This window comes from Megascapheus bottae, chromosome 12 (assembly GCF_031878675.1).
Source record: "Megascapheus bottae isolate mThoBot1 chromosome 12, mThoBot2.hap1, whole genome shotgun sequence".
Taxonomy (NCBI): domain Eukaryota; kingdom Metazoa; phylum Chordata; class Mammalia; order Rodentia; family Geomyidae; genus Megascapheus; species Megascapheus bottae.
The window spans coordinates 48,163,953-48,407,745 of NC_143520.1; the positions used below are offsets into that span (position 1 = coordinate 48,163,953).

Here is a 243,793-nt window from a genome sequence, read left to right on the forward strand (position 1 = left end):
GCCCAGGAATGAAAATCTGTGAGACTCTTATCTCCAATTAACCACCAGAAAAGTGGAAGTAGAGCTGTGTTTCAAGTGGTAGAGTGCTAGCCATGAGCTGAAAAGTTCAGGGACAGTGCCCAGGTCCAGAATTCAAGCCCCATGACCAAAAAAAAAGAGTGGGGGAGTGTTGGAAATCTGGTTTTTGCAGTGGAAATCTGATTTTTGACTGGTATTACCCACATGTGTCTCCACTTGTGATAAAATCACAACAAACTAAACATACATTCACACATACACACATACAGGTATGCAAAATTCATGAGTGTATACCATGGAGGGGAGGGGGGGAGGGAAAGAGAGGGGAAGGGAGGGAGGGGAAAGGGAATGGTAGAACACCATTAGCCACTGAAGGTGAGCATATATAAAAATATTTTATTATTCTATTTTTGGATATGCTTGGATTTTTTAAATAAAAAAAAACCTTTTAGGGTATAAGTGTACAAGGATCTAAATACAAAGAATGTTTTCTTTCTGTGAGGTTTTACTAAATTACCTAAAGTGGAAAATCATATCAATGTCTATCCATGAAGAACTAGTCAAGTGAATTATATCAAACACCAAAAACTAAAATACTTTGCATGTATTAAAGGATGGTCTGTATTGAAGGTTACTGGTATGGTTTGTGTGTGGCATGTGTCCCTCAGTGGTCATATGTGGGAAATCAGGGTGCTTAGGTAGAGGGAGTAGAGAAGGCCTGGGCTAGGGACCTGGGCTTGGGGTGTATAGCATACACTTAGTGTTAGTAAGGTTCTGGGTTCAACTCCAGCACCAGAAGGTTATATCCTACTGTATACTAAGGAATAGTAAATAAATCAAAAAGCAATTTAGCAACCAGGGCCACCAGTAGTAGTCACACGCCCAGAGAAGTGTCAAAACTTGTCTACAATGGCTTTCCACACCCAGCCCTGCCCTGACTCTACGGTCCTGAGTGCCTTCCTATGCTGTCAACAAGTTTGTGGCACACCTTTCTACTACAGGCTTCTCTACAAACCCCTTCCACATCCCCAGATCACCTTCCCATGCCCTTCAACACTAGGTCCAGGGACCGCCTCCTGCTGGATACCTCTAAGCTTCAGTGTCTCCTCCCCAGGGAGAATGTTAGCCTCTCCCCTGCACCCTGAAAGTGGTCACCTACTAAAGGTGTACAGTCCACTGGTTTCATCATTTTAAAAAATTTTACTGTTATTATAAAGGCAATGTACAAAGGGGTTACAAATACATGTCAGGTAGAGTACATTTCTTTTTGGACAATGTCACCCCTTTCCTCAATCTCTCCCAGTTTTTCCCTCCCATCTCTGCCCCCAAGTTATATAGCTCATTTTCAACATAATGTCTAGTGAGTAGCACTGCTGCACTTGTCTACCACACCCCACCCCCACCATTTTTTTTTTTTTTGCCAGTCCTGGGGCCTGAACTCAGAGCCGGGGCACTGTCCTTGAGCTTTCTCAAGACGACGAGCGCTCTACCACTTGAACAAACAGCACCACTTCTGGCTTTTTCTGTGTATGTGGTGCTGAGGAATTGAATCCAGGGCTTCCTGCATGCTACGCAGGCACTCTAGCACTCAGCCACCTTCTCAGCCTTTGTTCACCCTCTGTCCCTCCATTTCTGTGCCTCCCCTTACACTTCCAAAGACAGATTTGAACAGACAAAACAAAAACAGCAACAAAGAAAAAACTCCTGTTTCCATTTCCTGGAGTTTGTTTCGATAAATATTATTTTATATAATCAGATGCACACAGGCACTGTGTCTTTGTGTTCCTCTCCTAAGGGTGTTCTCCTTTGGTCTCACTTTGTGTGAGTGCCTAAAGTCCTGTATAATATATTATGTTCCTATGTATTTTAGGTCTAGCTTACTGAAGAGGGCTAGATTTACTTTCCTATATCTAGCAACTTGTGCTGCATGCTGCCTATCAGAGGCCCTGCAAATGTCTACATAACATCTGTATGTGCTAAGCTGCCAAAGCGCTGAGGGAAATCTGGATCTTCCATCTGCCCAAGGACATGCTGACACAGCAATGCTGCATGGAGGACAAGGGGTCCCAGCAAAGCTTTGAATGCCAAGTGTAGCTCAGGAGTAGTGTACTAGCCTGGTATGTGCAAGGCTATGGATCCTATCCTCAGCACCTTAAAAAACAAAAACAGAAACAAAGGCAGGAGAAAAAAAGGGCAAAGAGCATTTCAGAGTTGGAGGAAAACCTTGTTTCAGAATTTTAAAAACTTGGTTAAAATCAAAATTTGTATTTACGTATCCAGAAATTAGCATTTAGATGGCTACTCAAGTGTTTTATAGTTATATATAGATTCAACTTAATGTGAGACCTGGGTGTATCTTACTACATCTGAGTCAGGGTAGGGCTCTGAAAAGTAAGAGTGCCTATGGCTCAGGAAGGTCTTTAAACTTCCAGAGTTTGTGGCACCAATGTTTCACTGCATCCTTGCATTCACACAGCCTGGCACCCACTCCTGATGCTCTCTGGGAATTACAAACTTCTTTTCCGGCCCTACTACAGCTGAAATGGCCCTTCAGACTCCATTCCTTGAGTCTGGGGTAGAAACTCAGCAACTAAAGAAAGCCAAAACAAGCTGTCACCACGCTCACCAATCTTTCCAGCTGTACCATTCCCAAGTTGGCTGTCTTCCCATGGCAGGTTTCTACTCGTAGAGCTGTAAAGCAGTAAGACTGCCTCATGGGGCAAAAATCCAGCACAACAGGTCCAACCTCAGAGCCTGACATGATGATAAGCATAAAACATACATGTTTACACCATATCTGATTAATATTGATCTCTATCAGGTAAAAACAAGAACATGTCACTACAGTTAATTCTGTTCATCGGCAGCAGTGATGTTCTACTAACATTATCTGAAAACTGTCAATTTGCAAATCCTACCTAAACCACTGCTCCTGAATTAGGCTCCTGAGAGTCTCTGGTCACAACAGTTTGCCAACCAACAAGTATGTAACCTCATTTCCATTCATGTTTCTATTGAATGACAATATATGACATATACTGACATCCAGTAACACTGAACTTATAGCCAAAGCACTGTAACTCACATATGAGTAAGGCTATATAGTACATATTTTCTCTATAAGGTACACTGTAGCCTTCTTGAATTTAGAACATTCTACAGCACTTTGGCCCTACCTGGGAGGCATTCTGAACAGCCAAACACCAGTGTGTACTAACTAGACTATGAACTGGACACTTGTTTACAGTGCAGGAATTCAAATAAGAAGGCAAATCATCTCCTTGTTTGCTTTTTTTGACACTGCTGCCCAGATTTGCCTGGACTCAAGTGATCTTCCTACCTAAGCCTCCCAAGAAGCTCCAACTATCACCACACACCACCATAGTTTGCAGTGCCTTTCAGTATTCAAAGCACATTATTGACCTTTGTCAGTATCAGAAGTTTTAGGTGCAGGAAAAGCACTCAAGCACAGAGGCAGAAAACATGAAGACATCTGTCTACAACCACTGCATCAGGCTGACCTTTCTCAGTGCAATGGGTAGGCATCTAAGTAGTAGGATGCGTGGCTGGAACTGCAACAATCCTAGGCAAATTCATTCTGAAAGACTAAAATAATTTATAAGTTTATATCTCCTCCATATTTAAATATAAAATCAAAATTGCCACTTAAAAGTTTACTTGAAAACCAATCAGGGCTGGGAGTGTAGCCTAGTGGTAGAGTGCTTACCTAGTATGCACAAAACCCTGGTTTCTATTCCTTGGTACTACATACACAGAAAAAGCCAGAAGTGGTGCTGTGGCTCAAGTGGTAGAGTACTAGCCTTGAGAAAGCTCAAGGACAGTGCCCAGGCCTTGAGTTCAAGGCCCAGACAAAAGAAAAATAATAGATAATCTTAACTGTATGAAAAAACTTCCCAAAAAGTACAGTTCCAGCCACACAAAAATACACATTTATAGTAATATGCAATTTAAAATGTCATGATTACTATATATTATGACATATAATGAATATAATTTCTTACAGAAGTAGCAATACATACTAATTACTATGCATTAAGTACACACACATACACTAAATAATCTCCCCTTAGATTTTGAATATAATATTATAAATCAAAAGTCTACTGCTTTTAAGAATAAATTTTAAAAAGTTTTTTGTCCAAACAATAGAAAATATATTTAAAAAAAAGTTTTTTGTCCTTTTAGGTAAGGTAACTAAACTAGCAATGATGTCCACCTGTAAAAGGTGAAATATAAAAGGCTGGAATTCTAGTTCCTTGGGAAGCTGAGTAGAAGAATAGTTTGAGCCCATGAGTTAAACACTAGCTCAGACAACAGAGCCGATTAGCTCATTTGAACAAAAAAATGTAATAAGCCAGGTATGGTGAGGGACATCTGGAAAAGGCTCAAGGCCAGCCTAATCATGAGATCTTATCAAAAAAATAAAACTCTATAGAAAGAATAGAGTTCCGGAACAAGAACAATCAGAATATGCAAATGATTCTGAAATTGTGCCTTAACGATTTTGTTATGTTAAGTATGATTCAGTTCAAAAGCCAGCCTAGGATAGAAAGCCCATAAGACACTAACCTCCAATTAACCACCAAAAAGTCAAAAAGTGGAGCTGTGGCTCAAGTGGTAGAGCACCACTCCTGAGGGATAAAGCTAATAGATACTGCCCAGGCCCTGAGTACACATACACACATACACACACACACACACACACACACACACACACACACACACACACACAGATTTTGGATTAGTTAAACAATCACACGTAGTAGCCTCTGAGCTACCTGCATAAATTCTATGAGATTTAGAAGTAAGAGGAACAGACACAAACAGTAAGTTCATGATGTTGAACATGCTGAGAACAATGGAGTGATTATCTTTGACCCAAAGGTCTAGTGTCTTCTGCCAACATCGAGATCTAGATTATCTAAGAGCTACAACTATGGGCTACACCTATGACACAAACCCACTGCAAATGTGACACCCATCCAGTGCACTCCCCTTTCCCCTGATACAAACAGTGCTGTGGTCACAACTTCACCAACAGAAATGCATTTGATTTATTCACCAAGTTCAATTTCTTGGCACGATGTGGCTGGTTTCACAATGCCATCAAGGAAAAGGGGCTACCCCCTTAGCTCTCACAACCAAACAAGAAAATCTAACAACACCTTGTTGACTTCCAAGTACTAGAGACAGTGTGTGCCTAGGATGGCTTTGTGATGTGGCAAGTGTCCCAGGCTGAACTTTAATCTCCAAAATGCATTTTCTAATTTGTTTCCAATTCAGAGGGACTAAAGAGATACTCTCTCAAGGTGGAATGGACAGTGGCCATTTTATAGCATACCCACATCTTCCCACTACTCCTATGAATGTGGATACTGGAAAGGGATTACAGGTATGAGCCACCAGTGCCAGATTCAATGATCCATTTTAATGAAAAGATAATTGCACACTTATGGGGTATAGTGTGATGGGGTTTTTTGGTTTGTTCGTTTATTCTAAGAAGATGAAAACAAAAGTTCACTCAGAATCTTGTATGTAAGTGGTTAGCAGCTTCATTCTAAATAGGCAAGAGCTCAGTGGCTGAAGCCTGTAGCCCAGACATAAAGTAAGAATCTACCTCAAAAATAACCAAAACAAAACAGTGCTATAGGAGCGGCTTAAGTGATAGCACACCCACCTTGCAAGAATGAAGCCCTGAGTTAATTCCCCAGTATAGGGAAAAATAACAACAATGAAAACAAAACCCTGAATATCCTCATAAGGGAATGATTCATCCAAATATTGAATATTATGTACCAAAAAAAGAGAAAGAAACAAAAGAAACAAAGTACTACTGCTTAGTATGTCTAAATGAGAAAAGAAAATCTCAAACTGCAAGCTGAAGGTCCATACCTGTAATCCCAGCTACTCAGGCTGAGATCTGAGGGTCATGGTTCTGGGCAGGAAAGAAAATGACTCTTAAGGATAGCAAGAGGAAAGTAGTTACGGCTATTGGGGTGGGGGGGGGGGGGGTATGTGTGTCTGTGTCTATGTGTGCCTGTGTTTGAATTCAGGGCCTTACATTCTCTACATTTTTGCTCATAGTTGGCACCCTGCCCTTTGAGCCATGCCTCTGCTTCCAGCTTTTTGCTGGCTAATTGGAGAAAAGAGTCTCTTGATTTGTCTGCCTGGTCCTGTTTTGAATGTTGATCCTCAAATCTCTGAGTAAGGTTATAGTCCTGAGTCACTGGCACGCAGCTTATATGGGATTCTCACTGATTAAAATGTTCTGCTGTCCAACTGAAATAACTGATATTCATGTATTGTGTATGGTTTGCACAATGTCAGTATATTAGCTTTATATCACTGTAATGAAGTACCTAACACCCACCACTTATGAAGAACAAGATTTAAGCCCCCATCAGCTTGAACTGAGGCAGAGTGGCAGGACAGTATGTTGGAGCTAGTGGCCCTATCATGAAGTAGGAACCAGAGAGCCTGGGGTTCCACAGGTCCACAAGGGAATCTTGTATGACTGAAGGCCCTTCCATTCAATACTGCCACTACCATTAGGATAAACTGGGTCGTTATTTCTTACAACTGTATTTGATCTAGTTGTTTCAAAATAAAATGCAGCATCTCAAAATCAAGATTTTTTTTTTTCCTGCCAGCCCTGGGCTTGAGCTCAGGGCCTGAGCACTGTCCTTGGGCTTTCTCAAGGTTGAGCCTCAGCACCACTTCCGGCTTTTTTCTATGAACGTGGTACCAAGGAATCGTACCCTGGTCTTTATGCATGCTAGGCAAGCACTCTACCACTAGGCCAAACTCCTGGCCCAAAATCAAGATTCTTATAGTGATATTATCCTTCCAAAAAATTATCAGTTACTAGATTTTACTATTTCTAATTTTCTTGCTAACAAGTTATAAGAGTTCACTAAAAGATAAAAGTCATCTCTAACAACTTAGTTTGGAGGCACTTAGAAAATGTCTCTCATATGTAAGCAGAGGCTAAGAAATAGGCAAAGATACAGAATACAAAGCAGATTTAGAAGAGAATATACATATCTAAGGAAGAGGAACAAGATATCCCAGAAATACAACTATTTCTTTTTTTTTTCCTGTGTGGAGGATCAAACCTAGGTCCACACATGTGCTAGACAAGCACTCTACTACTGAGCTATATCCCTAACTTTAATTATAAATATTTATAGATGGAATACAAGCAGAACCTGACCAGTGAATGACTATCCTGTGGATAAATAATCCTAAAGGAAGTCAAGTCTTCTTTACTTCTAGACAACCTCTGGCTTCAATATCTCAACTCAGGCCCACTCTGTGATGCCTGGATCAAAACAGGAGGTGGAGAAAAGGAGAGCATAATGCCCAAGGACATCTCATACACTTGCACAAACTCCACACAAACACTCCCTGCCCTCCCCATGCCTACCTTAATGCAAGTCCTCCAAACATGAGCAGAGGAGGGGGTTAGAATGACAAAAGAAGAGCTTTCTTATCAACTCCACCTGCCAAGGTTCTTCCCATTAGCTATGGGGAAAACCCTTCTACTGCAAGCTCCACAGCTCTTACCTCCCTCAACTTTCACAGAACCCATGTGTCCACCCACTCCTATCCCAGAAGCATTTCCCAAACAGGTGAGGAATGGAATAAGGAAGCACTGTGGATTCAAGGGAGCAGGGTGCAGGTGACCTTAATCTGGAAAAGGACGAACTTCAACATAGCTGGTGTGAACCTAGTGCAGCATACCAATCTCTTACCAGCTTAGCTGGACTTGTGGCCAAAGGATTCACATCCACGGAAATGGAAAACAAATGCAGAATGGACATAATTCAAGATTTGTACATGACCTTGCCTTGCAGCAAGGTTCTCCCATAACCATAGTCCATTTCTTAACAATTGGGTTACTTTCAGAAATTAGAGGTTTCATTTATGCCAAGAAACCTAATATCAAACTACTATTCATACCCATAGGGCCAGAAAAGCTTTCACCGGTTAATGTATCTTGCCCCTCTGGCTTAAGTTGAGAGCCAGCAAATAAGCTGTGGACAGTCAAAATTACATCCCTTGGGCGTGAAGAAAGCCTGAATCTGTCTCTGTTGACTGGCTGAGTCAGTTTAGCTGACAAGTTGGCTGGTCAGGTTCCTCAGCCTCCCTTGGCTTTCTAGATATTCAGCTTCCAAAACAAAAAGATTATGTGCAACAGAGCTCACCTGTTCTGTTTAAACCCAGAATTACGCATTCAGTTCTAACAGATTTAGTTAGGTTCCAAGGTCACAGCTAATCAGACAGAACTGATCTTCCCAACGAGAAAATCACATTATTCAACCTCTGATGAGTGTCTAAGAAGTGCCAGGTTCTAGGAAATAAGACAGTGACCAATATATGGTGAAATTTATTCTCCCAGGCACAAACAGTTAATAATAATAATAATAGTAAATAAAGTTATCAAATGCAGCCCAGACACCAGTGGCTCATGCCTATAATTCATGCCTGTAATTCTTCTATTCAGAAGGCTAAGATCTAGCCTGTGAGACTCTTATCTCCAATAAACTACTCAGAAAAAGCCAGAAGTGGTGCTGTGAGCTCTAGTCTTGAGCAAAAAGCTCAGTGTCAGCACCCAGGCCCTAAGTTCAAGCCCAAAACTGGCAAAAAAAAAAAAAAATTACCACATGCAAGTTTATGAGGTTGTAAGCAGGGTTTAGGAACCTGCGCTCTCACAGGATTAGGAAAAAACAATGACCACTCCTCATCTTGCAGAAATACATAAGAAAAGTTTCATATAGTTTGTAAGCCTCTAAATACGCGCTAAAGTTTACTGTTAAAGGTGCCATTACAGATGCCTGGTTGAAACTATCTAGTTGTGTATGCTGCCTTTTACCCCAACTCCCTAGAGTTAGAAGCACTAAGTAGACCAATAAGGGGACATTTGATATTTGCCAAAGGTGAGGTACCCAAAAAATGGCCTCTAAGCAATGGGACAGAAAGTTTACCAAAAAGCACACCAACTTCTTGTGTGAGTACATGTATACATGCACATACTTTGCTACTAGGGGTTGAACTCAGAGCCTGGAAGCTATTCCTTAGCTTTGTATGTTCAAGGTTGGTGTTCCACTACTTCAGCTACACCTCCACTTCCAACTTCGGATGGCTAAATGGAGATAAGAGTCTCATACCTTCCTGCCTCATCTGGATTCCAACTTCAATCTTCAAATCTCAGCCCCTACAGTAGCTCAGACTACAGGTCTGGCACCGGGCTCACACCAGCTATGTTGGAGTTTGGCCTAAGGTGGGTTCCATAATAGCATGCTTCTCCCCTCGATCAAGGCACTTGCACTTTGCTCCCTTGAATCCACAGTCCTTCCTCATTCCATTCTTCACCTGTTTTAAACAACCCAGGTGGACACAAAAAATACTATATGAAGAATTATTTTAGGGAAATGTAATATATTTCAAACAACCAACCAACACATCAATCCTGGAGAATGTCTAGTTAATGTCAGCACGGGCACCAGTCTTTCCTTCTACAACGTCTCACTCACTTCAGGTAAAGTTCTACCACATCAACTGGTTGGGAAGTTAAGTGATAAGGCGAATAACATTACACTACAGAAAGTCATAGAAGTATCTAGTCATTTCCAACATTTCTGCTGCAGGTATTTATTTGTCTAGGCTTCCAAACAGGAACAGGGTGCTCTGAAGTGTTGCTGTGGAAACTTGCATTTCTTACAGTTAGCATGTAATTTTACCAAGTTTAACTACAAGATGTTTATTTAGCTTCCCTTTCTCAAAGCTATTCACAAACCGAGGACTCTAGATTTGCTTCCTAGGACTGGATTCCTACTTCTTCCTAAATGTTTCATAAAGCTGAACTACATTAAATTAGGTATGGCCACGTCAGAGCTTCTTTATATGAAGTGCTGGAACTGGAATACAAGGCCCCTCAGATGTCAGACAAGCCTCTACCACTGAGTTCTAACCTTAGTCCTCTGTACCTTCCTAAGCAAACACCTACAGCTGTAAAGGGGGAGGGTGGATATGTGTGGTACAAGCAGGGCTCTTACAACAAACCTGGCAAATCACTTCTCTCTTCATTCACTCTTTTTTTTATTGTCAGGATAATGTATAGAGGGGTCACAGTTACATTCATCAGGCAGTAAGAGCATTACTTCTCTCACATTGATACCCCTTCTCGGGTTTTTGTCCAGGTGTCCCTCTGCCCACGCCCTCCCAACCATCTTGTTTTCCCCCTTTCCCTTCCCTATTTCAAATAAACCAATAATGGCCACTGCTAGAAAGTTCTTTTGGGCTCCTAAACATCAAATCTCACTTTTTCCCTCCACCTGTGCGTCTCAATTCCCATGGAGCCTCTGTAACAATCTTACGAAGTCCCCTCCCACAACATCTCTACTCAAAGCCTCCAGATGACTTCCTATCTCAGCAAAAAGTGTACAACCTCTGCCTCACCTAGCTAGTTGGCCATCTCTTTAACTCTCTAACTTCATGTCTTTCTACTCTCTCCTATTCACTTGGGCTTAGACACTATTCCCCACTCTTCCTTATATTGGCTCAAATGTCCCCATCCCTCAACCCCCCTCTCACACCCGCACATCCACTTAAACCTTCCAATTCCTACTACTGGTGGCTCATGCCTACAATCCCAGCTAACCAAGAAGCTTGAGATCTAAAGATTCAGGCTTGAAGCCAACCCAGGCAACGAAGTCTGTAAGACCCTTATCTCCAAAGTCCAGAGCTGTGGCTAAGCAGTAAAGCTGTAGCCTTGGAGGGAGGAGAGAGGGGAGCAGGGCCCTGAGTTCTAGCCCCAGTATGGGCACATACACAAAAAAAAAACTTCCAACTTTCTGTTCCTCTAAAAAAACGACTACACTTGCTGTGCACTACTACCGCACTGTAAGTTGCATGACTGCCAGGATTGGTGTTTTGAGCACTGCTGCATCCCCAAGGTCTAGAGCAGGTTGGTTTGGGTCAAGGGAAGGGGCGACCCCCGCCCTTCTCGCACCCGGCGGAGCACGGCACGTGGCACAGGAACGCGTCCACGCGTTCGCGGACTGGAAACCACGGGCACACGGGCAGTTCCGGGGACGTGCCACAAGTGCTCTTCTGGGACCAGCGAGGCCCACTCGCCATCCCGGACCGAGGAAGTGGCTGGTCCGCAGGCCAGGCAGCACCCGCAGCCTCCCCGCGTCCAGGAAGGCTGGAGGGGTACAAACAGAAGGACTTCGGCTCCGTGATACCCGTCGCTCGGGCCTCACCCCTTCCCCCACCCCCCACAACACCAGGCTCCCGCCTTCCCCGGCGGTCCCCACCTGATCCCAGGGTGCCCCGCAGCTCCTCCTCCGCGCGTGCGCCGTCGGGACCTCCCGGCTGGGGCGGGGCTAACGCTCCCGCCAGGCTGGGCACACCCCCCCCCCCCCCCCCCCGAGCACAAAGCTAGCTTGTGATTGGCTGCTGGCGCTCGGCTGAGCTGGAGTTGGAACGGCTGGGCTTGGCTTTTAAAGGCGCTCGCCAGTCGGTCTCAGGCTTGCTCCGGCTCCTTCCTCTGATCTCGGGCATTCGGGGATCCTCGTCACCTCGCCGGCATGTCTCAGGTACTGCGCGTGACCCGCCGGGCCGCGGAGCCGGAGCGGAGCGGGAGAGGGTGGCGGGGGCACCCTCGCGTGAGCGGAGCCCCGCAGGGTCTCCCTTTTGATAGCCAGCGGTTCTGGCACTGCTGTCCAGCTCCGGTTCTTCGTTCGGGACTTCGGGAGCAGAACTTTTCGTGTGGGAATTTCCGAAACTGCTACCCACGCCCGCGACCGCTGTGGGAGGCTGTCCGTGGGGTGGACGTGGCCGTGTCGCGGGAATAGAGGGTCCTCGATGGAAAGAGAAAATTGGGGACCGTGGGGCTTTGTGGCTTGAAGGAGAGGGAGGCTGAGCCTCACACCAGGAAGGGCTCGGGGGTCTCTGGACTCGCGGAGGCTCGGGGCTGGGAGCTTGGAGGTCGAGGGAAGTTGGCGCCGCGTGCACCGGGGGCGGGGTTGGGGGGCGGGGGAAGAGTGGCGACCGGCGGGGCCGGTGAAGTCCCGTCCCCCGTCCCAGCCCTGGTGTGGACCCTAGACGGGGGCCGAGCCGACCTCTGGCTCCTCCAATCTGCTTCTCCCCAGTCTGGGCACTGGGACAAAGGTCAACGCCGAACTTCCCGGCCCCGGGCCAGGGGCCAGCGGGCTCCTGCTGCTGGCACCACTGAGATGCCCGGTGCCCTTATCAGCACTTCTGACAATGCCGTGCCTGATCCATAGACTGGCGCTTCACGGGAAGCCCAGCCATTCCCGGGGGTGAGGGTGGGGTTGGAGGGCAGGCCGTCAGCCATGCTGGATGCGAGCCTACAGCAGGCCCAACCCTGGCCTCCTTACAGTCACTGTACATGGCAGAATTTACTGTCCACTACAAGTTGTGGACTGAGTAAGTGAGTAGGTGTGCTTCCTTCCTGTTACATTCTGTTTTTCTAGCTGCTCTGTAGGGTTAGAGGAGACCCTGCTTGAGGAGGGCTACTTTTCCATGCCAGAAAGAACACTACCAGCCAGGTGCCAGTGGCTTATGCTTGTAATCCTAGTTGCTCAGGAGGCTGAGCTCTGAGGATAGTTGTTCGAAGCAACCCTGGGCAGGAAAGTCTGAAAGATTCATATCTCCAATTAACCACCAAAAAAGTTCGAAGTGGATGGGGCTTGGAGTTTGGCCTAGTGGTAGAGTGCTCACCTAGCATGCACGAAGACCCCAGTTCCATTCCTTGGGACCACATACACAGAAAAAGCTAGGAGTGGAGCTGTGGCTCAAGAGGCAGACCACTAGTCTTGAGAAAGCCCAAGGACAGTGCTCGGGCCCTGAGTTCAGTCTGGTAGAGCACTAGCTTTGTGCAAAAAGAAAGAAAGAAAAGGAAGTAGTGCTGTCGCTCAAAGTGGTAGAGCACTAGCCTTGATATGAAGAGCTCAGAGACAGCGCCCAGGACTAGAGTTCAAGCCTCAGGACCAATGACAAGAAAAGAAAGAAAGAGGGGGGGGGAGAAAGAAGGAAAGAAAGAACTGCCTTCCCACCCTCATATCACAGGACTTCTGTGCCCTTCTACTCTGATGCAGCCTTCATTCTTTGTTCTTCCTCCTTCCTACTTAGGCTGAGTTTGACAAGGCTGCTGATGAAGTTAAACACCTCAAGACCCAGCCAGCCGACAGTGAGATGCTGTTTATCTACAGCCACTTCAAACAAGCCACTGTGGGTGATGTAAATACAGGTATGTTGCTGAACTGCTCATAAAACTTAGGTCTATAGTGAAAGTCTATTAGGAACTCTCCACTCCTCTCATCTGAGACCTGACTCTTCAAAGAGGCCTGGTCACAGTTTATTTGATTCCTGAGATTTAAGCTGGGAAAATTTCCCCACATATACTCCTTCCTGGATGCTTTATGCCTGAGGTAGCAGAATTCCAATCCTGGTTTTCAAAGGGTTTTACTTTTGATCTATAAGTTCCCATCTACTCTGAAGGAAACAAAAACCCCAGCTGAAGTAACTTGCTTAAGCTGTCACTCGGAGTAGCTTTGCTGAGCTACTGCTTCCCTCTAGATGAACAATGGTAAAGTCAAAGCACCTGGCAACCCACCAAGCCTGATAAGAGCTACACCTAGTAATCAGGGAGAAAATCAGGAGTGTTTTGTTTTGTTTTGTTGCCAGTCCTGGGGCTTGAACTCAGGGCCTGAGCATTATCCTTGGGTTTTCTCAAGGACAGAACTCTACCTCTTGAGCCACAGCACCACTTCTAGCTTTTTCTATGTATGTGCTACCAAAGAATCGAACCCAGGTCTTTGTGCCTGCGAGGCAAGCACACTACTACTAGGCCAAACTCCTGGCCCATTTTTTTTGTTTTGTGTGTGGGCCTAGTGATGTTCACTAACCAGAACATATCTATAGATAGATAGAATTTTTCCTGCTTTGGGCAGTTTTTAGTCTGACTTAAGTCCCTGAAATGCAAGCTACAAAGGCAGTGGTACAATGCATTTCACACAATAACAGCATAGAAGGAGAGGCTTTCTCTTTTCTCCCTCTCTTTCTCTCTTTCTCTCTTTCTCTCTTTCTCTCTTTCTCTCTTTCTCTCTCTCTCTCTCTCTCTCTCTCCTCTCCTCTCTCTCTCTCCTCTCTCCTCTCTCCTCTCTCCTCTCTCCTCTCTCCTCTCTCCTCTCTCCTCTCTCCTCTCTCTCTCTCTCCTCTCTCTCTCTCTCCTCTCTCTCTCTCTCTCTCTCTCTCCCCATACCCATACCCATACCCATACCCATACCCATACAGCCCTCTTATTCAGGAAGAGATTGAGCATGTTTACCAGTTCAACTGGAACTAAGATAGCAGTTGAAGCAGGTAGAATTGGCTAGCCTGCCACAAGCAAGAGATAACACCTATAGGCAATGCCAAATCACATTGTGGTGTTCTCATCAGGAATGTATTTAGTTGAGGAAGTTCTTGTGTCAAAAATGAGTTTTACAGTGAGGCTTGTAAATTGTTTTCTCCCAGGGAGGTAAATTCTCTGATTGTAAGTAGATAGGCTACTAGTCTATCACTACCTTAGCAGAGACATAATTGGGTCTCTCTAGAGCTATGATGTACATATAATTCAGTAGCCACTTGTGTCAGTTTACATTTTAACTGAAAATAGTGAAAGTTAAATAGGGTTGAGCAGATGACAATATCTCATCCCTATAATCCTAGCTACTCAGGAAACTGAGCTTTGAGGATCATAGTTCAGAATCAATCTGGACAGCGAAGTCTGAGACTCTCCAGTTACTATCATCTTGCTAGTTTGTTCCTCTTGACTCGTGGGAGTTTTTACTGAGGGCAAACTTGTAATTATCTGATGCTGGGAACCCATCCATCCCTGGTGCTGACTTCACTGTCAAAGGGAGTGACTACAGTATCTATGGTTAGAGAAGTATCTGAGAAAATGCTCAATGTGTTCTGCTTTCAGGAAGCATTCCCTGAGAAATCTGAGAGAGAGGCCTCCTTAAATACCCAGAGCCCTACTCTCTGCTAGGTCTCCTGCCATCACGGGAATAGATGTTCCCAACATTCCAATTCATGGGCCACTGGCCACATGTAGCTACCGAGCCTCTGAAATATGGTTCATGTGGCTAGAGATTAAATTGTATGTATGTATGCATGCATGTATTATGTATGTATGTGCATGTCAGTATTAACGTTTAAACATAGGGCCTTGTGTTTTGTTTTGTTTTGTCATGGGCTTGGATTCTGGGCCTGGGCACCGTCCCTGAGCTCTTCAGCAAAAGGCTATTTATTGCCCTACTCCTGGAGCCACAGTACCACTTCTGGTTTTCTGGTGGTTAATTGGAGATAAGAGTCTCATGGTCTTTAGTGCCTGGGCTGGCTTTGAACCACCATGCTCAGATCTCAGCCTCCTGAGTAGCTAGGATTATAGGCATGAGCCACTGTGGCCCGGCTCAAGGACCTTGTGCTTTTATGTAGCTTTACACTTGAGGCTGGCATTCTTCCATTTTTACTTCTGGCTTTTTCCTGGGTAACTGGAGATAAGACTCTGATGAACTTTTCTGCGTAGTCTGGTTTTGAACTGAGAGCCTCAGATCTGTCTCCTGTGTTGCTAGGTTTTCATGCATGAGTTAGCAGCACTCAGCCAGAGACTAAGCTTTTACTCTATTAATTAAAAAAATTATTTTTTTGTGTGTGCCAGTATTGGGGCACATGCTACTAACTGGTTTTGCTCAAAGCTGGTATTTTACCACTTGAGCCACAGCTCCATTTCTAGATTTTTGCTGTGTATGAATTGAACCCAGGTCTTTGTGCAAGCACTCTACCACTAGGCCAAACTCCTAGGCCCTGAAGCACAATTTTTAAAAGGAGAAATTTTGAAATTTAAGAATTTTACTCTCTTATAGTGAGACGGCTTTTCTCCTGTTTTTCTCAAGATTTTTCTTAAAATTGAAATTTCTGTACTTCTAGGGTTTTTTTGTTTGTTTTTTATAGTAGAACTCAGTATGTAAGCTCCATGGAGAATTTGTATAATAAAAGATGGCTTTCCCAAGCTCAGAGAAATATATGGTACATGATTTTTCTTTGTAAGTTGAAGTTAGGTCTAAATTGTAAACATGTGAAAACATATACAGAGTTATAGGCAAATATATACAAATTGGCTAACATATGATAGACTCAGGGAGGATTCCAGTGGTGTTACTGAGCAACTGATCAGTTTAATAAAATGAATACCAGGAAGTTTTGTTATGGGAAGGTCAAGAGGAGTGGGAGCAAACAAATGGAGTCATTATATTCAATGAACATATGTGAAAATGGAACCACATAACTTGAGGGGACCGGTGGAGTTGGGAGAGATGGAGGAGAATAATGCAACAGTTGAAATTGCCTTATAAGATGACCAGTTGAATTGAAACGTAATGCTGTACATCTGCTTTAAGGTTTAAAAAAAAAAAAAAAAACCAGGCCGGGAGTTTGGCCTAGTGGTAGAAGTGCTTGCCTTGCATGCACGAAGACCAGCGTTCAATTCCTCAGTACCACATACATAGAAAAAAGCTGTAAGTGGTGCTTGGTGGCTCAAATGGTAGAACTCTAGCCTTGAGAAAAGTCCAAAGACAGTTCTCAGGCCCACAACTGGCCAAAAAAAAAAAAAAAGGGAAATAATTATGACTTTCCCGAGAAGAAAGTTGATGGAGTTCTGCATTAGAACTTGAAATAAGTCTTGTCTTTCCTTTCCTTATTTAAGAGCGGCCCGGAATGTTGGACCTCAAGGGCAAAGCCAAGTGGGATGCCTGGAGTCAGCTGAAAGGTAATGGTTCTGATCAGGCAGCGAAAGCCAGTAAAGAATGTCTCTTCATTATAGAGTATGTGGAGGAGGGGGGAAACAAGTACAGAAGGTACATTCTGGAAACCAGCCCAATATGTGCCTGAGTTGGGGGAACTGGGCCATCTACTTTCTCCTCTAATGCTATTAATTCCTTTTCTGAAAGCATCATCTCTGAGCAGGGGTGCCATCTAAGAGGAGGAGCCACTGAGAAATAGACTAAGAGGTGACATTGGCTTTGAATGTGTTCAAATAAATGATAGTTTCCTGTCCATCCCTCCCTTCCACTGGACAAGGCCAGGCTCTGGCCAAGCAGCTGTCCTAGTTCCAGAAGGACACATGAAGAAGGGAGTGAGGTAATTCATGGCCAGCCACTGCTGGGCTTAGTGAATGGAGCTATTATTTGCTGAGCACCAACAGCTAAGAAGTATCCAGGCTCCCACTGGATCACGTGCTCTGTGGCAGCAAGTCCCAAAACTTGGCTCCTAAGCTCCTAGCAGCTTTTGTGTTCTTGCCAGAGTTGCTGAATAAGCCCTCTGTCTTCCTGCAAACCATGAATTCAGAAAGGAACACAATACAGCAAATACAACTTGTCAGATTCACTTGCAGAGAATGCCATTTGACTGTTCATCTTCATCTGGCATATTTACACTATTCTCAGGCCCCAGCAGTCTCCAGTGCCTTACTACAAGCCTCTAGTTGTAGAGTCTGGCTTTCCTGGAGAATCCAGAAGACTGCATGTGATGGTCTGAGGATATATTCGGTGTCTCCTGTACTGCAACAGGGAGACAAAGACTCACTTTATTCCTTTCCAAGAAGCAGCTGCTTTTGCTCAGTCTGGAACCTCTTCTCATTGCTTCTCTGGGGAGAAGTAGGTGACTGGCTTTGCAGCTCCAAGAAAGATGAGAGCCCAAAACAGATACTTGATAAGCCAAAGCCAACAAGGGGATCAACAGCACCAGGACAGTCACTGTAGAGAGAGGTTGCCTAACGAGAAGCATGGGCTCATGATATCTGCTCCTTGCTACATTATAAGGGACAGACTAAACCCCACCATGCCTAAGCTCAGAGCATCATGGAGCAGGCCCCTGGGCACACTTTCCGCGTGCTTGAAGTCTGATCATCGGTGTGTCTCTAAGAGGTGGTAATCCCCTACTTTACAAGTGAGAAACTGGACTCTAATCCTGCTACTTTTTTTACCATGCTCTCTCCCTGATGTATAATCTTGTTCCTACCTTACAGGGATGTCCAAGGAAAATGCCATGAAAGCTTACATCGATAAAGTAGAAGAACTAAAGAAGAAATATGGAATATAAGAGATTGGACTTGGTTACTAGCCACACATTTAACCTACTATGATATCACGACTTTCTTTTCTAATACTGTGGATGATGTGGCTCTGACATTACTGGCCCTTCTTGAATAGTTTTTATCAAACCAATTAAAAGTACATTTGTTACTTTAAGTTTTTTTTTTTCTTTTTTGTCCCAGTACCAGAGCTTGAACTTAAAATCTCATGTTCTCACTCAATTTTCTTACAGTGAACACTGTACTACTTGAGCTACACCTCCAGTTTAGCATTTTGCTAATTAATAGGAGATAGAATCTCTTAGACTTCAGTCCTCTAGGTAGCTGCCTCCTGAGTAGCTGGAATTGTATGTGTAAGCCACCAGCACTAGCTATTAGTATGGATTCTTGAAATAATTTACTCTTATGATTTCTCATCCTTTTTTGGTTGTTGTTGTTGTTGATCATGGGGCTTGAACTCTGGGCCTGAGCACTGTCCCTGAACTCTTCAGCTCAAGACTACTACTCTACCACAGTGGGCCACAGTGCCACTTCCCCCTTCTTTCTTTGAACAATATTGTTTGCATGAGTTTCTCCCACTCTCCTGGGTACATTGCTGGAATTTGAGCCTTAGTGGAAAGCCACAGGTTTATAGAAGTGGCTTTCTCCTTTTCTTCCCCAATTCCAGCCACCCCAAGGAACTGCAACTTACAGGTACTTCCAGTTAACAGGGATGTGGCAGCCTCAGACTCCAAGGAAGGAAGGGTTGGCAGAGATTGAGGTTTGTCTGAGGTCCAGCCAGCCCATGAGCACAGAGTTCCAGCAAGAGTGGGAGGTCCTTCCTGTCAGGAACAGTGTGCGCTTGGCATGAGGCATCCCTAGGATTCCTGTGAAAGCTGGCCGCAGAGGAAACCACAGAGGGAACAAAGCAACTAGAAGCCAAGAAGAAGAGGGGGAGCAAAAATTGGGACAGCTGCAAAGAAAGGATATGCTATGACTAGAGGAAGACTTCAGTTGTTGGAAGGAAGAAAAAAATAGTAGGACAGACTGTACTGGATAGGTTCATCTGTAGCCAGGTACCAGTGGCTCATACCTGTGATCCTAGTTAATCAGTAGGCTGAGATCTGAGGGTTGCAGTTTCAGGCCAGCTCACGAAGAAAAGTCGTTAAGACTCTTATTTCCAATTAACCAGCAAAAAGCTGGAAAGTTGGCCAGGAGTATGGCCTAGCATGTATGAAGCCCTGGGTACAATTCCTTGGTACTGCCTACACAGAAAAGGCCAGAAGTGGTGTGGCTCAAGTGGTAGAATACTAGCCTTGAAGAGCTCAGTGACAGCCCAGGCTGGAGTTTAAGCCCCATGACCGACCAAAAAAAAAGCTGGAAAGTGGAGCTATGGCTCAAGTGGTAAAGCACCAGCCTTGAGGGGAAAAAAAAGCTAAGGAACACCACCCATGCCCCAAGTCAAGCCCCAGTACTAACATGTACACACATTCTCACACACACACACAAATAGGTACATCTCTTCCATGGTCTCACATGAATGACACAGTCATTGTTGTCCTCTATATGGATAAAGGCTGAAAGGAATATAGATGAGGCTGAAGCAAATTCAGAGGAAGCTCTCTGAAGCCAAGCAACTACAGACTTCCTTCCCAATTCCATTCCCGCATCTTAAACATACCCTCTGGAAAATACTGAAGTCTGAAAATGACTTCCTATACTGATGAATAGACTAAGAACCAGCTTTGCAATTTAACTGGTCCCAAAGCCTGAGGATCCAGAGAGGTGGGGACATAGGATGGCAGCTGCTTGATGTGTGGTGAGCCCCCTGTAAGACAGGACTAGGAAGGAGGTGGAGAGGTTTGAAAGTGCTATTGGATCCTTGGTAGTGAGCATGCTGGGAGAAAATGTGCTAAAAGACCATCTACGTAAATCAGCAGCTGTCCAGAAAATGATGCCTCCAGATGTAGCCAGGCAACTCAGTGGAGATCTGGAGTTTGCCCTAGCAGAGCAAGAGGCCCAGGCCCCAAATACCCATATGGTCCATGGGAGGTCACTTTCTAAATAAATGGCAATGTCAGCAGAGAGTACGTTTTCCAGGTTGCTGATATGACTGAGGGTGCTCGAGGCAGGGAGCCCACAGTCCTGCTCTGCCCTTACTGACTTCCATACCCTAGTTTTCCATGATCACTAAACTTGCAAGCCTCTCCTTGAGACTCAAGCAAAGGAATAAAGAGCTATAGCCACTCACCTGCCCCATATTTGTGTCATTTCCTTTGCAGAGTTATTGGCAGCTTCAGTAGTAACTCAATATAGCCAGGCACTAGTGCATCCCTGTATTTCTAACTACATGTGGGCAGAAGCAGGATGGTCATTTGAATCTAGATTTCAGGGCTAGCCTAAACAATGTAAGAGTAAAACATCATGTGCATATATATATAAAGGTCAGGAGAATATTTCAGTGGTAAAGCACATGCGCAGAGCGCCAGTAATTCCCTAACATCAGATCAAGATGAGAGAGGGGATTGGGAGGGGGGGGGTGAATCAAAGGAGAAACAGCCAGAGTCCAAGATGTTCCTGTCCCACCAGACCTAGCTCCCAGTCCATCTCAGCACACTTACCTGGAAGGTAACAATGAGCCACCAGTGAGATTGTGTGAGAAATCCTTACATGGAAAGTACCCATCATGTGGCACTTTTATCAGAAGTCTGCACCACACTGACTTGCAGACTATGTCTTGTTCCCTGCAACCTCTCTCCTGCAATAGCTCTGAGTTAAAGACTCATTGACGCAGGATAAGTGCAGAAGAACTTGCCCAGATTGTCTCCACCTTACCACAGGCCAGAACTGGGGCTCAGCGTGAGGATGCACTTACAATGATGGCCCAGTTTGGTGCTGTGCAGCTGCACAACAGTAGGACTGTATTATGACCACTTGATATGGCTTCTCTCTTGGGAAAGAAAGAGCTATTGTGTGGAGATGAAAAGGCTTATGTTGCTGGGCATTGGTGGCTCCGATCTGTAATCTTGGCTACTTAGGAGGCTGAGGTGGATGGTTTGAAGCCAGCCTGGGCAGGGTAGTTTGCAAGATGCTTATCTTCAATTAAACACACACACACACACACACACACACACACACACACACACACACACACACACACACACAAGTGGAACTGTAGCTCAAGTGGTAGAGCACTAGCCTTGAGCAGAAAAGCCTAAGAAGCAGTGTTCAAGCACTGAGTTCAAGCCCCAGTTTTGACTCCTCCCCCTCCTCCACACACACACCAAACGAAACGAACTTATGTCCAAGGTCTATGGCCCATAGGGGCCTCTGCTGCTATGCTGTGATTTCTAATTACCATCACTTACTGAGGGTCTCATTGGGCCAGGCTCTGGCTCAGGATCTCTGTTTCAGTTCTTACATTTTGCCCTGTAGGACTTAGATATACCTCCTTTTCTTGTAATGAGGTATAATTGGGGAATATGTTCCAAGACATTGCACAGATATCTGAGACCTCAGATAGTAGCAACTCCTAGTTTTGTTTGTGTGTGTGTGTTACACTTTCACTTATAAATTATGCACAGCAAAAGATGAGCAGTAATCATTAAAGTGAACATAAGTTATTTAAAACTTTAGATGTTCTCATTTCGGGAATTTTCAGTTACGTATTTTATTCTTATTTTTATTTTTGCCAGTCTTGGGCTTGCGCTCAGGGCCTGAGCACTGTCCTTGGACTTTCTCAAGGCTAGAGCTCTACCACTTGAGCCTCAGCATCACTTCCGGCTTTTTTCTATGTATGTAGTACCGAAGAATCGAACCCAGATATTCGTGCATGCTAGGCAAGCACTCTACCACTAGGCCAAACTCCTGGCCCAATTACGTATTTTTTATACCAGTTTATTGCAAGTATGATAATCACAGAAACAAAAGACAAGTAAGGAAAAGACAAGTAAGGGGGTATTAACTCGCTGTGTAGTGGGGGTCACTGCACCCATTATTCAGATGAGGGAATGGAAGCTCGGGTAATTGGAGTGGTTCCAAATGCAGCCCTCTCTAGAATAAAAGTCCTGCCTATCCCCTTCTGTCAGGTTCTCAATTCTGACCACGGACAGCCTCTCAGCTCTGCATCAATCAGAGGGCCCAAGTTCCATAGTCTGGCGTGTAGATGTGAAAGGATTTTGCACCCTTTCCTGAAGACTAGCTTGCATGAGCAGGCCCCATCTCCAAGCTGGAAGGGGGCTCAAGTGAGCTGTATTAATTCAGCACGTCAAGTGGCTCTGGAGCTCAGACCAGTTTATGAGTTATCCTCTACACACCACCACACTGGAAAGCTGTTGTACTGGTTTCTCAGAAAGTAACCTTGGCAGATGTTCTGAGAGCCAGGTAGCAATGGCCTTGGGGCTGTTCTGTGAGGCCTGCAAATCCTGTGGCTGGTTCACAGGGTATGAACAAGAACAGATGAGCTCCTGGGGAAGAGAATGTCACCCAACCTCCCTCTCAGTGAAGAGCCATGGCATATGCTACTTCTTCTGTGTGTTTGCCAATCCTGGGGCTTGACCTCAGGGCCTAAGCACTAGCTCTGAGCTTCTTAGTTATAACTCCACTTCTACCTTATTATTATTATTGTTACTAGTTGGAAATAATAATTGGAGGCTTTTGGTTAATTGGAGGTAAGAGTCTCACAGGTTTTTCTGCTCAGGCTGGTTTTGAATCATGATCCTCAGATCTCAACCTCCTGAGTAGCTAGGATTACAGGAGTTAGCCATCAGTGCCCAGCTACTTCTATGACTTTTGACAGACTTACTTATGAATCCTACTACACTTTCAGTACCTTTGGTTTTTTCAACTGAAAAATGAGCAGAATCTGTACTTCCCAAGACACAAAAAATGGGCCAAGTGCTTGCTCAAGGTATACCTAATAACAATATGTCTGTCACCTGGAGGTCTTCATGCTCATCTCCACACTGCCCCCTGCCTTCCAAGAGTGGCACACAGTGCTGTGTTGCTTCCTAAAAACACTCCAGGAACTCGGGAGCCCACCATGCAAGCAAATGAGCCTCATCAAGGACGGCCTCACTACCCCAAAGTTCTTCCCAAACCCGGACATCTGAAGATTAGCTATCTCCAGATAGGAGATGATGGGAAGTGACACTGAACTGCAAATTTGAAGACTTTGGCTCAACTGCTGTCACCTAAGTTATGAGCAGAAAGACAAGAGAAAGTCCAGGGGCTTCTGGCTTGACTCAAACCAGGCTGAGAGGTCATGAGGGGGTAATTTAAGCAGCCGGATGATTATAAGTGCTTAAATTAAATTAAATTATAGGTATGTGGAGTTGAGGATGGGCTGAATGAAGTCACCAGCAAGTAAGCTATCTTAAGACCTGTGTCTTCAGGGTCTGGGTGGAGGCTAGAAGGTTTTCTGTCCTTGGCAGCTTCATAGTGGAGATGCCAAGGCTGAGCTGCTTCTGCCTTTATGTAAAAAATTACTTTATGGAAGCCAGGCACGATGGCTCACAGCTGTAATCCTAGCTACTGAGGAGGCTGAGATCCGAGGATCATCGTTCAAAGCCAGACTCTGTACTAAAGACTGGGAGACTCTTATTTCCAATTAACTCCTAGAAAACCAGAAGTGGTGCTGTGACTCAAAGGGTTGGACAGTAGCCTTGAGCTAAAAAAAACTCAGGGACAACACCCAGGCCCAAGGGCAAGTCAGTAGCCTTGAGTTGAAGAGCTCAGGGACAGCGCCCAAGCCCAGCGTTCAAGCCCCATGACTGACAAAAAAAAAAATTCTTTTTGGGGCCAGGAGTTTGGCCTAGTGGAAAGAGTGCTTAGCTAGCATGCATGAAGACCTGGCACCACATAAATAGAAGAGGCTTGAAGTGGCACTGAGGCTCAAGTGGTAGAGCTCTAGCCTTAAGAAAGCTCAAGGATAGTGCTCAGACCCTGAGTTCAAGCCCCAGGACTGGCAAAAAAAAAAAAAAAGACTTCAGAGGTGGTATAGAGTAGGGTTACCTTTACATAAACAATAAGGACATTTCCTTTTGCATAGTGTCACATGTTCCCTCTTTCTCTCCCATTCCCTTCTTCAAATCTCCACGCACGAATTGCATAGTTCACATTCATGATGGTCCAGTGCAGCCAGTGGGCTCCACTGCTGGAGAACCTTTTCAGCTTTTTTCCTCTGATTCTAGGCCCTCCTCTGTCCCTCTCACAGTTGTGGTCATGAATACACCCTATATAAGGTAAAGAATAGAGTCATCAGAAAAAGAAATCATCAATTAAGAAAACAATCCAGTTTCCATGTCTTTGAAGTTATTTTCAGCACAAATATATGTATAGATATAATTTTATATACATATGAAGAAGTGGTTGGGTATTACACCTTTGTGATTCTCTCCTCTGACTATCTTCTTCTGGTCTCACTTAAGTATCTAGAATCCTGTGTAATTTGTCATATCCCAGTGCATTTTAGATCTAACTTCTGCATGGCAGGGAGAACATGAGACATTTGTCTCTCTGATCTTGGCTTACCTCATATAACATGATTTGCTCCAGTTCCATCCATTTCCCTGCAAATAACATTATTTTATTCTTTCTAATGGCTGTATAAAATTCCATTGTATATAGGTACCACTATTTTGAGATTCACTCATGTACTGTGGGGAATCTGTGGTTGTTTCTTTTTTTTTTCAGTGTCTTTTTCTTTTTTTTAACTGTTTTTTTTTTAATTGTGATTAATAGAAGGGTTGCATTATATTCACCAGATAGAAGGTGCATAATTTCCCAAACATTTATACTCTTTCTCATGACATGGTGCCTATTTTCCTCCCCCCTCCCTCCCCCCTTATCTTGATTTCCCTCCTTCCCTATCCAATTTCAAATAACTAATTAAGCACATATAAAATATTGTAACAATATGAGACAACCAAGGGATGGCAAAAGAGATGAGATAACATACTACATTAAGAACAACAGTCATTCATTATATGGCTTTTGTTTCCTTATCCTGGAGGTCCTTACATTTAGTGTCATACTATTTGGCCTAATGTCTATAGATTTTGTTCTATTGTAAATCTCTGCTAGGAGAGCCCAAGGTTTCTACTGATTATGACAAATGAGGGAGACTATTGGGCCTATGTTCCTTTGAGTCTGGCTTACTTCACTTAATATGATTGTTTTCTAAGTCTTTCCATTTCCTTACAAATGGAGCAATATCGTTCTTTCTGACAGCAGCATAGAATTCCATTGTGTATAAATACCACATCTTGTTGATCCACTCATCAACTGAGGGACATCTGGGTTGGTTCCATATCTTTGCTATGGTAAATAGTGCTGCAATGAACATCACTGTGCTAGTGGATTTAATATGCCCTTGTTTCTGGACAATTGGATAAATGCCAAGTAGTGGAATTGCTGGGTCATAGGCGAGCTCTATGTTTAGTCTTTTGAGGAACTGCCATACTGCTTTCCATAGTAGTTGAACGAGTTTGCACTCCCACCAACAGTGTAGTAGTGATCCCTCCTGGCCACATCCCCTCCAGCATCTGTTGTTATTAGTTTTCTTGATCCTGGCCATTCTAACTGGAGTGAGGTAGAATCTTAGAGTTGTTTTGATTTGCATTTCTTTTATGACCAGAGATGTTGAGCATTTCTTCCTGTGTCTATAGGCCATTTTTGTTTCTTCTTCAGAGAAGACTCTCTTTAAGTCTTTGGCCCAGCTTTTAATGGGATGGTTGATACTTTGGAGATTAGTTTTGGAGTGATTCAATTTTTTGAGCTGTTGATTTATTTTAGATATGAGGCCTTTGTCCCTTGTATGGTTGGTGAAGATCTTCTCCCACTCTGTAGGTTTCCTAATTAATTTACTAGCTATGTCCTTTGCCATACAAAAGCTCTGCAGTTTAATGCAGTCCTACTTATCCAGCCTTTCTCTGATTTGTTGTGATTCTTGGTCCTTAGTAAGAAAGTTTCGACCTGTGCCAAGGTGGCCTAGTGTATCTCCTATTCCTTCTTGTAAAGTTTTCAGTGTGTCAGCTTTTACCTCGAGGTCTTTGATCCATTTGGAGTTAATTCTAGTGCAGGGTGACAAAGAAAGATCCAACTTTAGTTTTCTGCAGATGCTTAACCAGTTCTGCCAGCACCACTTGTTGAAGAGGCTGTCTTTCTTCCATTCTATTTTTTTTTTTGGCTCCCTTATCAAAGATTAGGTGGCCATAAGTCTGTGATTTAATAGCTGGGTCCTCAGTTCTATTCCATTGGTCTTCAGGTCTATTCTTGTGCCAGTTGGGTTGTTTCTTTATCTTGGCTATTGTGAATACTGCAGCAATGAACATGGATATGCAGGTGCCCTCATCAAATCCAGGCTCATTATTCTCAGAGTAGATGCCAAGAGTGATATGGCTGGGTCATAGGAAAGGTTTATGTTTAGTTTTTTGAGGGACCTCCAGACTGCTTTCCAGAGTGGTTGTACATTCCCACCAACAGTACAGTAGGGTTCCCTTTTCCCCACAAGATGCTTCTTCCTTTGTTTGCTAATTTGTGATGTTCTTCTGTCTTCTGAAAGGACTAGGGGTGTCTAAGACAGCCCTGACCTGACTCAGTGAAGATAACTAACACTACTCCTTTGCTGGTGGCTCACATCTGTAGTCCTAGCTACCCAGGAGGCTGAGCTTTGAGAATCACAATTCAAAGCCACAAACAAATCCATAAGCCTCTTATTTCCAATTACCCAGCAAAAACACAGAACTAGGGCTCAAGTGGCTCAAGTGGTAGACTGCCAGTCTTAAGCAAAAAAAGCACTAGGCGCCGAGTTTAAGTTCTATTACTAGTTCACATGTGTCACTCTTGTCCTCAAAAGGCTGTGAACCATAGGCAGGAGACGTGCCACCACAAGTGCCTCTCTGCTCCATCCCAACCGAACAGCCCTACTGGGTACCAGACCTGACCAACAGCCTTCTCCAATGTATTTAGTGATTTTTAGGAAATATTCTTCCTAAGCAAGGTATGAGCATAAGTACACTATAAATGCTTCCCTTTTAATGTAGCTAGAAAGATATCCCCTTAAAGTCTTTACAGGGAGATTAGTAAGCTGATATCTGACACAGCACAGGTCTCTGCACTTAGAAGGATTATCTTGGATAGCCCAGGGGGGTTATTTGAGGAGTCCCAAGATACTCTGCTCTAGTGTGCACACACTAAAATAGGTTCGTCTCAGTCTTTGTGCTTGCAAACATGACCTTAATGGAAAATACACCAGTCTCCTCTAAACCATAACAGATGCATTCCAACCCTCCACTGGATGCCTGGAAGCACCAAGAGTGCCAGACCCTAAAGATGCTGTTTATTCTCATATATACATACCCATGATACAATTTAACTCATAAATTCGGCTCAGTCAAAAATAACAAGAATTAATAATAAAGCAACAATTATAACAATACACCATGATAAAAGTTGTATGCGTACAACCTTACTGTCAAAGCACTTCTTGTTTTGTCCACACTGCGACTTGAACTCAAGACCTTAGGCTCACATGGCAGCTTGCTTGCTCACATGGCTGGCACTCTGCCATTTGAACCACACCTCTGGCCCTCCAGGGGGATTTCTAAAGGAATGACTGTATGGTTCCTCCTTAGTCTATCTGAATTGACACGTTGCTACATTCATGACATGAGGTCTATTTACCGCAGCATTGCAATTCCACAGTGCTGTTCTGAGGATTCAACAAATGATAACGTTTCTAAAATTCCCATCACAATGGCCAACAGTTGAAGTTCTGTTGCTCACAGTTCCCTTCCTCCTTTCCCTTCTCTTCCAGTGACCTTTCATGTTCCCTATGGATGGTGGAAATTTATGTTGCAAGAAAGCAGTGACAACAACTATTGCCACTCGGGATGGGTCACAGGCATGCAATAACCCTCCTGGAATGTTTCTCACTGTTTGTTCCAGCTCAGTCCTGGCAGAGTTCTGCACAGCAGTAGATATCTCGGTTCCTTCTCCGCACCCCCTTAACTTCTGCGTCACTACACTTCCAATCTGAGACCTGCATGGTCTCCACAGTAAAAGCAAACTGTGTGAAAGTTGCTTTTTAGGAATTTGTAAAGAAAGGTTCTACAATGGTTTTTATTTTTGTTGTTTCTGGGTTTTGGTTCTTTTCGAAGCTGGAGATTACGCTAAGTACACAATGCTCTACTACTTGAACCACACTTCTTTGCTGTAAGAGCTTCTTAACTATATTCTAACTTCAATCCCATAATGCAATCACAAATGAGCTTAAAGCTGGGTGCTGATGGCTCATACCTATAATCCTAGTTACTCAGCCTCCTGAATTGCAATTTGAAGCCAGCTCAGAAAAGGAAGTCCCTTAGTATCTTATTTCCAACTAACTAGTAACAAGCTGGAAGTAGAGCTGTAGCTCAGGTAGCAGAGTACCAGCCCTGGGTAAAGAAAAAAAAAAAAGCAAGACCAGGAGTGTGACCTACTGGTAGAGTACTTGCCTAGCATGCTCAAAGCCCTGGGTTTGATTCCTCAATATCATATACCAGAAAAAGTTCAAGTGGCAGAGCACTAACTAGCCTTGAACAAAAGTGCTCAAGGACAGTGCCAAGCCCTGAGTTCAAGCCCCAGGACTGGTTAAAAAAAAAAAAGAAGCAAGAGCTTAGACACTGAGTTCAAGGGCTAATACAAATAAAACAAACAAATAAGAGCTTAAAATAAAACAAAGATAGTTTTATTCAGATACAAAAAATCTTTTCATGACAGAAAGCTTAGTCTTAGTTTGAAAACCAGGCAAGGGCTTTGCTGGGGTTCAGCGGGACTGGGCTTCTAGAACAACAATGACCTAAAAAAAATCCATCTTTGGAGAAGACCAGCAAGATTGAGGTAAATTCAGCATAAGAAATGGCTACAAACCAGCGTAGTGAAAAATTTGCTTACAAAAGGCAAACTGGCAGAATAGTATTTTTCCAGCCCTATGAAATGTTCAGGTTATTGAAAATTAATTAAAGTTCCTGTACAACTACTTTTAAAAAAAGATTATGGAAACTTGTTCCTTCTGGTGGATTCACTTCTCTACATCATGTCTATGTCAAGAAACAGCTGAAACTTAGAAAATAACTTCCCTTCTTTTTAATCATTCCGTATTATTTTTAATGTTTTACTGTTGTAAGTTGTTTTTGTTTTTTGGGTTTTTTTTGCGGGTCTTGGGGCTTGAACTCAGGGTGTGAGTACTGTCTTTGGGTTTTCTCAAGGTTAGAGTTCTATCACTTAAGCCACTGCACAACTTCTGCCTTTTTCTATGTATGTAGTTACGGAGGAATTGAACCCAGGTCTTCATGCATGCAAGGCAAGCACTCTACTACTAGGCCAAACTCCCAGTCCTAGTTATAATTTTTTTATGTTATCAATCCCCAGAAACAAAAATTTCCAGAATGCCGCATGTTTAGAAACAATTTCCCAGGCAAGCACCAGTAGCTCATGCCTATAATCCTAGCTACTGTGAAGGATGAGATATGAAGATTGTGGTTCGAAACCAGCCCAGGCAAATAAGTCCATGAGACTACTACTTCCTATTAACCACCAAAAAGCTGGAAGTGGAGCTGTGGATCAAGCAGTCGAGTGTTATATTTGAGCAAAAAAGATCAGGAACTAGCATCTAGGTCCTGAGGTCAACCCTCAGTACTGAAGTTTTCTAAACATAAAAAAACAATGTGTAGTGGCCAGGAACGTGGCCTAGTGGTAACATGCTTGCCTAGCATGCACGAAGCTCTGGGTTTGATTCCTGGCTACTACATACACAGAAAAGGCCAAAAGCAGGGCTGTGGCTCAAGTAGTAGAGCACTGGCCTTGAACAAACAAACAAAAAAGCTCAAGGACAGTGTCCAGGCCCTGACTTCAAGCCACAGAACTGGCAAAAAAAAAATGTAGCTGGGCACTAGTGGATCATTCCTGTAATCCTTAGGTACTAGGGAGACTGAGGCTGAGAGGCTCTAGGCCAGCACAGACAGAAAAGGCCATGATACTTCATCTCAAAGGAGGAAAGCTAGACACCGTAGGGCTCACCTGTCATCCCAGTAAAGATGGAAAGCCTAAACAAGGCAGATCATGGCGCAAGTGTGGTGGGAAGTGAGATCCTAGCCTAAACTCCACCAGAGAAAATGGGGCTGGAGTTGTACCAGCCTAGTAAGCTGAGTCCCTATGTTCAAATCGCAGTACTGCTGAAGAGAAAACAATAACAGTAAAAATGTCATGCATTGTAGAAAACTTAAGAAATACTGAGAGCTTAGGAGACACTAAAACTATTGAGAGTTTAGGAGATCACAAATAATGTCTCACAATACTGTGGATATCACATTGTGCTAAGGTTCCATAATTTGATTTTTTTCCCAAAAAATTACATCATAAAATTGTCTGAATAATATTTACACCACATCATTAAACTTTTTCATTCCTTAAAGTATGTCATTCATAACTACGAATGACAATTTTCTATTTTTCTCTATTATTATAATAACCTGTTAAATATCTTCATATGTAGATATGTGAAACATTTCTTTTACTTGGAATGGGTACATCTTTGAACATAGTTTATTGATTCAAAATGTATGCCTTTAAAACATATTGTAAAATTTCAGCATTTCCATAAAACTCCTTGAATTATACACTGAGCATTATTATTTTTAAGATGTCCATTTTTAATATTGAGCATTTCAAGCTACTTTAAAAATAAGAAAGTCTGAGTAGGAAACCCATGGCTCAAGCCTGCAGTCCTAGCTATTCAGGAAGCTGAGATTGAAGTACAAAGCTGGCTTGGGCACGAAAGTCCATAAGATGTTTATCTCCAAATAACCAGCAAAACATTTGAAAATGGAGAGTGGCAGAGTTCCAGACATGAGCGTGAAGCTAAACAACAGTGCTCAGGCTCTGAGTTCAAGTTCTGAACCTGCATACATACACAAAAAGAAGAAAGGCTTGATGGTTATCTTCCCTATGGTCGTCTATCCTCTTAACTGCTCTCCTGTTCTCCATCCCCTCTTCCTCCCCTTCCTCCCTCCCTAGACAATTTCTGATCATTTGTCCTCATTCCTATTGGGTTTTAGAAGCCTCTCTTTTTCTTAGCTCGCACTTGGGTTTGAACATAGGACCTCATGCTCTCACCCTTGTTCATAGATGACACTCTACTACTTGAGCCACACATCTATTTCTGCTTTCTTAAGAGATCAATTGGAGCTAAGAATCTCATAGATTTGTCTACCCAGGCTGGCTCCCATGATTCTCAGATCTCAGCCTCCTGAGTAGCTACAGATGTGAGCCAGTAGTGCTCTTGGGACTTTTCTTATAGACTTATTTCAAGTCCATCCCTGCTCTCCAGGAGTAAAAGTTCAGATGTTTTCTTTTTTTTTGCCAGTCCTGGGCTTGAGCTCAGGGCCTGAGCACTGTCCTTGGACTTTCTCAAGGCTAGAGCTCTACCACTTGAGCCTCAGCACCATTTCTGGCTTTTTTCTATGCATGTGGTACCAAGGAATCGATCCCGGGTCTTCATGCATGCTAGGCAAGCACTCTACCACTAGACCAAACCCCAGGCCCCAAGGTTAGTATTTTTATACCTACTGTATTTTTTATATACTAGAAGTAATACACAAAAACTGAAGCAGAAAATTGTTCAAAAAAATCAGAAAAGCTGCCCAGGTGACTGGAGTCTCACCCACAGGTGCCCCATTTGGAACAAAGTATCTTCCGGGGTTGATACCCTGGGGGGATAGGTTCCCCAGTATCTGAGCTTAAAAGTCATATTACAGACATCCTGACCTAGGAGGAGGAGGACAAAGCCTGAGCTCTCCCATACAATTCCTTGTGCTAGAGAATTGCAAAAAAAAAAAAAGGGGGGGTGGAGCTGGGTGGGTGAAGTCCATCTGGGCACCTGCCCTCCAGCCCCTCCAGTGTCCACTACAAGAAAGTGGAAAACTATGGTGAATACACCATAGTCCACAGTAAAATAAACTTCTAGTAGGTACACAGATGCACACCCAGATGTTATACTAAGTGAAAGAAGCCAGGCCCTGTATATATTATGTGTATGAAGCGCTGCAAAAGATTAACCAAACATACAGTGTCAGGGAAGGAGAGACAGACGGAAGGAAGCAAGGAAGGAAGAAAGGAATGAAGGAAGGAAGGAAAGAAGGAAGGAAGGAAGGGAGAATGGCAGAGAGGAAAGGAAGGGAAGGGGGAGGGAGGGAGGAGGGAGAGAAGGAGAAAAGGAGCAAAGGATCAAAGGAAGGGACACAACTAGGATTTATAATGAAAATTCTACAAAAGAAAAACATCAAAGTCTTCATCCAGCATGTTCCCAGAGTTGACCCTACCTAGGGGTGCCTGTGATATCCTGTGTATACCTCTGCCAGTAGAGCATGGAGTGTAAATGATCTGTTTATGTGTCTGTTGCCCCTTCAAGCTTCAGGACCTAGGAACTGGAACTACAGCCAACACTCCACAGGTCTTCACTGTGTGCAGCATTGGTGCGCCCTCTGGTGCTCAAAGTAAGAACTACATCCAAGGATGCTTATTCAGATCCTCTGGTCAGACTGAGCATGCAGCCCTTTTCCTCTTCTTCTTCTTCTTCTTCTTCTTCTTCTTCTTCTTCTTCTTCTTCTTCTTCTTCTTCTTCTTCTTCTTCTTCTTCTTCTTCTTCTTCCTCGTCCTCGTCCTCCTCTTCCTCTTCCTCTTCCTCTTCTTCCTCTTCCTCTTCTTCTTCTTCTTCTTCTTCTTCTTCTTCTTCTTCTTCTTCTTCTTCTTCTTCTTCTTCTTCTTCTTCCTTTCATAGAACCCTACCTCTTGCAGTTTTTATCCTGAAGATGTATACATACAACACATCTGTCCACAGAAAGACAATAAAGGTAAAAGATAGAAAATTCCTTCTTCTTATTGTGCCAATGGCAAAAAGAAGATACAGTTTTCAAGCCACCACTGTATCTTTTTGCTCTCCTAAATTGCATACTATTGGAACCAAACCCTGCACTGAGGCAAAAAAAAAAAGTTTCCTCACATTGACTCTATTTCCACTTTTTGTCCAGCAGCTATAATACAAAATCTTCATTTTTAGTTTTAGCCTTTTTTTTGCCAATTCTGAGGCTGGAACTCAGGACCTACACACTGTCCTTGGGCTTTCTCAAAGCTAGTGCTCTACCACTTGAGCCACAGCACCATTTATGGTTGTTTTTTTTTTCTGTGTATATGGTACTGAGGAATTGAACCCAGGGCTTTGTGCATGCTAGGCAAGCACTCTACCATGAGGACATGCTCCCAACCTCCTAGGTTTTTTGTTTTTGTTTTTTTTTTTTGGCAGTCCTGGGGTTTGAACTTGGGGCCTGGTCACTGTTCTTGGCTTTCTCAAGGTTAGCATTCTACCACTTGAACCATAGCACCACTTCTGGCTTTTTCTGTGTATGTGGTACCCAGGAATGGAACCCAGGATTTCATGCATGCTAGGCCAGCACTCTGCCACTAGGCCACATTCCCAGACCTATTTTACTGTTTTTAAGAGCACTAAGAAAGTTTACCATGTGCATAAACAAACTGTGAATTAAGAATAAAGGAAAAACAAGAGGGGTTGAAGGCATGTCTCAATTGGTAGAAAGTGTCAAGTACTAAGTTCAAGTCCTGGTCTGAGACCTAAAAACAAAACAAAGACATCCTAATAATGAACATGTCATATTGAAACCACAGTCAAATAAGAACTTACACATATAACTAATCAATGAGCTGTGACTCAAGTGATAAAATATCAACCTTGAGCTAACGGACAGCATCCAGGCCCTAAGTTCAAGTCTCAGTACTAGCGTGCACAGAGAGAGAGAGAGAGAGAGAGAGAGAGAGAGAGAGAGAGAGAGAGAGAGAGAGAGAGAGAGAGAGAGAGAGAGAGAGAGCGAGAGAGAGAGAGAAGTTTAGTGGGTAGATTGTTCTATTTTCTTAGTGATCCTACTTTCAGTCCAATCCTCAGACCCAAATCTCCACATCTGGATTCAAGTCTTTCCAACCTTCAGTAGCTGGGCTGCCCTTAAACTCCTGGACACCTTCACAAAGCTAGGGAGCTTCAGTATCTCCTCACATCCTGTGAGTAAGTGGAAGTCATCCAGTCATTCCTTAACTGGGTCACACAGAGCACTGATGACACCTGAGCTTCATGAGGCCAAACTGAGATTGTCATCCAATCAGAATGCTGAGCTCTTAGTAAGGATCTACTGTTATATTGGATTATGCCATTGTGACAAAGTACCAGAGGTGAGGAGGGGAAAAACAAGAGAGGTAGGGTTTATTTTAGCTTGCAGTTCCAGAGGTCTCATTCCATCATGGTGAGGAGGGCAGTTCACATTCTCGCAGCAGGAAGCAGAGAGAAAAGGGAATGGACACCACCCCTAGTGACCTACTTTCTCCAACTAGGCGTCACTTCTACTTTTGACTGCCTCCTGGTAATGCCATCATGTTATGAACCCATCAGTGGATTGCCCCATTGGCTAACTCAGAGCCTTCAGCATCCATTCACTTTCTAGAGCTGGCAACCAAACCCCTAGTGAGTGAACCTGGAAGGAGCAGGTCATATTAGAAACCTAACACTGGGGCCGGGAGTTTGGCCTAGTGGTTAAAGTGCTTGCCTAGCATGCATGAAGACCCGGGTTCGATTCCTCGGTACCACATACATGGAAAAAAGCCAGAAGTGGTGCTGAGGCTCAAGTGGTAGAGCTCTAGCCTTGAGAAAGTCCAAGGACAGTGCTCAGGCCCTGAGCTCAAGCCCAGGACTGGCCAAAAAAAAAAAAAAGAAACCTAACACTGCCTACGCTGCCTCTGTGTTTATTTAATGCTTCCTTGAAAAGAACTGATGGACACATCAGGCTTACTGGAACGCAGGGCCTCCTCTTCCTCAGGGTTACACAGGCCTTTGCTGCTGTCAGCAGTGAAAGTCACGTGTGTGAAAAAGCTTTCAATCAGAGGGACACCTGGCTGAGTGTGTTACTGGAAAACAGTGACATCTGGATCAGGTCCTTAGTCACCAGGGTCTTGAAGAATGAGTCCACGGACACAGAAGGAATAAAACAGCAAAGATATATTGAAGAAAAAATTAAGCAGAGCTTAGATGGGTGAGGGGCCAAGATGGGGAACCACCAAGAGGGCACTGTGCAGAAATGAATAAGGGATTTGTAGGGGAGAGTACATAACTCTCAAGGTCACTGGACAACCCATGAGTCATATTAGTCTCCAGACCCAGTCAGAGGCTTCAGTCAGCCTGCATGAACTCTCCAATTGTTGTTTAGCCCCTCTGATGGCTGCCTGCTCCAGTACCCACTGCTTGGAGTCCAATCAGCTTGTTGTTTGCGTGTGCCATGTCTTCCAGGGGCTCTGGGCCTTGACCTGATGCCCGGGAGCCTCCATGCATGACGACGCAAGGCCTTGATGATGGGATATCTAAAGGTCTGCACACAGGATTGCCCATGGCTATGGTGAAGGGTGCAACTAGCCAACACAGCCAGCACTTGGGGGACTTCCAGTCAGCTCTGTCTGGCAGCACAACTTAAAACCTTTCTGCTACGAGACTGTGACTTTTCCAAATTGGGGAGTAGGAACTAAATACCTGTGGCTCACGCCTATAAGCCTCCCTACTCAGGAGACTGAGATCTGAGGATCATGGCTCAGAGACAGCCTGGACAGGAAAGTCTGTAAGACTCTCATCTCTAAGTAATCACCAAAAAATTGGCAATGGAGCTGTGACTCTAGTGATAAAGCATCAACCTTGATCCAAAAAAAAAAAGCTAAGGGACAGCATCCAGGTCCTAAGTTCATGCTTCAGTACTGGCACACACTGGCACACACTGGCGCACACACACACACACACACACACACACACACACACACAAAGTTAGTGGGTAGACTGTTCTCACTTTTAAGTGCTTTCCTCATAAATTTTCCTTAGTATAGCAGGTTTAAAAATTAATGAACAAAATTAATATTGATATACTGGGAAAATAATGTTTGACAGCCTATTTTTCTATGTGCGACTCATGCATATATTCATACCATGCAGCTAGAATTTCTATGAGTTCTTCGTTCCTATTTTGACAGAGGGCATTAACTGTATCCGTGGTTCACATTTCTTGTCATTGATGATGGTGGTTTCTTGGGAAATCCTTTCTGGACAAGTTTGATCCCTAGCACCAACCTTTCTTCTCTCTCTCTGCCCGTGGACTCCACATTTGCTACCCATCAGGAACACTGATGTCCCATCAGATAGGGAAAAAGTTGTGTGACACAATTTATATCTTATCATTAGAAGGAGAGCAAACAGGATCTGATGTGAGGGCTGAGTCCAGCAATCTGTGATGGCTGCTAGAAAACTGGGTTGTGAAGAATTCTGAAGCTACCTTTAGGACGGGCCAAGCAAGTTCTGACTAATTAGCCACTAATTAGCAAGTTCTCACTAATTAGAAGTTATAGAACTGTGCTATATGCTATACACCCACTGTTCAATGCTTAGGAAGAACCCTTAAATAGACATCGATAGTGTTTATTGCACACTTACCATAAGCCAGCACCTGTGACAAGATCCTCACCCAGATGATCACATTTAATTCTCCCACTGAGTGAGGTAAGAATGGTCGTTATTATCATGTTGCAGATGAGAAAACTTGAGCAGACAGAGGATTGAGGTGACCTGGACCACACAGGGGCTGTCCAGCAGAGCTCTGGTCTCCCCATTCTTGGTTCTATGCCTGTGACTCTCAAAGCATAGTCCCTGAACCAGCAGGCTCAGCCTCACCAAGGGCCTGCATAGAAAATCAGTTCTCCAGCACCACCCTGCCCTCTACACTTGCTGAATCAGAGGCAGTAGAGATGGGGCCCAGTGATCTGGGCAGTTTATCAACTGCTGTGCTGCTTTTGCCTCCCTTTCTGGCCCCAACCTTTAAGCTCCCACCTGGTAGAAAGGAACCATGTGACTAGGTGTGGCGACCATCCCATTGCAAGGGGCAGAGAGGGCAAGACTGAGAACTGGTTGCTCTCCTAAGCAACACACACACACACACACACACACACACACACACACACACACGATTGGAATCTAGATAGTGTAGGGCAAGAGGTTCCTGGTTTATAACTCCATTCTGACAGGGGCCTCAGGGAAGTTTCTGTTCCCTAATAGGCACTAAGCCTGAAGTGTTTGGGGGGAGAAACACTTTTCCCCGGCCGGGAGTTTGGCCTAGTGGTTAAAGTGTTTGCCTAGCATGCATGAAGACCCGGGTTCGATTCCTTGGTACCACATACATAGAAAAAAGCCAGAAGTGGTGCTGAAGCTCAAGTGGTAGAGCTCTAGCCTTGAGAAAGTCCAAGGACAGTGCTCAGGCCATGAGCTCAAGCCCAGGACTGGCAAAAAAAAAAAAATACTTTTCCCCTTCTTTTCAGGTACTGCTTATACTCTGCATCTATTCATCCATTCATTCACTTAGTCGTTCATTGAGTATTGGCCAAATTTGTCTCTGTGTCACCCATCAAAGTCAGTACTGAGATTAACAAAGGCATGGAGCTGCTTTCAGAATTCAGTAACTAAATGAAAGTCTCTCTTTCACTCCTATGCATCAACTCCAGGGGATCCATCCAAGAAGAATAAGCAGCCCCCAGGCCCATGCCCTAGGATGCTTGAGTTTGGTACAATTATCCCAGCTGTTGGGTGTGGGGCTCATGAGAAGGATAGACATGGAAATTGCCTTACTGTGCAGGGCTAGGGCTAGCTCAGGGAGGAGGGACGAGGCCACCAGCCCAGGTGCACAGTCTCAAAGTCCCCCTAGATGCTCCAGATCCCACAGGAATAGCCATTTATAAATGCCACAGCTTATTCCCAGAGGACTGAAGAAAGGAATGAATGAAGTGAGTCAATACTCCCTCAGTGATTTATACAGTGTGACTTGATTTTCATACCCCCATGGGGCCACACAACAGCCTAGAGTGTTAGTCGCATTTTTTTTTTCTGACGAGGATGCAGGAAGGTTGAGTCTCACCCAAGATTGCACAGCTAAGAATCAGATCTCAGATCACTGCCAACAGTGGGGCCTGGGAGGGTAAGACTGGTGGGTCTCTTATAAATACATCTTGATTCCTGGGTGTGTTCGTCAACTCTAAGCTAGACATCTTCAACTTGCTAGTCTTTCCTGGCCTATTTTCTGTTGCTATCATATATCATATTGCTATAATATACCCAATATAGACTGGGTAATTGATAAAGAGCTGACATTTTCTTTCTTATAGTTTTAGAGACTTCAGAAGATTTGCTGAGGGCACCAAAAATCCACCACAGTGGTGCTGCTGCTGGTGATGCATGCTGCAAGATCCGTGCACAGATTCTTCTGAGAAAATTACAGGACAGCGAGTAATTTACTAATAGAAGAACAACTCAGAGAGCTGTTTGTTCATTGGTCTCTTCAATGCCCCCCTCTATGTTTTTCTGCTGATATTAGAGCGTGAACTCAAGGGCTTAGAAATACCCTTTGCTTTTTTCACTCAAGGTTGGCGTTCCACCACTTGAGCTACAGCTCCACTTCAGGCTTTTTGGTGGTTAGTTGCAGGTAAGAGCCTCATGGACTTTCCTGTCCAGGGCTGGCTTTGAACCACAATCCTAGATCTCAACTTCCTGAGTTAGCTAGGACTACAGCCATGAGGCACCCCTCGACAAAGGAGAACACTATGGTTTTTATAAAAGTGGAGTGCAGGCTGGAGTGTCGCTCAGTGGGAAAACATGTGCTCAGTAGGCTATGGTTCTGATCCCAGCACTACCTACACAAAACATTCTCATCAGAGAATGCCAATGTTCTCCTGGCCACAATCAAAACTTTGGCCATTAGCAGAACATAAATAAATTGCCTCCGTCTTTTTCTCATTAAATTACCTAGATAGCTGCTACTCCATGCTGGAGAAAGCTAGTGATGACTCTATTCTTTCAGACAAAGTGACAACCCAGAACAAAGCAATGGTGCTCAAAGTCTGTAGCTCAAATAGAGAATTCCTGAGATTTCCAGTGTTCTGGAGTGAGTTAAACCATGGCAAAGTATTGAAAAGAGAACAACACTGATGGTTCATGCCTGTAATTCTGGTTACTCACTAAGATTTTGAGGATCTGTTCAAAACTAGCTGGGCAGACAAACCCAAGAGACTTATCTCCAATTAACCACAAAAATAGATAAATAAATAATGAATAAATGAAGGAGGGACAAAAGAAAGGAAAGAAGATAAGGAAGGAGGGAAAAAGGGAGGGAGGGAGGGAGATGATGACTCCAAGTAATCTGGGTAGAAGTCCTTGGTGAACTAGGAGATTAAAGTGTAATCTCAGGCCATGGCCAGCAGAGAGCGATGTTGGAGTATGTTGAGATTCATGGATTGCAGCTGGCACACAACTTGGAAAACCCTCATTCCCAGATGAGGCCATTTTGCTTAAGCCACTGACTGTGAGAGGAAGGAAGTATGGCCAATACTTACTGCCTTACTGCCAGCACCACCAGCCCTGGTGGTGGAAGTGGAGATAAATACCTGCTTTCAAAAACTGATATGAAGACTAAGGGAAATAGAGCATCTGGAATACTTAGTACAGTATCTAGTACCATTATGTTCCACTGCATGGGCCCATACATTGTCTGATTGCATATAAATACATCCTCCAATCTTTGCATCTGACCCCTTTAAGCACCAACAATCAATCAGTAATGGAGAAAAGCTTTCTTAAGGCTTGGGGGCTTTCTGACTCGTACAGCTAGTGTGAAACAATCTCTTCTATAGAGTTAAAGTCACACAAACATTAATGTGGGAGCCAAATTAATGCAACAACGACTTCTGTTTGATTTTTCAGGACTTCAGGAGTGTTGGTTGATCGGTTCTTACTAGTGTAGAATGAATGTGAAATTGCTAAGAAGACGGCATAACTTTTCTCTCACATTATATGTCACTGAATGCAACTATATAAATGTGTGCATATGTATGCACATGTGCACACACACACACACACATACATACACACAACCTCTGCCTCCCACCTTCCCTTAAAGGAGAGTAATTCCCACAATACTTCACTGCTGAGGCCTCATTGCTCTGCAGGCATCTGTAATCAAGACACTAGCAAAACTCTTAAGATCAAGAAGTCTTCTGAGAAGCCAGGCGAGGGAAAGAGGGCTGGGCAAGAAACAAAGGAAAGAGAAAGTTTTCAAGGCTCAGGTTTTCAACCACAACTGCACATTAAAGCTATTGTTGGTGTGTATTAGTCAGCCTTCCATTATTATAACCAAATATCTGAGGCAATCTGGTTAAAAAGATGAAAGAGGAAACATTTATTTTGGATCACCAGAGGAGGTTTATGGTGGGGGCACATGTGGAGAAATAGCTTATAATAGCCAAAAAGCGAAAATTGGTCACTAACAACTTAATCAGTTGTTAATCAGTTGTTAATCAGTTTCACACCCAGCTGAGTTTCAGGTCCTTAGTGTGAAGAAAGCTGGAGAATGTTAGAGAGGGTTCTGCAAGCTCAAGACAAATCTCCAAGGAGGACAGGAACTGTCAGCTGTTCTGCATGGACCAAAAATCTTGCCCTCTGTAGTGGGTCCCAGACTTATACAATTTTGGGGGGAGTGCTGGTTCTGGGTACTGTTCTTGAGCTTCTGTACTCAGTCATCCTAATTATTTTTGTATATATGGTGCTGAGGATGGAAACCCGAGGTTTTGCGCATGCTGATCATGTATTCTGCAAGGCAGCTTAATCTGTCTTCTCTGGATGTACCTACTTAGTGGTGTATGTGGAACTCTTTAGAGTATACAGATCATTCTCCACAGGTTAGAACACAAAGGAATTCATCGATGGGAGGAATGGGGGCTCTGAAGTGGCTTGGAAGTTCATCACTAAGATGATAAACATAATGCCAGGTGTTAACGGCACATGCTCATCATCCTAGCCACACAGGAAGTGGAGATCTAAGAATCACCATTTGAAGCTAGGGGGAGCAGGAAATCCTCAAGACTCTTATCTTCAAATAGTCATCTAAAAGCCAGAAGTATAGGTGTGGTTCAAATAGTCAAGTATCAGCCTTGAGGAAAAAAAAAACAACCACACACACACACACACACACACAACTAAAGGATAGCACCCATGTCCTAAGCTCAACCTCCTGCCCCAATTAAATTAAATTAAAAATTGTAGTGGATGAATAATGGGGACAAATGCAGCAATGTGCTGCAATGGACTAGATCAGCAGCTTTTGAAGTTTTTCTTACTGTGTACCCCATATCTATTGATCCATCTTTGAAAACAAGTTCATGGAAAGCTATTTAATTCTGCGTGAGCCACTATCTATAGTGTATCATTATTCTAAATGGTAGGTGATAATTGTAGAATTTATGGGGTACAGTACAGTATTATGATGCATACATAATATGTAATTATCAGATCAAGGTAATTGGCATATACATGGTTATTCCCCTACCATTCCAGTTTCACTAATTGTCCATAGGGCTTAACCTGTCATTTGCAAACCCCTGAATTAGATCTACATGTACATGTGTATTAAGTAGGATGCTCTGAAATCACACTATTAGGTAAGGAAAGTAGAAAGCAGAACACGATTCACGGCACAGTTTTTAGCATATTTAGGAAAGCAAAAGCTACACACACACCACATACTCACACCAATACATACATAAATAAAGATTTACAGTAAAGACATCAAATTCATTAGCCATCCAGAGAACAGAAAATTCTGAAAGCAAGGATTGCCTCAGTGTGCCAAGATATGAGAATGGTTAATTGGCCCCGAAGCAGGGTCCAGCTGTATGGACCAGGGCCAACTCATTTGTTGGAAAAGGTTGAGAACCAGGAAAATATTCCAGAAACTACTTCGAAGCTGAAAATGGTGTGTTTAGAATCTTTTAAAAGTATAAGCAAAATCAATTCCCAGGGGCCAACGAGGCGCTGGGATTGGCTGTGGTTGTTTAGCACTGGAGTGCAAATTACTTAAATAATAAAAATAAATAAATAAACATGTCAAAAAATAAAAAGAGAGGTCAAGACAACATACCTCTTCATGCAAAATTGAAAAAGAGGAATATTACCAGGGATCATACGTAGTGCTGAAATTGGGGTTTTAGACCCCAGGCACAAAGTCTAGGAGTCCCAACATGCCACAACATGCCCTTTATGCTAAATAACAAGAGATAGAAGCAGGGCGCTGATGGCTCACACCTATAATCTTAGCTACTCAGGAAGCTGAGATCTGAGGATCACGGTTCAAAGCCAGCTAGGGCAGGTAAGTCCCTGAGACTCTTATCTCCAATAAACTACCCCGAAAAAAGCTGAAAGTAACACTATAGCTCAAGTGGTAGACGGCTAGCCTTAAGTAGAGAGAGATTCAGGGACAGAGTCCAGGCCCAGACCAGCGATAAATAAATAAACAAACAGATATATGTTTCTGATGCTGTTGTCTCAAATTCCAGGACTGGTAACAATTTTTTTTCATCAGTCGTGAGGCTTTAACTCTTGGTCTGGGCACTGTCTCTGAGTTCTTCAGCTCAAGGCTAGCACTATACCATTTGAGACACAGTGCCACTTTCCGTTTTCTGGTGGTTAATTGGAGGTAAGAGTCTCATGGACTTTCATGCCTGGGCTGGCTTTGAACCTCGATCCTCAGGTCTCAGGTTCCTAAGTATCTAGGATTACAGGCATGAGCCACCAGCTCCCAGCAATAAAAGTTTTAAAAAGACATGATGAAAGTCAGAGAAAGGAGATTTACTACATGGAAGACGTTACTCAGTAAATCTTCAGTCATCTCTTATGGTACAGGCATTGGCTTAAGGTTAAATAAGGAAAATTGGGGACAGTAGATAAGAAAAATCTGCATAGTTAAAACAGTCCCAAGCCACGGTGTGGCCTAGAGTTTTGGAGAAGTTATTACACCAGCAAGCAAGTGGTCTCCTGAGGCTTGGGGCTGTTTTCTTTAAGATGCTCATAAATGTTGCTTGTTTGAGGGGAAGTTTGCCTTCCATACAAGATGGTTACCATTGAATTTCTTTTTCCTCCTAGAAACAAGGTGATTGCAAAAGGACTGCAGCAGGGAAGAGCTCAGATACAAAGGCACAAATACAAGATGGAGAGCCTGGGCTTAATTCACAGGGACTAGAAGAAAAACATCTTTTAGGTTATATCTTACAATAATAGCAGCTGCAAAAAAAAAAGTTGGGTTACAAATTTGCAATGAGGAAAGCCAAGCAGGGAGGCTAGCCAGTGTGCCTACACCTTGCCCCATGGGAAGGAGATGGTGCTCAGGCCACAGTGCCCCACGGAAGTATTCTTGAAAGGAAGCTGTTAAGTAAATAGGGATAAAAGGTGGCAGCTCTAACTCATCACAGATGCTTCTTGTGTCCATAGTGCCTAGGGCTCCTGCTCCACTGCTACTTCTTCCTTTAACTCTATGAGTTTCCACTCAAACACTTCTTCCCATAATGCCCTGGGCATTCATTCCAAGCCATCAAGCTGGGAGCAGAAAGCCAAGAGGAGGAGATACGAGAAATACAGAGGAGCCTGTACCATAAAGCTTCGCTCTCAGAGGATTCTTTGGATTCCTCTTTAGACCCTGATCCAGATGGAGACTCTTGCTAACTTTCATGGCTTTCCTTTTATGTTCAAATAAACTTACTCTCTTCACCTTCAACACTTCCCTGCCTTTTAGTCTATTTATTTGTTTATTTGTTTGTTTGTTTGGTGTGGTCCTGGGGCTTGAACTCACTCTAGACATGCCATCCTTCCGTTGTTTTTTTGCTCTAGACTAGAGCTTTACCACTTGAGCCACAGCTCCAATTCCAGCACTTCCTTTCATCCTTCCTTCCTTCCTTTCTTCCTTTCTTCCTTTGTGGTCAATTGGAGATAAAAGTCTTATAAACGTCTCTTCCCAGGATGGCTTTGAACTGAGAGCCTCAGATCTCATTAATTCTTTACTGAGTGGAGCAAGCCATTTTCTATATGGTATCACTGTTGTGTGCTAAAGAAAGTCGTAATTCCTGTTGGCCACTTGATGCTACCTTCCCACTCCAGCCCTTTTCCAGACAAAGCTGAGCATACAGAACCCAGCCTTCTGGCTGCTTGGATACCTTTACAGCTCTGATTTCTTACATTCTCTCAACTTTTACCATTGGAATTGAGAGCAGCCTCAGAAGAGGCAGGAGGCAGGGTCTGGGCAGGAAAAGCCAAGGGTCCATTGCCAGCAGGCTGGAGTTCTGAGGAACTGAAACCATGGCCAGGAAGTGAAAGCAGATAGAAACAGGATGGGCAGAGGCAGAGAGGCAGACATTGAAAGTGTGGCTGCCCCCACTTACCATGCGCTCACAAAAAGGAGGTCAGAGAGTACAGCTTAGTGGTAGAACACTTGGCTAGCCTGGGCAAGACACTGGATTCAAATTTCAGGACTATTTAAGCACCAGACCAGCAATCAGAGAAGTGAGTAGAGAAAATGAGATATAAGAATGGTGGGGCAGGGGCCGAGAGTTTGGCCTAGTGGTTAAAGTGCTTGCCTAGCATGCATGAAGACCCGGGTTCGATTCCTCGGTACCACATGCATACAAAAAAAAAAGCCGGAAGTGGTGCTGAGGCTCAAGTGGTAGAGCTCTAGCCTTGAGAAAGTCCAAGGACAGTGCTCAGGCCCTGAGCTCAAGCCCAGGACTGGCAAAGAAAAAAGAATGGTGGGGCCACAGACATAGTTTTCCAAAGGCAGCAACCCAGTGGAATTGTAGCTGTCATTCCAGTGGCCCTCATGGCTCCAACTGATCTCTTCATTCTTTCATTCATTCATTCATTCACTTATTTATTCATTCGAAACAGTTAGAGCAAGTTTATTCAAGAGTGACAGAAGAATAACAAAGCAAACTCTCCAGGGAGAGGTGAAACCCAGAGGTGGAGATCCCCTCATTAAAAAAAAAAAAGAAGCTAAAAATTCACAATTTATTATTAAACCTCCAATATGAGTTGATAACTTTTCTTGCTTTTAATCTTTTAACTCAACTCTTCTTCTTCTCCTTCTTCTTCTTCTCCTTCTCCTCCTCCTCCTCCTCTTCCTCCTCCTCCCCTTCCTCCTTCTTCTTCTTCTCCTTCTTCTTCTTTTGCGGCAGGTCATGGAGCTTGAACTCTGGGCTTGGGCTCCAATCCACAGCACTTCAGCTCAAGGCAACCACCCTACTCCTGGAGCCTTAGAGCCACTTCTGATATTCTAGTGGTTAATTGGAGATAAAAGTCTCATGGACTTTAGTGCCTGGGCTGGCTTTGAACTGAGATCCTCAGATCTCAGCCTCCTGAGTAGCTAGTATTACAGGTGTAAGCCACCACACCTGGCTTAATTAAATACTTTATTTTTTATTTTTGCCTGTTCTGGGGCTTGAACTCAGGGCCTAGGCATTGTCCATGAGCTTCTTTTGCTCAAGGCTAGCATTGTATCACTTGAACAACCGCACCATTTGGCTTCTTCTGTTTATGTGGTACTGAGGAATATAGCCCAGAATTTCATGCATGTTAGGCAAGCACTCTACCACTAAGCCACAGTCCCAGCCCTAAACTCTTTTTTTCTATCACCAGTACTGAGGCTTGAACTCTGAACAGTGTGGCTCAGCTTGCTTGCTCATGGCTGAGGTTCTATCATAAACAGATAAATATAAAACAATCAACTAAATGGATAAATATAAAAGCAAAACCAAAATAAACAGGAGATGTAGCTCAGTGGTAAAGCACATGCATCACAGGCATGAGGCCCTGGGTTTGATCTTCAGTACCACATAGAACAAAATAAGCATGCCTGTCGGGGTTTTTAGTCCTTGGTCCCTCCTGACCTGCAAGAGGGATAGAGAGAACACGCCCTGACCAGAACGAGCTGAGAAAGGAGAGGGCCAACTGACCGCCCGCACCCAGCCCTCCTCTCTGGAGGACAATCAGACGCGTCAGGGAGACCTGTCAAGGCAAGAACTTGCTTATTGAGTAAGTACGTTCAGCCAATATAGGATGCAGGAGCCTATCAGCACAAAGGTAGGCAGGGCAGAGGAGGTAGGTAAAGAAGGGGAATCATGTGCTGGCCAAGAGGGTGGAAAGGTTCAGGGCCTATCCCAGAGGTAGCCTTACTTTACATCACAAACCAGAGCCACGCCTTCCAACCCAGTGACAGGCAGGTTGGGTCCCAAAACCAGGAAATGAGCACTGGGCCATGAGTTAGGCCTCCTTTTCTACAGCATTTCCCTGATGTGACGTGCCCCACATCTCCCCCTTTTTTTGTTTTATTAAGCTAGTGCTTGCCTTACTCCAGAGTGTGACTGTCTTAGGTTGTCCCCCTCTGGGGATCTTACATGTCACTCACTACCACTCTAGCTCTTCAGGCAATTCACCTGTAGGGTTGGCAGACCCAAGTGGAGATTTTAAGTAGGGGAGATAGCCAATGTCCACAAAGGAAACCCTTCTATACACCTGTACATCCTGGTAAGGGCCAGGGCCAACCTCATGGGCTTCCCAGTCTGCCATCTCATAGCACAGCATATTGTTGTCAGACCACCATTAGCTGAACAGCTTTAACCTGATCTCTAAGAAACTGAAGGAGCTTATTGATCACACAAGATATGAATGTGAATACAAGGATCACTGTAACCAAGGGGCCCACGAAGGGGAGAAGGTAAGGAAGCCAACCATTTAGTCTAGTCCATAGATAGTTTGCATTGAGTTCATTTTGGAGGCATTTGAGAACTTCCTGCAGCCTTTTTAAACAGATCAAGGCCTCGATGATTTTGGAGGACTACTGCAGCCAGGAAATCAAGTTGAGATTGTAGGTCCAAACTAGTGTCTTTGTGGGCAGCGTAGATAATGATGCCCAGGATGAGGAGAAGGAAGGCGACTGAAGAATCCAACCACAGCTAGGCAGAGAATCCAGTATGGTCTCCTCATTCCTGTGAGCGAGAGGGAGAAGGCATACCTCAAGAGGGGGTGCTCTTGGGTAATTATTTTTTAGTTTGCTGACAATATTTTAAATCTCTAGCCAGTACCCAAATTGGGTTTGGTTCTCTCACAGGGAAGACACATTCAAACCCTCTCCCCACACTAATGAGGGGATCAGGGCCTCTCCATGATCCAGTAAGAGGTTTTCTCCAATGGACTTCAACCTTTAACTAAAGTGTCTGATTAGACCAATGTCTCTGAAAGGCAGTCAGAGGCTGGTCCTTGGAAAAAATTTAAAATGTTTAGTGTAAGCATGGCTGTCCTCAGTTGATCATGGGGATTGCCTCCCCTTTTTATTAGTTGATCATAAAACAAGGCCCATTATCTATTTTAACCTGTAGGGGTAAACCCAAGATTGCAAAACATTGCAAAAAATGGCTTTCAGAGTGTCGGGCTCTTTCACCAGAATGTGCAGTAGCCCAACAAGTGTGTGAAGGAGTATCTATAGACATAGTGGGTTATATCAGTCTGCCAGATAACGTTAGGTTTAAGGTCCTTGGGATTGACCCCAGGGGATTATAGAGGTAGGACTTGTAAAAATGGCATGCACGATTTCCTCACAATCTTTTTTAAGTCTTTTATAGGGACCAGGGGGAATCGCTGATGCAACCCTCTCCAATTTAAGTGAGTCAGTTCATGTGGCAGGGATCTGACTTGAATCATTAGGAGGCAAGTTTAAGAAATACTAATCACATCTCCCACTTTACCATCAGATTTCCAGTGTCAGTCTGCAAGGAAGGACAAAGACAGTCCACTCAGTCCATCTGACCAGGTTTAGATGAACAGCCTTTGTGCCAGCTTATCTTACCCACCTTTGCCAGTTTACCTCTCACCCCAAAGACCGTCATACAGGACTATCTTAAGTTTTTTAGGTCCTTTCTCTTGGCATTTGATTACCTGAACAGTTTTAAAAGACAGGCAGGCAAAGCTTCTGACACAAACAAATTCACATTTAAATTTTGATATTTATCTACAAATTTTAACTCAAGGAAATAAATTCCAAATTCCCTAATGCCTCTGGACTAAACAAGATACAATGTTTACAAGGTAAACAGCTCTATGCATTACAGTAGCAGATTTTTTTTTTTTTTTTTGCCAGTCCTGGGCTTGAGCTCAGGGCCTGAGCACTGTCCTTGGACTTTCTCAAGGCTAGAGCTCTACCACTTGAGCCACAGCACCACTTCTGGCTTTTTTCTATGTATGTGGTACCAAGGAATCGAACCCGGGTCTTTGTGCATGCTAGGCAAGCACTTTAACCACTAGGCCAAACTCCCGGCCCAGTAGCAGATTTTTTTTAAATGCAGATTTTAGAATCTTTAGAAAACTCCTATTAACCAGTTCCTCTTTTAAATAATGCAATAATCCTTTGAGACATTGGAAAACATTCAAACCTAATAGTTTTCTTGAAGTTTAGACTTAGATTTTTTTACCCAGTTGCCTTTGTGTTTTTAATTATGAATTTATCCATTGTTTTGGATGCTGACAATCTAACCTTGAATGTATTCACTCACACCCATTCACACACACACACATTCATATTCAAAGATCTTAAAGCACGCAAAATTAATATCGGCCATCCATTTTCCGGAAGTTTGTGTCAAGAGAATTTTGCCAATTTTACTCTTGCAGGTGACAACCAAGTTTTAAAAGAAAGCTTCCTAACAAGGCAACTTATTACCATAATACTTTTTGCGGATGAAAGTTGGGTGGGAGTCTTAAACCTTGGGGAACTAAGGCTGAAGTCTGCGTCCTGCCACCAACTGTCTCCATACTGTCACTTCACCTGGTTGTTAGGAAAAAGGAAACTAGAGTAAGCCTGCAACTGCTTTGTCTGACCTTGGCTCCCCTCAACTGCCCCACACATGCCTCCAAGGGAGGAAGTAGGCAGCCAGCATGATTCAGGGAGCCAAGGCTCAAGGCCCAGTGGCTGCCCAACCTCTTGGGAGGCACTGTAATGAAGTCCCTGCAAATCTCAGTCTCCCTTGCCCCTTAACAGCTCCTCCTACCCCCATCCTTGTGTGAGAAAAAACCTCTGTCTTATATATTGATGTTTTTGTATTGATAGTTCCTGGAATTATTTGCTTTTTTACTTCAATTTAACTATTATCTGTGACCAGAAGCCATGTGAGGAGTGTGAATCTTGTGTCAAAGACTAAAGTGTAATTATCAGGTGCACTGCTTGTATCCACAGAAGTAAGAATAAAACTGCAACTACCAAATGGGCTGTTTGTTAGAAGGAAAAAAAAATCTCTATCAATGGAGTTAAAAGGAATAAGTGCCCTTTTTGAGCAGTAACTTTCCACTGACCCCATCAACCTACTGGGACTCTATCTGCCAGCTCCCAGCACCACTCTCAGCCAGCCATGCTGGAAAACAAAATGCAAACTTTTGAAAAACAGTGAAAGACTAGCCCCCTTTCTAATCTTGGTAACCAATTATACTTAGACTGTGACAAGGAGGGATAGTTTGGACTGGGATCAAAACCTAGCAAACTGCTCTGCCCAGTGTGCCTGCCTAGCTCTGGATAGAGTAACTGTATTGCACTCTTGCACAAAAGTAAATTGCCTTGATGAAACCCCCTGTATCTCTTACGTATCTATTCATTTCTGACACCGGAGAGTCACTATGCATTTCTAACACGTATACATACAAATCTAATAAGACTATTTCCCAGGCTCTTCTACAGCCCTGTCTCCGCCATTCAAATTCCTGGCCATCACACTTCTACCAACCAGCTCCTGGTGCTTTGTTTTGCTTCCTGGGCACTTTGATCTCTGCAGGGTTTCTTGAGAAGTAAGAACAAGACACATTCCTGGGCAGGATAAACTGGCAGTCAGCCTTATATAATGAATGACCCTGGGTCCAAGAGATCAGGTGTCTCAGAGGGTGCTGATAAGTTACGTGTCCAAGTATGCAAATAAAAAAATATTAGATGTTTCCTGGCCAGGATGGGAATACTTGGGTCCCTAAGAGGTTAAAAATCTCAAGAATCTGAAAGAAGGATTTGAAGCTAATTGTTGATGGCTCATGCCTATGATCCTGGCTACTTAGGAGACAGATCTGAGGGTGGTGGTTCAAAGACAGCCTGGGCAGAAAAGACCATGAGACTATCATCTCCAACTAACCAGCAAAAGCTAGATGTGAGGTGTAGCTCAAGTGTTAGAATGTTAGCCTTGAGTGAAGCCAAGAGTGATTGAGGTTCTGAGTTCAAGATTCAGTACTGGCACTGGAAGAAGAAGAAAAAAAGAGACAAATTGGATTAATGATACTGAAGACCCTATAGGAGAAAAGAAAAACACTCAGTGATCCCATCTACATTATTTCTATCACCTCTAAATGCAATCACCTTCATATGATATAAAATACAGGGGAAATTTCATTCTATAGAAATGCTTGGGAAAGTCATCTCCATATTTTGTTCCTGATTAGTTCATTCCTTGATTCAGCTGCAACTAGTTAGCCACCATTCCCCACCCCCATCATCAGAAATAGGTGGGGCTCTCTAGCTAACACACTTGTGGCCCCAACCCCAGCTGCAGAAGAAAGGCACTGGAAAAGCAGAGTCTGGGAGTCCCCACAGCTTCTAATCCCATCAGAATGTGGTAAACAGGGTCGGTGTTGCAATCCCTTGCTTGCTGGGAAGTTGAGGAGGTCACAATGTAGGGCTGGGCTAAGGGTAGAAGAGGCAAAGGGCACCACAAAGCCTGAGCCGGGGAAGAAAAGGAACCTGCCACTGGGAGAGGGCTGAGAGAAGAGGAAGACCCCTAGGGAGATGAGGGAAGGCTGGGACATTGGGGAGGTGGGGGGAGGGTAGTAGGGGGGTGGGGTCTGTTCTCCAAGTTCACAGTGGCACAGCTCAAGAGTGCAGGACACAAGTGGCAGCCGGGGTCACTCATCCTGGAAACTCACCCTGGCACCAAGCAGCTCTCTGTGTCCCTACAGCATGTTTGCCCTACTGGGTCCTGGAACCAGGAGTCCTTTCCTACCCCTTTCTACATAAAATAGTTCAATTTTCAACTCATAATTATAACCCTAGCTATTCATGAAGTTGATGTCTGACTATGACAGTTTGAAGTCAGCCAGGGCAGAAAAGACTGTGAAACTCTTATCTTCAATTAACCAGTGAAATGATGCAAGTAGAGATACATATTTATTAAGTGACAGAATGCCTACCTTGGCACTTGGTACAAGTGAGCCCATAAGGTCCTGAGTTCAAACTCCCATACCTTTGTGTTCACTTGAGCCTATGCATGCACACACACACACCACACACACACACACACACACACACACACACACACACACACACACACGAAGAGAAAAGCCATAAAAAGAGTTTCTCTTGAATTACTTGACTTACTGAGGCTCAGAAACTCAGACACCTTGTCAAATTTCTCTGTGGAAGTAGTTACCTAAACATGAACTTTGATAATCACACAAAAAAAGAAAGTAATAAATTAGTTAATTTACCAAATGCATTGCTGGGAACACTTCTAGAGGGTTTAGCTGTATTGTTATGGCGGTTGGGAGGTTAGTGGAGGTTAGAGGTCCACCAACTTGAGTTATGCATTGCAAAGAGTTTTACTTGGTAGTATTGAGCCAGGTCCTGAGAGAGGTCAGACTCAAAGGTTGATAGTAAATGACTACTAAAAGAATTACAGATAATCCAAAATAATTTTGGCTTTTAAAAAATTGTTCCTTGGTTTTTACTTCTACCCTTTATTTTATTATGTTATTTTATTTAGTAAAAGTGATAGGAAAGTTTAGTAGGAAAGGAATATATGTTTGTAGCCTGACAGCAAGTCATTTCTAGAGAAAGATCATATTCTTGTTTTGGGGGACAGGGTCTTATTATGTAGCCCACCTTGGCTCTAAACTGATAATCCTATTTCAGCCTCCCAAGAGCTGGGATTATAGGCATGTACCACCATACCTGGCTAATTTTGTCTCTTGATCTACATTACACCTCTCCACAGTCAAAATCGGCTAAGGTCAAATAGGTTGCAGGAACTTCAGTATGGATGTAGCTACATTCAAAATAGTTTTTGAATGTAGTATGTGACCCCCCCCCCCACACACACACCTCACTCCTAAAGGAGAAACAAGTAGCCAGCACAAAGTGCTCCTTCCTGGACTAAGGCTCTGTCTGAAAGGGACCACTCTCTGGCTCATGGGGTTGGGGGGGAGGGGAGAGACCACCATACATACTCTCAGCCTGCCAGGAAAGTGGACTGTCAGGATCGTAAATGGTTGGGACCTAGATACTCCAGACAGGACAGTCTATTGGCACCTGTGCTACATCCTCTCACAGCATTCTTCAATGCCAACAGGCTGGTTTCTCTATTAGATAGAAAGGCTCACCGAGGGAAATGTACATTAAACACTCAGCCATAGTTGAACAAACCTTGCTGAGCAGGCCCCACTGTAGGGGTCAGGCAGAAGGCAGTGAGGCAGGGACAAAGTCCAGTTCTTACAAAGCTTTGTGTACTTAGCTAGAGAAAAAGAAAGCCAGATGTGATGGCACCTACTTGTAAGCCCAGCACCAAGGAAGCTGAGGAAGGAGGGTGGAAAATTGGAATGCAGACTGAGCTTTGTAGTGAAACCCCCCCTCAAGGAAGGAAGAGAGGAGAGAGGGAAGAAGGGAGGGAAGAAGGAAGGAAGGAAAGAAGGAGAGGGAGGGAGGGAGAGGGAGGGAGGGAGGGAGAGAGAGAGAGAGAGAGAGAGAGAGAGAGAGAGAGAGAGAGAGAGAGAGAGAGAGAGAGAGAGAGAGAGAGAGAGAGAGAGAGAGAGATTTAAAAAAAATTCCAATAAAGTGGGCCGGGAGTTTGGCCTAGTGGTATAGTGTTTGCCTAGCATGCACGAAGACCCAGGTTCGATTCCTCTGTACCACATACATAGAAAAAGCCAGAGTGGTGCTGTGGCTCAAGTGGTTGGAGCTCTAACCTTGAGAAAACCCAAAGATAAGTATTCAAGCCCTAAACTCAAGACCCAGGACTGGCCAAAAAAAAAAAAACAACAAACAAACAGTCATGAAATGTTCAAATTTAGAAGAGGGGTGTCAATGGTAAAATATTTGCCTAGTTGGCTCCAGGACTCAGTTCCATAGTCCCAAACACCAAATTCAGAAGCGATACAGAAGTAGTAGACCATGGCGTGTGTGGAAGATTAGAGAGGGCCTAGACATCAATGAGACCCTGAAGAGGCACTGCAGATTCCAGGGAAGGCCTGTCACACAGTGCTCAATGCAAAAGCCTCTGCACCACTGGTAGCTTCCCACACAGCCTAAGCAGGCAGGCCCAGCGAGAGACCTATGGAAGGAGCCTGAGATGGCTGGGAAAGGGAGAAGGGAGAGATTGTTGAAGATACCGAAAGGACAAGAAGAGTGAGAGTAGATGGGGCCGGGAGTTTGGCCTAGTGGTTAAAGTGCTTGCCTAGCATGCACGAAGACCCTGGTTCGATTCCTTGATACCACATACATAGAAAAAAGCCGGAAGTGGTGCTGGGGCTCAAGTGGTAGAACTCTAGCCTTGAGAAAGTCCAAGGACAGTGCTCAGGCCCTGAGCTCAAGCCCAGAACTGGCAAAAAAAAAAAAAAAAAGAGTGAGAGTAGAGTTGGTCTTGTAGGAGCCAGGCCAGAGCCAAGGGGTCTACAGTAGGCAGAGGCAAGGCAGCTGGAGAGGGCAGAGAAAGGAGATAAGAGGGAGAAAGACAGAAGGTGTAGGGCCTAAACTGGGGAGGCCATGTTTTTCTTCTTTGACCTTCTCTGGCCTACACAAGTGAGCACATAGCGATTAAATGGTCACTATATTTATTCAATGAACACTTATTGAGCACCTGCTGTGTGCCTGGCTCTGATGTAAACAGTAAACATGCCAAGTCCTTGGTCTCCTGTTAAAGAATATAGTTCTGGGCTCAGTGAGATGCCTGTGGTCCATGTAAATAAAGACACTGAAGCAGGTGGATTACTTGAGTCTACAAGTTCAAAATGCAGCCTGGGTTACATATTGAGAACCTATCTGACACGTACCTGCAATTCCTTACTTGGGACTAAGAATTAACTAGCAGCAGGAAAAAAAAAATAAAAAACTTGACATCACTGCCTCAAGTGTCTGTGTGTCTCACCGCTAAGCCATTCTGTCTGTAGCCAATTTTTAATAAAGACAGGTGATTTATAACATCTTTATGATAAGGCATCAAAAATACCCCTAAAGGAACAGGACCCTTCTCAAAACAAGAACTGAAATAGAAGTGGCAGTGTGGCTCAAAGTGGTAGAGCACTAGCCCTGAGCTGAAGAGCTCAGGGCCAGTGCCCAAGTCCTGAGTTCAAGCCCCACAACAAGAATAAAAAAAGAAAAAAATGAATTGAAGTGGTGATCAATGAGGTCACTTTATAGACAGAACTGTTTAATAATTATACACATTTCTTTTGCTCTGTCCACAGATCAGCTAGGTACTAGTGGCTCATGTCTGTGATTCTGACTACTCAAATGGCTGAGATCTGAGGAGCATGATTCAAAGCCAGCTCAGGCAGAAAAGTCCATTAGACTCTTTTCTACAAATAGACTATTCCCAATTTGAGCTATGGGCTCAAGCAGTAGAGCACTAGCCTTAAGCAAAAGAACCTCTGGAACAGTGCTCGGGAGTGACACCGACACACAGGTACACACACACACACACACACACACACACATGTGCATGCGCACACCCATATGCATAACACACACTTAAAGCACATGTCTATACCCCTGAAGATGGCTGAAGATTTACTAAGTGATGTCTTCCCATGATATATCCATGACATACTGTTGCAAACTGCAGCCAGCACCTTATCCTGCCCCGTGACCAGGAACAAGACAGTAATGGAAACTGGACCATGAAACTGGCTTTAGGATACCAAGGGGCCTGTGCCTCTAACCAGCAACAGACACCTAAGGTCCCGTTAATGGGGTTATTATTGATTATCAGACAAGGCAGTACCTGCAGGAAGTAAAGGAGTAACCTCTGAAGTTATGGACACCAGCATGTGAAACAATCCTAGGATGAGTGACTTCCTTATCTTAGGAAGTGGAGGTAAAAAGCAAACAACCTCAATTTGTACAGGCCTTTACCTAACCCCGCGGTCCAAGGAAGTCCAGATTGTGATTAATTCACATTTAGGGTGGAATCTTGGGTCCACTCTGGAGTGCTAGGAACCATTGATCTTTCTCAGGTCACTCCCAGCTTTCTGGGAGTCAGAGAATGGCATTCCAGTTCTCTTTATTAGATCTCACAGTGGCTCAGCATTCACAGAGTCCCATACCATGTAATAAATCTCCTCTTTCTCTACCCTTCACCTTGTCCCTTTATTTGGCATACAGGTGTCAATGGCTGGTCCTGACATGTAGAACCCATGGCATTTGAGCCCCAACTTTAAAACTCTAGTGAAATAAAGAGAATGAAAGAAATAAAGAGAAAAAATGGGGAGGACAGGGAAGAGGAAGGGATAAGAGAGGAAGAGAAGGAAGAAGAGGCTAAAGGAGGGGAAAAAAAGGGAGGGGAAGGGAGAGAGGAGAGGGGAATTCCATGGGGGTCCTTATTTTAGGTAAGCTCCTGAACTAGACACCAGAGAAGAAACCACATTAAAATCAAAATGGAGTCACCTATGCTAAAGTTCCATGTCACCTGGCTGAATTGAAGCTGCTTTTCTGACCCTTTTAGAAATAAAAATAAATAAATAAATAAATATATAAATAACCAAATTTCCCAATGGGCAGTTTCAGTTATCATAACAATGAAGTTCCCTAGTCTTAATTCTTTCAGATAGACGCTAACTTGACATTAATCAATCAGTTATTTTTCTATCATTCTTCACCCTCCCAAGGAAAAGAAACAGAAATGACCAGCCTTGTTTTGTGGTTCATTTGTTTCTTCTCTCTTCAAGCCCCTTTTCTGTCTGAACACCACTCTTTTCCGTTCAGCTGAAATGGAATTTAAGTTCTGTTGCATGGAATTCAAATTCTATTTTATGGAATGAAGTCTTATCCAGCTCTAGAAAGGAAAATAAACAAGATCATTAGCTTGGTGCAGTGGCTCACACTTGTAATCCTAGCTACTTAGGGAGCTAAGATCTGAGGATTGGAATTCAAAGCCATCCAGGGCACTTAAGACTGGGAGACCCTTATCTCCAATTAACCACTAGAAAACCGGAAGTGGCACTCTGGCTCAAGGGGTAGGGTGGTAGCCTTGACTATCACATAAACAGAAAAGGCCAGAAGAGGTTCTGTCACTCAAGTGGTAGAATGCTAGCCTTCAGCAAAAGAGGCTCAGAAGCTCAAGGATATTGCCCACAGCCCCAAGTTCAAGCCCCAAGATTAGAGAGAAAAAAAAAAGACCATTAAACTGTAGTGCTTCTTGGATGGATAGAACTTCAGTATGGAAGAAGGTGGATGGGGCTAGGTGGTACGGGAGGAGGATAAAGAATTCAGGGGTCCATTTTAGACATGGTGGTCTTCTCGGATCAAGTGACATTTGAGTCTAGAATGGACATGATGGTGAATCTTAGATGTGATGTTGTTGTGTTAAAGACTGAACACAAGGCTGCACATACACTAGGCAAGCACTGCTAGATGTATCTTGAAGAAAAACCTTTTTAGGCAGAGGAAGGAGAAATTTCAAAGACCCAGAGGTGAGAGAAAGCTGTGGGCTGACGACTCAATCCAGGGCTGCGTATGCCAGTCACCTTGGAACTCTAAGGGTAGATCAATCAATCTCATCAGACAAGAATGATCAGAGGAGAGGAATAAAGACCATTTCCTCCTTTTCCATCAATTCTCTTTCCCCCAAGTCTGGCCAGGAATATAAACAGGAGTGGAGGAGGGGCAGGTGTGTTCAATCTGACACACTGAAGAAAAAGCAGAGGAAATCAGGAATAGCCCAGTGCAGCTATTTTTGTTTTCACAGGTAGGGGCCTACCCTGCCATCCCAGCCATAGATCCCACTTCTGAAATTCTTGCTTCCCTGGATATTCATCTGTGAGCAGCTGGCCTCTGCTGTCTCATTTGAAGAAGGTTGAGCCAAGGGAGTGTGGTTCCCAAGCCTGAGGATCTCAGCACAAACTCCACCCAGAATCCAGCCCCGTGTCTAGCACTGGGCATGGCTAGTCATTTCCTCCTTGTTTTCCTGAAGGCCTTTCTACTTCTTCAACCTTCTTGCTGACAGTGCATATTTGTTTTAAATTCTCCTGACTCCAGCTTTTCCTGTTCTTACTAACAAAGCATAACAGTAACATGCAGTCTATCCCCAAACATGTCCTACCACACATGAATTCTTAGAAGGCCCCAAGACATTGAGGAAAGGGGTACAGTTGGGAAGAGGAAGAATGTTGATCAAGATTCATTGTATTTGTATACTGCCTCCTTGAATGAAAATTCCTTTGTACAACTACTTAAAGACAAAAATAATTTTCTCTTATTTTATGTTTGCCAGACCTGGGGCTTGAACTCAGGTCGTGGGCACAGTTCCTCAGCTTCTTTTGCTCAAGGCTCTAGGACTCTATCACTTGAGCCACAGCACCACTTTGGGCTTTTTCTGTTTCTGAGGAATCAAACCCAGTGCCTCAAGCTTGCTAGGCAAGCACTCTATCAAGAAGCCACATTCCCGACCCCAAAAATAATGTGTTGTTTTTTTTTTTAAAGAATGCATGAGACATAGGCTTATTATCCAATCTGACAGATCCTTCTGATATTCATTATAAGGCACTGCCTTCCTTCCATTGAAATGCTGCAAGCTAAGTTCTCCCACAGGGCACCCCAAGCCCCAGGAATCAATACAGAGCCTGGTCCTCCTTCCTGAGAGGCTAAGAGCAGGGGAGGGAGAACCTCCCGTTTCTAGCCCCCAGCATTTGGGAGGGCAGGTGGGTGTGGCTACTCAGGGGGGGGCAGGCTGAGATGGCAAGATCTAGTCAGCTGCCCCTGTACCTTATGTTGGTAGCTCTGCCTGTTAAGCAGCACCAGTATTAATGTCTCACTCTCAGTGTCAAAAACTGAACAACCAACCGCATGGTACTAATATACAATGAGTGCAAGTGTGCTGGTACTGGGCTTGAATTCAGGGCATTGAAATTCCTCCCCTTAAGGTTACAGCTCTACCACTTGAGCCACAGCTCCATGTCCAGCTTTTTGGTGGACACTGGAAGTAAGAGTCTCACAGACTTTCCTGGTCTCACAGACTTTGAACCTCAATCCTCAGAACTATCTTGGCCTCCTAAGCAGCTAGGATTACAGGCATGAGTCACTGGAGTCTGGCTACAGTGAGTTTTTGAGCAGAACTCAGGAACTCCAGGCTGGACTATAGAAGCCTCAGCAAGACCCTCCAGTGTGGGGCCTCCAGCCTTCCTTCTGTCCAATTGAACGGGTTCTCAGACAGTGACGGATCTTGATGAACCTGGAAGTGGAGGCTGGTGGCACTACAAATTTCCTCTGTCTTCCATGATGGATGGGGTCATCTAGGCACCACTGAATAGTTGCCTGCCAGTATGAGCCATGTCAGACATTTACCTGGGCTCTTGCTTTATGTAACCAGTTACTTACACACACACACACACACACACACACACACACACGTCACACACACACATAAAGTAGAGGCAGGAGCTGCTAATTCGGGATCCTGTGGCCTGGGACCCTCCCCTAACTTAAAACTCCAGCCTTTCAGAGCTGGAAGGCACTGGCAGCTCTGCCCCCCCTTCCCCAGCCCCCCCGACTCTGGAGATGGAAGCTAGGGCCTTCGGCCAAGGGTACGCTGTGCACCCAGGCACCTTGGACAGCCAGGGGAAAAGGTCCGGAGAAGCGAAGCACACACATTTACAAGGGCCAAGAGAGGGCCAGCAACCTGTCACTTACTTTATTTCACTTTTTAATCTGGCTCGGTTCAGAGACCTTAAGCCTGCAGCCCACGGTCACACAGCCAGCTGTGAGGGGAGGTGGCGGGGGAGCCTCGCGAGCCTCACCCTCCAGACCCGATCGGCCTGAGGTCGAGTCTTCCCCTTCCCACCCCGCCGGGGCGGACCCCAGCCTGGAGGGGTCTGCGCCCCACAAGTCAGCAGTCAGCTCGGTCCTCCGACTGGGGGAGGAGGGAGGAGGTGTCATCCCTACGTCTAACGTGGTGGGGGGGTGGGGAGGCTGAGTCAGCCGCGTCCGAGCCGCCAGGGGTCAGGGCTGGGTCCGCAGCCCCCGCCCCTGCACCGCCCCACCCCGCCCCCGAGAGCCGTGCGCGGACGGCGGGCGGCGCGCGGCTCTGCGGCGGCGGTGACCGGAGCAGCATGACGGCCCTGGCCGCGCAGGTAGCTCGGGGCCCGCGGGGCGCCCGGCCGGGGCGCTGCCCGCCGTGGAGGGCGGGGGACGGGGACCGCGCGCCCTCGGCGACCCGGCCTGCGTCCGGGGCGCCAGCGTCCCGGGTGCCCAGCCCCTGCTCCCAACCCCGGGCTCCCGGGAGGTTGCACGGGAAGCGACCTGGGGACGCCCGCCCCTCGAGACAGCTCTCCCGGAGCGGGCTCCCCCAGAGGCCCGGGCCCCCCACCCTGCCCCGGAGGACTTCGAGGCTTCTCCGCGGGGCCACCAGCGACCTGTTGGTTTGGATTGGTGTCTGGGTGGAGACGGACGGACAGACAGACGGGAAGCGGTGGCGAGGCGCGGCGGGTCTTATGTAACAGATGCGTCGCCGGGGAAGCTCAAGCTTTCTGGGGCCGGGGCTGGAAAGACCGAGCTCCCTAGACTGCTTTTGAGGAGCGGGGCGGGGTGGACTCGCTGGGGGCCCCCCAGACACCCCAGAGGAAAGTCTCCAACGAAGGGAGAAGCCGCCCCGGCCGGAGATGTGGCTTCTCCTCCGAGTGGGGATGGCGTTGATGTTGGCGGGAACCTGCGCATTCCTGCCCCGCGGAAGCACAGCGCGGGCCGCGCGTCCGCCACCCGCCACCCCGGCGCCCCACCCCGCGGCCTCTTCCACTCGGTCAGCTTGACGTCGGCCCTGCCCCAGCCACAGGCTAGAGAGGCCCGTCCACTTCGGCTTCAGATGTTCAGGTCCAGTAATACTGATGCTAGGTACATCATCATCATCATCATCATTATCATCATCATCATCATCATCATTATTATTATTGGAAGCTCAGAAGTAACTTGCCCACTTGTGGTCACTCAAGTGACAGGATCAAGATTCAGACCCAGTATTCATATCTCCAAAGCCACCCGCTCCCTCTTATCTTTCTTTAGACAGCCCCTTTCAGCCAAGAGCCAGAGGCTCCCCTCTGTCCCAGCTGGGGCTCCAGTGTAGGGCCTGGGAGGAAGGGGGCTTGGAATTTAGGACCCCGTGTTGTCTCTTTCCTCCTAAACACATACAGTCCAAAGAGAGAGACCTGTAAACTAGGAGTAGATGTGGGAAATAAGTGCTAAATTAAGGGGTGGGAAAGTGTCAAGGTGTTTTTCATGGGACGGGGAGAAGGAATTTGTTAGGCTCTGGAAGGGTAAGAAGCACAAGAAGGGGACAGGGCAGGAGAGCTAAAATGTCACTACAAGAAGGGACTTGGGGTGTGTGTGTGGGAAGGGTGTTGGTACCTTTCCCTGGCACTTAGGCAATAACTTCATCCCTACCACAACATTATGAGATAAGTATAGTGATCACCACTTATTTTTTTCTTGGCAAAAAAAAAATGTTCTAGTTTTGTAAATAATAATTACTTGGCTTTCAACTCTATAGCAAAAATAAAGAGTTCATTTCCCTAACATGGAAAAAAAAAAAAAAACGGTTGAAAGCAAGACTGGCTCATGACAGCAGGGTGGTCCAGACAGATTGAAAGGAGCAGAAGCCTGACTCTTTAGCAGTGAACTTGGTGTCCTGACTCAGGCCTGACAGGCAGTGTGGAGTGGCTATGTTGGGGGTGGGGATGGAGAAGGAGTAGGCACCAAAGTGTCTCTTTGGCAATGTTGTTGGCTAAGGGGAGCAGGGAGATTCTGGGTGATAGGAAGGGCAGAAAGGACCAGGCCATTGGACTCTATAGCCTTAAACTATCCAAGGATCTTTGTTGCATCACCAGAGGTCATTCAAGGTCACAAATGAGAAGGAAAAACTGTATAAAGCAGTGTTTTTAGTAGAGGAAGTCAAAGCCCTAAGATTTACGTGATTGCTGCAAACAAAACCATCTTCCACTGAGCTGCTTCTTCCCACCTCTCTGTCCCCTGGTGATGATTTCAGACCCTGAAAACCAAAAGGTTTCCAAACCCCTGGCAGAACACAGGCAAGGTGCCTAGTGGTTTGGAATGAAGACAACCATATATTATTGTTACTAATACTATTAATCATTCCAGAAAACCAAGAGCTGCCAGTGTGCCATGAATCTTTTATGTGTACAAAATCTCATTTAACCCTTGGAATTTTGTGGGTGGTCAGAGAATTGAAGTGAAGCCCTGCTTTGGTACAGGAGGTAGGGGTGGGGGAGGGAGGAGGATGAAATGAGATCAACTGTCTCTTCTCTCTGATCTCAGTGTGATGGTTTTGGATCTGGAGATTGAAGTCCAGTCTAGGCCTGGGATGGGCAATGCTGAGGAAGGGACAGGATGTGCCTGTTTGCCAGACTGTGTGATGTCTGGGGTTGAAAGGTATCTGGGTCTTGTGACCCAGGACCATCCCACCCTCTGACCATATCTCTAGAGATTTCCTTGCCATATGCTTTGTGGCCACTGCTTTCAGACTAGAGTTGCCAACTTCATTTATATTTATTTTATTTTATTATTTATTTTTATAAAATAAAAGTCAGGGTCTTCCTCTCTCCCTTAGCTTTTCTTTTTTTTTTTTCCTTCTCAAGGCTGGTTCCCTACCACTTGAACCACACTTCCATGTCTGTCTTTTTGCTGGTACACTGGAGATAAGAGTCTGCAATAGCTAATTTAGAACCCGATCCTCAGATCTCATCCTACTGAGTAGCTATCATTGCAAGGGCAAGCCATTGGCAACTGGCTAACTTCACTTATAGATGAGAAAACTTGACAAAAAGGGTAAGAACCCACCTGAACCTCTTTAGTTGGTAGTGGAGATGTAGGTTCGCTATTTTCTGCTTCTTTTGCTTCATTTCTTACCTATAGACCCCTCACACAATGCAATGAAAACTTCTAGACATCCATGCCTCCAGCTGGTGATGGGTCTGTTGCAGCAGGAGGGAGACTGAGGAATCCTTCTTAGCTTATCCCATCACCTTCCCCACTCATGGGTGCTTCCCAGGAATACAGGACACCATTTGAGAGCACAGCCCGCATTCCTGCCTGAGTGTTGCTGCCGAGGTATTTTGGGTATCATGCCAGAACCTCAGTGGAGGTGTGGATCCTGGTTCTGCCTGGGCTTTGGGGCAGTTATCTGGGCTCATATCCTTTCCTCTCCCAGGAACACTGAACTCTAGCACAAAGGCTGCAAGGAAAAGGCCTCGGTCAGCATTTCCTAGCTGAGTGGATTCTGCCCTTGATAGTACTGTCTAAGAAACTATGGCAGACTTTATTCAGTTTGAGCTAGTGATCTTGGACAAGTTGCTTGTCTTCTGTATAGCTTAATTTCCTGTTACACTCACCCCATGCATGGAGCTTTCTCCTCTACCAACCTTATAGGATTAAGAAGAGATTGAACCTTGACTCTGGTGGCTCATACCTATAACCCTCGCTGCTTAGAAGGCTGTGATCTGAGAATCATAGTTTGAAGCCAGCTCAAGCAGGAAAGACTGTGAGACTCTTTATTTCCAATTAACCACCAAACATCTGGAAGTAGAGCTGTGGCTCAAGTGGTAGAACCCTAGTGCAAACTCTCTCAGTGTCTAGTGCAGGGCTTTGCCTTTCAACCCATCAGGCATAACCAGGATCCACACCTCCACTCAGGTTGTGGCAGGGTACCAAGAAGAAAAAGTCTTACCTCAGGAAGCCTCTTTTGCACTATGTAGGGAGCCCCCTTAGGCCCTGTTCTCAGTTCCCTAGTTTCCTAGCAGCCACTGTTGCCTGAAAACTGTTTTGCTTACTTTTCAAATCAGGGTGTAACTATTTCTTCTCTACACACTATAAAGGGAGTACTTTAATTTACAACTAGGCAGGAGACTCAATTTATGGGGAGCTTCAGATGGAAATGAGAGGTTGCAAATTCAACCCTTCATTTATCCCGTGGCTCTGCCTCAAGTACCAACTGAATGCATAAGTCTGACACTATCCCAAGTACTATGTAGATATAGCAGCCTTGTCCTTCTAGAGGACACAGTCCAAATAAGGCAGCCATCATGTCACTCCAAATTGCAGGCAAAATGGCACAGAGAAGCTGGACACCTGCCTGTAATCCTAGCTACTCAGGTGGCTGAGATCTGAGAATCAGGGCCCCAAACCAGCCTGGCAGAAAAGTTCTGTGAGACTCTGATTAAGCACATGCATGTGCACATGTGAACATGCACACAAAAACCAGAAATAGAGTTGTGGTTCAAGTGGAAGAATGCTATTCTTGAGCAATAAAAAATAAACAAATAATAAAAACTCAGCAGGCATGCATTCTCCCCCCCACATACACACACACACACACACACACACACATACACACACACACACAAGTACAGAGAGCAAAACAGGGTCACGTGAAAATACAAGCAGAGAACCCACTTTAGGTTGAATAGGCCAGAAATAACCAAAATGGTAAGTTTGAACAGACTGGTAAGTTGAATAGGCTGGGAGTTTGGTCTAGTGGTAAAGTGCTTGCCTAGCATGCAGTAAGATCTGGATTAGATTCCTAAGTATCATATACATAGGAAAAGCTGGAAGTGGTGCTATTACTCAAGTGGTGGAGCTCTAGCCTTGAGAAAACCAAAGGATAGTGCTCAGGCTCTGAGTTCAGGCCCCAGAGCTGACAATAAATAAATAAATAAATAAATAAATAAATAAATAAATAAATAAATAAATAAGCAAGCAAACAAACCTAAATATTGGAGAAAAGGAAGGCTTGACTTGGTGGTACACACAATCCTAGCTACTTGGCAGTAGATGTAGGAGGATAGAGGATTGGAGTCCAAAAGCACAAGAACCCCGATTCACACACACACACACACACACACACACACACACACACACACACACACTAATCTAAACTAAAATACAAAAGCACTAAAAGCATGGTTCAAGTGTTAGAGCTCCTGCTTAGCAAGCACAGTGTCCTGAGTTCAGTTCCCTAGTATCACCAAACCCAGAGAGAGAGGGAGAGAGAGAGAGAGACAGAGAGAGACAGAGAGAGACAGAGAGAGACAGAGAGAGAGAGGCAAATAAAAGAGTCCATTAAACTTGGTTAGGCAGGTGGCCAGGGGCTCTAAGGGAAGAAAGTTCTAGACCTGGAAGGTGGAGCTGCTATGGTACCTAAGCAAGGTGGTAGGAAGAGTGAACTGGGAAGCGAGGCTGAGAGGGAGGCAGGCAGGCAGATCTTTCAGTGCATGTGGCTGTGGTGAGGTGTCTGCTTCAGTGTCCTAATTCCTTTGATTTGGGGTTGGACTGAGAGCACAGTGTGGGTGATGTCTAGGACTGAGGCAGAACCTCACTGGAAAATTAGCAGGGTTAGGGTGCTTGCTCAGCACTGCAGGCCCAACACCAAGGTGACTTCCCCAGGCCTAGAAACTGCTGGAGTAGACACTTGGCCTTGGCAGGCCTGGGTGGGGTGGAGGCAGAACAAGGTTGAAGGGCAAGGTACAAACATGGCTTTCAGTACTCAGGAAAACAAGATAAAGTCATGCGGTCCTAGAGCAGCTATAGAAAGTGGGCTGGGGCAGAGATGAAACTGGATGTGTCCTTAGGTGAGAAACTACCTTCTCCATGCACCTGCTTCTGTCTCCTGGCTCTGTTCAGTCCCTGGGCCCTGCCTGCCAGACAGTGTTGTTTTGTATACAATGAAACGAAGACAGACTGCACACTCCAGGTCACAGGAGCCACATGAGACAGATTTTCCAAATCAGGTGTTTGGCTGGCTAATTTCAGCTTTCCTTCCTTGGTGGAGAACATGAAGAGTAGTAAGAGAATAATCAGTTCCTGGTAAGCATCAGACAAGGAAGACACGGGACAGGTAGAAAGGGAAGGACACCAGTGAAGGTGAGTCTGTGTGGGGAGGAGGTTGTGGTAGAGATAAGAGTTCGAGGATTCCTGTGAGATGGAAGCAGAAAATAGGGCTGGGGGAGGTGTTGGAAGGCATATTTGGGGGTCTTCCTTGGTGAGGGTATGACACAGTCTCTCCCTGATCCTGCTTTCGGTGGTGTCTTTTCAGGCTCACAGGGTATTGGGCCTCAAGAGGCCCCATCGGTCCTTCTTTGAATCCCTCATCCGGACCCTCATCATTGCATGTACCGCCCTGGCTATTGTCCTGTCTTCCATCTCCATCTGTGATGGCTACTGGCTCCTGGATGACAACCGCCTCTTTGGGCTATGGCACTTCTGCACCATCACCAACCAGAGTGGACCACAATGCCTCAGAGACTTGAGCCAGGCCCATGTGCCAGGTCTGGCCATAGGCCTCGGCCTTGCCCGCACTGTGGCCGCCGTGGCTGTGGTAGCTGCCATCTTTGGCTTGGAGCTCCTCATGGTGTCGCAGGTGTGCGAGGACATCTACTCTCGGCGCAAGTGGGCCATCGGTTCCTTGCTCCTCCTGGTTGCCTTCATCCTCTCCTCTGGGGGGCTCCTGAGCTTTGTGATTCTCCTCCGGAATCAGGTCACATTTGTCGGCTTCACCCTGATGTTCTGGTGTGAGTTCACGGCCTCCTTCCTCTTCTTCCTCAATGCCATCAGCGGCCTCCATATCAACAGCCTCAGCCAGCCCTGGGACCAGCCAAGGGAATTCTAGCACTCCCTCCCATCCCTCACCCTCTACCCCCAATCCCAGGACCTTGGCTTCTACAGGACAGTATAATCAAAATGTCACCTCTCCAACTTGTGACCTCCATAGGGGATTGAGTGCAACTGTGACTTTGAAGCTGCCTTCTTAGCTACTAAGCTCTGGGTGGTTGACTGATAATGTTCCAGGGGCTTCTATAGGGATAGGAGTATGTCACAATCTACAGAGGTTTAGTCAAGTTGTTAGGATGTTGTTTCTAAAAGAAGAACACATTTTAAGACTCTTTTCTTGAGTTTTCTTCCTTGGAATGGAATAGATTTGAAAGTAGCCCTGTTAACGGGTAACCAGGTTAGCCACGTGCCAGTACAGTTCATACCAGTTTTGTTGACTCTGTAGTGGGCTGTGTGCTCCTGAGGGTGCTGAGGATGGATCATCCCTGCCACCCTCCCTTCCCCCCCCCTCCCCATACCAGGGACCAGGCAGTGCCTCAGATTCCCACACTCATAGGCCTGCTGGCACATCTTCCTGGCTTAGCTAGATTCTTTTGAATATCTTGCACACAGGTTTTCAAACCATTTGGCTTGAGTTCTCTCTTGCTTTTTATGACCGGGCCCTCATAAGCCCCAGATAACCCCAGCTTCTACCAGCACATCCAGATCCTATCTTGAGCCATCATTCCAGTGGGGCCCAGGGACAAGGTGTTGTGTGCACGTGAGCACTTGCATATTTATCTTTTGTAAGGATCAGAGGGCCTCAGGGTACCAATTTGTATCCTAGAACACATTACAAAGAGCATGTCTCTGGACCTGCTGGACTCCCCAGGGGGTGATGGGAGCTGGCAGAACTGGGATAATGATTAACAGCCATTCTTGGGATGAGGGTGGTACAGGGAGTCAGGGCCAGGTGGAGATTTCCATTCTCACTGCAGATCTATAGTCACTCATCATACTGCCACATTTCCAGGACTTGTTCTGCCCAGAAATACATGAATTTTTTTTTGGTCTTTTTTTTTTCAATGAAAATTTCTTCCTGGGCTGGCCATCTATATTTGATTTTTTTTTAAAATTATTTCTTGAGATGGGGTCTTGCTATGTTGGCCAGGTTGGTCTTCACTCCCAGACTCCTCACATAGCTGAGCTTGTAGATGTACGCCACATGCCCAAATTTTCTTTATCTCCTTCCAAGTGAGTAGAGTGATGGGGCTAAGGGGCCAACATGGAACCATCAAGATACAGGAAATCCTTGGGACTGACCAGAGGAGGTTTTGTTTCTTTTCTTTTTTTTTTGACTCTGCCAGGTGGTGGAGGGGTTTGAACCCAGAGCCTTGTACATGTTGGGCAAATGCTGAGCTACATCTCCTCAGAGGTTTGTAAGGGTTACTTAATCCACACAGACTGTGTCTTAGCTGGGAAGGGGGTGGGGGCAGCAGAAATCTGTGAAGGGGTACATGGGGAGGATAAGAGATAAGGTCACCCTATCTGGACTACAGTAAGATGCTTTTTCTCTAAGCTGAATTGCCTCTGCTTCTCTTCAGAATGCTTTTGTTTTGTAAAAGGGTGCAAATACTTGTATGTGTGTTTGTGTGTCCATGAGAATGAGCACATGTGCATATGTATGCCAATACTGGGGCTTGAACTCAGGATCTAGAAACTGTCCTGTAGGTGTTTTTGCTCAAGGCTATCACTCTACCACTTGAGCTACAACTCCATTTCCAGCTTTTTGGTGGGTAATTTGGGATCAAAGTCTCATGGACTTTCCTGTCCGGGCTGGCTTCAAACCCCATGATCCTAAGATCTCAAAACTGCTGAGTAGCTGGAATTACAGGCATGAGCCACTGATACCAAGAAAGGGATGCCAGTATTTAGCCCTTTCATTGTCCATTGGAGCCAGGGAGCACAGACACTGCAGGGATCACACAGCCAGAGTGAAGGGTAAGATTTGTAGTTCTCAGGAGCTTAGTAGAATAGGGAGACAGACCCCTGTTGTTTCTAGCCTGGAAGCATGCATATAGGCATATTTACAGTAAGGACTGTGGACCTACAGCCAAATCTTTACTGAGTGGCTTGGTTAGTCCTAGGGCCTTGGTGAAAATGTTTTCTGTCTACCAAGTGGGAGCGTGCAGTACTTCCTGCTGATCTGACTCCAGCCACCCTCCTCTACCTTGTGTATGCCTCCCACATGTCAGGGATACTAGAAGGGGCTGGGGTCCCTGTGACTGCATCAGATCACCATACCTGGGGTTCTGAAGGCTCTATGGAAAACTACAACATGAGCAAATCACAGGGCTGATGGATGGGATCTGCCTGAGGTCTCAACGTGTCTGAAATGTAGGCTGGGGGTCCGGGGTTACCTCCTCCTCCTACAGGAAGTGAGCCAAAGTATTTTTCCTCCTCTTGTGCTCCAGAGCAAAAAGACTTGACAGAGACAGACCAGATCTCTTCTCAGGCACCTTTTATTCTTCCACCCACTCTGGAGCTCCCGCACTGCCCTTCCCAGAAGAGCACTATAGACTGAGTCCTGGGCCCTTGTCCTTCCCACACTGCCCAAGTTCCTTTTGCTTGCTTCTGAGGAGTCCCATGCTTGGAGGGAGGGCTGCATTGTCACTGGAGAGGACAGGGTGGCTGCTGGGAAGATGCCTGTCCTGCAGCATGCCTGGCTTGACCTCTGACCCCGGGCAGTCCTGCTGCAGCCTCAGATGACACTGGCCCTGCACGTGCTTTGACTCTTGGTGCCGTGGCTGGGGGCACTGGGACCATTGCTGAAGGAGGAGCCGAGGGCCACAGGGCGCAGCTGGAACTCTTGCAGGTGCCACTGCTGCCACTTCTTCTGAACTTCCAGCTGCACCTGCCCGAGACCAGCCATCAGCCATCAGCCAGAAGGCAGGGGCAGGCTGGTTCAGACTGCCCAGGTGGCCTCTGTTTCCCCTCATCCACGGGACACTCTGATGAATTGCATCCCAGTGTGCTGTTGATACCAAGAGCCCTCTGTATCTGGGACCTGGCATCTTGCCATGTAGCATCCCAAAGAAAGGACTTGGCTTTGGGGCCTAGTGGTAGAGTGTTTGCCTGGCATGCATGAAGCCCTGGGTTCAAATCCTCAGAACATATACACAGAAAAAGCCGGAAGTGGTGCTGTGGCTCAAGAGGTAGAGTGCTTGCCTTGAGGAAAAGAAGCTCAGAGACAGTGCTGAGGCTCTGAGTTCAAGCCCCAGGAGTGGCAAAAAATAGAAAAAAAGAAAAAGAAAGGAAAAAGATTTGGCTTTATTTTCCAAGGTGCCAAGCTCCAAACATCCATGTACCAACATCTTGGTAGCCAAGACAACTGAGTACTCATTCTAATGCAACTACTTTGACCAGCTCAGAATTTATGTGGGGTGCTGGAGAGTTGTTTTATAAACAGTTCCTTCACAATCTCTGTCTGGAACAAACAGCTAAATTTTTGAGGCTCGATTTGATATTTAACTTTTGGCAAACATCAGAGGTGATTTCCACTTAAGTGCAGTAAACCAGAGGAATGGCCACCTGCTACAGAGGCTTTCCTTATGTGTCATACAGGGCTGGTTTCTGTGTGCCTACAGTCATGTGTTATCACCCAAAGGCTCTGTAAAATCAGAGTCCTGCCAGGCGTCGGTGGCTCATGCCTGTAAGCTACTCAGGAGGCTGAGAGCTGAGGATTGCAGTTCAAAGCCATCCTGGACACGGAAGTCCATGAGACTCTTGTTGCCAATTAACCACCAGAAAACTGAAAGTGGTGCTGTGGCTCAAAGTGGTAGAGTGCTGGCCTTGAGCTGAAGAGCTCAGGTACAGTGCTCAGGCTCAGAGTTCAAGTCCCATGATCAGAAAAAGAAAAATGAAAAGAACAACACACACACACACACACACACACACACACACACACACACACACACACTTTCAGAAGCCCTAGCCAGACGCAGAAAGCCCAGTTTTGCTGAACCAGGATGGGAATGGGGGGAGGGGAGGAGCACTTGGTGCATACTACCCTCCTGCTGAGCTTAGATTCCTGACAGTGGTGCCCAGCCTTTCCCCCAAGACCCCCTTCCCCGACACGGTCCTCTCCAGGAAGCTCTGTGTCTGGATCCAGTGGCACCCCAGGACACTCACCTCGCTGTTGAGGAAGCAGTAGAGGACAGCCACAACCAGTCCCTGCCAGAAAGAGTTGGGGTTAGCGGAGATGCTTGGATCCATCCTTGGCAGCCTGCCCTAGACTCCTTCTCCTAATCCATTTCTGCCCATGTTCTCTGGTGATACTCCTGGCTCCCATGCCCCTCTTCAAAGCCTCATGGAGTGCTACCTCTTCTGCTCCCTCAGTGCTCTGTACCCGTGCTGTCCACCAGAGACTAACAGTCTCCTTCATTGACCCTGATGACCAGCCAAGGGCCACCAACACATGTCATGGTCATGGGGCAGTAACCATTGACTAGGACCCCTGGGCAGGGACTAGACAGGTCACCCAGCAAGGCAGGCCATGTGAGGGCACTGGGTAGTATTGTTGCTGCAGTGTGTTCCCAGCCCCACAGTGTGGGGCAAGGTCAGTGCAGTGGGAGCCTCTGGACCCAGCATGGAGTCGTTTTCAAGATAAGCTTCGAGTCTGGAAAGCTGGATGTCTGGACAACTAATTGCACTGAAGAACAAATATGTAGTAGGGACAAAGCAGATCTGGCCCAGCCCAGGTGAGGGCCTGGCCTCGCTCCCTCGAGCACAGGCAGGTGTTATCCTGTGCTCACAGCCTCAGGTCCCCCAGTCTGGCTGCCCAGAGACTTCTGCCCTGGCATTTAAGGATAATGGTCCCAGGACTCTGGCATGGAGCTCTGCCAGAATTGCTGCTCCAGTCCCAGGTTTCAGAGTGGAGTCAAAGAAAACTAGAGAGGCATAAGTGATGGGGTACACCCTGCTCCCCTCCTCTCTGGACTCTCCTTGGTCTTCCCATCTTACAGGCCTGCCCACAGACTGTCCAGTGGTGGTTGCCCTTCCCACATAGAGGCAGGCGTGGACAGCTCCGTCTTCTCCTCTAGCCCCACCCCACTGTGCACTTAGCTCCTTTTTACATTAGAAAGGACCCCAAGAGTGCCAGGAACATGGCCTAATGGTAGAGTGCTCGCCTAGCGTGCATGAAGACCTAGGTTCAATTGCTCAGTATCACATACACAGAAAAGGCTGGAAACGGTGCTGTAGCTCAAATGGTAGAGCAATAGCCTTGAGAAAGCCCAAGGACAGGGCCCTGGCCCCAAGTTCAAGCCCCAGAACTGGCAACAAAAACAAATAAACAAACAAAAGGACCTCAAGAGTAATAAACTTCCCTGTGCTGTCATAAGTGGACAATATATACAACTGTTCAGGAATATTGGCTTTTTAGTAATTCTTACTTTTTGAAGCTGGGAACGTAGGATCTCATACATATTAAACATGATCTCTACCATTAGGCTCCAACCCCATTTCTGGACACTGGCATTTCAAAAAGTTAGTGGCAAAACTAGAAGAGATTTCAGGCATCAGTGAGTGCCATACAGGATGAGAATTACACGAATGGCAGCTTTGTCGATACAAGGCTGTGGTTCCCAAATTTTGCAGTAAGTTGGGAATTTTAGAATCCTCTTTGCCCTGTATTCTACACCTAAATCTGAAAGGGAGGGGAACATTGGTAGCTTTTTTCCCCTTCTCTCTCTTCTATCTTCCTTCCTGTCTCTTCCATCTTTTTGTTTTGTTTTGTTTCTTTTATTTTGTGCTAGTACTCAGGACCTTGAGCTCTCTTTTGGCTTTTTCACTCAAGGCTGGCGCTTTACCACTTGAGTCATATCTCTACTTCCAGGGTTTTTTTTTTTGTTTGTTTTTTCTACTTTTCTGTCCAGGCTTGTTTCAAACCACAATATTAAGATCTCACTTCTTGAGCTGCAGCCTCTGGTTGGAAAGCTCCCCAGATGGTGAGAATGGCTTCACTGCTGGAAACTAAGGATAAAGAGGTAGTGATCCAAGCTCACAATCAGGCTGTGAAATGAGTCAAACTTGGACTTGCAGCAAGCACAGCTTGGCCTGAGTAATTATGGGATTTTGAGTTTCTATTTTATTCAGTCCTCAACCAAGGGCCAGGTAATGTTGCACATGATTGCAGTCCCAGCATCTGAGATGCTCAGCCAAGGAGATCAAAAGTTCAAGGCCAATCTAGGCAAGATGCTTTCTTTGCCAAGTGCTTGGTGACAGGTAGGATCCCCACTTACAGGCCAGACCAGAGTCATAAAGGGTTTCCAGCAAGACTGCCATTGTGCACTGTTGGAACTGGCTGTCAGCACACTAATACCTGTGTCTCAGTCCAGAGTCATCTGATCTAGCTGTGCTGGGGCCCAGGAACACATTTTCATTGTGCAGGAGGAGGGCAGGTGCCTTCGCTAAGGAAACTGTGGCCTAAGCACATATAGGGCAAGCCTCTCACAAGCTAGCAAGCTTACTAAATCTTGGTTATGTGGCCAGGAAAAATCAAGATGGTAGGATTTTAATGCCATGAAGAAAAATGCATGGGGGACATGCAGAGAATTAATTCAAGCAGGTTACAAAATGATCATATCATGGTACCAATTAGATGCCATGACATGGTGTGTGTGTGTGTGTGTGTGTGTGTGTGTGTGTGTGTGTGTGTGTGTGTGTGTTCTCTAGGATCAAACCCAGGTCATGTTCATACTATGCAAGCACTTTAACACTGAGCTTTTTTTTTCTTTTTTCTTTTCCTTCCTTCCTTCCTTCCTTCCTTCCTTCCTTCCTTCCTTCCTTCCTTCCTTTTTTGGCCAGTTCTGGGGCTTGACCTCAGGGCCTGGGCACTGCCCTCGGGCTTTCTGCAAGCCTAGTGCTCTACCACTTGAGCTACAGCACCATTTCCAGCTTTTTTGTGTGTCTGTGGTACCGAGGGATCAAACCCAGGGCTTCATGCATGCTAGGCAAGCTTCTACCACTAGGCCACACTCCCGGCCCCTTTTCCTTCCTTTATTAAAATCTAAGTTTCCCAATTATCTATAATAAGCAAGTATTACTTTATAAACAGGAAGAATTAATACATTTCATCATCTTCCTTCCTTCCTTCCTTCCTTCTTTCCTTCCTTCCTTCCTTCCTCCCTCCCTCCCCCCTCCCTCCCTTTTCCCCCTCTCCTCTCTCTCTTTCCTTTTCTCTCTCAGTTCCTCCCTTCCTCCCTCCCTCACCCCTCTCTCTTTCTTTCATCCAGGTGACAAGATGAATATGGATTTCCAAGCTCTCTCCCTCCATAGTCACTACCTATTTTTTCAGGTGAAGTCCTTCCACTAGCCTGGGTCTCAAACTCTCCAGCTGTTGGATGGGCCATGGTGGGTCCAGCCTCCTCAAATGATACAGGATCCAACAGGAAATATTCATAAAGATCTGGGTATGGTGGCTCACACCTATAATCCAAGCTACTCGGGAGGCTGAGATCTGAAGATCATGGTTCCAAGCTGGCTTAGGCAGCCCAAAGTCCAGGAGATTCTTATCCCCAATTAAATACTGGAGAACCAGAAGTGAAGCCATGGATCAAAGTGGTAGAGCACTAGCCTTGAGCAAAAAGAGCTGAGAGACAGTGCCCAGGCCCTGAGTTCAAGCCCCCAGCAAAACAAAAACAAAAGAAACATGCCTGGTATAGTGGTGAGTACCTGTCATCTCAGCTATGTGGGAACCTGTAGGAAAGAGGATTACAATCTCATCCAAGCTCAAATAAAACAATGTGGGACTCTAGCTAAAAATTATTGAAAGCAAAAAGTGGCTAGGGTCATGACTCAAGTAGTACCTGCCTAGCAAGCAAGAAGTCCTGAGTTCAAAACCCAGTATTCCCATAAGAAAAGAGAAAAAGAATGATGGGTAACATAGGCAAGAGGCTGGGTTCTCTGAAAGTCTGAGGAACCAGCAGGGACTCTCTGGACAGAGTAGGCACCCTGGGGTAGGCCTGTAGGAATGGGGTGGGAGGGGATCAAGGACCAGGAGTGTTTCTGTTTTTGTTTTGACAATGTGGGAGCTTCAAGCCAAACTTAGGAGCCATTTGTCCTGCTGTTGTAGCCAACTGGCTTTTTTTTTTTTTTTAGTCATAAGTCTTCGTGTACTGTTTTTGTTTTTATTTATTTGTTAGTTTTTGTGAGGGGAGGATGATCATGTTCTTTCTGAAAAAAAATATGATTTTGGAGGAGGAAAAAGCTTTGAGTGAGTAAATAACATAATACTCTAAGATTTGAGGATTTCTAATACTTCCTCCTATCCAAACAGGTTTCACTGGGTTTTGTTGTTATTGTCGTTTTAACCTCACAACATCTTAGTGAATTAATAGGTAGACGAATACATATTTTTTTTGCTTGTATCAAGGCACTGAGATTTGAACTTACAGCTGTGTTCTGCCATTACCATTTGAGTCATGCATCAAGTATGGCTCTTTTGCTGATTATTTTGGAGTTTAATGCCCTAGGTGACTGCAAACCTTGATCCTTTAGATTTCAAACTCCTGAGTAGCTAGTAGGACTATAGGCATGAGACACTGGGACTTTGTTCTCTCTCTCTCTCTCTCATTTGTTTTTGTAACATGTTGCTCCTGTTCACAGTTTTAATGGTTAGAAACCCTATCAGCCTCCTGATACCAGGTCCCAGTTTCCTTTTGTTCTGGGACACATCTCTTAACTGATTCGAAAAGCTGTTGTTGCTACTGTGTGTAGTTGTGGTGATGGTGATGGTAGTAGACAGTGCATCTTAGGTCATTTTTTCTGGGCATCCCTGTAAGAAGACAAGGATTTGTGTCTTTCAAGTGCCCTCCCCTAGCCTTGTCTTCCTGTGCTCTTCCAGGATACGTTGTGGTATTGTAACAATTCAACGTGCAATATGCATGCTGTGGCTGTCTCTAGATTTCATCTCGTGCCCCCATTTAACTGGTGGGAACTGTGGGTCTCACTTAGGGTCACATGGCACCAGCAGCTCCTGCCCCTGTGTCCCTTGGGTCTCAGCCAAATGATGCAATCCCCTTCCCAAGCCCTTCATTTCTCTCCATTGGGCAGAGAGCCCCTGGTTTCAAGTGACAGCCTCTGAGCTTACCTGGAAGGATCCCAGGGCCAGTTCAAAGAACAGCTGGACTTCCAGAGCATCCTCCGGGGAGAAGGCGAAGATGATGTAGTGGATGCCGAACAGGGGGATGAGCAGGAGTGTAGACTTGGCCAGGCGCCTGAGGACACAGGGACATGCCAGAAGTTCCTCTCTGACCCCCTTTAACCATGTACCCTGTCAAGGGAAAAATCTACCCATTGCCTCTTACTTAGCATCAATCTGTCCAAACACTGGGGGTTCCGGGGTTTTGTGTCTGTCTGTTATTTATTTAAAGTATGTAATAGAAGGGTTGAACCTAGGGCTAGGCCACTATTCTGCTAATGAGCTACATCTCAGCCTGTTTGCATTTTATTTCATAGATTCCTAACTCTCATATGCCTACCATCCAAACCCAACACTCACCACATTATAAGCAGTCCTCAAAGTTCCTGATTACCTATCTCTAAGTAATACAGTATAAAAACTACTCACGCAAGGAATTTTGTTTATGTGTCAAATAATGGTTAAATTCAACTTTCTTATTAGATAATTTATCTGTAAGCTCTGAGTACGAGGGGTTCATGCCTCTGATCCCATCTACTCAGGAGGCTGACATCTGAGGATCTCTGTTCGAAGCCAGCCTGAGTAGAAAGTCTATGGGACTATTATTTCCAATTAACCACCAAGAAGCTGAAAGTGGAGCTGTGCCTTACATGGTAGCCATAGCTACCATGGTGTAACGTGGTGTAATCCTTAGCACAGGACCAGCTCCTAGGCTCTGAGTTCAACCCTGAGGACCAGTGTGTGCAAAACACACACACACACACACACACACACACACTTTTTTCTTAGAGTAGGTAGCCCACTTTAGCAAATAAGAATTCAGGGGTGGGGCAGGATAGGTAAAAGGAGCGTGGAAACGGAGGAAATGTGAACAAATACAGCAGTGGTACTCACTAGACACTGTAGAAACTGAACTAGACAAGTTGTGGGTGGGGACAGGAGGGGAAAACTGGGAGAGAGTGAAGGAATGATACTATTAAAACAGAAATGTACTCATTATCTGAGGATGAAATGGTAACCCCTCTGTACCGCACCTTTGTAATAGCAGTAGTACTATGTACAAAAAAAAAAAAAAGCCCAATCAGTCAACCAAAATAGAGTCCAGGGTATTGCAATGGCTCCCACCTCTCCTCCTAGGTACTACAGAGACTGTCATGTAAGGATATCAGTTTGAAGGTAGCTCCAGCAGAAAAATCTGTAGCACTTTATCTGCAGTTAAAAAGCCAGACTGAAGGTGTGGCTCAAGTGGCTTAAGTGGAGCAGAGATGTTCCATAGATGCAGGGAGGAATGACACAGACAAACCGCACCAACGACAACTTCTCAGAAAGTAAGGCATCACAGAGAGAGCCTGTGTCAAGCATTAGTTTGTCTTTAGCATCTGTCACAGGCTGCAGTGCATCCCTTCAAATTCATATGTTGAAGCCAAGTCCCCAATTATCTCACACTGCAAGTGTATATACGGTCAATAAAGACGAGATGAAGTTCCAAGGCTTGTGGGAGACACCAAACTAAGAGTCTTTTCCTCCCCTTCTGCATCTGTCTTGGAGCTTGAACTAGGGGGCCTGTCCTTGTGCTATTTTTGCCCAAAGCTAGCACTCTACCATTTGAGCCAACAGCTCCACTTTTGGCATTTTGGTAGTTAATTTGTGATAAGACTCTCACAGAATTTCCTGCCTGGACTGGCTTCAAATCACTATCCTCAGATCCTGAGTAACTAGGATTATAGGCATGAGCTACAGGTCCCAGCTACCAGAGTCCTTATAAGGATTTTAAAATGTGGCCAGGGAAAAGAACACCTAGAGTCACAAAGAGAAGGTGACCATCTACACATGCAGGAAAGAGATCTCAGAGGTCTGCTAACCCTGACCTTAGACTTCCAATCTCCAGAACCAAGACGGGAAAAAATTCTATTGTTTATACACCTAGTCTGCAACATTTTGTTAAGACTACCTAAGCAGAAGACACATCTCTCTTTAATATCTTTTTTTTTTTTTTTTTTTTTTTTGCCAGTCCTGGCCTTGGGCTCAGGGCTTGAGCACTGTCCTTGGACTTTCTCAAGGCTAGAGCTCTACCACTTGAGCCTCAGTACCACTGCCAGCTTTTTTTCTATGTATGTGGTACCGAGGAATCGAACCCTGGTCTTCGTGTATGCTAGGCAAGCACTCTACCACTAGGCCAAACTCCCGACCCTCTCTTTAATATCTTAAAGGTTTCAAATGTTTTGTTTCTTTGGTGCTGTTACTACGGCTGGAACTCAGGGCCTCCAATGCTTGGTTAGCGTTATCACTCAAGGCTGACACTACCAATTGAGCTACACCTCCACTTTCAGCTTTTTGCTGGTTAATTGGAGGTAAGTCTTTTGGATACGTCTGTGAGCACAGGTTTCTCAAACCTTGATCTTCATCTTTATCTGAGATCTTAATCTCAGCCTCTGGAACAGTGAGAATTACAGGGGTAAATCCTAGGCACCAGGTAATTTTAAGTGCTTTTGAGTCACAAATTCTCCTTGAATATCTAATGAACCTCCAGGTCATTTCCCCCCCAACATTACACAAATTTGGTGAGGGAGTTGGATCAAATCCTACAGCCCATACAGACCCTTTACCTTTCTCAAGGGTCCAATCTCTAGCCACAGGCTTCCCAAGGGAGCTTTCTTAATTTCTCCACCCCATCCTAATCAGACCCACATCCCAATTACAATGATAAATTGGGCCCACACTTTTCCATTTTTAACTGGCACTCCTTGAGCAGTAAATGTGTGCTGACTGATGACTAGCTGCTTGAGCGTTTTTAAGTCTTCACCATCTACTTACTTGTACTGGTTCATTTCATTTCCTCTTGTTTCTTGGGTTTTAAGTTTTCTCATTAGAATTCTTAGAATGTTTATAAAGAAGATGAAATTGATCTGTAAAATATAAGGCGGAAGTAGAGTTGAAGGTTTCTTGCTTTCCCTGATGTCCCTTGGACTTTGGGGTGGAGAAGACAGAGAAACCACACCTAGGACAGCACATTCTGGCTACTGCTTCCTGTATCAGAGTCCTGGTGAAGCAAACTATCTGGAGCCATGGCTGGAAACTGCAGCCCTCTTACCTTGGGCCAAAGAAGCTCAAGGGTTTGCTCACTTGCCAGGCAGATTACAGATTTCCCAAGCTTGCAAGGCTTTGGAATCCCCTGTGAATCTTGAACATTGCAGGTATACGTAGCTACTTTGTAGAGTGAGACTGGAAGGCACATTGTTTGAAGCCATCCCCCACAAAAAGTTCTAAAGATTTCACCTCAGTAGAAAATGGTGGGCATTGTGATGTGGTTTATCATCCCAGCTACACAGTGGTTGAAAATGTAAATAGGAGTATTGAGGTCCAGGCTGGCTTAAGCAAAAAGTTAGGTCCTATGTCAAAAATAACCAGAGAAGTTAAGGCTGGAGGACACGGTTCAAGTGGTAGAGCATCTGCCTAATAAGTATTAAGCCCTGAGTTCAAACTCTAGTAACTGCTTTTTAAAAATACAGGACTGGCCTTCAGATTCTGTATTCCTTTTCTTTTTTCCTTCCTCCTATCTCCTTCCTTCCTTTTTAATTTTTTTCTCCCTCTCTCCTCACTATAGAGCCCAGGCTCATCTCCTGCCTTAGCCTTCCGAGGGCAAGTTCTGGGATTACAAGCATGCATCACTACATCTAGCTAACCTTTTTAACCTTTTTATTTTTTCCTTGAGCTTTAAAAAATTGTTATTGTAAAGGTGATTACAGTTACATAAGTTAGGCACTGGCTATCCTTTTTTTTCCCCTGTCTTGGGGCTTGAACTCAAGGCCTAGGTACTGTCCTTGAGCTTCTTTTGCTCAAGGCTATTGCTCTACCTCTTAAGCCACAGTGCCACTTCTGGCATTTTCTATTTATGTGTTACTGAGGAATTGAACCCAAGGTTTCATGCATGCTAGGCAAACATTATACCACTGAGCCACATTCCTAGTCCCAGAGTATCCTTTTTAAAAATACATTTTGTGCCTGGTGCCTGTGGCTCATGTCTGTATTTCTTCCTCTTTCTTTCTTCCTTCCTTCCTTCCTTCCTTCCTTCCTTCCTTCCTTCTTCCTTTCTTTCTTCCTTTCTTCCTTTCTTCCTTTCTTCCTTTCTGCCAGTCCTGGCTCAAAGTGTTAGAGCACTAGTCTTGAGCCCAGAGACAGAGTCCAGGCCCTGAGCTCAAGCCCTGCAATGATTTAAAAAAAAAAAAAAAAAAAAGGAGAGAAAAGAAAATGGTTTTTGTTTTGGGGAATACTGATGCTTGAACTCTGGGCATTGAACTTGCTAGGTCAGCCCTCTACTGTTTGAGCCATAGTCCCATACCTCTTTGTTTCCCCACAAGCACCAAGTTCAAGCCCCAGGACTGGCAAAAAAAAAAAGAATGAAAACACTCCATGATAGTGAAAACACTATCATGATAGATTAAACGTCTGCCGATTTCTAAATGTTTGTTTCTCTCTATTTGGTGCTAGTCCTGAGCACTGTCCCTGAGTTTTGTGCTAAAGGCTAGTGCTCTACCACTTGAGTCACAGTTCCACTTCTGACCTTTCTGGTGTTTAGTTGGAGATGAGGTTCTTAAGACTTCCCTACCCAGGTTAGCTTCGATTTGAAATCCTCAGATTTCAGCCTCCAGAGTAGCTAGAATTCTAGGCATGAGCCCATCAGTGTCTGAACGTTGCTTCTATTTGTCCCATTGGTCCCCACCTCAGTGGAGAATGGCCACTCACCACGATAGAGAAGATCACAGGGCCTCGAATGACCCACCAGATGGTAGCGTTGGCATTGATGTCCCAGCACCTATGGGGAAGGCACAGCCAGGCATTGTTAGGAAGGGGAGAACTAGGCTGGCCAGCAGGTCCCGAGGTTCCCTGAAACACCCGTGGATGAGGGCTTTGTGTCTCTGGCCCTGAGTCCCCACATCTGTGCACCATTAGAACCTGGCCCTCCGTGCTGCTCAGAGCACTGTTGGGCTGTGGATGCCTTCACTTGTTGGTGCATCCGTAGAAACCTGAGCTCAGGTGCCTAGATCCCAAAGCCAGCTGCTGTCTGTCAGGGTTCCCTTGATCAGATGATGGCAAATTCAGCTGCCAACCCAGGTAGACATCTGTCAGTAAGGGTTCTGGGCGACTGGTTCATGATCTAGATAAATGTCTGGGACATCAGTCAGGTGTGGTGTTTACCTGGTCATGAAGAGCAGTCACAGCTCCAGATGTTTTTTGGTACAAAGCAAAATACTAATAGACAAATGTTGGCGGGGTTGTGGAGCAAGAAGAACCCTACTGCACTGCTGGTAGAAATGTAAACTAGAATTAATTTTTTCTAGAAAAGTTGAACATTTCAACTTAAAAATAATTATTTTAATTTCTCTAAAAGACAGTCCTGCTATGTTACCACAGCTGGACTGAAACCTTTGGACTCAAGTCTTCCCCTTGCTCCTGCCTCCTGAGCAGTTAGGACTCTAAGCATGTACCACCACAACCAGCTAGGATATCTTTTTCGTTAGCCCACATAAAAAATTATTTGGGGCTAAGTTTGGCCTAAAAGACCCATGCAAGCCTCCTCAGCACTAATCCACTTATTAGCCTGTCTGTAACATTCTACCCTTGAGAAATGGACTCATCTATTATACTGACTCACCTCCTCCATGGTTTCTTTCAAAGTGCTCAACACCTGGCTCCTAAAGAGAAGGCTAGAACTCTGGTTTGTCTCTGTCACTGAGGCACAAGAGTTGAGGATGCTGCTGCTGCTCTAGCCACTCTGGCAATGCAGGGCTCTTCCACCTTGGGAGGGTAGGAATACCTGTGGGTCCTTCCCTGTATTTCCTCCTCTGGTAATGCCTGTCTCTGGCCCAGGCTCCTCTCTAGCATTGGATAAAAGCACAGCTAACCCAGTGGGCGAAGCAGTCAGGGACCAAAGAAATAAAGGTATGGCCCACCTGCAGACTCGCCATCTAGAGACTCGCTCAGGGGACTCTAGAGACCTCCCTATCACCCCTAGTTTGAGTAACAGACCTTTCCCAAGAAGCCCCCATAGATGGAAGAAGTGGGCAATGAAATATAGTCAGCTGTCAGTACCCACAAGAGGTCATTCCAGACCCCTCTGTGGATACTGAAATCCACAGATGCTCAAGTGCTTTAATGTCAAATGAGTATCACCTATGCACACCCTTCATAAACTAGAACTTATTAATGATGGCTCTATTGTATTGTATAGGCAAAAATAACAGGGGAAAAATCTGTACAGATCTTTTCTTCTCCCTTTGGTGTTAGGAAAAAGGGTCTCACTACAATCACCCAGCTGACCTCAAATTCTGCCATCCTCCTGCCTCAGCTTTCCAAGTACAGAGACATTTTAAACAATATTTATTTTCAGTTTGAGGTGGGTTAAAGTTGTGTGTGCAGAGTCAGTGCTATAGAGAGCCGACTGCATGCTCCTGTTACCTTTCAACAGCTTACCCAACGTCTTCAAGAAAGTGCCTGGTGATAGCCCATAATGCAACAAAAATGGCTGGAGAACCTGAGGGTCAGAAATGATAGGAAATCTTCAACACATGTATGAGTATCAGGGTTATGGGTTATCCCAGCCTGGAATGCCAGGCTTGCTTTCCATGGAAATCATTTTGCCATCCTGTATCACCACATAGCTTCATGTTTTAATGGTGCTTGGAGCTAAGACACAATGAGATACATCCTGAAAGCCATGGTGGGGGAGGGGGTGGGTCTGGCCAGAATCCAGAGGACCTCTGCAGAGAGTGACAGAAAATACAGGATCCTCCTCCCCAGACAGCTCCTTGGAGCCATGTAGTAGTGAAAGCAGTAGTGGTGCTACCTTCTTGAACTGCAAAGCACACATGTGTATATGGCGATTTGGACTACAGAAGAGAAAATACTCCTGAATGTAAAAAATACAAGACCATTTCCTACCTTGTGGTTAAATATGGTAGATTGAACTTATACATTTGTTTCTATTTCCCCTCCATCCTATATGACAGTAAAGAAATAGAAATGGCAACGGGAGGTATAGCTAAGGGGTAGAGCATTTGCCTAGCACACGTGACATCTTAGGTACCATATCCAGCACCAGAAAACAACAAAGAAATGGTATAAGGCCTTATACCATAAGCACAAAGACTGGGAGGAGGGGTGAAATAGACTAGATGGCAGCACATCAGGAATATTGACAGCTGGCAGACTATTATATTATCCTAGCTGCTCAGGAGGCTGAGATCTGAGGATCATAGTTTGAGGCTAGCCTGGACAATAAAATCACAGAGACTCTTATCTGCAACTAACCAGCAAAAGTTGAAAGTGGAGCTACGGTTCAAGTGGTAAGGTACCAAATTGGAGCAAAGGAGCTAAATAAGAGAGTGGGACCCTGAATTCAAGCCCTGGTACTGGTATAAAAGAAAAGAAAGAAGGAGAGAGGGAAAGAAGGAGAGAAAGAAGGAAAGAAAGAAGGGAGGGAAGAAGGGAGGGAGGAAGGGAGGGAGGGAAAAAGAAGAAAGCTGGTAGAGGGATGGAGAAAGCTGAGATGCCAGGGCCACATGGGGGTGGTGCTGTTTTGAATGGCTCAAGGCTAACACTCTACCACCAAATCACAGCACCACTTCTGCTTTTCTGGTGGTTAATTGGAGATAAGAGTCTCATGGTCTTTTGTGCTGGTCTGGCTTTGAACCATGATCCTCAGATTTCAGCCTCCTGAGTAGCTAGGATTACAGGCATGAGGCACCGGTGCCTGGCTTTTACTGCTTCTTTCTCTATTATGTTTACTGTGCCTACCGGAATTCACTTATTTTTAAGTTTTATTTTAAAAAAAAATAGAGCACTGGAGATAGAACCTAAAGCCTCACCAATGCTAGACAAGTGTTCTGTACCACTGAGCCATACCTCTAACTCTATATTATTTTTTATATTAAGACATGAGGACTCACTGTATTGCCAGGCTGGTCACAAATCCTGGGTTCAAGTGATCCCACTGCTCTGCCCCAGGGAGCTGGAGCTAGAGGTGCACACCACCATGCCTGGCCTTTTAAAATTGATATGAGGCTCATATTCTACTTCTAATGGATGTTTTGGCTTCATGCCAGAGAGTAAGAGCTCTGGCTCCAGGCCAGTCAATTTTCAGACCTCTAGTAGCTGAGTCTACCTCTACTCCACTCTTACTCCCTAACTCCAGGCAGGAGGCTGGAGGAATCTTTTTGGAGCTACAGAATAACCCCAGACAGACAAAGGGCCTAGAGTTAGCAATACTCCTCTCCTAACCCAATGGCCACTTTCCAGACAGCTCCCTAGAGACAAGGCTCTGGCCCCAGACCTTTTGATTGGCCCTGAAATGACTCATTCTTAAATATGAACAGACAGCCAAGGTCACTGACATCTGATTATATAAAAGACTAGGAACAAAACAATCAGAGAAGAGGAACTGAGAGGAAACCAAGCGGGGAACAGAAGGAACTTGAACAAAACAACTCCTGGGAATATCATCAAAGAGACAGACACGATTGCATTTATACGCGACAGACAGGAAGCTACAAACTTGGAATGTTCAGAGAGCAAGAAAGAAGGCATGGAATATAGACAACCAAATAAAAAATTCAGTCAGTGGGTTGAAAAATAAAGACTAGGAATCTCCCAGAAAGTAAAACAAACAAACAGAAAATAGTGGAATGTAAAATAGGAAATTAGAACACTAAGGGTTTATTCACCTCTGACAAAAAAGAAGTTTTGGATAGGAAAGAATAATAACTGAAGGGAAACAAATGATCCTGTAGATAACACAAGAATGCTTCTAAGAAAGGAGGAATGGAATCTGCAGACCAATATGCCACCAGGAAAAAAAAATCTCCATTGGCCCTCATCCCTGTGACATTTGAAAACAAAGAGAAGATTCCATGAGTTTGTTTGTTTGTTTATTTATTGTGTTTTTGGTGCTAGGGGTTGGACTCAGTTTTGCACATGTTAGATAAGAGCTCTGTCATTAAGTGATGCCCTCAGCCCTGGCATCTGATATGTAAAATGTTAATGAAAGGCTCAAGACATGCATGCATTTCCCCCAAATTCAGATGCCAAAACACAAGGGCTTCAAAATCCTGGGGGAAAATGTTTTCTCAACGTGATGTTCTATATGCACTAGTGAATGACGAATCAGAGGTGAAAGTGGAATAAAGATCTTTTCAGAAACGCAATGTGAAAAATATTCCTTCCAGAGTTTTCTTTGTCAGACATGTCCTGGAGGATGTTCTCCAACAAAAGTGTAAACCAAAAAGACAAGAAGTAAAGAAAATAGGAGTTGTAGAGGGAAGTGGGGGGAAATCTGATTGATGTGGGCTTTGAGCTTAGTAAATGATGCTCCAGATTGGGTACTGTTCAGAGAGTGTCCATTGCATAATGCAGATCCTGGGTCTTCAGCACTCTGGGACTGCTAGCCACTGCAGATGATTACTAAGTTCTATCAGGCCCTGTGCACTGAGGTATGTGCTAGTCAAGTCGACAAGGTTCAGAGGCAGGGTAGTCTGCTATGCCAGCTAAGGGGACTCTGCTTGTCTGATAGAAGACAAGATTCTAGCATACAAGGATATAGAAAAGCTAAAGAGTCAGTGGAGGGCATTCCTAGTATGGATGCTTGTCAATTAAAGGCACCAAGAAAAACCAAATGAAGCTAATGACTGGGACCCAGGACTATCTATTTCTCTGTAAATTTGTGAGTCACTCACAGGAACTTTTTGCTAAGAGTCTTAATGTGTGCTTATCAAATGAACAAGTAGAGATGGAGGCATGGATGGATGAATGGATGGATGATTGGATGGATGGATGGATGGATGGGGTTATAACTAGATGCATGGTTAGATCGATGGGTGGATAAATGATTGGAACAGAATGAATATATAGATAGGTTTATCAGTATTGTGAGTACACAAATAGGATGGATGGATGGATAGATAGGTGTTAAATAGATGCATGAATACATGCTTAATAGTATTTAGGGAGATGCTTGATTTTTCTTCCAACTGAAAAATTAAAAAGGCAAGAAAGTGTTTAAAGCAAACTGAGGAAGTTCATTCAAAACTGAATGGAGTGCTAGGAGCAGGTGGCTCATACCTGTAATCCTAGCTACTTAGGAGGCTAAGAGCTGAAGATCATGGTTTTAATCCAGTCCAGGCAGGAATGTCCATAAGACTCAGATCTACCATTAACCACCAAAAAGCCAAAAGCAGAGCTGTATCTCAAGTGGTAGAGTGCTATCATTGAATGAGAACAGGAATGCTCAGAGAGAACACCCAGGGCCTGAGTTCAAGCCCTACAACTGGCACACACATGCACTTCCTATAAGGAAAGCAGGGAAAGAAGAGTAGCAAACCAAAACTTTCCAAAGAGAGGGGAAACCGATTGTTAGGTCTATACAATCTTTTCATCTGGACCTGCCAGGTATATGAACCTCCTTTCCCTCCCTCTTGAGGAAGTGCATTTTTTGGCTTGCCTGATTAACCATTGTCCATGCATGGCTAGAGTTTTTCTTAATTGGATGCCCCTCCTGGGTGCCTAAGCTTGGAAGCTCCCTTCTGACTGGATCCCCATCCCTGGGAGCACAAGTACCAGCTTATCTTCTTCCACCTTGTCCTGTGTAAAGTGCATGTGGCAGAGTCTTGGAACCTGCATGGCCTGATGGGAACCAAGTGTTTTTCAAATGTGTCATTGTTTCCTGCCATATTGGCTGTTGTTCCAGTTGCTATTTTCTATCTTTTATCATCTATCAGCTAATGATCTCTTAGGCAGATAAATGGATACTTGTTATAAGTGGATATTTCACAGATAAATGGGTATTTGTTAATAGTAGGGTAGGAATTAAAGGGCTTTGGATATCAATAGGCCATAGTTTGAACCCTGTCTATAGTGAGTTGTGTATATTAAGTCTCTTCTCTGAGATCTCTAAGGGGCTTGTGGAGATTGTTGTGATGATTACATAATCGATGCAAAGTGCTAAATCCCATGCCTGGCACATGGTAAGGTAAAAAAAAAAATGGGAGTTGTCTCCTATGACCCAGCAATTCCACTACTTGGCATTTACCCAATCGTCCAGAAACAAGGACATACTAAATCCACTAGCACAACAATGTTCATTGCAGCACTATTTACCATAGCAAAGATATGGAACCAACCCAGATGTCCCTCAGTTGAGTGGATCAACAATATGTGGTATTTATACACAATGGAATTCTATGCTGCAGTCAGAAAGAATGACATTGTCCCATTTGTAAGGAAATGGAAAGACTTAGAAAAAATTATATTAAGTGAAGTAAGCCAAACTCAAAGGAACATAGGCTCAATGGTTTCCCTCATTTGTCCTAATCAGTAGAAACCTTGGGCTCTACTAGCAGAGATTTGCAATAGAACACAATATAGATTCATAAGGCCATATAGAATGATGCTAAATGAAAGGACCTCCAGGATATAGAAACAAAAGTCATATAGTGAGTGATTGTTGTCCTTAATGTACTATGTTATCTCTCATCTCTTTTGCTGTCCCTTGGTTATCTCATATTGTTACATTATTTCTCCTGGTTGTCTGATTTATTGTATATATGTGTATTTGGTTATTTGAAGTCAGATAGGGAAGGGGGGAAAACAAGATGAGGGGCTGGGGTGGGGAGAGGGAAATGGGGACCAAGACATGAGAAAGGGTATCAATGTATGTGAAGTAATGCACCGTCTATCTGGTGAATATAATGTAACCCTTCTATTAATTACAATAAAAATATATGAAAAAAAGAAAATGCTTCCAGGACAATAAAAATTCATTATATAAAAAAATGGGAGTTGGTATTTTCCTTGACCAAAAAGGAGGCTGTCTTACAATGGTTTCCTCTCTTTCATAGAAACTGAATCCTGATGGCCTTTGGGAAGCTATGTGGTTTGAGTAGCTTGCACAAATCAGCATTCTGTTAAGTTTCTGTGATTGGTTCAGGAATGTGTCTGTGATTTAAGTGGTCCAATCAAAGGGAGCTTCAGGGAATGCCACATTGTCTCTCATTTCTCCCAATGCTGGTGATCAAATCTCAGGCATCTTAATTTTCTTGTTGGATCTCAATATCAAGAAATCTGTATCTTGGTAGCTATTGCTGGCAGACAATGGGAGTCCCAGCCCCAGAATAAAGCTGATGTTACAAAAAGCAAAGTAAAGACCGAAAGAAATACTGTTAAGCTGATAGATTCCTCTTAGAGAAAGTTAGTAATCTATGGAGTTGTCTGTTACCTGGACCAATTAATTTCCTTTATCTTATTTTTTTTTATTCTTTGGTACCAGTACTACAGCTTGAACTCAGAATCTTGAGTTCTCTCTTATTTTCTTTTGCTCAAGGCTGGCACTCTATCACTTGAGCCACAGCTCTACTTATGACTTTTTGCTGTTTAATTGGAAATCGTGTCTCTTATCTTCCTGGGTTGGCTTAGAGCCATAATGCTCAGATCTCAGCCTCTGGAGTAGCTAGAATTACAGGTGTGACCTAGCCAATTTCCCTTATCTTTAAAGCATATCTGAACAAGAATGTCTATCCCAGCAGTTGAAACTATCTTGCTGCAGAAAGGAAACCAGAAAGGGGACATACAAATGGATTGTTTGGAAGACATGAAGTGTTGGGTAGAACTAAATTATAAAAGCCTTTCAATGTCAGAAATTACACCTAAATTTTAGCTATTCCTAATCATTTGGCAGATAAGAACACTGAAAGTAAGTTAAACATCAAGCAACTTGTGGACCTAGAACCAGAAACTAAATCCTCTGACTTTCAATCCAATGCTTTTTTCCTACACACTGCACACCTAGAAGTATCACACAGTGGAGAAACATACCCCATCCAAGGGCAACAAATCCTTGTAGGCACTTCTTTTCTGAGAAGAAGGAGATGGCGAGGAGCGTGTGAAGATAGAAGCCTTCCACCAGCAACCAGGCGTAGTTGGCCATGATGCAGTACTGGAAGAAGATCATGACCAGTTTACAGCCCACCTGGACAGAGAGAGGCAGGTAAGGCCAGGCTGGGTGATGGTGCTGAGCAGTCCCAAAGAAAGCAATCAGATGCAACAGGAGTCAGGAGCCAGACCACAGAGTGAACTCTGGTTCTAGGGATCTCCTAAGGACTTCATTTGTCAAAACAAGCCCACAGAATTATCCAGAAAATACAAAGTACACAGATACAATGAGTACAGACAAACTGGCAGTGAGCCATTACAGGAGCATAAACTGGTTTCCCATTCTGGAACTGGCCTCCAGATATGGCATGGAAGCCTCTCTTTCTTTTGGAAGGCTGTCAGTGATTACCTAACACCTCATTTCTCTGATGAGGAAAATTGAGGCCTACAGACGAGAAGGATGTCTAAGCCATTAAACCTGCATTGGAGACTTCACAGGATGCCATGGGGTGGATGTTGAGCTTTGCCATGTCTTGATTTTTTGGATGGCATTTCTCCTAGGCTATGCCCATCAGATGCAGGGCAAAAGGTGTTCATACCAGCCAAAGTTGCTTGTGTGCTATTGTGGGTATTCTTTTTGGCACTGTTGCCTCCTGTGGGGAGCACAGCTCCTGGGATGGCCACCTGAAGGGCCAAAATCAAAGAAGGGGAGCATCCTCCACCACAGAGAGGCCCCCTCACGCACTCCTCCCTCCCTCCCAACAGAACCCAGAAGCAATGCAAACAAATGTGCGCGTGGTGGGAAGTGACAAGTATGTCTGGCTGTACCAATCTAAAAAATGAAACAAAGTGAACTTCCCGATTTCCCAGATTCCTTTGTGGTTATGTGTGGTCACGTGACACAGTTCTAGCCAATATTTTTCCTTTGACCGTCCTTCTTGCCCAGTACATGAAAGTGACCAAGAGTTGGAGCAGCCCTATTTGGTCTACATATGGCAGAGTAGAGAGACGGGAAGGACTTTGTCTTCTATGATACCACAGTGATGCTGTACACTTCTGGATTCCTATCTGGGGGCTGCTTATATGAGCAGCAGCTCTGTTTGTGGAAAACACTGGTGAATTATTATTTGCAGCAAAAGAAATCTCCAAGTGACACAGGAGGCACCAGGGCATTTGACTTTAGCAAAGTGTACATTTTTCTACAAATCTGTATATACAGTCATACTTGTGGCATGAGCTTATATATATGTGTGTGTGTGTGTGTGTGTGTGTGTGTGTGTGTGTGTGTGTGTGTGTCAATTCCAATCTTATTAAACCTGGTCATCTCACTTAAAAAAGAAATCAACCTCAACCCTCTCTAGCCTTGCTCATCTGTCCATAGCTAGGAGCTGAAGGAGTCTGGAAAAGAGGAGTCTCATTTTGGCTCTAAGGCCTGAGTGGCTAAGTCATTCTTGGATGCTGGAGTTACAAGACAGCCCCACCACTTGCCAGGCTCTGTGTTCTGAGCGGAACCTCCCAGAACTTCCAGACCCCATCCCAGCTTTGGCCCTTTCCCCATCCTCAGCAAGAACCTGGAGGCAGGGCAACCACATTACACCAGCTCCAGCATCAGGCTGGAGAAGGCAGGACCAGCAGTTCCCCCAGGATCCCCAGGCGGGTTACCCGGTGGGCATCACAGTAGGTGACATCATCCGAGGAGAAGAGCACAGCATCTTTGATGAAGTTGGACAGGGCCCGCAGGATGAAGGACACGAACAGGTGCATGTGGATGTAGTTGCGGGTGCAGTGCAGCCTCCTGCTGGGGAGAATGAGGGGCTGCAGCACCACTGTGGAAGAGGCGGACTGGCAGCCAGGACCACGCACGCGCAGTCCGTGCAACCAGAGCAAAGGACCCCGGATATAACAACCCCTGCAGGCCATGCCTCTCTGTTAGCAGAGTGCTCACCAAGACCCCAGGGGTCCACCTGCTTGCCAGGGGCCCAGAGCATTCTGTGGAACACTAGAGTTTGGAAATGACTGACTAGAGTTGTAGGAACAACATATATTCTGTCTCAACCTACCACCATTTCTAGCCTCAGAAAGTTTTCTATGTATGCAAGACTAAATGTCTGTGACTTGTTCGCCTTCTTCTGGTACTAGGAACATGACTTTTTATGGGAAATCCTTTTGGTTTTGGATAAGGATTGACTTGGCCCTCGTTGCTCTCCTCATAGCCTTGACCAATCACAGTGCTCCATCCCTGGACAAGGATGGGCACAGAGTTGGGAACATGGTCTAAGACGGACCTAGAATCAGAGAGGAAGAGAGTTTCTGCCTCTTTTTTGCTGAGGTGTTAGAATGTGCCCCTGCAGGCAGAAAGGCAGATGAGGAAAGCAAGAGGGAGATTCAGCCATGCCTAAAGCAAGGCATCCCTGACTATGTCAAAGATGCAAGTCAGAGCAGCTTTGTTTTATAGTGGAACGTTGTCTCTTGCAATTGAGAATCTGACTAGAATCTGGAGGTAATGATACCTATTTTATGTTTCCTAACAATACTTGGGTATTGTTAGAAAGCTAGAAATAATACATGTAACGCATCTGGGCACACTGGGCTCTCGGGAATGTTTAGTAAATATTGAATAAACAAAGGAACACATATGGGGATGAGTGCTGCCATAAGAACTTCCCTGTTGCATCAAAGGTAAGCTTTATATGGCGAGATGGCAAAGCAACTCACCCAGAACTTCCACTTTCCCCCCTGAGCAATTGAGATGAGACCTAAAGTCAGTGTCCAGGGTTGTGGGGAAGGAGAGCAATCAGCATGTTCTCACCTGAAAGCACACAGGATGCTGAGGGCAGCCAGAAGCGTCACCAGGGAGGAACTATAGCCCACCGTGTACATGACCTTCAACTTCATCAGATACGCGTGCTGCACATAGAGACCCATGTCAATCCCACCTGGCTGTGGCTGGCTCTTCTGTACCTCAGTGAACCACTCAGGCAATGTGAGTCCACCAATTCCAAATGTTATTCTGTTCCCATACCCAGATTGTGAATTCACACACTCAAAACATCATAATGCCCTGGCCTTGGCAAAGCTCTTGGGGATCATCCAATGCCTATTTAAGTTTCCCCATCCTATGTGCAAGCCTCACTTCACTTTCTGAAGTCAAGTCTTTGCTTATGCATATCTCTAGAGACCAGGTTTTCTCTGTCTCTTGAGAAAGGTCATTTGGTGTCCAACAGCACAAAGTACTAGATTTTTTCTGGTGTGAAGTTAAAATCTGGTGATCATGTTTATGTTTTCTGGAGCCACTTACAATGAGCTGGATTTGTTACAAAGATTATACACACACCTATGGTTTTCCAACTCATCTTTGGGTTGGATTCATTTTCTATGTCTTTAGCCTCTTTCCACAGTCCTTAAGTTCAGCAAATCAGCTCTCATTTGTCAATGTTCTTCTTCAGTGAGACTCCCAGAGCCACATAGCTGAAAAGCTTTAGGCATGTTTGCTGACCATGAAGAAGATGTGGGGCTCTCACCTTCCCTCTGAAAAATAGGGATAATGAATCTACCCTTTGGGGCTTGCTGGAAGAATGAATAAAGTGTCAAGCCATCTAGGCAGGGCCTGACATCCAGACGTCTTCTAATCCAGTGATAGACTTCACCATCCACCCTTCACAATGAATCAGCCACAGGAGCTGGTATCAAGTCTGCTGTGAACAGCTGGCCGTGCTGGAATGTGGAGAGTGTTGTGTCCAGTCTGGATGTGTTAAAAGACACGTTAATAAACCAGACACTTGGGGAAGACTATGATTGTATCATCTGAGCAAAGCAAGTTCAGATATATTGTACTCAGAGGAGAAAAACAACTTAGGGAAGAAAAATATTGATATGATTGATGTGGAGACAAAAAGGTAAATTTTTATGCACAAGCCTTGGTGGGAAGTTATCAGAAAAGAAGTAGATGTTGACACAGAGGAACCCCAATTTTTTTGACAGCAAAAGGTGACCTTCAACTTGATGTCTGCCACAGAACATGGAGCCTCTTCCCCACCCCCACCCTGGGCGTGACTGCTTTCCCAGAAGGCAGGAGCCTCCTCTCAGCAAGGAAAGGAATGGACCTAAGGAAAATGACTTGCCTTAGGTTAATTAGATTCCTAGATTCCTTGGATAAATGGTTCCCAGAATTTCAGACACTAAAGACCTATAAAGTGTCCAAAGCTGATGGCCAACATGTCACCTTGTAATCTTGCCATGTCCAAGATGAACCCCACAGCTGACAATACCAGCAGCATCATGAGGATGCATATAGCAGCTGCAGGCAACTGAATGGCCCTGGGGTGATACACGAGGGGCATCCAAGCAGGGGTGGCAGTGGCCACTGCCACCAGATGACATTTAGCCCAACTCTCCCGCCTGCCTGCTAGGTCTGACCCAGAAAGAGCTCTGCTCCCAGGAGTCCTTGTGTGACCCTCAGTTCACCAGCTCTTGACATCTTCAGCTGTCCATTGTCCCCTCTCCCCCACCAAAGTCTTGAGGCCCAAGAGCCCCCCTGCCTGTCTCTATTGTAAAACCTGGCTGTGTCATCCCCTATCTCAGTTGGCAGCATGAGTTTCCTCTAAGGGACAGACAGTAAATATTTAAGACTTTGGGTGCCATGCAGTCTCTTTCGCAACTACTCTGTCCTTGTCCAAAAGTAGCTGCAGGGTACAAATGAGCTTGGCTGTGTTCCCATAAAACTTTATTTACAAAAGGCCAAGATAGATTTGGCCCAAAGGCTGCATGTAGGAAGTAGTAAGTGATACTAAAGATATTGCGGGCGGTTGGGGGGAGGGACATCTCCTAGGAAACATTCTCGTGAATGGGAAGGCAGTGGAAGATAAGGACAGAAAACGGGTTACTTCAGGGGCTTAAGCCCCATGTCTGCTACTTTATATGCATCTTCTTTCACCCTTCTGAGCCTCAGTTTCCTCATGTGCAAGGTGAAACTTCTCTGTGAACAGCTTTTGTTTAAGAACTTTCAGGCTTATTTTGAAGATTTAATGTCGTCACCCATCAAGCAGCTGATCCACTGCAGACACTGAGAACAACAAATGCTTTTGGGAGGGGTGGAGGGAGCTGAGGATTGAACCTAGGATCTTGGGCACAAAAACCAACATTAATCAGGCATTTCGTGGTGGCCTGGACACTGAGAGCCTGGAAATAATTAGCTTTCCTTCTGATTTGTCGCTGTAGGACCCCTGAACCAAGATTCAGACCAGGCCATAATAGGTGCTTGGTAAATGTTTGTTGGTTAGATGAATGCTCTTGAGGAGCCCACATTTAGGAAGAGAGATGGAGTCACACAGCATACACTGGACATTTTAACATGACAAGGCAGGTAATAGTCAGGGGCCAGCCCAGAGCACAAGGGAGAGGGAGACCCTTTCCTGGGGGGAAGGGAAGTGAAGGGTTGGAGTAAACCATAGTAAAATACTGAAAGCTGTATACAATTCTGTTAAGAAAAGAGAGAAAGAAAGGTGCTACTGGGAGAAGAGGCTCACAAGAGAGGAAGGATGGCAGAGTATGAGCTTTGAGAGACAGGGCTTTCCTGAGAAGGAATGTGACCCTGAGCAAATATACTTGGGCTGACTTCAATAGGGACCCCTTTGAGGTTGCATCTAGAGGTCCTGAAAAAGATCCATTCACCTTGAGATCAGGGTGAGCTTTCTCTCTTGAACCAGACCTGTCCTGCACTCAGCTCCGCTGTTGCCTATCAGAACCCGGGGATTGCTTTGTAGGCACAGATATATTGAGAGCTTTCTATGGCCAGGAACACATTTCCACATATCCATGTATCAACTCACTCAGTTCTCTTGACCAGCCACTGTGGTCAACACTATAAACCCCATTTCCAAGATCAAGAAACCGAGGCACACTTAGGCCCCAGTAGCTCATGCCTGTAAGCCTAGCTGAGTAGGAGGCTGAGATCTGTGGATTGCTGTTTGAAGCCAGCCAGAGAAGGAAAGTTTGTAAGACTCTTATCTCCAATTAACCAGTAAAAAGCCAAAAGTAGAGGTATGGTTTATGTAGTAGAGTGCTAGCCTTGAGCAAAAAAATTTCAGGGACAGCTCCCCAGCCCTCAGTTCAAATCAAACTCCAGGACACACACACACACACACACACACACACACACACACACACACACAGCCTGAGACATAAGCAAATAGATCCTTCCTAGCCCGACTGAGATCAAGTCTGGATTCGAATCCAGCATCCTGGCTCTGAGCATTTGGCATCCAATGACTTATCCTCCAGGCTCATGAGTAAATCACCCCAGTCTCGGGGTATTATTGACCCAGCTCATGATGCTTGGGTTCCTCCTTCACTGCCAGGTTGGTAGACCTGGGACTCAAAGCAAGCCATTGAACTTCAGGTGACCAGGGCAGGGGCAGGTACAGAGCAGCCTCCTCCCCCCAGATGCTCAGCTCTCATCCTGGCTTCCCATTCTCCTTAAGACCTCCCCAGCCCACACTACTCCCCCACCCTCTCAGCCCAGAATCAGCAGTGGGGCGGGGGGGGGGGTGTGTGTGTGACAAACTTACCCTCTTGTCATTGGAAGAGTCGTTAACATTGATCCCGCAGGCCAGGTCAGGCCTAGGGAAGGTTTCCGACCAGCCGTCCTGAGTGCAGTTTCGGAACAGGGACCCTGTGGGAAACAGTCCTGCACATGAGTGCTAAAAATCCATGGTAACATGCACATACCACACTTACTTGATGGATGGGGAAAGCAAGGCATACAGTGCTTACATAACTTGCCCAAGAACCCTCAGTAGGAATTGGGGAAGGAGGATTAGAACTCTGGAACTCAGGCTCCAGGGCCCCTACTCTCCATCAAACATGGTGTATGAATCCCCTTTCTTATTCTCCCGATCCCAGGTCCTTCCCCTTTAACAGAGGGACCTGTGGGAGGAAAAGTATTCTTTTCTGTCAAATTAAAGTGTATTTGATAGTGTGTTTTGATTATCTCTGGAGTTATTTGCTTTATTTACTTCCATTGTGACTATTATCTATACTAAACTGTAATTGCTAAAGTGAAAAAGAAAGAAAGAGCGAAAGAGAGATAGTAAACTTTTGACAAGAATTAAAGAATGGCCCCTTTCTAAGCTTAGCGATCAATTGTACTTACACTGTGAGCCTAACTCCTTGGCAAGGAGGAGAGATGGTTTGGAATGGGATAAAAGCCTAGGAAGCTGCCCTGCCTAGCTCTGGGTAGAATAGTGGCATTGCACCCTTTTGTGCAAAAGGAATTTGCCTTGAGGAAACCTCCCATATCTTCTTGGGTGTCCTTCGTTCTGACACCAGAGAGTCGTGCATTTCTAACACCTGGAGCATCAGGGTGGCTGGCCAGGACTTGGCCACTGCTACAATGAGCTCTGAGTCAGGCTCTGTGGTTTCAGCCCAGTTCCAAGGAAATGTTCTTTCATCCCCAACCTCACACCCTGCTCACCTGGCCTTTTATTTAAGAAGCCATCAGTGAGAGGATCACCAAAATGGACCCTCCCAGACCGCTGCTTCTCACAGATGGATGGAATTATTAGTTGTTTAGCCATGACAACAAGCCATCTGCAGAGACAGCTGCAATTCTGGCTTGTGGTCCCAGCTTGGGGCTGCAGGCTGATCCTTCTTACCACATGGGAAGTGGGTATGTTGCCCCCAGGCCTAGCCCAGACCCCTCCCACATCCCTGGAATATCAGCTAATGCATGGGTCCTATGCTGAGCTTCTGGTAGAGAAGTGGAGGAAGATTCCCATGACAGCCTCTATGTGTATGCACACACATGAGCGTATTACTGGGGTTCTCACTTGGGGCCTCTCCTGCTATGCTTCATCTCCAGCCTTTAATGGAACTTTTAAAGTCAAAGCCAAAAACATGGAAAGGAAGCATCCAGGCAGGAAGGCTTGCAGTCCTGAATGGCTTGCTGTATTCTATGCTCTGAGCTGCCAAGGAAAGCCAGGATCTGGCCTCCTAGCACTGGCCAGTGTGCCAACCATCACAATGTGAGTCCCTGTGGATGGAACTCCTGCCCAGGGGTCCCTAACTGCCCTAACTAGACCTGGTTTGCTCCTCTCCCGTGGCCCCATGGGTGCTAGGCTGCCTGCCACTCAGAGAAGCCACTGGAGAGGCCCAGCTAGGTGGTTGTTCTAGAACCAGCCATTGAGCTCAGCAATTTAAGTTCACATTCTGATCCAACCCCTGGAGTGCCTCAGTGAGGGAAGGGCTGCCTGCTGTACAGAAAACTGAGCTAGAATGTATCCCACTGCTGTTCTTCTACCTGGTCCTTCCATGTGATCCTACAGGCGGCTTCCAGTCCCAGAGGGCCGTCCTTTGGGCTCTGGATGTGCCTGACCAATGAAGGCTTGGGGGTCCTGAAGTCCTGAGCTATCTCTTGGTGGCTGTGTGACCTCACATGCATATGTCTCGATGCTGTAATAGGAATTGCCTTCCTGGGGAAGACACAGGCACAGGACATGTCTAGGCCACAGTATTAAGGCACATAAATACTCTCCTTAGCCTTTCCAAAAAGGGCAGAAATGGCAAGGCATAGAGTCTTGAAATTCAAGGGAGGGACAGGAAGTTTGAGGAATTAAATAAGGGAGGTAGGTTGTTGGATAGGAAAGAATGGCAGTTAACCTCAGGCTGGTTAGATGCGGGAAAAGAACTCCCCAAGCCCAGAGTGAAAGGTTTATCAGATAACGCATACCCAGAGGTTGGCTCTGTGTGGATCTAGCCAGGCATAACCTGTCTATTTGTCTGTCAGTCTGGGGCCTCTCTTTATAGTCCCAGCAATATTTCCAAGAGATCTGCATGTGACCTGTGTTTGTATCAGAGCTACTGATAGGACAGGGCCCCAGCTAAGGGAGCCATAGGCAGGGCTGCCTGACATAGGGGGTCTCAGGAGTCTTTTCAACCCCACCCAGTTCCCCTGGATTTCATTCCTAATAGGCAAGGGGTCCTTATCCAGAGACCTGCGCCCTGCCTTCCAGGTCAGCACCTCCTCCCAGGGTGCTGTGAACCATAGCAAATGTGTTTGTGCATACATATATGAACAAATAGGTTTCACCCGGTTCTTGGGTCTCTTGAGCTCTAAAGCTGAATGATCCCTCGTCACTAAGCCAGAAGAGAAAAGAAGGTCCAGATGAGCCAACCCTGCCCAGAAATATATTCTTTTAAAATAAGGAACTCTAGGAGATCAAGTGCCCTTCTAAGAATCGAAGGAATGTCTCCTAGGGGAACTTTCTAGGCCTGGCATGAGAACTATCCAGGGTAGAGCGCAGCTGGTTGTTTCTCTAGTCACACAGATGCCCATCTGCCCAACCCATGTGGAGGTGGGAGTGGGGGTGGGGCGGAGTTCCTGAGAAATAATTTATTTATGAATCATTCTAGAATTTATTTCTCCTTGTTCAAAAGGAAAGTTCCAAGCCAGATGCCAGTGATTCATACTTATAATCCTACTCACTCGGGATGTTGAGATCTAAGGATTATGGTTCAAAGCTAGTCCTAGCAGGACAGTGTATGAGACTTATCTTCAATTAATCACCAAAAAGAAATGGAGTTTCTGCTCAAGTGATAAAGCACTAGGGTTGAACAAAAAAGCTCAGGGATGGCACCTAGGCCTTGAGTTCAGCCCCAGGACTAGTGTATACACACACACACACACACACACACACACACACACACAAAAGCTTCAGAATATTTCCTTGTCTTCCCTGGCTGTTTCTCTTCAGTATTGTATCTGGAATTGGAAATAACACTGGGGATAGAGAACCTTCCTTTCTGGAGAAAGGTTAAGTGTTGGGGTACAGCTGCTGAGGAGAGAAGCATCTTGGTGACTAGTTGAAGCCAGGCAGAGCTTAACCCATGCTCTTGGCCTGGTATGAAAAGGGGTCTCCGAAAGAGCAAATCTCCCCACCATGCCAGGGCCTAGGTCTAGCACCCAGGAAGCAAGGCTTCAGTGTCGATCTACTATCCTATAGCGACACCATGTGGCAAGAGGGTGAAATTGCTTCAGAACAAGGCATGAGGAGCCCAGCTTCATCCTCAAAGCACATAGGCAAGGAATTAACCAGTGGGGTTTTCATCAATTCAAGGGTGATGACCTTAATATGAAATAATGGGCTCCTAGTTAGTGATATTGGCAGAAGTCCAAGTAGTTAAGTGGAGAGAGATATGACAGGCTGGCACAGTGGTCACCACCATGGCCTCAGGCACTAGCTTCTCCTAAATAGTCTGCAGAGGACAGGAGAGGTAGAGGAGGAAAGCAGTACTGTTCCACCAGGGACCCTTTCACAGAGACAACAGCAACAGAGCCAACCCACCAAGGACGGAAACCTCCCAAACTATAAATCAAAACAAATCTTTCTGGGTCTGAAGTGTTGTCTAGCGGTAGAGTCTTTGCCTAGCACACATGAAGCCCTCAGTTCTGTTCCTTGGTACACAGAAAAAGCTAGAAGTGGTGCAGTGGTTCAAGTGGTAGAATGTTAGCCTTGTGGAAAGCCCAAGGACAGTGTGCAAGCCCTGAGTTCAAGCCCCAGAATTGGCAAAAAAAAAAAGAAAGAAAGAAAAAAAATGAATCTTTCTTCCTCTGGGTTGATATTTTTGTCACAGCAATGGAAAGTTGATTAACATAGTCTCAATGGTCACCCTTCCTTGCCTGGCTTTGGAATGCTAATGGGTCTTGGTGTCAACTCACCCATACTTTGATTTGTTCTTGTTTGAGGGCTTCATTAGCTGACTTGTCCTGCCCTGCATGGGTGGCGGAGAAAGCATCAGGGCCAGTCCAAGGCAAGCTTGCCCAAGGACCCCACCAAGAGCATGGGCCATTGAACCATCCTTGCCTTCTGTTAGGATCTCCTTGACTACAAGGCTAGAGATCTGCTGGGATCATGATCTCAAAGGTACAGCACTATATTTGAAAGCAGAAACCAGTCTTGATTCTTAATTTCTCTATTTCTATGACTGGTAGGTAAATTTTCAAACCTCCATTTGTCTCTATTTTTGCTACTTTGTGTTTGACTTTGGGTCCTACCACATAGCCCAGGTCTTACCGTGTTCCTGTCTCAGTCTCATGAGTGCTGGGATTACAGGTGTGCACTGACATGCTTGGCTGTTGCTATTTCTCTTAATGGAGTTGGGGCATATAATAGGCGAGGAGAAAAAGGTATTTTCCATGCAGGGATGTTGTGATGAGTTCATGTGAAGATACCTAGCATATGCTCAGTCTTTAACAAATTAGTAAATTAAGACAATCCTTGCCAACTGTGGCTGTCTTCACATGAGGAGTCCTCATAAGGTCCCGGAGCCTGGATGAGGTGAGCACTCTGCAAAATAACCTGCTTAGTAGCCTCCAGAAATGGAGGAAGTCTGAGAAGGTAGATATATGGTAGGAGGCAGGGAGAAACAAATGCAACCCTGATGTGCGTGCGTGCGTGCGTGCGTGCGTGCGTGTGTGTGTGTGTGTGTGTGTGTGTGTGTGTGTGTGTGTGTATGTGTGTGTGTGTGGTGTGTACTGGGGCTTGATCTCCAGGAGTTCTATCACTTGAGCTACGCCTCCACTTCTGGCTTTTTGGAGGTTAACTGGAGATGAGTCTTATGGACTTACCTACCCAGACTGGCTTCAAACAGTTATCCTCAGATCTCAGCATCCTGACTCACCAGTCTCTCCCCAATTATTTTACCCACTGTGTGTGCCCACAGAAGACTCCTGGTCTCTTGCCTCTGGCCCACACCCCCCATCCAAGGATCTCCCTGCTGACCCCTGAGCTGCTGCTTACCATTTCTGTTGGTGAGCATCTGGAAGAACCTGGGGCACTGCAGTTCCACAGTCTGTCCCAGTGCAGCTGAGGGCCAGCAGCTCATGTTGTCCCACAGTCCTGCACAGCCTGCAGGAAGAACCACAGCACAGGGCTGAGATGGAGCACAGGCTGTGGGCAGCCCTTCCCCCTCTTCCCTCCCCCTTCCCTGCCCCAAATTCTCATCAGATAACTCTAAAGTCCTACTCTCAAACTTCAGCTTTATCTGTTTACAGAGCTGGAGCCCAGGAGCCAATGGTGTCTAATGAATGCACTTATTGTTTTTTTCTTCAGGGCCTGGGACTCTGACATTTAATGGTAAATGAGTACCCAGGGTTAGAGAGACAGTCTCTCATAGGAGGCAGGTCTGGAGTTTTTGGAAGGAGATGTCTCCACTTGTGTTAAATAACTTTATGGCACTGGACCTCCCTTCTGGCCATATTCCCCATGCTGTATCCTGGATCAACAACCCAGGAAGCCCCCAAAGTGTACATAACCACATGCAGGGAGCCCCATGGAAGTGGCCTAGGTGGGGCCCAGGCCAATATCACATGAAGCTTTCCTAGGAGTTCTAAGTGATGAGAAGTCTTGTCCTACTACTCTTGAACTCCAGATTCTTTGGTGGGGGGGGCTCAGGAGATCCGAGGTGGGGCCTGATTCTATGTGTTTCAGATACCAAGGTGCTGGACCACACTGCCCAGCCCACCAGTCCAGTCACAATAGCTCCCTGTGCCCTCCCCGGAAAGAGCATCTGGTCTCAGTACAGCCTGCAGCTGCATTTAGTGTCAACTAGTATATAGAGAATCTAGACACCGATTTCCCTTTACCTATGGCTGGTAGGATGCTCACAGTGGCCCAGGGGAATGGATTCAGAATTAGTCATAGAGAATGAAAACTATCCAGCAGCCAATGAACTCCTTTATGTTTGTTTCCTTTCTTTTTGTCAGTCATGAGGCTTGAACTCAGGGCTTGGGAACTGCTCTTGGACACTTATTGTTCAAGGTTAGCATTCTACCACTTGAGCTACAGCTCCACTTCTGGCTTTTTCCGAGTATGTGGTAGCAAGGAATCCAACCCAGGGCTTCGTGCATGCGTGCTAGGCGATCACACTACCACCAGGCTATGCTCCCTGCCCCTCCTTTCTTTTTTTTTTTTTTTTTTTTTGCATTTTTTTTATTGTGATTAGTAAAAGGGTTACATGATATTTGCCAGATAGAAGGTGCATTAATTCACGTACATTGATACCCTTTCACATGTCTTGGTACCCATTTCCCTCCCCCCCCTACACCCCACACCCATCTTGGTTTTCCCCCCTGCCCCTCCTTTCTATTTTTTTTTTTTTTGCCAGTCCTGGGCTTGAGCTCAGGGCCTGAGCACTGTCCTTGGATTTTCTCAAGGCTAGAGCTCTACCACTTGTGCCTCAGCACCACTTCTGGCTTTTTTCTATGTATGTGGTACCGAGGAATCGAACCTGGGTCTTTGTGCATGCTAAGCAAGCACTCTACCATTAGGCCAAACTCCCGGCCCCCTCCTTTCTATTTTTAAAGTCCCCATCAGAGTATCTGTCCCAGGGCAAACACTCAACACCCTTAACTTCTAGTGTCCTGCTTTGGAGGACAGCGAGGTAGCCCTACAGGAAGGTTTAGGAAAGGAGAAAGAGTGACCTGAGAGGTCAGGGTGGCATCTTGGGTTTTCCACATTGCCCTAACCCAGCTCTGTGATAGGCACACAGTCTTCTGCCAGCTGTTACTTCACCTCATGTTCACCCTCCAACTCTTCAGCTCCCCTGATTGATTTCTAATCAAGCTCAAATGCTCTGAAGGCAACTGTGGGACTATTTCTGGATCAGTGGGGCCAGGCTGACCTGGGCCACTGAGATGATAGGTGCCCTGTCCCTCCAAGCCTCCCCCATGCCTCAGATGCTCCGCTTCCATCACCTGCTAACAGAGACCACCAGGCAGCCTGCAGCTCTTCCTGGCTTCGCCCCAGGGATGACATGTCCTCTTATAGAGTGGCTCTTTCCTCCACCTGGGGACCGTCATAGCTATCTCCCTGGTGTCTCAGCCACCATCCATCTGTCCATTCTCTTCTTCAAGATCCCATGGTGGCTCGGGACAGGCCTGCACAACAGCCTGTTTGCAGCTCCATTGTGCCCCTCTTTTCTCACCCTCCATCCATACCTGCCAGCCCCAGGCCACTATGGGATGACTGGGAAGTTGTCCTTGGCTTTCCCACTGACCTGATATATAGACTTATGTCAGGAGATGCCCTGCTATCCCAGGCCCTGAATTTAAGCCCCAGGGTTGGCTACTTAATTAATATGAAAGCATGCTCCAGGCACAGCTAGAGCCTGGGGACTCTGACCTCTAAAGCAGCAAGCATAAACCACTCACCAGAATGTGTAGGCTGGGGAAGAGTGAGATCCCCATCCCTGAAGATATTCAAGCAAGTCACAGAGTGTGAAGACTGGGAGAAAAGTCAGGTCCTGAATGGAAGCAATAGAAGCTGTGCTACAAGGAATGAAGGCTCTTTCCAGCCCTGGGGCTGAAGCAGCTGTGACCCCAGAGCAGGCTGCCCACCTCCCACCAAGCTCCTGAGCATTAGGGAAGCTAAGTCCTCCCTTCCCAGTGACTCTATGAACTGTAATCCTCTCAGGAAAGCCCACCCCACCCACCTCAGTCCCCTACCCCCTTCCCTGTCTCTGTCTCTCTCCCCTCTCTCCTCTCTAATGGAAAATTCTTCTTGGGAAGGTCAGGGTATCAGCCATTCCCAAGTGAGCGGTAGTGAGTTTTATCAGACTGGATTACAAACTACACAAGGCTCAGGATTTCAAAGCCAAAGATCTGATCTTACATCTCTTGGAGATTCACTGGCTCATCTGGAAAATGGGGAGAGTAATAGTGTTGACAGTACAATTATTTTAAATACTAAAACTTTGCAAGCATGGTACTCAGTAGACACTAGGTAGAAAATGAACTATGCAACTTGTGGGCTGGATTGGGAGGGGGAAACGTGGAGAAAGAAGAGTGAAAGGTGATATTGTCCCAAAAGAAATGTACTAATTCCTGACTTATGAAATGGTAACCCCTCTGTACACATGTTAATAATAACAATAAAAGTATATATATATATATATATATATATATATATATATATATATGTTTTGCGCCAGTCCTAGAGCTTGAATTCAGGGCCTGAGAACTATCCTTGGGCTTTTTCCTCAAGGCTAACATTCTGCCACTTGAGCCACAGCACTATTTCTGACTTTTTCCCATGTAGGTGGTGCCGAGGAATCAAACCTGGGTCTTCGTGCATGCTAGGCAAGCACTCTACCACTAGGCCAAATTCTCGGCCCTAAAATTATATTTTTTAAAAGAAATAAAACTTAAGAACAGTCTGAAATGCTATATACACGAGTTTATTTCTACAAAATGAGCCCCTTGGAAGAGCTGGGCAGAGGTAAACTGTGAGTAGTTGAGGGTCGTGGTTATGGGAAGAGAGAGGCATAGCTGCACAAGGGTATCAGGAACTCTCACTTGAAGTCAGGGCCCCGAGCCTCAGGCAGGACCAGAGCCTTGCTGGAAATCATATACAACCTAAGTGCTAGAGTAGGACACAAGCCCAGGGCTCAATCTGCAAGACTGCTACCACCCTGCTTGTAGAACATTCTTCCCTTAGGGAGAACGAGAACCCTTCTGCCAGCCAGATCTGAGAGAGGTAGTCGTTTCTATAAACAGAGCAATAAATAACTCTTTGAATAAGCCATGCCGCTATTAGAGTGACCCTGAAATGTTCCCACAAAATGCTATAATGGCCTTGGCCACAGGGCCCAGAATAGTTGAAGAGTTAATTTTTCATTTGTGAGTGGCATTTCCTGTGACTTGTCTGGCTTTCAAAAGTTAGCCCTCTCCCCAGGGAGCACCAGCGGTTTAGCCATTAACCCTGGCCCCCTGGGGTGCCTCCTTACCCCTCTGTGGATCAGGGCCAATGGCCGGCCCTTTGGCAGAGCTCCCAGGGGTCCCACTGAGGTGACAGGCCTGGTCGAAGAGCATAGGGCTGAGCTGGATTCCAGTACCTCTGTCCTGACTCCTCCAGGGTCGGGCATGAAACTCAGGACATGGTCCCATGATGAAGCTCTGCCCAACTGCTCTGCCTTCTTTTTCCTGCCCACCTCCTCACCAAAAAGCAACCCTATGTAAGAGCTGCAGGAATTGAGTCTACTCTTTGCCCTGTGCAGATCTGGAGGGGGAGGCCCCAGCCAGCAGAGTTCAGTCTGAGGGTGAGTCCTGGTGATTAGAGTCAGCTCAATGCTCCTTGTGGGAGGCCCAAGGAGGACTAGGGATTTGATCTCTGCCTGCCTGGCCCTGATCACAGTGGGGGACATTCACCTGTGGGGCCTCAACTATCTCCAAGCCTGTGCACTGCTCTCACTCTTGCCTGGAGGCCAGATCTCTTGCTTTCTCCTTTCTTCCTGCTCTCAGTTGAGTATCTGCACTTTATGCATGCCATAAGTCAGTCAACAAGCACCCAGTACTTGGCCTGTCCAGGCTCAGTGCCAAGCACTGGGAAAGAAGAGAGCAAAAAACCCATCTCTGTCTGTGGTGGAGCAGGAACAGTCAGGCAAACTCATGCCCATGGTGCAGTGCAGAGATGTCAGGCCCTGCAGGAATCTGAGGTGAGCTAGACCAGAGAAATGATGATGGGCATTCAGGTTATGGTTTCTGGCAACATCTAAACTGGCCCATTGGTGCTTTGGCAGAGGGATTCATACTTGCAAAACCCAAAGGCATAGACGGAAAGAATTGAGAAATTGCAAGCCACCGACTCAGTGGTGGTATCTGGTTCCATTTGGAACCAAATGGAACAGCAGTAAGACAATTTAAACAATCAGATGGTTTTTTTTTCTATTTACTTCAAGACAAGACTTGAAATAGAAGTTGTTTTCCATTTAGCAAGTGCCCTACCATCTGAGCCATGCCTCCAACTCTTCAGAATTTTTGTATTGGTATTGAGACTTGAACTCAGAACCTTGAATTCTCTCTTGACTTTTTCACTCAAGGTTGATCCTCTACCACTTGAGCCACATCCCTTAGTCTAGCATTTTTGCTAGTTAATTGAAGACAGTGTCTCACAGAGTTTGCTGTTCCGTGATCCTCTGAATCTTAGTCTCCCGAATCTCTGGGATTGACAGCTGGGAACCATAGGTGCTCGGCAGCAAACAACCAGATCTTAGAAAAACCATCCCTCCCTTCTTGGTGTGACCTGAGGTTCCTGACCATCTCTCCTGAGACTCAGCGGTCTAGACCTTCTCTCTCAGAGCATCCTGTCATCAGCGTTTTGGGAGAAGGAAGGCAGCTGAGATGTCACTGCACCCTAGGCTAGCTTTGTGGACGCCTTACTTTCTGGCATGGCAGACATGGCTCCAGGGGAGCATGAGTCCTCTGCAAACTAGAACATTCACCACAGTGCCCCCAAGTATATGAGAGCACATAGCACCTGGGAGCCAGTAGGGGGAATGGAAGGCTCAAGGGAAGGGAGAGTGGCTATCCCTGATCCTCATGTGCAGACTGAGTAACTGGGCTGAGGCTCTTTTCACCATCCATAGCTGTTGGCTTCTGCCACCCACCTGCCTCATTTTCTTCCCACCTCTGGCTGCTCTTGGCTAGGAGTGCCGTTTCAACCTGCAAGTCTCCTGGGAAGAAAAAATGTTGACTTCTCCCTTCATGGGGCTTGACCTCAGGACTGAGAAGGAAAGATGAGTACCCTAGCAGGACCTAAGCCAGGCAGCTGGAGGCAGACAGCTTTAGGGAGTCAACCATTGCTGCCCAGATTGTAGAGGAGACACTTGGAAATGCTCCAAGCTCCAGAGCTGGCATTAGACAGCATCTCTAAAGCAACCTGTACGAAGGACCAAACATTAAATCACCACTGCCAGGAAAAGGGAAAGGAAAAGAAGAAAGGGGAATGTGTACTTCTCCCAAACCTGGATTCACAGAATAGCACAGAGGGACGGTATATTGCATGTGTACCCCCTGTCTCCCTATTTGAGATAGAGCAACTTCCTGCAGCAGGCTGATATTTCATAGGTTTCAGGGTTCCCTCAGGGTTTACCAAGTCAATCTTGTACAGTTAGCTTTGAAAAATCATCTTTTTTATGGCTAATATTTTCATTCAAACTGAAATACCTTTACTTCCTGAGGCCTAATGCTGTGATGGCTGCAAGAATCTAGTACAGAGCTGGGAATGTGGCTTAGTGGTAGAGTGCTTGCCTAGCATGCATGAAGCTCTGGATTTGATTCTTCCCTACCACATACACAGAAAAAGCTGCAAGTGGCACTATGGCTCAAGTGGTAGAGTGCTAGCCTTGAGAAAACTAAAGGACTGTGTTCAGGCCCAGAGTTCAAGCCCCAGGACTGGCAAAAAAAAAATCTCAGTAGCTACAACAGATTTGATCCATTTCATAGAGTAGCAGAACTGTCCACTTTGTGTGGGAGATATGAAGAGGTATTTACAGCTTCCCAAAGAAGAGACTTGCGAAGCTCCCTCTGCTACTTCAGTGGGGGTAATATTAGTTCCTAACATAGAATTCATTTGGATACAATAGAACATTGTCTTCTAGCATCTTTTTTGCCAGTCTTGGGGCTTGAACCCAGGGCCTGAACACTGTTCTTGAGTTTTTCAAAGCTAGCACTCTTCCACTTGAGCCACAGTGCCACTTGCAGCTTTTTCTGTGTATGTGGCACTGAGGACTCAAACCCAGAGCTTGTGCATGCTAGGCAAGTACTATACCATTAGGCCACATTTCCTTCTCTTTTAGGGTGTTATTGTTATGATCACTCGTTTCTGGGACCCACATGAAGATACCCTAACTTGTTCCAGTAATAGCATTCTTGTCCAGACAGCTTGTTCCCAGTAGATCCCGAATCTCTTTCTGTCCTGCAATCAGTGTCCTCACTGAGGCAAGGGCCATATTTCCCTCACACAGACAATCACAGTGCTGAACTCAGAGGCTCTCTGGGACTCTCTATCTCTCTTTCAAGATAAAAAATCCTCCATATGTCCCAGGAGTTCCTGTGTGCTGTGGCCTTGTGGCTGCCTCACTCATGCTTCTAGTAGCAACTGGGCCTGGTCAGATCCAGCCTCAAACACCACATTCTCCCCCAGTACCAAGCAGGACACACACTCCTTATTTATCTCATTGTCATTGTGCATGGATTTGTAATTCACAGAGGCACATCTTCCTCCTGCCCACATAGTCACAATAATGGCACACTGCTCATGGTCCAGCCTTCTCTTCCTTCTGCGCAGAGCTGGCTGTGATCAGGCAACCATGTGCATAAAGTGCCAGCCAGAATCTCATGCCTTTAATCTTAGCTACTCAGAAGGATAACAGTTCAAAGTTAGCTTAGGCAGGAAAATCCATGACACTCCTATCTCCTATTCACCATTAAAAAAAAAATGCTGCCAGGTAGTTTTGCCTAGTGGTAGAGTGCTTGCCTAGCATGCACCAAGACCTGAATTCAATTTCTCAGTTCCACAGACATAGAAAAAAAGCCAAAAGTGGTGCTGAGGCTCAAGAAAGTCCAAGGATAGTGCTCAGGCCCTGAGCTCAAGCCCAGGACTGGCAAATAAAAAGCTGCAGGATGGGAATATGGCTTAGTGATAGAGCGCTTGCCTAGCATGTAGGAAGCCCTGGGTTTGATTCCTCAGCCCTGTATACACAGAAAAAGCCAGAAGTGACATTGGATCAAGTGGTAAAGTGCTAGCCTTTCAAAAGAAGCTAAGAAACAGTGCCCTAAGTTCAAGTCCCAGAACTGGCAAAAAAAAAAAAAAGGTTGCTAGTGGAGATATGGTTTAAGTGATAGAGCATCAGCCTTGAGCAAAGCTCAGGGACAGTGCATACTGAGGCCCTGAGTTCAAACCCCAGGAATCCCTCTGCCTACCTCTCCACACAAAGAATCTTACCCTCTGGCCTCCATTGTAGCCAGGATGGCCAGGAGAAGAGGTTAAACCAGAAACCTCCTGGGCTTGCGGAAAAGCTCGGTCTCTTGGGATGCAACATCATTTTTCTTGATACACAAAGACTGTCCTCTCCTCCCTTGGAGGCACAGCAGCCACTGTATCACTGAGAGGTCAAAAGCCACACATGAAGTGAATGACAGGGAAATCTGAACTATGTGACAGCCTGGAGCTTTACACCTGCTCTGGCCTTTTGTTGCAGCACGCAACCAAGTAACCCGTTTGGTGAAGGATCTGCTCCCAAGCATTTCTAGGCAATGAGCAGGGTTTGTGGTTGGCTCACTGGCCTTGTGTTCTGTCTTCTAGCATCCTCACCTGATACCAGCAGCCATGAAATCAGTGTTATCTGAATGAATGCTTTTAATTCCATACCAGTCTCTTAAAATAGACATAAGTATAGAGGCCTAAGCAACAGAGACATTTGCAACTTGTTTAAGATCACAGAGTCATCTAAAAGTTGAGGTTTCTTTATTTGTCCTTTGCTTTCTTTTTAAGTTGAAGTAAAAATCGTATACTATAAAGTTAACTATTAACCATGCAATGCATACAATTCAGTGCCATTTAGCTCATTCATAATCTAATGCTATACAGAAATCACCTCCATCATGTTCTCACATATTTTCACACCCCAAAAGGGAGCCCTGGATCTATCTTGTAGCCCCTCCCCTACTGTCAACCAACAATCCAATTCCTGTGCCAGTGGATTTACCTAATCTGGGCATTGAATTGAAGTAGACTCAATGTGTGGTCGCCTTTCATGTCTGGTTTGTTTCACTTGGCACCAAAGTTTACCTATGTTGCTATGTGCATCAGTATCTCATCCCTCTTAAAAGTTGAATAGCAAGACATTGTGTGGAATGATCCCTTTCTGCGTGTCCATTCATCATCTGTGGACATCTAGACTGTTCTCACCTCTTGCTTATCATAAATAATACTGCTGTAAACTTTGGGGTATCCATGTTGGAATATTTGTGGGAGTTTCTTTTCTTAAGAAAAGGGAAAATTGCTATTCTTCTTGCTTTTGGGGCTGGGAATATTAGGGATTGAACCTGAGACTTTCCACTTGCTAAGAAAGTCTCCTACTGCTTGAGCAATGTCCTTAACACTTTTGCTTTTAATTTGTTTTTCATATAGATACACACTCACTTTCCTCCTTTACTTGAATTCATGACCTTTCTACCTCAGCCTCTTCAGTAACTTGAATTGTAAACGAGAATCACCAGATTCAGCTTTTTCTGTAGAAATGGGTCTTGAAAGCTTCTTTTTCCTAGGCTGGCTTGGACTCAGGATGCTCATGATCTCAGCCTACAGTGGAGTCGTAAGGACAGGTATGAGCCACAGGCACCTGGCTTCTACATACTTTATTTCTTCTCTTGTAAGAATTCTAAAGTAGATAGCATCATTCTTTCTATAGATTAAGAAAGGGAGAGTGAAATCATTTGCCTGCAGTCATACAGCAAGTACGAGACCTCAAGTCTATACCCTCTCCCTTTCATTTAACCACCGTGAAGGCAAGAGCATGCATGAGAGGTATATAGCCAGGTGAAGCAGTTTCTACCAAACTCTCACCTTCTGCTTACCTTCTGGCTCACACTTATAATCATGGCTACTGTAGAAGCTGAGATCTGAGAGTCACAGTTTGAAGCCAGCCAAGGCAGTCCAGGAGACTTTACCTCCAGTTAACCAGTAAAAAGAAGTAGGGCTGTGGCTGAAGTGGTAGAGCACTAAGTCTAAGAGGAAAAGCTAAAGGATAGAACCCAATCCCTGCATTCAAGTCTGAGTACTAACACCAAAAAACCAAGAGGGGATAAGAGAAAAAGAGGGAATGGGAGTGGAGGACAGAAGACGGAAGGATAGGAAAGTTGATAGGAGAAAAGGGAAAAGGCAAGGGGAAGGGCGGGAAGGTGATCTGGCTCTCTACACATGGCCAAGAGAGGAGTGGAGATGCTAGCTCCTGCATCTGTGTAGACTATTTATGCCCCCAGGTGATTGAATGGGCAGTGTTGGACTTTGTCTCAATCCCCAACCCACCCTGACTTTGAATTCACACTCCCCCAACCCGATGGGATTTGGACATGATCTACTTGCAGAACGCACTTGGGTTGAGATGGGCCTCATACCTGGCACTGGCAGATCCGTGCTCAAGTCCTCCTTGTCTCTGGAGAGCTCCTGCAGGCACTGGGTCTGCTCCTCTTGCATCACCTGCAGCACATCACACAGGCGGGGCAGGGCGTCAACCTGTAAGCCCAAGCCAAGAGTGTTACCATTGCCATTGGCCAATAGGCCCAGATCACCAGATTTCAGAAGTGACCAAGGCGGAGGCCACAGGAGCTCGGGGACAGCCAGATTGATAAAGAACATTCTTTTTCAAAACTTTGCTAAACCTCCCTTTAATATTGACCAGCTGAATGTTTTCCCTTTATGTTCGCATTAAGATAAGGATGTGTGCTTTTGCAATGTTCATCATAGTACCAGAAGTTCTAGTCAGCACAATAAAACAAGAAATATTAATAAAGACATAGAGATTATAAAGATGGAAAGCCAATTTCTACATGATCACTTATGTAGCAACCTTAGGAATCTACAAAGTAAAAACCTCCTAAAAAATACAAAACATGTTCAGGTAGGTCTCCGAGTGTAAGCTAACTATGTACAAATGAGCTGTATTTCTAATACTGGAAATGATTGCATGGACACCAAATTATCAATATGAAACTGCTTTGTTTTAGTCCACTTTCTGTCACAGAGAAAAATCAACACATAAAAAGAAAGGGTTAGTTTTGGTTTCTGGTCTTGGCTGTTTTGGATCATGAATGATCTGGCATTTATTTCTTTGGGTTGGTGGCAACACATGATGGCAGGAACCCTCATGGAGCATGCCCCAGGGACCAGAAGACCTCCCAACAGATCCTCTTAAAGCTTTGCCACCTCCTAAGTCTAGTAACACATGGGATCCTGGGAGACATTCCAGATCCAAACTGACTATACTTAGAATAATTTAATTTTTAGGTAGCGATCTAGCAATTGTACAAACTTGCATGTTGAAACTTACATGAGGCTTATAAAGGAACTCAAGCACCTAAATAAATAGAAGGACACTTAGATGCTTCTCAACTTGCATTTTCTCATACATCTTCAACAAATGAAATAAGGAGAATTGAAACTGCCGTGATACATTCAACCTACTGAGTACCACAGCTCCGCTACACAATACACACTAGAGTATCAACTGTTTGTTCTCATGATGACAGGGAGCTACAACTCAGTGTCATCAGAAATGATGGTACTACCTAAAGTGAGCCTGGGAAAAGATCCAGATTTGAATCCCAAAGTATGCTATCACTTATATGCCTTTGTAAACCCAGACATCAAAAGTCCAACCAACCTTACTTGAGGATCATCTGTATAAGGCCAGAAATAGTGGATTCGAGGGTAATACCCTATTTAATTATTTTTGGAATCATCAAAGTACTTTCAACATCAGCAACATCACTTTCTATTCCTGAAGCAAGATCCTTACTTTGTATGGTGGGATATCCTTCACCATTTAACAGTATCCTGTGTACCTGTGGCCTGAGGCTCCCAAGGGATGATCAGCAGAGCACAATGTCTCTTGAGGTGGTTGGGAGCGGCTAGCCAGAGCATGTTGCTCTGAGGAACGCTTCCTGGTGGGAAGGTGTAAAGTGAGACTCATTATCTAAATTGATGGGGAGGAGAGATCAATACATGTGGACACATGCCTATTCCTCTATGTATTTTATATACTCTCCCAAAGTATCAAGGATAACCTGCTCAAAATTCAGTGGAAAAAGATAAATATATAGAAGAATGGATAACCTGAAATAAAATATTTCTCCAAAATAAAAACAGATGTGTTAAAAAGATCCCTTTAGGGCCGAGAGTTTAGCCTAATGGTAGAGTGCTTGCCTAGCATGCATGAAGACCCAGGTTCGATTCCTCGATACCATATACATAGAAAAAAAAAGCCAGAAATGGTGCTGTGGCTCAAGTGGTAGAGCTCTAGCCTTGAGAAAGCCCAAGGACAGTGCCTAGGCCCTGAATTCAAGGCCCAGGACTGAAAAAATAATCCCTTCACTTTTTTTTTTTTTATTGTTTGTCTCTTGTGCTGGGGCTTAAAAGCCTTCAGATCTCTATTGGCTTTTTCACTCAAGGCTGACACTTTACTACTTTTGACTTTTATCTGGTTAACTAGAGATAACTCCATTTTCTTTTTGGCTTTTTGGTTGTTGTTGTTGTTGTTGTTGTTAATTAGAAAGAAGAGTCTCACAGACATTTGTGTACAGGCTTGCTTCAAACCTGATTCCCAGATTTCAGTCTCCTGAGTAGCTAGGGCTAAAGCTGTGAGCCACTAATGCCAAGATCACACACACACACACACACACACACACACACTGAGTTTTTGTAAGTATATATTCGTTTCCAATGAGTTTAAAACAAACAAACAACAAAAAGCCCAGGAACTCTCTACCCTAATCTGTACCAGCTCTCTCCAAAGGCAATCATCTTCAGCTCGTTTTAGTTGTCCCTTTTTTTTTTCCATTTTTATCTTCACATTTTAAAATTAGATTTTAGACTGATCTTTCCTGACTTATTGAGTTGCCCAAATCTTCCTATTGTAGAAGATATTTAGATGTTTTAAAGTCTTCCCACATGTATATATCGCTTCTAATAGATTATATACACTTCATTTAATTTTTAGTGAAACTGATGTTCAGGATTGAGAATGGCTTCTTTTGACTATAAAGTACTGTTGGCTGCTGAATCAAGTCACATAAAATGATCATGTATTGTCCATTTTGTTTTCCCTGCATGCTATTTTATTTGATTGGTTGCTGTGTCCCTGTGGCTAATTTTCCAAGTATGCCCAACTCTGACACAACATTCAAAGCCCTATTTTCATTTCTTCTGGGGACCTGTCCCCCAGGTCCTCCTTCCCCCTGCTCAACCTGGGGCCTCTTAGCTGGTTGTAGTTCTTTCCCCCCTCAACTGGAGTCCTATTTTCTAGATTCCATGTCATTTTCCCTGGCTTGCTCTCCTTGGTTTTATTTCCCAGAACTCTTTAGCAACTTTCTAAGAAAGCATGCATAGGGGCAAACTTTTGAATCTTTGCTGAAAATTAATTTAATTAACATGAAACTAATTAGTTATTTATATATAACTCTATATAAATTGAAACCATTTTTTGCCCCAATTTTCAAGACATTTCTCTTTTTTATTTCTAGCAGTTTGTGACAAAGACAATTCTGATTCCACATCTTTTGGGGGGAGTGGCGGGTGCCTAGGGTTTAAACTCAAAGCCTGGGTGCTGTCTATAAGCTTCTTTTGCTTAAGGCTAGCACTCTATCACTTGAGTCATAGCTCTGCTTCTAGCTTTTTTAGGGGTAGTTCTAGTGGATATAAGGGCTTATTGGTAGAGTGCTTGTCTAGAGCACATAAAGCCCTGGGTTCAATTCTTCAGGACCACATAAACACAAAAATCCAGAAGTGGCATTGTGGCTCAAGTGGCAGAGTGATAGATAGCCTTGAGCAAAAGAAGCTCAGGGACACTTGCTCAGGCCTTGAATTCAAGTCCCAGGTCTGGCAAAACAAAGAAAAAAAATGAAACAAAAACAACAAACAAACAAAAAATACTTTCCTGCTTAGATTGGAGTCAAATCATGATCCTTAGATCCCAGCCTCCACTGAGTAATTAGGCTTATAGGCATGAGCTACCAGCACCCAGCCTGATTCCAAATCTTATGGATGTATATTTTACATTTTCCTTTTAGAATTATTTCATATTTTTCTGTTTTTAGTTTTTTCAAAATGTCCTGGGGAAATAGATTAATGAACACTATGGTTTGCCTTGGAGACTAACTTTCCAACACACTAACTTTTGGAAGACACACTAAAATTAGTGCATGTTATTTCTGGATATCAATCATAATGATGCATTTTAGTCTCCTCATTGCATGACTTCTGTTTTCTGTAAATTCTTTTCTTGTATTTATTTCCAAGTTAGAGGTAATTCAATGTTTTTGCTTTTGGATTTCTTTCCTTCCTTTCCTTCTTTTTTTTCTTTTATTTTTCTTGAGGTAGAGTGTCACTATGTAAGCCTAGACTAGCCTGGAGCTTGAGATCTTCCAGCCTCAGCTGCTTGAGTGCTGGGATTACAGGTGGGAATCATCACACTTAGTCCCAATGTCTTATTTAAGCTTGAGGCACTAATATGGTTCTTGGAACCACTGTGGACCTCCAAAGTTTGCTACCTGGTGGCCTGAACTGTAACACTGACTGAAGGAGGCTCTCTCAGGGAATATGTGGGGTCTCTTCTTCCCTGTCTCTTCAGGGTGCTATAAGCTCACTTGATGGTTGCTTCTCCTAAAAATGCATTTAGAGTGCATTTCCCCCACTCTGCGCCCAACTTCTATTCACTTCCCATTTTGTCAAGATCTCTTGACAGTTCTGTTCCACTGCAGTCTCCTGTTCACTTTGACTTTGTGAATTATAAACCAATTCCTTTACAATCACGCTGAGAGAGTCTCCACTTCGAGTGTATACATGAGGTCAATCTGCCATTGTAAATGTCTCCATGGGTAAGGTGGTAGTCTTGAGCTGAAGAGCTCAGGGACAGTGCCCAAGCCCAGAGTTTAAACCCCATGACCCACTCCCCCAAAAAGAAAGAGAGAAAGAAAGAAGAAAGAAAGAAAAACAACAGAAAAATCCACTCTATAGAACAGACAACAAAGGAGGAAGCAGATAGAATTCCATTACCTATCACGATGTTTGATTTGGGGCTCCTAAATCTAAAACACCACCATGCGGAATGAGATACAATAAAAATCAAATTGTAAAGAAAGTGAAGGAACTTGCCAACATTTTCCTCTTCAGACTTCATAACAGAACTCTTTGCAGAGGAGCCAATGGCCAGTGAGTGATATAAGTGCCCTAAGAGAGAAGGAATTGGCTGAGAAGACTTCAAAGGGCATGGGGGTGACAAGAAAGGTGGAGATTGCTGGGGAGAGCATAATGCATCCAGAAAGAGCTGTGGGGAGGGGTGATGATGATCGAGGGTCTGCAGGTCCAGCATGCAGGACTGTGTGGATGTAGTAATCAGTAGGGAATCTGGCGATGGGAACCCCAGGAGGGGATTCTTCCTTAGAAGTGAAGACTGTTATGCCCAAGAGCAAAGTCTCATCACATGAAAGAGGCAAAACCCTGCAGCAGCAGGCTGCTGACTGAATGTGAGGGGAATGGAAGAGACTCTGACTCCCATGAATCAGATGTGGGTTCCTTGATAACTTTGAAAATATTGAAAGCACACCTGTAATGCTACCTACTCAGGAGGCTGAAAGCTGAGGATTGAGGTTCAACGCTGGCGCAAGCACAAAAGTCCCTGAGACTCCTATTTCCAATTAACCACCAGAAAACCAGAAATGGTGCTGTGGCTCAAAGTGGTAGAGCACTATCCTTGAGCAAAATAAATAAATAAATAAAATGAAACAGAGACGACACCCAGGCCCTCGCTGAGTTCAAGTCCCACACCACCAACAACAAAAGTATTAACGTTGCAACAATGGAGAGTGAGCAAGTCTAGAGATGGAGTGTACAGTATGGAGACTATAGTTAATAATACTCTGCCATGGATTAGAAATTTATTGAGAATGGATTTCAAAGACTTTCTACACACACGCCACTAATGAGAGATGGACCCGGTGGGTGGTAGTCGGGAGTCAGGTTGCAGTGTGAATGTAAGACTATGAGTATGGACTTGTCTTTCCAGAGCTGGCCACCAGGGAGCAGATTCGGGGTTCTCAAAGGAAGGGTCCATGAGCTGAGGGAGGGTCTTCTACCACATTGGTGTAGAATTGAGTAAGGTAATGCATTTGATGCGGGGGGGGGGGCGCCACGGGGGGGGGGTGAATATTGGATAAGATGGATGTCAATTTATCATCTGCAGAAGAAAGTCCCTGAGGATGGATATTGGATAGTGCTATAACTTGGGGCTCTCCTTTCTGTCCCATCCCAGGGCTAGATTCAGAAATAGAATTCCTAATCCTAAATCCAGCTGAATTTGGACAGAGAGCCTCTCATGAGGAAATTAAAGCTAAGTAACATTATAGAAGCCTGATCCTAAAGGATTGATGTCCTTACAAGAAAAGACGCCAGCAATTCTCTTCCCACCCTTCTCAGACGTGCTCTCTGGAAAGGCTGATGAAGACAGAACAGCTGCCTATAAAGCAGGAAGCCATGAGTTGAGTCCTCCACAGAAACCTTGCGCTATACTTCCAATTGCCAGAACTGAGAGAAAATAAATCTGTATTGTTTAAGCTAGCCTATGGCACTTTGTTATGTTGGCCCAGCTGCTCAGGATGGGTGGGAGGGAAGAGAATGGACAGGACAATGTAGGCACATGCACCCAAGCAGGTTGGTGATTACAGGAAGTTCATCCATGGTCTTCGACTCTCAGGAAATGAGAGGAAATTCTATTTGCTGGAAATCAGCATGCAAGTGGCAGGTTAGGAATTTGAAAAGACAGGTAGCTCATGAGGCACAGCTCAGAGAGCCATGTGCCCAGAACGGTCTTATTTTCTCAGGTCTGCGCAGTGCTGAGCAGCCTTGTGTTTATAATAAAACAAAGTGGATAAGATCTGAGTGTTGTGGGTTTAACTTGAGCAGCAGGGCATCCCCAAGCTGGGTTGAAGGTCAGGGAGAGAATTCCCAAGCCTTCTAATGGGATGGAGACTGGAAACCATTGGGGGTAAGGAGAATTGGGGAGTCGGGGAGGGTGACTATAGTCTTGGAGCTCTAATCCTAGAGAATAAATTTAAGCTTTCAAGAAGGAGTTCTGAGCTGGGCCCAGAGACTCAAGCCTATACTCTTGGCTATTTGAAAGGTGGAGATCAAGAAATCACTGGTCAACAGAAGCCCATCTGAATCAGTGGCTGGGCCCAATGGTGCACATCCAGCATTCTAGCAACAAAAGGAAGCACAAATAATAGGACTGTAGTCCAGGCTATTTTAGGGAATACAGTAAAGCTCTGAAAATAACCCACAAAGAGTGGCAGCATAGATGAAGCATGGAGGCACTAAGTTCAAACCAAAAGCACCACTGGAAGAAGATGAAGCAAAGAAAAGGATAAAAGAAAAGAAGGAGAATGGAAAATAGAAAAAAAATACATTCCCTTTGGAAATCTTTTTATCTGCCTTGGAAATTGATTTTTTTATTGGTTGTTTTGTTAGGTGTTTTTTTAGTTTGTTAGTTGACTTCTCTTTCTGTGCCAAAAAAACCCCCCCAGAAAATCAACTTACAAGGAGGAAAGATTTATTTTGGCTCATAGGTTCAGAGATTATAGTCTATGGTCACTGGACCTTGTTGCTTAGGGCTTGTGGCAGCACAACACATCTTAGTGGGGTCCAACATAAAACAAGCACCTAGTGTCAGCCCTGTTGATTTATCTCCCCAGAAATATGTCAGCCTTCAAGACAGTGGCTATACCTACTCAGAGGCAATTATACCTTCTTATGCCCACAGAACATTTGGTCGTGTCTATGTATATTTGCTGTTATCACATTTCTGGGAAGAGGCACCTGACTGTAGAGATAGAGACAAAGGATGCTATGAGGCCTTGTACAACACATAGGACAAACTCTTCCCCCAGTAGAGAATCATCTAGCCCAATTATTAACATTTTCAAAGTGAAATCAAATGTGCTTGAAGGAAGAAAACAGCTATACTCATTCCCACTGAACACATGAAGGCTACCAAGTTGGCGGTTTGTCAGATGCTATGGATTAAGTGACTCTTCTTTCCATTGCATGTCACATTTGTGTACAACTTGACAAGCAGTGATTGCTCTCAGGTATGGTGCTTCATTGTTTATGAGCCACAGTTTAACACACTTTCCATGGATGCAGTCATCATTTTCCTCATCAATTCATCATTCATTCTGCACATACTCTTGAGTTCCCTCTTTTATTGGGATAGGATCTAGGGATAGAAGATGAATGAGATGAAAGTTCCAGTAACCCCATGTGTGTGTGCACGTGAGAACATGCCCCTGTAAATCTATTACAGGAGTTTGCTACCATGAAGTATATAGACACATGCCCACAGGTCTAATGACATAAAATAACACAGAGAGCTATCCCCTAACAATACAATATAATACATATGAAGCATATAAGTTCATGTACTTACATACTTATATAGTTCAGATACTAATACATTTATCGTGCATAAGCATATAAGTACCTAAGTACATGACATATAAATAAAAGGAGCCTGACCGGCAGAGCTAGTGAAAGCCCTGCTGCTACTTGCTGGTGTCAGATGTGCCCTCTCTGTGTGTCTCAATCTGCTCACTTGTAATATGAGAGAATCAAACCAGACTACAGAGAAGCATCTTTCTAAGACACAGTGACAACTTGAGCTAAGCCTAGGGACCAGTAAGGAGAATCTTAAGAATACTGCAAATACCTAAGAAGAAGGCTGGGAGGGGGCCCAGGAAAGAAACTATTCTCCCTCCCACCGCAGCCATAGAATAACACACTGTATACAAATACAAAGCTCAATTTGGCTTTCAACCAGCCTAGCGTCTTGCCTAGTGCAGGAAGTTCAAACTAAAGAGTGGGTGTTACTGCCCTGACACCTTCCAAAACAGCCCTGCCACTGACTAGAAAAGGCTTCTAGGTTCTGTGGCAGGTGGACTTGAGCCCCCAAAGTGCACCTTCCCAAACCATGGACACTGGAATGCCTTGGAGCTGCAGAAAGAGAGTCAACCCTGAGAGTGGGCAAGCTCATTAACCTGGGAGCAATGTTTTTTCCTTTAGATCAAACTGGGGCAGGATAAGGGCAAACACAGCTGCCAGATAACAGGAAGAACTTGCCCAGGACAGACTCTGAAAACTCAAAATTGGATCCCCCACAGCATTTTTTCCTGTGGGCTACTCAAAAGTATGCAGAACTTGGGGACCAGTTTGGAATGCTAATGGGATGCGATGGGTCTGGAAGCCGCCTCCCTTCCAGCCTAGATTCCTTCCCTGTTCTTTTCATCCTTCCAGTCTGGGAGCAGCCTCATCTAGCAAGCACAAAGCCCAGAGGAAGAAGTCCAGCAATCTTGAGTTCCTATGGGAAAGAAAGACAAACCACCACCCTGTGACCTCTTTTCTTCTAGACCCCTCTCTGGACCTGGATTGTGGGGAACAGCTTCTCCCAGGAGAAGGCACACACACACACACACACACACACACACACACACACACACACACACACACACAGAGGCACGCACGCACACATTAGGAAGACAAGTCCCACAGGAGCGGGGCTGGGGAATTGCACACTGTCCCAGCAGAGACCAAACGCTGGCTCGCCAGGGCTTTCTGAGATTTCTCCATCGGCGGCCCCTTGTGTGCGTGTGAAAATGTCCAGACTTGGGGACAGACAGATGTGAGTTCCCGAGCTCTGTTTCGGACAAGAAGCAATATCCACACACACCCTCCCTCAACCCTTCCTTCGGATCCTTGGCTTTCTCGTCTACACACACCAAGGGTGATACGAGGTTTCCGTGAAACCCTGGAGGGCGGGTGCCCAGCCCTCTAGGCACTGCCAGGGACGGCTCCACAGTTTCTGTCCAGCAGGGACCCCGAGGCGCAGCTGGAGGAGGAGAGGTAGAAGACAAAGGATGGAGCCTAGAGCTGCCTTCGCCAGGCGCCCGTGGAGCCCACGATTGTTTTTCCCCCTTTGGGGACCCCCCACGTCCATTCCCGGCAAGGAGCTGGCAGAGATCACTGGGAGGGGAGAGAAGGAGTCTCTTTTGCGGAATTTCCGCGCTCCCCCAAATCCACCCCATCCCGTATAGGGCCTTGGAGTGGTGAGACCTTTGGCACGCCCGAGGGAGGTGGGGGACTCACCGTGCATGCGGCGCCAGCGAGCAGCAGCAGCAGCAGCAGCAGCGGATCCCGCAGAGGCGGCAGGCGGGGGCGCATGGTGCCTCTTGCTCCTCCGCCGGAGACCCGACGGCCACTCGCTTCCCCGCCTCCGCCTCCGCGCTCTACCTGCGCTGAACCTCAGCGTCCAGCTCAGCACCCCAGGCTCTGGGTGGCCCCCGATCCCCACGCTGCCATGGCTAGATCCCTAACCCCGCTGCTGGTCTTGAAGCTGCTTCTCCCTGGACGAGGTGGCCTTGTGCTAGGATAAAGACGAAGCGCAGTCTGCGCGCCTCTATTGAGAGGGTGTGGGGGGGGGGCGGAGGCATGGGCGGAGCTGGCAGGGGAGTGGGGTGAGGGACCTGGAGAGGGCAATCCCAGGCTCTGCCAGCCTGCAGGGCTGCAACCCCTACCCCCACGCCCACCCCGAAGTTCCCAAGGACATTTGCTCAGGATCCTAGGGACACAAGCCACACGAGGGACCCATAGCAACTTATTTCAGGATAGGGCCCCTTCCTAGCCTATCCTTGACCTCGAGTTCATGATCATCCCAAGTGCTGGAATTCAAGCTGTGGGCCACCTATTTGAGCCTCAATATTCATTCCTATCCCGAATAAGGTAGCAAATGCAACATAACCTACGGTGCAAAGACACAGGGACTCAGCCTGTGGTGTTCTCACCAGGAGGGAGTGGAATGAGGTGGCACCGACCTTGCACTTTCTGGTTTTCACTTTGATTTTTCTTCATCATTCAAGTCATGCCCACTTATTCCGGAAATTTCCTGTCACCCTGTCTTCCACACCAGGAAGCCTTTGGAGATCAGGTGAGATCAAGAGGACCCCGGTATGCCCAGATATTTTTGAGCTGTGCCTATGTGGAATCAGCTGGGAAGCTTGGTGACTTTCCCTGCCTGGGAGACTCTGTAAGTACCAGGCAGGTATTTCCAGTAACCTGCTTGGCCTGAGTGCAATTTCCCTTATGCCGGAAGTTCGCTTTTGCCTCCGTAGTACAAGGTCCCCCAAATAGCTTTTCTTATTGGAGGTGAAGGTACTGGGACCTTCTAACATAAATGTCCCACCACTTACGCCACTCTTCCTACTCTTTTTGCATTAGTTATTTTTCTTTTTTTGAACAGGATCTCCCATTTATGCCCAGGGACTTCCATCCTATTTTAAACCGTCCTCGGAGCTGGGATGACAGGTACACACCACGAGCGTCCTATTTTTCATTGGTTGAGATGGAGTCTCACCAGCTCCCCCTCTCCCCCATCTAGGCTGGCTGTGAACCATGATCCACTGATCACCACCCAAGTAGACGTGAGCCATTCCAACTGGGTCTCTAGAGCCAATTTTTCTGTCTCACTCTGATGTCCATTCTCTTCCCTCTTGCCCCTCCACAATTCTGCCTTCTCTTCTAGGCACTTTAAGTACATCAGCTCATCAAATTCCCCCTGGGTGACAATTTGCCCTTTTCACTGAAAGGACCTTGGAGGATGGAGGTAGCATAGAGCCTGAGCCCTGTAAGAAACCTCTGATCAGACGGCTAAGAAGCTGTTCAGGTGGCACCATTTAAATCCTCATCAGCCTTCCCTCCTAGAAGAAATTTGTTAAGTGAGGTAGGAAAATCCCTGAAGAAATGGAGGATTGTGGTGCATGCCCATAAACACCAACTTTAAGTGGGAATACAACCGGTATTGGATCCCATTTGGGGAAGAACTGGCATGAGTTCTGCCCTCCTCTCTTCTGCTTTTGACAGTCTCCTTCCTACAGAGTACATGTTTCAACTACTGTGGGTCAGGCTGTGATGGATGGTCAAGTGTTATACCGAACAACAACCATCCTTAGATGGCACTACTTGATGAAGATAGAAGATTCTGGAAGAGTAAGTGAGACCATAAATATTGTGATGCCCTCTGAGGTAAGAAGCCTTCTTAGCTTCCTTATAACCCAATGAAGGATAAAGAGGGGTCATCGCTGTGATTTTGATAACTCACATTGGCTTCCCTTTCTCCCTTTCTCCCAATTCCACTACACAGAAGAGACATGAAATGAAAGTCATAGCCATCCACACAAATAATGCACTATGTTCTCCTAGCAATAGTTTAGATATTATCCAGCCTTTATGTCAGACAGACACTCTTGTCACTCCAGAGAGGCAAATAGTAAAGGTAAACATGTATAAAAATTGAATTAAAATTTTTCTTAGTACCAAAAGGGGAATAGATCTTTTCTTCGTTTCTTTTACATTCAGTATATTTTTGGGAGACATACATCCTACGTTTGTCTCTTTTAAGAGAATCTTAGAATGGGAATCTTTTACAATGCCATGTCAGTTGTGCCTGCTCAGAGTGTCTTTCCCCTTGAGAGCATCCCCTTAAAATATGGGTACCAAGGAAGAGGGCTTACAGGGAGACTCTGCTCCCTGCCTCTGGGATACTCACCTAGGGCTTGGCTGCTGCAATCTTGCTTGTAATTTCTTACTTATTCAAGAGGACTGAGAAGCTTGCCATTTCCTTTGGAAAAAGACAGGCAGAGCACATGTATGCAAAGGATTGTAGCTTCCTGGTGGTATCGAGATGAGATTTCTATTTGGTTCTTCAGTTTCTTTTGCGGGTCACTGTTGATTCTCACGTATAACCTCTTGATGCTTACCAGTTATGACATGGGATCATTCTTTGTTGAGAGGATTCACCATTGGCTGAAGATATTCTCATTCTCTCCCTCTCTCTCTCTCTCTCTCTCTCTCTCTCTCTCTCTCTCTCTCTCTCTCTCTCTCTCTCTCTCTCTCACACACACACACACACACACACACACATCTTATTTTAACAATCTGAATCCATTTCCATCATAATGACTGGAAGAGCCCTGAATTGTTCCTGAGGAAAGAAGACTTCCTTGAGGAGATGAGAGTAAGGAGAGCACTGGGGAGGGAGAAATTGGCTGTCTTTAGATGTCTGAGCCTCAGGTCTTCACCAAATGACCATACAAGTGCAGAGAATGTGCTCTGCTCCTTTGGGAATGGAATAAACCACACACTGAGACCAGTCTACCTCTGAATGTCAGCTTTCCTGAGAGCAGAGCTAATGTATTATTGATGAGCCATAAATAATGGGGTAAGTAATTTCCTATTCAGTCCTGAAGTACAAAGGTGTAACCCTGACGTTTTAATGAGGTTTTTATGGTCTGGTCTCACTGTTTATACTCTGAAAACATGGAGGGCTTTCTCATGAACAATATTTTTCTTTGCTTTTCATATTTTCCTTCTCTATTTGTCAGCATCCTTTTAAGTACAGATATGAAACATTATAGTTAAAACAACAAATAACAGGGAACAAATAAAACTTTATCTGAATGGCAGTATTACTTACAAGACCTTATCTTCCCTGGACAGAGCATAGAACCACAGGTGTGCTCCAGTCTTCCACAGGTTTCCCTCAATTCTTCCCGGGCAGACATTTGACATAAAGCAAAGGATGGATTCCAGTCCTGATTTAGCTATCCATTAACCTCATAACCCCAACATGAGCTCACTCAGCCTCTGTCTCTTCATTTGTATAATAGGGAAATAATACTCCTCTTTCAGCATTAGCATGAAGTTGAGAATAATTCAGTACATTTAAGTTGTTGGCACCATTGACATACTACATTTTACCTATCCCATCAGCAAAAATATAAAAGTTATTCAACATAAATGTAGGTGAGACTATAAGGAAAAACTTGAATATATATTGCAACTAGAAGTAGAAAATAACGCGATTCTCACAGAGGATCTTTGTCAAGAGTCATAAATACCACAAATTCTTTGACTAAAGCATTTTGAATAATGCATTTATACTCTGAGGATTTTTTTCTAAAGATATACTCACATATACACGAATGGATATATGTATAGTGTTGGAGAAGTGACCAATACACATGTGTGTGAATCACATTACTTATAATAGCATATGATCCAATAATGGAGACTGGTCAATTCAATTATCAAATTTTATACATCCATAGAAATCAATAAGGTGGTGCCTTGTATACAGATACAGAACAATCACTCAGATATATTTTTAAATAAAAAAGAAGAATCACTAGAGTCAGGAATTTGGGCTTCTAAAGAAAGTGTAAAGGTCTTGCAAATATAATTGTTTGGATCTGAGTAAAACATATTCTTTTGTTAATTTTTATTTTAAGAATTTATTAACATTGATTTTTTACATCATATTTCAAATGTCATGTTTAACAAACAAGTATTCAAGAAGGGAATCTCTATATACAATCAACGGCACTTAGATTTTAGAACATAATTAAAATTAAGCTGAAGTTTTGTATGTCATAGATAGATATTAATCTATGTAATAAAACATGTCTATAAATTTTTATGTCTATGTAATAATGTGGATTTGATAACAGTCACCTCTGGAAAAGGAAATTTGATGATTAAGGGGAAGAATCAGGTGAGATCATTTTTATTCTTTGAATTTTATTTTGTTTTGGTTTGTGGGTCATGGGGCTGGAACTCGGCCTGGGCACTGCCTCTGAGCTCTTCAGCTCAAGGCTACCGCCCTATCCTTGAGCCAAGCCCCACTTCCCATTTTTTAGAGGTTAATTGGAGATAAGAGTCTCAGGCTCTTTTGGGCCTGGGCTGGCTTTGAACCTTGATCTTCAGATCTCAGCTTCTTGAGTACCTAGGATTATAGGCATGAGCCACCATGCCCAGCTTATTCTTTGAATTTTAACTCGTGAATATGTTGACCATATTCCATATATATATATATACATATTATTTTAAATGAAGTCTTGAGACATAATCACTTGTCAACAGTGTTCACACAGATACGTGCTCCGTAGTGGATGGATCAGTCAGCATGCATTGAACATAGTGTAGGGAGACACATGTCAAAGACATAAATCTAGCAGCTGTGGCCTTAATGTGTATCCCCAAATTTCACATAGTAAGAGCATGGCCCAGGGTGATAGAATTTGGAAGCAGAACCTTTAGGGATACAAACAGGTGAAAATGGGGAGTTCCCACAAATGGAATTAGTACCATTATAAAAGAGGCCGAGAGGGCTAGCTGCCCCTCCTCCCAGCATGGAAAGACACAGAAGGAAGTCTCACCTGTGCACCAAGACATGAAATCGTACCAGACATGGAGTGTGCTGGTGTATTATATTTGTGCTTTACAGTCTTCAGAGTTGTGAGAAACAAACTGCTGTTGTGTTTAAGCCACTCAGACATTTTGTGACAAAAACTTGAATGAACTAAGCTACAAAAGGAGAGAATACAGTACTGAAAAAGAATAACAGAGCAGAACCTGACTTAGAAGAAAAAAGTTCAGGAAAAGCCCCTCTGAGGCTGGAGTCCTTTCACTAACTAGGAACTGGTCAAATTTCAGGTAATTTATTGCAGCAGTAGAGGTTAGAACCAGAAATCATCTTATCACACAAATCAGAAATTCGGATGGGACTTGATTAGGCAGTAAACAGTAGTCATAGTGGATCTGTGTAGTGTCAGGAGATTTGCAGCCCCTCTAACACATCCAGCCAGGCAAAGGGGTGGCAGTGTGCAAAGAGTAGCAAAATGAGAAGATGGAAGGGAGGGCCCGCAAAATGAGAGGATGAAAGTATGTTAGAAGTTCTGAATTTTATGTTCTGTATAATGTGAAGCCACTGAGGAGGTTTAAATGAGAAAATTAATGGCTCCTTCCTGTTCTACTGAAGCTTGTAACAAGCTAGGGTATCTGTGCCTGTATGGTTCATTGCATTTGCTTGGCTGAACTGGACCACCTTAGAGCCCGGCTCATCATGAATGCTAAGTGGAAAACTGTGTGGAATGCACGCATGAGTGAATTAAGTAATTGATGACCTGAGAGCCATTAACTGTAAGGCACCCATTGGTTCCATGAGTCTCCAACTTCAATGCACCTATGAAACTACTGGAAAATCTTATTAAAGCACAGTTTCCAATTCAATACATCTTAGCTAGCCTGAAATCACACATTCATAGAAAGCTCCCCCTGGCCTCAGCTCCCACTTGCAGTAGTGAGGTTTTAAAAATCGTTGTCCTTCAGGTGTTTTCAGCAACAAAGAAGAGATAATGGAGCACCTCTATTAACCAACCAAAGGTGAAATAATTCCCTGCATGCCCGGAGTATTCTTATTGTTTCCCTGTTTTTCTCTCCTTCACACCACCTTTGCCTTAATGTCAGAACTCTTCATGGTCCATAATGGCTGTGGCAGTTGAAGAAACTCTGCAGACACTTCATAGTCCAGAAAGACAAAGATCTTGTCTCTAAGTGTGACTTTCTTGACAGAGAGAAAGCTTTTCCCAGAGATCTCCAGAATCCTTCCTCTCATGTATTGTGTGGCTAGAACTGAGCTACACATCCAAGACTAAATCAAGCATTCCTTGTTTGACCTGTATTAATTATTCTCCTGAACTACTGCTAGAATGAGGGATTTCAGGAGAAGACTGAGTAAATCTGAGGATCCCAACAGTGACTACTTACTATGATAGTCTATTTAGATATTCTAAGGAGACTGATGTATTATTTCTACCTCATAGGAAATACTTTTTCCTAAGGAAAAACTTGCATCTGTGACCTGATACCCATTAACTAGTTTACATAAACAAACATCTCATGATCTGAGCTGGAATGGGAAAGTCTGAGACTACAGGAAACATGATATACCTGTTCCCTTCAAATCTACAACTTTGTTGCTATAACAAAAAGAACCGAAGCAGTGCATTAGATAATCAAATGAATCTTTTCACTCCCTTAGCCAACAGTCACTGAGTAATCACTATGGACAAAGAACTGGGTCAAGGGCTGTTGGAAATCCAGTAGAGGGTACAGTGCCCTCCCCCTAAGAATTTGCAGTTTAAGGCACATGTGCAAATAATGATGGGTGCAGCTTGTAAAGAGATAAGCATTAGAAAGATATAAAGAGGGTGGAACAAGTGATTATGGAAGTCTGAAGGAGGGAAAAGCGTCTTTCTGGCATGCAAGGTTTTGAAGAGGGAAAAGGGTGAGTCAAAAACCATAAGACGGGGTATCAATGTGTAAGAAGTAATGCACCTATTACCTGGCAAATGTAACTGTAACCTCTCTATACATTTCCTCATTAATAAAAAATAAAAACATGCCAATCTATTTCAATGCATGGGGTTTACTTTATCTGAATTCTGGTTCAAACTGGCATGGTGGGGAAAAATTGGCTCATTTTTGGAGACAGTTGAGTATGGTAGTGAATTTTTAAATATAAAATGCCATTGTAATTTTAAAGACTTCTTTTAAGAAAGTCTTTATCTTTTGGAGGCATGTCCTGAAGTATTTATGAATATAATAATGTCTGGAGGGGCTGGGCGTTTGGCCTAGTGGTGGAGTGCTTGCCTACCATACATGAAGACCCAGGTTTGATTCCTCCATACCACATACATAGGAAAGAAAAAAAAGCTGGAAGTGGTTCTGTGGCTCAAGTGGTAGAGCCCTAGACTTGAGAAAAGCCCAAGGACAGTGCTCAGTCCCTGAGTTCAATCCCCAGGGCTGGCAAAAAAAAATAATGGCTGGAATTTTCTTCAAAATAATACAGTGAAGAAAAGGTAGAGCTTAAACAAGATTTCTCGTGAATTGGACAAGGTTGCGTCTAAATGGCAAGTATGAAACTTATCATAAAAGTAAAAATACAAAAAAAGCATGTGACTGAATTTATCTGACTTTGTCACCTGGTATATTGTATATACGTTTAATTGTTTAGTTGAAATAGGAAAAGGAAGGGGAAAACAAGATGATTGAGAGGGGTGGTGGAGGGAACTGGGGACAAAAACATGACAAGGGTAATCAATGTGTGAGAAGTAATACACCTACTACCTGAAGAATATAACTGTAGCTCCTCTATACATTATCCCTACAATAAAAATGTTTTAAAAAGAAAGGAGGAGATATTGTTGCAAAATATTGAATGTATATCCTAACAAAATTAAGAAAAAGTGAGTGAAAGGGCGGGTTGGGAAAGATGAATGAGAATACTGAAAGGGTGACATTGACCAAGATGCATTGTAGTCATCAGCTGTTTTATAGAATGGCAACTACTTAAAGATCATTTTGTTAAGATCATTCTTAACAAAAAGAACAGTGCTGGAGGAATATCAACACCAAAGTTTAGATTCTATTACAGAGCTATAGTAACCAAAACAGCTTGGTACTGGCACAAGAACAGGCCTGAGGACCAATGGAATAGAACTGAAGACCTAGAAATCAACCCACAGATCTATGGCCACCTAATCTTTGATAAGGGAGCCAAAATATAGAATGAAAGAAAGACAGTCTCTTTAACAAGGGGGTGCTGGCAAAATTGGTTAAGCACCTACAGAAAACTGAAGTTAGATCCTTCTATGTCACCCTGCACCAGGATTAATTACAAATGGATCAAAGACTTTGAGGTAAAAGTAGATACACTGAAAACTTTACAAGAAGGAATAGGAGATACACTAGGTTTCCTTGGCACAGGTTGAAACTTTCTTAATAAAGACCCAGAAACACAACAAATTAAAGAAAGTTTGGACAAATGGGACTGCATTAAACTGCAGAGCTTCTGTATGGCAAAGGATATAGCTAACAAGTCCCACAGAGTGGGAGAAGATCTTCACTAGCCATATAACAAACAAAGGCCTCATATCTAAAATACATCTACAGCTAAAAAAATTTTAATCCCTCAAAAACAAATCTTCAAATAAACAGCCATCTCATTAAAAGATGGGCCAAAGATTTAGAGAGACTTCTCTGTAGAGGAAATAAGAATGGCCTATAGACACATGAAGAAATGCTAGACATCTCTGGCCATAAAAGAAATGCAAATCAAAACAATTCTGAGATTTCACCTCACTCCAGTTAGAGAGGCCAGGATCAAGAAATTTAATAAACAACAACAGATGCTGGAGGGGATGTGGCCAGGAGGGATCCCTACTACACTGTTGGTGGGAGTGCAAACTCATTCAACCACTATGGAAAGCAGTGTGGCAGTGCCTCAAAAGGCTAAACATAGAACTCCCCTATGACCCAGCAATTCCACTACTTGGCATTTACCCAACCATCCAGAAACAAGGACATACTAAATCCACTAGCACAACCATGTTCATTGCAGCACTATTCACCATAGCAAAGATATGGAACCAACCTAGATGTCCCTCAGTTGATGAGTGGATCAACAAGTTGTGGTATTTGTACACAATGGAATTCTATGCTGCTGTCAGAAAGAATGACATCGCCCCATTTGTTAGGAAATGGAAAGACTTAGAAAAAATCATATTAAGTGAAGTAAGCCAGACTCAAAGGAACTTAGGCTCAATGGTTTCCCTCATTTGTAATAATTAGTACACACCTAGGACTCTCCTAGCAGAGGAATACAATAGCGCAAAACCTAGATTCATAAGGTCATATAGGATGAGATTAAACGAAAGGATCTCCAGGATATGGAAACAAGAGCTTTATCTTGTGTGATTGCTGTTCTCAACGTACTATGTTATTTCTCTTCTCTTTGGTTGCTCTTTGGTTAAGCTCATCTTGTTACTGTCTCTGACTTGGTTACCTGGTATATTGTATATACGTTTATTTGTTTATTTGAAATAGGAAAGGGAAGGGGGAAAACAAGATGATTGGGAGGGGGTGAGGGAAGGGGAGTAGGGACAAAAACATGAGAAGCAGTATCAGTGTGTGAGAAGTAATGCACCTATTATCTGGCGAATATAACTGTAACCCCACTGTACAAAGTAAGTGTAAAGGAATGGACTCCGGCGTTGGCCCCGCCCACTCATGTGAAGCCCCGCCCCTACCCTCCGTTCTGCCTCGTTCCGGTTTACGCAGGCTTCCAGTTGATGGCATCGCCCCAATTTCTTGCTTTCCTTCGGGAATCTACTAGTTCCAGCATTATAGGAGGATATTTTCTTTTTCCACAGGCCCCTCAAGATTGCTCCGAGCCCCTAGAGTCACCCACAACCTGTGATCCCAAAGCCGCGGCCGCCGGTTTCCCCCACGTCGTGGGGACATTTGGTGGCGTCCGGCTGCTCTCGGGGAGAGTGCGTCTGTGTCGCCATGGCAACGCTGGGAGCGGGCGCTGGCGCCCGACCAATCCCACCTAGGAACCCTCTGAAGGAGCGTCCCGGACTGAGTGTGGGGCGGCCCGGGGTGGACTGGGAGTCTGCCGAGCTCCAGGCGGGTGTCCAGCCGAGAACCAGCCAGGGCCAGGTCGGACCAAAGGTCGGAATCCAAAGGGTCGAATGAGGATGCGGTGATGGACGGTCTGGGGTCTGCGCCCACCCTCCGCAGCGGTGGGGTGACAGGTCGCTGAAGGAAAGGGGCCTTCTGGCTAGGGCAGAGGCCAGGACAGACAGGGCAGAGACTAGAGGTGTGGGGGGAGAGGTGGTGGTGAAGCGGGAAGGTCCGCGGCGGTGGGCACGCTGCTACGAAAACTGTTTAGCCTGGAGTTCAGGCAGGGACTGTGTGGCACTAGGAAGACTGAGACCTACCGGGAGACTGTGGGGGGCAAGACGCCAATCAGGCCCTGAAGGTAAGTGGAGTTGGCAGCCAGAGGAAAGGGGTCAGCAGAAACTGATTTCAGAGAGTGATTGCAGAGCGTTTCCTGCCATGTATTCATTCTGTTTCCCTCAACACTGCAGCAGCACATGTCAAAAATGAAACTCAGAAACATTCACACACTCAATCTGAGCCTCCACACACACACTCAGTTAAGAAGTAGTTATGGAAGCTAAGGAAAAGTGTGACTTGTAAAATGTTATTACAAGACAAGAAATTATTGTCAAATGGGCGGTAGAGGCATTAATTACTCAAGAATGTTAAGGGTGCCATACTTTCTAATGGAAGAATAGAATCCCATTGTGTATATCTACTACATTTTCTTGTTCCATTCATGTACTGAGGGGCATCTGGATTCGTTCCATAACTTAATTATGGTAAATAAGGCGGGAATGAACATGGTTGTGCCAGTAGCTTTGCGTGTAGTCATTTGGGTAAGTGCCTAGAAGTGGCCTTGCCCCATTCGTAAGGAAATAGTAAGTCCTGGAAAAAAAATCATATCAAGTGAAGTAAGCCATACACAAATAAACATAGGCTCCATGGTTTGCCTCAGTTGTAATAGTATACATCTAGGATTTTCCTAGCAGAGGATCACAATATCTCTGTAGCTATGCACATATGACCATATAAGATGATGTTAAGTGAAGCAAACTCCAGGATATGGAAACAAGTGGTTTTCTTTGTGGTTGTTGTTTTTAATATACTATGTGAAGTTATTTATTTTTCTTTCATTTTCCCCCATATGATTTATCCCCTGTCGTCACTGCATTTGATTTTGATACCCTGTGTATTGTATATATGTTTATCTGAATCAGGGAAAGGAAGGGGACCAACAAAATCGTGAGACAAAGAACAAAGTGTGAACCAATGCAACCGTGATACCCTCAAGACAATATGTTGGAAATAAACTTTACTTTTTTGGTGGGGAAAGTGGGAGAAAAACGAGGGATGGAGTAATAATATTCAACAAGAACTGTGCTTACTACCTTATTATGTATGTTACTATAGCCCCTCTGTACATCACCTTGACAATAAAATTAAAGAAAATTTTTTAAAAAGAATGTGAAGGGCACTGGGATCATCATGGGCATCATGAGGAATTTCACATGAGTATTAAGGGAGGCAAGTGTGTCGAGCCATAGGACTTCCCAGATCCACCAAGGTCCTAGAAATGTCCCCACACTTGTCTAGCCTCCCTGTCTTTACATGTCTCCTTTATTAGCAAAGGGACATAAATGCCAGTGTCCTGAAAAGTTATTCCATCTCTTGAGAGATCTTCACATACTTCTATGAGACAGATTTGGAGACATCTGAGAAAGCAGAGTCCTATTTAATGATTTGCTTCAACACTTTTTGTGCTTATTTGACTGGCAAGTCTGTTTTTCCAGTCACATGTCTAAGAAATACCTTGGGAGAACATTTTGGGGAAAAGCTGTTTAGGACAGGGAAAGGGAAGCCATGCCACTAGCATGGTTATGACAGGTGGTGATGTAAAAGGCTAGCAGAAGGGCTGAGAGTTTGGCCTAGTGGTAGAGTGCTTGCCTAGCATGCACGCAGACCCGGGGTCGATTCTTCATTACCACATACTTAGAAAAAAGCCGGACGTGGAGCTGAGGCTCAAGTGGTAGAGCTCTAGCCTTGAGAAAGTCCAAGGACAGCGCTCAGGCCTTGAGCTCAAGCCCAAGAGTGGCAAAAAAAAAAAAGGTTAGCGGAGCAGCCACAAACCTGTGTGTGGAGTAGAATGGAATAGCCAGCAGACAAGAAGGAAGGACTTGAGCCAAAGTACAATAGGTAGAATTGCAAAAAAATATGCATGTGGTTTCTCATAGCTCATTTGCTGCCCTCTCTTCTCCCCAGGAAATAAACTTAGACTCTAGAAAGAACATTCCATTTTCCGTGATAAAATGGCAGCAGTGAAAAACCCCAGCCAAGAGTTAAAGAATGTGGAAGAACCCTGCAGTCACCTATCACCCATCCTTTTGAAGAGACTAGTAGAGGAGCCCAAGAGAAGAGGAGATGTTCCTAACTACCTCCTGCAATCCAGTAAGTAGTAAGAAAACAGATTTTTCTGAACAGCTCCTATCTTCCCAGAGGATCCAAACTCCAGAAGGCAGAGTGGAAAAGTTAGTGCTGAATTGTCTATATCATTTAGGATTTTAACAAAAGCCTCGTTTTTGTGCCAGTAATGGAACTTGAATTCAAATCCTCCTCATTATCTTTTAGCTTTTTCATTCAAGGCCAGTGCTCTACCACTTGAGTCACAGCACCACTTCCAGCTTTTGTGTGGCTAATTGAAAATAAGAGTCTTATGGACTTTGTTGCTTAGGCTGGCTTTGAACCATACACAACTCTAAGCACTCAGCCTCTGGAATAGCTAGGATTGCAGCTATAAGTCACTAGTGCCTGACTCATAATAGGTTTTTTTTTTTTACCATTACAAACAATAGTTCTATTTATATCTAGCCACTTACATGGTATATTTTTTGCAGCATAAATTAGTCACCAAGATCTACTGCTTCCATTTCCTCAGGTACCTTTTCCATCTTGGCTTGTTTCTCCAGAACTGTCTGCGACAGTACTCTTTTCCCTTTCCACACTCTCTGCCTATCCATTTCCAGAATACTGGTTGGCTCTTGTCTCCACCCTGCCTAATACTCTCAGTGGTCTCCCTTGTACATAGAATAAAATCACTGGTCCTTCCCTCGACATCTGGGCCCCTTTGCTGTCTTACTTGAATCTGATCATCTCATGCCATCCCCAAGCATTTATTCCCTGTTTTGGGGAATATATGCATACGTCACATGTTCTTGCTTTTCCCTTACAGATTGCTGAGCCTGCAAAGTCTGGGAAATCCTGTATCTGTTAGAGAATAGTCTCATCATTATGTCCACATTATTCTCATGTAGCCCCCATACAACAACCTGATGAGTTACGTTCTCTTTCTACTTGCTTTTGGAGAATCTGAAATTTGGACAGGTCATATGATTTCCCCAAACTGGCACTGTAGTAAGAGGAGAGCTGCCATTCAGCTGGTGGAAACTCATATTCAGATATCTACCAGGTTTTGTGCATGCCACCTGTTCTTCAAGTCCCATCTTAAATCTCAGAAATGTTTTATTTCGACGTGATGCTTGTCACCCTAAGATGTGTTAAGCAAAAATAGGTATACTTAACCATGTAGGGGCATGAGAAAGAAAATGCTAGATGCGCATCTTCTCTGTGAATAAAATAAAAAATTAGCTTTAAGTAGTTGTACAAAGTTGTTTTAATACAATAACAGTTTATGAGTATAATGTGTCTTGGTCAGTGTCACACCTGCCATCATTTTCTCCTATGTCACCAACCACAAGTCTGACAATGTTAAAAAAAATCATTAAATAATGCCAACTTAATCACTTAAAATATAATAAAAACAATAGTAATAAAAAGAAATACAATATAATTTACAGAGATCAGCAGTCCCCTGACCCACCACCCTCTCACCCTCTTCTAGCCCTTTAATTTGGCCCCAAGCTGATGGCATTGACTGCTGACTTGGTGCAAAGAAAATGCCGTAACACTTTCACCCCACTTCAGATGGGTCACAGACCATGATGGTGAATTGTGGGGTGTGGATGTCTATGGTTTAGGACTTCGATGCAGACGAAGACCAGCGATGATCATTTTAGGGAGTTTAGACATTCTCAAAGCAGCAGTTCAGTGTTCAGAATCAGGCAAACGCAGGCTTGATTTCTGCTCCCAACTTTAGCTGTGACCCTCAGCTCTTTTTCACTCCTCACAGTGGAAATAATAGTTCATAGCACTCATGTGAGGATTATAAACAAATGTATGCAGAGCTCCACCTGACACAAAACAGAAGATATTCAAATGAAAATGAGACAAGTCCCAGAACCTTCTCCTTCTCTGTCCTGCCTAAATAAAGAGCTGAGAAAAGTTTTATAGGTTGAACCCTTATATGAGTTCAGTTATTTTAACATTTCTCTTTAAATGTTTTTTTAAAGCATTCCTATTATACCAAGGCTTTACTGTCCACAGTGATACTCAGAGCTTTAAGATGTCTCTCTATCACATGGTAATGTGGTGCAGGCAAGATCAAATAATAAAAATTAAATAGACAGTAATAAAATGCAACCCATGGTATTTGGATACTGTGAACTGAGTATTCATCACATATAGTAAATAATCTCAGTGTTAGAATAAAGCCAGGGCATGTGGTCTTTACCAGTTGGAATTTTATTAGAAAATCATGTACCATACGCATGAAGAAGAGGTTATTTTAATAAGTATTAAATATGCTATTAATTTGGATGGTGACAGAAGCAACAGAAGTAGAGGAGAAGCATCCCATTCAGTTGCAATAGATAATGAATCCTAATGACAGCTGTATCCAGTGTCTGAAACTCTTGTTATGCTTAAAATGCCCCAAATGAAAGACCATCTATGTTAAAAGAACCTTCTTATTTAATATTCCCACTGGTGTCTCATGGTGTACTTATCTCCCTTGCTTTTGCAGAGATTTATGCCAAACTTGTGAGCAATAAGGTCATCCAGGCAAGGCCTGGCATTGTACATTTTGGAGGCTATCAAGTAGGAAAAAAGCACGAGCAGATTCTGGTAGGTACTTGGGTACTTTAGAAGGGGGAAGTTAACCATAGTATTGAAATGAAATTGATATTTATACACATATAGTACTTAAACAACTGGTCTTCTGGATTAGAAGTTTAAGAACATTTAAATCTACACTAGGGTCCTTGAATGAGTTTTTGTCCCAATAGTCTTCCTAAATACTTGTCCCTATGCTGGCGGTGGGTACTGATCAAATTTGGTCCTTATAGTAGCTCTGTGCAGTGTGTACCTCTTAGAGATGAAGGAGAAAGAATTCTGAAAGCTTGAAGAATTTGCTGAGCACACCGAGCCTACTGAGTGCTCAGGATGGATCTGACTCTTGAGTTACCTTCCTCCAAACTACTCTGGTTCCACCCCCAGGAAAAGGGGTATCTCTTTCCTAGGTGGTTCCAGCTCAGGCCCTTTTAACCTGCTAAGATCACATATCAATGCCTGAGTCATTCTGGTCAGGGAGTATTTGCTGAGGTCTGGAAAGGCAGAGGTAGCTCTTCTGAGTAGGATCTAGGATAGATGAAAAAGTGGTACTTCAAGCAGCCAGAGCCTCCAGTAGGTTTACTGTAGAACAAGATGAAGGACCAGACCTACCTGGGTTTTATTCCTTGACCTGAATACTGAGCAGGGCATCTCACAATTCCACTTGTGCTTATCTATGTGAAAATACACCCAAGCCTTTATGTTAGCTCTCTTACCTCTGTGACCTACCTCAGTCTCCCAAAGTCACACTGGACAGGACATCTCAGACTGCTCCATGATGGGTTCTGGATCAGAGCCAAGGTAGCATCTGAGCTAAACTGGGGGTGGGGCGGAGTTGTTAATCTTCACTTGCTATGTGTGTGCCAGTACTGAGACTTGAACTCGGGGCCTTGTACATTTTCTTGGCTTTTTTGCTCTAGACTGACACTCTATCACTTGAATCACACCTACATTTCTGGCTTTTTAGTAGTTAATTGATTTATCTACCCTGGCTGGCTTTGAATCTCAACCCTCATATCTCAGCCTCTTGAGTAGCTAGGATTGCAGGCCTAGGCCACACTAGTTTCCAGCATCACCTGGGCTTTTTGAGACAGTATTTGTGTATGCAAGATGTGTGTGTGTGTGTGTGTGTGTGTGTCTGTCTGTCTGTCTGTCTGTCTCTCTGTCTGTCTGACTGTCTGTGTCTCTGTCTGTCTGTCTGTCTGTCTGACTGTCTGTGTCTCTGTCTGTGTCTGTATGCTCTCCTTCTGGCCCTATCTGCAGCCACTGTAAGACTGATGATTTTAAGAAACAGTCCAATTCAGAACATTGAATCTGAGTCACTTCAGAGTCACTTCAGGACATTGACAAATGGTGAAACTGACCAGAAGTGACCAGTGGTTTCTGTCCCCAGCAAATGGAACCATGTCCATGAGGCCCTGCATGTTGAAGTGGGTAGAGAGAGACAGCTCCTAGGAAGTTTTCATTCTTAGGAATAGAAAGAGGGTTTAAACATATGGGTAGGAACTTTCTCCACCAATCACCTAAACCAGCTTTTCCTTGTTGAAGTTTGCAGACTAGGATCTAGTGGACTAAATCTAAAATATTTATTTTTAATAATCACTTAATGTTAGCAAGCTAAGTAAATGCAAAAAGCTAAGTTTTACTGCAAGCTCTTTATTATTCTTTTTCTTGACAGCTTCATTGAAATAAGTCACATTCCACAAATTCTCCCATTTATAACATAAGCACAATTCGATGACTTCACTAGACTTAAAGGTACAAACACTGCCAAGATGTAAGTTCAAAACATTTTTCTCACTCTCAAAAGAGTTCCTTTACCCTGTATCCGTCACTCCCCATCCTTTCATGCCACACTAGGCACCATGCATGTACTTCCTGTCTCTGTAGGTTTACAGATTCTGGAATTGCACATAAACGAAATCACACAACATGTGGCCAATTTGAACTGCTTCATTCACACAGCACAGTGTTCATACAACATACAATGTGAGCCAGGATTTAAACTCCATTTTTAAAGCTGAATACTAATGGGGACAAAAACATGAGAAGGAGTATCAATGTGCGAGAAGTACCTACTACCTGATGAATGTAATTGTAACCCTTCTATACATTATCCCAATACTGAAAAAAAAAAGCTGAATGCTATTCCATTGTGTGGACAGATAAATGAAACGTGGTCAGACCATGTTTCATTTATCTGTCCCTCAGTCAGTGCACATATAGGTGGTTTCTCTTTGGGAACTGTTAATAAATAACAGTGCAATGACCACTCATGTACATGTATGTATGTGTGGACATATTTTTAATTCTTTTGGAAGTGTGAAATTGTTGTAATACGTAGTATGTAACTTTTATGTAGGTGCTATTGAATACCACAAATTTAGGTTATAAAAATGAGAAAACAGAAAATCTGGAGGCCAGAGCTCAAAATCAAGATGCAGCGGGCTGCACTCCTCCCAGGGGTTCTTTCTTGTGGGTAGTCCTGGTTGGTCCTAGCTTGTGGTGGCATCACTCTAATCTCTGCCTCCACATGGGATTTCCCTGTTTCCCTGTGTCTTCTCTTTTGCTTTAAAAATGATAGGGAACACCAGGTAACCCAGGATGACCCCATCCTGAGATCCTTCATTTAACATCTAGAAAGACCTTTTAGCCAATAAGGTCACATTCACAGGTGTCACAGATGAGAATGTGAGCATAACTTTTTGAGGCCACTATGTACCACAATAAAGCTTTATTTGCACTTCTATATACCTTTTCATGAGCACACTAGCCATTAACCAGTCCAACATACATGAACCAGTTCACACAACTGTTTGAGAACCAATGCTAAGTAATACTGATAGCTTCATAGCATAGGGGTACTTACTAATCTCTCTCAATTTGAGTTTCTTCCTCCATATCAATTACTTGCACGAAATGTGATAATAGATATGAAAACATCTGTAACTACTTATAGCAATGAAGTTAAACCTTTCCTTGAGCAGAAGTGATTTTTAAAGGTGTAAAGACCTAGTCAGCCCTAGGTCGAGGCAGATGCTGTTAGCTCTTACCTGCAATCCAAGCTACTCAGGAGGCTGAAATCTGAGGCTCAAGGTTCAAAGCCAATCAGGGCAGGAAAGCAATTGGCAATATTTTTTGTTGAAAACTTGTTTTTTCCTATTGAGTGGTTTGGATGGTCTTAGTGAAAATCAATGGACTGTAAATGTAAGAGCTCCTTTCTGGGCTCTCATTTCTGCTCCACTCATCTGTATATTTGTCCTGATGGCACTATAACACTTGATTATTGAAGTTCTCTGCAAGCTTGGAAACCAAAACTTGCAAGTGCATCAACTTTGCTTTTCTTTCTTCAGATCATTTCTACTATTCTGCAATTGTGATAGGAGTTACACTGAGTAAATTTGGGGAGTATCATAATATTGTCACAAATATCATTTATGATACTTGTTTCATCACCTTTGTCACTAGCTTTAGGGTATTTCCCACTTTAAACCTATTTTTAAAGTAGACTTTCCCCAGAATCACAGAGGACATAATTACCTTGCTAAGATCCTCTAAAAGAAGTTAAGAAATATTTCCATTTTCAAGCAGTATGGCAGTTCCTCAAAAGACTAAACAGAACTCCCCTATGACCCAGCATTTCCACTCCTTGGCATTTACTCAAACGTCAGAAACAAGGACATACTAAATCCACTAGCACAAGGATGTTCATTGCAGCACTATTTACCATAGCAAAGATATGGAACCAACCCAGATGTCCCTCAGTTGATGAGTGGATCAACAAGATGTGGTATTTGTACACAATGGAATTCTATGCTGCTGCCAGAAAGAACGACATCGCCCCATTTGTAAGGAAATGGAAAGACTTAGAAAAAATCATATTAAGTGAAGTAAGCCAGACTCAAAGGAACTTAGGCTCAATGGTTTCCCTCATTTGTCATAATCAGTAGAAACCTTGGGCTCTACTAGCAGAGATTTACAATAGAACAAAATCTAGAGACATTAGGCCAAATAGCATGACACTAAATGTAAGGACCTCCAGGATAAGGAAACAAAAGCCATATAATGAGTGACTGTTGTCCTTAATGTACTATGTTATAGCTCATCTCTTTTGCCATCCCTTGGTTATCTCATATTGTTACAATTTTTCACCTTGTTATCTGATATATTTTATATGTGCTTAGTTGGTTATTTGAAATTGGATAGTGAAGGAGGGAAATCAAGATAAGCGAGGGAGGGTGGGAGGGAAATGGGAACCATGTCATGAGAAAGGGTATCCATGTTTGTGAAGTTATGCATCTTCTATCTGGTGAATATAATGTAACCCTTCTATTAGCCACAATAAAAATATAATTAAAAAGAAGAAATATTTCCATTCTCTATGAATGGCATTTATTAGAGTTAATAATTAACTGATAACTTTAAAAACTACTATACCAAACAAACAAACAAAAAAGCCAAACAACACAGCTAGCATTTTACTTACTTACTCTTGCTAAGTAAGTGGTTTCAATTATGTTACCAAGTTTAAAATTCTTTACCCTCTTTATACTTTTAGTAATTTTAATACTAGTATTAACATTAGTCTTTCCTAGTAGTCATCTCCAATGGAACATTTTTTATTAGTTTCTCTCTAGTGAAGTTGTACTGTCCCGTGTATGTTGCCACGTTTTGGGTTTTCTTTTGTTTAATTCCACATACAGTTAGCAAGGGCATCCACCATGTGGCAAAGTGTGTGAGAGTCGTTATGGGAAATGCGAAAGTGAACAAAATGGTCCCCAAATAGTTTTTTTAAAACACACACACACACGCACGCACGCACACACTCAACAACTCAAACATGATACCAGACAAGCAAGGCAATATAAGAAGAAAATGCACCTCTAAGAGACACCATGTCACCCACACCAGGAAGTAAAAAAATGCAGTGTGGAAGAGAAGCTGGCTGGCATAGCTACAAGCGACATTTTTTTTTTTTAATTCAGGGCACAGAGGAAGACATAGAGAGAGGTTCTGGGTAAGCAAACATGTAGTGAACTTGGAAACCAGTGAAAACTATGATTTAGGTGAGTTGTAGGATTTGGGGAAGTAGGATGGGAAAACTGGAAAGTGTGGGTTGGGATAAGAAGATCAATCTGAATGTAATTCAGATGCAAAGGAAGTGAAGGCTGAGTTTTTAAGCAACACAATGCTATACTTTAGAACATTCACACCCGTTTTGTGGAATTTTGGAGATGGTTGGGGTTCACAACCTTCGTGTGTGTGTGTGTGTGTGTGTGTGTGTGTGTGTGTGCGCGCGCACGTGCGCGTACACGCTCATGCACGCACACCCATCCTGGGGCTTGAACTAAGGCTCTAAGTGCTTCCCCTTAGTCTTCGTCTCAATGCTAGCACGGTTCCTCTTCTGGCTTTTCCTCGGTAAATAGACTGGTAGACATTCTTGCTGGGCTGGCTTCAAATCTTGCTCTTCAGATCTCAGCTTCCTAAGTAGCTAGAATTACAAGTGTGAGCCACCAATGTCCAACTCAACCTTTTCCTTCACTGTTCTTTTTTTTTTTTTTTTTCTACTCCTGGGCTTGGACTCAGGACCTGGGCTCTATTCTTGGGCTTTCTCAAGGCTAGAGATCTACTACTTGAGCCACAGCACTACTTCTGGCTTTTTCTATGCTTGTGGTACTGAGGAATCAAACCCAGGTCTTCGTGCATGCTAGGCAAGCCCGCTACCACTAGGCCAAACTCCCAGCCCTCACTGTTATTCTTAAAGGAGACACTAATGAGAGGAATGGAATATTATTTTCGGAGGTAGAGTTAAGCTTTGAAGGTACCATGCCATTTTAATATTGGAGATTCTTTTACCCTCTCAGAAATTAATTTTCAGTTCCTCAGTGGGGCCTTACTGGCCTAGAGAATGTTAGGGAAGCACATGAGAATGTTAGGGAGTATGGTTTAGTTATTAAACAGTTGTAAAACCTGTGCTTTGCTTTACTCTGCTGAGAACAGAGGCCACCTCTGCGTCTAGTATCATTCCTTTGTGCCTAGCACAACATCGACACAGAGAAAGCACTCAGTCAACGCTTGCGAAAGAATCACACTGGCAGACACTGGGCTGACTTGGTGGCAGCTTTCGAGGGCCAAAAAATACAACCACACATCTATCAGGCATTAAAACAGAAATAGATAAATGTACACAATGACTTCATCTGAATAATATTCTGAGAAGTATTGGGAGAACCAGTCTCCTATTTCTACCAGCAAAGTTAAGAGGAAGCCCAAGGCAATTTCCTTGAGATTCTTGCCAAACAAGGGGGGAAATTCAACAACTCTGCTTTTATCTTAGTTTCACCACAGGAAACTTTGTAAATTGCCCAAGGATGGAACGATTGAATGTGTGTTTAAAACCACAATAAATTGTTTATTAACATTTGAGATTGATCCAGGTCTCGCCTTCATGTTGAAATCTGTGCTTCGATCTACTTTCAAATTTGAATTAATACTCCTCCATTTTCTCCAAACAGAGATTCCTTACATTCTCCCTCTCCCTGCCATGGGAAGAGTTGCCTGGGAAATTGTACTTATTAAGTAAATAATCCATCTATTTTCTTAGGAGACAACCAGTGTTGTGTTGCCAGTCCAAATAAGATTGTTAACCTTGTAAAGCCTTATTGTATAGGCACGAACATTTCCTTCTGCATTTGTAAAATAATAATATTAGTTTGTAACTCCCTATTACAGCCTTTAGGGACTACCCATCCCCACCCCAGAAGCTTGCATCTCGAAACTAAGTCCATGAATTTCAATGGCTCCTATGTGGAAATGGACAGGAGAATCAATATGACAAATAAAAACACAACTTTTATTTCTTGAATACCAATCTCACTCTCTATTGAGAAGAACGCTATATATGAGCAAGATGCATTTTAAGATAAAACATTTTCAGGAACATATAGGACTATTGGAATTTGGCCCCAGATCCCTGAATGAATAATTGACCTTCTCTAGAGAATGATGTTTTCACACGTGTGTATGCATGCATACAAATAAAACTAGAATTACAGTAACATTTTAAAATATAAACTATAGGGGCCAGGAGTTTGGCCTAGTCGTTAAAGTGCTTGCCTAGCATGCATGAAGACCCGGGTTGGATTCCTCGGCACCACATACATAGAAAAAAAGCCAGAAATGGTGCTGAGGCTCAAGTGGTAGAGCTCTAGCCTTGAGAAAGTCCAAGGACAGTGCTCAGGCCCTGAGCTCAAGCCCAGGACTGGAGAAAATAAAATAAAATAAAATATAAACTATAATCACATTTTTTAAATAACTGCAATGATAACCATCGCTTTGTTCAGTGAACATTAGGATTTGAGAATGATGAATCCTGTCAAATCAATAACTAATATCACAAAAAGTTTTCATTTTCTATTTTCATCCTATCACTCTCTTTTATTTTGATGAAGCCACTTTTTAACCCAAGTACACTGATTAAAATGTACCAACCTTTTCTTCCTCTGCCCTTGCTGGCAGCAACTGAATGGAGAGCACTCCAGCTTGGTGGCTGAAAATGTTGTTTGGAAACATATGGGGATAAATGCTTTGGAATAAAGATTACCCCCCACCCACACTAGACCAAGACTTCCTTGGAGGCAGACTCTGTTGTTGTGTTTTTTTTCTTTTTTCACTCCAGTCCAGAAGCATAAACCTGTATCTAGGCCCTAGGCTTAAACTCTAGGAGTTTTACATGTTTGGTCCAGCCATTCGTTCCTATAGTGAAGGGCATAGAAAGGTGACCATGAGCAACCGTGGCAAGAGATCACATCAGTCCATCTTCTGCTATCTTCACGGTCCAGACATGAACTATTGATTAAATAGACAGCTGGAGGCAGAGGTGAGAGACATAGACATAATTACAAAAGCTGTTCAAAGTATGGTCTGGTTGATCATTGGTTTAGACCTTGTTTGGGGAAGGGCTCCAGAGAAGTTGTTACCGTTGTCATCATGGATCAGGGTAAACAAATCATCATTGTCTGCTGGATATTCTTGCCAGAAATTCTACTGCTCTCTCTCATTGATTTCAGTTTCTTTCCACAAAGTGCATCCATAGTCCTGTCCCTAGGATCCCAAGGTATCTACAGAGAGAATGGCTTGAAGGCACATAGAAAATGGAGGCAGAGATGCCAAGCTTTCTTTTGTTTTCCCTCCTTCCAGATAGTTTGTGGACCCATATAAGGAGTCAGTGCTTTTCAGGAAAGCAGTACCTGTTAACAGATCCTACAATGGCATACAGAAGAGAATGTGAGGGGAATGGAGGAAGGGAAAGGAAGAGATCTGAGTTGTAGCTTATCTCTGCAAATCTCAAAACATGCATTTTTAATCTATACAGCTTGGTGTGTGATTGGTGGGTCGATTGTTGGGTTTTTCATTTTGTTTTGTTTTGATGGGAAGGAGAAATCCTTTGTAACTGAAGAAAGGCCTGAATTTCACTCAAGTTGGTGCCCATATGGGCCTTGCAGAGGAACAAAGCCAAGGAAGACTAGCTTCCAGGAGAACAGAGATCCTGGACAAACTGGGAATCCACTGCATCCTGAAACAGAAGGCAGGGGAGGATTGTAGGCAATTTTACCTTGCCTCTAGAGCAGTGTTGGGTGATTCAGGTTTTGTTACATTTTCAAATATTGATTTAAAATATGCTTTCTTGTATTTTAATAATGATGTTCCCCCAGTTTTAGTTGTTAGTGGAAAGTCAAGAATACCAATTTTATCCCTAAAAGGATATTATTTTTAACAATCTAATACAGCCTGGTTTGCTAATACAGCCTGAAAGGAAAGCAAGATGGAGCATAGTTTGGTCCCTGAGCTTTCCTGTGGTAGGAGACAGTAAGAAGCAATGGAGAGATCCTGAGTCCAAGTCTAGACCCAGCTCTGCTTTGAGCCAAACTGCATCTCTCAGACTTCTAGTAAATGGCCTCTCTGTCCTCCAGGGCCCAGACAACACAATCTTTAGTAGGACAAAGAACATGGCTAATTATAGCAAACCATGGGTATTTTCAAGCCACAGCAGAGAACTGAAAAATGAATAGAATAACTAGTCTTTCCAGTGTATTTTAGAAGTCAATTTGTTAAGCCTTGTTGGTGTTCCAACTTCATTTAAAAAGCTCTTTGGGCACCATTGTTTTTCCTTTTTGTTTCAATGTCTTTATTCAAGCCAAGCACAGGAGCACACACCTGTACTCCCAGCTTTTCAGAGACTGAGGCAGGAGAATTGTGTGACATTTTGTGTCCAGACTGTCAGTCTTGCCTATCCTCTTTCCCATTAAATTTTCAATAGGTAAGAACCTAAGAGAGTTTGAGTCCTCTGAGTGTGTGTGTGTGTGTGTGTGTGTGTGTGTGTTTGTGTGTGTATCAGGGTCTGGCTCTCTCATTTGGCTTTTCCGCTCAAGGCTGGTATCTAACACTTGGACCACACTTCTGCTCCCAGCTTTTTGTTGATTCATTGGAGATAAGAGTCTCATGGACTTTTCTGCACAGAATGGCTTTGAATCGCAATCCTAATATCTGTCTCCAGAGAAGCTAGGATTACAGGTGTGTCACCCCACCTGGCTGCATGTCATCCTGAAGAATATCAGGCATCTGAGCTCCAGATTCTCATATCTCTTTTGTTTTAGAATAAAAATTCCAGGATAATTTCCTGAAATCTCCATATGGAGACTCTTGGCCTAGACTTTGTGAACCGAAGGCCTCTTATCCCTCCAATGGCCCAGATGAAGCCCAGATCCCTAAGTTCTTGCTTTTCTCTCAAACAGAAGAAATGGATTCATTTCCTCAAGCTCAGCTAACTCCATCCCCTTTAATCTTGCCTCCCAAGGCTGACCTTCTGCTATGTGTCTGGAGGAGGCTGCCCCAGCCATATAACTTCCAATCTCAGAGTCAGTGGTATATAATTAGAGAACCCCTGGGAATTGATGGCTGACCTATCAGTTCAGTCAGCTCAGGACCAGAATGCAACCGAAAGCACACACCTAACAATTCAGGACTTGGGGGAGGCTCTGGTACCATTCCCAAGAGGGGGGTGCTAGACATCTGGAAAAATTTTCCTATTCTTAAGTGATGTCTGATGTTTCTCAAATTCTTTGAAAAGTTAAAAATCAGTCTGTGCCAGGCACAGATGGCTCATGCCTGTAATCCTAGCTTCTCAGGAGGCTGACATAGGAAGACCATTCTTTGAAACCAGCCTGAGCAGGAAAAGTTTGTGAGATTCTAATCTCCAGTTTAACTACCAAAAAGAAAAGAAAAAAAAGCTGCAAATGGAGTGGGGCTGTGGTTCAAGTGGTAGAGCACTAAACTTGAGTGAAAAAGCTCAGGGACAGTGCACAGGCCATGCAGTAAGTGTTAGGACTGGCGCACGCACGCGGACACACACACACACACACAAACACACACACACACACAGTCTCCTCAAATCCCTGTTAGGAACATGAAGAGGAAATAAAACAATGTCTTGACTCTAAGTGAATCTTTTTCTTACACAGCATCTGGTCAATATTTCTGACGAAGACACACACGTGCATATTTTACCCCCACAGACCAAATTCTTTCAAATCAGCTATGTAAAAAAGGTAAGCGGCTTTGGGCCATCTGCTACTATTCCCATAATGCTCTGGGATGTGGTGTTCTAGCTCAGGCCTGCTAGTTCCAACAGCATCCCATTTACCTTTCAGGAGCACCGCCTCGTCCCTGGCTTGTCTCTCATGATCACTATTGGATTTTCTCCAGATGAGTGGCGATACTATTATGACTGCATCCGTGTTCACTGTAAGGTAAATTTCTTAACGTTGCTTTTTTATTGGGGTTGGAGGCTTGATCCATGTCCTCAAGGGAAGAAAACGGGATGGCATGACCAATGCCAAATGTTCTGCAAGTAGCTTTTCTGAATGGTGTGGAAGGTGCTGGCTGGTTGCATGCATCATGGTGGGAAAGGCGCTAGGCTGCAGGGAACCTGGGAGAGTGTGCTGCAGGCCTCATTGCTCCCACAGCTCTGGGCTTTCATAAATGCCTTGTCAAATAGCATCAGTGTGCTCCTTCAAGGGCGAGGCTAGAAAAATAGCAAGGGCCATTCTGTGATTATAAACACTGGTGACCCCAGACATCAAGAAACACATCTTCTTAAGAAGATGACAAATGGTTGTTATGTTTTGGAGTTTCATTTAAAAAGATCTAAAAATAAAACAAAACTCAGAAGGACTATTCAGTATCCAGCCGAAGAAGCAGAAGAAAAGTCCTAGAACAGATACTATTTCCTGTCTCTGATATTCATGCTGATACTATTACTTTATTTCATGCAGCACTTCTTAATTTTTAAGGCTGTCATCTGCTTTAAACTCTGTGTGAGTGTGTGTGTGTGTGTGTGTGTGTGTGTGTGTGTGTGTGTGTGTGTGTATGTGGTATTGGTCCCAGGGCTTGAACCCGTGCCAACTTTCTTGCTTACATCTGGTACTCTAACCACTTGAGAGATACCTCTAGTCCAGAATTTCTTTAACTAATTGGAGATAGTCTTACACACATTTTACTGCCTGGGCTAGCTTTGAACAAGGATCCTTCAGGTTTTAGTCCCCTGAGTGCCTACAATTATAAGCCTGAGCCATGATGCCCAGCTCACTCTAATTCTTAAAGACATGTTTGAGGGAAAGTATGATTATCACCACTTGGCAAAGAAAGAAACAAGATTGAGTGTGAAGGTTTTGCTCAAGGTCATGTAATATGCAGACCTAGAAATAGGTTTCTGTTGCTTCTTGTCAGCAAATGCCTGCTATTCTAAGCTATCTAGATTCGACATTTGCAGGCTGGTTTCTTTCTATCTTAGATCACGAGTGTCTTTCCTTATCATTTTTGATAGAAGTCAATAGATGATCATCATTAGCTTTCCTGAGTGATAATGAACATTGTTTCAATGAGGTATACTTAGAATTTGCTACAGTTGGATTATGGTAAAGACAACTTAATATTTCTGATAGGATTCTGAAGTTACTTACAAAATTGACCAAAAATGAGATCAGAAATATAGCATCTACAAATTTCTCTTTAGACATTACAGTTTTCAGAACAATGAATTGAACTCTTTTTTACTCATTAATTTTAGGGAGATGACACCTTGCTTGTTCCTATCCACGCCTATCCTGTCATGAACAACCTGGACTTTCCCACATATATAAATCTATCAAATGTCCTTCTGGGTGAGAGGTGAGTTCTCAGAGTGAACTGGCAAAGTGTTGTAGGATGCACAGAGTCAAGAAAGACATAAAAATGAACTTGTGAACTTGTGTTTTGTTCTGGTGGAAATTCACCATTCCACTTTAATTGGACTGGACTTATGGTTGCAAAAGGTAAAATAACACAGCACAAAATAAACAAGTTAAAAACAGAAGAAAATAAGGGAATACAGAGACATTTAACCAAATCTTATAGGCAGAACTGGATCTAGGGGTTAAAGTCAATTTGCAGCAACCCAACTCTTCCCATATCCAGGCATATTTTTGTTCTGTGCTTTTTAAAAATTCTCTATTTTTAAATTCTCATCATGAAGCCAAGAGAACTAATGAAACTAGTTTGGAAATAAGGGTAACTGGAAAGGTTCAGGAGGCTGGGAGTATTCAAGCAAAACCCTAGGACTGAGTCATATTGAACCAGCTTGGGTCATTTGCTCATCCACTAACCAATCTGCATTTAGAAAAGGTAAAGCCAAATCTAATTCTGATCTGGTTGATAATTTAATTTAAACGTTAGCTTGTATCTCATTCTTTTGGGGAAACACTCACTAAATGCCTATTACAGATTATAGTACCGTCTGAACCTAAGTACGTGAAGGACATAGAAACTGAACAGTTGGGTCCATATATGTTACCATACCAGTAGTTCAAATATTGAAAAAACCAGTCTGGGCTACAAAATAAAAATAATTAATCACATCTGTATTATTTATAATGTCCTGGGTCTCCCATGGATAAGATATTAATACCATAGTTTGGGGTGTGAGGGAGGGCTCCGCAGAACCTAGCTCCAGCTCTTCATCTGCTCTGACCAGTTGCTGCCTTAGGAGTTACTGACTGGCTGGTATTTTGCGTATTACCCCAGGTAAATATATGACCAGTCAGAGGCTGTGGTCCTGAAGGTCGCTGAGTGCAGTGAGAACAGGACCATGTTGTAAGCTTACCACACCAGAAACTAAGGCCCACATAGGAGCTGTGTCAGCCAGAAGAGGACACACTCAATGAGGACTCAGATCTGGAGTCCTCACTGTGCAGGAGGTGACATCAGGATTATGCTGGGAGGACCTTATAGGCAAGGAAGATCATCTACCAAGCCATGCAGGCAGCAGAACATCAAGCTTGTCTTACAAGTGATGAATGCCCTTGAAGGATTTTAAGCCATCAATAGCTGACAGGTTCCCTATACAGGCCACAGGATAGGCTAAGACTATAGTGTCAACAGGCTTAATAGTGCAAAAACAGGGTGAGTGAGTTAAAGACAGAATTGTGGTGGGTGGCTTGCAAAGCACTAAAAGCAAATGCACTGCGCCCCCTTGGCTCATGCTTGTAATCCTAACTATACACTAATTTTAGGGAGACTAAGATCTGAGTATCTAGTTCAAACCTAGACTAGGCAAAAAAGGCCATGAGGCTCTTATCTTCAATTAACCACCAAAAATTCTAGAAGTAGACCTGTGGCTCAAGTGATAGAGCACTGGCCTTGATGAAAATGCTAAGGGACAGGTGTCCAGGCCCTGAGTTCAAGCCCCAGTACCCACCAGAAGAAAAATTAATGAAAGCCAGGTGCATTCAGTTTGAAAAAGAACTAAATGAACCCTTTGGGTGGTGGTAGAGCCTTATGACCAATGCATATTAACTTGAAAGCTCTACTTTTTTGAGTACCACCTGTTTCATAGTTATATCCCCCCCCTCCCTCCCCCTTCCTGCACACACACCTCCTTAAAATAATAGTAATGTGGCCAGGTGCCACCAGTGCCTTTTAAGTAGCTCCTTAGCTTCTTGGAAAAGAGGAGATTGAAACAATCATGGTTTGAAGTTAGCCCAGGCAGGCAAGTTCCCATGAGCCCTTCTGAACCCATTGCTGAGCATAGTGGGAGGCACCTGTTATCCCAAGCTACATGGTTGGCTAACACTGGGAATTTGCAGTTGTAGACCAGTCTAGGCAGAAAAGTCCTCCAGACTTCATCTCTACAAAGGGAAACTAGATATGGTAGCCCAAACTTGTCGTCCTAGCAACAACGGAAAGCCTAAAGTAAGTAGATCACAGCCAGGGTACATGCAGGGCAGGAAACATGACCCTACTCAAAAAAATAACTGGCAAAAAACAGGGCTATAGGCATGGCTCAGTGGTAGAACATCAGTCTCATAAGTAGGAGGCCTTGTGTTCAAACTTTAGTTTCAAAAAAAATTGAAAAAAAGAGTATATGTAATAATTTGTACACTTTAATTTTTTTGCCAGTCCTGGGCTTGAGCTCAGGGCCTGAGCACTGTCCTTGGACTTTCTCAAGGCTAGAGCTCTACCACTTGAGCTTCAGCACCACTTCCAGCTTTTTTCTATGTATGTAGTACTGAGGAATTGAACCTGGGTCTTCATGCATGCTAGGCAAGCACTCTACCACTAGGCCAAACTCCCAGCCCAATTTGTATGCTTTAAAGATAATAATAAATAATAATCAAGGCATAGAGCAAGATCTGTAGCTTTTCAGTCACCCTTCTGAATCTTGTGATAATTATTCCTCAAGTTTGCTTTAATCATTTTGACACAGCTCTCGATGGCACAGTCTCTAGCTTTTCTGGTTTTAGATCTTTTTATACATGGAATTGTATAATGTGCAAGTTGTTTGGTAATTTACTCTTTTCATTCCACATTATGTTTTTGTGGTTTGGCCACATGCATTTATATAGTGTAGCTTATTGCTATGTTGTGTCCTCTGCGTGTGAATTTACACTTCTTATCCTCCCTACCACTGATGGATTGTGGCTTGTTCCTACTCATTGTTGCTATGACAACACTGCTCTTGCCCAAGGCCCCTGGGGCACAAATTCTGGAATTACACACCCAGCTTTAGTGCGTGAGAGTTCTCATTTCCCTATAACATTGCTAACAATAGGTATTATCAGCCTATCCCATTTTGTGTGACCTATATTCTTGGCCCTGTGCCTTTTCATGTTCTTATTTATTTTCCCCAAAACATTTGAGCAGAACTCTTTCCCAGTAATTTCTCCCATCTCGTCACAACACGTCCTGGGTTCACTACTTTCCTGTCAGATTTAAGTGGTCTCTACAGGGACCCCAAGAATAACAAAAGATAACTCCTTCCTAACAGACCTGTTCTGCTTGCAGGGTGAGGCTATATGGTTGTTTTCTGCAAATAGAAAATATAGCAATTTTTATCAAAATAGAAGTGACAAAGAATAACGTACTTCTTAGTTCATTCATTCTTTTTTTGGCCCACAAATTACCTTTGGTTTGTGTTATAAGCCAGGATTATGAGCTGAGGAAAAAATGGTTTATGAAACTGGAGAGAACAATATGCCTTGAAATACAGACATCAATCTTGTATTTTTAAAACAAAAACCTGTCAGTCCTCAGGGCCCTTCCCTAAACTATTTTGTACGCAGTGCCATTCATTTATAATCAGCATAGAAATCTCAGTTAAACAGTTTATTCAACTGAATTATTGTTTATTATGGTATACTATTTTTATTAAAAATATTTTCAAAAGATAAACACACTTTATCCTCCAAAATTTCTTGCAGCAGGCAATGCCTTCCCAAGACTTCATGCCCTTAATAGAGAGCAATATGTAATTGTTCAATCCTTCTATGCTTATTCAATCCACAGTCTGAGTTAGCAGTACACTAGATGAATCCATGAAAGGACTTCCTCCTAAAATGTTCCCTGTGAGTTCTGTGCCACCTTGGGGTTGAAGGTGTGGTACATGTGGGTTGTTTATCACTCTTTTTATTCATTCATTTAGTAAATGCCTGACATGTCGCAGTCACAATGTACTGTGTTATTGTATCATTTTGTTGCTATAGCAGGCTAAGTGTGTGACTTATAAAGAACAGAAGTTTAGCCGGGTGATGGTGGCTCACATCCTTAGTTCTAGCTACTCAGGAGGCTGAGATCTGAAGATTGTGGCTCAAAGCCAGAGACGCTTATCTCCATTTAAACCACCAGAAAACCAGAAGTAGCACTGTGGCTCACAAAGACTCAAAGCACTAGCCTTGAGCAATAGAGCTCAGGGACAGCACCTAGGCCCTGAGTTCAAGCCCTGCAACTGACCAAAAGCAAAAACAAAACAGAAATATAGTTTGGCTTATGGTCCCAGAGGTCAAAAATTAAGGCACCAGCATCTGGCAAAGGCCTAATGGCAGACAGAAACATTAAGTCAAGGGAGCCCCTAGCTTCCCAACAATCCACTTCCACAGTAATTAGTCTAGTCTTCCAAGAGCAAGAATTAACCCAGTGCTAAAATTGCTAGCAATCTCTTATAACTAATCATTTCTCAAAGGCTCCATCTCCTGCCACCCCAACTCAAATTCCAAACTTGAGTTTTGGAGGAGACAAACTAGATTCCAACCACAGCTAGTCCCAAAGGTATCGAGGTGATTATCCCCTGATACCATGTCTAGATGGGCAATTATGTGACCAATTAGGCTTGTGTTTCAGGGGCATTAGCAGAGGAGGTAGGGGTATGGTTGAGCCAGATCAGTCTCATAGCTTTGTTGGAGTGGGTTAGCTTTCACTCCGAGGTCACCTCTACTGGTCCAAACAGAAGGACAGCAGCTTGCACATCTGGGAAACAATGTACATTTACATTTGAGAAACACCACTTGGATGGCTCTGTGTAGCAGGTTGAAAGGCGACCAACACTGCTATGCCAGGCCTGAGGAAGATTCTGAGGAGCACAGAGAGGTTGTTATTTTCCAGGGCCACACAGATATCATGATTGAAATCCAGACAGAATGACTCTAGAGCCTTAGACATGTAAAAACATGATGTGATATTGCCTTCTCATAATTCCTCTTCACTGTAGATTACCCAAGCTTTGTGATTTTCTGCAAGAGTAGCCTGAAACAGAATGGAACACATTTAAACATTCTTGAAGTTCTTTTAGAGGGCTGGGAAAGTGGCTGAGTGGTAGAGTGCTTTGCCTTGCATGCACAAAGCCCTGGGTTCGATTCTTTAGTACCACATAAACAGAAAAAAGCTGGAAGTTTGTGGCTCAACTGGTAGAGTGCTAGCCTTGAATAAATGAAGCTCAGGGACAATGACCATGCCCTGAGGTCAAGCCCTAGGGCTGGCAAAAACAAAAGTTCTAGTAGAGCCAGGCACCAATGGCTCACACCTGTAAACCTAGATATTCAGGTAGCTGAGATCTGAGGATCATCTTTCAAATGTAACGTGGGCAGGGAAGTCCACAAGACTCTGGAATTAACCATCAAAAATGCCAGATGTGAAGCTATGGCTCAAGTGGTAGAGTACTAGCCTTGAGTAGAAAAAGCTAAGAGATGGTACTGAGGCCCTGAGTCCATTCCCCCGCACACACACACACACACACACACACACACACACACACACACACACACACAGAGTTGTATTAGATATAATCCACATACCATAAAGTTCACTAGTTCATGATATATAATTCATTTGTTTTTACTATGTGCAGCTATCACTATAATCAATTGTAAAATATTTTATTACCCTCCAAAAATATCTCATACCCACCCATCCCCATCTCCCAAACTCCCAACTACTCAATCCTAAACAAACTAATTTATTTTCTGTCTTTCTTTTTTATATATTTTTATTGTAATTAATAGAAGGGTTACATTATGTTCACCAGATAGAAGGTGCATTACTTCACAAACATTGATACTCTTTCTCATGTTGGTCCCCATTTCCCTCCCCTCATCCCCTGCCCCTCATCTTGTTTCCCCCCCTTCCCTAACCTATTTGATATAACCAAATACGCATACATACACTATATCAGATAACAAGGTAAAATACTGTAACAACATGAGATAACTTTTCTGTCTTTCTTTTAGTTGCCCTGTTCTGGACATTTCCTGTGAATGAAATCCTATATTATAAGGTCTTTTGTGACTGACTTTTTCCATTTAGCAGTGTTTCAAGAGTCATCCAACTTCGTAGTTCATCTAACTTTTATCAATATTTCATTCCTTTCCATTGATGAATAATATTCCATTTTTATGAATATAGCACATTCTATTAATCTGTGTTATCATTGAATGGATATATCCATTCTTTCTACTTTGGGGCTGTTAAGAATACTATTGCCATGAACATTTGTGACCATATTTTTACCTGGAGGTATGTTTGCATTTTTCTTGGATATATTCCTAGCAATGGAATTGCTTATTCATAGGGTAACTCTGTGTTTAACATTTTGAGAATCAGTGTGGGAAATGTATGAAATCTGCAATGGCACATATATTCTTAAACTTCTAAGTAAAGCAACCATTTGTACAGTCAAAACAACAGCAAATCCACCTCTACATTGTGAAGAAATGCAAAGCTGATAGAAAAATATAAATTCAACAAAAGGTCAACTTAGAAGAATATTTTTCCCTTTACATGTTCAGTTTCCACGGACAAAAACAGCAGAAGCTGGTTTTGCTAGTTTTGCTTTTCTTCCATGGTGTTGCTTCTGGGAGAAGCAGCTATGGGCTGAAAAGTCTTTGAGCAATGGACATTTCCATCCATCTGCAAGGTAGTGGAGCAGATGAATGGGCATTCATCAAGCACATTTTCAGCTGCTGGATCTGGTGCTTATAAATTTTTCACACTGAGATAAAATGCCATGTGGACCCTTGCCAACTCCCTATAAACAACTTTGGTAGCTTAAGATCTGATGAAGAGTACTCTGACAGTGTCTGTAAATAAGGAAATTTGCATTCCAATTCCTGTCCAAAAAGGCTTTGAAGACTTACAGTTCCCCTCCCCTTCTGTTGTCTGGAGCCACTTTGTGACTAGGTAACCTAACCATCCTGACTGGTGAATGTTTGCAATCACTCAATGCCTCTAAGGGTATGGTAGATAAGATTCAGTGCCATCCTTCGAGCTACACCAGTAAATATGATCATGCTTATATTAGACACAGACATTCTATATCATTCCAGTCTTTGGTTCTGAGAAGATTTGTTCATTCACAAATGACTTTGTAATTTCTGCATCAGTATCTTTCTGGTACCAAGTAACCAGTTAGAATCTGGAAGCAAAGCAGCCATTAGCCAGTCATTATCCTATCAACCAGTCTTCCTTTGTTGCAAGATAGCTCAGATGACCAGTTGGCAAGTGCACAAGTACCTGTGGAAGTCACCCAGGGAATAATGGAAAACCAGGACATAATCCATTCTGGAAGTGGGTTGAGGAACAAGGCAGCCTTGGGCTTTTGTAGTAAGCAGACCCAAGGCCAGCTCAAGGCAACAGAGACTCCACAAGGAAAAATGCATACTTGAACTAGTCCTTCTGTGGAAGTTGGGGGTGAGGGTCTGCCCAGCACAGCTAGCAACCAACCCAGGCTCACGTTATCCAACTCTGAGCCTTCAGGTTAGACCAGCTGCAGAGAAGCCAAAATAAAGGCATCACTACTACTGTTATTATAAAGGTGATATACAGAGGGATTATAGTTACATAAGTCAGCTAAAGAGTATATATCCCCTATACATGTCATGCCTTCTCTCACTGTCTCCCAGTCCCTCCCTCCCATCTCCACCAGCAAGTTCTATAGCTGGTTTTCAACAATGTCCAGTGAGTTCTACTGATGCACTTTTTCACCCTTTTTTCCAAGTTCTGCCCCCCCCCAAAGACAGACAATGGAATAAACCATACAGGAAGAAAAGAAAGCAGAAACAACAAGAAATGAACTCATTTCCATTTCTTGGAGTGCATTTTGTCATATGTTATTCAATGTCATCAGAGGCACACAAGCATTGCATTTTTGTGTTTCTCCCTTAAGTGTCCACTTTTGGTTGCCGGTGTGTGAATGTCTAGAGTCCTGTATAATTTATCATATCCCTGCGCATTTTAGAGCTAACTTCTGCCTATGAGAGAAAACATGTGCCATTTGTCTCTAAGCTTGGCTTACCTCAATTAACATGATTTGTTCTAGGTCCATCCATTTCCCTGAGGATGACATAATATTATTCTTTTTAATGACTGTGTAAAATTCCATTGTGTACTGAGTATCACATTTTTTGGATTTACTCATTTATTATAGGGTATCTGGGCTATTTCTATATCTTGGCTATTGTGAAAAGTGTGGCAATGCAAAAGGAGTTTGTTTTTCTTTTCTTGTTTTTCAGTCCTGGGGCTTGAACTCAGGACCTGGGCTCTGTCCTTAGTCTTTCTTAAAGCTAGCACTCTACCACTTGAGCCACAGAGCCACTTCTGGCTTTTTCTGTGTATGTGGTACTCAGGAATCAAACCCAGGGTTTTGTGTGTGGTAGGCTGAAACTCTACCACTAGGCCACGCTCCCAGCCCCAGAAGGAGTTTCTGAAGGCCTCCCTATTTGAAGAGATTTTTTAAAAATCACATTTTCTTCTTACCAATAGAAACATGTGCTTCATTATATTGGTACATGGCTTGAACTCAAGGCCTCATATTTGCTCAGCTTGCTTGCTTGGCTAGTTCTCTGCCACTAGAATCATGTCTCTAGCATGGTTTTTTGTTAGGTATATTGGAACTGCAATCAGACTTTTCTTCTCTGGCTAGCCATCAACCACAGTTCTCAGAATCTCACCTTCTTGGAGTATTTAAGATTACAGACAAGAGCCACTGGTGCCTAGCTAAGTTCAAATTTGATTCAAAGTTGATTTGAGGAAGCAGCGGCATTTTCTAAAGTAATCTTAACAAGGGTGATTTGAGCTTATGTCCTCCATCCACCTCCACCTGGGCCTCTGGAACAGCAGTGACCTTATAGTTCAAAATTAGTGTTTGCATTATACCCAATATTGTTATTGTTATTCAGTATTATTATATAATCTCTCTCCCTTAACAGCAGCCTATATTTTACTATATGAACAATTTTCCAAATTTTCTTAATTTAATATTATGTTGTCCAACAAGTATTAATCTATTAACGTGGTCTTTACTTACAGTTTTAGATGGAGAAGAATATCACTTAGCTTGTAAAGTGTACAGATGAATATTAATAATAGTGGAAGGACATAAATGCTTCTCTTTTTCATTTAGAAGAACTGGATGCTAACATGAGTTAGCTGACAAAGAGAACTTTGGATAAATACCTGGACTAGCATTTATTTTTGTGTGTGTGTATGAGTACTAGTGTCTGGACTTGAACTCAGGGCTTTGCATTCTTTCTCATCTTTTTCATTCATGATGGCTAATGAGCTGTTTGAGCCACACCTCCAGTTTGGCCAGAGTTGTGTTGTGTTGTTTTGTTTTGTTTTGCCAGTCTTGAGGTGTCAACTCTGGGCCTAGGTGATGTCCCTGAGCTTTTGTGCTCAATGTTAACACTCTACCACTAGAGCCACAGCTGCACTTCTAGCTTTATCTGTAATTAATTAGAGATAAGAGTCTCAGGGACTTTCTGCCTTGACTAGCTTTGAAGCACAATCCTCAGATTTCATCCTCCTGTGTAGCTAGGATTTGTAAACCACTTACACCCAGCTAACTCTCCTTTTTGTCTTTATCACAACATTCCAAACTTTTGACTCCACAAGACAGAAGACAGAAGAACCTAAAATAAAGAAAGCAATGGCTTACTTTAAGAAAGCCTAGCTTGAAAATTCTAACCAAGAATCTACAAATTCTTTTTTTTACTGAAATGTTATTGTCAGGATGATACAGAGGGGTTACAGTTACATATGTGAGGTAGTGAGTGCATTTCTTGTGATACATTGTTACCCCCTCCATGTGTTCCCCATTTTCTCTCCCCCCAGTTCCCATCCCCCTCCCCTACATATTCTTTAATCGGTTTTCATAGGGGATGGTGTGCATACAAATTTATTAATATTGGCACCAGAGGCAGGTGTTAAGAGAAGAACATTTTTCTACTTTAGGATCTTCTAGTTTATATACATTCTTTTAGTGGTTAGTTCATGTATGTATGCATATGAGTATGTATATATGCACATGTATAGAGGCATACATATGTATGTATACACATATACATACAGAATACATGCATCTACATATATAAAACTATGTACTAAGCAGTAGCAAACTTTAGACTACTATTGGAAAAAATGTCCACGAATGAATTTCAGTTCCAACGTTTATGAATACAACGTAAGGATCTGGTGTGATGAGTTACATCAGTAATCCCAGCTACTTCACAAGTGAAGAGTTAAAGAAATTTGGATTGAGGCCAACTGGGACAAAAAGTTAGTGCCTGTCACCCTAGACACTCCCATAAGAAGGAGGATATCAGTCCAGGGTTAGCTAGGCAAAAGCATGAGGCCCTACCTGCAAAATGACTAAAGCAAAAAGAGCTGGGAGTGTGACTCAAGTGGAAGAGGGGTTTTTTGTTTATTTGTTTTGTTTTGTTTGTTTTCTGATTTTATGTTGGTCCTATGGCTTGAGCTTAGGACCTAGGCACTGTCCTGAGCTTTGAGCCATAGCTACACTCCAGCTTTTTGGGTAGTTAATTGGAGATAAGGGTCTTACAGCACTTCCCACCGGTAGCCCGGACTTCAGGTGTAAGCCACCAGTACCTGGCAGGATATGTCCTTGCTTAGCAAGTACAAGTTCCTGAGTTCAAACCTAGTACTACAAAAAGATGTGTACCTAGAAGTGCAAAGGGAAGCTTTGTGGCTGGCTTTTGGTCCTGGAGAGCCACCCCTCATTGAAACTTTCTGGTGGCCCCTCCACTTGCTTGACTAACATAGCTGTTATCCTGCCCCTAAGATTGAACTTCAGCAGCACCCCTGCGGCTAGACTGATGGTGCGCCACATACACACACATGCACTTGTACACAGCGTGCTTTAGTGAATACTTGTCAGAATATTCACAATGATATAGCTAGCAATCAATCAACAGAATTGTGACTGTAATTTCTTAAATGGTAGTTTTCTGTTAAGTATGCCCCCAATTTCTCACTTCAGATTCTTAACCACAATTTAAAATGTATTTGAATTTAAATTGCTTTGCTTTGGGAAAAAAATCATTCATTTTGTTCCACCAGAGTGAGCTTTTAGTTTTAATAACAGATGGAAGGCAGGCATTAGAGGTGGGGGAAGAGTGGCAGGCTGGCAGCTGGGTTCCCCAGTGTGTGCCAGGCCACGTGCTATCATGGTCCATGTAGCTGGGAGAAGTATGGTTTGAATGTAGTCAGCATGTGGTTTCTTCTGTCCCTATTGTAGAAGCAGCAGCAGCTATCAGTAACTTGCCGTGTGGCCTGGAATTTTCCACCAGTAAGGATTGTATTTTTCTCAGCATAAAAAGCACTGGGTCTGCAGCAGGTCTTTATCTGCTGTGTCTCTGCCTCTTGTTCCCCTTGCACTGGCTGCCCGCCCTGCCATCAGCTCCTCCTGTGCTTTGGGCTCCAGCCATAGGCCGTGCAACCCCTCCAGAGAGTCATCACCGAATTTCACTCCTTATCCCATTATCCCACCCTGGAGAACTATGAAGAGCTATTTCCTATTGAATTGTAGCACTTTTATTAATACTCTGCTGTTAAGTGATGTTACTATTCCATTTTTTCAAAGTTCATTTTTTGTTCTGTGCTGTATAATTACAATCTCACAAAATACCTAGAGTTGTGGAATTCTATTTCATTTAATTTAATTTTAATTTTATTCTTTGTGCCAGTACTGGGCCTTGAACATAGGCCTTTGTGATCTTTGGCTTTTGCACGTGCGTGCGTGCGTGCGTGCGTGTGTGTGTGTGTGTGTGTGTGTGTGTGTGTGTGTGCAAGGCTGATGCTTTACCACTTGAACCATAGTCCCCTTTGTTTTTTGCAGGTTAATTGAAGATGAGTCTCATGTATTTGTCTGCTCAGGCTGGCTTTGATCTGCAGTCTTTAAATCTCCAAGTTTCAAATCTCAGTCCCCTGAGTAGATAGAATTACAAATGGAACCACCAGCACCTGGACCAGAATTATGGGATTCTTAGAAATAAGAGGGAAATGTGGCTGCCAGGAGTTGGGATGGGAGAACAGGGAGATGGTTCTTATTGGGGACAGAGTTTTGACTTTGCAACATGAAAAGACCTCAGCGATGACTGGTGGTCATGGTTACACAAGTGTGACTAAGCTTGATCTAAGCTTAGTGGGTGCTGTTTTCCTGATATAAAAATAACTGTTATTTGAGAAATTCCTTATATAAACTTATGTCTTCTTTGGCAGTACCAGGACCTTGTGTCTTGCACTTGAGCCACACCTCCAGCCCTTTTTTGCTTTTGTTATGTTTCACATATGGTCTTGAAATTTTGCCTAGGGTCAGCTTCAAATTATAATCTTTCTATGTGTGGCCTTCCATAGAACCGGGTTCACAGGCAAATAACACTGCACCCAGCTCATTGGTTTAGATGAAGTCTGGCTAATTTTGCCTTGACTGGTCTCAAATTGTGATCCTCTCAATCTCTCCACTATAGCTTGAATTACAAGCATCCCCCACTGTGCCTGGCTTCATTCTTACCTTTATTTGGCTGGTTATTATGGAGCATGAGTTTCTGGATTGTGGTACCAATCTAAGTGAAATAAATTGTGTCATTGAAAACAAGATAAGCAACATAGGAAAGTTCAAAAGTGCATAAATTATCTTAGATAAAAGAGCATTCTTTGAAATCTGAAACATAAAATACCCCCAACTCTTTGTATATTTCAAAAGTATCACTCATTTGTTTGAATGGGAGAAGGTTTAATTTACCAGGCAATTAATAGTGCCTCATTTCCTTCCATTCTTTTAAATTATATTGTTTTAAGTGAGACATTTATAGTAGGAGGGTTAAATATAAATAACTGGCTAAATCCCAAACATCTTTCTTTTTCTGTATGTGTATAGCAGAGCTTGAGAGAAAGTTGTCAACATATAGGAAAATGTTTGAGGAATTGTCTCAGTACTTAACTGCGATGGTAAATGTCTACCAGGCAATCATACTTATAGTCCTGACACTCAGGAGGCTGGTGAGTGGAAGATCTCAGTTGGAGGACAGCCCTTGCAGAAAAGACCCCATATCTCAAAACTAACTGGTGAGGGCCAGGAGTTTGGCCTAGTAGAGTGCTTGCCTAGCTGCACGAAGACCCAGGTTCAATTCCTTGGTACCACATACATAGAAAAAAGCCTGACATGGTGCTGAGGCTCAAGTGGTAGAGCGCTAGCCTTGAGAAAGTCCAAGGACAGTGCTCAGGTCCTGAGTTCAAGCCCCAGAACTTGCAAAAAAAAAAAACTGGTGAAAACAGGATGTTTAAACAACAACCATCTCTCAAAGCCCTGTAAGCCTCAGACCATGCTGCCAACATGGTGGTTCTGGTGAGGGCGTCTCCAAGATTTCCCTACATGGCTGGGGAAGATTGGTAGAGGAGGAGTGTTCCGACCCTTCTTTTAAAAAGAAACTAATCCCACTGGGTGGCATGGAGGGCACTTGCTATGCCACATTCTATCTCAGGTAGATTAGCTCAGGATCTAGATTTCTGGCTTTATATTGCACCTCACCATTTACTAGTTGTGACTTCGGACTGCACTGTACATCATCTTATCTATAAAGGGATACAAATGGTACTTACCACACAAAGTCAAGAGGGTTACATATGTACTACCTATGGTTGAGATATGGTTGAGGCATATTAAAAGCTGCTGCAAAAGAAAAACTTCAAAATTATGCCAAATTAAGATAGCAAATAGGAACAGATTGAGTTATCATTGACTTCTTAGGCCTTGGCTTTAAGAAACAGGCACACTGTCATTCCCTCTGCATTGTATGAATTAAGTAGTGACCCAGTGAGTTCAGGATCTAGGGAAGGGGAACTGGGTTGTGTCTCTTAATGAGACTTGTTTGAAAATGTGTAACCCCGAAGCCTGTCTAGAGTCTGGATTTTTTTCTTACATGAATGTCCTCAACTTTCGATCCATTTAAAGAATGCTAAATATATGATTATTAGATTTTTTCATATATTTTTATTGTAATTAATAGAAGGGTTACATTGTATTCACCAGATAGAAGGTACAGTACTTCACAAACATTGATACCCTTTCTCATGTCTTGGTCCCCATTTCCCTCCCCCCCACCCCCACCCCTCATCTTGTTTTCCCCCCTTCCCTATCCAATTTCAAATAATAGAGTCTGGATTGTTTTAGTAGCCTTCCATGTACTTGGAAGAAGATGACCATATGTGGATATTCACTTACCTCCAACTTTCAATTTTTTTATTTTATTGTTGGGGGGATATACAGAGGGGTTATAGTTACATTCATCAGGTAGTTGGTATATTTACTTCTTGAACATTGTTATCCCTTCCCCTGTTTTTCTCCTAGTTTCTACCCCTCCCACTCATCTTGTTTTTCCTTTACCTTCCCTTTTTCTTTTTTTCATATATTTTTATTGTAATTAATAGAAGGGTTACATTATATTCACCAGATGGAAGGTGTATTACTTCACAAACATTGATACCCTTTCTCATGTCTTGGTCCCCATTTCCCTTCCTCCATCCCTGCTCCTCATCTTGTTTTCCCCCCTTCCCTATCCAATTTCAAATGACCAAATACGCATGTATCCAATATATCAGACAACAAGGTGAAATACTGTAACAATATGAGATAAGCAAGGGACAGCAAAAGAGATGAGAGATAACATAGTACATTAAGGACAACAATCACTCATTATATGGCTTTTGTTTCTATATCCTGGAGGTCCTTTCATTTAGCATCATTTGATATGGCCTTATGTATCTAGGTTTTGCACTATTGTAAATCTCTGCTAGGAAAGCCCAAGGTTTCTACTGATTATGACAAATGAGGGAAACCATTGAGCCTGTGTTCCTTTGAGTCTGGCTTACTTCACTTAATATGGTTTTTTTCTAAGTCTTTCCATTTCCTTACAAATGGGGCGATGTCATTCTTTCTGACAGCAGCATAGAATTCCATTGTGTATAAATACCACATCTTGTTGATCTACTCATCAACTGAGGGACATCTGGATTGGTTCCATATCTTTGCTATGGTAAATAGTGCTGCAATGAACATCATTGTGCTAGTGGATTTAGTATGCCCTTGTTTCTGGATGATTGGGTAAATGCCAAGTAGTGGAATTTCTGGGTCATAGGGGAGCTCTATGTTTAGTCTTTTTACCTTCCCTTTTTCAAAAAAAAAACATATACACTGTACCAGGTACCAAAGTCATACAGTAACAACATGAGATAAACCTTAAGGGGAAAAGAAGAGAAAAGAAATAACATCACAGGCAGGGAGTTTGGCCTAGTGGTTAAAGTGCTTGCCTAGCATGTACGAAGACCCAGGTTCGATTCCTTGGTACCACATACATACAAAAAAGCCAGAAGTGGTGCTGAGGCTCTAGCCTTGAGAAAGTCCAAGGACAGTGCTCAGGCCCTGAGCCCAAGCACAGGACTGGCAAAAAAAAAAGAAAGAAATAGCATCACATAGTACATTAAGAACAACAATCACAAAGATAAACCTCTTGTTTCCATATGCTAGAGTTCATTTTGTTTAGCCTCATCCTGTATGGACATATGTACCCAGCTTTTGAGCTATTATGATCCTCTGTTAGGAAAATCCTAAATGTATACTAGTTGTTACAAATGAGGGAAATCATAGAGCCTAGCTTTCTTTGGCTCTTTGCCTACGTCTTTTGATCTGTGAATGTTTTTCACATCTCTGAGCAGTTGACAGAAGAAAAGTCCTCATAAATTGACTTAGCCCTCCAGTAGGTTTGTTCCAGGTTTCAGTTGATATCCATAATGTCCACACCTATCTGTGGTGGGTCATCTTCTCATATTTCTCTGTGGAAACTTCTATTTTTTGTGGTAGTATTCCCCTCAAGTTTTATGTAAGTATAATAACTTCTATTAATTTTCTATGGTTTCTGAATGCTATCTTCCAATAGCTAGTATTTGCCATGTTTTTTGTCCCTTACCTTTCATGCTCTAGAAAAGGAGCCAAATTCTATTATGATGAAGTAGCCAGTCTGCTCTGCTTATTAGATATTGAAAGCATTGAATTAGAGCATATATTTATTTGATTTCTAGTTCTCTTCAATAAGATCACAGAGTTTTTATTCTCTAAAAACAGAGGGAATAAAAAATAAATTTGAATTTTTTTGTTATGTTTACTTTCTGAAGGTAAATTTATGCACTATTCTATTATGCAGTTTCTATGTGATCATAAAATAAATGCTTAATGTTTAAGAGGTTTGGATTGGATTTATTTTATTAAAAAATAGGGAATAATTTTTTTAAGTACCCTCATCTCTTTTTGTATATAGCATACATTGATGCTTAATAGCATAACTGATGTTTAATAGCAGGGATACAAGTTGTGTTTGTCTCCAAAAAATACTAACTATGACTTTCTCTCATGTCTGCTTCTTATAAGGTTTAGAACTTTCAATTCCCATTGCTTCTGAAGAATCACAGGTTCTAGAATCTCGTATTCATTTTAAGTTAGTTTTTGTTTACTTGCTTTTGTTTTTGCTTCTTTTGCCAGTACTGTGGCTTGAATTCAGAACTTGGGTGCCATCCTTTAGCTTTCTCACTCAAGTCTGGTGCTCTAACACTTGGACCACACGTCCACTCCTGGCTTTTCCTAATTAATTGACTTTCAGGTATTTTCCTTCCAGGGATGGCTTTGAACTGCAGTCTTCAGATAACAGCCTACTGAGTAGTTAGGATTACAGCATGAGCCACTGGCTTCTGACTGTATTTAATAGTATTTAGCAATGGAAATTCAGTTGAAATTTTTGAAATTCTAGCCAGATCCTTGTACAATTCTGTCTCTCCATATACAAAAAACTAAAACTAAAGTTTCTATCACCTAAACTTCCCCTGAATTCAGATTAGAATTCATCTAGTCTGTCCTGATGCTGTCCACATTGGGTTGACATGATGACAGGAACCACAGCAAGGGCAAAGCCTAGCTATTCTGCTGCAATCCACAGAATCCATATTTCTGTGTCTCCTTCAGATGACAGCATTTGGAATGTGTACCCTTAAGGAATTGTTTGTTTTTCCAGACTGGCTAGTGCATCAGGAACTTGGCTTCTTGTAATCACCATTAAACAAACCATCTTGCTGCCATTTTCCTAAGCATTATCAGAGTTGGAAAGCTCATTAGGAACTGAGTATGTTTGTTGGATTGGGGGGGGAGATTATTTGTTTTGCTTTGTTTCAGTTCAGAAAAACACAGCCATGCACCTTGTAGTCGAGGAGCCTGGAGCACCAGATGTAATGCACCTTGCTGTGGCAGTCCTGATCAGATCCCTAGGACCCTGATCCAGGGGTCACACAGCACACAGTCCCTGTGAGTGCCAGGCATAATCTTCAGAGACCAGGAAGGCACAGTTTCATGCCTAACATTGACCATTGCCAAAGGCTCACTGTCACCTCCATGAGCCTAGCTTAATTGAATGGATCATTATTCAATGTCAGTTTGAGATTATTTCTTTGTTAGAATCTATAGGGAGCTCAGGTGCTCTGTAGTTGCCATTCCAGCTTCATCTCCCCGCTTCAGTGGAAAAGTGGATGCCCATTAGGACCTGAGTTGTTATAGGTTAAACCTTGAAAATGTAATGATCTTTGTATACTTTGCATGTTTTTTTCACTTAATAAGCATCCCAGAGAGTTGAGCTTGACTGGAGACCTTTAGCAGAGCTTGATTTGAAACTGGACTTAAGGAAAAACCTACATAGGGTTTATCTCATGTGGATTGAAGAGAAGACTGAGCTTTTCTAGAGTTTATATCAGAATTGTAGGTCCCTTATGCATGATTGTGGAAGTGTGTGTGGACCTACCCCCTTCTAGGATCTTATACCCTCTTCAGACAGCTATCCTCATTCCACACAAACATGACAGCTAAGAACATCGTTTTGAAAATAAATACCACCGGCCGAGGGCTGGTGGCTCACATGTGTAATACTAGTTACACAGGAGGCCCACATTGAGGATCATGGTTTGTAGCTAGCCTAGGCAGGAAACTCTGTGAGACTTTTATCTCCAATGATATATCAAAAAAAGCCAGAAGTGGTACTCTGGCTCAAGTGGTAGAGTGCTCACCTTGAGCAAAAAGAAGCTCATGGATAATACCTAGACCCAGAGTTCAAACCCTAGGACTGGCAAAAAAAAAAAAAAAAGCATGATAAACCAGACTGCCTGCTGTCCCAGTGACTGAACGCTTGGTTGCCCCAAAATAGCTGCTTGGAACCCTAATATACAATCAATACAAGTTAAATCCTTGCCGGGCACCAGTGACTCATGCCTGTAATCCTAGCTACTAGAAAGGCTGGGATCTGAGGATCACATTTTGAAGCCAGCTGAGCAGGAAAGTCCATGAGACTCTTATCTCCACTTAATCATCAGAAAACTAGAAGTAGTGCTGTGGTTGAAATTGCTAGAGCACCTTGGTAGAAAGGCTAAAGGATAGCACCCAAGCCCCCAGAACAACAAATATATTAAATCCTTTTACTAAAGCTTAAAAATTCAAATATCAAAACATATGCACAAGCTGGTCACTGGTAGATCACACCTGTAATCCTAGCTACTCAGGAGGCTGAGATTTGAGGATCCATGGTTCAAAGCCATCCCAGATAGGAAAGGTTATAAGACATTTATCTCCAATTAACTAGCGAAAAGCTGCAAGTAAGCTATGGCTCAAATGGTAGAACACCAACCTGTGGTGGAAAAAGCTAAAGGACAACACTGAGGGCCAGAGTTTAAGCCTCAGTACTGTCTCAGGCACACACAAACATACGTGCACATATACACACACACATACACACAGACACACACACACACACACACACACACACACACACACAATTCCCAGGCTAAAAAAAAAGGCAACCAAACTCCATCCACCAGCATAAAATTGAATATAATTGGACATAATGGATTATTTACAACAGTGTGATACAAACTTTAAATAGGCTCATTAGGATCCTCAATGAAACAAATAAACAAACTTGCATTTTAAAAACATCAAGAAAAAAAATCAAGAAATTTGTGAATTACAAAATTGCCTAATGTGGGCTGGAAGTGTGACCTACCAATAGAGTGCCTGCCTAGCATACACGAAGCCCTCACTACCACCAACACAGAAAAAGCTAGAAGTGATGCTATGGCTCACATGTTAGAGAGCACTAGCCTTGAGAAAGCCCAAGGACAGTGTGCAGACCCCAAGACTGGCCAAAAAAAAAAATCCTGCTTAATGCCAATCGATTTATGTTAAGAAAACTAAGAATAGAAGGAACATTCCTTAAAACAATAAAGATTATATATGACAGACCAACATCCAACATTATACTAAATAAGGAAAAACTAAAACCATTTCCTCTAAAATCAGGAACAAAACAAGGATGCCCACTCTTTCCACTGCTCTTCAATATAGTTCTAGAATTCTTAGCCAGGGCAATAAGACTAGAAAAGGACATGAAAGGGATTCATACAGGGAAAGAAGAAATTTATCCCTATTTGCAGATGACATGACCTTATACCTGAAGGACCCAAAATACTCCACCCCCAAACTCCCAGAGCTGACCAACCACTTTGGCAAAAAAGCAGGATACAAAATTAACCCACAAAAATCAATAGCCTTTCTGTATGTCAACAATGTACAAGCAGAAAGGGAAATCATATATACATACCGAAACAAACTCCAAAGATGAGGAAACAGAAAACCTTTTTTAAAATTTGGGGTGTTTTTTTCTTTTTCTGATGATTCTATATTCATTACCTTATATACCGTGTATTCACATGCATATCTGTGGGAGGGTGAGGAGGGGAAGGACTGGAATCTGAGGAAAAAGGGTGAAGAGGTACAGCAGGAGAGCACACAGGACATTGATGAAAGTGAAATATACAACATGAGGGTGGAGACGGCAGGAATGGAATGGGAAAGAATGAAGGAACAGATGATACTATATGAAAGGAAATGTACTTATTACCTGACCCATGTGAATGTATATTCCTCCATAATAAAAATAAAGTAATTTTTTTCATTGCCTCATGACACCCAGGCAATATCTAAGCAAATTTCATTGGCATTTAATTTCCAAATGCTGTTCCTTGGATGTGCTAGCAAACATAAAATCCCCAGTGGGGCCAGCTGCCCATTAGATTTTTTCAACCAATACCCAAGGACCCTATGTTTCTAGTACAAATTATGGAAGGTTACATAGAGATTTCTCTTCAGTCCTTGTGAGATAGATAATATATCTTCCAAACTTATAAATCCTGTACTACATCAGGAAATTTTAGAAAAACCAAGTAGTTAAGAAGAGCCAATTATAAATCTTACAAATGCAAAATGTAAACACTCAAATTTAAAAGCTTAATAGTGATGAAGAAAAGAAGTTGGGTGCTGGTGCCTCACACCTGTGCAGGAGGCTAAGATCTGAGGATCACAGTTCAAAGCCAGCCCAGGCAGAAAGTCTTTATAAAACTCTTATCTCAAATTAACCACTCAAAAAACAAGAAGTAATGCTGTGGCTAAGGTGGTAGAGTATTAGCCTTGAGCACAGAGGCTCAGGGAGAGCCCTGAGTTCAAGCCCCACAACTGACAGAGAGCAGGGGACTACAAAACTCAATAATGATATGCATGCCAGTTATTTGAAAAGAACGGAAATTAAGATCTATGGACTCTAAACCAAGATACTACATCATCTTTGCTAATTATAAAGAAAAATAACCTTTCACTTTGCTTTCTGTTTGTTTTGCAGCAAATCCTATGTGATACCCCTGCAGTGCAGCTGCCCTGTGGACTTCGAGTTCCACATCATCTTGGTTCAGGCTCACAGGGCCTTTTCTGTTGATCCTGTGTCAGGTGAGGAATGTCTCGATGTCAAATATCCACTATCCTTAGAGATCTCAAGGTTAAAGGCATGACTGGAACTCAGGTCTTAGGTTCTAAAAACCAGAAACAGAATAAATCGTATTGAATGCATTATCCTATTTTCAAGTGTGTAACAGAAACAAATTTCACTTGAGAAAGGTGCACTATCAGATTATGTATAACATTCAGATAACTTATAAAAACACAAAGTTCAGTTTCTTTCAAGGTCTAAACTTGTAATCAGAAATTAATCCTGTCTATGCTAATGTTAAATCAATTAAACTTCAGATACTTTGAAAATACTACTTCCTTCCAAGCTTTCAGAATCTTAGGGGAAGGGACTGATGAATTTGTCTTGTTTGAGGTGTAGACAACCTGATTTTTAACATATTCTGAAGAACATAGATCCCTATACCTTGAAAATTGATTTTTTTAATATTTGAAAGTGACTTTATCACACTAGAAATGATTCCTGCTTTCCAATTTGTTTCTTGATATTTGGGATTTAAGTATTTGTTCTCAGTTGTCAGTTGTGAATACTGAAATTGTTTATTTATTTTGTTTTAAGCCTAGGAGTTCATTTGTGTACAACTCTACCATTAGTACAAGTGCCTATTTTTCCAATAAATGAGGTGTCTGAAGCAGGAGGTTTACCTTATCTCTGAATTATTAAGTGGGTATAGATTCTTTTTAATGGAGCCAAGAAATTTTTTTAATATACATTTTTGCAGTAAGTGGGGCTGTGGCTCAGGGGTAGGGCAGTAGCCTGGAGCTGAAGAGCTCAGAGACAGTGCCCAGGCCCAGAGTTCAAGACCCATAATCCACAAAAAAAGAACAGTAAGTTATTGCAAGAAAATGAACTTTGGTTATCTTTCCAGCAGAAGAGTTCATTATTTTCAGCTGTTTGAACCCTAACCTAGAAGGAAATTATGTAATTATTAAAATTTAACTGACAAGATAATATTTTAGATATAGAAGTATCTGTTGTTTATATTTGCCTTTTGATAAAACAATAATAGTAAAACTTGGAATGACACTATAAAGAGAGAGATATGCCCATTATTAAGTCTGTACTACAGCCATGCCAGGTCAGTATTTTATTCCCATTTACTAAATGTGAAAATGAGGCAACAAAGAATATAGCTACCTTATCTGAAACCTCTGTAGTAAGTGAAAAGGATGGGATTTGAACCCAGTCACTCTGGCTTCAAGATCTGTATACTTCCTAATGGCAGAGTGCTGACCTAGCATGCATGAAGCCCTGGGTTCAATTCCATAGAGCCACATACACAGAGAAAGCTGGAAGTGGTGCTCTGGCTCAAGTGGCAGAGCACTAGCCTTGAGCAAAAAGTGTCCAAGGACAATGTCCAGGCTCTGTGTTCAAACCTCAGGACTGGCAAAAAGAAAAAAAAAAGAACTATGTACTACCTTGTAAAGCACAAGTTGAATTTTTACTTGATCTCTGAGAGGCATGCAGGTAAAGTGAGTTCCTTCTCAATATTGGTTTAGCCTTCTTAGAGAATCAGGGATTCAAGCAAGAAAGAGAAGGTCCCACTGTCACACATGGGCAACTTGCTGTTAATGGAGCTCTAGGAATGTTTCTGTGAGCCATATTCAAAGACAGAGCAGGAAAAAACTTAGTAAAGATTTCAGGATGAGAATGTAACTGTAACCCCTCTATACATTACCCTGACCATTTACAATAAAAAAAAAGATTTCAGGGTTGAATTGAGTAGCTGGTTTATTCAGCTATGCTGAGAAGGAAGAGAGATCAGGGCCAGATGAAGGATTAGACCAGGCAATGGCTCCAGATGCTGGAAGCCTGCCCAGAGATCCACATGGTGGACAACTGGTCAGTTGTGAAAACAATGCTTTGCATTTGGGAGTGTGGCACAGGAGAGACAATCAGTCGACCTCTGTGTCTCTGGGGACATGGTGCAGAGCCTGCTGGTCCAACCCAAGTGTGTGTCCACTGACATAGGCAAGGGCACGTAGGCACTCCAGGGGTTCTAGGACTGGGTCCGGGTGTAGGCCACAGAGACTAAGTCCAAAACCAGACAACTGTTCAACTGGTTTTCTGGACCTGGGGAGGAAATTGGTTAAGTCCCAGAGTATCTGGTCTTTTGGATTTTGTAATTTGGAAAAGGCTTGATTTTTCGATACTTTCAATAAGTCCGATAGGAATGATCTTAGACTGAACTAGTGTGACCCTTACGCCTTCCCCAGTGCTGTGTAGTTATAGTAAGTTCCATAGTTGTAAGGGGGCTGCTAAGTCTTGGGAGCAGCTGTGCAGGATGGGAGCTGACTGCTACACAGATCAGAGTAGGCACTGTACCAGGGTCACTGAGCTGGATGCAGAGGAAGCCAGGAATTCATGATGTTGGGATTAATAATGCCAGATGTGAGAGCCTGAACTGAAGTAGAGAAAGCAGCAAATAAAAGGCAGAGAAGCTGGTGAGCTGATAGTCTTGTCAAATCCTTAAAAACCAGTGCCCTCCATACTAAAGCTACTAGCACAACCATATTCATTGCAGCATTGTTTACCTTAGATAAGATATGGAACCAACCCAGATGCCCCTGGATCAAGAAAATGTGGTATACATACACAATGGAATTCTATGCTGCCATCAGAAAGAATGACATCATCCCATTTGTAAGGACATGGAAAGACTTGGGAAAAATCATATTAAGTGACATAAGCCAGAACCAAAGAAACATAGGCTCTATGATTCCCCTCATGTGTAATAATTAGTACACATCTAAGATTCTCCTAGCAGAGGACCATAATAGCTCAAAAGTTATGTGCATATGGCCATATAGGATGAAGATAAGTGAAATAAACTCTAGGATATGGAAACAAGAGGTTTATCTTTGTAATTGTTGTTCTTAACATACTATATGAAGTTATTTTCTCTCCCCCCCCCCTTTTCTCCTTATGGTTTATCTCATGTCATTACTATATCTGACTTTGGTATCTGGTATATGGTATACACGTTTATTTGTTTATTTGAAATAGGGAAGGGAAGGGGAAAAACAAGATGATTGGGAAGGGCTTGGGGGAGGGAAATTTGGAGAAAAACATGGGAAAGAGTATCAATGTTCAAGAAGTAATTTACCCACTATCTGACATATGTAACTATAACCCCTCTATACATCACCCAGACAATAAAATACATGACCTATTCAGAACCCAGAGACTCCAGCATACAAGATCAGCATATAAGAATGCTGAGCAGAGATCACTGAACTCCTTATATGAACTGTTACAAAACTAAACATGGCATTCAGATTATGCAATGCACAACCTTAGCCAGCCGGCAGCGAACCAGAAGTAGACAAGTGTGACTCCTGGGCTGCTTTGGTCTAATCCATCTGATGGCTTTTCAGATTGTTCAGAGGCTTTGAGGCCTGTGTCCTAAATTTCTCCTTTAAATGAAATTAAACTTCACTTAAGGATACTGTTTCAAGTGTACCTTTGGTAGCCTATTGTCTAAACCATATGTGGGAACATCAATATTCTGTTGGATTGTGGTGCAAAATGTTCTCTGGAATCTAGAGGCATTGCTAATGGTTTGTATCTCTCAGGCATTATGCACTCAGGATTTTCAAATGTTAAAAAAAGTAATTAATTCCCTGAGTCTGGCATGGTGCCCTGAATCTTAGCACACTGTCCACTTACCTGCTTGGTATCCTTAAGGTGCTGGTATACAGCACAGCTAGATGTGCTCATGAAGTTTTCCTGAGCTTGGATGGTATGTACAAAGAGTGTTAGTTTTATCTTCCTTGCTCACAGTAAACCATAGTAGTTAATGTAACACCACCAATCTATTGGTGGTTTTGAAAGAGCAAACCAAACATGATTTTAGCTAAGATCTTACTAGTGTTGGAGACCAACCAAATGCCATACATTTTTTCCTGACTTTGTTTCCTTAGCACAGTTCTGAGATCCCTTTGGTAACAGGTCAAAAATGTCAAGGGAATGTAAAGATCTTTACATAATAAGGGCTGCACTTGGCTAATAGGGGCCAGGCCCTGGGTTCCATTCCTAGCATGGAAAAAATAAAAACCAAAAATAAAAGCATATGAAAGGCAAGAAACCACTCAGAAACAGAGGGAAATAAATTACCTGAATGGGAGCTTTTAGATATACCCCTGGTTTTTCCTTGTTACTTATAGATGTTTATAGATATTTACAGATACTTCCTACAGACAGGAACATAGTGAATTACCTCATCCCAGAAGACATGGGCAACTACATGATTAGACAAAAGGGCAACATAAAGATCTTTAGCATGGTGCATTAAAAACAAATGACAGAGAAGAATGAGCCAGGAGTTGGAGGCACAGCTTAGATGGTAGAGTTCTAGTCTCAGACCTAAAAAAGGGGGGGGGAATGACCCAGGCACGGGTAGCTCACGCCTGTAATCCTGGCTATAATAGAACCTGAGATCTGAGTGTTGAGTCTGGAAATCAGACCTGGCAGACAAATTTGAGAGACTCTTACCTTCAACTAACCAGCAAAAAGCTGAAAGTAGAGCTGCACCTGAAGTGCATATGTGATATTCTTTCCTGCCAGCTGAAATGAAGAAGAGTGAGGATAAGAGCACTAGAAGTAATATTCTTAGGACTTGGTTTCTTCCTGGGAAATTTAGACATGGCAATGATAGACTGTAGAGCCTTCCATGCCACAACAAGGCTTCAAACCTGAGTTTTTTATGTAAATCATTCTAGAAGCAACCAAAACCTTGTCTGCTGACTGGTACTTCAGCTTCTGTTTTGTACCTTTGTAAGATTGGCATCAGGAGACACGCCTGTGTGTGTGTGTGTGTGTGTGTGTGTATACACGCACACACATGCCAAAACTGGGGTTTGAACTCAGGTGTTCACACCTCTACTTCAGACTTTTTGCTGGTTGGCTAAGAAAAGAGTCTCAGATTTCTCTACCTAGGCTGGCTTGGAATTGAGATCTCTGATCTCAGCCTCTTTAGTAGTAGGATTACAGGCGGGAACCACCAATGCCTGGTGCCTCTTCTATGTTTAGAACTCAAACGGGCCAAGTGTAAGATTTTCTAAGAACTAATTTCTCTTCCTGACACTCCAGTAGTAATTTAATCCACAGTAAGCATCACTTACATATGTAGCATAAACACCAAGAGGGCCACCCATAGAACAAATGCTGCCATAGCAGTAGCCTCGATCCTGTAGATTACTTTCTCCCTTAAGCTTTATCCTATTTCACAGATGAGAAAACTGAGACTCCAACAAGTAAAGCTATTCTGAAGAGCTCCTGAGAGACCAAACAAGAGCAAGGCAGTGAAGCAGGTTGAGTGGCCCCAGGGCTGTTCTTTTGTCCCACACTCTGAGCAGCCGTGGTGCCCTGTGACCACTGAAGTGAACCCAAGCCCATCCTTCTCAGAGCCTTCTCTCTGCAGTCCCAAACAAGCAAAGCGCTGCTAGGATTTATTACCAGCTTTTGCAAGGATAGTTTTAAAAAGTAGCTGCTAATTCCTCAAGAAAGGCTTAGAAGGATGAAATGGCTCACCACTTATCTATTGGTAGAACCCTAAATCTTAGAAGTTTCCAAACAGTCCTTGGTAACAAGTCAAACATGTAAAATGGACGACTTTTGACAATTCAGAGAGAGAAGAAGCTGTACTTTTGAGATGTTTAGAGGGAACATTGTTTTAAAATGATGACAATATCGACAATCTCACTTAAGTCTGAAGTCAAAAAAAATTGAATTCATAAAAGTAGATTGGGATAGTAGCCTGCTGAGGCTGGAGAGGGGGCACAGAATGACTGCCTGTCACAGGTTTCAGTCAGAGAATGGAGTTCTCTTGTGCCATGGCACAGTGGGGTGCAGTCAACCATAACAACATTCTACACAGCAGTCAACACTGTTCACTTCCAAAGAGCTACAAGAGAGGATTTTATTTTATTTTATTTTATTTTTTCTATTGTCAGGGCGATATATAGATTTGTAAGGTAGTGGGTACATCACTTCTTGAACACTGGTATCTCTTCCCATGTTTTTCTCCCACTTTCCCTCTACCCACTCCCTTGCAAATTGTAAATTTCATTTCCAACATATTGTCTTGTGAATATCAGCTGTTACATTGGTTCGCCCTTTGTCCTTTGTCTCATCATCTTGTTTTTCCCCTTCCCTTCCTTAATTCAAATAAACAAATATATACAATACACTAGGTACCAAGGTAACAACAAGGGATAGACTGTAAGGGGGAAGAAAACAAAAGAGGAAAGATTCACATAATGCATTAAAAACAACAAGCATAAGCCAAGCACGGTAGCTCATCCCTGAAATCCTAGCTACTCAGGATGCTGAGATCTGAGGATCATGGTTCAAAGCCAGCCCAGCACTAAAGTTCGTGAGACTCTTACCTCCAATTAACCACCAGAAAACCAGAAGTGGTGCTGTGGCTCAGCTCAACGACAGTGCCCAGGCCGAGTTCAAGCCCCACGACTAACCAAAAACAACAACCACCACAAAGATAAACCCAAGGGAGGATTTTCAATGCTTTTGCACAAAGCAATAATAAATGTTTGAGGTGATGCATGTGTCAGCTGCCCTGATTGATCATTATGCAACTTACATGTATCAAAACACATTTACACCATTGTATGTCCACTAAGATACAATTTAACTTAAACATGGCATGGATGTGTAAGAAAGACCTTTTTATAAGTTACCTTAGCCTAGGTCTCATTGCACTAAAAGATAATGTGATTTTTTTATTTTCCTCTCTATCCCCTTTTTCCAAGTGGCCATATATTTGGGGGAAGGGGCAGTGCTGGGGCTTAAACTAGGGCCTCTAGCTTTCCCTTGGCTTTTTCACTCAAAACTGGTGCATTACCACTTCAGCTATAGCTCCACTTCTGACATTTTGCTGGTTAATTGGAGAAAAAAGTTTCACAGATTTTTCAACACAGACTGGCTTCAAACTGCAATCCTTAGATCCCAGCCTCCTAAGTACCAGGATTACAAACTTGAGCCACCAGCACCCTGCTGGCCACGTTTATATGCACATTTTATTCCATTGTAATCTAGAACAGACAGAACAATATTTCCTGGTGGTGGCTTCACTTGTGGTTATTTTGTGATATCTTCTTTGTAACAGTCACTGTAATGATGAATTAGATCTTTAGAATTTTCTTGGCTTTATATTATTTTTGAGATGGTTTTGCCTTGAACTCCCGATTTCCTGTCTCAGCCTTCTGAAGACTGGGACAATGGTATGCATCATATTTGGCTCATTTTTCCCCCAAGCTTGGTTTTCACCATGTCCCTGTTTTTACCCTCCCTACTCTATGGTTTAACATTATACCTGACTAGGCTAAGCACAGCAAACTGAAATGGATCCCAGATGAAATTGGACCAAACCCCTAAAATAATGATTTCAAAATGCAGTTAGGATTTTCATTGGGCAGAGAAAGCTATATCTCACCTGCTGTGACTGAGCAGGATGCCCTCACAGCTGTCTACAAGGGACGTGCAGCTGCCACCATGTTCTGGTGATGGAGCTGTGCTGGCTGCCCCCACTGCTAATGGATGAAGTGGTTTTCTTTGGTTGCCTGGACTATGTCTCCACAGTTTGCTTTATGTATTAGCTCTTGGCTGAATCACTTAAAAATAAATCAGCCAGCCCAAGGCAAATATTAATCCTTGCTCTAAACTTGTTCTTGTTTTTTTAAGCTAATGAACTGTAGCAGAAACAATAGAATGTTCTTGATCTAAAGCCCCTAGGAACAGTGGGTCACACAGGGTACTTTCTGACCAATTGGGTGGTCAGGCATACAAAAGCCATTGCCTCCTGGAGAACCTAGGCTCTCACTCAGCTGGCTTTTGGAGACCTCACAGACAGCTGGTCTCTGAGTTTAAGGGTTACTAGTTGATATCATTACTAATTTTGATTTTTATACTCAGGAAACACATATATCATACCCAGATACTTATATTTGTGTTGACATTGAAGAAAGAGAATGGTACCAGGTTCAGAGGAGAGCAGAGCAGGGAGGAGGAGTAAAGCCCAGGCATGAGGCAGGAATGGAGCAAGGGCTCTGCAGGGCAGATGAATGTCTCATTCTGGACGCAAACCAAAGTGCCTTCACTGGAAGTCAGGAAGAATATTGGTCTGCCTTGTACCCAGTACATTGATCTTCTGTCTGTTTTCCTTCCTGCGTCTGTCAGGCAATTTTGATGATCTAAGTCTCATTCGAATAAGATACTATGGTGTTTGACTTTGGAAGGAACAGCAGTTTATCCTCAGAAAGCTTGGCATTGTAGCTTGGTGGCAGGGCACTTGGCCAATATCTAGGCCCTGGGTTCCATTCCTAGTAATGAAATAAATAAATAAAAATATGTGAAAGGAGAGAACCACTCAGAAACAGAGGGAATTAAATTACTGGATGGAAGCTTTAGGTATATTCCTGACTTTTTCTTATTCTCTATAGAATTAACCTTGAATTCCAGTAAGGTAAAGACTGGTATTCTGGGAATTCCTACTGAGACCACCAGTGCAGATAGATATGTTATATACTTTGACATAATCAAAAGAGTATTAATCAAAGATTAATGTCATAAGTGATAAATAATATCCTTGTAAGCATACAGAGTTGGTTTATGCATATTTAGTGAAAAGACTACATCAACATCATAGAAACATTTGGGGCCAGGAGTTTGGCCTAGTGGTAGAGTGCTTGCCTAGCATGCACTAAGACCTGGATTCGATTCCTCAGTACTACATACACAGAAAAAGCTAGAAGTGGTGTTGTGGTTCAACAACTCTTGAGAAATCCCAAGAGCAATGTTCAAGCCCTGAGTTGAAGCCCCAGACTGGAAAAAATAAATAAAAATTGATCATGGAAATATTGGTACTTATTGTGGGAGGAAGGATTTTTCATGTGTCTTGGCACTTGTCCAGAGGAGAGAGTGTCATGTTATTTCCCCTTTCTTCTCAGGAATCATTCCAGCTAATGGAAAGATGAATGTGACCATTAAGTTCACACCCTTCCAGTATGGGACAGCACAAATGAAAATGCAATTGTGGATCTCACAGTTCAACTCACAGCCATATGATTGTGTCTTCACCGGAACTAGCTACCCCAACATGGCCTTACCGTACGTCTTTTGGGGAATGTTTTCCTTAATTCTTTTTTTTTCATATATTTTTATTGTAATTAATAGAAGGGTTACATTATATTCGCCAGATAGAAGGTGCATTACTTCACATACATTGATACCCTTTCTCATGTCTTGGTCCCCATTTCCCTCTCCCCCCACCCCCACCCTGTTTTCCTTAATTCTTAATGCTTCTCCAAAACCCCCAAAACTTTCTTCCTTCCACTCCATGCTTCTTTCTTGACCACTCCCCAAAAATGCTAGAGATGTAACTCAGTGATCAAGCTTATGCCTGTGCAATGCCCTACATTCCACTCCCCAAACCACAAAAAAAAATCTTATTTTAAATAATAAACCTGACATTAAATAGGCTTTACAGTACTTAGGCATAGGGTTTGGTGCTAGTGGCCTGTAATCCTAGCTACTCAAGAATCTGAGATCTAAGAATTATGGTTTGAAGCCAGCCCAGGAAAGAAAGTTCATGAAACTCTTACCTTTGATTGGTCACCAAAAAGCTGGAAGTAGAGCTGTGGCAAAACTTTGAGTGAAAAAAACCTAAGCAACAGAGCCCACGCCCTGAGTTCAAGCTCCAGGATTGGCATACACATACACACACACACACACACACACACACACACTATTATATAGTTATGCTAATAGTAGAGTTGTTTCTACCCAGGTGATTCTGGAAGATACGATGACAATAAAAGGGGACTTCTGCTGATCCTTGCATGTGTCCTGTATAGGCTAGATCCATACACACACATTGCTACCTTTCCAAACGTCTAAATCACACAAAGTCGGAGCAAAATAATGATTCTAAAGTTTTCACATAACATTACTGTTACTTGAGTTAGTGCTTTGTGCAGGGTCTGCTGTAAAGTCCCATGGGAAATGGCTGGGGCACGCTCAAGCTGCGAAGTATGTCCTGTATATTAAGTGACATCCCATAAAGCGGGGATTAAAAACATGAAGATGAATAAGGGGGGAGTGGCTCACACCTGTAATCCTAGCTACTCACAGGGCTAAGATTTGAGGATTGAGGTTCAAAGTCAGCCCAGACACTAAAGACAATAAGACTCTTATCTCCAATTAACCACTAGAAACTGTGGCACTGTGGCTCCAGGAGTAGGGCAGTAGCCTGGAGCTGAAGAGCTCAGTGACAACACCCAGGCCCAGAGTTCAAGCCCCACAACCAACCAAAAAAAAGAAAAAAACCATGAAGATGAGAGCCAGGAACCCTAGTTATTTGGAGGCTGACATTGGGATAGGTTGTGATTTGAAGCTAACTGGGTAGAAAAGGTCATGAGATCCCCATCTCAACATGCCATATGCCTGATATCCTAGCCTAAACAGAAAGCTTTAAATAGGTAAATTGCAGCTTAGGCTTTTACTTAGGCAGGAAGCAAGACTCTTATCTCCAAAATAACTAGCACATAAAAATGGGCTGGAGGCATGACTCCTAAATTCAAATCCCAGTACCACTTAAAAAAACAAAAGTGAAGATGTACAATGCTATTATGGCTTACTTCATTTTAAAAAAATCTTTCTGGAGCTTCCATTTCCATTTGAAAATGAACTTACATTTTTGTGTAATAAGAAATAGTATTAATTTTTCTTGTGTCGGATAACTGGGAAACAAAATGCTATTTGCCATGTCTGGTCACTGTAGCCATGCTCAGATGCTTTCTCAAAGATATCCTTCTAATGTGACTTCACTTTTAGATCCTTCCATAGAAGTGTTCTTGTTTATTTGTTTTAACTTATTTGTGTGTGTGTGTGTGTGTGTGTGTGTGTGTGTGTGTTGGTCCAGGGTCTCACACTCAGGGCTTGAGTGCTATCACTGAGCATTTGTGCTCAACACTACCACTCTACCACTTAGGCCACAGCTCCACTTCTGGCTTTTTTGGGGGAGGGTAGCCATTTGAATTTAAGAGTCTCGTGGACTCTTCTTTCCCTGACTGGCTTTGAAGCCCAGTCCTCAGATCTCAGCCTCCTAAGTAGCAAGAATTACAGTTATTTTAATTTCTTAATTAACTTTTTTGGTACTAGAGATTGGCCCCACATGCTGGTCACTAATCTACAGCTGAGCTACTCTTCTAGCCCTATGTGTTCTTTTCATGAGAGCATTGGTTGGTAGAAGCACCTTACAAATGCAGGCACATAGGTTTCTATGATGCTTTAGTTTCCCAGTGAGGGTTCCCCCTCATTTAATGAATGTTAGGCATGTATCTCCAGTCCTGCCTGTCTCCCAATATTGGGAATAATATTCATAGCATATAAATTCTACCACAAAGGAAAAATAATTAGAGTAGCCGCAACATTCTCTCAAATTAACATAGACTGCTTTTTTGAGTTTGGGGTGTGTGATAGATTTTTCACATCCTAAATTTGGTCCTACCAATGTCCATATATAACTCTGTAATCTACCAGGTTCCTGTGTGTGTGTGTGTGTGTGTGTGTGTGTGTGTGCATGCATGCTAGAACGAGGACTTAGAACTCAGGGCTTTCTACTTCAGTTTAGCTTTTTTTTTCTCTCAAAGCTGATGCTCTGCCACTTGAGCCACCATTTATAGCCTTTTTTTCTGGTTGATTTGCCATAATAATTTCTTGGATTTGTTTGCCCAGGCTGGCTTTTAAACTCTAGTCTTCAGATCTCAGCATCCTGAATAACTAAGATTACAGGAATGCCCTACAGGTAACCAGCCAAATCAATCATTCATAAGCTCCTTCAATTCCATTGTCAAAACTAGTGATTAGACTGGTTGTTTTTGATCCTCTCAAAAGATTTTTGTTGGAGAACAATATTTAGAGCAGGGTGATCCCAAAGCTCCATGTGAACTGGACACTGAGCAGACTCAGTCTCCCTAGCTAAGCCCTCCCCCTTGCACATGGGCTCATAACAATTAGAGTTGTGTTGAGGATCAGATTATCCCCGGCTATCAGCGTTAAGCACATGCTTGCATTGTTGGCTATAAGTTGAGATAGAAGGGAGTGGCAGCCAGGTGCTCACAGGTGCACACTGACAAAATGAATGCCAGTGAAGGTCTCCTTACCCTACTTCCAGAATGGCATGGAGAGCAAAGGTGCCACATTCTTGTTTAATGACAGGTGTCACTGCTAGCTTTTTGGACCATGTATATTTTGTCTTTAGCATGGTCTCTATGTGACTGTGCCCAAAGTTACTTTTCAGAAACAAACAAGCCAAATATGACTGTCTCTTTCTTTGAAAGATCTGGCCACCAATAATAGGTATAACTATTCTTTCACTAAGAGGTTAAGTCAAAGCAAAACTTTTTAAAATATAATCAATATGACATGTGAAAGGGTATCAATGTGTGGGAATTAAGGCACCATTTATCTGGCAAATATGTAACCCTTCTATTAATTACAATAAAAAATATATTAAAAAATTAAAAAAATATAATCAATATAACTGTTGAAAACCTACAATCTAAAAATGAACTGCACTAAGCCAAGAGAGCATCTTTCAGCACATCATATTCTCTACTCATTAAATTCTTTAAGAATACAAAGCCACACATTAGAAGGCCATTGGATATATATATATATATATATATATATATACATATATATAATCTACAAGTACACTGACATGGGATTTATTTTAGTATGCTACTCAGATCAGACATAAGACAGAAACTGGAAGCTATAATCTTCAGCTCATGCCTTTAATCCTAGCTGCTCAGGAGGCTGAGGTTAGAGAATCCAGTTTCCAAGCCAGCCAAAAGAAGGAAAAATCATGAGACGCTTAACTCTAATTAACCAGCTCAAGTAGTGGAGCTTCAGCCTTAAGGGGCAGTACTAAGGCACAGTACTCAAGCCTTGAGTTCAAGCCCCAGAATCACACACACACACACACACACACACACACACACACACACACACACACTTGGAATTCTTTTCATGTATATTAATTTAGTATCTGTTTTACATTATAGATTAGAAGAATTTAAAAGATTAAATGTTCTTTCTAATAAGCTCAAAGTTCCAGAGAAAACAATGATACCTATAAATTTTCACCGGTTACCACCAAAGGCAAAGTCTCCGCTGAAGTTGAAGGTAAAGTGGGCGTACCCTCAGTGTGACTGACAGGAGGGAAGAAGAGACAGCCAGAGGACTCATTTTCCTGATTGATTCTCAGGAAATTGAGTACCAAAATCTGAGGTTTCCAGCTGACCTATCAAATCCATTTGCTGTGGCAACTGTTTTGAACCAAGAACCAGGAAAACTGAAGATTAAAGAATTAAGAGAAGGTACCAGTTGATCCAACCATAAATTAAGTCCCCTGGGCAAACTATGAAAGAATCATTTCTTGTCACATTCATTATTTATGAACCACAAAACTTAGAGTCAATTGCTATTCTGCTTTGCCATTAGAAATTTGTCTTCCTCCTAACAAATGAGTCTGATTTGATTACTGGTACATCATTGCTTGTTTGCCTCTAGTTTTGGACCAAGGCGTTGAGATTTCCAAAACAAGACAGATGAAGGAGGCGCTGTTTGAACAGAAAGTCAGACAGGACATCAAGGAAGAAACAGAAAATCATCTTAAGTGGTAAATATTGAGAAATTAGTTATATCAAGTGATTGCTTTCAAGGAATAACCTTTAATGCATGAGACATAATGAAAATATAATAGTCTATGTCCTTTGGAGAATTTGATTATTCCTGCCCCTCCATTGGTCTTTCTATTTCGGAATGAGTATCTATCAGGAATAAAATAATATGATCAAACCTAAGTGTGATCAGACAGTGCAGATAGGTGAATTGTGGGAGGGGCTGGGCCCTGCCTCCTGCTGTGAGCAACACCCCAATTCAAAGACAGATGTGGAGTGGTTCTGGTACCTCAAGTCTCACCCCATCAGCACTCACCATCCCATGAGCCCCTCTGCCCTTCATTCTGGGGGGCCTAAAAGTTCTAGGGGTAGATGAAGTGGGGTGGAGTCCTGCAGTTAACACTCAGATAAAAGAACTCTTGGGGCCGAGAGTTTGGCCTAGTGGTAGAGTGCTTGCCTAGCATGCAGGAAGACCGGGCTTCGATTCCTCCGTACCACATACATAGAAAAAAAGCCAGAAGTGGTGCTGAGGCTCAAGTGGTAGAGCTCTAGCCTTGAGAAAGCCCAAGGACAGTGCTCAGGCCCTGAGCTCAAGCCCAGGACTGGCAAAACAAAAACAAAAACAAAAAACAACAACAACAACACTCTTCCGGGATCAAAATGCAATTTTTCACTTTTTTTTTTGGGGGGGGGGTGGTCAGTCCTAAAGCTCTACCCTTGAGCCACAGCACCACTTCTGGCTTTTTCTGTATATGTGGTACTGAGGAATCAAACCCAAGGCTTCATGCATGTTAGGCAAGCACTCTACTACTAAGCCACATTCCCAGCCCCACATGTTTTTTTTTTAAAAAACCAGAGCATACCAAGCCTCTCTACACAAATATATGAGCTTTGTTTGATTTTTCTTTTCTAAGACAAATTCTCATTATATTGCACATGCCATCTTGAACTCCAGGTTACAGTTATCCTCTTGCCTCAGTTTCCCAAGTAGATGGAACCCCCATACCCAGCTCTAAAGTAAACTTTAGAAACACTCCTTTGTTTTTTTGTTTTTTTTCTTAATGGAAGGTTTGAACTCAAGGCTTGTGCTTGCCAGACAGATGTTCTACCAATCCTTTTTTTCTCTTCAAGATAGAATCTTTACTTTGGTTACTTTCTTTTATAGAATCTTGCACCTTTACTCAAGACTACCCTCAGACTACAGTCTTCCTGATCTCCACCTCTGGAGTAGCTTGATTACAGACATGAGCCACCACACCTGCCCCTTCAGGAACTCCTGAATTGAACTAAGAAAGAGGTGGAAATTGCCACTTAGGGGCTGCTTGACACATATCCTCACCTCAGTGGTTCTTAGACACACAGGAACATGCCCTGACCTTGCAGGCCTCTGGAGGAGGCATTCACACCCTGTTGTAATGGAAACATGTCTTGTGTCTTCTGCTTAAATGATCTGGCCTCATCTTAGTGGTCTCAGTTTTAATATTCCAAGGAACTGAAGATTGTTACCTTCACAAATTGTCAAGGTTCATCCACATCATGGCATATATTAGTACTTTTTTCCTGTTGAAGGCTGAATAATATTCCATTGCGTGAATATGCTTCCTTTTAGTTGTTCATTATTTTGTCAGTGGACATTTTAGTGGTTTCCACTTTGGACTATGAATAATGTTGCGATGAGGAGTTCTGTGCAAGTTTTTAGGTGCATATAGCTGCTACGTTCTCCTGACTATATGTTTGAGTGAAATTGCTGTATCAATGATAACTCTATGTTTAATTTTTTAGGGTATACCAAGCTGTTTTTCACAGTAGCTGCTCCATTTTACAATCTCACCAGCAATGTAGAAGGGGTCCAGTCTCTGCACATCTTCAGAAATACCTGTTGCTTTCCATTTTTTTAATTGTTAGTATGTAATATCATACACATCCCAATCTGTGTGTGTTGGTATCCATGTACAGGGAATTCTCCTGCAGTAGTTGGCTTCGATCTGCTATCCTTCCATCTTAGTATCCTGAGCAGCTAGGATTATAGGCATGAGTCACCAGTGCCCAGATCAGCTTTCCCTTTTAAATATATAATATAGCAAAGACATTTTTTCCTAAGTGAATGGAAAATGACAACTTTCCTTCCTTCCTTCCTTCCTTCCTTCCTTCCTTCCTTCCTTCCTTCCCTCCTTCTTTCCTTCCTTCCCTTCCTCCCTCTTTCCTTCCTTCTATCTCTCCCTCCCTATCTCCCTCCCTTCCTTCATTTCCTCCTTCCTCCCTTCCTTCTTACATGGGATTGAACTCAGAGCCTCACCCTTGCTAGACAAGCATTCTATCTCTTGAACTATACTTTTGCTTTTTTAGTTTGTTTTTCAGATAGGGTTTCGAGCCTAATTTTGCCTGGACCAGCCTCATACCACGATCCTCCTACCTCCACCTCCTGAGTAGCTGGGAACACACTCGTGAGCCACCATGCCCAGCTTGAATTATGTTTTCTGACGGCTTCTGGAAGTTGGCTTTTTTCTCCCCAGGCAGGTGCACCTTGGTAAAGAACCTATGTCTTTTAAATTTAGAAAAGAGTTTGCTGAGGAGTGGCAAAGCTCGTGGAACAAGTACAAGGTCAGAATGACTGCTAATTTTATAGCCTTTGTTTCACTAAAATGTTCTGAGTCCCTATTATATACAAGGTGTCAAACCCAGAGAAAGAAACTGCATTCCGTTGGGAGGGGAAAGAGACTGACCACAAGAAAATTGCTAAGGTTAGGTCTCACTTGGCAATGCATATTCTAATAGAGACACTGATATTGAGTATTGTGGGGGAATTAAGGAAACAGAGAGGAGAGAGAATGTATCTCACCAGAGAGCTTCCTGGAAGACTTCCTGAAAGTTTAAGAATGGGTAAAGGTGATGGGAGTGGCTCAAATTCAAATTGCCATTCTGGGAAAGAGGTGCATCTGTTCCAGGGAGCATGAAGACAAGGGACCTCAGAGTCAGAGTTTCTCAGAGGCTCTCTCCAGGGACCACGGCAGCCCCCGTGAGCCCGGGGCAGGAAGTGTGGGAACACCACGTCCTGACCATTACACACAGGGCAGGTACAGAGTCACTGAAGCTTATGACATACATGGGGCAGAGTGGGCAGGAATCAGTAAATCTCTCAGTGTGAGAGCTTTGGACTTCATTGGTAGGACTTTTGAGAGCATCACATACCGTATTAGTCATCTCAAGCAGGGTGACAAAAAAACAGGCTGGCTGGCTTGAGCAATAGAGGCTCTTCTAGAGATCAAATCTCGGGGGCTTGGCTTCTTCTGAGTCCTCTGTTGGCTCACCAATAGCGGTCACCTTACACTGTCCTTATGTGATTGCCCTATGTGTATCTGTGTCCTAATGATACTGAAAATTTGTAACAGCTGGATCAGGCCCTCAGTGAATAGTTTCCATGGACTCAGAGGAAGAAGTAAAATAGCCAAGATTTATCGAAGAACAAGATAGATTAGCAGAGCTCCTGCAAGGGAGGGCACTGTCTGGTTGGAGGCAGAAAGCATTGTGTAGAGGTTAATAAGGTGGCAGTTAGATGATTCTCAAGATCATTGGACAGCCTGTGGGAATATCAGCCCCCAGACTTAGAGGTTGCACACCAGTTCTGCAAGGATCTTGTAGTCCCTCTGATTGGATGCCCGTTCCAGCAGCCACCTCTGGGGTCCAATGATTTTGTGGTGTTCATATGCAAGACTTCCAGCCTCATGATATGATTGGGCCCAAATGTGAAACTGCTCAAGGTCATGGGGAGGGCTGAAGAGCCTCTTTGGGAAAGGGGCCTTTGCCCTGACTGCCTAGCCAGGCTCCTTTCCTGCTCTCACCAATCTCTCTTCAATCCACTATGATATTAATGGAGTAGGACAGGCTCTAGGCCTCCCACGGTCCCAGCATATGCTGATGTGCTGAGGCGTTGAGCATCAATGTGTAAGATGTGGGGGACCTAGCTCACCCCTGTAACATGCTCAAGCTTAGCCTTTGGGAAACTAACTTGGTGTCTATGACTAGAAGAGATAAAGGGAAAACATGTGTCTTGCTAAATATCTTATTTTTGCTTAGATTTTATTCAACCTAGATGTTTGGATGAATCTTATTATCTTCTTTTAGTAACGAGGAAAATGAAAGAATATAAAATGCTTTATACCAATATGAAATATATTGGTAAATCTTTACATTCATCTTTACATTACACTTATTAGATTCGTATTTGCTTGTCATTCTGAGTTGTTAGATCTTTCAAAAAGCCCCTTCAAAAGTGCAGCACAGTGTGTCCTGTCCAGCCCTCTGTGGCCTGGCTGCCTCTATTAGAGAAAGAGGTGACATTGAGATGCCATGGCCAGGCATTAAGGCTCTGATGGCCAGTGTGGGCAGAAAAGGCAGAAAGGGGTCAGATGAGGAGTGGCCCGAGGCTCTGGGATGAGAAGTAACAACTATTGCAGGGCTGAGTCCCACAGATAACCACTGGGAAGAACATCTGGAGATCCCAGTGTCCGAGCAAGAGATGACGGAGGAATCTCTGCTGGGTGGCACAAAGGATGATGAGCTTTTACTCAGGGCAGCCAATGGGAGACATTAACTTCTGAATGTGCATTTGCTCACCATAAATAAAGCTATGAGAAATACCCCTTTTCTTGATGCTACCTGTAACCTTTTGCCAACCCTTTTTTTACATTGCCAGTTTTAGTTTACCCTAAATGAGTAAAGACCAAGTCTGGGTCTTTCTTCATGAGAGCTGAACTTGAGAGCCACAGACTCAAACTCAGTTTCCAGAAATGCACAAATCAGACCTGGACAGTTCGCCACCCTGGTGACAATGACATTCCTACCTTATTTCAATTGGTTTTTGGTTTTGTTTTTTATTTTTCTTTCTTTTGTGGTACTGAGGTTTAAACCTGGATCTCCTGAACACTCGTCATGTCCCCAGCCTCCTTTTTTGCTTTAGCTATTTTTTTCAGCTAGGATCTGGTTCTTTTTGCTCAGGTTGACTTTGGACTTTGATCTTCCAGCCTCTGTAGCAAAGATTACAGGCAGAAACTACCACACCCAACCCTCATCTTTTGTTATTTCTGAGTAGGGTGTTAATGTGATCATCAGAATAGATTACTTTCGATAACATCTTTAGAAATGACTGGACTGTGTACAATTGGTTTTTGGAGTTGCGCAGCAAATAATAGAACCCACAAAGTCAAAAAATCAGTACCGTAGGTAGTGTTCACAGCCCTCCTTTTCTAAGGCCCAGCATGTGTAAGCACTGATTCTGCTGTGTTGGGATCACCTGCAGCTCCTGAGATTCAGAAAAGAGAGCCCAAGGGGGGAAAACAAGATGAGGGGTGGGGGTGGGGGAGGGAAATGGGGACCAAGACATGAGAAAGGGTATCAATGTATGTGAATTAATGCACCTTCTACCTGGCAAATATCATGTAACCCTTCTATTAATTACAATAAAAATATATGAAAAAAAAACAACAAAAAAGAAAATAGGAAAGGAGGAATTATCACAGGGCTTCCTTCCAATCTGACAAGTACAAATCTTTACCAGGATCTCTTTACACCAATATCTGCAATGGATATATTCCCACTTGTGTTACTTCCTGAAACCTTTCCTGGGAATTTTAGTTCCTTGGAAATAATCATTTCCAGAGCTATCCATCACTAGTTATTTAAAAAGGAAAAAAGAAAGTCTCCGGTCTGTGCCTCGAAAAAGCATCTTCTCTCTAAACAATAAAGAATTATAGCAAGCATTTAAAGCAGTTAAGGCCCTACCATTTCCAGCCATCACTTCAGAGGTAGGTTTGTCAGATTACTCAATGGGTTTCTACCAATTATGAAGAGAAATACATTTTATGGATCTGTCTTAACATGAATGTTTTTATGGTTAAAAATCCAGCTAGACAAAGGAGATCCTATTGTGGAAGACGAATTACAACGGCGCAGCACAGAATTTACCCAGAAACGGGTGGTTCGAGAGCTAAGTGATGTAAGTGGCTTCCCTGTGCTTCGATTTTAACTATTGCTGGGGGGTTTTGTTTTGGTTTGGTTTGGGGTTTTGGTTTGTTTGTTGCCAGTCCTGAGGCTTGAACTCAGGGCCTGAGCACTGTCCTTGGACACTTTTTGCCCAAGGCTAGCACTCTGCCCCTTGAGCCACAGTGCTACTTCTGGCTTTTTTCTGGGTATGTGGTACTGAGGAATCGAACCCAGGGTTTCATGCATGCTAGGCAAGCACTCCACCACTAGCTACGCCCCTACCCTCAGTAGTTCTTCAATACTTTTTCTTAAGTGCTGACCAGTTGTGTGTGTGCGCACAGACACATGCATGTACACACATGCACCATTACTAAGACTTAAACTCGGGAGCTCCTTCTCCTCATTATCTTTTTCATTCAAAGCTAGAGCTCTGCCACTTGAGCCACACCTCCCCCACTTCCAGTCTACACAGATTTGTCTGTATAGACTTCTGGAACCACAATCCTTGGGTCTCAGCCACTGGAACCCAGCAAGTGCTGAAAGTTTTTATAGAATTTCCTTCCTCAAGAGATAACTGAACACTTCTAGAGCATTTATATATTTTGAGTGTTTTTTTATTTTGCTATGCATTCTCAAGTAAAGCATCAAAACGTGTACATTTCCTTTGAAATTGCCAGCATCACAGAGTGTGGCTCCCCTTTCCTGCACCTCCACTTTCTTTTCTTGGTCTCCACACCTGTCTATATGCTCTCAGGTAGGTCCCTGACCTTTACTAACAGTCTTCCTCCCTTGGTGGAAAGAATGCCAGAGTTATGGCATTCCAACTTTATGGCAGAGATAGGACCCAGGACAAGCCTGTGAGCTATAATGTCTGACTAGCCTCAACTATACAATTGCGATATTGTAACCTTCACCTCTATCTAGGTGCTGGTTGCTCACATCAATAATTCTAGCCAAACAGGAGGCAGAGATCTGAGGATCATGTTTTGAAGCCAACTCAGGCAGAGAAGTCCTTAAGACTCTCATCTACAATTAATAAGCAAAAAACCAAAGAGGAACTGTGGCTCAAGTGCTAGAACACCAGCCTTGGGTGCAAAAGCTAAATAAGAGAACATGAGATCCTGAGTTCAAGCAGTAGTACAAGCAAAAAAATGCCCTCCAACTTCTCACTTTAACAATGAAAACAGTTCTTCCTAATCTTCATCAGTCTAGCTTCTCTGTACTTGATTCCCATCTTTGCACCTTTGAATTCTTATTACCTGTCCCTCTACCTGCAAAGTCTTACCAGTAGCTTTCCACCATGTCACAGCCAAGTCCAATTTCTGGGTCTTACCACTGACTAGTTCCACAGGCCTCCATTCATAGCCTACCCCTGCCCATCTACAGCCACTGCTCAGACCAGCTCCAGACCCTCTCATGTCTAGCTGACTGCTTCATCTCTGTATTCCTGCTCAGGAACCTCCAGAGCCCTAGCACTGGGCTCTTCTCACCCCCGCCCCCAGCACCATCTCCTCTCCATTTATTCTCTGACCTAGAGCACACTATTGTGGAGTCTCGAAGGCCTTGATAACTCAGGCATGTAGGGCTGGGTGGAGCAATCTCCCTGCCGGTTGATGGTCCACTCCTCTTGGTTCTGGGGCCACTGCCAGCTCCTACACGTGACTTCCACTTGACTTTCTCTTCCTCACTCAGCTCTCCTGTTTGCTTGAACTACCCTAAACTAAACTGAAAGTTCTTTATTAGTCTTGGGGCTTGAACTCAGGGCCTTGGCACTGTCCCCAAGCTTCTTTTACTCAAGGCTAGCTCTCTGCCACTTGATCCACAGCACCACTTTTGCCTTTTTCTGTTTAGGTAGTACTAGGGAATCAAACCCAGGACTTCATGCTAGGCAAGCACTCTACCACTAAGCCACATTCCCAGCCCAAACCAAAAGTTCCATAAAGCTGAATCTTCCACAGTTGATCGCCAAAAACCCTCCCTTTAGAATCTGTATATATTGTGCTTGGTAAGTGCTCAGTCAGTGGCAGAACAAATAGGAACTATTTTGGGGATGAAACTCTAAAACATTTTGATTCAGTGCTTATGCTAGTAGTTAGCATGTAAACGTAAGCTGTGCCTCTGTTTTATATTCACAGGAAATCCGAGAATTTCATCCTAATTTTGATCCACTTGTCAATAACACTTGGATCAACAGGTTCCGGGCACAAAGACGGTTTCAACAAGCAGCACGCAAGGTAAGCATCAGCGCCAGCGGAATTTTTATTTGTTTAGTCATTAGCACACGAAAGTCAAACAATAAGGATTTTATCTTACTTTCGTGTGCGTGTGTGTGCATGCGCATGCGTGTGCACACACACACACACACACACACACACACACACACACACACCAGTTCTAGGGCTTAAACTCAGGACCTGGGTTCTGTCCTGTTGCTTTTTTTTTGCTCATGGCAGGCACTCTACTACTTGAATCATAGCTCCACTCCAGGATTTTTGGCTAATTGGCGGTAGATTCTCAGAGACTTTTCTCCCATAGCCCAACATCAAATCCTGATCCTTAAATCTCCTGAGTAGCTAGGATTACAGGCATGAGCCCTTCAAATTTGGTTTATGTTCCATTGTTTAATTAGAGTCAGGGAATTTCATCTATATACCTCCAGTGTTCCTTGGTTAAGACCTCTGTCACTCTCCCCTATCCTTCTTCTGTCCAGATCAAGCTCAACTTCATTTGCACACTTGGACCTAAGTATTTTGCCCTTCTCCTCACTCCCACTCTCTACTCATCCTCCCTATCCCACCAGCACCCACCTCACCCAGGATGATATTTTTAGGGAATACTAATTGTTCAAAAGAGTTTTCCCTTGCTTTCACACACGCATATATGTAATATTTAGTGATGTTTAATAACATGTCTATAGAAATACATTTCACGTGCCATACAAATCACTTTCGTTGAGTGCTCAATTGAAATTGATGTTTGTATACACAGAGACCACCATCACCGCCTAATTTCAGACCATTTTATTACTTGCCCCATTTGATATCTCCATTCCTCCCTCCTCCAGCCCCTGGTAGCCACTGATCTACTTTGTGTTTCTATAGATTTAACTTTTCTGGGAATTCCTTCCAGTGCAATCATGTGTCTGGTGCGTGCGTGCGTGTGCGCGCGCGCGTGTGTGTGTGTGTGTGTGTGTGTGTGTGTGTGTGTATAATAACATATATCTACATATATCTACAATTCATCCCTCTTTCTGGCTGCATAATAGTTCCGTATTAGGATAGGCCATCCACTGATGAGCATCCACTTTACCATTTGGCTGTTAGTAACGATGCTACTATGAACACCAGTGTACACAAGTACCATCCCAGGTATTTTCGACTCTAGGAGTAGAATTGCTGGTTTTTATAGTCTAAAAAAAAAAACAAACTTAGACTGGAGTCAAATTATTTCCAGAAAGAACAATGGAGAATTCCAGATCCATCTGGTCTCTGACATCTGGGTATAGCTTCCCCTTCAAAGGTGTCACCTCCTGCTGTGGCTCACCTCATGCTAGTCTACACCTAGACATATCACTAGCCTTTGTGGCTTTCTGTTGTCAGGATAAAAGGAAGACTGAGCTGCAAATGCCAGGAAAGGGGGTAACCCCTGGTCGGGTTGCAGCTACCTCTCTTCAGCCACCCATATTCTTCAGTGTTATCCCATCTTGTCTTCTGTTGGTCGCATCATGTTTATTCCCTGCATGAATCTGTGTTTCTGCATGCTTTTCTCTTCTGGCTGAAATCCCTCTCCATCTTTCCTCTGCAAACCCCTTACCCACCATCTTCTGGGCCAACTCAAATCTACCTCCTCTTCTAGAAACAATCTTTGTGAGCTTCTGCTGGTGCCTCTTGCAGCTTGTGCCTCTCCTCTCTGTTCCTCCTGTGTGTTCCTAGGGGACAGGAACACACCTCAAGCAAAGGAGACCAAGGGTTTTGTTGGTCAGTGTTCCATCGCTGTGACAAAACACCTGAGACAATCAGCTTACAAATAGGAAAGGTTCATTTTGGTTCATGACTTGTCAATCCAGGCTCAGCTGGTCCTGTTGTTTAGGCCCTGTAGAGATGCTGTACATCATGACTTTGAGCCAGTGTCAAAGGAAGCTGTCCACCTCCTGGTGGCCAAAAACAAAGACAAAGGAAGGGGCTTGGGTTCCAGTATCCTTTCAAGGTCAAGCCTCCATTGATCTAACTTCCTTCCACTACGCCCTTCCCCCTAAAGTTTCCACCACTCTCAAGAGCACTGCAGGCTGGGGCCTGAGCTTTTAAACATGTAGGTTTTCGGGCCTGGGCATGTCCCTGAACTGCTTTGTGCTTAACACTAGTGCTCTACCACCTGAGCCACAGCACCACTTCTGCCTTTTTCTGAGTAGTGTACTGGAGATAAGAATTTCATGAAGCTTCATGTTTCGAGGACTCCAGGTGTGTATGCTGCAGTTAGTGTTCAGGTGGTACCCTCAGCCACACCAAAGCAAAGGGACTGGAACACTTTGGGGGACACTCTAGCCCTTCTGCAGTGAGCCCTCTCAAGTTGTATGCTTTGTTCTTGGTGGTGGCTCAGTCTCTTCCTCACATTCCATCACTTTGCTGTCCCTAGCCCAACTGACCCCTCATCCCCAACCCAGCATCTCTCACCCAGACCTTAGTCCTAGCTCTCCTGGCTGGTATACCACCACAGAGGACTTGTCAAGGCCAAAGATGGCCATCTTTCCCCTCTGCTACAAGGATCTCCCCTTTTCTGAAGGCTCCCCAGCACACTGAGGATAAAAATTCCATTTTTATCAGGGCTCAGAACTCTCTGTCTTTCCCTCACTGTCCTGTCCTCTTGTCATTCCGCTTACCTCAAACCTCCTCCTCATAGAGGCCTTGCCTCATTGTTACTTAATGGCTGGGTACCTGCTCACAGGTCTGAGCCCTGCCCTCACACACACACACAGTTGGAGTGTTAGCCCCATGTAGACATGATAGTTCTTTGCTCTTCTGTCTCTCTGGTATATCAAAGTAGCCACCTCATAATCTTTGGGAAATGAAGAAGACCTTGAGAAGATAGAAATGAGAGCTCATCACATCACAGGACACTAATCCCTCGGACCACAGTTCTACCCACAGAAAATGCCCATCTAAGGCCACACCACCCTGATGCAAAGCTTAATGGTGCAGTCACCCTTGCCCCTGGCTTCATCCCAAGCTACAGAATCATCCATGAGGCCAGGCACCGGGAGCTTATGCCTGTAATCCTACCTACTCAGGAAACAGATCTAAAGATCTGAGTTCAATGCCAGCCCAGGTAGACAACTCCCTGTTACCAAGGTCATGAAGTCCCATAGCCTTTGTCTCTATAACTATGGAACACTCCTTTTAGAGTGGTGGCAAAATTAATAACTTAAAATAATCAAATGTCTTTCCAATCTAGGTTTTACGAGAGCGACGATTACTCGACATGCTGGGTGCAGTTCGTGACATGGACAAAGAAAGTGTCCACATGAAAAGATTGCTTGTACAAGGTAATGAGTGTGTAACTGCAAGGGGCAGAAGGGCTCAGACCCATAATCCCTCTGCCCAGGAACTTTCTTTACAATGGAGTTGGCTGTGGAGGAATAAAATATTTTCATAAACCACATACATTTATTTCTTATTGCTTCTAAAACAAGCCACCACAAACTTAATAGCTTAAAATAACACAGGTTTAGGATATCACAGGGGAGATTAAAATCAAGGTGTCCTCAGGCTGCTTTGTCTGGGGTTTTATGGGAGAACCTATGACACTGCCTTTGCTAGCTTTTCTGAACTTCCCGCATTCCTTGGCCAGTGGTCCCTTCCCTCCGTCACTTGACTCCCTGGCTTCAGGCATCACATTTCCCTTTCTGACTTTCCCGATAATGTCCTCTGTAGAGCAGCCTAATGATTTCATTGAGAATGCGTGGATTGTTTAGAATAATCTTCCCACCTCACAATGCTTAACTTATTCCCCTGTACAAATTCCCTTTTATCACATGAAATAGCACCCCACAGCCTCAGGGAATAGGCTATGGACCTTTTGGTGCTGTTACTCCACCTTCCATATGAACTAAGTAAGAGCTCCATGCCAGGCTTGGACCAATTCCTGCCTGGTTAGTAACACACAAGATCAACCCATCCCACATGGAGGGAGGTTCAAGGATGGAGGAGTCTGACCGAACTTGACCTCTTGGTTTGTACCCTTGTTTCCTCTTGTCTCTAGCAGGATGTAGGTAGTTGTGGTTTATGCTTCTCTTTGAAAAATAACTAATGAGGGCCTGGAGTTTGGCCTAGTGGTTAAAGTGCTTGCCTAGCATGCACGAAGACCCGGGTTCGATTCCTCGGTACCACATACATAGCAAAAAGCCGGAAGTGGTACTGAGGCTCAAGTGGTAGAGCTCTAGCCTTGAGAAAGTCCAAGGACAGTGCTCAGGCCCTGAGCTCAAGCCCAGGACTGGCAAAAAAAAAAAATAACTAATGAAAAAAAGGGGACATGGGGATTTAGCTCAGATGAAAAGCACTTGCCTGGCAAGAACAAGGCCTTGAGTTTGGTCCTCAGCTCTGAGGGGGAAAAAAAAAGGCTATAGAAGACCAAACCAAATAAGGCAATTGCACGCACAAAGCCTTTGGGCCTAATGGTAGAGTGCTTGCCTACCATGCACAAAGTCCTGGGTTCAGTTCCTTAGTATGACACATACAGAAAAGCCAGAACTGGTGCTGTGGCTTAACTGGAAGGGTTCTAGCCTTTAGAAAGCTCAAAGACAATGCCCAGGCCTAAGTTCAAGCTCAAGGACTAGCAAAAAAAAAGGGGGGTGGTGTACTTAGCAAGTACAAGGCCCTATGTTCAAACCCTAAGTCTGGTTCCCTCAAAGAAATGTTTAAAAGAAATATAGCAAAACTGAAATGATGTGTGTGTGTGTGTGTGTGTGTGTGTGTGCGTGTGTGTGTGAAGCACCAGTCCTGGGGCTTGAATTCAAGGCCTGGGAGCTGCCCTCAACTTTTTTCTATGGTTAATTGTGTATAAGTCTCGCAGACTTTTTGGCTTGGGCTGGCTTCAAAGCAGGATCATCAGATTTCAGTCTCCTGAGCAGCTAGGATTCCAGGAATGAGACACTAGAACCCAGCCAAATTAAATTCTTTTTAACTAAGAAAGAGGTTGAAAAGGAAAACACAAAAGAACGTAAAATGGAAACATATATATCATGTATATCATTTATTCTGTCTGTCTTTTACCTGCAGGGAAGAAACCCTCCCAATATTTAAAGCAGCAACACAGTCAGAAAGAGCACTGTGATCTACAGCTCAAGAAAGTGCTACCCTTTGCCTTCCCATTCTACAGCCCTCCCCAGGGCTCCAATGATTTGGTGGGTGCAGTTCAGCTGTGGGGGTGGGGTAGGCCTGATCACTTGGTTGTTGGGCAGATTATTGGAAAAGCCTGGCTTCAGTCCCTTCACCTACTCTGAGAGACTCCAAAGGAGACCTGTGCCTAAGAAAGTATAGCCAGTAGGATATCAGGAAGCCATATGCTGTCTGCACTGGTTCATCGAGTATACCTACTAATGGAGGCCGGGTTCTCTCCAGCATGGGCTACCCTGAAACAAGGCTTCAGAGGGACAGAAAGTGCCCTCCTGATTCAGGGATCAGCTGAGCCTTCTGCTGCCTGTAAATAGGAGGCCAAAATCAGGGCAGGGAATATGCCTGACCCAAGCCTCATAAGGAAGAGACGTGGTCCCCAAGTCTGATATACTCCTACCCCTCTGCTCTTTGGCTGAGTCTGTCTTTATCAGGATGGAGCAGCTCATTCTTTGCCCTTAAGAACTTAAGCTGCATTATAAGAAGAGCAGTAGTTAATTCCTTTGCATTGTGCTCACCCTTTGGTCGGGTTTAAAGTCTTCAAGGTATATGACCAAATCGGCCACAAACCTTGTGCTAGGATTACCATTTTACAGATAAGGAAACTGTGGTACTATATCACAGAATCGATTCTTAAGCATTCCTCACATTCACATGGTGAATGAAAACTGCTGAAATGAGTCATCTAAGTGTGTATACACATTATTTTTCATTTTTCACCAAATATACTTGTCATTCGTGGCCTAAAGTATTTGATACACATTGTTGATATACTCAAGAGTTCAAAGAACTGAATTGAGAAATTGTTTTGGTTGTTGTTGTTTTGTTTTGTTTTGACCAGTCCTGGGTGATAGAGCACTACCCTTGAGAAAAGCCCAAGGACAGTTCTCAGGCCCTGAGTTCAAGCTCCAAGACCGACAGGAGAAAAAAAGAAAAAAAAAGATAATGAAGTAAAAGACAGCATGTGCCCAGGAGCCCAAGCCTGTGTTTTGACTAGGTCAAACCTTTTCCCTTAGTTGGTTGTTTAATTTGTGCCCGTCTTCTCCACTTCTAGGGACCAATGGAAAATGTGGTATTCAGCAGTCCTGTACATGGAGGAAGGATTTGCTCATTTATTCCACAAACACTGATATACTTTATTTAAAATTTAGCACCTTGGAGATTGGGCAAGCTCTTATAAAGGATAGCATATTAACAGTACACTGTAGCAACTGAATGGTATTGCCTTAGACTAAGTGAGATATAATATTTATTGAGAATCTACTATGTGCCAGTCCTCACCCTGTGTTCTCTAGGTGTCCCCCTCGGGACCAGAACAGGGAAGACAGCACAAGAAACAGACTGAAGTGGCAGAATCCTCAGCTCCAGTGAGGAGTGATTAAGCCAACTGAGACTGAAGACCTAGCATTTGTATCCTGGCTTTATCCTGTCCTTGGATGTAGCTTCCAGGGAGAGGCCTGTGGTCCTCCATCACTTGAGGCCGGACCTACCATTGCAGCCACCAGATTTCCAGCTGCTGAGAACCAAGGCCTTTAGGTCTACAGGGGATCCTGGTGGCGCGTCGTATTTCCACACCCTAAGACAAAAGGCAGGAGTGGCCAGGACTGCCTTTGTTTCTCACACATCAAACAGCAGCGGTGCCTGTTAGAAGAGCTGCTTTGAAATAAAACTGTTCATGGACTGTTTTAACATGTATGAAGCTTAGTTGCCTTTCCCAGAACACTGGATCTAACCTTCCTTCTCTACTATTCACTTTGTAGGCTCCCGGCGGCCTTGGCCCGGTCCCAATCAAGTCTTCAGATGTCCAAATCAAGCAGAGTTATTCATTCTTCAAGCTACAGGTCAGCCTGGTCTTCACAAAGTTAGTTGAGTTTCTTTCTCGTCTTCTCTTCTTCTTCTCCTTCTCCTTCTTTTCTTTCTTTCTTTCTTTTTTTTTTTTGATGCTATTCCTGGGATTTGAACTGAGAACCTCACACTCTCTTTTGATTTTTTCACTCAAAGCTGGCACTCTGCCACACAGCTGACACAGCTTCACTTCTGGACCTTTGTTTATTAATTGGAGATAAGTGTCTTATAGGGCCAGGAGTTTGGCCTAGTGGTAGAGTGCTTGCCTAGCATGCATGAAGATCTGGGTTTGATTCCTTGGTACCACATACACAGAAAAAGCCAGAAGTGTGCTGTGGCTCAAGATAGAGCACTAGTCTTGAGAAAGCCCAAGGACAGTGCCCAGTCCCTGAGTTCAAGCCCCAGGACTGGCAATAATTACAGTCTTTCTTGCCTGGGTTGGCTTTGAACTGTGATCCTCTAATTTCAGCCTCCTGAGTAACTATGATTACAAGCATGAGCCATCAGCACTGAGCCCCCCCCCCTCTCTCTCTCTCTCTCTCTCTCTCTCTCTCTCTCTCTCTCTCTCTCTCTCTCTCTCTCTCTCTCTCTCTCTCTCTCTCTTTCTTCTTTTTTTTTTTGCCAGTCCTGGCCTTGGGCTCAGGGCCTAAGCACTGTCCTTGGGCTTTCTCAAAGCTAGATCTCTATTACTTGAGCCACAGTACTTCTGGCTTTTATCTATGCATCTCGTACTGAAGAATCAAACTCGGGTCTCTGTGCATGCTAAACAAGCACTCTACCACTAGGCCAAACTCTCAGCCCATCTCACTGTCTTCTTTATTCCCTCTTTCTTTCTTTGGCAGTACTGGCAGGTCTTGTGCTTTGCTTACTAGTTAGGCATTCTACCACTTAAGCAGCTTCATCAAATCTAACTATTTGAATTTCTTAGGAAGAAACCAAAATATTCTTGAATTTGACTTGCATTATTTCATTAGCTTTCTTCCACTATACTGAATGACAAAGAATGTCTTTTTCTAATGGTGTGTTAGAGGTAACCCAAGTTCTTGTTCCCTGTCTAACTATGCCAACCACGATCTTTACTCTATGGATATGCCATATCTTACAATTAGGTTTCTAATAGATGTAGCTCCACTACATCTGTTAGAAATGTCAGAACAGCCAAGCACTGGTGGCTCAGACTTGCAATCAGACTTGCAATCCTAGCTACTCAAGAGGCTGAGTTCCGGGGGTTGTGGGGCAAAGCCTACTGGGGCAGGAAAGTCTGTTAGACTTTTATCTCCAGTTAGCTGAAGAAGAAGAAGAAGGAGGAGGAGGAGGAGGGGGGGGGAGGAGGAGGAGGAAGAGAAGGAGGAGGAGGAAGAGAAGGAGGAGGAGGAGGAAGAGAAGGAGGAGGAGGAGGAAAGAAAGAAAGAAAGAAAGAAAGAAAGAAAGAAAGAAAGAAAGAAAGAAAGAAAGAAAGAAAGAAAGAGGAAGGAAGGAAGGAAGGAAGGAAGGAAGGAAGGAAGGAAGGAAGGAAGGAAGGAAGAAAGAAAGAAGGAAGGAAGGAAGGAAGAAGTGGAGGAGGAAGGAGGATGAGGAGGATGACAACAACAACAACAAAAATAGAGCTACGGCTCTTGTGGTAGAGCACTAGCCTTGAGCATAAAAGCTCAAGGACAGGCCCAAACCCTGCGTTCAAGCCACAGGACTGGCACAAAAAAATAAAATAAAGAAAATAAAGAAACTTCAAGACAAAATACAAGATGACATTTAACAGAACCTAGCCTTTCTTGAGGTGTATGACCACTTCTGGTTTTGAAAACAAACGTATTCTGTAGCTAGGCTCACTCTTGTAATCCTAGCTACTCAAGATGCTGAAATCTGAGCCAGACTGAGCAAGAAAGTCATGAGACTCCCATCTCCAATTCATTACCCAAAAACAAGAAGTGGAGGGGTAGCTCACATGGTAGAGCACCAGATCTGAGCAAAAAAGCCAAGCAAGAGTGTGAAGTCCTAAGTTCCAGGACCAGGACTGGCACCCCCTACACACACACACACACACACACACACACACACACACACACACACACCCCACAAAGTGTTCTACTTTAAGCCTTATGTTACGATAAAGAAATTATGAACACAAATGTTTTGAAGACCAAAAACAGGATTCCAGTAGACTTGATGTCTGACCAGTACTCCACATGGAGAGTGACCACAGTCTGATGGCCACCTCCTGGTGCTTGGTCACTTGCCTTCAGGCCACCGATGGTTGAGCGGTCCATCCCACAGGACAGTAATGGATCCTTAAAGGTAGTCAGTCTGTTGTCTTTTTGCACCCCCAGGTTCCTCAGCTGTACAGAATTAAGGGATACAAGCCATTCTCTGTGCACAAGTCTTCGAAAAATTACAGATCCCAGAAGCTTGCTCGAAAGCTGAAGCAAGGAGCTGAGGTGATACATCCCCCATCAAGAATTGCTCTCACCTTTCCCTTCTTGTCCTGGTATCAAGACTAACAGATGGCTCTTGGTCTCTTGGTCATTATACAGGATGAAGTCACTACGATCATAGCCCTTCCAGACCAGGACGCTACCCAGCTCTCTGGAAAGCCATCCCTCTTGTATATGAAACCACCTGAGGCCTTAGCCATGGGTATAGAGTATGATCCACTGTATATTTTCGTAAGTAACAATTGGCAGAGGTCTTGTGTTCCTTTATTTCCACCCTTACCTCATCAAAAAAGCAGAAGTTTGGGGGGCTAGAAGCATGGCCTGTGTAGAGTGCTTACCTGGCATGCACAAAGACCTGGGTTCAATTCCTCCATACCACATACACAGGAAAAGCTGGAAGTGGTGCTGTGGCTCAAGTGGTAGAGCACTAGCCTTGAGAAAGCTCAAGAACACTGCCCAGGCCCTGAGTTCAAGCCCTACAACTGGGGGTGGTGGGGGATAGAAGTTTTCAGGAAGTTATTTTCTTTCTCCTTGGAATTTCACATGTTTGGCTTTGTTTTCTTGTTGTTATTGTCATTGTTATTGTTTCCATGCTTAGATTTGAAGCGAGGGCCTTACATACGCTAAGTCAGTACTGCATCACTGAACTATATCCTCAGTCCTAGAATTTCAAGAGTTAAATACTACCTCACCTTTGATATTGTCCTTTATTGTCTGAAGAACAGCAGTGTTGCTGTCTTTTAATAATGCCAGCACTAACTTTGGTAGTACTTGAGATTTGGGCCCAGAATCTCATATTACTAGGCTAGTGCTCTACCACTTGAGCCACATCTCCAAGGTCTTGATGCTTCTCACTTGGGCACCTTTGAGCTCCGATCCATCTACTTTAAACTCCCCGTCTGTCAGTGCTAGGATCACAATCCATCATGTCTGGATTCCCTTTGTGGAGATGGAGGCTCACAGGCTTTCTGCCTGGGCTGGCCCAATCTCAGCCTCCTACATAGCTTGGGACAACAAGTATGTGCCACTGCAATCAGCTGCGTGGTACGTCGGGGGTCTCATGAAGTTCTTTACCTCACTGGTTCAAATTGCAATCCTCCCAATCTTAGCCTCCACAGATAAGAAGCCAGGACTATAGTTGCGAGCCACCAGAGTCCAGCTTACAGAATCTGTTTTTAGGATGGTAGCTTTATAATCTTTTCTAATTCTGTGACACAGACTTGTGTCTTTTCTATGATGTGTATCTAGAGGCCAAAGAAACAGAGGAAGAAGTAGAAAGTATTTTAAGGGAAAGTTCTGAAAACTTAAATTAGTACAAAAATGGGTGGGAAATTCAAAACACTACGCACTTACAATAGAAGAAAGAACTCAACTTAATGTCCCAAGTTTGCCTTTAAAGTCATTAGAGGGCCAGGCACCTCACCTGTAATCCTAGTATTCAGGAGGCTGAGATCTGAGGATTGTGGTTCAACACCAGCCAGGGCAGGAAAATCCATAAGACTCTTATCTCCAATTAACCACCAGAAAACTGGTAGTGGCGCTGTGGCTCAAGTGGTAGAGCACTAGCCTTGAGCTAAAAAGCTCAGGGATAGTGCCTAGGCCCAGAATTCAAGCCCCACAACCAACTAACTAACTAACTAAATAAATAAATACATCAGGAAAAGCAGAATTAGAAGAAACACCAATTAATCACAGATAAGAAATAAGAATCTGACTGATAAAAAAACAATCATTTTTAAATAGATAAAACTGTTCCTATGAAAATAAAATAAAAAAAGAAAAGAAAAGAAAGTAAATTAATTTCTAGCCTAAGTGATCAGGGAACAAATTACCCAATATAATGATCTATAAAAGTGATATTTGCATATATTCTACAGATATTTAAATGATATGTTAATATTATGAAAAACTTTATGCTTGAAATTCAACAACTTAAATTTAAATGTGCACATTACCTAAAGATACAAACTATGAAATGTTATTCAAGAGTAGATAAATAACCCAAATAGCTCTATGGCTACTGAAGAACTTGAATTTATAGTTAAAATTTTTCCACCAAGAAAACTCCAGGATCAGATGCCTTTGAAACAATTTTATAAAATTTTGAAAGAAGAAATAATAACAAATCCAAGTAAACTGTTTCAGGACATAGTAAAGAAACTAGTACCTTCATTCTAGAAAACCAATGTTGCTCTTATAAACATTAATGTAAAATTAAAAGATAGGGACCTAGAAGCATGGCTTAATGATAGAGTGCTTGCCTAACATGCACAAAACCCTGGGTTTGATTCCCCAGTACTACATAAACAGAAAAGGCCAGGAATGACACTGTGGGTCAAGTGGTAGAACACTAGCCTTAGGCAAAAGAAACTCAGGGACAGTGCCCCCGGACTGTCAAAAAACAAAAAAAGATAGAACAATACCCTTGTAACAAGGCCATGAGTTTTGCCTAGTGGCAAAGAGTGCTTGCCTAGCATGCTCTAAGAAGATTCAAGTTTGATTCCTTGGTACCACATATATAGAAAAGGCTGAAAGTGGTGTTATGGCTCAAGTGGTAGAGTATTAGACCTTGAGAAAGCCCAAAGACAGTGTGCAAGCCCTGAGATCAAGCCCTGGGACTGGTCCAAAAAAAAACAAAACAAAACAAAACAAAAAACTTGTAACAAAATTTTAGAGCAAATCCACGATGACTTAAAAATTATAGTATCATAAGCAAGTAAAGACTTGTGCCAAGCAAAACATAGTTTAACAATCAAAACTCAATGCAACTATACATTAAGACTAAAAAGGAAAATGTAATAGGTTTATCTCAATAAGTACAGAAAAGTGATTCAGCCTTCATTCCTGATAAATGCCCTCAGTGAGTGAGGGGTAGAGGAGAACTTTCTCAACTAATGGCACTAATGAGTGCCATCTATTTAAAATTCCAGGGCTAAGTACCATTCTCCTCAGATTAGGAATGAAAGTGATGTTCTTATCTGCTCCAAGTAATGACATTCTATACTATAACTACAAACAATGCAACAAGGCAAGAAGAACCAAAAAAAAAGGCATTCAGAATTGGAAGAAGATGTAAAACTATCTTTAGTCATAAACTAATTGACTATATAGAAAATGTAATATAATCTACAAAAAAACTACAAAAACTTATATGTTAACATGGCAAGACTGAAAGATGTAAGTTCACCATATAAAATCAATTATATTCCTACAAATTGAAAACAATAAAACTGAATTTTTTTGCCAGTCTGGGGCTTGAACTCAGGGCCTGAGCATTGTCCTTGGGCTTTCCTCAAGGCTAGTGCTCTACCACTTGAGCCACAGCACCACTTTTAGCTTTTCTATGTATATAGTACTGAGGAATCAAACCTGGGTCTTCATGCTTGCTAGGCAAGTACTCTATCACAGGGCACACTCCCGGCCTCCAAACTGATACTGATTTTTTTTTTGCCAGTCCTGGGCTTGAGCTCAGGGCCTGAGCACTATCCTTGGACTTTCTCAAGGCTTAAAGCTCTACCACTATGTATGTGGTACCGAGGAATTGAACCCAGGTCTTCATGCATGCTAAGCAAGCACTCTACCACTAGGCCAAACTCTCAGCCTCCAAACTGAATTTTAAAAGGCCAATTGTTAAAAAAATAAATAAAAGAAAAAGAAAGAAAAAAAAAGAAAAAGAAAAAATGTAGCATATAAAACATTCAGGTAAATACAACCAAATACAGAAAACTGATGCACTAAAATTTGTTGAGAGAAATCAAAGAAGATCTAAATAAGTAGAAAAATATCACATTAGTAGATTTGGAGGTTTAATATTATTAAGATATCATACCTCTAAACTAATCTAAGATTTCGATATTATCCTAATCAACATAAACCCAGAAGACCATTTTTTAAGAAATTGATGGACTTATTCTAAAATTCATGTTGATTTTCATATCTGTCCAAAAATGACTTGGAAGGATAAAGTTGAAGGACTTAAACTACCTGTGTTCATTATTAATTTGCACTAATGAAAAATAGAATAGTACTGGCATAAAATAAATAGGCTAAGACTGGACTCAGAATTAGAATACTTGCCTAGCATGTATGTCATCCTAAATTTGTTCTCCACAACACAGAAGCCAACAGAAAACAAAAACTGGAGTAGAAATAAACCAATGTAATAGAATTTAGAATCCAAAAATGTATTCATTCATATATATTTGATCAATTGTTTTTTAACAAAGAGCAATGACAGTTCACTGAAGAAACAGCAAATTTTTCAACAAATAGCAATAGAATATTTGTATGTCCACTTATTAAAAGTGAAAATAAAACAACTTCATTCTGTATTTCACATGTTATGAAATTAACACAAAATAGCCAATATGCAAATTCTAAAATAAGACTTAAACAAAAACACATAGGAGAACTGAGTGCTGATGGCTCACATCTATAATCCTAGCTGCTTAGGGATTAGCTACATTTGGGGATTAATGTTTGAAGCCAGCTCATGCAAACAAATCCAGGAGACTCTTATCTCTGTTTAGGCAGTAAAAGGCTAGAAGTAGAGCTGTGGCTCAAAGTTTTAGTGTCAATCTTGTGTATGAAAAAGCAAAGCAAGAACAGAAGACCCTGAGCTCAAGACCTAGTAACTAGCATACATACATGCTGTGCATGTGTGTGTGTGTGTGTGTGTGTGTGTCTCTGTCTGTCTGTCTGTCTGAGAAAATCTTTGTGACCATGTGTTTAGTACAACACCAAAACACAATCCATAAATGAAAAATGTGGATTTTGTAAAAAAAAAAAATAAGGATAGTTATTTTTTACAAAAATAAGATTTCTACTTTTTAAAAGATACTGTTAAAGTAGGTTTCAATGGCTCACACCTGAAATCCTTTATATTCCAGGCTGAGATCTGGAAGATCAAGCTTCTAAGCCAGAGCAGGCAGAAAAGTCCATTGGATTCCATCTCTATAATTAGCTAGCAAAAACCTGGATTAAGTTAAAGGTGTGGCTCCAGTCCTAGAGTGCCAGCCTGGCAAGCACAAGGTTGTAAATTTAAACCCTAGTATTGTTAGAAAGGAAAAGATGGTGTAGGAGAAAATGTGAAGAAATTAGATCTCTGACAGGGATGTGAAATTGACCAGCCCAGTCAAAAAGTGAGACCTTATTTCAACAAAGAAACTCGAAAATGGGTATGATGGTACATATTTGTAATTCTAGGGACTCTGGAAGGATAGGTAGGAAGATCATGTCCCAAGAGTGACCCCAGATGAAACACAGGGCCCTATCCAAACAATAACTAAAGTGGGAAAGGGACAGGACCAAGGCTCAGCATCCCAAGTTCAAATCCTACTAAGGCCAAACAAAAAGTTCAGAATATCTGATCTGTAGAGACAGTAAATTATTGGCTGCCAGAGGATGGGTGGGTAGAGTGGAGGAACAGATACCTTAGAGAGGTGACAGAAATGTATGCTATTTTTATGGTGGTGATGGTTTTGCAGGGATAGCTTATGTCAAAAAATCTCAAATGGCATATTTCAAATTGTATCACTTACTATATACCAATTATAGATCAAGATAGCAGTAAGAAAAAAAGAGAGACAAAAAGGAAAGGAAAGAAGTACTGGTGACGTGCAGTAACACATTATAATAAGGTGTTGAGGCGCATGTGTGTGGAGCATGAAAGAGCATAAGTGGCTCTGGGGAGAACTGTATAGAAAAGGTGGACTCTGTGCATGAGAAAACAGTGCAGATGCAAGAATGGGAACACTCAAAATAGACACCATTCAAATTTTTTAAAAGGCAATTATAAACTCCAGAGGAAAGAATATCAACTAAAAATCTATACAATATGTTCAAAGTAAGAAGCCAAACTAAAATTTGGAGTGTTTTTTTAAGAGTCAATAGAAAATGGAAAACATTTGGCTATTATACCAGAACTCTACTCCAATGATGACTCAAGAGTCACAATTTTGAACTGGGGGGATGGGGTAGGCTGGGGGAGGGATCTGAGGACACAACCAAGAGTTTCATGCCTGATAGGCAAGTATTATACTATTTACTTGCTCTTCAGGATGACATCGAACCATCACACACAAAAAAACTATAATCTAGGTCTTCAGAAAAATATTCACATAGGAAAAAAAAGAATGCCATTTATTAGTCTTCAACTTTAGAAACAACCAATAAGCAGAACAGGGTACGCTTGACTATGGCTCCAGATTATGATTTTCATTTCATCTGAAAAGAAGCTGAAATACTCAATTTAAAAACAGTGAAACAAGAACCAGGAGCATAGCCTAGTGTGCAGGAAGCCCTGGGTTTTATTCCTCAGTACCACATACTCAGAAGGCCAGAAGTGGTGCTGTAGCTCAAGTGGCAAAGCACTAGCCTTGAGCAAAAAGTGTCCAAGGATAGCGCCCAGGCCCTGAGTTCAAGCCCCAGGACTAGCAAGAAAAAAAAAAAACAGTGAAACAAAACTGGTTGTCAGTGGCTAACACCTGTAATCTCAGAGACTCAGAAGGTAGAGGACCAGAGGATTGAGATTTGAGGCCAGGCTGGGCAGAAAAGAGACTCCATCTATAATTACGAAGACTGGCCTGGAATTGTGGCTCATGTGGTTTAGCACCAGCCTTCAGTTCAAATCCCAGTGCCTGAAGAGGAAAAGAAGTAAGGAACGGATGCCTAAGTGCATCATTTTAAGTCACAAAAGTCATTTACTAAGAAGAATAAGATGACTTTAAAATTGATAAGAGGAATTTGGAAGGGGTATCGTGTTCTTGGGCCACCTTACATGATAGGTGCCATATGAGGTAGATTACTAAGAAATAAGGGACAGGGCTAGGGACATGGCTCAAGTGGTTAAGCTCTTGTCTAGCAAGCATGAAGCTCTGAGTTCAATATCAGTATCAGCAAGAGAGAAGGAGAGGGTGGGGGAGGAGAAGGAGGAGGAGGAAGAAGAGGAGGCGGAGGAGGAGGAGGAATAGACGAATAAGCATAATGAGAATAATGTAGCTGGGCACTGGTGGCTTACGCCTGCAATTCTAGCTACTCAGGAAGCTGAAATCTGAGGGGCTCGGTTCAAAGCCAGCTGAGACAAGTTCCCCTGAGACTATTATCTCCAATTAACCATTCAAAAACCAGAAATGGAGCTGTAGCTCAAAGTGGTAGAGCACTAGCCTTGAGCAAAAATGCTCAGGAACAACCCCTAGGCCCTGAGTTCAAGCCCCACAATCAACCAAAAACAAAAAAGAGACTAGATCCTTCTCATGCCTCAGTCAAACATAGCAGGGGACACTCCTCAAGGCTCCTAGGTGATTAGCCCTCCCCAGTACTACACCCCTTTGCCCTCATGGCTGCCCTCGTAGGGAATGGCCAGCTCATTCCCATAACATTGTCTCCTTTTATGTGCATGCCTCACTGAGGCATGGCATATTTCCACATACTGTGGCCATTGCAGACACTGTCCATGGGCTCTGTCCCCTCCCCACCCTCCTCCTCTACATCAGGGCATTCAGCAGAGTCCCCTCAGCCTTTCCCCCAGACTTTGCCCTCGTCCCAGCTCAGGGACACATAGTCGCTACAGCATTCCTGACTTATCAGCACACCACTTCTGGGCCCTCCATCCCCTGCATCCGGGAACTGGAATGTCTCCCCACTCTCTACAGATATTTAAATTGTGGGCGGGAGTGTTTGGCTCTTGTCCTTGGGATCAGGTTTGCCTAAGATGGACTTCAGGGCCTTTTCTAATTGTTAAAATACATAGTGATGTAGCTGGATGCCAATAGCTCATGCCTTAATCCTGGCTACTTCAGAGTTCAAGCCCCACAATTGGCAAAATGTAGATGATATAGATATAGATATAGATACAGATATCACAGGAGCAAAATCTCAGCCTAGTGGTTCCCAAAAATCTGAGGGTAGCAACTATGTCAGGAAGAGCTGTGTTGTTTGGGACAAGAGTAGAAGGTTTGTTGTACAAACTCTGGAAAGGACATTTGAAGGTCCCATATTTTAGTACTTTGATATAATTGCTCTGCACTTCAATTAGTTATTCAGGATATTAGTTTTAAAGAAAATTAAGATCTCCCTTAAAACCAGATACCGCATCCCCCTGGAGCCATCCTGAATTAAAACCACTACCACAATAATGTTAAATGTTGACATTTCCTGGTATACCAAATGTCACGGCCTTTGTTGTCTGTTTAGCAGAGTGTCTAAGAGGCTATTTTTGTTTGCAGACTCAAAGGCTTATTTGCTTTCTTTTTAAACCAGTTTGCTAATTTAATAATCCCCTAATTCATTGTAATTAGAAGCAAATACTTGAAGCCATTCTGAGCTGTGATTTCAGTTACACTTGATACCACTGTGAGAAAACCTAAATGGCTTGTGAAGAAGCTCTTAAACTGGAAAAGTGGTGCTTCTGTGTGACTAGGACATCTTAATGCATGGCCACTTGAATAAACCTTGGGTCTCCTGTGTCTCCTTCCAGACAGCTTAACACGGAAGCCCAAAGTGTGAATACACGCGGGAGCCATGGGGAGAACAAGCCAATGCCCATCCGAGACCTGGCATGCAGATGGATACACAGAAAACCTTTCTCTCTCCTGCAGAATCCCAACCCAGGATTGTTTGCCGTGATGCATCCACTGACCTACGCAGAAACTCAGATAGATTACCATCTGTGCTCTCACCCCAAATACAAGTTCACACAGGAGTGCCACGAGGGATCCAGCATTCCCCTCACCCAGAAGCAGTTTCTCCATCACACGGTAAAGCCCTCTCTCAGTTCACTTACAGAGGCGGCCTGGATGCAGGGAGTGGGCTGGGGGGTGAGCATGGAAGACCATGCCTGTAATCCTAGCTACTCAGAGACCTGAAGTTCATGATTTGGAGCCAGCCTGGACAATTAACTACCAAAAAGAGGAAGTGGAGCTGTGATTCAAATGGTAGAACACTAGCTTTGAGCCATAAAATCTCAGGGACAGTGCTCCAGGACCTGCACATACACACAAGAGTGCAAGGAGAATAAATGCCACCTTTGTCCCATCCACACTAACACCGCCTTGTCCAGGCCACACCCACCTCTTGGCAGGCTTTTGTCAACACTTGCACTGAGGGAACTGAGCCCTCACTCCTACCTCGGCCCTAAGATCCGTAACCCACCTTGTTCTGACCTCCTCTTTCTTCGATCTCTTCTAGTATACAGACCAGCATACACAGGGGGTCAGTGGGACAAATGCACAGAAGAGGCTCCAAAGAATTCTTCCTCTAAGTGACCAACCTTGCCTGATGTCTTGAGATTCACCTCCAGACTGCTCAACCTCAATGAATCTCTAACTCTGGTCATGATCTCTAACTTCCACCAGCCACACCTCAAACTGCCTCTTCCATGTGTTACAAACAGGGGTTTGTACTCAGAACCTGACTCCCTCCCTCTCCCACGCCCCATAGCTGACCAGCCCACCTCCTGAGCTACCAGGGCCTCCTCTAGTCAATCCCTGGGCTCATCACATTCCATAGGAATCTTCCATTGACACAAATCTCATCCTGTTGGTTCTGCTCCAAGGACTTACTGCTGGTAGGAGCAGCTCCAAGTTCATTAGCTTGGCCCACAGGCTTTTGGTAACTTGGGACCAAGACTTGGAGGATCTTGATTTAAAACCAGCCTGAGCTGAACAGTCCAGGAGACTTCACCTCCAATTAACCAGACTAGAGACATTGCTCAAGAGGTAGAGTAATAATAGCCAAGGACCAGCATACACACACACACACACACACACACACACACACACACACACACACACACACACACTAAAGCTGATTGAACAAAGGCCTTCTTCCTTTCTCTCCATCCATACATACCCCCAACTATATCATAGGCCCTGCACTTAACTGAGCCAGTGGTCACCTAACCAGTCTTACCCAGTGCATTGTCCCACACTGTCTGCTTTCCCGATATGCCATTGATGTACCACTATCTTCTTTAATATTACATTAGTATCATCTTCACAGCCATTAGCACACATTGTGAGGCCACTCCTGATCTCTGCTTCAAAGATATGTTGCTTGTATGGCTAGTGAAGGCGAGGGGGGGGCACTGTATTTTGTTCTCATCCTGTACTGCCTCCATCCGCAGTGGTGGGACTGGAGTTTGAACTCAGAGCCTCATGTTTGCTAGGCCGATACTCTATCACTTGAGATGCCCCTCCAGTCCTGTTTTATTCTGGTTATTTTGGAGAGGAGTCTAGTGAAATTGTGCCAGGCTGGCCTTCTTTGAACCTTGATCCTCCAAATTCAGCTGCCCAACAAAAGCCACAAATACACGGCTTGTACACCACCTTATTTAATGCTTTTGCTGGAGCAACATTCTTTTTTGTGTTAGATAAATGCAATCAAACTTACTGAAATAATCAATCTTGAAACTAACCTTTTAGCACTTAAAAATTGTCAACTGAAAGCTGAGCTTTGGTGGCTCATGTTTGTAATCCTAGCTACTCGGGAGGCTGAGACCTGGAGAACCTCAATTCAAGCCAGCCTGAGAAGAAAAGTCCTCAAGAGTCCCTCTTCACTTAGCTAGCAAAAAGCTAGTCTGGAGGTCTGGATCAAGTGATAAAGAGCCATCTGAGCAGGCAAACTGAGTGAAAGAGCAAGACCTTGAGTTCAAACTCTACTACTAGCACATACAAATGTGCATGCACACATGCATACATGCACGCGCGCGCGCACACACACGCACGCGCGCGCACGCGCACACACACACACACACACAATTCTGAACGTGCCTTCCTCCTTCCCATGAGACCCCATTCCTATTGCTGTTACAGGACATTATCCCTGGAATCATGCACTGGAAGAAGTTCCAGCCCGTGGTGCTCTCCTCCATACCAGACCCCTCTAAGATAGAGATCACCAAGAGGTAAGGTGGCTACCTTCCTGCTCCCAGGAGGTCACTAATTCCACAGATTACAGGAGTTACATGACAACACTGTGTCCAATCACACAACAAAGAATAAATGTGAGAGGTTTGCAAGTCTGAGAGATAGAATGCTGGACTCTTGATTTTCCTATTTTTGAAGTCATCTTAATCAAAAAATAGTCAAATGAAGTTGTCTTTTTTTTTTGGTCAATGTGGGGCTTGAACTCAGGGCCTGGGCACTGTCCCCTGAGCTCTTTGCTCAAGGCTAATGCTCTACCACTTTGAGCCACAGCACCACTTCCAGTTTCCTGGTGGTTAATTGGAGATAAAGAGTCTCACAGACTTTCCTGTCCAAATCTCAGCCTCCTAAGTAGCTAGGATTACAAACATGAGCTACCAGAGACCAGCAAATGCGTCTTAATCTAAGTTGTCTTATTACATTTTTGAAAAAGTGGTGTTGCAAGGACTTATTGACAAGTAGCACTTCAGCACAGGTAGACAACTAAACAGTAGAATCCAGCTGAAATAGTCATGGTTAGTCTGTTAAATTGCCCAAGATCCACCTCCTGCACCATCCACAGCTCCAAAGAACCCACTGTCCTCTCCATCTCCATCTAGTATTCATGAGGGTCCCACCTCTCCACAAACACTCAGCTCTATGCACAACTTGGGGCTCAGCCTCAGATACGCAACAGATAGGTGAAGATATTGTTGGACCACCCAGGAAGAAATTTAGAGTATATACTGTTTTGCTAATCAGGCTATTCAATATCTTTGCAACGTTCTCAGATAAACAGGAAGCCTAGTGGCCTTTTCTTTAGTCTGATCAGCACCAACTTCAGAGCCTTGAACTTCTTGTACCAATTTATTGTCCTTATAAATGTAGCTCTTCCCATACTGGTGAGTGTGTGTAACTAGAGTCCCACAATGATTCGAGGTAACTATCATCTTCTCTTTCAATGAGGCCCCATGCCTAAGATGGTCAGAAAAGCTGATCCCTGCAGGGGATCCTCTCCCTCCCCCAGCCCACCAGTGAGCTTCCATCCCCTGGCTTAGAAACATTGAGAACAGCACACATGCAAGAGCTTGGGTCAGCCGGGTTCCTCCACTACACTCCTTGGCCTGTCCTCTGGTAAGTGAGACGGAGGGCGGGGCTTGTTATAAGGCTCTTCTCAGCCTTGATTTTTCTTTATGAATGTCTACTAAATGATGATCATTGCCAGCGTTTGTCCCTTCTGAGACGCAGTGGGAAATGGGAAGAGTGTGGATACTTCATCTGATGAAAGGTATCTAGACGTGAGGCCTCTCAGAAGAGTAGCAAGGTCATCGAGCCAAGCCCATGATTAAACCTACTTGTCTGAGATGAATGTGAAAAAGCCCCATGGATGCTCACTGGCTCTCCCTTGCCATGTGATGACCTTAGCCTCCACAGAACAGAGGCTGTTATTAGATACAGCCCCTCGACCTTGGGTCACCATGATGGGCCAAAGTTCTCTTTCTACATTACCCAGTTCATAGTACTGAGTTATCCTAAGACATTCACCCAAGCCAGGCATGGTAGCTCAGAAAGCTGAGATTTGAGGATCGCAGTTCATAGCCAGCCTGGGCACGAAAGTCTGTGAGGCTCTTATCTCCAATTAACTACTAGAAAACCGGAAGTGGCACTGTGGCTCAAGGGGTAGGATGGTAACCCTCAGGGGCAGTGCCCAGGCTGAGTTCAAGCCCCATGACCCCCCCCCAAGAAAAGGCATTCACTCAGTGTTCAGCCATTGCACAGCCACTGTCTGTCTATCTGCCCTCCATAGATATGCAAGGACTTTGGAAGCCAGCCTGTGACACTCTATTTGACTTTTTCCTTCATTGCCAGCCAGAAAATTCCCCTTGATTTAAGATAAATGCAGCTGAGCTTCCAAAGGCTTCTTCCTTTGTGTCCCTTTTGGGGATTTTACCCCCAGTGCCTCTCTCCATTTCTCTCTGTGCCTGGTCACCAATAAAAAGCACCCAGCATAGGACTCCATTGTTCCATCCCTGTTATAGCTGCTCTGCTCCCTTGTCTTTTCAAACTCAACATCTCTGCTCTTTATTTAAAATAAATAACCTCCAAAATTGGGGGTGAGTGGACAGTGGAAGGATAGAATGCAAGAGCCTTGGCATGAGAAAGCTGCCTCTAATATTGATGGCTATTCTCTGCAATTGGGTGAGTCAGTTTCTTCCTGGAGCTCTGGAACAATCATGTCCTCTCCTGTGACATGGGCGATGGTGTCCTCACCAGACTGTCACGAACACTGACATGAAGGCCATGCAAAGCATCTAGCATCCTGCCTGCTGTTTGCATTGGTCACTCACTCATCCACATTCTAAACCTTGCAATCACTCCGTTGCCACTAGATGGCGCTGGCACCCCCTTCCTGGACTCCTTTTAGCTGGGAGTCTGAATACTTTTTAAACTGACCCCATTTATGATAGCTGGGCATGCTAGTTAGTGCCTGTCACTTTTCATTACATGGGAGACTGAGATAAGCAGGATAGTGGTTCCAGGCCAGCCTTGGAAAACAAGTCCTTGAGACTCCAGCTTTACAAAAGAAACTGGGCATGGTGATATGCACCTGTCAGCCCCGCTAGGATGGAAAACCTAAACTAGGTGAATCCACCTGAGAAAGGAAAAAAGACCCTATCTCAAAAATAACTAGCACAATAAAGGACTGGAGTCATGGCTCAGTTGTACCTAGTAAGTATGGGGTCCTGAGTTCAAACTGCAGTACCACCAAAAGAAAAAGGAAAAAAACAAAAACTCGAGGGTGGCTGAGGGTCCCTGGGTGTGATGCCCAGTGCCAAAACCAGAACATTTAACCCATGTAAATATTAAGCCAAACGTAGCTGGGTGTGAGTCTTTGGACCCCAATGAGGGCTGTGTTCTCACAGGGAAGATGAAGACAGTCCTCTGGGGCTCCTCTTCTGAAAGCCCTAATCCCAGTTTTGAGGGCTCTACCCCATGACCCAAATACATACTAGATCCTCCATTCACATTGGGGGTTAGATTTCAATGTATGACTTTTGGCGAGGCACAAACATTCAGACTACAGATCTATTAGTGACTTTTCAATCTGTGGCCATTTTATTTGAATAAATTACCTCCTATTACTTATGGTATTTCTCTTGTGCATTTGGACCCTGAGATTTGTCTGCATATTATTAAACCATGCAGTGTGATTGTTTAGCATTTGTTTATTCCAAGTCCTTTTTGATTTATTTTATATTCATGAGAATATTCAGAGTTTTCTGGTTTCTTTACTTGTTAATATGTCCATGAGATTTTATTGAGTGTTCAGACCTCCATAAAATCTAAGATTGAGCAGCACCCAAAGAAATGGTAGTAGCTCATACTTGTAATCCTAACTACTCAGTAGACTAAGATGTTTGGATTGTGGTTCAAAGCCAGCCCGGGCAGTAAAGTCTGTAAAACTCTTCTTATCTCCAACTAACCATCAAAAATCTGGAAATGAAGCTGTGGCTCAAGGGGTTGAGTAAAAAGGTCAAGTGAGACCTTGAAGCCCTGTGTTAAAAATCCCAGCACTATGGCAGGGTTACGGAGAACGAGGAACCTTACTTCACTGCCGGTGGGAATGTAAACAAATTCAGCCACTCTGGAAAGCGGTGTGGAGGTTTCTTAAAGAATTGAAAATAGACCTTCCCTACGATCCCACCATACCACTCCTGGGCATCAACCCTGAACATCATAACCCAGAATATGATAAGGACACCTGCTCAGCTATGTTCATCTCTGCACTATTCACAATAGCCAAGCCATGGAAACAATCCAGATGCCCTACTGCAGATGAATGGATACAAAAAATGTGATATATATATATATATATATACATACATACATACATACATACAATGGAATTCTACATAGCCAACAGACAAGATAAAATAATGGCATTCGCTGGAAAGTGGATGAAGCTAGAGCGAATCATGTTGAGTAAAATAAGTCAAGATCAAAGGAACAATAGGTGCAGGGTACCCTTAGTATGTGGCTATAGATCCAAAGAGTACAAGAGCAATGACTCAATATTTGGGTACCCAATGTTATGGACATGGTCTTGGAGATATAAACATAGCTATGTAGACATAATAATCTATGATGGGCTATATACTCTATAGACATAATGTTTATTACACAGATTAATATGTATCTATGACATACAAACCCTCAGCTTAACTTTAATTATGTTCTAAAACCTGAGTGCCGGTGATTGTATACAGATATTCCCTTCTTGAATACTTGTTTGTTAAACATGACACTTGAAATACAATGTAAAAATCAATGTTAATAAATTCTTTAACAAAAAAGAGAGAGAGAGAAATCCCAGCACTAGCATAATGAAAAAGAAACAGGTAGGAAGAAAGAGGGAAGGGAAAGGAGAAGGAGAAGGGAAGGGAAAGAAGAAGAAGGGAAGGGACGGAAGAAGGAGAAGGGGAAGGGGGAAAGGAGAAGGGGAAGTGAAAGGGAGAAAGGGAATGGGAAGGGAGAAGGGGAAGGGAGAGAAAAAAAGAGCGGGAGGAAGGGAGGGAAGAAGGGAGGGAGGGAGAAAAGGAAGGAAGGAAGGAAGGAAGGAAGGAAGGAAGGAAGGAAGGAAGGAAGGAAGGAAACAAAGAAAGAAATTGCCTAAATCCAGTGGTCCCCAGGCTTTTGGCTTTGTAGATGATGAACTATTCAGAAAAAATGTGAGAACTGGGGCAGGGAGTTTGGCCTAGTGGTAGAGTGCTTGCCGAGCATGCATGAAGACCCGGGTTCAATTCCTTGGTACCACATACATAGAAAAAAGCTGGAAGTGGTGCTGAGGCTCAAGTGGTAGAGCTCTAGCCTTGAGAAAGTCCCAGGACAGTGGTCAGGCCCTGAACCTAAGCTCAGGACTGGCAACAACAAAAAAAGAAAACAAAGAAAGAAATATATTTACACCAGGAAAAGAAAGTAAGATCAACATAGTTTGAGGATGTTTTCAAAATTAATTCGTTCTGCTTCTTGGAACCTCTTGGTGGTGGTTGTTCCATCACTGCAGATCAGCCTGGTCTCTGGGGAATGGCCCAGGCCCTCCTCTCACTTTTCTCAGGTATCCTGTCAGCTATAGGCACTGTCCCTGAGCTGTTTTTTTTCTCAAAGTTAGCACTCTCTGTAGTAGTTTACTGGAGACAAGAGTCGCATGGACTCTCCTATCCAGGCTGGCTTTGAACCACAATCCTCAGATCTCTGACACCTGAGTAGCTAAAATTACAGGTGTGAGCCAACTAGTGCCTGGTGCCATTTGCTTATGATTAATTTCCCTTTCTTACAGATTTAATTTTTACCTTTTCAATACGTAGAACATCACCATATTTTCAAAAGTAAGAGCTCCACAAAGTCATGCTCAGGGAAGGGCCCCTCCCTCCCACTCCTCCCTGAGGACTGGCTCCACTTAGTCTTCCAACTACCCTCCCTGAGTTTCTCTCCATAATGCTGAACAGGACATATGCACTTACATGCTCTCCTGCATTTGCTTTTTTCTTTCTTACAGAATAGTATCTCTCAAAATCTGGGCAGGCTGGTTCACTGAGGCCTTCCCCATTCTCTTCCAACCTTCAAAAGGTCACAGATTGGTTTTCTTTCTACCCAGCTGCACAGGGACACTACAATCATCAGTCTTTTTCCATGGGTGTGCTTGGTTTTCTGTTTGCTGTTTTAGAAATTTCTCATGCCAAATTGTTGAAAACTTTTGTCCACTGCTGTTATGTGTTCAGTTTTTACTTCTTTAGTAGTATTTTAAAAGTTTCTAAGAAGCTGTGTGCTGGTGGCTTACACCTGTCGTCCTAGCTACTCAGGAGGCTGAGATCTTAGAGTCATGGTTCAGAGCCAGCCTGGGCAGCAGAGTTTGTGAGACTCTTATCTCCAATTAACTGACAGAAAACTGGAAGTGGCACTGTGTGGCTCAAAGTGGTAGATGGCTAACCTTGAGCAAAAAGGGCTCAAGGACAGCACCAAGGCCCAGAGTTCAAGCCCCAGGACTGGCAATAAATAAATTAATAAATAATAAAGAAGAAGCTGAGGGCCGGGAGTTTGGCCTAGTGGTTAAAGTGCTTGCCTAGCATGCATGAAGACCCGGGTTCGATTCCTCAGTACTACATACATAGAAAAAAGCTGGAAGTGGTGCTGAGGCTCAAGTGGTAGAGCTCTAGCCTTGACAAAGTCCAAGGACAGTGCTCAGGCCCTGAGCTCAAGCCCACGACTGGCAAAAAAAAAAAAAAGAAGAAGCTGAGATCCAAACCAGCAAGTGCCTGTCTCATCATTTAGCAACAGAAGCCTGCTACCACCTTTTAATATTACAATTGTGTGTGTGTGTGTGTGTGTGTGTGTGTGTGTGTGTGTGTGTGTTTATGCATGCACGTGGTGTCTGCCAATCCTGGAACTTGAACTCAGCTTGTTTGCTCAGGGCTAGCACTCTAACTGCTTGAGTCATAGCTGTACTTTCAGCTTTTTAGTGCTTAATTGGAGATAAGAGGCTCCTAGATTTCCTGCTCCACCTGGCTTTGAACCAGGATCTTCCTGAGTAGCTAGGATGACAGGTGTGAGGCACTGACACCAGGCAGGATTTTTAATTTTATATTTTATTTTTTATGTGGTTTCTGGAGATGGAACCCTTCAAGTCTCTCTCTCTCTCTCTCTCTCTCTCTCTCTCTCTCTCTCTCTCTCTCTCTCTCTCTCTCTCTCTCTCTCTCCCCCTCCCTCCCTCCCTCCCTCCCTCTCTCCCTCTCTCTCTCTCTCTCTCTCTCCCTCTCTCTCTCTCTCTCTCTCTCTCTCTCTCTCTCTCTCTCTCTCTCTCTCTCTCTCTCTCTCTCTCTCTCTCTCTCTCCACACACACACACACACACACACCAGATACCAGATCTTCCTGTGATCCTGTTTTCACATTCCAGAAAACATCTTACTTGGAAACATTCTCCAACCCCCCCAAAAAAATCCATTTCAGTTTTCTAGCTTAACCAATAGAGCATAATGTTTTTAGATACCCCAATTTGTGTGTTCTTTTTCTGTTACTGTAACAAAATACCGAAGACAGACTAACTTCATAAAGTGGCTGCAAGGATCTCCTGGGGCCTCTTGTGCTCTTTGCCTTTTTGAGAAACGTGGCTGGATGTTTGAGGGAAGAAGGCAGAGAAGTAGAGGTCTCCACGTGGTGACGTTGAAGTGCTGTAGAAAATCACATCCAAGTTGCTACGACTAGGAGTGTGCTGATTTTCCTTGATTGCTTGTGTGGATTTATTTTTTCTACAGCTGTGATTCCTACAATTCAGCTCTGCTTCCCATCGACGCCCCTGCCCCTCTGGATGCCTTACCAGAAGAAGATAGACTGGAAACCGCTGAACGGTATTTTATTTTTGCCTTTCATCTCGAATGTGGTCTGTTTTCCAAAATATATCCTGGAATTCAGAAGAGTACACAGCACCTGAGTTTGCAACTAAGATAATTAGATAAAGCTGATGCCCAGTGAAACCATCCCTGTGGAGGTACTCAGCTGGTATCCAGCCCTGAGATCTAAACCCTGCTGACTGCTAAGTATTCTGGGAGTTTAGGGAAAGGGAGCAGAGGAGGAGTGAAGTCATGTGGACTTGAGTTGTTTATGAAAGATGTAAGGATTTGAATAGACTAACGCTAGACGCAAACACCTTGCATTTGGTATTAGTGATTGACATCGAATAGCCAGTGAGCAGGCAGCTCTGAATTTCCTGTTGCCACATCTATTTAATCTAGTGTCTAGAGACGCACCAGCAGATCCAAAATGGAAAACGTGGGCCAGGCAAAGCATGTGCACTAGTCTTAGGGGTAGCTTCTCCACCCTGAGCCCCTAAGTATAACCCTTACCTAGGGAACCGCTGTCTCTGGCCTAACCCACAGCCATTGCTCTATTTGCAGATGCTGCTAGAATATAGTCATTGCTTTCTCTTTGCTAAAAATATGCCTCGGTCTTTATTGTATCACTACATAATTTCCAGAAGGAAATGAGAATATCTTTTTAATTTTCTTTTTTTTTTTTGCCAGTCCTGGGGCTTGAACTCAGGTCCTGAGCCTTGACCTTTCCCAAGGCTAGAGCTCTACTATTGGAACCACAGCACCTTCCAGCTTTTTCTGTGTATGTGGCACCAAGGAATCAAACCCAGGGCTGTGTGCATGCTAAGCAAGCACTCTACCACTAGGCCACACTCCTGGCCCCATAGAAGTCTCTTTTAGAAGGTGTTATTAGGAAAAAGTAAAATTGAGTTAAGTTTTATGGAATAATTAAGCAACATAACCAAGTTTTACATATACCAATTCATATTATTTGTTTTCTGTTACTGTAACAAAATAGACAGGCTAGTTTGATTTAAGAGTAAGAGAGAGAGAGAGTATGTATGTGTAAGAGAGAGAGACGGGGGGGGGGCAGGGTAGATCATTCCTTACCTCACAGTTCTGGTGGCCAAAGGGCACTCAGCAGTGATGAGAATCAGCTTCATGACAGATGGCATCACAGTGGTGAAAGCATAGATAGAAAGCCAGATAGGAAGCCAGGCTTGTGCTTACAACAACTTGCTCTCACAAGAAGTAACTCAGGGTCCTCAAAGAACTGCCTTAATCCCTTCTAAGGGAAACAACTTCAAAAATCTAATATCCTGCTATCAACGCCTCACATCTTACCTGGTCAAAATAGAGCTCAAGACACATGAGCCATCTCTGGAGGCAACTCACATCCAAATCAGCTGTTGTCAAAATTAATTTTACTTAAATGACCACAGAGTATTCAAGATGTTGCATACCATAGTAAGAAAAGATTATGGCCTAAGGGCCGCGAGTTTGGCCTAGTGGTAAAGTGCTTGCCTAGCATGCACAAAGACCCAGGTTCGATTCCTCAGTACCACATATATAGAAAAAAGCCAGAAGTGGTGCTGAGGCTCAAGTGGTAGAGCTCTAGAGCTCTAGCCTTGACAAAGCCCAAGGACAGTGTTCAGGCCCTGAAATCAAGCCCCAGGACAGACACCAAAAAAAAAAAAAAAAAAGATTCTGGCCTATAGGTTCAAACTTCTACCCTGCCACTCACTCACTCCAAACCTTGGGCAAGTGATCACTTCCCATTGCTTTGATCACTTCATCTTTAAAATGAAATAACTCCCATAGGTGACTAGAAAAAGTGGTGCATATAATGCCCCGAAGTTTATTCTTAAGTCTTCATTTCTTTTTTTTATTGTATTTTATTGTCAGGATAATGTATAGAGGGATTACAGTTACATTTGTCAGGTAATGGGTACATTACTTCTCACACACTGATACCCCTTCTCATGTTTTCCCTACCCCCACCCCCTCCCAATCATCTTATTTTCCCTTTCCCTTCCCTATTTCAAATAAATAAGTATATATATATATATATATATATATACCAGGTATACCAGGTAACAAAGTCAGATACAGTAACCACATGAGATTAACGCTCTGCACGAATATGCTCATTTCACTGATGAAGTGCTCATTATTTAACTCCTGTCACTTTTCAAAATATTGTAAACACTCACTTATCAATATATTCTTGTGTTTGTTGGGCATCTAGAAAGACTCTTAAGTCTATCTCAGTGAGACAGATGATGTGTACAAGTCAGGCTGAGCCGATGGATTACTCACAGATGTCAGGAAGAGTAAGACAGAGCTGAGGATTTAGTATGAGCTGGTCTCGAGAGGCAGAGAGCTTCTGGGATGGTGGTGTCGCCTCTGTGCGAGTTGAACAAGCACTGCAGTCAAGCACTCCACTCTAGTTTTTACCCCTGAGTGCCATGCTCAGAACACACTGTGGTGGGCAGAAGCAGGACATAGCCTAGCTGATCTGGACTTTCCCTCCTTCCATGGGGATGGGACAATCTCAGCAACTTCTACCCAAGAATTACAAGCAATGATGCAGATATTGTGCAAAGTGATCATCCCAAATGTTGAATTTTTTTCCCAGTCCTAGGGCTTGAACTGAGGGCCTGGGCACTGTCCTTGGACACTTGTTGCTCAAGGCTATCACTCTGCCACTTGAGCCACAGCACCACTTTCAGATTTTTCTATGTATGTGTGGTGCCGCGGAATTGAACCCAGGGTTTTGTGCTTGCTAGAACACTCTACCACTAAGCTATGCTCCCAGACCCCCAAATGTTGAAATTTTTAACAAAAAGGTCAAATTCCTAAAGTCAAAATTCAATAAATTAAAATGTCCCTAAAAGCCACAGTTCCCATCAAAACCAAAAGACAGGGTGAGGGAAGACGCCAAATTTGGGTGACAGGATTGGTGATGTAGAACAACTATAACAAAGCCAACATGGCATCCCACCTAATGATATTCCAGATGCTAGTAATGAAGTCACGATAGTCTGAAGACTACTTACTGAAGAGTTTGAAGATAGTTTGAAGATAGTTCTGTGGTGGTAGAAGAGGCAACTTAAAACAGAGTTTCTGTTCGATCACTTATTCTTTCCACCTGGTCTGCGGTTATAGATGAATGCATGGAGAATGGCTTTCGATGCTCCTGAAACAACAGAGAAGCATTGCACAGAAGGCAGGAAAATAGCATAGGCAACATTTGTGTTAGTATATATGGTAACACAGAAAAATTTCAAAAAGGAGTTGCACATAGGAAATGAATGCAAAAAAGTTCTCTGAGGAAAGCTGTGCCCTGAAAGAAAATTCGTAGCTGTTTATTATCAGTCAAGATTTCAAAGTATACTTCATGATTATGAGAGTTAACCAGCTCAGACAGCACCTCTGTATCTTAATCTGTCCATATGCTGTACCTTTGCAGTTTTTCTTGAAGATTTTCCTTTGAGGGAGCTGCATTTCCTTGAGAAAGGTTATTTATTTTCTCCTCCTTTTAGTTTCATGTTCATTATTAATTTATATTCACTTTTTTTCTTGTCTGTCATGGTACTTGAACCCCGAGCCTGATGCTGTCCCTGAGCTCTTCAGCTCAAGGCTAGTGCTCTACCACTTTGAACCATAGTGGTTTTCTGGTGGTTAATTGGAGATAAGAGTGTCACAAAGTTTCCTGTCTGGAGTGGGCTTTGAACTGCAATCCTCAGATCCGAGCCTCCTGACTAGTTCTGTTTACAGACATGAGCCATCAGTGCCTGGCTTCACATTATTTCTAAAATGAAGTCATAAATTATGTAAAGCTTTTAGAGAATCTTGTTCGGTTTTATGCTTTCTTTTACAAATTTGAATTGATGTGAAATTATTTTGAGTGAAAGCTCATTGCCATAGTATTGACTGTGTATGTGGGGGGGGGGCATCATAATAAAAACGTCTACATGCAGGGCATTGCTAGGTTTATTTAGCGTTTTATTCTCAACACTTGTGTTCAACCACTTCAGCCACACTTTCAACTCAGGTTTTTTGTTTGTTTTTGTTTTTCTGAGTAATTGAAGATTAGAGTCTCATGGACTTTTCTGCCCAGGCTGGCTTCGAACCTTGATTCTCAGATCTCAGCTTCCTGAGTAGTTAGGATTACAGGCATGAGCCACCAATAACCAGCTACAACTTTTATTCAAATTCTGCGGTGGCCAGAGAAACATAGTTTTCAATTATTCTAATTTTTTGAAATCATTTCAAGTCTCTTTATGACCCACGACCTGGTCTATTTCATCAAATGTCTCATGAGTGTTTGAAAATGAATATAGACTCTGTGACCCTATTTTTATTCGTGGCTATAAATAATGATTCCTACCATTGTTTGCTGTCAGAAAACCATCTGTCAGCCTTATGCTTCTCTGAACATAGATTCAACAGAAGTAGATGAAACTAACATTGAAAGCCACAGAAATGCATGTCTTAAGTGATCACAATATTTCATTCTATTTTTATGTCAGAAAGGAAAAGTCATTCCCACTCAATGTCTTCTTTTCCAGGGATATCTGCGAACATAGTATCGAAGTTATGTTGACTCCAGAAATGATCCGAGCAGAGTTCCCTATGCTGAGTACCAAGGATGGGAAGAAGGACAAGTAAGTGGATCCTCTCTGACTAAGCTGTAGCCTTGGGTAAAATTTGTCTTGCATGAAGTGCAAGGTTGCCTCCATGGTATCTGAATCTAAATATCTTAAGCTTTAAAAGAGTCCTGTTTTCAATGCTTCAAATTTTTATCTACATTTTGTGCACAATAATCATCTCCACATTGATCCAGTTTTTTTTTTTTTAACCTGGGGCTTGAACTCAGGGCCTGAGCACTGTCCCTGGGCTTTTCTCAAGGCTAGAGCTTTACCACTCGAACTACAGCACCACTTCCAGCATTTTTCTTTGTACATGGTGCCAAGGAATCAAACCTGGGTCTTCAGGCCTGCTAGGCGAGCACTCTATCACTAGGCCACACTCCCAGCTCCTGAATTCAGTTTTTACATGTGCTTATCATTCAGTGTCAGAAATGAGTTTATTTCTTGTTAGTAGCTGATTGAGTTTAATTTACTATAAGAAACCCAGGGTTTAGAGCCAGACAAGAACTGGGTCTAAATCCCATCTCTATCATTTATCATATAGAGATTTTGAGCCAAGTTATCTTTTTTCCTGGGCCTCAGTTACCTTACTTATAACATGCCGGAGGGCAGCTATTTTCCTTGGAGTACTTCCAAGAATTGAGATGCCAAACATTAAAAAAAAAATGTTCTTTCCTTCACCTCTCGACAAGGGGGCTGATGGGTAATGCAAGCATCATGCTGTTAAAAATTATAGCCCAGGGGACCGGGAGTGTAGCTTAGTGGTAGAATGCTCGCCTAGCATACCCAAAGCCCTGGGTTCAATTCCTTGGTACCACATCCCCAAACAAAAGTCAGAAGTGGCACTGTGGCTCAAGTGGCAACACACTGGCCTTGAGAAAAAGTGTTCAAGAACAGTGCCCAGGCCCTGAGTTCAAGCCCCAGGACTGACAAATAAAAAAAATCATAGCCCAGTGCCAGTGGCTCACACTAGTCATTCTAGCTACTTGGGAGGATAAGAGCCAAAGAATTAAGGTTCAAAGCCAGCCTAGAGCAGAAAAATCAATGAGACTATGTCTCCAAAATCACCAGCAAAATGTCAGGCTGGGTCTGGGGCTCAAGTGTTAAGCCAGCCTTAAGCAAAAAAAAGAAAAGAAAAGAAAAAAAGAGTTGAGTAAGGGACAGTAGGACCTGAGTTCAATCCCTAGTACTGGCATGCTTGTACAAAAAAGAAATACTCTGAACAGCCTTATTCATAAAGCTGAAATACCAACTAATGCTGGTAGAGCATTTAAAAGGCATGCCGGGATGGCTGTGATTAAGTTCTTGTTACGCATTAGATAGGAATTAGCATCATCAGTGGGTAACGACTAGAGACCTAACATTTTAGATAGCCTGCCCATGCTAGGAAACAGGCACAGCTGAGACTAGAGGCCAAATTTGAATCCCTGGCAAGCTGAGGTTTTTTTACTTGTTAATCAATTATTACTAACAATAGTTAAAATTTTATCTACATGTTCAACAAAAACTTTGCCCACATGCTGGTGACTCATGCCAGTCATCCTAGCTACTTAGGAGGCTGAGACCTGAGGGTTGAGGTTTGAAACCAGCTTGGCAGGAGACTCTTATCTCTAATTAACCAACAAAACCCAAAAGTGGGAAAGTGGCTCTAGTGGCAAAGTGCCAATCTTGAGCAATAGAGCTATACAACAGCACCCAAGCCATGACTTCAAACCCAGAATTGGCACTTGGCATGTGAGCACATTCATGCATATGTGTGTGTACACATACACACCAATCCTCCCCCTCCCCCTCCCCCTCCCCCTGCCCTTCCCCTTCCCCTTCTCCTTCTCCTCCTTCTCCTTCTCCTCCTCCTCCTCCTCTTCTTCCTCCTCCTCCTCCTCCTCCCCCTCTTCTTCTTCTTCCTCCTCCTCCTCCTCCTCCTCTTCTTCTTCTTCTTCCTCCTCCTCTTCTTCTTTTCTTCCTCCCCCTCCCCCTCCCCCTCCCCTCCCCTTCCCCTCCCCTCCCCTTCTTCTTCTTCTTCTTCTTCTTCTTCTTCTTCTTCTTCTTCTTCTTCTTCTTCTTCTTCTTCTTCTTCCTCCTCCTCCTCCTCCTCTTCTTCTCCTCCTCCTCCTCCTTCTCCTCCTCCTCTTCTTTTTCCTCCTCCTCCTCCCCCTCCCCCTCCCCTCCCCTTCTCCTCCCCCTCCCCTTCTTCTTCTTCTTCTTCTTCTTCTTCTTCTTCTTCTTCTTCTTCTCTTCTTCTTCTTCTTCTTCTTCTTCTTCCTCATATTGATCCTATGACTTGAACTCAGGCTAGATGGCGTACCTGAGCTTTTCCTCTCAAGGTTAGTGCCCAGCCACTTGGAGTCAAATAGCACTACTTCCTGCCTTTTCTGAGTAGTTTGAAATAAGAGTCTCAACTTTCCTGCCCCAGCTGGCTTCTAACTGTGATCCTCACATATCAGCCTCCTGAGTAGCTAGGTTACAGACATGAGCTACCAGCACCTGGCAAACCTCCAGTGTTTAATGGAGTGTTGGATGCTATTGGGTGCCTCGACTACTTCATGTCATTAATTACCTTTGTATGTCCTTTTTTTTATGTTCAGAGAAGTGAAAGACCAGGCACAACCAGCAGAGAAGTCGGCGGAGAAAGTACTGGAGGAGATGAAGAATCTGCGGAGCAAAGCTCTCAACACATACCTGATTCTGCAGTAAAAACCACCAGCTCTTCTCATCTGCTTTTGCAAGTTGCTGGGACTCTTGATGCCCATTTACATTCCAACCTCTTAGCATTAAAGTTTTTAGAGATAAAAATTGAAATGTGGATGGATGTATATAGTGTATACTTTGTTTCTTTCTGAAAATAAAATGTCATTCGTTTGATAGTTGTGTTAGATGCTTTTTAGCCCAAGCCTTACATGCTATAACAGTTCCTTTCAGACAAAGGCCTGAGCCACTGTTATAGGGGTCCTGGAGCCGGGCACTGATGGTTGTTTTATGGCAGTCTTCTGTGGTTTGGGATCCAGGGGCCAGACAAAGAATCAGTCTTGAGAGGGGGCTGCTCCTGCATCTCTGCTCAGAGCTGACACCACTAACTTTGGCATTGCCAGCTGCTCCCAGGAAGAGTGAACCCCATGTGCTATGCCACTCTCACACACCGGCAAAGGGGGATTGAGTGGAGGGGATATCGGAAGATGGCAAGCTGACTTGAGAACAACTAGAAAACACCCCCATGGTAACTCACAGAAGCACTGGGGCAGAAAGTCATTGTAAAGGGACCAGGAACAGGAGTTGGTAAAAACCAGATCGTTTGACTATGTGTATTTGTTCAATCTTAATCTCTCTGTAAAGTGAATAATAGCTAAACTTCTTCCCTGTCGGAAAAAAAAAAACCACATTTACTGCTGGGCACCAGTGAATCACTTTTGTAATCCTATCTACTCTCAGAAAGATGAGATCTGAGGATTGCAGTTCAAATCAGCCCAGAGAGGAAAATCTGTGAGACTCATATCTCCAATCAGCCACCAACAAGAAGAGCTGTGGCTCAAGCGGCAGAGCACTAGCTGTGAGTAAAACAGCACCCAGACCCTCAGTATACACATGTGCATGCACATGCTCACACACATACAAGCATAAATACACAAAAGCCCACACATTTACTAGATTAGAATATTCTTGTGGACTACCTTGCTAGGATCCAGTCCGAATACAGTGCTGTAAGTCACAGGATAGTTTTTTCTTTCCCCACTCCCATCAGTGTGTTTGAGTTATGTTTTAGAGATGTGTGCTTTGCTACTGTTTGAATTCTGTCTTGAGTTCCCACAATCGTAGTTTTGTTTATTTGTTTATTATTGTGTGTGCTGGTCCTGGGGCTTGAACTCAGGGCCTACATGTTGCTTTTGCTGAGGGATAGTGTTCCACCCACTTAAGCCACAGCTCTGGTATTACTGGCTTTTGGTGGTAGGTAATTGGAGATAAGAGTTTCACATCTGGATGATCCTCAGATCTCAGCCCCCTGAGTAGCAAGTATCATGGGCTTGAGCTACCTGTGCCTGGCCCTGGTTAGTTTTGCTCTTTTTTTGCCAGTCCTGGGGCTTGCGCTCAGGACCTGAGCACTGTCCTTGGACTTTCTCAAGACTACAGCTCTACCACTTGAGCCTCAGCACCACTTCCAGCTTTTCCTATGTATGTTGTAACGAGGAATCAAATCTGAGTCATCGTGTGTGCTAGGCAAGCACTCTACCACTAGGCCAAACTTCCTCCATCCCAGTTGGTTTTAATTATTTATTTGTTAGAAGGGACCATTAATCACAGAGGCACACTCAGAATGAGAATGCTGCTCCCCCACCCTCATTCTTATCCCATCTTAACGCCATGTTTATACCCATCCCCTATAAGTGAACAGCCTCTCCAGTTTAGCTTATCCTTCTCCAGGTAAGGTGAAGTGTGTGTGTGTGTGTGTGTGTGTGTGTGTGTGTGTGTGTGTGTGTGTTTGCACACACATGCACATGCTAATAATGGAGTTCAACTATGGCCTCAGCTGCTGGCCCTTGGCTTTTTCACTCAAGGCTGGTACTTTACCACTTGAACCACAACACCACTTCTGACTTTGTTTTGGGTGGTTAATTGGATTAGAGTTTCCTTCACATCCTTGTTTTTAACCTTGATCCTCAGATCCCAGCCTCCTGAATAGCTAATGTTACAGGCATTTACCACTAATGTTCAGGTTTCCCAAGGACTCAGAACCACACTCTTCCCCCTCCCATCCCTTTGCCACATGCCCACTCCCTGGGCTTTCTAAAGGCCTAGTTTACCAGTAATTCCCTAAGCACAGCTCACTGTCTGTACACAGTATCTTTTCTGATGTCATTCCCTGAGACTCCTCTACCCTGATGCCTTCCCAGTTCAAGCTTCCCAAGATTGTACCTAGTCTTTGCCACAGCATTAACCCAACAATACTTGGTCAAAGAATTGAACTCATCCTCTCCAAATCTAACACTACTTCATTCGTGCTACCTCATTCAGCAGCACCCAACAATCAGTTATTGAGCCCCTGGCTTATCCCACCATGTCCACCTCCCCTCCTGCTACTCAGTATGACATTATTGGTGACCTTTCTGTTTCAGATCTTGTTACAGCACATTGAACTTGTTCACATGTCCACATATGTATTTTTATACCATTTCTGCTTCCCCATCTTTAGACAAAGCGAATTTCTTGTTATTTCTCTCTGGGCCTTCCAAGAGCCATGATGTACAACAGTGTGGCCCCTTAGAAAGGTTGTATTCACTGTGTTGGGGATCTGGTGCCCCCTGGTGGAAGCCACAGAAAAAGCCGCACAGGACTCACAAATGGTAACCTAGGTTCCACAATGAACCAAATGGACTTTCAAATAGGATTATTGGTCAGTGCTTTTCTTCCATTTTCCAGACCACATTATGAGGTAAAAACACCGGGAACCCTCATCTGTCCTTCCTTCTGCCAATCCTATAGGGAAAGTTTTTTCATTTACCATGTAAAGTCTGAGCGATCCTTTACACAGTTCCCAAGAGTAGGCTGATAGAGTGTGGATCTTGGGCACCGCTAGCCCGCTTTCTCTTGCAGTCACTAGTTTATCCCAAAGGTCCCTTTCTAATGGCCAAGAGATCCTTTTCCCAAGGACTTTTCATTTGTATGTTCTCAGTGATCCTCATAATGTTCTGAGACACAATCACTACAAGCTTAGAGCTTAGGACCACAGAGTTTCCAATTTCAGACATTTTTAGGATTTTGAAATATTTGTACATACATAATTATATATTGTATGGATAGAACCCAAGTGGAAACATGAAATCCATTTGTGTTTCATATACACATAGCCTGGCAGTAATTTTATGCAATATTTTCAGCATAGTTGAGATGACTGACAAATCACCTGAGACCAAGTGTTTGTTGAATTAAAGAGTATAAAAGAGCTGGGAACTGGTGGCTCACTCTTCTAATTCTAGCTATTCAGAAAGCTGAAATCAATGTTCAGCTCCAGCCTGGGCAGACAAATCTAAAAGACTCTTTGCAATTAACCTGCAAAAAGCCAGAAATTGAAGTGTGGCTCAAGTAATAGAGCACCATTCATGAACAAAAAAGCTAAGCAAGAGTGACAGGCCACAGAAGCAGCACACACATGCACACGTGTGTCCACACACACACACACACACACACACACGAACATGCACACCCAGAGTATAAAAGAAATATAAGCTAGGAGCAGTGACTCATGCCTATAATCCTAGCCATGTAGGAGGCAAAGATTAGGATCCCAGTTCAAGGCTAGCTAAGCAAAAAATGGTTTCTGGTGCTGGGGGCCAGTGTCTCACATCTGTAATCCAAGCTACTCAGAAGGCTGAGATCTGCAGATCACAGAAGCCAACCCAGGCAGAAAGTCCCCATGAGGTAATATATATTGTTACAGTAATAGAAATGGGTATCTCAGAAAACACAACAAAAAAGTATATCCTATTTATGTACTCAGCTGAGTTAAATTGCAAGTAATGATATGAGCCCATGACATTTAAAAATACTTTGTTTTGCATCTGCTTCTAATGTGTCCCGATATGGTCACCTACATTATTAAGCCAAGTGATTATGTGTGCATGATTTTGTCCACAGTACAGTTGGACAGTGAAGAAAACCAGAAACCCTTTGAACAATATTTGCTTCAATATCTCAGAACAAGGAGAATTAAAATGCATCTAGAGAATTTTTTTCTTCTACAAGAAAGAAAAAATGCTTCCAAGACTGTCCAACCCAATTTTTAATTTATTTTTTGCTTATTTTTTGTTGCCAAGATGAGGTTTCTCTATGTAGCCCAGGAATTATTTTTAAAAGCAGTGGTTCTCTGAAGAGCCACCTGGGGCAAGTTTTTTTTAAATGAAAAGAAAAAAAAAGGAATACATAGCCCTATAATCCCTATACCCTGGAACTGGAGGCAAGACACTGTGGTTTGAGCTAGCCTGGGATAAACAGAATTATATTTACTTTGTGTTCAGGTTTTTGATCCGTGTCACAATCTTCTCATCCCAAAGATATGAGAAAGCACAAATAGGAGGATCAAAGTTCAGGCCCGCCCAGTCATAAACTAAGATCCTATCTTTAAAATAACACAAATGAGAGCGAGAAGAGTGGCTCACACGGAAGAGAGCACCTGCCTAGCAATTCAAACCTCCATAACACAAATACATATACATTTTCATCCATTTTTATTATGGAAATGTCTAAATATATACACAAAAAAATAGAATATGGTATAATGAAGACCCCTGAACCCTTCATGAATCTTCAACAAAAACTAGCATTTGGGGTGGGAGGCATGGCTCAGCCAATAAGCAAAAGCATCCAATACTGAGTTAAAGTCCCGGTTTCAGACCAAAAAAAAAAAAAAAAACCCCAAAAAAACCTAGTATTTTGTCAATGTTGTTTCATTTCATCTATGCCACTATTTTTTTGCTTGTTCATCTGGTTGGTTGCTTTTTTCTTCACTCTCTATCCTTATTACCCTTTTGGTTTGGTTTTGAATAGACTAATAGTAGACATCATGTCTTTTCACCTAGAAATACTTCCATTTGTATTTCTAATAAGGACTTTTTGGTTTATGGAAACTCAATGCCATCACCTCTCCTGGGAAAAAGCAATAATTCACTTATAGCTAATATGCAATCCATATTCAAACTTCTCCAATTGTCTCAAAAGTGTCCTTTTAGTTATTTTCATGCATATCCAAACAAGCTACATACTGCATTGATCTGCTGCCTTTTTTTTCCAGTTGTGGGGCTTGAACTCAGCGCCTGAGCACTGTCCTTGGACTTTTCTCGAGGCTAGAGCTCTACCACTTGAGCCATAGCACCACTTCCAGCTTTTTTCTATGTATGTGCTACCGAGGAATCAAACCCGGGTCTTCGCGCATGCTAAGCAAGCACTCTACCACTAGGCCAAACTCCCGGCCCCTTATCTGTTGCCTTTTAAGTATCTTTTTTCTTTCTTTCTTTTAAATTTCTTTTGTGCTAGAACTTAGGGCTTGAACTCGGGGACTTAATCTCTTGCTCAGTGACTTCACTCAAAGCCCAGTACTCTACCACGTGAGCAACACCTCCACGTCTGGCTTTGTTTTCAGTTTAACTGGAGAGGAGTCTCACTAACTTTTCTGTCCAGGCTGACTTTCAACTGCAATCCTTAGATTTCAACCTCCTGAGTAAGCAGTATTGTAAATGTAAAGATCAGACACCTTCTGTGTATTTTATGTTATGAATATATTAAATAAAGTACATCATTTGCCTTGTAGAATGTCCATCCTAGATTTGGCTGAGGCTACACAGACATACAAACAACTGAACAGCCAATATTTCTGTCTCAGAATGAGACTAGAATAGATAGATCATAGCTTGATAACACCAACTGTATTATTAACATTCATGAGCTTATTTTATCCCCACAATAATGTTAGGAGGTAGGTAATATTCTCATCCTCAGAGAGGTTAATTAGCCTAAGGTCACACAGCCAGAAAGGTGTGCAGCCAGGATTTAACTCCAGGCAGTCTGGTTCTGGTGTCTGAGGCTCTTCATCATAGGAAGGCTTACATATGGTTACTGATGTTTTTCAAGGCCAAGACTGAAGGAAGATCTCAGACCAGAGCTTCCTTTTGGGGAAAGCCACTTGAAGTGTCCTCTCCCATTAGCTATACAAGAAAAGCCTAGGCAACTGTTTTCCTAAGAGTAGTGTGCAACAGGTCCCCTTGAGAGGCATTATGATCTCCATTTTAGGGATCAGGACCAGAAAGGCAGCATCCTTTACTGGAAGTCCCCTGTTACTCAAAGCCAGATCACTTTTCTGGGCTGCAGTCTCCCTAAGTAGTGATTTTTGAACCCAGGTCTGAGGTTCTTACCTAAGTGAGCAAGGACCTCTATGTCTCACCAGCCTATGACTTCACAGGTGGCTACAGAGTCAAGTCTGCGACTAGAAACAGTGGCCTCAAGATACCTCCATGGAATGCTCAAGATGCAGAGGGTTAGCTGAGAACAGACATGGGCTGACTGGGCAGTCTTGATTCATTGCAATACATTCTGTGACAGGAAATGCTATCAAGAGAAATACACAGGGACACAAACCCTTCCCACTCCAGGGCATACTGGTGTATATCAACGGCATCTCTTGCTCAATCAACGCTATTGGCCTCATCTCCTTCATCTTCAAAATGGGGATAAGCTACTTCAAGGATCAGTAAACTTCTTCTGCAAAGGGCCAGTAGTCTTTTATGACTTGCAGGGCCATACTGTCTCTGCCCTAGCCACTCTGTCCTAAAGCTACAACCTGTAAATGCCTGTGACCATCAGCCAATAAAACGCCATTTACCAAAGAAAGGTAGTGAAATATCCTGGAGTCAGATAGTCCACAGAGGCACAGTTAGAGATGATAAAATTTATTGCTGGCCTTCATTGTCCTGTCCTGAACACCCAAGGAAGTCTCAGAACAAAGGGCAGCCCTGATACCTAGTATGGCAGGATTTATAAAGGCAAAAACCTCATAGAGGTGGTGAGGCAGTTTTACAAGCAGGCAAGCTGATTCACAGAAACAAAATTTGCAGTTAGCCTTATCATTAACAAGTTCATAGGCAATTTTCATGAGGAATTTTCGTAAATAATTTCATGAGGTCACAGACTGGAGCCATTAGGGGTGAGGAGGGGTATTTCTGCAGCAGTCGCTGAACATCAGAGAGAGCACATGGGGGGATGGGAGAGGTCAACAATTGTGATCAGACCTGGGTGGACAACATTCTTTTGATGCTGCTGGAGGCTGGCGGTGCTAGAAGTTTCAGGACCAGGGGTGGGGGCTAACGCAAGCTATATCAAATAATTTGGGAAAAGGGCTGAGGGTCTAAGGTTTTTTTTTTTTTTAAGCTAAAACTGGGTTCTTACAGTAGATAGTGGGACTTGTTTCGCAGACCTACTCACATTACAGGTGAGAAAAAGTGACGTCTGTGCTGTGCGCTGAGCAGTACTTTGGAGAAGCTATGGGGCCGTTTATGACTCTAATTCTAGCCACTTGGGAAGCTGAGATCTGGAGGATCTTCGCTCAAAGCCAGCCCAAGCAGAAAAGTCCACCAGACTCCCAAAACGCAGGAGGGGTGGTAAAGAGCCAGCCCATCAAGCAAAACACGCCAGCTCCGAGCCGGTGAGCCGGTCCACGGAACAGGCATGGGCGTGGCAGTCCGAGCTAGGACTGAGAAGGGCTTTGCCATGGACCGCCATGTGACAAGTAGGGCGAGATGGCCAATGTCCCCGTTCTTAATGACCCCCCCCCTAGACCTGGATTTGGGATGAGCCTCTGGTGCTGCCCTGAGCATCGGCTGGTTCACGCGTCGCGCCACCACCCACCAAGTCCCCCAAGGGTCCCGTTACCCGCTGCTACCGGATGCTGAGAACCAAGAGCCGAGCTCAGTCCAGCCCCACCTCCAAACCCTCCCTGGGGAGCACTTCCGGCCCGCCCCCTTGGAGCCCCGCCCCCACGTCCCTTACACGGGTTAGCCCAGCGCTAAGCCCCGCCCCTGAAGTCTCCGCCCCCGGAGTGCGGACCGGCGTGCTTTGCGGCTGCCCGGCGTGCTGGTTTCTCGTGGGTCTGCTGCAGAGGTGAGCGGGCGATGGCCGAGCTGGTGGGCGGAACGGGCTCCCTGCGGGCCCGGGAAGACATTCCCGGCCCCTAGATTCCCAGCGGGGTCGTGTTCCTGCTCCTCAGTAGTCCCGGGGTCCCGGGGTGGAAGCGTGGCCGGGAGCCATTGCGTCCCTGGACTGCTTGTCCCGCCTCCGAGGCGACCCCCGAGCTCGCCTGCGCGCCGGCGGGCCGAGGGGCCCAGGCCCTTCCTTTCCTGCCCCCGTTCTCCCCGTGGGGAGGAACCGCGTGAATGGGTGACGTTGGGGACAGCGCCGAAGGAAAGTGGGCATTCGTGAACGCCTTTCACAGTAGGTTTCAACCATGGTTCATGGTGATAATTAGGGACCTCCACTGCCGAAATGATGAGAGCACCCACGCATTTCTCCAAAGGAACCTGTCAGAAACCGGGCACAAGAAGGCGAAACCCTGTTAGCTTTGAGTGGATGCTGACAAGTTGACATGCTTTTTTTTGGTGGGAGGGGACACTAAACTTAAGGTCTACTCTCATCTTTTTTGCTTAGGGCTGCTGCTGGTTAGTCAGAGATACTCTTGCAGACCTCTCTGTCCTAGTAAACCATGATCTTCTCATCTCAGCCTCCATGGTCTTCTCATCTCAGCCTCCTGAGAAGTTTGGATAGCACATATGAGCACAGTGCCGCCTTAACATGCAGTTTTCTCACAATTGTATGCTTGTCCTTTAGCATAACAGGTTATCCAAAATGGAAAATTTGCCGTGGACATCCCTCGGTTTGTAATCAAATATTACCCCTGTGTTAGCTGGCTAGGATTGCTATAAGAAAATACCACAGACTGGATGACCTGATCTGCAGTGTGTTTCCTCACTATTCTGGAGGCTAGAAGTCCAAGACCTAAGTGTAAGCAGTTTGATGTCAGCTGAGGCCTTTCTCTTTGACTAGTAGATGGTCTTCGATGGTCCTGTTCCCTCTGTGTGTGTATGTCCCAATCTCATTTTTATAAAAACACCAGTCAGATTGGATAGTAGCCCATCCTAACAACCTCATTTTCCTTCCCTTTCTAAAGACCCTAACAACAGCCATATTTTCAAATGCAGAGAACCTGACCTTTAACATATGAAATTGTAGGAACACACGTCAGTTCATATGACTTCCACTTTGGCCTAGAAGTGTGGCTTTTTGGGGGGCGGTGGGGGAGTCCTGGGCTTTGAACTCAGGGCCTGAGCACTGTCCTTGGGCTTTCTCAAGGCTAGAGCTCTACCACTTGAGCACCACTTACGACTTTTTCTATGCATGTGATACCAACCTAGGTATTCGTGCATGCAAGGCAAGCATCTACCACTAGGCCAAACTCCAGGCCCCCAAGTGTGGCTTTTAACAGCTTTAAAATAGGGGTAGTCGGGCCAGGAGTTTGGCCTAGTGGTAGAGTGCTTGCCTAGCATGCACCAAGACGCAGGTTCGATTCCTTGGTACCACATACATAGAAAAAAGCCAAAAGTGGTGCTGTGGCTCAAGTGGTAGAGCACTAGCCTTGAGAAAAAAAACCCAAGGACAGTGCTCAGGCCCTGAGTCTAAGCCTAGGACTGGCAAAAAAAAAATATAGGGATAGTCATCGTACAGATTTTGTGTGACCTACTGTAGTCAGCCAACTCTCTATATCCTTAGGTCCCATATTTTGGGGAAAAATTATCCATATTGAATAGGTGCAGAATTTTTTGTTGTATTATTCCTTAAACAATACAATATAACAACTGTATACATGGCATTTGCATGATTTAAGTAAACCAAAGATGATTTTACACAGGAGGATGTATGGAGGTAATAGATAAATACTAAATTATTGCTGTAAGAGTCTGTGAATTTGAGTTATCTATAAGAATGTTGGAACCAATGCCTTGTGGATACAAAGGGATGACTATGGTATGTGTGTTGTATGTGTGCTTAAATGTATATATTTAAATATTTCCTTACGTTTATTAGTAACAATTGTTTTAAATTGTTTATTACCTAATAGTTTATTAAGCATTTTTTGCTAATACAACTGGTCCTCATCCATGGATTCAATTAAGCAAGGATTGAAAATACTTTTTTTTTTTGCGTAGTAATGAGAGATAAACATGCATTATTGTTAACCACAACCAGGGCAGCAGGACAGTATACCAGAGCCAAAGAATCAAGAAGACAGAGGATAGAAGAGTGGGGCAGCAGGGGGTCCAGCACTCACCAGCTTTTGAACCCCGAGATCTCATAAGTGAGTTTATTTATTATTTAGTTCAGTACAGGGGAAATGACTATAGGTACATGTAAAAAGCAGGCATTACTCTGTCTTGTGGTTATAATCATTAACATAAGATATAATTTGTGTACATAGTAATAACCAACTCCCTGTAACTAGAGAGCAGTGAGAAGCAGTGACCATAACATATTTATCTTATTGCCAGTATTTCAAGTGTTATAGGGTCTAATCAACTGTGACTTAGACAGCATCAGATCCAGTTAGTTGTAACTTACACATTTATCTTGCCTTGCCTGTTTTGACCTTTCTAGGGTACAGTTCTCAGCCTTTGGAGTACTGAGGAGGTGACATTCTAACCCCTTAACCCTTTCCTGGTCTCACAGCTCAGCTCCAAAGTTCCCTACAATACATGTTGCATTTACATTAGATATCAGATATTGTAAGTACTCTAGAGATGGTTTAAAGTATATAAGAGGATGTGCATATGTTTCAAGCATCAACAAACTTAAAAGCGAAAGAGCAGCTAGTATTTTAAGACTTGCTAGGTCAGATGGTCTCTGTCCTAGCTATTCTGTCTTTCTGTCAGGAAAGCAGCCCCAGGCAACCTGCAATTTATATGTCAATACTACTCGATTTTACACAAAGAACTTGAGCATTATTTGCTTTTGATATCTGCAAGGTGTCCTGTAACTAAGCTCTTACAGATACTGAGTGACAACTCTATGGGTAAAACTCTCGGAACTCTGTCTAGCATATAATAAAGTGTTTAATAAGTTGATTGTGAGGTTCATTTATAAGTTAGTGATCACAAGCTTCACTGTAGGATGAATATTAAGTAGAGTGAGTAGTTGAGTACTTAGTGCTGTGCCCTGTCTTGAGAACAAAAATAATAACTATAGGGCTGGGAATATGGCCTAGTGGTAGAGTGCTGACCTAATGGTAAAGGCTGCATAGCATGCATGAAGCCCTGGGTTCGATTCCTTGGTACCATTTACACAGAAAAAGCCAGAAGTAGGGTTGTGGCACAAGTGGTAGAGCACTACTTTGAGAAAGCTCAAGGGCAATGCCCAGGTTCTGAATTCAAGCCCCAGGATGGCAAAATAATAACAACAATAACAAAAATAATAATAAGCCAGGCAACAGTGGCCCATACCTATAATCCTAGCTACTCAGGAAGCTGAGATCGAAGGATCGTGATTTGAAACCAACTTGGACAGGAAAGCCCATGTGAGTCTAATTAACCACAAAAAACAGAAGTGGGGTGACATTCACAAAAAAGAAATATGCCCATTTCCTGACATGAAATGATAACCCCTGTACATCACCTTTATAACAGCAATTTTTTAAAAAGGGGGGGTATGGCTCAAAGTGATAAAGTCCTAGCCTTGAGCAAAAGCTGATCAGGAGCAGCACCCATACCCTGAGTTCAAACCCCAATACTGGCGCACACACACACACACAAAAAAAAAATATATGATTATTATTATTATAGCTATTATCAGAAGGAATGTCTGCTTATGCCACACACTAAAATACTACCTCTAACTACAGTAGTAGTAGTAGTAGTTCAGTTTAGTACAGAAATAGTAGTTCAGCTTCAGTTTAAAAGGACATGGTCTGCACCAGAAGCCTGTGGCTCACACCTGTAATCCTAACTACTCAGGAGACTGAGTTCTGAGGATCACTGTTCCAAGCCAACCTGGGCAAGAAAGCTTGTGAGACTCCTATCTCCAGTTAACAACCAAAAGCCAGAAATAGAACTGTGGCCTAAGTAATAGAGCACTAGCCTTAAACAAAAGCTCAAGGACCTGAGTTCAAGCCCCAGGATCAGCACCAAAAAAAAAAAAAAAGGATATAGGCAGATGGTTGTGGGTGAGTGTAATTGGGAGACAGACAAGTATCACAAATTAAAGTCTTACCTAAGCTAAACTGTAAGGCCAACCAAGATAACTTAGCAAGACCTAGTCTCAAAATAAAAATTAAAAAAGAAAAAAAAAAAACTGGGGATTATAGCTCAGCAGTAGAGGCTTTGCCTGGCAATCCCAAGGTCGTTGGTTCAGTCTGTAGCACTAGAGGGGGAAAAAGGAGGAAGAAGAGAAGAAAATGGCAGATCAAGGAACCATTGGCTGACTTCTCTTTCTCTTGACCAGGTTGTCAGTAGTGACATTACCCATGGCTGGTCTCCTGAGGCGGGCTGCAGTCTTCGTACAGAGACACAGGACGGCTCTCTTGGTGGGTTCCTGCACAGGCCTATTTGGAATTCAAATCTCATACCACCTGTACCCAGATCCTGTGGTCCGGTGGCTGTACCAATACTGGCCACAGGGCCAGCCTGCTCCACTCTTCCCAGAGCTGCAGAACCTTTTCCAAGAAGTGCTCCAGGACCTGGGTATCCCCTCAAGCCACCGCTACAAACCCTTTACTACCTTCGTCTTCCAGCCTCTGAGTGCCGGCTTCCCACAACTCCCTGCTGGCGCTGTTGTGGGCATCCCTGCCATCTTCCTGGATATCCTAGTAACCAGCATTGACCATCCAGTTATTGTACGTGGGCAAAAGTTGGTCTGGCAAAGCCCAGCTGGCACTCAGCTGAGAGATGCCTTGACCTTGTCCCATGATGCCCGGAAATTTGCCTTGGCCAGGGAGGTGGTGTACCTGGAGAGCAGTGCAGCTGCCCTGCAGGCTGTGCCAGCCCCAGCTTGCCTGGTCGGAACCTGGGCACTTAGTGTGGGTGCCAAGCATGCCCTGGGGCTCTATAGAGGCCCAGTGAGTGTACGAGCTGCCTTCAACTTAGTGGCAGCCATGGCAGGCTTTGTGCTCTATGCCTTCTCCACAGACTCTCTCACTCACGCCCTGGAAGGCTGGCTGGACCGCCGCACAGCCTCCCTGTCCCCAAACTATGCCCGCGGTGGAGTAGAATTCTATGAGAAGATTCTGTCGGGCAACCTGGCCCTGCGCACCCTCCTAGGCAGTTACGGAGAAAAGCTGTATACACCCAGTGGGAACATCGCCCCTAGACACTGGTTCCGCATCAAGCATTTACCTTACACCACCCGCCGGGACTCAGTATTGCAGGTGTGGAGGAGGACACTCAACCCAGACCACTCCTGAGACCCGTCTCCAGGGCATTCCCAGCATGCACACATACCTGAGATCTTTGATGCCTCTGCACCCTTAGCCCAAGGTCACAACAATGTCAAGCTTTGCAGTTAGCCTAGATTCTCTCCTTGCCTATCACTTACAGACTTGGTGACATTAGGCAAGTCCCTGTATGATCTGAACCTTCCTTCAGCCGTAAAGTAGGGGGAAGACAAACTACCTCAAACAATTGTCCTTTTGTGTGAAGCCATGAGCATGAGGGCCTGGCAGACAGCACCCTAAATAAACAAGATGTTGCTCCCTCTTGGTCTTTGGGTTCCAGTGGGCAGTGGAAGTCAGGCGACGGCAATAGTAGTATGTCAGCTCCTGCAAAGAACAACCATCCATCTACCTGTCACACCCAATTTATTCCTCCATGGTAGAGGTTAGAAGATTTAAGAGGTTACAATGTGAAGTGAGCCTGAGGCTGCTTTAAGATAGAGCCTGATGGTTAATGTTGGTCAGTAGAGTCCTATGGAAGTAAATGGCGCACAGATAGAAGGGAAACCCCAAGGGGGGGTAAATTGTAAGGCACCAAGAAAGCCCCTAGACCTGACAAGAGAGGAGGTAACATTGCAAGAGCTCCGCTTGTAGGTAGAGGAAGAGAAAAAAAGCATTGCAAAATAGCCTTTGTCAGTGGGGGAAACTCAGAGGAGAAGAGTAAGCCATGCAGGGCAGATAGATGTGCATATGTTTCTGCTGAACATAGAAGACCACATGGGCCACCTACTTGGCTGGAGAAATGTTATTTGGAGCCTGGCATACAGGGCTTCTCACCACCCGTCACTACTGCCCCATCTGGTCTTACGTAATCTTGGCAGGAGCCAGGACAGCAGCATCAGGCATTCCTGCAGATCTGCCCCAACAGTAAGGTAACGGCCAGAGGCTGGAGATATGGAAGATGTTCAGTGTTTCCATCGGACTAGTATAATTGGTGCACAACAACTATTATACTAGTCAGATGGAAACACTGGAACATTTGCTGTGACTAAAGTTGTGTGGAAATTGATGTAATCGTATGTACTCTTAGTGACATTTGTGGTAGATCATAAGATGGCTGCCAGTGGTTTACGGACTTACTGGTCTTGACTTGGTGTACTCTCCCCCGTGCTCCCTTTGGTTCTAAGCAGTACAATATGGCAATACTGAGAGTGCTGTAGTTCCTATATGAAATATCCGCTGGTGGCCTTCTAGATGCTTGGTCTCCAGGGTGGAACTTTTGGGAGATGGGAGCTGTGGAGGATCTTTGAGTTACTGGAGGTGTGCCCTCAAGGGGCTAATGATACCTCAGTTCTTGACTCATTCTGTTCCACCACGCACTTCCGCCTTGATAGGCTGCTTTACCACAGACTTAAAAGCAGTGCGGCCAACTGCATAGATACAACCTCCAAAACTGGGGGCCATAAATAATAACCTTAAGTCAGGCAAAGCTGACTAACAGGGTATGCTATTGCTGTGTTAGAAACTATTGTGACTCTTTGTAGAAGAAGACTGCTGTTTTTATAAAACAAGTGGCCATGCTAGAAAGGCCCAGATGGCAAGAAGCCATGGCAGAGTGGCTTCTGATTAGTAGCCATCAGAAAACTGAAGACCTCCATCCAGCATCCCACCAGGAACTGGACTCTGCCAACAGCCATATGAATTTGGAAGAGAATCTTACCCATGCCAGCCTTCAGATGAAGCCGAAGCCAAAGCCAGCACTTACTGCCATTTGTGAGAACCCCAGAATCAAAGGACACGAGATATACCTGGATCCCTGACCCAAAGAAATGATGAGGCTATGAATGTGTGGTGTCCTAAGTCCCTTAGTTTGGGGGGCAACTTGTTACGCAGGAAAAAATATAAACATGACTGACTGACAAAATGTTTATGTAAAGAACTGAAGTAAAAACTTGTAAGAATCCACAAACCTACGTATTTTGATCTAGTCACTTCAAACAAGTTTACCCTGTAGCTATAACTCAACAGAAATTAAATTGTGTGTAAAGATGTATTTAAGAACATTAGCTATAAGTGTGGGTATGTGGCTTGAACTTGGGGCCTGGACTTTTTTCTCAAGACTAGTCCTCTACCAGTTGAGCCACAGCTCTACTTCCTGTTTTTTTAGTGACTTATTGGAGATGAGACTTTCTCAGACTTTACTGCCTGAGCGAGTTAGCTTTAAAGCACCATCCTCAGACCTCAGCCTCCTGAATAGCTAGAGTTATAAGTGTGAGCCACTGGCACCTGGATAAATACATTTTTAATAGAAATAATTGAAAAGTTGGACAACAGTGACTTAGGAAGTTATGGAAGAAATATAAATAAGACAAGAACTCATTGCTCACACCTGTAATCCTAGCTACTCAGAGTCTGAGATTGGAGGATGGCTGTTTGAAGCCAGCCAAGGCAGGAAAGTCCATGCAACTCTTATTTCCAGTTAACTGCCAGAAAACTGGAAGTGGCCCTATAGCTGAAACTGGTAGAGTTCTGGCATGGGCGGAAAAAGCTCAGGGACAATAGCTAGGCCCTGAGTTCGAGCCCTACAACTGGCAAAATGAAAAGAAATATAAATATCATATAAAATCCTTAAAAAATGATTACAAGGGCATAAGCATAAAAAATTCACAAAGTTGGAGGCAGTGTTACAGTGGAATTTTGGATGATTCTACTGATTCAAGTAAGAGAGACTTAACAGCGTGGGATGTGTGTGCATGTATGCACACATTGCATTTATATATATAAAGTCTTGGACCTTTGCTTTCTTTTGCATCAAGGTAACAGATTCTGCATTCCCTGCTCTGGCTTTCCATTCTTGGGGTGTGGCCAACCTTCTGTCTAACTGTGGCAGCCATGAAAATGAGCTCCTCAGACCTGCTGGGGGAACACACTTGACTGACAGCCCAAGCTGTTGTTTCTCTAGCTCCATCACCACTTTCACTCTGAAGCCATGCCTCCACCTTACTGCTTTAACCAGTAATCCCATGGTAGCCATAACTACTGTGAGTCTCCCAGTGAGGAAATGGACTCAAAATTCCTCATAGCCTGGGAAAGCTGAACTCGAATGTCTGGGACCCTTCCTTTTCCTTCAAAGGTATTCCCCCAGTGCAGCTCTCATTTGTGGACTCCTGTTTAGATACCTGGTTAGTGTCTAGGCTCAGATAGCCTCCATTAGCTGGGTCATCTGTTTACCATGCAGGTGTAGTATGAGCTTCCTAGAGCAACAGCCTCACCCTTGGGAAACTCAATCCTACAGAAGAGATTGCCTGACAAGCATACCTGCAGTGAGATGAGATCCATGCAGTGAGGATGCAAGCAAGCACTGGAGGGGGCAACTGATTCAGCCAGTAGTGGGGGACAGGCTAAAACCCCTAACAGTGAGTTGAAAGAACCCATAATAGTAACACCCAGTATGTGTATGAGAATGATACTCATTATGTATCAGTGCTTTAGATATATTTACTCATCCCCATAATAGTCCCATGGTCCCCTGTTGTATTCTGAATTCTTGAGTCCCTCCCTATCCCTTATTCATCTCCATGTGGCAATATTAAGAGATGAGGCTCTTGGGAGCAGAATGGGATTCATATCCTTAGAAAAGAGGACCGCAGGAGCCCAGGTGCTTCTACTATGCAGAGACACAGAAAAGGCACCATTTATTAGGAGACACCACATCTGCTGGCACCTTGATCTTGGATTGTCCAGCCACTATGATTGTGATTCATGTATGTCTATGTTTACATGACCCAGCATGGGGAATTTCATTATAAAAACTGAAGTAGACTAAGACATCACCATTTTACAGAGGAGGAGTCCATATGGTAGAACATTCGAGTAGCTCCCTACCAGGTACCATGCAGCATGGGATCTGAACTCAGATACTTGCATCTTTGCTCTTTACCACTACCATGTTAGCCAGGAAAATAGGCTAGGGGAAGAAACTGGACAGAAGCCAGTAGTGAGGTTTCTTTCAGCTCTTAAGTCAGTTCAGGACCAAAAAGGAGACTCAGCTCACACAGTGCTCCAAATGCCATGAAGAACCAGTGACTGTCAGCGTCATGACAAGGGACCAACTCGTAAGAAATCAAGTCTTTGAAAAGCACATGAATAGCAGCTACAAGCAGCAGCTCCTGCTACCAAAGGTGGGATTGACATCTCACTGGAGGACTTAGGGTGGTGACCCGCATATGATCATATAAAATGATGCTTAGGGCCGGGAGTTTGGCCTAGTGTAGAGTTCTTGCCTAGCATGCACAAAGACCCGGGGTTCGATTCCTTGGTACCACATACATAGAAAAAAAAAAAGCTGGAAGTGATGCTGAGGCTCAAGTGATAGAGCTTAACCTTGAGAAAGTCCAAGGACAGTGCTCAGGCACTGAGCTCAAGCCCAGGACTGGCATAAAAAAAAATAAAAAATTAAAAAAATAAAATGATGCTTGTTGGAATGAATGCCAAGAAATGGGAATGAGGCTTTTTATGGTACTTTTTTTGTCTTTGGTTTATTCCCTTTTGCCACTGGTTTGCTTTTTTTTTAAATTTCTGTACCCTTGGTCTTATGTATAAGTCTCTCTGCTTTGGGAAGGGGAAGCACAGGAATAGTGAGACAAAGGGTAAGCCAGTTCAGCAGTGATACTCACTAGGCATGATGTTGGAAATGAGCTACACAACTGGCAGAAAATGAGGGAGGGGTAACACTGTTCATAAAGAAATATACTCACATGACATTTGAAATGTGCTGTAAAATCAATGTTAATAAATTCTTTAATTAAAAAATAAGAAAGAAATATACTCATTATTTGACTTATATAACTAACAGGGAAGGACATCAGCTCACCGATGTAAAGCCCTAAAGAGACGCCAGGGCAACTGCCAAGGACGTTAGTTGGCTGGATATGCATGAACAGATCACAACATGCTTATAATTATGTTTGCTATTACCAGCCCAACCAGGTGGGTTCTATTTGCCTGCTCAATGGTTTGGTTTTCCAAGTCTGTAAATCACCGTCAGTGTTGAATTTCTCCTAACTGTATCATATAAAAAGTCCATGGCATTCACCCACTTACCCAGCAACAGACTGCCTTTTCACATCAGAGGTGAACCCAGCAGCTTAAACCAGCCAGATCCTCTGTCATCTGCTACTTGAAGCAGTCATGCAAGCCTAGAAGTACATGTGTTTGTCAAATTGCTAAGGCAGGAAAGAACTAGAATGGGGATCCTGGAGGCGGGGCATGGGGTGTTTGCTGTCAGTGCCTCACTAGTCAGCCTTGGAGCCAAACCATCTGAGGTAAGATCCTGGCTCTGCAACTTGACACTGTGGTTATTGTAGCCTTTCTGTGCCTCAGTTTCCCCCACATGAAAGGGAGACAGTGACAACAAATTAATATTTGCAGAACATCCAGAACAATGCCTGGCCCAGAGTTAAGCTGGAGGAAACTGCACATAATGTCTCTTCACTGGCCACT

General features: G+C 43.7%; 6 protein-coding genes and 1 long non-coding RNA gene across 11 annotated transcripts in view; 4 read left to right on the forward strand and 3 right to left on the reverse strand.

Annotated features, from left to right (window-relative positions):
• The window catches only part of C12H2orf76 (chromosome 12 C2orf76 homolog), a 37,602-nt gene extending 26,177 nt beyond the window's left edge, over positions 1-11,425 (reverse strand). Inside the window, exons 1-2 of one of the 2 annotated variants that reach the window (XM_090342463.1) lie at positions 11,361-11,381; positions 2,645-2,772 (exon numbers count right to left, since the gene is read on the reverse strand). In XM_090342463.1, the coding sequence (XP_090198589.1) occupies positions 2,645-2,734 (90 nt within the window). In that variant the 5' untranslated portion in view covers positions 2,735-2,772; positions 11,361-11,381. Of the gene's footprint in view, positions 1-2,644; positions 2,773-11,360 lie in introns of both variants that reach the window. The other variant, XM_090342464.1, reaches the window with a different exon arrangement.
• Positions 11,426-11,536: 111 nt separating this feature from the next.
• Dbi (diazepam binding inhibitor, acyl-CoA binding protein) lies at positions 11,537-18,362 on the forward strand. The gene is made up of 4 exons (XM_090342947.1): positions 11,537-11,642; positions 13,201-13,318; positions 16,820-16,882; positions 18,140-18,362. Exons 1-4 carry the CDS (start codon positions 11,634-11,636, stop codon positions 18,211-18,213), a joined length of 264 nt encoding a protein of 87 aa, XP_090199073.1. The 5' UTR covers positions 11,537-11,633; the 3' UTR covers positions 18,214-18,362.
• A 41,085-nt stretch (positions 18,363-59,447) lies between these two features.
• Tmem37 (transmembrane protein 37) lies at positions 59,448-66,428 on the forward strand. The gene is made up of 2 exons (XM_090342948.1): positions 59,448-59,525; positions 65,492-66,428. The coding sequence occupies exons 1-2, from the start codon at positions 59,505-59,507 to the stop codon at positions 66,062-66,064; spliced, it is 594 nt and encodes a 197-aa protein (XP_090199074.1). The 5' UTR covers positions 59,448-59,504; the 3' UTR covers positions 66,065-66,428.
• Positions 66,429-68,496: 2,068 nt separating this feature from the next.
• Sctr (secretin receptor) lies at positions 68,497-119,925 on the reverse strand. Its single transcript, XM_090342488.1, has 13 exons — positions 119,851-119,925; positions 110,058-110,175; positions 99,901-100,008; positions 94,672-94,775; positions 90,915-91,012; positions 89,768-89,900; positions 88,049-88,202; positions 81,659-81,719; positions 79,931-80,000; positions 78,002-78,093; positions 75,137-75,263; positions 70,177-70,218; positions 68,497-68,899 (listed from the first exon to the last, which is right to left on the reverse strand). The coding sequence occupies exons 1-13, from the start codon at positions 119,923-119,925 to the stop codon at positions 68,747-68,749; spliced, it is 1,335 nt and encodes a 444-aa protein (XP_090198614.1). The 3' UTR covers positions 68,497-68,746.
• Positions 119,926-129,994: 10,069 nt separating this feature from the next.
• Cfap221 (cilia and flagella associated protein 221) lies at positions 129,995-225,191 on the forward strand. Of its 3 annotated transcripts, none has more exons than XM_090342950.1 (24): positions 129,995-130,110; positions 132,304-132,489; positions 134,960-135,060; positions 145,566-145,652; positions 145,755-145,853; positions 147,173-147,273; positions 167,961-168,064; positions 177,050-177,209; positions 181,172-181,292; positions 181,375-181,486; positions 181,680-181,788; positions 184,303-184,390; positions 187,692-187,781; positions 189,904-190,002; positions 193,217-193,307; positions 195,040-195,164; positions 196,914-196,994; positions 199,323-199,430; positions 199,527-199,658; positions 208,025-208,183; positions 210,239-210,330; positions 217,640-217,732; positions 222,268-222,363; positions 224,934-225,191. In XM_090342950.1, the coding sequence occupies exons 2-24, from the start codon at positions 132,351-132,353 to the stop codon at positions 225,040-225,042; spliced, it is 2,496 nt and encodes an 831-aa protein (XP_090199076.1). In that variant the 5' UTR covers positions 129,995-130,110; positions 132,304-132,350; the 3' UTR covers positions 225,043-225,191. The 3 variants fall into 3 exon arrangements, with proteins under 3 accessions (XP_090199076.1, XP_090199078.1, XP_090199077.1); XM_090342951.1 differs by lacking the exon at positions 129,995-130,110 and adding an exon at positions 130,348-130,420; XM_090342952.1 differs by lacking the exon at positions 145,566-145,652.
• LOC150056508 (uncharacterized) lies at positions 217,553-225,122 on the reverse strand. Its single transcript, XR_016537269.1, has 3 exons — positions 225,028-225,122; positions 220,753-220,892; positions 217,553-217,785 (listed from the first exon to the last, which is right to left on the reverse strand). It is a non-coding gene; the product is annotated as an uncharacterized LOC150056508 (long non-coding RNA).
• A 7,745-nt stretch (positions 225,192-232,936) lies between the features above and the next one.
• Tmem177 (transmembrane protein 177) lies at positions 232,937-238,983 on the forward strand. 2 transcript variants are annotated; one of them, XM_090342953.1, is made up of 3 exons: positions 233,234-233,313; positions 235,123-235,231; positions 237,367-238,983. In XM_090342953.1, exon 3 carries the CDS (start codon positions 237,389-237,391, stop codon positions 238,322-238,324), a length of 936 nt encoding a protein of 311 aa, XP_090199079.1. In that variant the 5' UTR covers positions 233,234-233,313; positions 235,123-235,231; positions 237,367-237,388; the 3' UTR covers positions 238,325-238,983. The 2 variants fall into 2 exon arrangements, with proteins under 2 accessions (XP_090199080.1, XP_090199079.1); XM_090342954.1 differs by lacking the exons at positions 233,234-233,313; positions 235,123-235,231 and adding an exon at positions 232,937-232,983.
• Positions 238,984-243,793: the final 4,810 nt, after the last annotated feature.

What these genes read in the sequence shown, in the direction of transcription:
- Sctr (XM_090342488.1), bottom strand. Translation starts at nt 119,925, where the DNA reads ATGCGCCCCCGCCTGCCGCCTCTGCGGGATCCGCTGCTGCTGCTGCTG. An exon ending in GATGCTCACCAACAGAAATG is followed by an intron (nt 94,776 to 99,900) that starts GTAAGCAGCAGC and finishes TGTTTCCCACAG; the next exon opens with GGTCCCTGTTCCGAAACTGC. An exon ending in AATGAAATGAACCAGTACAA is followed by an intron (nt 75,264 to 78,001) that starts GTAAGTAGATGG and finishes CTGTGTCCTCAG; the next exon opens with GCGCCTGGCCAAGTCTACAC.
- Cfap221 (XM_090342950.1), top strand. Translation starts at nt 132,351, where the DNA reads ATGGCAGCAGTGAAAAACCCCAGCCAAGAGTTAAAGAATGTGGAAGAA. An exon ending in TTCAACAAGCAGCACGCAAG is followed by an intron (nt 190,003 to 193,216) that starts GTAAGCATCAGC and finishes TTTCCAATCTAG; the next exon opens with GTTTTACGAGAGCGACGATT. An exon ending in AGCTGAAGCAAGGAGCTGAG is followed by an intron (nt 199,431 to 199,526) that starts GTGATACATCCC and finishes GTCATTATACAG; the next exon opens with GATGAAGTCACTACGATCAT.
- Tmem177 (XM_090342954.1), top strand. Translation starts at nt 237,389, where the DNA reads ATGGCTGGTCTCCTGAGGCGGGCTGCAGTCTTCGTACAGAGACACAGG.
- Dbi (XM_090342947.1), top strand. An exon ending in TGTGGGTGATGTAAATACAG is followed by an intron (nt 13,319 to 16,819) that starts GTATGTTGCTGA and finishes TCCTTATTTAAG; the next exon opens with AGCGGCCCGGAATGTTGGAC. An exon ending in TGCCTGGAGTCAGCTGAAAG is followed by an intron (nt 16,883 to 18,139) that starts GTAATGGTTCTG and finishes CCTACCTTACAG; the next exon opens with GGATGTCCAAGGAAAATGCC.
- Tmem37 (XM_090342948.1), top strand. Translation starts at nt 59,505, where the DNA reads ATGACGGCCCTGGCCGCGCAG. An exon ending in TGACGGCCCTGGCCGCGCAG is followed by an intron (nt 59,526 to 65,491) that starts GTAGCTCGGGGC and finishes GTGTCTTTTCAG; the next exon opens with GCTCACAGGGTATTGGGCCT.